The 288358-nt window shown below is 46.7% G+C and overlaps 1 protein-coding gene and 1 long non-coding RNA gene across 3 annotated transcripts; one reads left to right on the top strand and one right to left on the bottom strand.

The window, feature by feature from the left end:
- Positions 1 to 49160: 49160 nt before the first annotated feature.
- Positions 49161 to 228291, bottom strand: LOC119967408 (chloride intracellular channel protein 5-like). 2 transcript variants are annotated; one of them, XM_038799924.1, is made up of 7 exons: positions 228234 to 228291; positions 227455 to 228017; positions 94585 to 94694; positions 89202 to 89327; positions 82388 to 82494; positions 57928 to 58109; positions 49161 to 55705 (listed from the first exon to the last, which is right to left on the bottom strand). In XM_038799924.1, exons 2-7 carry the CDS (start codon positions 227833 to 227835, stop codon positions 55538 to 55540), a joined length of 1074 nt encoding a protein of 357 aa, XP_038655852.1. In that variant the 5' UTR covers positions 227836 to 228017; positions 228234 to 228291; the 3' UTR covers positions 49161 to 55537. The 2 variants fall into 2 exon arrangements, with proteins under 2 accessions (XP_038655852.1, XP_038655853.1); XM_038799925.1 differs by lacking the exons at positions 227455 to 228017; positions 228234 to 228291 and adding an exon at positions 140917 to 141328.
- Positions 172574 to 182297, top strand: LOC119967410. The gene is made up of 2 exons (XR_005460979.1): positions 172574 to 172826; positions 181780 to 182297. It is a non-coding gene; the product is annotated as an uncharacterized LOC119967410 (long non-coding RNA).
- Positions 228292 to 288358: the final 60067 nt, after the last annotated feature.

Here is a 288358-nt window from a genome sequence, read left to right as displayed (position 1 = left end):
CTGAGGAGTTCCGGCGAGCAGAGCGCCTCAGTGTAGGAAAAGGGACTAAGTTCGGCCTCATGGGGGAGTTCCCCGCTGAGGGCCCAAATATAAACAGAGTCGCGGTAGATAACATTCTCTCACCTACTGAAATATAGAACATTCAATGAGGTCAGTCATTAGTAGCTATGCATCAGGGCAAAGGAGGACTGAAGGGATAGAGGGTAAGAGAAGATAGAGACAGGATAACGAAAGGGGAACATTGGAATGGGTGGAAAAGAGCAGGAAAATAGGAGAAAAAGAGCGAAAAACGAGAAAGGGGGAGGAAAGGGGGAGTTGCAGTGAGATGTTAAATCATCAGCTGAAGTCATTACCAGAAATATAACATTGAATAACAAAGCAAGTTAGATCATGAGGACCAGTAGACTCACCTGTCACATAAAAGGTAAGTGAAAATGGTGGGTCTGCCAGCTTCAGTTGCAAAGGTTGGCCGGTGTGGGTCCTGAAGAATGGCCAGTTAGTAAAAATGGGTCCCAGGCAAAAAAGCTTGAAAAACACTGCAGTGGAGCATATTAGAGTGAGACTAGCTGTCCTACTCTAACATGCAGATTGCAAAGTAGTGGTCCCACCCACAATGGGCAGGATTGAGATCGCAACGTCTCGCTAGATCATGTTAGATCTTGGGAGGTGTGTCGAGCCGGCTAGTTCCTGGAAGATGGATCTCCCAGCATCTACCAGCCACGTCGCTCTGCCTTTCGGGCACAACGCAGCCGATAGATCATGTCCAGTGGTGGGTCTGCTCTTCTGTTCTTCATTATCCTGACTGACTTGCTCATAAGAGAAGAAATGGAATGATAAGAATTGAAGAAAAGACTATTCAACCCACTGTGCTAGTTCCCTTTATAGACTCGGTACAATTAGCTTTGTCATGGAATTTACCACATCCATTAGTTTCTTGAGAAATATAACCACCTGTTGGTAAACTAAACTCCAGGATATTAATGCAACACTGCAACTTATGGCTTTCACCTCTGGCCAATTGTATCCACGGGTAATCTATTCATTATTCCTGCAGCACAGCAAGTATAATATGATCAACCGTCAGTTCCAATGTTAAGGCAAGGTAACGCAGCAGTTAGCACTGTTGCTTCACAGCGCCAGGGGCCCCAGTTCGATTCCCGACTCGGGTCACGATCCGTGCGGAGTCTGCACGTTCTCCCCGTGTCTCCGTGGGTTTCCTCCGGGTGCTCCGGTTTCCTCCCACAAGTCCAGAAAGACATGCTGTTAGGTGAATTGGACATTCTGAATTCTCCCTCAGTGTACTCGAACAGGCGATTAATAAAGATTATTATTAAGTTGAAAAATATTTTGTAGTTGAACAGCATTTCACTGGAGGAATTTCATGAAAAAGCTTTCACCCCCTCCTCTTTGCTGCCATCCCTGACTTTTGCATTGTATAAGAAACAATCTTATCAGAATATTATGGAACTACAAAGCTTCAAATATTATTTACAAATGTTCTTGTACTACAGTTATTTGGACTTAGTCCAAAAATCAAAGAGACATTAAAGTTAATACTTTACAGCAGAAAATTAGATTTAGTAACTGATAGAAGACAAAGCAGCTGAGGATGAAAGCACAGGCATTCCACAACAGAAAAAGATCTATATCTGCAATTTCCTTTTGCTTTGTACAACTAAAGATGACAAAGTGTATTAGGAAGAATGTTATTATTACTTAGTGCTGCTCATTTAGCTCTAGCACTAAGCTGTAACTTACTGAATAGGTGCGCATGTAAAGTAAACATACTAAAACATTTAGCCCACAGATAAAACTCAGTCATTCTGGGTGAAAACCTTCATAGCCCGTGGACATATAGGGGCTGTTTAGCACAGGACTAAATTGCTGGCTTTTAAAGCAGGCCAGAGTAGGCCAGCAGCACGGTTCAATTCCCGTACCAGCCTCCCCGAACAGGCGCCGGAATGTGACAACTAGGGGCTTTTCACAGTAACTTCATTTGAAGCCTACTTGTGACAATAAGCGATTTTCATTTTTTTCTCACATTGCTTTACACTCGGTAAATCACATAAATAATGCACTTTATACCGACTCAGAGTTTTATTTGGGGGAGAGATTTGTTTCTCACTGACTTTCATGGAACAATTCCCACCAGGAAATTGTCTATTAAAAAACAATAAACTTTTCCCATCCTTATTGTTCATTTAAAGTTTTCAACAAATACAAGTGAAATCAGTTGCTGCAGAGTATCGAGGGCACACATTCTCTGCAACTCGTTGGCCCTCAGCCCACCCGGATCCAACCTCGATCCAAGTATGTTCATTTTCCTGAAACTCCCCCACCTTATCCTTCTGGTTTTAGCCCCAGTTCCCTGCCAGTTAGCAAATTTTGTACTCCCCACCTCACCACCATGATGAGCATTGTTCTCTCTGCTCTATTGGCTGAATTTCCAATTCCACCCCATCTTCCCCTATTTTGCTGCAGTTGCCCCTCACAGGTTACCTGAGCGTCCTACAATTCTCCTTTTACAATGTTCTGACTAGATTTTCCATTCCAGTATTCCCTCACCTAGATTTCTTCTTGTCCTGCGACTTGCTGCTTCATAGCTGATTCTTTCTACTACTGCTGTTCTGAAATCTACCCCCCAACCCCCTCCCCCACCATAACCACAGCACTTCCTTTCCTCCCCTTTCTCGTTTTTCGCCCCAATGCTCTTTTTCTCCTATTTTCCTGCTCTTTTCCACCCACTCCGATGTTCCCTTTTCTTTTTCCTGTCTCTATCTTCTCTTACCCTCTTTCCCTTCAGTCCTCCTTTGCCCTGATGCATAGCTACTAATGACTGACCTCATTGAATGTTCTATATTTCAGTAGGTGAGAGAAACCTAAATCAATGCAAGGGCAAGAAACCAACCCTTTAGTTCTAAAAAGGTTTTGATAAAAACGCTTTCTGAGGCGATGTGGACAAATGGCCCCACAACAGCTCACCTTCCTGATCATTGTAGATCTTGGTTGTACATTCTGAATTCTCCCTCTCCCTCTGTGGGCTGCCTCCGGGGTCCTCGGGAGGGGGGGGGGGGGGGGGATCTGGGGGGTGCCCCCACGGTGGCCTGGCCCGCGATTGGGGCCCTCCGATCCGCGGGCGGGCCTGTGCCGTGAGGACACTCTATTCCTCCGCGTCTGCCTTGTACCGATCCGCGATGGCCGACACGGAGATGAACCCCCCCAGCACATGTGCGGGATGACGCCAGCAGAAGCTGGCGCTCTCGCGCATGCGCCAACTCGCGCCGGCCGGCGGTGGCCCTTCGGCGGCAGTTGGCGTGGCACCAAGCCCCTTCCCGCCAGCCGGCGCGGCGCAAACCACTCCGGCGCTGTCCTAGCCCCTGAAGGTGCGGAGGATTCCGCACCTTTGGGGTGGCTCGACGCCAGAGTGGTTCACGCCAGGGTTTGCGCCGTTTTTTCCCGCCCTGACGATTTCCACAGAATCCCGCCCTTTATAACTAAAATAGTAAGATAATTTTATCCAGTTGGAAATCCCCCTTCCAGCACACTACCAGGAATATTTGCTCTATCTTTGATGGCCCAAACAAGAAGCAGGATGTAAAATACTGCATCTCACCTCCCCTTTGCATAAAACATGACAAAACACGTGAAAAACAAGCTAGACCTCTCCAGGCTGAATGACTACCTCCACCTCTCCACCACCCCACTGAGGAGAAAAACAGCGCTAGTATCTCCCCTTAACTGTACAACAAAACAAGCCCTCTGATCCTTGTGAACGCAAGCTGACGTATGGGTTAAAATATTTATTGTCAGCAGAAAACGTGACAGCTCCACATGCATGGTCTTAATATCTGCCTAACCTCTTGAGCTATGTGTCCCTGTAGTGTATTCCATAGCAAGCAAGAGACATTTAGGTGATTTCTCTGTAGTTTGGCCCGAATACTCTTGAGTATGGTGAATGTGAAACAATTAGCTGGTCAAAGGAAAATCACAGCTTACATTCAATATTGCTCTGTTAAGTTAATGATCAAGAGAATAATAAAACTATTTCAAGGTATTTATGGTCACTGAGGTTGAAAGGAGTCATTGCATTCTGCAATAAATAAGGAGATATGCAACAATTCAACATTTAAAGACTAAATATTTTTGTCACGATAAATGATATCCTTTGGGAGGATGCAGGTGGTCCTAGGATTTACAGTTTTTACAAAGTGCTTTTAGCTTTTAATCGCCATAGTAACACATGTTAAGGACCTCAGATAGAAGCCAGATTCCAGATCTGGGTTCAGGGAACAATTTAACTGCAGCAGAGAAAGGCACTGCAGGTCTGGCTGAGAGAGATTGCAGCGAGCTCATGCATACTAAGGTTTACCCAATTCTGAGCTGTTATTTGGCAGAAACAATTACGTGTCTAATCTGCATGTTTTACTTTTGTTCTTTATGTATTAACAATAAATTAGATTCCTTAAGTTTTCAGTTTGTAGTTTTCTTTTCTGAATGAGGAAGAGAACCTATGCAGCTGTTATGGGTCTGAGATTATGCGCCTTTCAGCAGGTGTTACAGGCATCAGTGTGCACAGTGGGGCGAAAGATCTTGGGTGATTTCTCCGTCAGCTGCACTGGAATTGGGAAACGGGATTGGGCAGAGAATCGCGCGTCAGCCAAAAATCATGGCCGGCGGCAGACACCCGACGGAAAGCCTTGCTCCGATGCCGCGACAGCACCGTCAATGCGTCCTACTTCGCACGTATAGTCAATGTCGATGGCATATCATTAACGAGCCCAATTCAGTATTCTCCGGGCCTCCCGCAATGCTCTGTCTCTTCCAGGAGGAATTGCTGACGGCGAGTTTCACTTGTAGTTTTAAAAATCTGGAAACAGGTTCTGTGGATGCTGAGGGAGAGAGGAAGTAGAACATGTCCTCAGGGGCGCAACTGTGGGCTGCTGGTCCTGCTGCTGGCAGAGCTGGTTGGGGGGGGCATTTGCCAGAGCTGGGGGGGGGGGGGGGGGAATAGGGAGGGGCGACCAGGGAATGGGCCGTGAGGTTGAGGTGACCCTTCTGGGACCTGGGCGTCTGGGTACGAACTGTCATTGCCACAGCCTGCAAGGCAGCCCCACCCCGGCCATAACCGGAGCAAAGAGGGACGCCCACAGTAGCCCCAACAGGAGAGCGACAGACGGCGGCCACAGAGCGGACCTCCGGCATGGGTAGCATGCCAGCAGGGATGGGTGTCGGAGCCAGAGATCCCCACTATACAGAGCAACAATGGGGCCAGGGTGCAGGGGGCAGAGTGCTGGGGTTGGGTTTGAGAAAGGGGGAGGAAGGACGGGGAGGAGTGGACGATGCGGGGGCAGGGGCTGCAGTACAGGCCAGCACCACAATGTAGCCCATTCAACCAGGTTTGGCACAGGGGTTGGCACCATGCTAACATGTCTTCCTAAGACAATTGACTTTGGAATCCAACCACGATAGTTGCTTTCATCCTGGCCGCTGCAGCCCTGGGGGATGCACTGAGGCTTTACGAGTAGGAGCTGCTCGGAGAGGACCCTGCAGCAGCAGAACCTGCCCCTGAGGAACAGAAGGCAGCAGGTGAGGATGGAGAGTCGGCCGCCCAACAGGCCAAGGAGGAAGTGGAATAGTTAAATGCTGACGGTCGCTTCAACTCCCTTTGACTGAGAGCAGCCTCTAGGGTAGCACAGTGGTTTGCTGTGCCAGGGACTCAGGTTCGATTCCCGACTTGTGTCACTGTCTGTGCGGAATCTGCACGTTCTTCGTGGGTTTCCTCCAGACACTCTGCTTTTCTCCCACAAGTCCCGAAAGATGTGCTTATTAGGTGAATTTGGACATTCTGAATTCTCCTTCAGTGTACCTGAACAGGCGTCGTAGTGTGGCATCAAGGCAATTTTCACAGTAACTTCATTGCAGTGTTAATGTAAGCCTACTTATGACACTAATGAAGATTATTATTATTAGCTTCCCAGCTGAAGGCTACTGCTGATAAGGAATTGGCCTTGTTAATTGTGAGAGCATTCACAGCTGCAGGTTGTATTTGCTGCTTATTCCTCAGATGCAGATGGCTGGAAGAACATGCAGATTCCGCACAGACAGTGACACAGGGAATCGAACCTTAGTCCCTGGCACAGCAAACCACTGTGCTACCCTAGAGGCTGCTCTCAGTCAAAGGGAGTTAAAGCGACAGTCAGCATTTAACTAAGAACAACACTGTTTCCTGGAATCTTTAGTAGGACACATAGGTAGCAGCTGTAGTTGCCCCTGTTATGGTTATTCACAATGTTTAACGGTGGCATCACAGATGAAGTTGCTGGAGTCCATGATCAAGGATCGGGCAGGGCGGCACGGTGGCACAGTGGTTAGCACTGCTGGACCCAGGACCAATTTCAGCCTCAGGTGACTGTCTGTGTGGAGTTTGTACTTTCTCCCTGTGTCTGTGTGGGTTTTCTCCGGGTGCTCCGGTTTCCTCCAATAGTCCAAAGCTGTGCATGTTCGGGGGATTGGCTATGCTAAATTGTCCCTTAGTGTCCAAAGATTAGGTGGGATTACTGAGCTTGAATAGGGTGTTCTTTCAGCGGCTGGTATAGACTTGATGGGCCGAATGGCCTCCTTCTGCACTGTAAATTCTATGATTCTATGATTTCATTTTTTTTTGTTTTTGTAATTTCGAATGTCAAATTCATTTTTTCCAATTAAGGGGCAATTTAGCCAAACCACCTATCCTGTACATCTTTTTTGGTTGTGGGGGCAAAACCCATGCAAACATGGGGAGAATGTGAAAACTCCACAGGGACAGTGACCCAGAGCCGGGATCAAACCTGGGATCTCGGCGTCGTGAAACAGCAGTGCTACTCACTGCACCACCGTGCTGCCCGTGATTCTATGATTTCATAGCACAGCATTTGGAAAGCAGTGGTATAATCAGACAAAGTCAGGATGGATTTGCGAAAGGAAAATCATATTTGACAAATCTACTAGAATTCTTTGAAGATGTAACTAGTAGAGTTGACCAGGGAGAACCAGTGGATGTGGTTTATTTAGACTTTCAGAAGGTTTTTGACAAGGTCTCACAAAGCAGATTAATATGTAAAGTTAAAGCGCATGGATTATGGGTAGTGCCTTGAGATGGCTAGATAGCTGGTCAGCAGACAGGAAGCAAAAAGTTGGAATAAATGGGTCCTTTTCTGATTGGCAGGCAGTGACTAGTAGGGTACCGCAGGAATCTGTGCTAGGACCCCAACTGTTCACTTTATATAATAATTATTTGGACGAAGGAACTAAATGTGGTGTATCCAAATTTGCAAGGTTGGGTGGGAGGGTGAGCTGTGAGGAGTATTCAGAGATGCTTTAGCGGGATTTGGACAGGCTGAGTGAGTAGGCACATGCATGGCAGATCTAGTATAATGTGGATAATTGTCAGGTATCCGCTTCGGTAGCACAAATAGGAAAGCTGGGGTGGGATTCTCCGTCCCTCCACGCCACATTTCTGCCCCGACCTGCCGACGGGATTCTCCGTGACGCCGGCCGTTCAATGGGGTTTCTCATTGTGGGGCAGCCCCACGCCGTCAGGAAACCCCCGGGTGGCACATAGCGGAGAATCACGTCGGCGGAGAATCACGGCCCTGATTATTACTTGAATGGGTGTAAATTGAGAGAGGTGGATATTCAGCAAGGCCTTGGTGTCCTCGTGCATCAGTCACTGAAAGTAAGTGCCCAGGTACAGCAGGCAGTAAAGAAGGCAAATGGTATGTGGCCTTCATAGCGAGAGGATTGGAGTATAAGAATAGAAATATTTTACTGCAATTGTATAGGGCATTGGTGAGGCCACACTTGGAGTATTGTGTGCAGTTTTGGTGTCCTTATCTGAGGAAGGATGTTCTTGCTATGGAGGGAGTGCAGCAAAGATTTACCAGGCTGATTCCTGGGATGGCGGGACTGTCACATGAGGCGAGACTAAATCCATTAGAATTATATTCATTGGAGTTCAGAAGAGGGATCTCATAGAAACTTACAAAATTCTAACAGGATTAGACAGGGTAGATTCAGAAAGAATGTTCCCGATGGTTGGGGGAGAATCCAGAACTTAGGGTCATAGTTTGAGGATAAGGGGTAAACTTTTTAGGACTGAGATGAGGAGAAATTTCTTCACCCAGAGAGTGGTGAATCTGTGGAATTTACGACCACAGAAAGTAGTTGAGGCCAAAACGTTGTGTAAGGTCAAGGAGTAATTGGATATAGCTCTTGGGGCTAAAAGGATCAAGTGCTATGGGGGGAAGGTGGGATCAGGGTATTGAACTTTGTGATCATTCATAATCATAATGAATGGTGGAGTATGCTTGAAGGGCCAAATGGCCTCCTCCTGCTTCTATTTTCTATGTTTCTATCTTTATGTTTCGAATGGGCCCTATTCTTTTCTTAGTTATCCTCTTCCCCTTAATATACTTGTTGAATATCTTGTGATTCTCCAATTCCTACCTGCCAGTGTTTTATCATGCCCCTCTTTGCTCTCCTAATTGCCTACTTAACTTCCCCTCTGCACTTTCTGTACTAAGGCCTTTGCTGATTTGCCTGCTAAAAAACACCCTCTTCTTTCCCATCCAGTCCTTAAGATTCCAGGACTCTCTGGACGTGTTACTCCTATAAGTCACCCTAAAGGGAACATGTTGAGCCTGTACTCTCCCCATTTCCTTTTGGAACACCCTCCCAGTGCTCTGCTGTAGATTTTACCACAAGAATCTGTTCCCAGTCTACTTTGGCCAGATCATGTCTTCTTTTAGTAAAATCTGCCTTCCCCAAATGCAGAACACCTTTTTCTTTCTTCGTAACAAACGTAAATCGTACTGTGTTTTAGTTGCAATCACTAAGTCCCCCCCACCCCCCGTGATCTCAAAACCCGTCCAGCCTCGTTCCCCAGAATTAGATCCAGCAATGTTCCTTGTTGGCTCTTCTACACTTTTACATATTAACATAAAAGCTCCCCTGAATACATTTCAAGAAATCCACCCCCTCTAAACCTTTTACGCTGTGACTATTCCGCTTAATGTCGGGGAAGTTGAAATTCCTCAAATCCTTATTAGTATTATTTTTACACTCCTCAGTGAATTGTCAACATATCTGCCGCTCTATTGATTGCTGACTGTTTGGTGGCCTATAATACACTCCTGACAATGTGGCTACCCCCTTGTTGTTCCTAAACACTGTCCACAAAGCCTCATTTGAAGACCTTTCCAAGAAATTAACCCTCCTTACTGCAGTAACTGACTCTTTAATTAATAATGTAACACCACCACCTCTTTTACACCCTCCCCTGTCCTGCCTGAAGATCCTATACCCTAGAATGTTGATCTGCCAGTCTTGTTTCTCATCCCCATTCTCCTGTCTTCTCCCCTTAACCTCTGACTCCCCTACTAATCAAGAACCTATCTATCTCTGTCTTAAAGACACTCAGTGAATTGGCCTCCAAAGCTTCTGTGACAATGTGTTCCACAGATTCACCACCCTCTGGCTGAAGAAATTCCTCCTCATTGAATCTGCGGAACTCTTTGCCGCATGTGGAGGCCAATTCACTGAGTGTCTTTAAGAGAGATGGATAGGTTCTTGATTAATAAGGGGATCAGGGGTTATGGGGAGAAGGCAGGAGAATGGGGCTGAGAAAATATCAGCCATGGTTAAATGGCGGAGCAGACTTGATGGGCCAAGTGGCCTAATTCTGCTCCTATGTCTTATGGTCTTATCTCTGTTTTAAAGGATCTTCCCTCAGTCTGAGATGGTGTCCTCTGGTTCTAGTTTTTCATACAAGTGGAAACATCCTCTCCACGTCCACTCTATCCAGGCCTCACAGTATCTTGTAAGTTTGAATAAGATCACCCCCTCATCCTTTTAAACTGCAACAAGTGCAGACCCAGAGTCCTCAACCACTCCTCACATGACAAGCCCTTCATTCCAGGGATCATTCTTGTGAGCCTCCTCCGGACCCTATGAAGTTCAACCGTACGCTCTAAATACCGCGTTAATGGGGTATTAAGGCAATAAAATATGCCCAAAAATTCAGAATTGGTGATTTTAGGACATGAAATTTTGAATTCTGAAACGATTCTCAGAGTACTCGACCACTGGATTTGCTTCGTTAAGAGAAGAAATTGAGTGGAACTTGGCCTCACTCCTTTAATGACCGGGAAATATGTATGTTTTAAATGTTAAATTATTTAATTTGGATTTAAACCCCCAAATTACAAGCATGAAATTAACAAGACACATAGAACAGTACAGCACAGTACAGGTCATAATTCAGTGGAATGAAAAGAAGAAGCTACAAATGCTGCTTGAATGTATCAGATTGGATTGGAAATACCTTTGAAATGCATTTTAAGATTGGGATCATTACTTTCCATTTCATGCTTTCTATTCTCATAAACTAGGGGGTGTTTACCTCAGTTGGTTGTGTCGTCAGCAGCACGGGTTCAATTCCCATACCGCCTGAGGTTATTCATGAAGGCCCCACCTTCTCAACATTGCCCCTCGCCTGAGGTGCAGTGACCCTCAGGTGATCACCACCCGGCAGCTCTCACAGAGAAGAGTAGCCTCTGCTCCTCTGGGACATGTGGTGATATTTACATTTTGTACTCAGAGGCTTTCATTGCTTGATTGTAAACAAGGGGGAGGAAATTATAAATTTTTCAATTTGGAAAATGTGAGCTGTACCATGATAAATAACTATAATTTATTCAAAGTAATGGACAGACATTACTGAATATTTCACAATGTACTTAAAAGTAATTAAAGTAAAATAATTACTCGATTTGAACTCAAACAGAAGTTATGTCGTAAATTTTATGATTTACTGCTCTGTATGAAAGGAATGCAGATCAGGAATTCTAATATGAATGGATTGAAAATTGTGGATTATGCTGACTGCCCACTCACAAATTCCCAATGTTCCATTGGAGGAACTTTGAAATGGGTAGTGTTAAATCATAAAATTTACTTTTATGCTTATTTATTATTATGTGAAAGTGAAAGGAAAAGAGAAAGGGGCGGGTTGAAAAAATTGGATCGATGGACAATGAGATCCTCTGTGATAACTATTTTCTTCCAGTGTGAATGGAATTCTGCATAATCTGTGTGGTGGCTTGAGACATACACTGGAGGCTTCCAGTAGCTCACAAAGGGGTTTATTGATGAAAGGCAAAGGCAGTTAAGTATCATGCACAGAAGGCAATATAACAGCTCTTAATACTTTGATTCTGTGGTCCACACTGCCCGGGGTCCTGCTCCCAGGTCCCAGAACAAACTCCCTGTTGGCCAGGCTTCACGTGCTCCTGCAGGATTGGCCCGAGCCAGTCACGTGGTCTAATAGAGGAAATATCGTCCACCGAAAAGTCCCTCTGGGCAAACGTATTGTCAACAGTCTGTGTCACCTCAGAAGGCACTGCCTCAACGACAGACAAACTGAACTCACCAGCCTCGACTGGTGCAGTCGGTTGAGTAAATTCAGGAACCCCTGGCTCCCCTTTGCCAGACAGAGTTACAGGACTGTTCAAAAAGGTTGTGAGACCTGTTGACCCCAATCTGGAAGTCACCACACCATGACTCCTCAAGTGGACAATGTGCTATCGGATGGTCTTAGAACATAGAACAGTACAGCACAGAACAGGCCCTTCGGCCCTCGATGTTGTGCCGAGCAATGATCACCCTACTCAAACCCACGTATCCACCCTATACCCGTAACCCAACAACCCCCCCACCCCTTAACCTTACTTTTTTTTAGGACACTACGGGCAATTTAGCATGGCCAATCCACCTAACCCGCACATCTTTGGACTGTGGGAGGAAACCGGAGTACCCGGAGGAAACCCACGCACACACGGGGAGGACGTGCAGACTCCACACAGACAGTGACCCAGCCGGGAATCGAACCTGGGACCCTGGAGCTGTGAAGCATTTATGCTAACCACCATGCTACCGTGCTGCCCCTGGATCTTCTCATTGATATTGACCACATATAACACCAGCCCAAACTGGGCTACAATCCATCCCACTAATCAAGGCAGACCTGAAGCAAAACTACTGACCAAAACCGGGTCTCCCACCCGAATGACCCGTTGCCCCACTGCTCTGACTGCTGACTCTTCTGGGAGGCCTGATGTGCCTTCCTCCTCCCCACCAAATTTGGAAACAAGCGTGCTAGCATCGTCATCTTTGTCTGCCCTGTGTGGGTGCTATGTAGCTCTTGTAGGAGGTGGCCCCTGGCTGGAGGCGGAATGATTACATGTGCTCCCCATAAAATCATGACATCCTCACAGGTCAACTCATTCTGACGGGTGAAATAGAGCCTTAGTTGCTCAGATTTCTCGTAGCATCACTCAGTCTGTGTCATTCTTTTCACCTTTGAGAGTACGGGGTCTCTCTGGGTCCAGTTTCAGATGACTTTTGCAGACACTGGCAGAGTATCTCAGAACTTCAAGCAGCATGATCTCCTGGGGTACTGATGGTGGCAGGATGCTCTTTGGCAGGGAAAGGATATTTAGTGCACCCATAGGCTGCCAGCACAAGGCCTAATGCTGCACCCCCACTCAGGCAATGGGCAGTATGGGCTTGTTTTCCCTTAAAAGGCCCTGTAATAGCTTATGGTCGGTCACTATGTCAAACCACTGTCCATACACATATTGGTGGTATTTCTTTACAACCTATATAATTGCTAATCCCGCCTTCTCAATCTGGACAGAATTCCATTCTTCTTCTGAAAGGATCTTCTAGGCAAAGGCAATAGAGTGTTCATAACCATTTCCCATTTTGTGGGACAAAACTGCCCTAACACATTAAGGGGACGCACCACATGGTTCAAGGACTGTAATGCTTGCTTCATGACTTGGAAAGCTTCCTCTTGGGCTTTGTCCATTGCCATCCCTGATTCTTCTTTAGTAGCTGGTGCCAATGTTCTGGCTAAATTCAAACTGAACCTTCCATAATAATTTACCATTTTGAGGAAGGATTTGAGCTTGCTCACATCTTTGGGCGCAGGGACTTTGCATATCGCCTTGACCTTTTCGTCCAGGGGTTGCGATCCTGTTACATCAACGTAAAGTGTTTTCTGAGGCATGGAAAGTACACTTTTCAGGTTTGAGGCGAACCCTTGCTTTTGAAACCTCTTCAATGCTTCCTTGAAGCTAGACATGTGTTCTTCAGGTGTAGTGCTGGTGACTAACACATCATCAAGGTTAACCCTGGAGGAGACCTTCCAGCATACACTGGAAAATAGCGCAGGATGAAGCAGTGCTGAAAGGTAGCCTTGTGCACTGAAAGAGGCCTTTGTGGGTATTTATCGTGGCAAACTTCTGAGACGCTTCGTCCAATTCTACTTGCAGGTAGGTGTGGCTAAGGTACAATATTGAATAGATAAGGCCTGTACCAGCTCAGCTTATCGGTCCTTGATCCGGGGAATCAGGAATCTATAAAACTGGGCAGCCTGATTTATGGTTAGCTTATAGTCTCCACAAATTCTTATCGAGCGACCTGGTTTGAGAACAGGGACTATTGGCGCCACCCACTCGGAAAACGGAACCAGCTTGATTATGCCTAACTCTTCTAATCTCTACCTCTGCTTCAACCTTCTGATACAGTGGCTATGGCACTAGTCGAGCTTGGGTGTCGAATCCTGATTGACATAGATTTTGGCTTTGTTGCCTTTAATCGGTTTAGTTCCTTGTGAAAAACATCTGCATACCTTCTTACGGCATCTTGAAGTTTTCCAGCAAAGTGAGCCTTATCTTCTGTAACCAGTCTCTTTCCATCAGACTTCAGTTTCATTGGAAATACATAAACTCCCGAATATGGCAGGTCTCTTGGGGATGGTCTCCCCGCAATGATAGCATCCACCTCTGACTTCAGTTTCCTGGTCCTTTGACTCCGGTCTGGTACCGACAACCGTGTCTGATTCTCCACTGTGCCTGTTGATCCTGATGCACACCTTGCGGCCATACTGCCCTACACTTGGTTAACTTTCCCTTCATCCATACTTTGGAGCTCAGTGACCCCTTTTTCAGTGCACTCCTTCGTCTGAGCTATCTCGATAACTTATCCAACATCACAATGGTCTCAGCCAGGAGCTTCTTCCGGATATTAACGTTATGGATCCCACAAACCAGCTGGTTTTGCAACCTCGTTCACGGTAAAAAAAAACTAGCGGAGCTGTTCGATGTATTGACTCCAATCCTCAGTTTTCACTCAGGTTTAAATTATTCCCGACTCTTTCTTTCTTAATATATATTTAATTCCCCCCCCCCCCCCCCAATCTTATGCACCTTTCCTTCACCTTTCTCCTCTTTGCTTCCCCCTTCTCCTCCCCCCACATCTACAGTTCATCCTCTGATATTAGTTTCTCTGCTGTTTGGCCTTTCACACCTTTTGTTCTCTCTGGGGACTGCCATTAGCACTCTTTCCCCTTGGTTTCTGTGGCTGTTAGAACCCAGTTTCCCTGGTTTTCTGTGGCTATGACTCATCTTTCATTCTCACTCCACAGTATAAATATTTCCCACTTTCTCTGTCTGTTAGCTTTGACAAAGAGTCATCGGACGCGAAATGTTAGCTCTTTTCTCTCCCTACAGAGGCTGCTGAGATTTTGCAGCAGTTTTTCTTCCACATTCCGGCACCTGTTCGGGTACACTGAGGGAGAATTCAGAATGTCCAATTCACCTAACAAGCACGTTTTTCGGGACTTGTGGGAGGAAACCGGGGCACCCGGAGGAAACCCATGCAGACACGGGTAAAACGTGCAGACTCTGCACAGACAGTGACCCAAGATGGGAATCGAACCTGGGTCTAACCACTGTAGTACCGTGCCGCCTTACTCAGAGTCCAATGGGAAAAAAAGTTCAAAGAATACATGATTAAGTGTCCTGTGATTCTCGCAACTTTGGCTTCCAAATTCCAACGGGAGAGAAGAGTAATCTCTGCAGTGGCTGCAGCCTGGCTGTTGTATTTCACTCACTGTGTAATTCCAGGGGTTTTGAGTATGTCTGTCTCAATATCCAGAGCTTTGCATCTAAATGTCTCTTCCTCAGACGGCTCTGTGTTTTGATGAGACTCTAAATTGTAGGTACTGCCTCTTCCCTAAGGATGACTTGTTTGTTTTTCATCTTCATCTTGGAAGGTGGCCTTGCATTTTAAAAGTGGTTTGCTCTGCCTTATTTCAAATTGCAGAATTCCAGACAATTTTGAGAGTTGAAAAACCCTGGGCTGGAATCTATGGTTCAACGGCTAAGTGCCGGCTCAAACGAAGACTTTGCGGGCGATTTGCGACCCAAAAATCAATGCCGAACCTCACCGATTCCGGGACCGGTGAGGAGCCAGCAGCGGCGCTGGGTGAAATTCTGGCTCCCGCACCGAAAATGGCTGGAGAATGGCCAGGTCCCTGTCCGTGCATGTGCACGGCGACGACCTGCATTGCCACACAGTACAACATGGTGGCGACCGTGAGCGGACCTGACCCGCCATCTGCAACACCATAGGCCACCCCCTAGCCACCCCCCACCAGTCTGCCCAGCCCTCATGGAAGCCCCCCAGCTAGCAGCAGGGAGCCTGGCCATGTGTGGCAAGCTGGACTTAGTCCTCGGCCGCCACGCCGGGTTCCCGACTGCTGAGACCATATGGTCCCCTCACAGTCGGGAACACGGCCCATCAGGGGCGGAGCATCGCTGAGGGCCTGCCAATGATGCGTCAACACTGTTACTACGGTGGGCTGTGCGAGACGCGACTACACCATTTCTGAGGAGTGGGAGCATGATTGACTGGCATCAAGCAGGCGCCGGCCCCGATTTGGGCGTCAGAGTGGATTCTCTGCCCGTTGCCGATTACGATATCGGGGATGGGCAACGGAAAATCTTGCCCAAATTTTCAAAAATAAGGGGGCCAAGCCTCGTGAAAATGATAACCGGCGACTTCAGGCTAGCAGCGGGAAATGATGGGCTGCCACTTTTGAAAGAAGAATTTGCTCACTTAACTGCACATCAATGTTGAACCTTCCTTTCTCTTCAGCACCCTGGTGCCTGAAGCACCCCGGGCTGCGCAGGCTCCCGTGCTATGCAGGAGGGGTGCAGCCCCAACCCCTATGACACGGTCAGCTTGGGAACGCCCATAGCGGGCAGGCATTTAAACAATTATTTAGATAGAAAACAACAATCAACTATTTTGTCAAGTGTTTTGAAAGTACGTAGATGTTTTTTAACAGTTTTGTTTACGCTTTTTTTTAAACAGGCATTATTATTGTTGTTGATTCTTTTAAAGTGAGAGTGAGACAGTGAGAGTCTTTTTCCTCGGATGGTGATGACCAACACGAGGGGACATAGCTTTAAATTGAGGGGTGATAAATATAGGACAGATGTCAGAGGCAGTTTCTTTACTCAGAGAGTAGTAGGGGTGTGGAACGCCCTGCCTGCAACAGTAGTAGACGCGCCAACTTTAAGGGCATTTAAGTGGTCACTGGATAGACATATGGATGAAAATGGAATAGTGTAGGTCAGATAGGCTTCAGGTCGGCGCAACATCGAGGGCCGAAGGGCCTGTACTACGCTGTAGTGTTCTATGTTCTATGTTCTAAAGTAATTTTAAATGTTGTTATGATTAAAGGTGATTATTTATAAGTAAATGTAGGTTTGGTTATTTGTTTTAAATCTGTGAAACTATTTCAATCTGCACTATATTATTATATAATTTTACAGGTGGCATTAATTTAGATTATGATCGTAAGATTTCAAAAGCGCCCCAGGATTTTTTGCTGTTACTGTCTTTGTAACATCTGATTTACTTTGATTGTGTTATATAATCACTGCAGTGCAAAAGAAAGCAATTCGGCCCATCAACTCTGCACCGACACTCTGATAGTGCACCCTACCAAGGCCCACGGCCCCACCTTATCCCCATAACCCGTCTAACCTTTGGAAACAAAGGGGCAATTTAACAAGGCAAATCCACCAAACCTGCAAATATTTGGACTGTCGGAGGAAACCGAAGCACCAGGAGGAAATGGCGGCGGCATGATGGCACAGTGGTTAGCACAGCTGCCTCACAGCGCCGGGGAGTATTCAATTTCAGCCTTGGGTGACTGTCTGTGTAGACTGCGTTGGTTTCCTCTGGGTGCTCTCGGTTCCTCCCACAGTCTAAAGATGTGCAAGTTAGGTGGATTGGCCATGCTAAGTTGTCCCTTAGTGTCCAGTGATGTACAGGTTAGATTCCGGGGATAGGGCGGGGGAGTGGACCCAGACTGTGACCCAAGCCGGGAATTGAACCTGGGACCTGGCGCTGTGAACCAACAGAGCTACCCACTGTTCTACCGTGCTGCCCGATACGTTGCAAAGTGAATCCTGGCCACAATGGGTGGGATCACTTCATGGTAAATCTGCATATTAGAGCGAGGCAGTAATTCCCGAGGTAGCTGAGGCTTTGGGATTCAATCGCTTTGCCTCGGGGACCTCGGGTGAGCACCGTTTGATACTGGTACCCACAATGGGGACCAGGTGGAATGACACCCGTGGAGCCTCCAAGGGAGTCGGAGGCCCCCAGCTGCATGCCCTTTGGGCAGAATAGTACCCTGGCACTACTGGTGCCACCTGGGTACCCTGGCACTGACAGCATGGCACCCTGGCAGTGCCACCCTGGCAGATCGCACTGTTAATGTGCCAGATTTGCATTGTCAAGGTGCCAAGCTGGCATTTTTTTGATAGTGCACGATCGGGCCAGGTTTGCTTGGCGTGGGTGTTGTGGGGTGGGGGGGACCCTCCGGACCCTCCCATATTGCGTTTGGGGACTCGCCCATATTGCGTTTGGGCTGGGGGCAAGATCGGGGCTTCTTTTGGGGGCCTCGGAGATCCGGACGCCATTTGAAAATGGAGTCCTGATCTTTCACTACAACGGGGAGTTCCGGCGAGCAGAGAACCCCGTTGAAAAAATGGGCCTACGTGCAGCCTCGGCCACGCGTTCCCCGGTCAGGCCTTTTATTCAAAGTGAGTCGTGTTGAATAGTCATGTGTTTCTCGGCACTGCAAGTGCCAGGAAACACGTGGCTAAATACGCTCGCTCGGGGACTTTGTTCCCTTTTTGGGAAGATGGTGCCAACAATGTTTTGGCTTTAACCACCTCTTGTGGTAACGCATTTCACAGTTTGACCACTCTCTGGGTGAAGAAATGACTCCTCATCTCTGTCGTAAATTGTCTACCCTGTATCCAGACTGTGACCCCTGGTTCGAGACATCTCCACCATTGGGGACATCCTTATTGCATCTATCCTGTCTAGCCCTGTTAGAATTTTATGGGTTTCTATGAGACCCCTCCTCCCCTCATTCTTCTGAACTCCAGCAAATACAATCCTAACTGACTCAATCTCTCCTCATCCATTTTAAGAATCAGTCTGGTAAACCTTCACTGCATTCCCTCTGTAGTAAGAACATCCTTCCTCAGATAAGGAGACCAAACGGCACACAATATTCTAGGTGTTGCCTTACCAAGGCCCTGTATAATTGCAGCAAGACATCCCTACTCCTGTACTCGAATCCTCTCACAATGAAGGCCAACATACCATTAGCCTTCTTTACCCCCTGCTGTACCTGTATGCTTACCTTCAGTGACTGGTGTACGAGGACATCCAGATCTCGTTGCACATTCCCCTCTCCTAATTTATGGCCAGATCACACTGAAGGATTACTGAATCCTCCAGACAGCTCACCCGCCCACCCAACTTTATGTCATCTGCAAATTTGGAGATTTGTTCCCTCATCTATATCATTAATATATGTCGTGAATAGCTGGGGGTCCCCACACTGATCCCTGTGGCACCCCACTAGCCACTGCCTGCCATTTGGAAAATGACCTGTAAATTCCTACTCTTTTGTTTCCTATCTGCCATCCAGTTTTCTATCCATCTCAATACACCAAATCGATTCCCGTGAGCTTTAATTTTACATGCTAATTTCTTATGTGGGACTGTTGAAAGCCTTCTGAAAGTCCAAATATTCACTGGCTCCCCCTCATTAACTCTACAAGTTACATCCTAGGGAGGGGGTGAAGTGGATTGCACAATTGTTAAGAACTCAGGAATTGGTCAACAATTGGGCAGCACGGTAGCATTGTGGATAGCACAATCGCTTCACAGCTCCAGGGTCCCAGGTTCGATTCCGGCTTGGGTCACTGTCTGTGCGGAGTCTGCACATCCTCCCCGTGTGTGCGTGGGTTTCCTCCGGGTGCTCCGGTTTCCTCCCACAGTCCAAAGATGTGCAGGTTGGGTGGATTGGCCATGATAAATTGCCCTTAGTGTCCAAAATTGCCCTTAGTGTTGGGTGGGGTTACTAGGTTATGGGGACAGGGTGCAGGTGTTAACCTTGGGTAGGGTGCTCTTTCCAGGAGCCAGTGCAGACTCGATGGGCCGAATAGCCTCCTTCTGCACTGTAAATTCTATGTAAAAAGAAAATTAATAAAAATTACTGAACAGAATTCTGACACAGAATTATCTTTACCTCCAGAATAAATAAGAAAGTTGCCATGATAGATGGATGAGTGACACTGCCAGGTTTTGATGTTAAACAGATGGACATGGGTATGAACGATGCACAGTATGCCGAGAGTTTTCACTCGGGCACAAAACAAGAAAATAGGGCCCAAAAATGTATCAGCTGTCATACATTCGCTATTTAACATATGTAAATAATTGTTTTTATTTTATACAATTGTTCATTTGTTTATATCTCTGAGGTAATTAGCAATCTGCCTTGATCTGCCCTCTGATAGATACAACATATGTAAGAACCCCTGAAAATAGATAAACAGGAAGGCCTACACATGGCAGCATTAAAAACTGAAGGCATTATGAATGTATGAAGATGAGGAAAGCAAAGACAGCTGGATAGGGATTTTACTTTGCATTTGTCAAACATAGACGTATATTCACCAAAGTGAACCAGGACCGTAGGCGGGATTTAATTGCTGGATCAGAGCCCCAATGTCGCAATGACGTCCACATCCTGACATGAAAACTAGCAAGCGCTGCTACTTTGATATTCAATGCATCTAATTGGCCAGGAGTGACATTCACTGTCCAATTAGCAGCAGTGGACATGGGAGGGAGGTGGGACCAAGCCAGATGTGGCCCTGATTTAAAGGGCCAGCAACAAGCTCAGCCGCTCATCCACCAAATGGAAGCACAACCATAGAGCTGAGACTTAAAAATATATTATGTTCCAGTTGTTGATGAGTGTTTACAGTGCTTTATCAATACAACCAACTATAGTTCATTATATGGAGGGTAAATGCCTGTAATTCCACAGGAGGCCTTGGCCACAGTTCTTTACAGTTACATTATTGAGTCTGTCAGTGATCTTGATGAGAAATAACAAAAAGACCGAATGATGAACGAGGCTTCTCAGCTGGTAGAGGTGTCATGTATATCTTAGAGAGATGGCTGAGGCCTAACAGCACCTGTTCTGTCATTTCAAGATTCACATCACACACCTAGAGCTTGACTAAGGGTGCAATCTCATGGAAAGGTTTCTAACTGTCATTTCAGGTGGGTCTTCCCAACTTTGTTGGTGAGTTACCCACCGCTATCTAAGAACATTTATTATTTTTTGCAGGCCTTGGGGAGTTTCTCTCCGGGCTCATACACACTAAGAATTTTTTTCAAGACTGGGGAATTGAACCCCCTGGCCAGACCAGCTCCACAGAGATCGGGCACCATTTTGAAAGGGTGTCCTGATCTTAAAGTGAGATTGAGGGTCCCCCCTCCCCCCCCCCCCCCCCCCCCCCCCCTCGCCCCCCCCCCCCAACAAATGAACAATGTCACCCCCTCCACCCCACACACACACATGGGCAATGTCACCTCCCCCTCACACACACACATGGGCATTACCCCACACCCCCTCAATTGAAGGCACCCAACTATGGGGTCGTTGAAGGGCTTGCACTTTTCAGGCAGTCCCAAGTTGCCTTTCTGGTCCCCCACCCCCACTTCAGGACCACCAACCTTCAACTCCCCCAACCTTCCAGCGGCCCCTGCATATCTGCCCTTCACCCCCCCTCGTCATATCCCCCCCAATCTCTACTTTCATTGGCATGGCCTCCCTCATGCCCCAGCCCTTGGCAGTGCTACCCGGGCTCCATAATACCGCCCCCTACCAAGGTGCCCAGGTGCCAGAGGGAGAGCCAGGGTGCCACCCTGCCCTGGCCCTAACCACCCAAGGGTCTCCAATGGCTTGGAAAACCTAACCTCCCGGTGCTGTGATGCCTGGACAACACTTGTGTGAAGAGTACAAATCAGCACCCGGGTGACCTCTCTCTTGGGAACCAGTTAGATCAAGGGAGGGCGTAGATTGCCCTTCAATTAGCTTCACGCTGCGTCTAGGTGGGATCCAGATCCACCAAGAGGAGGAGGTCGGTTAGATTGCAAACTACTTGGCGCTTGGCGCTGTTCCCGATGTGGGTCTCTCCCACGATCTAACTGTCCCGCACGGATCCTCATCAGGCGCAATGCAGCCGTTAAATCGCGCCATAAGACTGTGAAGGAAAATCTAATTGAATTGGTCAGATCTGGAAAGCTCCAAGTCTGATTTTCGGTCTGTGTTGAGTTGACTGATCCTTTAGCCAGAAAGGCAGTAACTAATTTATCATTGGCCTATCTACTGGAGTCCAGTATTTCTGAACAGTCAAACAAGAGACAAGGGAAGATAATTGGAAATGAAAAGTATCGGTCAGATCTTTAGTTAAATATGTAAGTAACCCCTCACAGTAATTCTAATACTTAATTGCCAGTCCTGGATATTTTCATCAGCAATTACCGTAAAACACAGCATTTAAGTCAACTCAATATATAAGACAACCTAATTTTCCTAAAAATCAAGTTTTAGCATATAGTCAGCATACAAGTCAGTCCCCTCTTTTCAGCCGTGACGTGCTACACTCATTATTAATCAGTCACTATTTTTCATCCAACAATTGCATGTTTTACTTACTAGTACCTTATAACTGGATGAACGGGATTAAGCACACAAAATGGACTATGTTACAAAGCTGCGTACGAGTTTCAAATGTGCTCACTCCCTGCGTAGGATGCTGATGATATTTTAAAATGGGGATTACCCACACCAGCAATTTTTTGGAGGGATATTTTGAGGCTTCAGAGGTCAATTTATATGCCAACATGAATGGTAATTTCCATCTTTTGAAGATTAAGCACTTAGCAACCTGACAAAGCTAACTTGATTTTATTGTTATACATGCATTGATATGTGAGGCTGTGAAACACACAAGTCTGAAATAAGAGCAAGTTATTTTAAGATTTTAAAGAACAAAATCCATTCTCTGGCTCCAGACGCTATGGTTAATGTCACTGTAAAAGAGTGAAAATGTGTCACATTGAAGGTTTTTTACTTGTACTCTAGTAAGCACAAGCTGTCCTTGAATATTGTTGAAAAGAGAAAAACGCTTCCAAAGCTTTTTGTTTTACACTGATCAGGATAAATGCAAGTATGCCAAATCTCAAACAATCACAAAGATTTACTACGGGGAAAAAGGATGCTGATTGGTTAGCAAGTCAACGGTGATTGGCTGAGTCACAGCCTTGGATTAAGCAATGGAGTCCCCAAGCTTCCAGGTAATTCAGAAAATGCAAGGCTTGAACATATTCCTTTTGTTTGCAGAGAATTGCTCCTTTTGTATGAATATGTCTCACTTCTAGCAAGTGTGCATGAGAGATGTTATGAGCTTGACTGATGGTCTTAAATTGGTTGCTGGTGTAGTTTTAAGTGCATTCAATTGTACAGCAATTTGTGCCCAATCACATCGGACAGTGTTTTGGTCTTTTCAAGCACAGGAACTTACCCTACTCTTAATCAAACAATATACGCTGCAAAGGACAGCTCAAGTCGCATTGTTGCAGTATTTGTTCTAATCGTACCCATTTGGTACAAGTTACAGGCTCTCGGCTGTTCACTCTGCTGACTGCTCACTGTGTCCTGTAAATGTTCACAGAGCCTCTGGTCATTTGTGAGCCCACACAGGTCCCCCCCCCCCCCCCCCCCTCTGGAATCTTTCAGATCCCAGCTGACCCATCAGTCATCAGTGGGAGGATGTGGCCAAACTCAATCAGTGGCACACCAGGTGCTGCCGCTCCTCAGTGCACTCATCAGAAGTACAGCCCCACTGCAGGGGAAGCAGGGGAGTAGCAGAGCTCACCCCAAACAAAGAACACATGCATCCGCCCTGTAACACTGCTCCTCTCAGGGCAGAGGCCTCACCAGTGACATTATCAGCTAGCCCACTCTGCACACTTCCTCACTTACCCTCATCTGCAGGCACTGCCCACACACAAGCCTGTAGACATGACGTGATTGGTGGCACACCTTGGCCACACAATCCTGCTGGGGCGGATAACATACGGCCCACCCAATGAGAACACCCACAGCAGACCCCACTGGGAAAACAGGACAGGGGCCACAGAGCCTATCACTGACATGGGTTGCAGCAGCCACTGGTACCCCTGTTGATAGGGATGGAGGGTGAGGATAGAGGCTCCCCAATGTCACTGACTGGTCAGGACAGGGATGCAGCGTGGAAAGCAACATTTCGGGGAGGGGGGGTGGGGGCACGGCTGAGGGGTGGGGGTGGGGTTGCCAGAGACATATAGAGGGTGGAGCTGAAGTGCAATTCAGGGTCACCATGTAGCCTGTTGGATCTGAATGGGCAAGGGAATACTCATCTTGCTGACATGTCTTCTCTTTTCTCCACCTGCAGAGAATGAATTTCGGGGTCCAGCCAGCAATGCTCACTATCTTTCTGGCCGCAGCTGCCGTTACGGATGCACGGGGGCTGGAGGCACAAGTCCTGCTCAAGGAGGATCCTGCACAAAAAGAGCCCACCCTAGAAGAAGTCAAAAGATGTGCAGGTTAGGTGAATTGGCCATGCTAAATTGGGGATAGAGTGGAGGTGTGGGCTTGGGTAGGGTGCCCTTTCCAAGAGCCGGTGCAGACTCGATGGGCCAAATGGCCTCCTTCTGCACTGTAAATTCTATGATTCTATGAAAGAGCAGGAGCCAGCCAGTGAGTCTAGAGTGCCAGTCGTCCAACAGGAGGAGGTGCGAAGGAGGCACTGCATGAGGGTACGTATATACGATCGGCGCCTGTCCTTCAAGGGACTGTCAGATCGCCTGTGCCACAGCCGATTCCGGCTCAGAAGGGAGACCATGCGGCACCTGCGCCAGATGTTGATGCACCTGGCACCGCGTGGGTATGGAGGAGGATGTCTGCTCCCAGTGGCTCCCAGTGACGGTCGCCCTGAACAGTTTCTGGGTCTTTTCAGGGGCTAAGCGGGAGCCTGCCAGGGATCTCGCAGACATCCACACACAGGTGCATCTGCACTGTTACAGATGCCCTAAGTGTTGGCAGTGGACTATAAAAACTTCAGTCTGGACCAGGCAGACCAGAATGCCCGGGCAGCAGGATTCTCTGCCATCGCTTGAATTCCCCAGGTGTAGTGGGTGATCGATGGCATGCATGTCCCTTCACGAGCACTAGCTCATCAGGGAGTGCCCTTCATTAATAGGAAGGGCTTCCACTCCCTGAATTTGTAGTTGGCGTGTGACTACCAGCTGCATATCATGCATGTCTGCAGCCGTTACCCATTCAGCGCCCTCCTGTTGCACCGTAAAATGGAACCATCAGTCATTTGGACAACAAAAGACTTGGGAGCAGCCTGTCTGACGACAACAGCTGGGGCTGACCAACCTTCCTCAGGCAGCTGAATGTGAACAACATTGTCTGGAGCCAGCACAGGCAGATCCGTGGCATGAGCATCATATGTGATCTTTCGCTGGTCCCTGGATCGCTGCGCCTTCTGCAGCACGGTGAGGTGGTCAAGGTCTGGAATATGGATGGCTGGAACAGTCATCCTCAGGTTACGGTTCATGAGCAGCTGCGCCGGAGACAAACCAGACGACAGAGGGGTTGCCCTGTATGCCAATAGCACCAGGTTGAAATCCGAGGCTGAGTCTGCAGCCTTGCAAAGCAATTGCTTGACAATTTCTCGGCCTTCCCGTTTCATTGCGGGTAATGGGGACTGGATGTGATGTGACTAAAGTGGTAGGATTGTGCAAAGCCGGACCATTCTTGGCTGTAGAAACATGGACCGTTGTCACACATTACCGTGAGTGGTATCCCATGCCTGGCAAATGTCTCTTTGCAGGCTTTGATGACGGACTTGGATGTGAGGTTCGACAGTTTCACCACTTCCGGGTAGCTGGAGAGTAGTCGACCAGGAGCACGTAATCACGCTCATTTGCGTGAAAGAGGTCTATCACCACCTTGGACCACGGAGAGGTCATGATCTCATGCTGTTGCAGTGTTTCCTTGGGCTGAGCTGGTTGAAACGTCTGGCATGTTGTGCAGTTGAGGACTGTGTTGGCAATGTCCTGGCTGATACCAGGCCAGTAAACTGCCTGTCGAGCTCTGCGTTGACATTTCTCGACCACCAAGTGACCTTCATGCATCTGTCTGAGCACCATGGTTTGCATGCTTTGGGGAATGACGATTTTATCTAGTTTAAGAAGGATCCCCTCAACAACTGTCAGCTCGTCCTTAACGTTGAAGAACTGGGGACACTGCCCCTTTTGCCAGCCATGGGCGAGGTACTTCATCACGCGCTGCAGTAGGGGATCTTTAGCAGTTTCTTCGAATATTTGTATACTCGTTCATCAGTGGCTGGGAGGTTGCTGGCACACAGCTGCACCTGTGCTTCAATGCGGCAAATGAAGTCGCCCTGTTCACACGGCATGTTGACGGATCGGGATAGGGCATCTGCGACGATCAGCTCCTTACCCGGTGTGTAGACGAGTTCGAAGTCACATCGGCGGAGACGAAGAAGAATTCGCTGCAGCCGAGGTGTTACGTCATTTAAATCCTTTTGGATTATGTGGACTAAAGGCCTGTGGTCTGTTTCCACCGTGAACTTTGGCAGGCCGTATACATAGTCATGAAACTTGATTATTCCCGTCAGGAGACCCAAGCACTCCTTTTCAATCTTGGCATACCGTTGTTCGGTCTGAGTCATGGCCCTGGAGGCGTATGTCAGTGGAGCCCAGGACGAGGAGTCGTCTCGCTTGACCAGATTAGCTCTCTACCACATGGTGATGATGTTCATTAGCCTGTGCACTGTGACTATCTCCCTAGCCGTGTCCTGTGAGAGAGATAGCCTTAATGCCTTGTGGGCTTTCTAGTGGTGGTGGCCTGTCTGGTGATTGGTTGTTCTGTGTCGTGTGTGTTCATTGGTTATCTTGTGTGTCAATCATTGCCTGTCTGCATCTCATGATATACATGAGTGGATATTATGACAGGGGGAGCCCCAGGGGATTGCTCCGCTTGCACCCCCATCCCATGGATTAGCCCAGAGGGAGGAGGAGATGACGGGGCCCGTGCTGTTGACTCCCTCAGGGGAGGTGCCAGAACACTGCAGAACCTCGGACCTCCCCCCCGCTCCTGTCACTGGCGCATCTGAGGTGAGCAGTAGGCTGAACAGGGCAGCACCACGCCACCTGGGACACCCGAGCAGCAGCCGGGCCCATCCAGGCCTGGTCACCCCAGAAGACGGCCGCCAACGGGGACCCAGGTTGCACTGCGGGCTCTGCCCCTACATGTTCACAATGGATTTTACTCTAAGTGTGTTCCGGACTGCATTGATACCGCTGTCGAGGTGACGAAGAATTGCGACTTTGTGTCAAATTGGCGCCCGATGTGAGATTACTGCCCTTTAAATTTTTAACTTTCGCCGCCGGGATTCTCTGTTCCTGAGATAAGTGTTGAGGCCGGGGCACGATTCGTGGACGACAGCAAAACTGGCGCAGCACCTGGACTGATTCAGCTACTGTGGAGGGACCAGCACCAGCGCCATGTGGAACACAATCGATTCCAATGAGAAATTGTGCGGGTTTCACCAGGTCGCTGATTGACACTCGGGAGGCTGACAAGCTGCAGCCGCACAGACACACTTCACTCCCCACACACACCATCCCAGCCAACAAGATGGCACTGGTTGCTTTGGACCACGTCCTTCCCACAGATGAGTCAGATGGTGCCAGAGGGCACCTTGGGGGTTGCTTGGGGGACACCTATATGACCCGTGGTCCTAAGTTCACAGTGGGCAGTCAGCGGTGTGCGCAGCTGCATGGCTGCCTTGCAAGCCGCGACAATGATACTCCGTACCCGTCCACCCCGACCCCACAGCCCACCTCCTACTCCCCTCGGCCCTGGCAGAAGCACCCCACCCCACCCCCACCCCCCACCCCGGGCAGCGGCACAATGCCAGAAAACTATTGTGACGTTGAACACTTTCTGCACTCCCGCTCTCTCTCAGCAGCCATGGCGCCTCATTGGCATGCCCGATCCATCAGGTCCTCGAATGACAGGCACTGCGGGTACACGCGAGGACTCAGGCAGCACCTCCTTTGCACATCCTCCTCCTCTTCCGCATCTGCCTGTTGGGCTGCATCCTGTCCCTCTGGGGCAGGCTCTACATGCTGCATAACCCCATGCCCAACCAGGCCCACCGGGCTACACCGTGGCCCCAGTTGGAACTGCGGAATCTGCCCCTGTATGTCCCCCCCCCCAACCCCGCACCCCTCGCCCTGTTGGTATTGGCACTGTGGTGGCCTCTGGCCCGGATGTCCATCCCTGCTGCCAAGGGTACCATTGGCTGGCACTGCCCATGCCAACGGTACAAACTGTGGCCCCCCGTCGGACGTCCCCCCGGAGGGGCTACTGTGGGTATTGCCCCCCCCGCCCCAGCCCTGGCAGAGGCCACCCCCCCACCCCAGCCAACCCAGCCAGTGTCAGGATCGGCAAGCCACAGTCACGCCTCTCCATGTCCTACCTCCTCTCTCTCCCTCTTAGCCACATGCCTATTTCTCAGTTTTTAAAAGCACAAGTGTAACTCACCGTCGGGAATGCCCCCCCAGTGGAGGCGGAGAATCACGCAATCCCCGGGGAATACCGGGTCAGGCCTGTTAATGATAGGCAAACGGCATTCACTGTATGAGCGGAGTGGAACACATTGACGCCGCTGATTTGGCGTGAAACTGGCGGCCACCACGATTTGTCCGTCAAAACCAATTCTCAGTCCAATTGCGTTTTGCGATTTTGGCGTCAGCCGACATTGAATCCCGCCCTCACATCTTACACTGATGTTGTCAGCTTGCACCTTCGGCAACTTGCCACATGGAGGTATTAAAACAACCTGAATGAGCAAGGGCATGTATAACCAGCAACAGATGCCTTTAAATAATCTGCTGCAGCAAATTATGGGCCATTATCCAAGTTGTTGATGATGGATGGGGAGTACTAGAATGACTTAAGGACATCTTTAAGTCACTGACAGTTTTATTTGTGGCAGCACGGTAGCATAGTGGTTAGCACAATCTAATGTACCAGGTTCGATTCCCGGCTTGGGTCACCATCTGTGCGGAGTCTGCATGTTCTCCCCATGTGTGCGTGGGTTTCCTCCGGGTGCTCTTGTTTCCTCCCACAGTCCAAAGATGTGCAGGTTAGGTGGATTGGCCATGACAAATTGCCCTTCGTGTCCAAAATTTCCATTAGTGTTGGGTGGGGTTACTGGGTTATGGAGATAGGGTGTGGTTGTGGGCTTGAGTAGGGTGCTGTTTCCAAGAACCGGTGCAGACTCAATGGGCTGAATGGCCTCCTTCTGCACTGTAAATTCTATGATTCTATTTTGAAGTTTTGATTGTTCAGGAGTTGATGGTAATGCCACCTTGCTCCTGTTTACTGGATTAGTGGAACATGATCATATTCTTCTTGTGGATGTGCATCAAGAAATACTGTACCATTTGGAAGCTGCTCATGAGCATCTGAAAATAAGGGGTATGCAAACCACATCGCTAAAATTAGACTTTAGGGATTCATAAATGTCTTGCACTCCCATGCAGTGATATTTATATGCTGTAGAGGGCAACAGAGTACATTAGCTAACTGCAGAGGCCCGTATAGCTGAAGCTTTGAAGCAAAGGCATTCTTGGCACAAGAAATGTCTTAAAGCTAGCCAAACATGACCAAACAACTTCACCAAAGTCTAACACAGTAGCCACCTCACCACCAACTCAAAAGACAACTGAGTTTTGCTCTATGGCAGGTAAGTACTATTTGAAAGTTTAGGGGGACACATTTTTGTCAAAACTCACAACTGCAAATATAACAAAAACATCCGGAATTCTTCCAGGCAGATTTGTTGGGAGGCGGCAGCGGAGAATCTAGAAGGAGCCAAAACGTTGGAAAGCCGCCAGAGTAAGATTGCGTTGCAATTCTCCCAATGGCAGGCTGGTCTCCCGCTGGCTGGTCTCCCGCTGGCTGGTGGTATTAATGACTATTGCATTATTTTTCATCTCATGAATGCTCATTAAAACAGCTGCCTGCTGGCATCCTGTCAGGTCTTTCAATCTTGTTCCACGCCAGCAGGAAATCACATTGGTTTAAAACCCGATTGCTAATGGGTGGCGTGTGCAAGATGGTCCTCAGCTGGCAAGAGACTTTGAGGTGTGTGCAACAAAGCTTTCTGCCATTGTATTGCGTTGCTCCTGATGCGCTGTTCACCACTCTGCTAGGACTGACCGGTTCCTGCCCTCCATCTCCATGATGAGCTAGTCTTCATGGACAGCACCATGCTGCAGGACCCACGGATTCTCCTGTGTCACCGTCTCAGATCGGTGCAATGCCTGGGTTGGGTAGTGCAGGGTCTCTTTCTCCCTGGTGCCACACACTAGTGTCTCGCTAAAAAATGCCGTCATAGAGTCATCCAGCACAGAAAAGGCCTTTCGGCCCATTGAGCCTGCGCTGGTCAAAGCCACCACCGAACTATTCTAATCCCATTTCCCAGCACTTGGCCTATGGGCTTGTGTACCTTGGGGACGCAAGTGAACATGTAAATATTTCTTAAATGTTATGAGGGTCTGCACCTCCAGCACCCTTTCAGGCAGTGAATTCCAAACTTCTAACACCCTCTGGGTGAAAAAGTTTTTCCTCACATCCCCTCTGAACCTCATGTCACTTACCTTAAATTTATGCCCCCCCACCCCCCCAGGTCATTAATCCCTCCACCAAGGGGAAAGTTTATTCCTTTCTACTCCACCCAGAACTGCACAAAATATTCTAGCTGTGGCCTAACCAATGTTTTATATAACCCAACATAATCTCCCTGCTCTTAAACTCTATGCCTCAGCTAATAAAGGCAAGTATACCATAGGTCTTCTTTTTAAAAAATAAATTTAGAGTATCCAATTCATTTTTTCCAATTAAGGGGCAATTTAGTGTGGCCAATCCACCTAACCTGCACATCTTTTGGGTTGTGGGGGCAAAACCCACGCAAACACGGCGAGAATGTGCAAACTCCACACGGACAGTGACCTGGGGCTGGGATTCGAACCTGGGACCTCGGCGTTGTGAGGCAACAGGGCTGACCCACTGCGCCACCATGCTGCCCACCATATGTCTTCTAAACCACTGTATTCACCTGCTCTGCTACTTCAAGGGACCGGTGTACCTGCACAGCAAGATCCCTCTGATCCTCGGTGCTTCCCAGGCACCTGCCGTTAATCATGTATTCCCTTGACTTGTTTGTCCTGCCCAAGTGCATCACCTCACACTTATCCAGATTGAATCCTATTTACCACTGATCAGCCCATCTGACCAGCCCGTCTATATCCTGCTGTAATCGAAGGCTATCCTCCTCACTATTTACCACCCCACCAATTTTCGTATCATCCCCGAACTTACTGATCCTTTATTCATATCTAAATCCTTTAGATAAACCACAAAAAGCAAGGGCTCCAACACTGATCCCTGCGGGACCCACTGTAAACAGGCTTCAAATCAGAAAAACACCCCCTGACCTCTCTGCTTCTTGCTATTCACCCAATTCTGGATCCAATTTGCCAAATTTCCTTGGATCCCATGGCTTTGCTGGGGGACTCATGTTGCCACTGCGCAAAGGTCCAAACTTCAACTGGGAGCTGAGTGCGTGGTAATGGGATGGGTGCCCTAATGAAGACAAGGTGGCAATGTGGAAAGTGGCACGGAGGGGGGAAGGGCGAGGGATCATGATGGTTGCAAGGAGGTGAATGAAGAAGATGAACAATGGAAGGCAGGGGGAAGACCCAGAGGAGGGGAGGGGAGGAAAGCTGAACCCCCACATGGCTGCATGAAAAGCTCACTAGTAAGGGGGTCAAAGGGATCGCACATTGTTTGCTGGAAGGGGATGGACCAAGACTCCAGATACAGTGGGTAAAGGTCCAAGTGGGGCATGGGCGTCTCGCAGGTGATGGGCTTGGAGGGAGGATGGTCTAACCGAGAAACAGACCTCCTTGTGAGGCTTTTAGGCTTTTTCTCTGAATTTTTGACATCCTGTACAGCCTGGTGACGGCAGGTGAGCTGGAGAGAGCGATATAAATGTGTTGGATTTGTATTTAAATATTCCAACTCACCAGCTGAGGGTGGCTGGACAAATCGGCTGCTGGCACACGAGGAGAGTCTGAGGGGAACTTGTCTGTGCATAATTCAAGAGGTTCCATGCGCAGAATCCGGTGCGGGATCCCGCTAGTCCGGCCAGCAGGAAAGGCGCCAGCGGAGTTTCCCACCACCCCACTCAGAAATGGAGAATTCCACCAACATGCTGCACATGGAAATCTACAAGATCACTCGTGTTGCAGCTGAACAGAACTGAAGTGAACAAAGGCAAAGATGCTGCTGGTGCCAGTGTTACAGATGCCCAAGGTCAGCAGAGGACACGGGCAGAGCTGCATAGCTGCTCCCAGCATGGCCCATGCAGTAACTTCAATCGGCCATTCCAGTCCATTTGACGCACTGTTTTGAAACTTGACTGTACAGGTCTAGTGGAAGCTAATCATTCACAGCTGAAAATGCGTTCAGCTCCCATAAGGAACAGCACCATTCGTACCCCCCCCCCCCCCCCCCCCAACTCCCTCCACCCCTCACTAACAGCTCTCCAACCCCACCAGCACTATTTAAAGGACTACCCATCCAACTTGCAGGTGATGTGGTTTTGACTTTCTTTTGCACTTCGAAAGTTTATGGAAGTAATGTGGATTATTTTTCCCCGTGCTATTGTGAGTTGATGCACCCATGAGGGGAGGCCAGAAGATTTGGTCACTCAGCTACATCAAATCTGCAAGCTGTCGGAGTGCTGTCGCTGCATTGCCTCTGGATTGTAACATGAGACAAGTAGGAGCTGAGGCTACAGAGAGAGGAAGCTCTGTACAGAGGGAGGAGGAGGAGTATTCGCCATGGACAGCATCGCACACCAAAGATGGTTTCACACTACCATCTCAAGGGCAAACAGGGTTGAGCAACTAATGCTGACCTGACCAGCAAAGCCGTATTCTGTGAAAGAATCAAAAAAGCAATGAGGAACAGACCATCAGTGTACTTTAGCAATTAATCCATGCCCGGACTGCGAGAGGACAGCCCTACAGAACTCTACTCAGGTTTGCTGTGTCCTCCACAACATTGCTATCTTGAGGACATGGCCGCTGCCACCCAGCAGAGAAGAAGCATCAGGGCTCCCTTCACTCTGGACTGGCTATCTGGGAGCACCAATTCAGACACCATTTTGTTTCTAAGATCTTCCAATCACCACCAAGGATCTGCTACTCCCCACCTTCCCATCAATCCGTCACAGACCAAGGTAACGTCCACAGGTCCTGCAATAAAAGATACAAATCAAAAGCTTTCAATAACTTATTTATCCAACAACTCATCCAATTAAACAAGCATTAATGAAATATTTGCCCATGTTCCTGCCTTGCTGGTGCTTTTGTCTGTCCGAGTGCTCCTGTGCAGTACTACCTCAGAGGCCACAGCATGTCTTGTGAAAGGATGCGGACTTTCAGCAGGGGAAACAATAAATGGCCTTTTGGGATGTCCCCTCTGGGCTTAGCAGGCCTGATATTGGAGCAAACCACATTGGCATTGGTGGTAGCAGTCTGGGCTGGTTGGCTGGCAGGAAACAGCAAAGGCACTGGTGGAGTGGCAGTAGTGGGAGAACAAATACTGCCATCCAAAGAGAGGCCAGCAAGTTCATGCACCACGGAGCCACTTTCTCTCTCTTTCGCGAGTCTGAGAACAGCAGCCATGATGGTAACAGTTTTACCAATGAGCATAGATCTCATGGCCTTAGTCTGAGCCTCCATGGAGCATTGAGACACACTGGCACTCACCAGCACACCGCACCCATGCCACGCTGTGGTGCCCACGCCTGTACCCTGCCATGCTCTCCCCACGAAGCATTCAGCGTGCGGCTCACGATGCCCCTTCTGTGTCCCCGCATGAGAATTTGACCCACAACAGACAGGAGTGTGCCCAGATGGGCAGCTGGGTGCCGGATATCTCATTCCCCACGAGGAACGGGCCCTGGAGGTGGCCGAGGACAGATCGGTCACTGACGTCAAGATTTGACTGCACCACAGAGGTGAGTATCCACCAGCCCCCAGCCATATGACCAACACACGTGTGTTGTTCATACCAGCATGATTATCTTTCATTCTCACTGATCACATGTCCATTCTCCCGCAGGATTGCCAGCCAGCGGTGTTGGCCCATCCCTCCCTCCCCGCCATCCAAGAGAACACCTCGGAGGAGAGCTCCGAGAATGCCATCATTGAAGTGTCACAGCTGTCACCCTCACCCTCCACCATCAGCACAGATACACACCTTGGTGGGCGAATGTAGTGGACTGGCTTCTGGGCACAATCCGGTGAAAACCACAGCGTAGAGCTGAGAAACAGCAAGGGGAAAAAAACATTAGTGGGTGTCATAGACTCCCAAACAGCAGTGAAATTATTGGGAATGGCATTAATTAAGAAATTAGAGATGCATGCGAGAAAGCAACAACTGTAATTATGGGTCATTTTAATCTGCACATTGATTGGGAAAATCAAAATAGCCACAATACCATAGAGGAGGAATTTCTACAATGTATGCGGGTTAGTTTTCTGGATCAATACATTGAGGAGCCAACTAGAGAACAGGCCATCCTAGATTGGGTACTGTGTCATGATAACGGAATCATTGGCAATCTAATTGTGCGCAACCTCTTGCGGATAAGCGACCATAACATGATAGAACTTTTCATCAAAATGGGGAGTGAAGTGGATGATTCTGAGACTCGAGTCCTGAGTCTAAACAAAGGAAACTATGATAAAATGAGGCGTGAGTTGGCTTTGATCGATTGAGGAATGTTACTGAAAGGGATGACGGTAGATAGGCAATGACAAACATTCAAAGAGCACATGGGGGAACTGCAACAATTGTTTATCCCTGTCCGGCATAAAAGTAAAACGGGAAAGGTGACCAATCCATGGCTTACAAGGGAATTTAGGGAGAGTATTCGATTCAAGGAAGTAGCATACAAATTGGCCAAGGGTGGCAGCTGTTAGTTGACTTTCTCGGGGAAAATTAAAATATCAGCAGCAGCAGCAATCCGTGAGGTGTTGGGGGGAGGTGGGGGGAGGGTGAGTGCTTCATTGGGATGGTATGGGAAGACTGGGTCACGTGGGGTAATGTCTATTTAATTGTTATTGTATATTCTCTTTTTACACTATGTTACTATTCACTCTAGTTTGTTTTGTTATTATTGTTACCACTTTTTTATTATGAAAAATTCTGCAAAACCTTAAGAAAAATACTTTAAAAACTAAATAAATTAGCCAAGTAAAGCGGGGCAGCATGGTGGTTAGCGGTGCTGTCTCCCGGTGCCGAGGTCCCAGGTTCGATCCTGGCTCTGGGTCACTGTCCGTGTGGAGTTTGCACATTCTCCCCGTGTTTGCGTGGGTTTCGCCCCCACAATCCAAAGATGTGCAGGTGTTAATTCCTGATTCTTGTGGCCAGTCTGGACTCAATAAAATCTGAGATGGATTAGCAGGTATCAATTATTGTTTTATTTCCACCAGCTTGCAAGGCTGACTCACTCGTGGGACATTAGAACACACACAGCTGTCTTCTAAAGTTCCCAAAAGTTAGTGAGAGCCAAGACAAAGAAATCACAGCACATATTGATTGAATCACATCAAGATTCCCATACAAGCTTCCCATAGGCCAATGTTTACACCTTCTGACCTGGCCATATATCCTGATTGGCTCACTTCGCATTTTCCCAATCCTGGCCTCTTGTTACCCAGCATCCTTTTCACTATTCTCTCCACGAGGCAAAGCTCCCCTCCCCCTTCCTAGCCATGCTGTGCTCATCCCTTTGTTCTCTGTCTGTGAACTCATTACCCTCAGGGTCCTACTGTCCATCATATTCGTTTGTTCACTTCCTCACAGGGTAGGTGGATTGGCCACACTAAATTGCCCCTTAATTGGAAAAAATTAAATGAGTACTCTATAAAAGAAAAGAAAAACAACAGATCTGAGGATTGGGAGCTGTTTATAATTCAGCAAAGAAGGACCAAGGGATTGATTAAGAGGGGGAAAATAGAGTATGAAAGTAAGCTTGCAGGGAACATAAAGACTGCCATAAAAGTTTCTATCGGTATCTGAAGAGAAAGATTGGTGAAGACAAATGTAGGTCCCTTACATTCAGAAACAGGGGAATGTATTATAGGGAACAAGGAAATGGCTGAGCAACTAAATACATACTTTGGTTCTGACTTCACAAATGAGGACACAAATAAGATACCTGAAATGTTGGGGAATGGAGGAACTGAAGGTGATCAATATCGGGAAAGAAATGGTGTTGTGGGAATTGATGGGATTGAAGGTTGATAAATTCCCAGGGCTCGATAATCTACATCCTGGGGTACTGAAGGAGGTGGCTACTGAAATAGTGGATACATTGGACGTCATCTTCCGTTTCTATAGACTGCAGAACAGTTCCTGCAGATTGGAGAGTGGCTAATGCAACTCCACTATTTAAAAAGAGAGAAAGCAGGGAATTATAGACCAGCAAGCCTGACGTCAGTAGTGGGGAAAATTACCCATAGTCACCCTTAATACACACAGCCTCCATCCCCGCAACCCTCCCACCCATCCCCCCCAACTAATGTTCAATGTTATCCAGTTCTTTAAAGTGCAGAATAAATAATGCCCATGACTTGTAGAACCCCTCCGTCCTTTCCCTCGGTTCAAACTTAACTTTCTCAAGAGTCCAGAATTCCAACAGGTCCCCCCGCCACGCCCAGGGCACAGGGTGGAGAGGCTGCTCTCCATCCCAACAGGATCCGCCTTCGGGCAATCAACGAGGCGAAGGCTATGATATCTGCCTCCGCACCCGTTTCCAACCTTGGCTGGTCCGACACCCCGAATATGGCCTCCCGGGAACCCGGGTCCAGTTTCACGTGCACCACCTTGGAAATTACCCTAAAAACCTCCTTCCAGTACTCCTCTAGCTTTGGACAGGACCAAAACATATGAAAGTGATTAGTGCCCCCCCCCCCCCCCCCCCCACCCCCCACATCTTCTACTCCTTCAAAGAATCGGCTCCTCCTCGCCCGAGTGAGGTGTGCTCTGTATACCACCTTCAGCTGTATCAGCCCCAACCTCGGCACGAGGTGGAGGCATTTACTCTCCGGAGCACCTCACACCAGACCCCCTCCTCTATAACCTCTCCCAACTCTACCTCCCACTTTGCTTTGATCCCTTCCAGTGGTGCCTTATCCTCTTCCAAAATAGCTCTGTACACCGCTGACACTGCCCCCTTCTCCAGTCCCCCTGTCGTCAGCACCTCCTCCAGCAATGTGGAGGCCGGTTCCTCCGGGAAGCTCTGTATCTCCTTTCTGTCAAAATCTCGAATCTGCATGTTTCTAAACATTTCCCCTTGCTCCAGCCCATACTTCGCTTCCAGCTCCTTCAATCCTGCAAACCGACGCCTGAGAAACAAATCTTTTAGCGTCTTAATCCCCTTCTCCTCCCATTTCTGAACATTTCCATCCCACCTCCCTGGCTCAGGTCTGTGGTTCCCCCGAATCGGCATTTCCCTTGACCCTGCCCCCAACCCGAAGTGTTGGCGAAACTGCCTCCAAATTCTCAATGAAGCTATTATTACCAGACTCCCTGAGTATTTCCCCGGAGCTATCGGGAGCGGAGCTGTTGCTAGTGCTTTCAATCCCGACCCCCTGCACAAACTCTCCTTCTTTCTGACCCACTGGGAATCAACCCCTCTGACCCAGCTCTGCACCTTCTCCACATTCGCCGCCCAGTAGTAGTACATCAGGTTCGGGAGACCCAAACCCCCTGCCTGCCTTCCTCTCTGTAGCAGCACCTTTCTCACTCTGGCCACCTTCCCTCCCCATATGAACGAAGTAATCCTTCCCTCAATCTTCCTGAAGAAAGCCTTTGGCAGGAAAATCGGTAGGCATTGAAAAATAAACAGAAATCGCCACAACGCATTCATTTTAACCGCCTGTACCCAACCCGCCAGTGACAGAGGGAGGCCATCCCAACTTGCCAGATCGGCTTTCACTCTCCCCACCAAACTAGTGATGTTGTACCTGCAAAGCCTACCCCCGCCCCCATTCCTGGGCAACCTGCACCCCCAGATACCTAAAGTGAGTCCCTGCCCTACAGAATGGCAGCCCCCCCCCACCCCTGCCCCCACCCCCGGCCGAGACACCACAAAATACTCACTCTTGTCCAGGTTCAGCTTGTACCCCGAGAAAGACCCAAATACTTGCAGTAGCTCCAATATTCCTCCTATCGACGCACTCGGTTCCGACACATACAGCAGCAAGTCGTTGGCATATAAGGACACCCTATGCTATATTCCGCCCCCCCCCCCCCCCCGCACTATTCCTTTCCATGCTTCCGAACGTCTTAATGCGATGGCCAACGGCTCAATCGCAAGTGCGAACAGCTGGGGGACATAGCACATCCCTGCCTCGTCCCATGGTGGAGAGAAAAGTATCTCGAGCTGATGTTGTTTGTGCGGACACTCGCCTTCGGCTCCTTATATAATAGCTTTACCCAGTTCACAAATCTTGGTCCAATCCCAAACTGCTCCAGAACTGCCATCAAGTACCCCCATTCCACCCGGTCGAACGCCTTCTTGGCGTCCAATGCCACAACCACCTCTGTTTCCTTCCCTTCCGCCGGTGCCATAACGACGTTCAAAACCCTCCTAATGTTCGAAAAAAGCTGCCTCCCTGTCACGAACCCCGTCTGATCCTCACCTATCACCTTTGGGAGGCACTCCTCCGGCCTACCCGCCAGGACCTTCGCCAATACTTTTGCGTCCACATTCAGAAGTGATATGGGCCTATACGACCCACACTCCGTCGGATCCTTCTCTTTTTTTAGCAACAGTGAAATCGATGGTAGCCCCAAGGTTTGTGGCAACACCCCCTTCCCTATCGCCTCTTCAAACATCCCCACCATCAGGGGTGCCAGCTTATCCTTACATGTTTTAGAATATTCTACCGGAAACCCATCCGGCCCTGCCACCTTCTCCGACTGCATCCTCCCAATCGCATCTTTTATCTCCTACTCCACTATTGCTCCTTCTAATGTAGCCCTGTCCCCTCCCCTAGCCTCGGGTACTCCAACCCATCTAGAAATTCCTGCAGCGCACAGTCTCCTCCGGGTGGCTCTGACCTATACAACTTCTCATAGAATGCCTCAAAAACCTTGTTAATCAGCTCCGGAGCCACCACCAACTTCCCTGCCCTATCCCTCACCTGAAGAATTTCCCTTGCCGCTGCTTCCCTCCGGAGCTGACCTGCGAACATACTTATCTCCATGTTCATAAACTGCACCCCTTGATCGTCTCAGTTGGCGCACTGCCTTCCTGGTAGATCGTCGGTCGAAGCTCGCCTGTAGTTCCTTCTTCTTTTCCAGCTTCGCTGGGTCCCCATCTTTTGCATAACTCCTATCTACCTCCAACATCTCATCTATTACCCTCTGCCGCTCCAACCTCTCCTCTTTGTCAGCATGGATTTATGAAGGAGAAATTATAGTTGACAAATCTACTGGAATTCTTCGAGGATGTAACGAGTAGAGTTGATGAGGGTGTGGTGTATTTGGACTTTCAGAAGGCTTTTGACAAAGTCCCCGCATAAAAGATTAGCGTGTAACATTAAAGTATGGGATTGGGGTTAGTGTACTGAGATGGATAGAAAACTGGTTGGCAGACAGGAAACAAAGAGCAAGAATTAATGGATCTTTTTCAAATTGGCAGGCAGTGACTAGTGAGGTACTGCAGAGGTCGGTGCTAGGACCCCAACTAGTCACATTATAGATTTAGATGAGGGAGCAAAATGTCATATCTCCACATTTGCAGATGACATCAAGTTGGATGGGAGGCTGAGCTGTGAGGAGGATGCAGAGATCCTTCAGTGTGATTTGAACAGGTTGAGTGAGTGGGCAAATGCATAGCAGATGCAGGATAATGTGGATAAATGTGAGGTTATCACATTGGTAGCAAAAATAAGAAGGCAGACTATTATCTGAATGGGCATAAATTAGGAGAGGAGAACGTGCAACGAGACCTGGGTGTCCTCGTACACTACTCACTGAAGGTAAGCGTGCAGGGGCAGCATGCAGTAAAGAAGGCAAATGGTATGCTGGCCTTCATTGCTAGAGGATTGGAGTACAGGAGCAGGGATGTCTTGCTGCAATTATACAGGGCCTTGGTAAGGCAACACCTAGAATACTGTGCGCAGTTTTGGTCTCGTTATAGAACATAGAACAGTACAGCACAGAACAGGCCCTTCGGCCCTCGATGTTGTGCCGAGCCATGATCACCCTACTCAAACCCACGTATCCACCCTATACCCGTAACCCAACAACCCCCCCTTAACCTTACTTTTATTAGGACACTACGGGCAATTTAGCATGGCCAATCCACCTAACCCGCACATCTTTGGACTGTGGGAGGAAACCGGAGCACCCGGAGGAAACCCACGCACACAGGGGGAGGACGTGCAGACTCCACACAGACAGTGACCCAGCCGGGAATCGAACCTGGGACCCTGGAGCTGTGAAGCATTTATGCTAACCACCATGCTACCCTGCTGCCCCTTATCTGAGGAAGGATGTTCTTACTACAGAGGGAGTGCAGCGAAGGTTTACCAGACTGATTCCTGAGATGGCAAGGCTGCGTAAGAGGAGAGATTGAATCGGTTAGAATTGTATTCACTGGAGTTTAGAAGAATGAAGGGGGATCTCTTGGAAACCTAAAATTCTAACAGGACTGGACAAGGTAGATACAGGAAGGATATTCCTGATGGTGGGCATGTCCAGAACCAGGGGTCATAGTCTGAGGATACGGGGTAGACCATTTAGGACAGAGATGAGAAATGTCTTCACCCAGAGAGTGGTCAGCCTGTGGAATTCATTACCACAGGAAGTAGTTGAGTCAAAAACATTGTATAGTTTCAAGAAGCAGTTAGATCGAGCACATTGAGTGAAGGGGATCAAAGGTTATGGGGGAAAGCAGGATTAGGCTATCGAGTTGGATGATCAGCCATAATCATAATGACTGGCAGAGCGGGCTTGAAGGGCTGAATGGCCTCCTCCTACTCCTATTTTTTCTATATTTCTATGTTTTTAATGCACGTCAGATGGAGGCAGGAACGGCCATGGGAGACAACACTCGGAGGTCTGCTGGATCCCAGGACCCAGCTGCGTCCCGATCAGATGTTGAGCCTCTGGACTAAGCTTTCCTGGAGCTGATGCAGCAGCGAGGGTGCAGCAGTGATATTCAGAGGGGGACACTCCAGCAGGTCCACAGCTGATTGGAAGAGTTGCAGAGGCTATGGGCGCAGGAGATTGTGCCAGCAATACGTGGCACTGAGGCCAACACTGCTAGGGTGGTGACCGCAGTGGAGAGCCTGGAGCATGACGTCAGCACCATGAGTGTTGCTCAGTCAGTGATGGCCATGACTCAGTGTCTCAACGGCATGTCTTGAGTCGGTGGGGGACGTTTCCTTGACGCAAGAGGACCTTGCCGAGGTGCTGCAGAGCATGTCCCAGTCTCAGGTGGGCTTTGCCGAGGCACTCCGAAGCAAGGCCCGGTTACTGAGGACCATGTCTCAGACTCAGCTGGAATGTGGTGAGGCGCTGCAGAGCCCACTCACAGAAGGGCATCGCTAAGGGCATCAACACCATAGCGCAGGCAGTGGGGAGCCGCCAGGGCTGGCAGAGCCAGATGACGCAGGGGCATCTGGAGATCAATCCAGCTGCCCCTCTGTCCTGAGGTGACCACCAGGACCGGACGGACACTGACCGAGGGGAGCGAGCGGTGGAGGCAAACCCTGAGTCACCCTGTAGGGCGACAACGGCGGCACCTGCTCACCTGATTCCTCACCCCCTGACAAAGGCACCTCTTTGAGTCAGCGTGAAGACCAGGGTGGCACGGCAAAGCCAGTGACACCGGCAAGTCGGGCGGGGACCTCCAGCCCCACACTCCCCAGAGGACACCCACCAGGAGCAATATAGGCCACAGGATGTAGCAAGCAGCAGGCTGCTTCCAACTTTGATGTGCATCATGGGGACACTGAAATGTAGCAGCAGAGCACGAAGGACTAAGTAGATTGAGGATCACTGAAAGGGCCAGGGACAGTTGGGGTCATGGGTGTACAACATTAAAACAAACCCGAGACATGTGAAGCCTCCGTCATATTATTCCATACTCCGGGACAGCCTGCACCCCCTCCGGTAGTTGCCGTCCCACCTGGCGTGCTGGTCCTAGACCTGGATGCCCCCCACCGACCTTCCAAGGCATACCACTTGCAGGCGATGGGTGTGGGCGTGCACTCAGCAAACAGACAGGAGTCAAACTATTACACAGACTGAGGAACACCAGAGCTCAGCTCACAGCAGGTTATCATCACTCTGCTGTCTTGTATATTGACCCGCTGACTGTGCCAACACAGGCCCATCACCCTGGAGTGATGTATAAGACCCAGGGAGGGTGGAAAGGGGGATGGAAAGGGGTGGCTAATTGGTGGGTGGAGGGGGGATGATCGGGGAGAAGGGAGGGGGAATGTGAGGCAGACAGATTGGGGGGAGGGGGGACGGGTGTCGGATGGGACGGGCTGTCGGAAAGGGAGAGGGGGAGAGATGACGGATGAAGCCACGTCCTATGAGAAGCGGGTGAAGCTGAGAGCCTCCCTGGCCCTCCGGGCATGCCGACCGTATACACCTGTCCCCCATCCTACTGCTGGTCCTGCGGGTCCATCCCAGTCCATCCTCCAGCCCCTCCTGGTCCGGCTCCTCCGAAGACAAGACCACATGTCCCTCCTTCCCCACCACCAGCACATTGCCCCTCTGCTGTGTCAGGTTGTAGAGGGCACAGCACACCACCACAAAGCGGGCGACCTCTCCAGGGTGTACTGTAGTGCATCTCCAGAATGGTCGAGGCATCAATTTAAGCAAGGGTGACCACATGGGCCTCAATATATCGGGACTCCACATCGCGCTCCAGCCTGGTGTCATTAGCCAGGTCGTAAGTAGGTATCCCCAAGAGCCAACCCATCATCCTGAGGTACCCCTCGAAGATGCTGGGGATCTCTGACTGCCCCACGGTGTGGCTGTCGTGCCCACACCCAGGGAACTGTGCATACATGTGCATGACCGTGGTGTTTGCAAACAAGTTAGATGTTCAGAGGATGGAGTCTCTTCCTGTTACGTCCTGGACCTGGAGCATCTCGGCGATGGTGGAGAATCCTGCTGTCCTGGCAAAGTATTGGGCTTAGTCCAGGTCAAAGTTACATAGCCGGCTGCCCGGGCAGACAGGGCATCCGTGACTTCACTTGTGTGCCATTAGTTGAAAAATTCCATACAAGTCCACACTCGAGCCCTGGAATGATTCACGGGAAAGTTAATTAATTGTCCCCACCCCGTAAGATACTTTTGAATTATAACAGATAGTTTCATGGTCATCATTACTGAGACAATTGCAGATTTTTATTATACGTACTTAAATTCCACCAGCTGCCATTGTGGGATTTGAACCATGTCCCTCAAGCATTAGCTTGGGCCTCTGGATTTCAAGTCCAGTGACACTACCACCACACCATTGTCTTCCCGGAGCACGATCATCTCTGTAAGACCTGGATGAGTAAGGCATTCCTGGCTCATTAGTTCTGCCCTGTTCTCTTCTATGGTGTGCAGGCCTGGATTTCTACCACAGCAGAGAGGCGCTCCATCATCCTGAAAATCCCAGAAATGGATGAAATGTATGTACTTTGTGGGGGTGGGACTGGAGTTGGGCCAGGGTTTGTGTATGTGTGATTCGCAGAGGCAGCCGTCTCCCAGAGCCAATTAAACCAACAGCTCTCTCCACTGAAATGGGATGTTGGAAGACGAGGAGTGTGGAATCTCGAGTGTGCAGATTAGACCAGGTAAGAGAAAGTCTGAACTTGGTTGATTTGTCTGGATAGCCAAGGTACCTCTTTGAAGAGGTCACATGCACCTTTGTGTAGGGTCTCAAGAAACCTTTGGGAGAGGAAAGGCACCCTTTGTGATTGTTTAAAGTTAACTTGGTTATGTGGTTTTTAACGCACAAACTTATTGGGTCTGTTGCTCTGAACAATAGCTGTCCAGCTGTCAAGGAAATGTTAAGGAAGTGTCCAGTTGTAAAATCTATCCGGGGGAATCAAAACTATCAACGCTTTCTAGGAAATGGCAAGGCTGTCAAAAAACTATTCAAGAATACTAGGTGAGTTGACATGGAGGAGGTAAGGGCATGAGGTGGCGGGTGAGGAGCATAGGGATAATGGAGGTAGATAGAGGAACACTAAATTGTCTTATAGGTGTGAGGGGACCATGGAGTGTTGTTAGAGGGGCACTAAATTGGCATAGGTGTGTGAGGGGCCTTGGGGATTGTATGGGCATGGGCTCACACAGGCTGGCAGGGATAGGGAATAAACAGTGTGTGTGAGGGGGGTGATAGCCGGAGGAATATTTAATGTTCTATTTAATCTATATAAACACAGTGCCTGAGCCAGAGGCAGGCTTTGCATCTAGCGGCCTCCACACATGGCAGCCAGTGCATTTGTTATAGGGTCAACCAAAAATCCTAGTAAAGGGAGGCCATTTATAAAGGTCGGGTTCACTGATTTGGGGAATCCCCTGACTGGGGGATGACAATCTGGGTTTTAGTAATTGTATTGCACTGTATAAGGATGAGGGTAGTGAATGGGAGGCACTGTGTGAGGGTAGTGAATGTGTCGCATTGTATAAGGGTGAGGGTAGTGAATGTGTGGCACTGTGTGAGGGTGAGGGTAGTAAATGTGTGGCACTGTGAGGGTGAGGGTAGTGAATGTGTGGCACTGTGTGAGGGTGAGGCAGTGAATGTGTGGCACTGTGTGAGGGTGAGGGTAGTGAATGTGTGGCATTGTGTGAGGGTGAGGGTAGTGAATGTGTGACACTGTGTGAGGGTGAGGGTAGTGAATGTGTGGCACTGTGAGGGTGAGGGTAGTAAATGTGTGGCATTGTGTGAGGGTGAGGGTAGTGAATGTGTGGCACTTTGTGAGGTTGAGGTCGTGAATGAGTAGCACTGTGTGAGGGTGAGGGTAGTGAATGTGTGGCACTGTGAGGGTGAGGGTAGTAAATGTGTGGCATTGTGTGAGGGTGAGGGTAGTGAATGTGTGACACTGTGTGAGGGTGAGGGTTTTACATTATCTGAATCTCGATCGTCTCTCACAACTGTCCTCATTTCTTCTCTCATTAACAGTGCGGTCCCTGAATATTAAATTCCGAGCTTCAATCTCCTTGTAACCATGTTTCCTAATGGCTGTTAGATCAGATCCATTTACCTCGATTTGTGCCAAGTCAGACTTCGGGAATTGACCACCCTGGCCACCTGCTCCCCATTCCCTTCAGAAGATATTCCTTGAGGGCCTCCTGACCCACTGATGAAATGTGGCTCTCTCCTCCTGTTGACCTCAATCACTAAGATATCCAGCATGGGATCAGTAAACCTGAGAGCCCCTCCCTCCCTCTCTCTCTTCCCTGTTACTTCATTTTATTTGCTTTCACCTGCAGCTAATTTCAATTCAGGCAGTCAGCAGCAGCTTCACATGACTGCAGATCCTCTTTAAGAGGGGCACAACTACTTTTAAGAGCTGGAGGCAAAATTCACTGACCTCACTTTGGTGATCAAGATCAGCAACATGTTGTAGCCTCATGTTTCGAGACTCCATGCTGAGCATAATAATAATGATCTTTATTGTCACAAGTAGGCTTACATTAACACTGCAATGAAGTTACTGTGAAAACCCCTAGTTGCCACATTCTGGTGCCTGTTCAGGTACACGGAGGGAGAATTCAGAATGCCCAATTCACCTAACAGCATGTCTTTCAGGAGTTGGGGGAGGAAACCCACGCAGACACAGGAAGAACATGCAGTCTCTGGACAGACAGTCTCTGCCAAGCCTGGAATTGAACCCGGGTCCCTGGCACTGTGAAGCTAACCACTGTGCTACCATGCCGCCCATTCAACCAGCAGCATGTGCTGTGTTCCTGTGCAATCCCGGTATTCTCAAATTGGGTTGAAATCCAATCTTGAATTATAACAGTGGTCTTCCACCATTTAAGATATATTCTTTAATTGGGGTTAACTACTTTTCAGCAGCAGCACTATTCTTTCCTTGTTTCAGACCATGTTGGGATACAATTCATAACAAAAATGTTGGGAACCTATGGAGATTTAAAGATTCATTTCACCAATTTACACCCCTTACTTGGGTCTAATCGTGCCTGAACTACACAGTAGAAATTCTGACATGTGGTCAGAGGATCCCTGCCGGCCCAGAGTTTTCTTCCCATTATGTTTTGCCAACGTCCATATTTTGTATACTGATAACAACCCCAAACAGATAAAGATCGTGATAGCCTTAAAACTGTAAAATTCATCTTTCAGGGGAAAAAGAGGGGTAAATTTTCATCCTGAATAGTTGTCAAATAAATCATTAGTTAAATATGATTTTCACATTTGCGTGTGATGCTAAATTTGGAAATTAAATAGCAAGATATAGGTAATGATCAGTGATTTTGTAGGTAAATGTGATGTTTTAATTATGTTTCTCAAGAACAACTTTCAATATATTTCTATGTGAAAGGTGTGATCTAAGTGTTATTGTCCTTCTTATCAGTCAAAACGACTGTATGTGGAGCCATCTGCACAGCAGATGGGTAGAAAACCCATTCACAATTTACAATTTCACAAAGTTCACAATTTACATAGATGATTTGGAGTTGGGGACCAAGGGCATTGTGTCCAAGTTTGCAGACGACACTAAGATGAGTGGTAAAGCAAAACTGTAGAGGATACCGGAAGTCTGCAGAGGGATCTGGATAGGTTAAGTGAATGGGCTAGGGTCTGGCAGATGCAATACAATGTTGAAAAATGTGAGGTTATCCATTTTGGTAGGAATAACAATAAACGGGATTATTATTTAAATGATAAAATATTAAAGCATGCTGCTGTGCAGAGAGACCTGGGTGTGCTAGTGCATGAGTCGCAAAAAGTTGGTTTACAGGTGCAACAGGTGATTAAGAAGGCAAATGGAATGTTGTCCTTCATTGCTAGAGGATGGAGTTTAAGACTAGGGAGGTTATGCTGCAATTGTATAGTGAGGCCACACCTGGAGTATTGTGTTCAGTTTTGGTCTCCTTACCTGAGAAAGGACGCACTGGCGCTGGAGGGTGTGTAGAGGAGATTCACTAGGTTAATCCCAGAGCTGAAGGGGTTGGATTACAAGGAGAGGTTGGGTAGACTGGGACTGTACTCGTTGGAATTTAGAAGGATGAGGGGGGAATCTTATAGAAACATATAAAATTATGAAGGGAATAGATAGGATAGATGCGGGCAGGTTGTTTCCACTGGCGGGTGAAAGCAGAACTAGGGGGCATAGCCTCAAAATAAGCGGAAGTAGATTTAGGACTGAGTTTAGGAGGAACTTCTTCACCCAAAGGGTTGTGAATCTATGGAATTCCTTGCCCAGTGAAGCAGTTGAGGCTCCTTCATTAAATGTTTTTAAGATAGAGATAGATAGTTTTTTGAAGAATAAAGAGATTAAGGGTTATGGTGTTCGGGCCGGAAAGTGGAGCTGAGTCCATAAAAGATCAGCCATGATCTCATTGAATGGCGGAGCAGGCTCGAGAGGCCAGATGGCCTACTCCTGCTCCTAGTTCTTATGTTCTAAAACAGCCCACTTTATTGCCATTCTGAAAACATTCAAGTTTGACTGGATTTCGCTCTTATTGGTTAGGGTACTGCAAGGTTGAAGAACTTAACTAGCAATGAAAAATAACATTTAGGTTTTGATGCCATCCTGGGGCCTTAATTTATTGCTTCAACATGACTAAATTAAAAATCATTAAACTTGTAATGTAAATCGATTGATTAGCACATCTTATTATGAGATTTATCATGACAAAGACAAAGAGGAAAATGTCAAAAATACCTTAATTTGAAATAAATCTAATTCTCGAGGCAGGCAATAATAGAAAAAGATGGGAGTCACTTTCCGCTTCTATTTTATTTCAGGAGGATATATGCAAGTTATCTTCTTATTCCAGTGTAAAGGGCGAGCTCTGGGACCTTAAGAAGTCACCATAATAATTTCAATTGGGAGTATTTTTTTTGCAAACTGAGAAATGCTATCCTCTAAAAGCAATTCTGACTTGGCACTTAACTGTTTCGCCTTAGCCTTATGAGGGTTTGATTCATATTATCTCCATAATGGCGTTTCAGGTGACTGGAGACCCCCGGATGATAGAGGACAGGGCAGGGTGGTACCCTGGCATCCCCGGCACCATCAGCCTGGCACCCTGGCAGTGCCATTCTGGTTCCCCGATCAGGGCTGGCAGTGCCAGGGTGCCCAGGTGCCAGATTGACACTGCCATGGGGCCTTGCCAAGTGGAGGGGGGTTGGGAAGAGGTTCCCGGACGTCTCCCCAAGGTTGGGGGCAAGGGTCACGAGCGGCGTGGTAGGTTGGGGAGTGTCTGAAAGCTGGGGAGCGGGGCGGGGGGGTGGGGGTTGGGTGCAGGGGAGAAGATCAGGGCTGCCGGACAAAATGGCACCCCAATCTGCGAGCAGCCTATCCTGCTGGTGAACTGCAGCTCAGAGGGGTGAAACTCCCCTAGGATAAAAAAACGACCAAGTGCCATTGAATAGCAGGATGTTTTCATGGCACTGCAGGCACCAAGAAATACTCCACATGGATTTGCCATTCAACGGACTTAAACTGGAATCTGCTGAATCGCGGCCAATATATTTAACATTGATGTGGTTCAGAAGCTGCCATCGTTTAAATGGGCATCAGAACATTGGTTGTGTGCTTCAAAGAGTAGAAGAAAAAATATCCCTTCGGCTATGCTTTCTACTTGAATCTTGGCCAATCCTCTCCTTATAATTACAACTTGGGAGAAATATATGCCTCGGGGGGTGACCGTCAACTCATTGGAAAGTATTTTCAGCTGTCTAGCGTTCTCTAACCATAGGTGACAGAAAAAGAACAGAAATATTGCACAGCATGGCGGAGATGAGATCAGCCATGATCGTATGGAATGGCTGGGCAGGCTCGAGGGGCTGAATTGCCAACTCCTGCTTTTCGTTCTTATGTTATTGTGGTAGTCACCACTGTTGTATTGTTGTATTGTATATATCGTATATAAGGTGTATTACGGTAAGGCTCCTGTACTACAGGTACAGGGGTAGATCCCTGCCTGCTGGCTCCAGCCAGTAGGCGGAGTATAAATGTGTGGGCTCTCTGAGCTGCAGCCTGGAGTTTGTACTACAGGTATGGGGCTATATCCCTGCCTGCTTGCTCCGCCCAGTAGGCGGAGTATAAATGTGTGGGCTCGCCGAGCTGCAGCCATTTCGGCAGCAGCTGCAGGAGGCTACACATCTCTGCGCAATAAAGCCTTGATTACACTCTACTCTCGTATCGTCGTAATTGATAGTGCATCAGTTATGTTCCAGGTTAATCATGACATTGAGGTCAATTCATGTCACGCTAATGATGCACTTTCAGAGTATGTGGAATTTAGCAGTGAACAACTTTTTCAGTGAAGAGGACCCCATGTATCCAAAGAGTTCCGATTCTGTTACACCTAACATTTGTGCCAATTTATATTTACAAAAAAGACAAGAGGATTCAAATTATGCTGTGAAAATATACAATTTTATTTCCTTAGCAGCTGCCAGTCAACACTGCGGAATAATTATCTAACCAGTGCAAATAATCAGAGCAAAATATTAAATCATTTCAGAACTAGCTTCATCCAGTGGGAGTCTCGATTGTATATTTTGATTAAGATTTGCACACAGCCTTGCTATAATGCCATAACGAGACACGTTGGACATCTTACAAGTGCCCAACATTTCAGTATGTAATTTGAGAGAGTTGTTCTTAAAATTCAACTAATATTCCTATTTATGAAAGCCATTTAATAATTATTTGGCCAATAATGAATAAAAACAAAGGCTTTTAAGATTCTTAAAAAATAAACCAAAACAAGAGTTGTGAGAATTTATACCAAATTACAGATGGTGACTAATGTCGTTATCACAGGTAACAAAATCAGAAAGGCCTTTTCTGACTAGAACTCTATATCTCCACAACTGTTTGTATTTTTAGTTACAACACAGTGTAAAACAATTCATGTGTATCATAGATATATCTCATGGGAGCCGCACAGAACACATAAACCAATAGAAAACAATGACTTTCACAGACCATTAAAAATTTACAGTACTGGAGAAGGACATTTCCACTCTCCATTTATGTGAGCTCGTGGCTAGAGCAGCCCATTCACATTGCCCAATCTCGCCTCACAATCCTGTGGTACTTTCCCACTTTGGACAAAGTGGTCTCTGCTTCAACTGCTTTCAGTGGCAAAGCATCCCTCCTCCGAACAACTCCATTAAAAAAAACATTTCTGCTTTCCTCTCTGCTCACTCCTTTAGTCACAGTATTAAATTAATGATCCCTTCTTTACTGATTCCTCAACCAGAGAAAAATCATCTTTTTGTGATCCAGACTTTTCCGGATTTTTTAAGCCTCCTTTAAATCTTCTCTCATTCAATGGAAGAATCTAAATATATCAACCACAGATTCTCAACCTTAGTACCAATCTGCTGAATCTATAAGACAAATGCATAGCACGTTTCCATCATCAGTGCCACTTGCTTTCTTTACAGTACCACAACTGTTCTGTTGTGCTGGGCTGTTGGCCAACTGAGTTTAGAGGACGCAGCCGCAAGAGTTGATACTGTTGAACATAAACATGAAATGCTGTGCCAAATGAAAGAGATCTCCCCCTCCCCGTGTACTCTTTTTCCATTCCTGAGTTACTGTTATGCTTAGGCATCATTAACATAAGATTTGTATTTATTTCAAACTTTTACTGTTAATCCTAATTCAATATTTTCACAAATTATTTTATTTTATTTTTTTAATTAATTTATACGATGTGGGCATTGCTGGTTAGACCAGCGTTTATTGCCCATCCCTAATAGCCCTTCAGAAGGTGGTGGAGAGCTGCTTTCTTGAACCGCTGCAGTCTTGCAGGTGTAGGAACACCCACTGTGCTGTTTGGGAGGGAATTCCAGGATTTTTCCCCAGCGACAGTGCAAGAATGGCGATATATTTCCAAATTGGTGTGATGGGCGACTTGGAGGGGAACCGTCTAGATGGTGAGGTTTCCCGGTTCTGCTGCTCTTGTCCTTCTACATGGCAGTGGTCATGGGTTTGGAAGGTGCTGTCTAAGGAACCTTGGAGAGTTACTGCAGTGCATCTTGTAGATGGTACATACAGCTGCCACTGTTCGTCAGTGATGGAGGGCTTGAATGTTTGTGGAAGGGGGAGCAATCAAACAGGCTGTTTCACCCTGGATTGTCAAGCTTCTTGAGTGTTGTTGATGCTGCACTCATCCAGGGAAGTGGAGAGTTATTATTATAGGTTTCTGGGATACAAACTGAAAGACTAGAATTTTAGGCTGCATGAAACTTGGAATAGCAATGAAGGTAACTTCTTGGAATAGCAATGAAGGGGAGGGTCCTTGTGAGGGCGTAGTGATTTGAAATGGTTCTAATGATGGAGAATGTTACTTACAAGGTTAGGTTGGATAGGCTGGGGTTGAGTGGAAAATTGGTGGGTGTGTACAAGATCATGACAGTGCTTAGATAAAGCAGACAGGAAAAACTCTTCCCTCATTTTACAACGACCAGGAGACACTAATTTCGGAGTTTGGGCAAGAGATGCAGGGGGAATTTTAAATATCTTTTAATTCAATGAGTGACAATGACCTGGATCTCACTGCCCATGAGTGTGTTGATGCAGAATGAAACAATCATTTCAAAAGGAAATGCAGGTGGGCACATGAAGCGAATAAGCTTGCAGGTCCACACGGACGGAGCAGGGAGAGGGATTGAATGGATTACTCCATGGGGAGCTATGCTGTGGAGATGCTGGCGTTGGACTGGGGTGAGCACAGTAAGAAGTCTTACAACACCAGGTTAAAGTCCAACAGGTTTGTTTCAAACACTAGCTTTCGGAGCACTGCTCCTTCCTCAGGTGAATGATTCAAGACTTCAAGATTGATTCAAGAATGATTCAAGATGTTGTAAGACTTCTTACCATGGGGAGCTGGCATGAACTTGATGGGCTGAATGGTTGCTTTCTGTTCTGTAAATCACAATAAATAATCTGAAGTAAATGTATTATACCTTATGAATCTACGCTATGTCCTTGAAATATGCAAAGACTATATAAAAGGTCAAGGCTGTTTAACTGTGTACACTAGGAAGAGTAACAATGGACAGGCTGCTGTTGAAGCTGACAGGAGGAAGGTGCAATGGAAAAGCCTGGTGGTATCTCTGGTTAACCTGATTATGACTGAATGATAGGCTGACTTTCATCTCACTAAATGTAGAGGGAACAACAACCCAGGGAAATCCTGTGTATATGGATTACTTCTGCTGGTGTGAACTAATAGAAAGCTTAGGTATAGCAGTACCCAGCCTTGGCAAGATTCTGCCGTGACACCCAGTACAAACATGTTTCCATCCATGGACCGTTAGTTTGAGATGTATGTAACATTGTTGGATGCTACGAAGTGAAGGTGACATACCTCCTCAATATCTCCCACCTCTCCACAGGGATGGAGGGAGGAATAATTACAGGAAATGATCTCTCATTGCCAAATTGCAACAGTTGGGTGGTAATAAATTAAAGAAAATTATTAAAACATTTTCTAGACAATTTGAGCAGTATTGAGGGATATGATATTTCCTTGGCAACGAGACTAATCAGATGGACAGCAATGGCCTTTTCCATTGTTGTACATTGCTACTTGTAGCTGCAGCACTGGCACAGTCCTGGTCACCAGGAATATTGCATGTGATGTAAAGAGATAATCAGAAATAGGAGGAGAACATTTTTCAGACGTCAAACACGATGCACGATATCATTTCAGTTAATAGTTCACTCATCCAGGGCCAGAGCAGTAAGGTGCTCAAGGAGAGTGATCAATTTAATTTCCTTCCAGTTATGATTGCTGACACTAGACCTGGAGATGGATGCAGTCCTGGATCAGCTGATTATTCTTTATGAACCAATTCAGAGATGCCAGGGATGGCTGAAAATTTAAGCTATTTCCAGTGCACCCCCACCATAGCTTGAGCAGAAAGGCAACAAAATTAGGCCAGAACCGATATATGCCAAGTCTTGATCTTCAGTCAAATCAATGCAGCAGTTTTCGGAGCTCATCTATCCCCTTTGGTGCTGTCTCTTTCTTTTCTGGTGCACAGCTGCAGTGCCACAGTGTTGTTCACCAGAAAACCTAGCTGTAACGTGGCTGAGAGTGGAAGCTGGGCTGGAGTAATTGTAGGGATGGGTTTTCAGGCAAAAGTCTGGTGGAATTGGCGGGACTGATTTAGGAAAATCTAATATATTTTCATGCCCATCTCCATTATTCCTTAAATATTCTTCAGTGTATTCAAAGAATAATACCAGTTACTATAAAAGTGAAAACATCAGTGCCTGTAATGGCCAACAATTGAGGGTATTTGGTGATATAATTTAACACCTTAAAAATCACTAGATATTTTTTAGCCAAACATACCGGGTCAACATTCGGTTATCAGTAATCAATTGTGATCAGCAATCAATGTAATCAACACTACTTAAACAACAGCAAAAGTTTATGTAAGTAGAGAAAACGTAGTAACATTTTATATCAACCCTGCATATGGTTACTGATGAATATGGATATTTGAAAAACTGAATGAAGTTTCAGTTTAGGCTGAATGAGCAACAGGCCCTAAAATGGTCAGTTCTTTCTTGTGATGGAACAAAAAAATGATGGTTAAAATACTAAAATGGGATACAATATGTGTATCTACAATGACTTGTAGTAAAGTTGAATGCAACCCCATGTCTACCTTTTACTCAAGATCTTCCATACTTCTGCCATAGTTCTACCAGAACATTTCAGCTGAAATCCAGCAAAATTTATAACAAGGGACAGAATTTATAATCCCCAGATCATGCCTTTTGAATCTCCTGAAGCAACCATTCAATACCCCAGAAGGCATCTATTGGGCTGATCCTATCTTACACTTCCTTTTCGGTTCTTTGACTATTAATTTCAAAATCTTTCAGTCTGATTAGTTTCGAGATGTACAATTGTTTGCCCTGTTTGCTCAGGTCACAGATAGCCAGCTTCCCTCACTGCAACATTTTCAGCTCGTACTTTCGGAAACTTGCCATGCAAAAAATATAAATGAGCAAAGGTAAGTCGAACTGATGGCAGTGAGTTGGATGTTCTGCTACAGCAAATTATGATCCACTATCTACACATCCACCTACAGTTATTAAACAAAACACCAGGGGGCGCAACTTAATCACTCTCATGTTAATTTTCTGATGCTGTACGAAAGAACAAAAAGATCTTCCCCCTCACTGTCACTAGCCTTTGTGTTTAAATGAACACTGATGTTTCAGATACAGGATTATATACCTATAGATTTTTGGTTTTGTTTCTACTGATAAATTCTACATTTTTCAATCATTTTTGATCAGTTGTCATTAACCTTCTGGAAAACAAGATGGGACAACCATCCCAAACTTGAATGTTTTGTGCCTTGAGATTTGTTTTCTCAGTTTCATAAGGGGTCAGGATGGCGCCCATTCATTCTACAAGAACAAGATCTGCTCTCATGTTGTGGGCTGCAGTCATCCTTTTTCTTGCTCTTCTAGTAAAATAGTAGACAAATAATCATATAAGAGGCATCAATATATTACTAAGAAATCACAGAATTCGAACCCATAAATTACAAACATTGTTTAATTTTTACTTTTATGCCTAATTTTATGCAATATATTCAATTTATATTTGTCAGCTTTTTAAAAATAAAATTTACAAAGGTGCAATGGGATACAGTATAGCAGGCTATCCATTTGATTACAAGTCTTCCCATAGGCATTCTGTGAAGAACAGTGGGACTTATTTTTAAATTCTAAAAGAGCTATAAAAGAAGATCATTGTTTTTTTTCATGGGCTATTTACTTTTTGTTTCAAAGTAATATTAGCTCTCAGAGTTGCTTTCACTCAAGCAATGAAAGTTCAGTAGTAAGACTGAAATGTTAAAAACAAACGGGAAGCCTTCACACTAGAAATTGTCCCTTCAACATTTCTGCTGAATGCAGAGATGAAATACAATACTAAAATGCTTTGAAATGAAACAGGAACATCCTTCAAAAGCATAACTGAACATTTTGGCTTTGTATGCCTTAGAAATAGCTGTCATATCTGATTCATTTAAGACTGATCTGGCTTTCAGACGCAATTAAGGTACCGTCAAAAAAAAATACTAACATTCTGATTGACTGTGCTAAGGATTTTTTTTAAAAAAAGATCCAATCAGTTATCGGCAGAGTTTGAAGCCTGCTTGCTTAAAAGCTGAATGAAGCCTTTGAGGTCAGAATGGACTGGGGCGACCAATCCGGATTCAGCTCCATGCCAGCCTATAATTACTTCATTATCATCATGACTTAAAAGTTGAGAGTTCAGAACTCCAAACTCAACAGTCAACTTAAGCTTTGGAAAAACAAATGGAATCAACATGGCTGTGGGTATTTTTAGAATTTGCAACACTTTTCAGATTCGAGAAGTGCTACGTTGGTTCCTTGAACATTCCCCACGAACTTGTGGAGGTTTTGACATTAAAATGTACATGTAAAGGCTGGCTGAAATTTTAACATAAGGTTTTAAAGCTCCAAGCAGTTTCTTTCAAGAATGAGTCAGTCGTCATTAATTTAGGGGGGTGGAAACAGATCACACTAAAATCTATGATCAGCGCTCAATTAGACATTTGCCATGTTATTTACAAGCATAAAACCAACTAAAACTGACACAACTGAAATATTATGGTGCCAGCGAATGGGTTTAGATTTAATAATCAAGGCAATCAAAAGCATTCTTGTGATAGGAGAACCATTTTGTGTCATTAGCATTGATACTCAATAACACATTGATCTAGGATCTTGAAAGTCGTCTCGCCACATCTGCATAGGCAGATTCAATTTCACTGTCTGCCGCACATGTATTGGTGAACTCATCCCGTGCATAGGCATTCTTCAGGTATCGCCAGACTCCAGTCATTTCTGCTGGGATCTCAAAGTTCCGATACTTCATTGCTACAACCTGATAAACAAGGAAAAAAATGTGTCAGCCAAAAGATTCCTCTTCTATCCTGCTTTCATGGACATTCACTGTGGACGCAACAACTCGCCCTACTGGCTAGTTTTCAATAGAGAACATAACATAAGAACTAGGAGCAGGAGTAGGCCATCTGGCCCCTCAAGCCTGCTCCGCAAATTCATCTCATCATCTCACTAGCCAAAATTCTGTAACTATCCCAGAGTGTTTTCTAAGTTGCATGAGTGAACATTGCAGAAATGTCTATGGGTTATTTTTAAAAAAGAAATCCTATTCCTCAATGTTTTACAATGTGCAGGAGCTGTTTGGTGCATTTCCTAATTTACGGATTGTACAGTTCCAGTTTATTCCATAATTAAGGATAGAAAAGCAGTGGGTTAGCCCTGCTGCCTCACGGCGCCGAGGTCCCAGGTTTGATCCCGGCTCTGGGTCACTGTCCGTGTGGAGTTTGCATATTCTTCCCGTGTCTGCGTGGGTTTCGCCCCCACAACCCAAAGATGTGCAGGATAGGTGGATTGGTCATGCTAAATTGCCCCTTAATTGGAAAAAAATAATTGGGTACTCTAAATTAATTTAAAAATAAAATAAAAATAAAGGATAGAAATGTCAGTGTTTGCTGCCTCCATTTCCCTAGTGATGGAAATTGCAGGGGTCCTAGCCCAGAGAGAGTGGGGATGTGTTGTTCTGTGATTTACTCTTTCTTAAGCTCAGACGCCCATGGTTCAAGAAATATCTAGGATCAAGCAAAAGAGATTAGAGGAGTGAAATTGGAATATGTCAGCAGCACAAAATGGGCCCATAGCTAAATTTTCACCGCGCCTAAACTGCTTTCCATTATAGTTCGCAGAATGATAACTTGAACTCATTCTAGTTCATCGTTCCTTTTACATGGTTTGATATTAAAAATCTTGGCAATATTTTCCAAGTGAATTCTAAATAAAAACTGGTAAAAAAATAGTCTTCCGATATGCTCCAGTCCCGTTTTATGCTGCTGGAAAACATCACTTCAGCCTCGAAGATCTTGTAAGCTCTAATCTCTGGTAATGTGTTACAACAATTCTAAATAAAGCAGTTTAGTGCTGTGCATTGTAGCCACCTGGGGTGGCCACGTCCCGATTCCAAAATTGTCATTCGCAAAGAGTACAGGGAAAATTGGACAGTACTAGGAAAACAAGCAGGTGCAAGGTTTGCCTGTGGATTGGAACTTGCAGATCCCAGACAGAACTGATACTACAAGCCATTAGCATAGTAATAAGCTATCTCCGGGGACAAAAGTGAAACATTTAAACAATCGGTACCAGGGCAGACTCCCCGGCACCAGTGGAGACTAAAACAAAGACAGGCCAACGATTACTTAGTGCCCGCCCAGCGATCGAGGAACGACCCCTTTATTGGAGAGAATCGACACAAATGATTGGGACATGGTCCAATTAATTGGGACCAAGTTCAGGAACCGCCCAGAAAGGCGCGAAACCCTTTGGGGTATAAAACAGAGTCCCCAAGGTCAGAGCTCTCTCTTAAGAACTCTTGTTCTTCACCTTGGTATTTGGCTCTCAACGACGAGAGGCCCGCCAAGCACCAGCCAAGTAAGTCTAAGGTCAACGCACGCTACGAGATAGGCGCTCCTAGCTACTATTCTATACCAGGTCGAAACCAGCAGTATCAGAACCGGACAACGGCCATTGTTCCTCTGACTGAGTGGGTGCCTGAAGCTAAGTATAGGCTTTTAGTAGTAGTTGCAGTTTAGTAAGTAGAGTTTGTGCATGAGTAATAATTGACTGTGTGTGTAAATAAATGTGCATTGATTTCAAACTTACTAACTGGTGTATCGAGTTATTGATCAGTATTCGGTTTTGAACCTTGTGGTGGTATCAGAAAGATACCTGGCGACTCTTGAGCAAAGGTAATTAAAACAGAGCAAATTAAGGAGAGCATAATGAGCAACAGCATTCATCAGCACTAGGCTATTTGATATAACCCCATGAACTGAACTAAACTGCTTTATTTAGGATTACATAGGCAACCCGTGTTTCGCAATAGACAGCTAAATAGGATAGCAGATAATTTTACTAGAGAAGTGGAAAATCAAATAACAATACAGACCAGTTAAGAGCGGAAAATAGAAACTGGAAAATTTCTCCCCAACACTCAAAAATTAAGAGCAAGAGAAGATTTTTAAAAAGAGGTATATTAAGGTTATCAGTTACCTTCACAATATGAAGCTTGGGCAGAAGGTTGCAATCAGCCAATGTTAGCTCATCGCCATCAATGAATCTGCGATTGGATACATTGACATCGTCAACACAGTCAGCATCAATCTCTTCGGGCAATGGACTGTTCAGGTATCCATCCAGTACCTTCATGGCTTTTATCAGACTCCTTGCCAGACCTGAAATTGAGAGCAAGTTCTACTTTTAGGTTATCAGTTAACGTTACCTGACTTTTCCTTTATCTCATATGATAACATCGAATGAGAACATATCATTATCGGGCATCCTTCTGGATTTGGTCAACTGGGGCCAATGCTTAGTTTTAAGTACTCAGCCCTCAAGCAAGCTTTTATTTTTTAATGTTATGTTTTTTGATGACTCTGTGCTCAGCAAAGTGAAGAATTTCAATTGAAGGTCTTGTTTTTATTATCCATATGATGTGGGCAATGCAGCCAGCACTTATTGTCCATCCCTAATTGCCATTGGGAAGATGGTGTGAGCAATTTTGCTGAGTATAACAGAATGGCTTGCCAGGCAAGTTCAGCGAACAGCTGGAGAGTCAAAAGCATTGTTGCATTGCTGGAATTGCATATAAGCTGGACCAGACCAGCCAAAGTCAGGAGTTTTCTATCCCAAGAGGACATTAGTGAATCAGATTGTTTTGTTGTAAAAACCTATCACAATTTGTGATATTAGATTTTGATTCCAGATTTTATTTAATTAATTTAAATTCTCCTGCTGCCAAGGTTGGATTTGAGTTCAAGTATCTGGAACATTTCAAGAACAGAGAACGCCAGAAAAACTCAACAAGTCTGCTAACATCTAGGGGTCATTATCTTAGGCCTCAGATAACGATTACAGTTTCAAATCTATCTTTTGAAAAATTCTTTTGCGGGGATTATACACTATAGACCTGGAGAACCTATGTCAACATAAGACTGCAAATGATCCTTCCACCCATCCCCAATCACCATGTGTTAAATGTATTGACCTCAAACTACCACAGAGCACAAACATATGGCAATGTGACATATCCAAGACCCATAAGAATTAAACCAGCAAAAATTAAGTATCTTCTAAAATAAGCAAATGGACATCACCAATGGGAAGTCCACCTAGATTCAGTGTTGCGATTCCAGCCACAGTTACCATCACGCCCCTCTTTGCACCAATAATTTTAAAGATTGCTGAAACTGAAGCCTTTTGTTAAAAAAAAACGAATTACTTATCTAAAAACAGTAGAGTGTTACTTTTCTCTTTGCCAGCCAAATTGCCACATTTAAGATTTGGCATCTATTGGAAATGAAATTCAAATAGTGTATAAGGGGCAGCCAATCCATTACTTCCCATTTTGTGTCCCTGTCAAAGCTGTATTTCAAGTGCACTGTAGCACTGTGGATAGCACAATTGCTTCACAGCTCCAGGGTCCCAGGTTCGATTCCGGCTTGGGTCACTGTCTGTGTGGAGTCTGCACATCCTCCCCGTGTGTGCGTGGGTTTCCTCCGGGTGCTCCGGTTTCCTCCCACAGTCCAAAGATGTGCAGGTTAGGTGGATTGGCATGATAAATTACCCTTAGTGTCCAAAATTGCCCTTAGTGTTGGGTGGGGTTACTGGGTTATGGGGATAGGGTGGAGTTGTTGACCTTGGGTAGGGTGCTCTTTCCAAGAGCCGGTGCAGACTCGATGGGCTGAATGGCCTCCTTCTGCACTGTAAATTCTATGAAATCTATGAAACACACCTCAGCAATCTTATATTTATTAACCCTTGGTTAAAGAAGTTATATAAGGAAGCCGTCATGATTTTAATGTCTTTTCTTTCACAATATCCCCACTCCACTTATTAAAGCTATCTGTATGAAGTACTGTGAATAGTTTATTGACTGACACACAATACACAAATGTAACCTAGATAACTGCAATGACTCCACACCCTCTGACCTCACATGGAAGCACTCAATATACTGATTGTCAGGGAGATAATTTTATTGAAACATAGAGGAATCTGATGGGGCTTGACAGGATGGACACTTCCCTTGGCTGGTGAATCTAGAACAGCAGAGTGCAGTCTTAGGATACGGGGCGAATCCTGTAGGACTGAGATGAGGAGAAATTTCCTGACACAAAGGGTTGTGAATCTCTGAAACTTTCAATTCCAGAGGGTTGTGAACCCTCCATCATTAAGTGTATTCAAGGGTGACATTGATCATCTCTCAGGGAATCCTGATCATATTGAGTGGCGGAGCAGGCTTGAGGGGCTGTTTACTCTACTCCTGCTTATATTCTTCTATATTTCATCTCATACAGACTTATAAACCGTACAACAATTACCATTATTAATTAACATTAGATGTGCAAGATCACCACCACAGCTCCTAAAAATGTTCCTAATGTACTGCCAGAAAGGACACCTAATATTTTATGCTTTATTCTATGTAGCACCTGTGAAAGGAAACACAATTTCCATTCCACATTCTATTAAGTGGCATTGTTAAGAAAATGAGCGGCAAGCAATCTGATCTGAATCTAATCATTTCTCCATGTCATCAGTGGCATTAGCGTCACTGAATTCCCCACTATCAGCCTCCTGCGGGTTACCAATGGCTGGTCCTGTTCAGTTTCTGGTCTCATAAATACTGTGGCAGATCAGAGCCAGTAATTTTGCAGTAATGAGTAACTCGCTTCCTGACTCCCGAAAGCCTGTCTACAAGGCAAACGTCAGGAGTGTGATGGTACACTCTCCGCTTGTCTGGATGAGTGCAGCTCCAATAACACTCAACAAGCTTGGTACCATTCAAGACAAAAGCCCGCTTGATTGGCACACCACCCACCACCTTAAACATTCACTGCTTCCACCATCAAAGTACGGTGCCAGCAGTATGCATCGTCTACAAGATGCACTGCAGCAACTCACCAAGTCTCCTTCGCCAGTGCCTTGCAAACTCATGAGTAATACCATCTAAAATCACAAGGGCAGCAGATGCATGGAAACACCACCAGATGCAAGTTTACTTGTCTGGCCAGCTCAGTCGGTAGAGCATGAGACTCTATGTATGTACTTCCAAGTCACTCATCATCCTTACTTGGAAAAATATCAAGTCTTTCATTGACACTGGGTCAAAATCCTGTAACTCCCTCCCTAACTGCACTGTGGGTGTACCAACAGGGACTGCAGCAGTTTCGGGATGGGCAATAAATGCTGGTCCAGCCAGCAACATCCATATTCGGGACAGGATTCCTGTTTGGGGGGGGCTATGTTGTCCCACCTCTGATAAATTGCCTCTGATTTGAGCTCACACTGGGAGCAGGAATCTGAGGTGATTCACTGTCCTTTGCCATGCAAATGTATGCATGGTGGAGGTTGCAAGGGATCCCCTCGTAAATCCTGCGATTGGGACGCCATTTTGAGTGGGTAGCTCAATGATGAGGTCCGTCGACTAGTCCCCCTAGCCCACAATGCAATTGCGCCCCCCTATCACGCGATGTGCTGGGTCATCCACTCCCCGCCTCACAGTATGAGAGTGCCCCGACACCCCCCCCCATGACCCCCCAATTACACAGACCCCCCCACCACAGACACCCATGAGAGACCCCAACAGAAACCCTCTCCATTACAGAGACTTTTGCCAGAAACCCCCAGAAGACAGACCCCAATAGAAATCCCCCCGATTACAGACCCTCACCAGACAACCCCATTAGAGACTCCCACCGGAGACCTCCATTTCAGAAACCCCCACCAGAGACCCCCTCATTACAGAGACCCTCCCTTAAGAGACCCTCCCATTACAGAGAAACCCTCCATTACAGAGACACTCCCCCATTACAGAACCCCCAATTTAGAGACTCCCACCAGAAAACCATCATTACACAGACCTCCACCAGTAATCCCCATTACAGGGACCCCTACCAGAGACGCCCCCATTACAGTGACTCGCCTGGAAGCTAGACAGCAGTCCAGACAGAGACAGTGAAGGCATCACTGCTTTAAAATTCACTTGTACTCCTACACCTGCTGGCTCGAGCAGAGAAAGCAGCACTTATAAATTCCTAGAAAGTGAAAATCATATCAGCTGGGTTTAACCCCCCTCAAGTCTGCAAGTCTTTCATTCACATCAGTGGGAAATTGCTTACACGAGGCGGTGAATGTTTAATTTCATTTCCCTTCGCGCTTCCATGGATCTCAAGTACCCTGCTGTGTAACTAACATCAATGTTTATAAATGTACAGCTATGATTGACAGCCCTTGGGCCACATCAAAAGCAGTTATGTTCTTTCTGCAGAGAAAAAGAGGAAATGCCTTTGATGTGGTCCAAGCGCTGTCAGTCATAGCTAGATATTTATAAACAATGTGGTACTTGAGATCCATTATTTCATGGCTGCAATGTGTGCGTGGTGAGTGGAGTGTTTATAAGCAACTCCAGCTTGTCAGGCTCTTTAGCGCTAGCGCTAATTCTAGCCCCAGCGGTTACACCACCCTGTGAGTTGGGAATTGCTTCCAATTCATGTTGGCAGAGTGCTGGTCCATTTGCATTTCCTGAATTGCACGCTATTCATTTCCAGCGGAAACACTTACGGATGGATTCTCTGTACTTGAGACTAAGTGTTGACGCCAGGGCAGGATTCGTGGACTATCACGACAGTAAAACTGTGCCGAACCTGGACCGATTCAGCGACTGTTGAAGAGCTAGCACTGGTACCACGAGGAACACAATTGATTCCAATGAGAAACGGTGTGGGATGCACCGGGTCCGTGACTGACACTCAGGACGCTGACAAGCTGCAGGCGCATATACATATTACAATCCCCATACACACTCATCCCAACTAACAAAATGGCACTGGTTGTGCTGGAGCATGCCCATCCCATCGATTGGTCAGTTGGTGCCAGAGGGCACCTGGGGGGTGGGGGGGCCTGGGAGAACACCCATATAACCTGTAGCCCTAAGTTCACAGTGGGCTGTCAGCGATGTGTGCAGCTGCATGGCTGCCTTGCAGGCTGCAGCAACGATGCTCAGTGCCCGTCCACCCCCACCCTATAGAACACCTCCTGGCCACACCCTGCTACTTCCGCTGAGCCCTGACCAGGGCCGGCTCAAGGCACCGGCAACTCGGGCGACTGCCCGGGGCGCCATGTGCTCGGAGGCGCCAGAGACTCGGGTCCCGCGCATGCGCAGTTGGGCCGGTGCCAACCAGCGCATGCGCGGTGGCCGCCCGCCCCCAGGGCGGCCCCCCCGCCCCGGTCCGCCCCCCCCCCCCCCCCGCCCCCCCCCCCCCCCGCCCCCCCCCCCCCCCCCCCCCCGCCCCGCCCCGGTCCGCCCCCCCCAATTATGCGATGGTAATGCCATTAAATGCCAATGGGAGATGGTTAGATTTTCTCTTGTTGGAAATGGTCATTGCCAGGCACTTGTGTGGTGTGAATGCTACTTGCCACTTATCAGTTCAAGCCTGAATGTTTTCCAGCTCTTACTGGATGTTGGCGCTGGTGCAGACTGCTTCTGTATCTGAGAGGTTGTGAGTGGTACTGAACATAGTTCAATCATCAGCAAACATCCCCAATTCTGCCACGTTTATGATAGAGGGAAGGCTACTAATGAAGCAGATGCAATGGCTGGGTCTAGGACACTATCATGAGGAACTCCTGCAGCAATGTCATGGGAAATTGTTCATTGCTTTCAACAACCGCAACCATTTTCCTTTGTGTTAGATATAAGTCCAACCAGAGGACAGTTTCCCCCCCTGATTCCAATTGCTTTTAGTTTTGCCAGGGCTTCTTGACAGAACATTTGGCCTAGTGCTGCCATAATGCCAAGGGCAGTCACTCAAGCCTTATCTCAAGTTCAACTATTTTGCAGATGCTTTGACCAAGGCTGTTAGTCACAGTAACTTAATTGCAGTGTTAAAGTAAGCCTACTTGTGACACGAATAAAAATTATTATAAATGAGGTCAGGAGTTGAGTGGCCCTTCCAGAACCCAAACTGAGCATCAATGAGCAAGTTGCTATGTAAATGACACCTTCCATCACTGCCTCGTGTTTGAAACAAACCTGTTGGACTTTAACCTGGTGTTGTAAGACTTCTTACTGTGCTCACCCCAGTCCAACGCCAGCATCTCCACATCATCACTTTATTGGTAATTAGGAAAAGGCTGATGGGGTGGCAATTGGTCAGGTTGGAATAGTCCTGCTTTTTGTGTACAGGACATATATGTGCAATTTTCCACATTGCCAGGTAGATGCCAGTGTTGTAGCTGTACTGGAACAGCTTGGCTAAGGGCACGCCAAATTCTAGAGCACAAGTCTTCAGAACTATTGCTGGAATCTTGTCAGGGCCCATAGCCTTTGCGGTATCCAGTGCCTTTAGCCATTTCTTGATATCATAATTGCATTGGCTGAAGACTGACATCTGTAATGGTGGGGGTCACTGGAGGAGGTGAGGTTGGATCATCCATTCAACACTTCTGGCTGAAGATTGTTGCAAATGTTTTAGTCTTATCTTTTGCGTGAATATGCTGGGTGCCCTATCATTAAGGGTGGGGTACATTCACTATGGCAATGCCTCTGCCAATCAGAGTCCATTTACCAACCAATCAGCACTCTCCTCTCATACGGTATCAATTTTTTGATTTGCCTGAATTACACTACATTCCTGCAAATGCTCTGACGAGTACGAGATGAAAAGATTTGTCAAAGAAAGTCTCTTTTTTCAACAATACTCAAGTTCTATACTATCAAACAACTACTTATATTATAAAAGCAATTACTGCGGATGCTGGAATCTGAAACAAAAACAGAAAATGCTGGAAATTCACAACAGGTCTGACAGCAAATGTGGAGAAAAAACAGACCTAACGCTTTGAGTCTGGGTGTCTCTTCGTCAGAGCCAGGAACTCTGAGACTGGAAAAATTTTGTGGAATTTTCCAGCCGTTCCCGTCGGTGGGATCGTCCGGTCCTGCCAATGATGAGCCTCTGCAGTGGGTTCCCCGGTGGTGGAGTGTGCAACCAATGGGACATCCCATTGACAACAGCGGACCAGAAGATCCTGCCACCAGCCAATGGTGGGCTGCAAAACACGCCGCAGAGGAGAGGAAAATCCTACCCATTAACTCTGTTTCTCTAGCATAACGTTCAATATTTAGGCCCCAACCGATACCATCCTGCAGCCATGCCTTTGTATTGGCTTTTGGAACACACTTATTAATCTCTATTTGCACTGACATCTGTTTTGTTTTGAATGCTGTGTGCATTCAGGTACAGAGCCTTAATGTTTGTTCTTCTGTTATTTTTATAACCTTTGGCCTCATTTGCTGATTCACTCTCAGACTTCCAGTCATAGTCTGTATCATTTCCCATATTTATACCTTCCTGGGGCTGGTTTAGCACACTGGGCTAAATCGCTGGCTTTTAAAGCAGACCAAGCAGGCCAGCAGCACGGTTCAATTCCCGTACCAGCTTCCCCGAACAGGCGCCGGAATGTGGCGACTACGGGCTTTTCACAGTAACTTCATTGAAGCCTACTCGTGACAATAAGCGATTTTCATTTAATTTCCTCTCTTCCCTGGTCTCTACTCTTTTACCACATCTGCCCACATTGATCACTTTAAAACACTCTCTACTTCCCCTGTTATATAGTTTGCAAGAACAATGGTTGCAGCATGGTCCAAGTGTAGATGGTCCAAGTGTAGATTGTCCAAATGTTGTAGTCCCCACCTTACAAATGTTACAGTCCCCACCTTCCCCAATACAGATACCAGTGCCCCACAAGCTGGAACCCACTTTCCCCAACCAAATCTTGAAGCCATGTATTCATCTCTCTAATGTTGCGTATCTTATTAGCACGTGACTCAAGTAAAAATCCAGATATTATAACGTTGGAGATTCTGCTTTCTAATTTAATACCTAGCAACTCATATTCTCAATGCATGACCTTTTTCCTCATTCTACTTATGTTGTTGGTACCTACATGGACCACAACAACTGGATCCTTCCCCTCCCACTGCATAGAACATAGAACAGTACAGCACAGAACAGGCCCTTCGGCCCTCGATGTTGTGCCGAGCAATGATCACCCTACTCAAACCCACATATCCACCCTATACCCGTAACCCAACAACCCCCCCCCCCCTAACCTTACTTTTTTTTTAGGACACTAAGGGCAATTTATCATGGCCAATCCACCTAACCCGCACATCTTTGGACTGTGGGAGGAAACCGGAGCACCCGGAGGAAACCCACGCACACACGGGGAGGACGTGCAGACTCCACACAGACAGTGACCCAGCCGGGAATCGAACCTGGAACCCTGGAGCTGTGAAGCATTTATGCTAACCACCAAGCTACCGTGCTGCCCTACCGTGCATGTTCCTCCCCAGCCCTGAGCAGATGTCCTGAACCCTGGTACCAGTCTGGCAACAGCCGCAGAGCTGTTTGCAGTCGGGCTGTGTCAATCTCCCTCACTATGCTGTCCCCTACTACCACTACATTCCTTTTAGCTCCCCCCACAGGAGGGGCTGTGGGCCGCAAGTAGCAGAATTGTATTCAAAATCAAGTACAACCTGTAACATTATGGCATGGACATTCCCTCACAGTATCATTACCATCAAGCCAGCGGACCTACCCATTTCAGTGAGGGATGTAACGGGGCATACGAGGTAATACTATTACTGACTGAGCTAGCCGAATCCTAAAAGACATACCTGCCAAATTGGACTCGAAACAGGTGATGAGAAAACCAACAGGAGTGAAACACTGACTAACCTTATTCTCACCAATTACCTGTTGCAGATCCGACTATCCATGACAGTATTGGTGGGAGGTATTTTTATTTTTTTTGGAAAAATATTTTATTGATGCATTCATATTATAAATTCTAACAGAATAAGCAACCACACACAAAACAAAAAAGAAAACCCAGCCAACATGGCTTACATAACACCCCAACCACAATTCCCCACCAACCTTCCCCCACCTTACCCAACTCCCCATGACTCCCCTTTTTACACCCCCCCACCCCCCCACACTGTTGACAGCTTAATTTTTCCAAAAAAGTTGGTAAACGGCTGCCACCTCTGGGAAAACCCTAGCATCGATCCCCTCAGGGTGAACTTGATCTTCTCAAGCCTGAGAAACCCGCCCATGTCACTAACCCACACCTCCAACTTCAGGGGTTCAGAGACCCTCCATGCTAACAAGACCCATCTTTGGGTTACCAGGGAGGCAAAGGCCAAGACATCGGCCTCTCTCACCCCCTAAAATGGACTCAGAACCATCCTTTCCTTCAGCACCTCAGACATGACGTCAGCCAACACCTGCCAGAATCCCCTAAGCTTTGGATGTGCCCAAAACATATGGACATGATTTGCAGTCCCACCCGCATACCACCCATACCTATCCTCCACCCCTTCAAAGAACCTGCTCATCTGGGCCACAGTCATATGTGCCCTGTGGACCACCTTAAATTGTATCAGGCTAAGCCTGGCACACAACAAGGATGCATTGACTCGCCTCAGGACGTCCTCCCATAACCCAGCCTCTAACTCCTAACCCAACTCTTCCTCCCTCCTTCCGCTTCACCTCCCCTATTAGGGATCCTGGTAGAAGGTTTTTTAAAAAGGGGTGAACTCAGTGTCAGTCTGTTAGCAGGGACAGTGGCATCATTAATAAAGGTGTAGGATAGAGCGCAGGCGAAGGGTGAAGCGGGACAGAGTGTCAAGAGAATGAGTCTGGTTATCTATTCCCATGGGAATATCAAAGGGGCGGGGGGGGGGGAAGAGGCAGGATGTGCAAATTTAGTCCCAGATTATCGACCACTTGAAGAAATTTGGAACCATTTTTACAGACCATGGGCTAAATTCTCCGACCCCCAGCAGGGTCGGAGAATTGCCTGGGGCCGCCGAAAATGCCGCCCCCACCGTGGCAGAGATTCTCCGCTACCCGGGAAGTGGCGGGGGCGGGAATCACGCCACTCCGATCGGAGAGGCCCCTGCGGTGATTCTCCGGCCCGGATGGGCCGAAGTCCCGCCACTGGGAGGCCTCTCCCGCTGCCGAGGTTTGAACCACCTCTGTAACGGTGGGGCAGCGGCGCGAGCGGGCCCCGGGGTCCTGGGGGGGGGGGGGGCGGGGGGCGATCGAACCCCGGGGGGTGCCGGTTTTTTGCGCCAGTCTTCTGGTGCCAACCACTCCGGCGCGGGGCTAGCCCCCAAAGGTGGGAAGAATTCCCCACCTTTGGGGAGGCCTGACCCCAGAGTGGTTGGCGCCACTCCCCTACGCCGGGACCCCCCGTCATGCCGGGTAGGGGAGAATCCCGCCCCAGCTCTGCAACCCAGCTTTAAATGTGAAAGGGGAGGATGGAGTGAAGGACGAAGATAAATATCTCCATGATCGGGATTTGAACTGGTTGGAGGAGGCTGATGTAATAGTGACTGAGGTCACCCAACTATCCTTAGTTGGTGTTGGTTATGGAATTGGAAGGGCTATACCCATGAACATAAAAATGTTTTGTCTGTTCAGAACATTATCAAAACACCTTCTCGGCGCAATGATCCGAGGGTAGAAAATGGAACAAACCTCCCAGGATTACTCAGAGATGGAAGTGGAAACTATTCAATAACAATATTTTGAGAAGCAACTACAGACATGAGTAATGACACTGTCCAAAAATTCTTTCTTCAATAGCGGAATTCTAATCATGCATTGATAATATTGACTATTAGTGTTTGCACAGACAGGAATAAAACTCAAACTTTGGGAAAAAAAACACTTGCTGGCAGAAATAGCAGGATATATCGGATGGATATGTGGCTGAGGAAATGGTGCGAGGGGGAGGCTTTCACATTCCTGGAACATTGGGACTGGTTCTGGGGGAGATGGGATCAGTACAAACTGGATGGGTTACATCTGGGCAGGACCAGGACTGATATCCTGTGGGAGGTAGGTGCTAATGTAGTCGGGGAGGGTTTAAACTAAAATGGCAGGTGATTGGAATCTATGCATAGAGTCAGAGGAGGGTGAAATACAGACCCCGAAAACAGACAGTAAGGAGAATAAGAAAAGTGATGGGCAGAGAATTCAAGGGCCAGAATAAGACAGGACCTCAGAGGAGGTTCATAAGCTGAGCATCAGTGACGTTATTGGTGAGTAAGCGCCACTGAATAGTACGATCGACAATAATGTGGATGAATTAATCACACAAATCAATGTAAATGGAGGGTAGTTGGAATTATGGATACATGGCGGCAAGTCGATCAGGGCTGGGATTAACGTGCAAACACGGGATTAAGGGTAGCGTATTGAGGTGGATAGGAAACTGGTTGGCAAACAGGAAACAAAGCGCAGGAATAAATAGGTATTTTTCCAAATGGCGGGCAGTGACTAGTGGGGTAGTGCAGGGATCAATAGATTCCAGCTATTCACAATATGTATTAATGATTTAGATTAGGGACACAAACCTGAGCGGGATGGTGAGCTGTGAGGAGGATGCAGAGATGCTTCAGTGTGGTTTGGACAAGCTGAGTGAGTGGGCAAATGTAGAGGACTTGTATTGTGGAAAAAGTACACTGTTTTGATGCTATTCACAATGTTTACAAATACTTGATTGTCAGTTCCTCGCCATTTCAAAAGAAGCTAAGTGCTTTTACTTCCACTTATATACAGGAGAGGGCACTTAGCTGCTTTTGATGTAGTGAGCAACTGTCTATCAAAGCAAGTGTGTTTATAAACATTGTGGTTAGCATCAAAGCAGTGTACATGAGATGCATTCAAGCGTGATGGGAAGGCTAGATGAACAACCACCATGCAGCTGACTCTGCAGTAATAAATCTGCCAATCACTCTAATGCAATATATTGCTATTTGAAATTGAATGGAAGAAAAATTGTTGGAGGGTGGGGGAGGAGAAAGGGCGGGGTCTGCTGTCGGTTTTCTGTATCAGGCTGACTGCTCAAAATGGCGGCCCAGTAGCAGGATTCCAACTTGCATACATTAGCATGGTAAAGGAGAGGGAAACTCAACTGGGCACCATTCAGAGCACCAGCAGAGACCAGTAGCAAGTCTCTACTAGTGGAAACACTTTGGCTCCAGAACAGAGAATCCAGACCCTGATCTCTGCAGTCCTACCACATCCATGAGAATAGCAGTGGACAATTAAACAACTAACTAGAGGAGCAGGGTCCACAAATATCCCCATCCTTAATTATGCTTCAGCCAGTGAGACAACACTAAAGACAAGACTGAACCATTTTCAAACATCTTGTGCCAGATTTGCCAAGCGGATAATCCATCAGGGCTTCCTCCCAAGGTCCCCAGCATCTGTAATGCCAGCCTTCAGCCAAGTTGATTCACTCCGTGTGATATCAAGAAACAGCTGAACACACTGGATACAGCAAAGGCTAAGGGCCCTGGCAACATTCCAGCTGAAGATTAGCATGCCCCTAGTCAAGCTGTTCCTGAACAACAATGGGCCGAACCAACAAAGGTGGAAAATTGCCCAGCTATATCCTGTCCACACAAAGCAGGACCAAAGCAATCCAGCCATCACACCCCATCAGCTTACTCTCAATAACGAACCAAAAGGTGGAAGAGGTTGTCGATCGTACTGTTCGGGGCGCTTACTCACCAATAATGTCACTGGTCCAAACGTGGACAAAGGAGCTGCATTCCAGAGATGAGGTGAGGTGAAAGTAATTGCAGATGACATGATAGCATTTGAAAGAATGTAACATCGAGGATTCTTGGTAAAATTAAAGTGGTCATGCTGCTGAACTAATGACCCAGAATAAAGATTAGGAGGCAAATGTTCAAATCCCATAAAGACGGTTGGAAATTTAAGTTCAGTTAATGAAATAAATCTGGAATAAAAAGTTGGCATCATTGGCATTATCATGAAACTGCCAGACTGCCTTACAAATCCATCTGGTTCAATAAAGTCCTTTAAAGAAGGAAATCTGCCACCCTGATCAGATCTGGTCTATAATGTGATCTCAGATGTACAGTAATGTGGTTAAGCTCTTAATTGCCTGCCACCTGAAATGCCCCAACAAACCATTAGGGATGGAAAATAAATGCTGGCAGCCTTGCCAATGACACCCACATCCTACGAACAATATTAAAATTGCAAGAAACTTTCTTTTGAATGGAGATGGTTATGTTTGTTGGAAGCCAATCATCTCCATTGCAGGCGTTCAACAGGGTACTGTCCTCTGCCCAAACACCTTCAGCTGCTTCATCAATGATCTTTACTCCATCGTAATATCAGAAGTGGAGATATTCGCTGTTAACTATATTGATGTTCGAATCCATCTGGAATTTTGCAGATAATGGACTGGATTTTCCACCGCATCGTGAACTCTGTTACTGACGGTGGAGAATCCAGCGTCAGGCAGAACATTGGATCGGCACCTCAGTCCCCACTGTCAGGATCAAGGCTCATTCCCCACGCCAGCAGGAGGATGCAAATTGGTCATGGGTCAGTAAGACTAATTTGCATCCTGTTAATGGGCCGGTCACCATATTCTCCAAGCCCTCGTGATTCTCTGGTCCACTGGGTCAGGAATCACGTGGGCAATTGGTGCAGATATTTACAAACGTGTCCCTGATGCGATGGACCTAGGGGTGGGCCAAGGGGTTAACTCTTCAAGGGAATTGCCCCAAATTCCATCAGAGCCACCTTTCCTTCTCTCCCCCCACCCCCTCCCCGTCGCCCCAGGGAAGGGTCTCTCTTATGAAGGGGGCTCTGGTTAGGAACTCTTTAATTAGGGGTTCACTGGTGGGGCTCTCATTAATTAAGGAATCTCTGTTGGGGATCTCTTTAATTAGGGAATCTCTGGTGGGGATCTCTTTAATTAGGGAATCTCTGGTGGGGGTCTCTTTAATTAGGGGCCTCTGGTGCAAGATCAGGTCAGAGGTTGAGTGTCCTCTGGCGATGATTCATCTCCTGACTCCCCAAACCTTTCCTCCATTTAATTAATTTAATTTATTGACACCCCATCCATCATCTTAAATATTCACTCACATCCCCCACCACCATCACTGGTTCACTGTACTGCAATGTGCACCATTTACAGGATATGCTGCAGCAACTCACCAAGCTTCGCTAGCAGCACTTCCTGAACATTACCATTGATAAGACCAAGGGCTTCTCCCCCTCCAAGTCACACACCATCCTTCATCATTGCTAGGTCAAAGTCCAAACAGCATTGTTCAAATAGCCTCAAGGATTCCAGCAATTCAAGAAGACAGCTCTTTTCAAGAGAAATTTGGGATGGACAATGTATGTTGGTCTTGCCAATGAAGTACACATCCCATGAATGAATAAAAAAATAGCAAAATAGCAAATAATTGTAAAGATGGCTCTAGATAAACAATCAATGGGAAGCTTAGCAAACTTGTAAACATGTGTCTTTGGGTAGTTAGAAACTTCGGTGATGGGACACACACTTGGGCTCTCTTCAAGCAGTGCCGAAATTCAGAGAGGTTGGGTTAAGGGTCCTGAATGGAGAGTGGGTATGTTCTACATCAGGGAAACATAAACTCTTAATACTGTCTTCTCAGTATTGGCTAGTTTGGAAACGGTCAAACATACAGCTAAAATATTTTTAAAATGCACTAATTTTAGATTTTATTTGAGATGTATGGGCAAATACCAACAAATGCTTTCAAAAAATTTTGGCAGCGTTGAAATCTTTGCTGGAGCTGCCTAGGAGCAGATGCGAGAACCTGTGCCAATATACAGTTTGTTATTTGAAGTTCTGTTGACTTCCTTCCGAGCGGAACTGTTGTTGCAGGTCAATGACAATTAAACTTTAATTGGTTCAAGTACAGTATAGGGAGTTCAAGACTGTCACTGCACACAAGGTTGCAATTATGAACTGATGCCCTGTTTAATCAACAAGTTGCAAAAAATCTGTTGGTGGAGAAAGCTCTATTCATTTATCTAAGGACATGAAAACTTGAGATATTGATGAGCTTGTGATCTTAATTCTAACAAATAAAATGATACAGAGAAGACATCATATTTACAGATGTCCTTGTGATTGTATGCAGTACCACATAATAATGAGTTTAGCATAGCTTAGTGGAGTTATTTATTGAGAAGGGTTAAAATGCAATGCTCAACCTCTCACATGAAAAATATTCTTAATTTTGCGATAATGTACAGAATTTGTAAAATTCTGCATCTATCTCCTCTCTATTACAATACAGCACAGGAGTGAAAGTAGAATCCAGGCCTCCATGTTAATGCTTACAAACTGCCTAAACTCAATGCAACAGCATTTAGGAAGAGGATTCAGCCATTGATGTCCTCAGACTTCATATCATACTGTCACTCTCCATCCATTGGAGGGTTTCAGAGGTTCTGTCCTGACTGCTGCATTATAATGCATTTGTGTGTCTAAAAAATGGATTCTAGAGCTTCCTTTTTCAGTTATCATCCTGAAAATGAGTTAGACTTGCCAGTGTAAATGTTGCACGACCAGGGAAAATAAAAATTGGACAATTCCAGGTTTACTACGTGACAAGTTATTCTGTCTGGATTCCACTATGCCACGTTGCACATTGTAACATTCAAGAATGGAATTGTGTGAATGGGATTACTTGCAGCATTGCCCTGTAGTGAGTTAACAGTACAGAATCACAGAACAGTTACAGCACAAGTGGTGCCCATTCATCCCATCGTACCTGTGCTGGTTCCTTGAAGGAGCAATTCACCTAGAGCCACTCATCCACATTCTCCCTGTAAGCCCTGCACGTTACCCTTTTGCAGCCTCTTGAAAGCCTCAATTGAAGCTGATTTCAACTACACTCTCAGGCAGTGCATTCCAGATTTTAGCCAATTGCTGTATGTGAAAGCTTTTTCTGATGTCACCATTGCTTATTTTGCCAATCACCTTAAGCCTATTTAAATCCCTCTGGTTCTCGATCCTTCCACCCACACGATTTTGAATAATTGTATCAAATCTCTTCCCAAAGGGGCAACATGGTGGCACAGTGGTTTGCACTGCTGCTTCACAGTGCCAGGGAGCTGGGTGCAATTCCAGCCTTGGGTGACTTTATGGAGTTTGCACTTTCTCCCCATTTCTGCTTGGTTTACACCCGGGTGCTCCGGTTTACACCCACAGCCCAAAGATGTGCAGGTTAGGTGGCTTGGTCATGCTAAATTACCCTTAGTGTCCAGGGATGTGCAAATCAGGTGGGGTTATGGGGTTACGGGTATAGGGCGGGGCAGTGGACACAGATTGGATGCTCTTTCAGAGGGTTGGTACAAAATCGATGGGCTGAATGGCCTCCTTCTACACTGTAGGAATTCTATGGTTCTCTTCTTCAAGGAAGACACCCCCAACTTCTCCAATCTATCAATATAACTGAAGTTCCTCATCCCTGGGGCATTCTATTTGAATATTTTCTGCATTCTCTCCAATGACTTTGCACCCTTCCTAAATGTGCTGCCCAGAACTGCATGCAATACTTCAATTGAGGCCAGACCAACGTTTTCTACTTTGTTTCTCCTGTACTCTATGTCCCTATTGATAAGCCTCAAGTAGGTATGTGCTTTGTTAAGCACTCTGCTGGGGCTGTTCAGCACAGGGCTAAATCGCTGGCTTTGAAAGCAGACCAAGCAGGCCAGCAGCACGGTTCGATTCCCGTACCAGCCTCCCCGAACAGGCGCCGGAATGTGGCAACTAGGGGCTTTTCACAGTAACTTCATTTGAAGCCTACTCGTGACAATAAGCGATTTTCATTTCATTTCTCTCAATCTGCCCTGCCACCTTCAACAATGTATGCACATATATCGTTAGGCCCCTCTGCTTCTGCACCACCTTTTGAATTGCACCCTTTGTTTCAATACTGCCTCTCCATGTACTTCTGACCAAAATGAATCACTTCACATTTCTTTACATCGAATTTCATCTGCAACATGTCTTTCCATTCCACCAACTTGTCCTTTTTGAAATTCTACTCAATCCTCTTCACAGCTCTTTCAAGTTTTGTATCGTCCACAAATTTTGAACATGTGCCCTGAGCACAAAGATCTAGTGTCATCAACATATATTAAGAAAAAAAAAGAACCCTAACACCAATCCCTGAGGAACTCCACTATAAACCTAACTTCAGTCCAAAGAACAACCTTTAATCACTACTCTTTCCTATCACTCAGCCAATTTCATATTCATGTTGCTACTGTCCCTTTTATTCCATGGGTTTTATGTTTGATGATAAGTCTGTTGTACAGCACTTTGTTAAATGCCTTTTGGAAGTCCATGAGAACCACATTAACAACATTACCCCAAATCAACACTCTCAGCTACCTCATCAAAAAAACACAAACATGTTAATTAAACACGATTGCCCTTAACAAATCTGAGCTGGCTTTCCCCATTTCCGAATTTTCACAAATGACTATTTATGTTGTCCTAAATTATCATTTCTGGAAGCAGCCCCACCGCACAGCATTTTCTTCCTTAATCAAGACAGATTTAAAGTATTCATTTAATACCCAAGCCATGACCCCCTCCTCCATGTCTAAATCCTCTTTTTAGTCCCTAATGGACTCCATTCCTCCTTTTACCACCCTTATACTATTTACCTCCTTTAGAAGACTTTGACATTCTCTTTTATGTTCCCTACCAGTCACTTCCCTGTTTCACTTACTTGATTTTCCGTTCCCCTCTGAACCTTCTATAATCAGCCTGATTCAGTTGTACTTTCCACCTGAAATGTGCCATAAGCACACTTATCCTTCTTCATCTTAATCTCTATCTCTTTTGTCATCCTTTGAGCTCTGGCGTTGTCTGCCCTATTTACTCCTTTGTGGGAACATGGATAACTTCACAAAGAACAAAAGTAGCTTTGAGTTGCATTCTATGGCACACACCAAGTCATTTAAGGTTTAACTGAATTCTTGAAATATATTTCTGTGCAGCAAGTTACATAAATATTATAAAACAAAGATGGCCATTTGGTCCATTGGCACAGTTAGTGTCTATCCTTCATACAAGCAGTTGTTCTGATCGCTTTGTATCTGCTCTATTCTCATTCATTGACCTGCTTTCCTTGAACCTGAAACTACTCTGCTCTTAAATACTGACATGGTCTCTTTTTCAGCCAGTAACTCCAGAGTTGTGCATGCCCAGCTCTCAATCCTCAGTTTAAAAATGTTTCTCCTGCCATCAGTCCCAAATCTCGTATCACAGGTAATTCCTTCTGGTAACCTTTTGTCCATTCTACCATCGTATCAATATCCCCACGTTGCTTCTTTTGATCTTTGTAATGATTTACAACTTCTACTACATGAAATGTTGTACATTTTGACACCCCTCCACCACAACCCCCTCCCAACTTCTTTAGCAGAGTATTAAATTTCACGTACAGGGAAATTAAAGAAAACCGTGAGTCACCACTATCTGCTTCCAACCATTTAGAAAGTATCCTTAACTCCGACTACGTTTCCTCCATGTTTACCAATTTATATTCCAATTTGCTACAATCTACTTAATCCATACACCTTCATCTTCTCCAATAGTTTCTTGTGAAGTACTTAAATCTCTATCCATATTGTAACGTTCTCCTTATCTGTCACCTCCTCAATGAAGCCTACTTTAATGCCCGGAGTATTACAGGTAAAACGGATGAGTTAAGGGAGAGGGTTAACACGTGGAATTATGAGGCGTTGTTGCGGGAGGGGCAGGATTGGCATCTTAACATTCTGGGATTCAAAATCTTCAGGAAGGACAAGGAAGGGGGCAAAAGAGGGGGAGGCATTGCACTATTAGTTAAGGAGTCAGTTACTGCAGAGAGATGATATCTTGGGGTTGGTGTGAAATGAAGCTTTGTGGGTAGAGTTTAGGAATAAAAAAGGGACAGTCACATTGCTAGGTGTTTATTATAGACCCCCATATAGTCAGCGGGAAATTGAGGAGGAAATACGTGCGCAATTTGTAGAAGTGTGTAAAAATAATAATAGGATAATTATAGTGAGTGATTTCAACTTTCCCAACATTAACTGGGATAGGATAGTCATTGTGTTAAGGGCTTAGATGGAGCAGAGTTCGTAAAATGTATACAAGGTAACATTTTAGCTCAACACGTGGAGGGTCCAACAAGAGACGATGCAGTACTGGACCTAATTCTGGGGAATGAAGCCGGTCAGGTGGTGGATCTGATGGCGGGGGAGCATTTTAGTGATAGCGACCACAACATGATGTAATTTAAGTTTGTTATGGACAAGGAAATAGACAAATTGCAGAAAAAGGTCTTGGATTGGGAGAGTACAGACATTGGTAAAATAAGGCAGGATCAGGCCAAGGTAGATTGGAACAAGTTACTGGTGGGGAGATCGACAGAAAAGCAGTTGGGGGTGTTCAGAGAGGAAATGGGGAGGGTACAAGCCCAACATGTTCACTCGAGGGTTATAGGAAGGAGCAACAAGCCCAGAAAACCAGATGACCAGAGATATTCAGGATATAATGAGAAGGAAGAGAAAGGCTTTTTGTGTCCCAGGTTGCTGTGGGACGCGAGGAGAGGCAAGGTTTGTTGAGGAATAGTCAACATGGGTTTTTCAGAGGGAGGTCATGCCTAAAAAATTTGAATGAATTTTCTGAGCACGTAACTAAGTGTGTAGATGAGGTTAATGCAGTTGATATAGTTGACATGGATTTTAGCAAAGCATTTGACAAGGTCCCATATGGTAGACTTATAAAGAAGGCAAATGCACATGGGCTACAGGGAAACTTGATATGGTGGATTCAAAGCTGGCTGAGCTGCAGGAAACAGAGGGTGATGACAGACGGCTGCTTTAGTGACTGGAAGCCAGTGTCCAGTGACCTACCATAGGGATCTGTGCTGGGTCCGCTATTATTCGTCATTTATATAAGTGACTTGGATGACGATGTGGGGGGTAGGATCAGTAATGTTTGCGGAATAAACAAAGATAGGCCAGGTAGTTAACAGTGAGGCCGAGAGTCTTGGGTTACAGAAAGATAAGATGAGATTTACCCTGCAATTTGAGAGGGAGAAGCTGCAATCAGATGTACAGTATTACAATTAAATAAGGGTAACTACAAAGACATGAGGGAGGAGCTGGCCAGCATTGATTGGAAAGGAAGACAGTGGAACAGCAATGGCAGGGGTTTTTGGGGGTAATTAGGGAGGCACAACAGAAATTCATCCCAAGGAGGAGGAAAGATGCTAAGGGGAGGACAAGGCATCCATGGCTGACGAGGGATGTCAAGAACAGCATAAACGCTAAGGAAAAAACATACAAAGTGGCGAGGATTAGTGGGAAAGCTGAGGATTGGGAAACCTTTAAAAGCGCGCAGAGGACAACTAAAAAAGCAATGAGGGGGGAGAAGATGAAGTATGAGTGCAAGCTAGCTAGTGATATAAAGGAAGATGGGAAGAGATTTTTTCAATACATAAAAGGTTAGGGAGAGGCAAAAATACATTGACCACTAGAAAATCTGGTTGGAGAAGTAATAATAGGAAACAAAGGAATGGCAGATGAACTGAATAGCTACTTCGCATCTGTCTTCACTATGGAGGACACCAGTGGGATGCCAGAGCTCCAGGTGAATCAGGGGGCAGAGGGGAGTGCAGTGACCATTACTAAGGAGAAGGTTCTGGGCAACCTGAAAGGTCTGAACGTGGATAAGTCACCTGGACCAAATGGACTTCATCATAGGGTCCTAAAAGAGATAGCTGAGGAAATTGTGGAGGCATTAGTGATGATCTTTCAGGAATCACTGGAGGCAGGAAGGGTCCCAGAGGACTGGAAGATGGCTAATGTAACACCACTGGTTAAGAAGGGAGGAAGGCAGAAGATGGGAAATTATAGGCTGGTTAGCCAGACTTCGGTCATTGGTAAGATTTTAGAGTCTGTTATTAAAGATGAGATTACGAAGCACTTGGAAATGCATCGTAAGGTAGGACTGAGTCAGCACAGCTTTGTCAAAGGGAGGTCGTGTCTGACCAATCTGTTAGAGTTCTTTGAGGAGGTAACATGCAAGTTAGACAAAGGAGAATCACTTGATTTATTTAGATTTCCAGAAGGCCTTTGACAAGGGGCCGCATAGGAGACCGTTAAGTAAGTTAAAAGCCCATGGTGTGAAGGGCAAGATGCTGGCATGGATAGAGAATTGGCTGACTGGCAGAAGGCAAAGAGTGGGGATAAAGGGGTCTTTTTCAGGATGGCAGCCGGTGACTAGTGGTGTGCCTCAGGGGTCTTTGCTGGGACCACAACTTTTTACAATATACCATTAATGATCTGGAAGGAGGTACTGAAGGCACTGTTGCTAAGTTTGCAGATGATACAAAGATCTGTAGAGGGCCAGGTATTATTGAGGAAGCAAGGAGGCTGCAGAAGGACTTGGACAAGCTGCGGGAGTGGGTAATGAAGTGGCAAATGAAACAAAATGTGGAAAAGTGTGAGGTTGTGCACTTTGGAAGGAGGAATTTAGGCATAGACTATTTTCTAAATGGGGAAATGCTTCGGAAAGCAGAAGCACAAAGGGACTTGGGAGTCCATGTTCACGATCCTCTTAACGTTAATGTGCAGGTGCAGTCGGCAGTTAAGAAGGCAAATGCAATGTCAGTATTCATGTCAAGAGGGCAAAATGCAAGACCAGGGATGTACTTCTGAGGCTGTACAAGGCTCTGGTCAGACCCCATTTGGAGTATTGTGAGCTGTTTTGGGCCCCATATCTAAGGAAGGATGTGCTGGCCTTGGAAAGGGTCCAGAGGAGGTTCACAAGAATGATCCCTGGAATGAAGAACGTGTTGTATGAGGAACGTTTGAGGACTCTGGGTCTGTACTCGTTGGAGTTTAGAAGGATGAGAGGGGATCTTATTGAAATGTACAAGATACTGCGAGGCCTGGATAGAGTGGACATGGAGAGGATGTTTCCACTTGTAGAAAAAACTAGAACCAGAGGACACCATCTCAGACTTAAGGGACGATCCTTTAAAACAGAGATGAGGAGGATTTATTTCAGCCAGAGGATGGTGAATCTGTGGAACTCTTTGCTGCAGAAGGCTGTGGAGGCCAATTCACTGAGTGTCTTTAAGACATAGACAGATAGGTTCTTGATTAATAAGGGGATCAGGGATTATGGGGAGAAGGCAGGAGAATGGGGATGAGAAAAATATCAGCTATGATTGAATAACGGAGCAGACTCGATGGGCCAAGTGGCCTAATTCTGCTCCTATGTCTTCTGGTCATATGGTCTTCTGGGATGGTCAAATGGGCAGACAAGGGGCTGATGGAATTTAATCCTGAAAATTGTGAGGTAATACACTTTGGAAGGAACAGTTTGACAAGGAAATATTCAATGAATGGCACCACACTGGGATGTCCTGAGGGACAAAGAGACCATGGCGTGTTTGTAAATTGATCTCTGAAGGCAGGAGGACAGGTTAATAGGGTGGTGAAAAAGGCATATGGTACAATTGTCTTTATCAATCATGGCATAGATTACAAAAGCAAGGAAGTCATGTTGAAGTTATATAGAACATTGGTGAGACCACAGCTGGATACCGTGTGCAGTTCTGGGAGCAACATAATGGAAAGGATGTGATTTCACTGGAACGGGTGCAGAGGTGTTTCACCCGGATGTTGCCTGGGATGGAACATTTAAGATATGAAGAAACGATTGATGGGCTTGGGTTGTTTTCGCTGAAGCAGAGAAGACTGAGGGGTGACCTGACCGAGGTGTACAAGATTACGAGGGGCATGGACAGGGTGGATAGGGAGCAGCTGTTCCCCTTAGTTTAAGGGTCGGTTACAAGGGGACACAAGTTCAAGGTGAGGGGCGGGAAGTTCAGGGGGATTGGAGGGAAACTTTTTTACCCAGAGGGTGGCGACAGTCTGGAATCTACTGCCTGGGAAAGTGGTAGCGGCGGGTCACCTCACATCCTTTAAAAAGTATCTGGATGAGCACTTGGCACATCTTTACATTCGAGGCTATGGGCCAAGTGCTGGCAAATGGGATTAAGATTGGCAGATCAGATGGCTTTTATGCTGTGCAGACTCAATGGGACGAAGGGTCTTTTCTGCACTGTATTTTTCTGTGATTCTGTGAAGCTATTTTGTATTGGTGACAATGCTTCAGTCGTGTTTCTCATTACAAAATACATGAAACAAGTATTGCTTTTTTAACATCAGGAAATTGTAACTGAAAGCAGTACTCTTAATGTTACAGAAGTTCTTTTTTAAATTGCAATTCTCTCCTTCAGCCCATTAACCCAATGCTTCTCTTGGATTGTAATGGGCAGCAGTATTACTAATGGGACTTCCAGCCAAACGTAGAAACTTCAAGGGACCTGATGATAACCTTTACCAACATATGTTCTAGAAAGCAACGTGTTATAGAACAAACAGAATATAAGAGGAGGCCATTCGGCCCTTCGAGCCTGCTTCACCATTCATTATGATCATGGCTGATCATCCAACTCAATTGCCTAATCCCGCCTTCTCCCCATATCCTTTGATCCCCTTTGTCCCAAGGGCTATACCCAACTGCTTCTTGAAAATCTTTTGGCCTCAACCATTTCCTGTGGGAATGAATTCCACAGGCTCACCACTCTCTGAAGAAATTTCTCCTTAACTCTGTCCTAAATGGTCTAGCCAGCGTTCTCAATGTGTGACCCTTGGTTCAGGACACCCTCACCATTGGGAACATCCTTCTTTCATGGCATTCTTTAAACCACATTAACTACTTTAGCTAGAATCCTATTTTCCATTACCACTTAAACTGGTGAGAAAAGTTACTTGAAGTTTATTGATTTTATGTTCCTGTCCTCATGCACTCGGTCAAAGTGCAATTTGTACAGACATTTTCGACTTGAATCATATTTCCCCATTAATGTTTCTAAGGATTACAGATTCAACTCTTAAGGTTCTCTTCATAACTTGGCGCACAAGTCCCACAATAACCCCTCTCCTCTCTCTCATTTGAACCCTCTCCAAATACCAGGGCAATTTTGGATGTTGGAAATCTGAAATAAACCTGCAGAAGGGTCATATGGACTTGAAATGTCAGCTCTTTGTTTCCCTCTCCACAGATGCTGCCAGAGTTGCTGAGTTTATCAAGCATTCTCTGTCCACACGCTCCAACTTCACGTGTTCAGAAAACCTCTCAAATTGCACAAAAATTTAAACAGCTTTCTCATTCTCCATTCGTGTTTTTCCCACTGATAAAGCTCTTATCCCACAGGTGAAGCTGATTAGTATTTATCTTTTCTGTCAACAATTAATAGGTGGCTTCAAAATTCAACTTTTGTTTAGAAAACTGAACTAGTACATTTTGTTCTCTCTCTTCAGCTTAATACAGACACCACCCAAGTCTTTATTCTGGGCTAAAACAAAATTAATATCTACAGTGTACGATTTTACAGTTGCTGAAGCTTTACGCTAACATTTATCAACACTTAACACTAACAATCTACAGTCTAATAAGTGCGAAGTTCAGTTCTTACCTTCATTAGCATTTATCCTTGTGTTTTTAATGTATGCTGAAAACTTAGCAAATATGTCAATTCCAGCAGAGTTCGATTCATGGTGCTTTGCTGCAAGCTTGGGGTACCTGAAAGTAGTAACATTCCAAAATAGATCTTCAATCAATTTTATCACAGAATCGTCACAAAAATGTCAAATAACACGATACCTGTGAAATTGTGACATAGCCGTACTGTTCAGAGAAATGTCCGATTACCTATTTACCTCACCCTCCCCACTCTAATATTGAAGGTTGCAGTCTGTTTCCAGCAGCGGCAATAATTGTACATCACAGAATCGTTATGATGCAGAAGGAGTTCATTCACCCCATCATGTTTGCACCAGCTCTCCAAATGAACATTATGACTTAGTGCCATTGCCTTGCCTTTCCCCTGTACTCCTGCACCTTGTTTCTATTCAAATAATCATCTACTCGTAAATGCCTTAATTAAACTTGCCTCCACCACACTTCCAGGCAGTGAATTCCAGACTGAAACCACTCATGTGAAAAGACAATTCTCACATCACAATCCTGCTTCTTTTGCAAATCACCTTAAATCTGTGCCCTCTCGTTCTTGATCCTTTTACGAGGGGATACAGTTTCTCCCTATCTGGTCAGTCCAGCCCCCTCATGATTTTGAACAGCTCTATCAAATATCTTCTCAGCCTTCTTCTCTCCAAGCAGAACAGTCCCAGCTTCTCCAATCTATCCTCAGAACTGAAGCTTCTCATCCTTGCAACCGTTCTTGTAAACCTCTTCTGCACTCTCTCCAATGCATTTGCATGCTTCCTGTAGTGTGGCACCCAGAACCGTACCCAATATTTTAGCTGAGATCCAACTAGTTTCTTGTATAATTTCAGCATGACCTTCTTGCTCTATGCACCTATTAATAAACCCCAGAATTCTAAATGCTTATTAATTGCTGTCTTCACCTTCAATGATCTATCTATGCACATATACACTCAGGATCCTCTGCACCTCTTTAAGAATTTGATCCCTTATTTTATATTGTCTGTCCGTGTTCTTCCTACCAAAATGCATCACACCACATCGAACTTCATCTGCCACCTATCTGCCCACTCTACCAACTTGTTATGTCAAGTCACTGAACAATGCAGAATATTCTTGCTGTTCTCTGAGATCACTAATTTATAATTTGTTCATAGCATGTAGGATAATTCACTTAACATTTTCAAAAATTCTATCAGCATTCATAAGAAATACATTTAAATATTACTGCTGCTTTTACATTCTTGTCTGTGCCAAGATGATCAATGGCATTAGAGGAAATTACCCAGTTTCTGCATCACAAAAACACTCCCCCAGTCCTACCAATCTCTCCCCCCCACCCTTCCCCTCCCTGACCCCAGCCCCACTATAGGTATAGAGCAATGTCTGCTATATAGTTTTAGTCCCTGCTAATGGGATGAGTTTCTTTGAAAAGACCCCGCTATTCCACCAGGGGGAGTTTCTTTCAAATTCACATGCCAGCTTTTTCTTGTGGTCTTTGGTGAGACTTGCTAGTTTGATGACTACCGTGTGCATTATTGTGTTCAGTGCTGTGCTGTAGATCCACACTTATTCGTAAATGGGTGAATGCTGCCCAATCAGCAGGGGATGAATACACATATTTCATCAACTTAGGCTAGATTCAAACTCAGATCTTGAGGTGAAAGGACACATGTTAACCCATTGTGTAAACTAACTTATTTCAAGTAAGCAAAGGTCACCCAAGTACTGGATAATTTGTATTTTATTCAAGAAGCAAAATGTTACCTAAGATTCTGAAACATTACAAAATTACATTTATTTTGTATGTGTAATGAACTGGTGAACAGAAGCTAGTCTGACAAGTCAGGTTGTAGCTCATATGTCCACTTCTTCTGAAACTGCTCTTAATTCTATTATTTTGATGAACGAACATGACAGTGCAAACAGCAAGTGTTAACAAGGATTCACAAATTATGCAATTGTCTCACTAAGCAGCAGTGGTTAAGGGCAAGTATCATCCCTGTGACATCCCAGAGGATGGGATACCAATTGTGAACGAGCTGTCAAAAAGTCACTAAGTGATAATTTAATACTTCCCCAGTGAGGAGCCGGAAACACGAAAAAGGCAGATTTACTCGAGGGTGCCCACATTGTGCAGCAGCTGCTGAACAGCAGTAACATTGGCAGAGGCCTGGGAGCAGGTGAGACAACCTGGAACAAAGGGGAAAGAATTGCCTCTGACAGCTCAGTATTTTGTTTTCCCTCCAGTGATTAGATGCTCCACAAAGGCTGGGAAAACGTGTTGAGGCCAGGAAAGGGAAAATGGGGAAATTTCCCGATTCCTATTTAGTGATCCACACTGGAAATGCACAAGTGGACCTTGTGGAAGGAGAAAGGCCAGTGACGAAAACAGGTAAGAAAACAAAAAATCTGTGAAAAGGGATCATGAAAAACATTGCTTTCCAAAATATAAGTGCAGTAAATTAATAAATCAAACCCACCTTCATTATTTCCTCTCTGATTTAGAATTTCTTAAAAAAAATAGTGGGGTAAATTTTCCCAGACGTTTTCTTGATCCTCACCAATTCTCACCAATCTTCCACGAAAGTTATTGAAGGGGATTGGGAGAAATTTTACACCCATATAATATTTTAGCAATTGCGGATGGCCTTGGTTGCAGTGTTATGGCATTATGTCAACTATAAACACATCACACTCATGATGCAGTACAGAACATTTACTTGAAGTTTCTCGAATATATTTTAAACAAGTGTCATGGTTCTGCTCTATTCACAGATGGAAAAACTCTAATAAAATTATGTTCTTATTGTTATCGATTTTTCCACTAACTCAAGATGAATAATGTGACACCTTTCCTCGATTGTTCTCTTTCAAATTTAGCTCTAGATTCACAAAAAGAGGCACTCCAGATGCCACACCAGCAAGTACCGGCAATCTGTCAGTGTCACACAGGCCTGAAAGCATTTAGTTACATTATTCATGCATATATAATCTCACCATTATTGGTGATGGTAATGGTGATAATCCCCCAAAATAGTTTACAGATGTGTGAAGGAGAGGATAAGAAGATAACTCCTGGAGCAGCACGGTGACACAGTGGTTAGCACTGCTGCCTCACGGCGCCGAAGTCCCAGGTTCGATCCTGGCTCTGGGTCACTGTCCGTGCGGAGTTTGCACGTTCTCCCCGTGTCTGCGTAGGTTTCACCCCCCACAACCCAAAGATGTGCAGGGTAGGTGGATTGGCCACACTAAATTGCTGCTTAATTGGAAAAAATGAATTGGGTACTCTAAATTTCATTAAAAAAAGAAAAAAAAAGATAACTCCTCCATATTAAATGGGCTTTGTGCAGTAGATTTCCCCTCAGCCGCACTTGCACAGTGAATTAACTGACAACAAACCAGTGAGTATCCTTGCACACTGCTAGTGGTGAAGGATCTTTCTACAAGCAGGATCACAAAAAAAAATCTACCTTTTTATATAAACATATATTACCTATTTCCTTATCAAGCATATTAGAGGAACAATTTTGTATAAATATAACCTTCTCAAATACTGCCACATTCAACAAGGGAAATCCAGGATGTTGAAGTTTATTGTTGACCTGCTGCACTTCGTCTCTTCTCCTGGAGTAGTCAGATAACAGCTGCTCTCCACAACTTTACCACTAGGAAACATGCTGTCTTGTATGCATACCTTGCGGCATGGTAGCACAGTTGCTTCATAGCTCCAGGGTCCCAGGTTCGATTCCAGGCTGGGTCACTGTCTGTGTGGAGTCTGCACGTTCTCCCAGTGTCTGCATGGCTTTCCTCCGGGTGCTACGGTTTCCTCCCACAGTCCAAAGATGTGCAGGTTAGGTGGATTGGCCATTCTAAATTGCCCTTAGTGTCCAAAAAGGTTAGGTGGTGTTACTGGGTTCGGGGATAGGGTGGAGGTGTGGGCTTAGGTGGGGTGTTCTTTCCAAGGGCCGGTGCAGACTTAATGGGCCAAATGGCCTCCTTCTGCACTGTAAATTCTATGATAATCAGTCAATCAGAGACACATTCAAATATGTAACACAGGTCACTGAGGGTCAGGTCACGATGTAACACAGGGCTAAATTATATGCAAAGTGCGGGTTCCCTGAACCCCAATGTAAATGTTAGGGCCCGCCAACTCAGCGTGGCTAGACCCTTCCCCCTGTTCTTCTTGGGCTCCGGTGTCCTTAGTGGGCATGATCCAGCTTAATCATAAATAAATGAGCTAATACACTCATCGGAATATCAATGGCTGAGTCACAGCCATATTCTCCCAGCTCCCGGGAATCACAGAGTGCACTGCTGAGGCCTCGTCCAGGCACTGATTAGTACTGGACCCCACAAGCGGAGACCAGGCACGATGGCCACTCTGGGGGTCTCGAAGGTCATTGGAGACCCCTGTATGGTCGGGGAGCCAGGCAGAACCAACCTGGCACCCTGACAGTGTCAACCTGGCAGTGCCAGGGTGCCAGGTTGGCACTGCCAGTTTGTCAGTGGCAATGTCTGCCTCAGGTTAGCAGTAGCAGGGTGCAAGGGTGATAGTGCCAGGGGCAAGGCCTGAGGGGTCATTTTCATGAAAGGGGGTGCAGGGGGGATATGAAGGTTGGGGGGTCCTCAGCAATCCCATAGTGGGGTATTCTCACTGGGGAGTGGGGGTGGACGATGTCCCAATGCCCACAAGGATGAATGGGTGTGGGGCAGGGTCACGCTCATGCCTGCATGATTGGGCATGGGGGGCTCACGCTAACGGGCGCAGGAGATGATGCCAACAATGCGTGGCACCATGACAAACACTGTTAGGTTGGCGACCGAAGTGGAAAGCCTGCAGCACGAGGTCAACGCCTTGAATGGTGGTGCCCAAGGCCTGGCTCAGTCTGTAACGACCATGGCTGAGGGCCTCGACATCATCTCCCAGTAGCTGACGGACATGTCCCAAACATAGGTGGACGTTACCTGGCCACTGCAGAGCATGGCCCAGTCACCGAGGGAGTCTACACTAGTGTGCAGGCAATGGGGAGCCACCAGGACTGGCAAAGCTAAATGACTCAGAGGCCTCAGGAGCTCACTCCAGCTACCCCTCGGTCCCATGGAGACTCCAGGGCCCAATTTAACCTTCAGGGACGAGGAAGCGCTGGAAGCCAACTCAGGTCCTGCCACCAAGGAGCTGATGGAGGCCTCCAGTTCTTCCGAATCTTCCCCCCCCCCTCCTGACACCTGCACATCTCAAGGGCGGTGGGCAGGACATGGCGTTGCCTGTGACACCAGTACGTCAGCCAGGGCCCTCTGGCTCAGGCCCTCCAGAGGACGTCGGCCAAGAGCATCAAAGGCCACAGGATGCAAAAAGCAGCAAGTACACTCCATCTCTGATGTGTATCCTGGGGAAACACCTAGACATAGCACTAGACCACGTAAGATCAAGAAGATTGAGGAGCACTGAGTGGGCACTGTGGTGGCATTTCACTATGTGCAGCTTGGTGAAATGAAATGTCCAATGTTCACTGTCAAGATATGTTGCACCTAAAAAATGTGAAGCCTCTGTCACATTAATCTTCACAGCATGCTGCCCATCCCCCCACCTCCGGCCCAGGAGCGACCTGACCTGGAACACTTACCCCTCTCCACCCCCCCTTCCTGATCACTGAGGCAGCAGCTCCAGTGTCCTGGTGTTGCATGCCTGAAAATGGAAATGGCTGCTCTTCCCTCAGTTCAACTCAGCAGCCACTGCCCCAGTTTCACATTCTTAAAAGGGAGTACGAAACAAACTGCGTGTTTTTTTGCTGAGGAGCCAGTTAATTTCCAAGTTCAATCTCCCTGATCAGACTGAAATGATTGCAGATGGGGGGTAATGATATGCTCCCATATTTGGCCGTGATCTGGAACTCGCCATCGGGAGCCAGCCCGTTAGATAGCAAACTAATTCGGGCACGGCACAAATCTTGATTTTGGCCTTTGCCGCCATTTAACCAGCAGCCAGATCCGTGCTGAGAACCATGTGGTGGTTAAATCAGGCCAGCTTCCTGACCTGCTAATTATTTCCAGCATTTTCACTTTCCTTTCGTAACTGTCAATTCAAAAAATTCTAATCAGCATTATTGTTCCACAGTTACCACAATCTGGAATGTAGCTGTTAGCGATAGTTCTGCTTTTCCCATTTACACCTCCTCTGGAGCCATCTTTTGTTCCTTTCCTGATCTCATTACACCTCCTTTACCTTGCACTATCATCCCGGTTTTCATTTAATCTTCCTTTCCTTTCAATCTATCATAGATACTCCCGTAATTATTTCTTCCCAGCTCTTTACTTGCTTAAAGCCGGTTAAGTTTCCAACTTTTAAAAGGTAATTTACCTGAAGCATTAACTATGTTTTAACTCTCTACAGATGCTGCCTGATCTGTTCAGCATTTCTAGTTTTTAAATCAAAACCATTACTTTGATTTTGGAGATCTGGCTGGGTCCTATGCCGACACCTGTGGAAAATCCATACCAGCTGGAATAGTGCTTTTACCAATCTCACCTATTAACAGAGCTGAGAACTCAGCCCGCTCACCTGTGATCAGAAACAAATAAAATGGATCCAACCCAAATGGGACCACTCCCACAAGGCAGTGGTGACACTTGATAAAACCACCTGCAAAGCAAAGTCTTGCTGCTTCCAGCACTGCCATTTCTGCTGCTTATCTTACAAGGTTAATTTTGACCATGCTCTTGCCATTGGAGGCAACACTGCAAAGCAAATATGAAATATTATTCAAGATAATGGAGCTTACTTTGGCGGGCACAGTATCTCCTCCAAGAATTCTTCAATTTTGTTGACATCTGTCTTGACCTCCCCATTAAAGGTCAGGAATGGAGGGTGAGTGCCAGGAGCTAGGTTATGTAGGTCAGCTGGTTTTCTAGAAGTAAATAATAAAATCAACCAATTACTGCTGCTATAGGATAGAAATACTTTAAATACATTTTTTCACTTTTTTTGCCTTGGGGAGTTTCTCTCTGCTGAGGCCGCACTCGAATCATTTCCTGCTGGTGAGGCCGGCACGAAAGGCTCCTCGCAGATTGCCCCCCTCCCATTGTCATCCCTGCCCTCCAATCTTGGGGAGGACCCAGGAACACCCCCTCACCCCACGTGGTAAGGCCCCCCAACCCAGGCCCATTCCCTGGTAGTGCCACCTGACATGCTAGTACCCTGGCACTGCCACATCTTAAAATCAGCAGGGCCCCGGTTAAAACCCCTGCAGAATCTGGCTGAATATCTTCAAATAGCTGTTTCAACTGGGTTGTTTCAGCCTCTTCCTTGTCTTCAGACACGACTGCTCTGCTTTAAAATATTATTACTCTTTTTTAAACTATTCTACTGGGAAAGAAAACTGCCTTTACTTGTGGACTATGTGGTAGCCAGATCAGAACTCTTCAAAAACCCTCTCAAAAATCTCTCCCTAAATCACTTAGCTCCACCCAGAAATGACTTCATCTCCCCAAGCTGAAAAACAACTAACTTTCCAGGGCCTGAGGGCAGCACGGTGGCGCACTGGGTTAGCCCTGCTGCCTCACGGCGTCGAGGTCCCAGGTTCAATCCCGGCTCTGGGTCACTGTCCGTGTGGAGTTTGCACATTCTCCCCGTGTCTGCATGGGTTTCGCCCCCACAACCCAAAGATGTGCAGGGTAGGTGGATTGGCCAGGCTAAATTGCCCCTTAATTGGAAAAAATGAATTGGATACTCTAAATTTATAAAAAAAAAACTTTCCAGGGCCTGAAAGCACATGAACTCCCCAGGGTCTGTCCCCAGTCAAACCACGGTGCATCAGCCCGGACTGACAAACACATTCTTCTTGGTCAATTTCACCTACTGGCTCCTAAAAGCACAGAGACCCTGAAAAACAGAATAACGTTTTGAAAAACCTGACCACAACAGTAATACGCATTATAACCCCGAGAGGCTTGTCGCAAAACGCAACACGCCATTTTGGGGGGGTGCCAGAGCGGCCCTCCCGCGATTCTCCCACCCGGCCTGGGGAGCGGAGAATCGCGCCCCAGATGTCTCGGTGGGAGAGCATTTCGATGACAGTGACCACAACTCCTTGACCTTTACCATAGTCATGGAGAGGGATAGGAACAGACAGTATGGGGAGGTATTTCATTGGGGGTGGGGAAATTATACTGCCATTAGACAGGAGCTGAGGAGCATAAAGTGGGATCAATCGTTCTTGGGGAAATGCACAACAGTAATGGGGGTTTGTTTAAGGAGCACTTGCTGTGAGTGCTGGATAGTTTTGTCCCACTGAGACAAGGAAGGAATGTAAGGTGAAGGAGCCTTGGATGACAAGAGAAGTGGAGCTTCTAGTTAAGAGGAAGAGGAAGCTTACGTAAGGTTGAGGAAGCAAGGATCTGGCACGGCACTGGAGGATTACAAGGTTGCCAGGAAGGAACTCAATGGACTGCGGAGAGCTAGAAGAGGGCATGGAAAAGCCCTGGTGGGAAGGATTAGGGAAAACCCCACAGCGTTCTACATTTACGTGAGAAATAAGGGGATGATCAGAGTGAGAGTAGGTGCAATCAGGGATAGTGGAGGGAACTTATGCCTTGAATCTGAGGAGATAGAGGAGGCGCTAAATGTATATTTTGCTTCAGTATTCACTTGAGAGAGGGATCTTGTCGCTCATGAGAACAGTGTGAACCAGGTTAATAGACTCAAACAGGTTGATATTAAGAAGGAGGATATGCTGGAAATTCTGAAAGGCATCAGGATAGATAAGTCCCCGGGGCCTGACAAGATATACCCAAGGTTACTACGGGAAGTGAGGGAGGAGATTGCTGCGTCGTTGGCGATGATCTTTGCGTCCTCATTCTCCACTGGAGTTGTACCGGATGATTGGAGGGTGGCAAATGTTGTTCCCCTGTTCAAGAAAGGGAATAGGGAAATCCCTGGGAATTGCAGACCCATCAGTTTTACGTCGGTGGTGAGCAAGATATTGGAAAGGATTCTGAGAGATAGGATTTATTCATATTTAGAAAAACATAGTTCGATTAAAGATAGTCAGCATGCCTTTGTGAGGGGCAGGTCATGCCTCACAAGCTTTACTGAATTCTTTGAGGATGTGACGAGTCACATTGATGAAGGTCGGGCAGTGGATGTGGTGTACATGGATTTCAGCAAGGCATTTGATAAGGTTCTCCATGGTAGGCTCATTCAGAAAGTTAGGGGGCATGGGAAATTTGGCTGCCTGGATACAGAATTGGCTGGCTGGAAGAAGACAGCGAGTGGTAGTGGATGGAAAGTATTCCGCCTGGAGGTCGGTGACCACTGGTGTCCCGCAGGGATCTGTTCTGGGATCTCTACTCTTTGTGGTTTTTATAAATGACTTGGATGAGGAAGTGGAAGTGTGGGTTAGTAAGTTTGCCGATGACACAAAGGTTGGTGGAGTTGTTGAGGATTGTTGCAGGTTACAATAGGACATTGAAAGGATGCAGAGCTGGGCTGAGAAGTGGCAGATGGAGTTCAACTTTGATAAATGTAAAGTGATTTATTTTGGAAGGTCAAATTTGAATGAATACAGGGTTAAAGGCAGGATTTTTGGAAGTGCGGGGGAACAGAGGGACCTTGGGGTCCACGTACATAGATCCCTCAAAGTTGCCACCCAGGTTGATAGGGTTGTTAAGAAGGGATATGGTGTGCGGGCTTTCATGAACAGGGGGATTGAGTTTAAGAGCCGCAAGGTTTTGCTGCAGCTTTATAAAACCCTAGTCAGACCACACTTAGAATATTGTGTCCAGTTCTGGTTGCCTCATTATAGGAAGGCTGTGGATGCTTTGGAGAGGTACAGAGGAGATTTACCAGGATGCTGCCTGGACTGGAGGGCATGTCTTATGAAGAAAGGTTGAGGGAGCTAGGGCTTTTCTCACTGAAGTGAAGAAGGCAGAGAGGTGACTTGATAGAGGTGTACAAGGTGATGAGAGGAATGGATAGAGTGGATAGCCAGAGACTTTTCCCCAGAGTGGAAATGGCTGTCACGAGGGGACATAATTTTAAGGTGATTGGAGGAAGGTATAGGAGAGATGTCAGAGGTAGGTTCTTTACACAGAGAGTGGTGGGTGTGTGGAATGCACTGCCAGCAGAGGTGGTGGAGTCAGAGTCATTAGGGACATTTAAGCGACTCTTAGACAAGCACATGGACAGCAGTAATTTGAAGGGGTGTAGGTTAGGTTGATCTTAAATTAGGATAAATGGTCGGCACAATATCGTGGGCTGAAGAGCCTGTACTGTGCTATACTGTTCTATGTCTCATTATACACTTATTCTCAACTTCAGGCAGGAATGGCAAAAATCTAGCCAAATGTGAGATATGTTTAACCAATTTTTAAAAAAATTTAGAGTACCCAATAATTTTTTTCCAATTAAGTGGCAATTTAGTGTGGCCAATCCACTTACTTGGGTTGTGGGGGCGAAACCCATGCAAAAACGGGAAGAATGTGCAAACTCCACACGGACAGTGACCCAGAGTCGGGATCGAACCTGGGACCTCGCCGCCTTGAGGCAGCAGGGCTAACCGACCGCGCCACCGTGCTGCCCATGTTTAACCAACTTGATGCAAAACACATGAGTATTAATTTTATAAAGCTTTAGATATTTGTGAAGGTTAACACCAATAACAAAAAAGTTTTCAACTTACTTTTAACTACATAATTAATAGAATAGCCTCCTTACTTTTCAATTTTTTTCCTCCACATAATGTTGTTTATCCCTGGGTAGGTGAAACTATCTTGCTGCTGAATTCTGCACAATTCGTATTAAAGCTAACTCACGACTTTCTGACAGGTGTGGTTTTAGCAACATCAGCCCACTCGTTATCACGCTCGAATGCATCACTATCATGGAGAATTCCAGTCAGCTGTCCATCGGAGAACTGATGAGGCCAGGCAACTAATTTCAGACAAAATTGCGCACTGCCCCACAATTCACATACATGACATTGCTATTATTTCCAATTACTATTCCTTTGCAGGAGGATCTTGAATAATGACTCCAATTATTTTAACAATGATGCTGAATTTTATGACATTTGAAATCCAATTAAGTAAATGGAAGTTCAATGAGTTGGCAAACCCCTCACCAGTTTGGTGAATGAGCTTGGTGGATGTTGAAGGTATAAACAAAGTGAGGGCTCATCTGAGCCAAATATTTTACAATCAATGAAAATTAATGTTTGTACAGTATAATTTGTGGCGAAAGGGCATCAACAAAGACAAATATTGCTTTCCCTCGAGTAGTGGCATCAAAACTTCAAATCTGAGTGATATGTATTTATTCTGTGCATTTGACTGGCTAAAAAATAGGTAATTCTATTTAGGTCCAGCGCCAAATTACATTGATATCTCTCTACATAAAAACACTATTCAAGGGACTTCACAGAGGCAAAAAGAAAAGAAATTGAAGATTCACAGGAAAGACAGGGCTGCATCCTTAAATAGGCGCAAGATTTAAATTGGAAACAAACAAAAAATACACTTTGATGACACACACAAATACTAAAACAGGCCTGAAACTGCCAAGTTGAAACATTTCATCCTTAAGTTTAAGCACTGGGATCTAGTGCTCTTCCAATCTTTGCATGATTTGGTTGAGTCAAATGGAATAAGTCATCAACCAGGATTACTGGAGCTCAGAATTGAATTTGAGAAACAGACTAAAAGAGAGAGACAGCCAGCAACATCACCGGGTAAGTGCATAGAAGAATATCAAGCCCAAAAATATTAAGATAGGTGAAAAAATGTTTAGCTGAAAAGACAATCCAACAACATTTTAAATGAGGAAAAATAAGTCATGCCCAAAAATTCCAAAGGGCAGCACATAAGTAGCTGATAGCTCTGTTAGTAACAGCATGATGGAAGTGATGGTAGGGTGAGGGCCTGGTGAAGGAGATACCGACCGTGGGTGACAAAGAGAAAGGCAGCGAGAGAAAGAAAAGGGCAGGGTGGGGGAGAGAGAATTAGTGGCCAGGGGACAACTAGAGGAAGAGCTAAAAGGAAGCATTTAAAATAAAATCCTTGACTAATTCCTATATAAATGTATACAACTTATTTTTAAGTGCATTTGCTTTGTGAAGTGGCATGTATTCTGCATTACCAGTTTATTTCAAACAAACTTTCGACCCTTACCTCTTCAAGTCGACTGTTGTGACATTGAATACAACACCTTTCAGCCACAGAATCATGAAGAGTCGCTGAGAAAAAGGGCAATTACCAATACTCTCTCCATCAATGCCAGCCTGCAGGAGAAACAAAAAACACTTGGTTGGATTGCCTACAAAATGTACAAGAGGAACAGATCAATTTTCACATTTGCAGCATTGTTCCCAACATTGGGAGCTCAGGATCCCGATTGCTAATTAAGCCCATGTTAAGTGGACATTCAGATTTGCTACATTCTGGTAAGTATATGTAAAATTATAATAAATGGATGGTACTTTAAAACCGAATGCACTTCAGGCATTTCTAAACTATTTTCTTTCTTTTAGAAAAAAGTTTTTTTCTGTTGCAATTTATGTTTTCATAAGTCTTTGCGATCATAGAACATAGAAAATTACAGCACAGAACAGGCCCTTCGGCCCACGATGTGCCGAACTTTTGTCCTAGATTAAGAACAAATTAATCTACACCCCATCATTCTACTGTAATCCCATGTACCTATCCAATAGCCGCTTGAAGGTCCCTAATGTTTCCGACTCAACCACTTCCACAGGCAGTGCATTCCATGCCCCCACTACTCTCTGGGTAAAGATCCTACCTCTGACATCCCTCCTATATCTTCCACCATTCACCTTAAATTTATGTTTCTTCAGATAAGAAAATAAAATCAATTACTTTAATGTTGTTTTTCATTTAAAAGACTCTATAACATTGTTCAAAGAACAGCAGGGAAGTTCTTCCAGGTTTCCTCACAAACATTTATCCCTCAACCAACTTTACTGAAACATATTATTTGATCGATAATATATTACTATTTGTGGAACCTTCCTGTATGCTAATTGGCTGTTGCAATTCCTATATACAAGAGTAATACAAAAAGTATTTAAGTTACTGTAGAGCTTATGATTGTTCTATGTTTGTTGAAGATGCTATAAAAATGCAAGTTCTTTCTTTTAATTATTCTATATTTTTGCCTCCAGCGCAGTTACTGACACCAATGAATTTCCCAGTAGAATCTGCCTATTGGAGGCCTGTGGAAGGAGCAGAAGAGCACAATGAAATTACGCCAGCAAGGTCACATATGGCAAGAGGAGTCACTGGCACCTCCATATCTGTAGACATACGTGAACAGGTGGTTATTAGTAAAGGCAAAGACTCCTATTCCCAAAAGAAGTAAACACAGCAGACCTGATAATACCAATTAGAACACTAGTATGAGGAACTTCCTTGCATGCAATCATATGCCACTGAAGGCTTGACAGACCTTCATTGAAGAAAACAAGCCAGAATGATAGGCAACATGCTGACTGCTCATACTCTCCCAAGCTGCCAGTAACCAAATCTACAGGCATTGGCTTAGTTACTGGCAGTGAATGTGCTTTCAGAGAGGCTGCGTTAGAAACAGTCAGATACAAGGATGCTTGCAGATACCAAACAACATAGAACCGGCAAACCCATGTTCTAGGTCCATCCATCTTCAGCTGCTTCATCAATGACCGTCCTTCCATCATAAGGTCAGGAGTGGGGATGTTTGCTGGTGATTGCGTAATGTTCAACGCCATTTATGCCTTCTCCGCCACGGAAACATGTACAAATGCAGCAAGACGTGGACAATATCCAGGCTTGGGCTGACAAGTGACAAGTAACATTTGTGCTGCACAATTGCCAGGGAATAACCATCTCCAAGAGGAGACAATCTATCTAACCATCACCCTTGACATTCAATGGCATTACCATCGCTAAATCCCCACCATCAACATCCTGGGGTTGCCCTTGACCAGAAACTGAACTGGACTAGCCATATAAATACTGTGGCCACAGGAGCATGTCAGAGGCAAGAAATCCTGCAGCAGGTCACTCAACTCCTGACTCCCCAAAGCCTGTCCACCATTTACTAGGCACAAGTTCGGATGGAATACTCTCCACTTGCCTGGATGAATAACCACCAGCTCCAACAACATGCAAGAAACCTGACACCATTTCAAGACAAAAACAGCCCACATATTGGCACCCCATCCAACACAAACATTCACTGCTTCCACCCCCAACATTGCACAGGTGGCAGCCATGCATTTCATCTATAAGATAAAGTGCAGCAACTCACCATGTCTCCTTGGATAGCACCTTCTAAACCCATCTAGAAGGACAAAACTAGCAGACATATAGGACCAACACCATCTGGAAGTTTCGCTTCAGGTCACTCATCATCCTAACTTGGAAATATATCACCACCCACAAAACTCCCAACCCCCCCCCCCCCCCCCCACCACACACCTGCCCCTGTAACAGCACTGTGGGTGTACCTATACCAGACGGACTGCAGATGAAGGCAGCTCACCATCATCATCTGAAGGACAATTAGGGATGGACAATGAATGCTGCCCGAGCCAGCAATGCCCACATCCCACAAACCAATAATTAAAAAAACATCCAGTGAAAGCACCAGTCAGCTGTGGTTTTAAACCCGCACCATCTCCTTGCAGATGAACTAACGTATAGGAATGATGCTGTTAAGTAGCACAGAAGCAGCAGACCCCTGAAACCACCTCATGTTATAGTTCAACAATAGGGAAGCAGGAGCTGAGATATGCCATTAAATTGTTTGCAAACTCATGGCTGTAACTTGGGTTTCCATCACCTCCGTCACCTCCCCTGTCAAAGGCAGGTAATTGGCTACAATTCCTTAAGCTTAGGTTCTGAAACTGTTGCTGTGCCCCCCCCCCCCCCCCCCCCCCCACACTCCGCTGTCCACTTGAAACACCCGTATAAATAATTTAAATGGGACACATGGGAACACCACCACCTGGAAGGACCCCTACAAATCACTCACCACAGATTTGGAAATGTATCGTCGTTCCTTCATGGTCACTGGGTCAAAATCCTGGAACTCCCTCTCTGTACTGCACAGTACATAGAATGGACAATGCAGAAGGAGGCCATTCGGCCCATCGTGTCTGCACCGACCCACTTAAGCCCTCACTTCCACCCTATCCCCGTAACCCAATACCCTGCCTAACCTTTTTGGTCACTAAGGGCAATTTAGCATGGCCAATCCACCAAACCTGCACGTCTTTGGACTGTGGGAGGAAACCGGAGCACCCGGAGGAAACCCACACAGACACGGGGAGAATGTGCAGACCTCCGCACAGACAGTGACCCAGCGGGGAATCGAACCTGGGACCCTGGCAACTTGTGCTAACGTGCTGCCCGTAGATGTACCTACACCACATGAACTGCAGCGGTTCAAGAAGGCAGCTCACCACCACCTTCTCGGGGCAATTAGGGATGGGCAATTAGGGATGGGCAAAAAATGCTGGCCTAGCCAGCTAATCGCACAACCCATAAAAATGAATTTTAAAAAATAATAAAGTTAGAGTACCCAATTATTTTTTCCAGTTAAGGGGCAATTTAGAGTCTCCAATCTACCTACCCTGCACATCTTTTGGGTTGCGGGGGTGAAACCCACGCAGACACGGGGAGAATGTGCAAACTCCACACGGACAGTGACCCAGGGCCGGGATTCGAACCCGGGTCCTCAGCGCCGTAGGCAGCAATGCTAACCGCTGTGCCACCGTGCTGCCCTATAAAAATGAATTTTTAAAAAAATTATGTGAAACTTTCCCCTGCCACCATTAGGATATTGCCCGCTTGTCTTCATTCGCATCTGGGGTTGATTGGGCGCGATCTTCCCAAAGGGGGACAAAGTCCCCTAGCGAGCGCATTTAGCCGCGTGTTTATCAGCACTCAGTGTCAAGAAACACATGACTATTCAATGCAAATCAATGTTGAATAAGGGGCCTGAACAGGGAACACATGGCTGAGGCCGCACATAGCCCCGTTTTGTATGGTGGGGAGCTCCGCTCGCCAGAACTCATCATTGTAATGAGAGATCGGGCACCATTAAAATGCTGTCCCGATCTCCGAGGCCCCCGAAACAATTACACCCCCCCCCCCTCTAAACACACACATACCCCCAAGGCACCCATGCTGGACAACCCCACCCAAATTGCACGCGTGCAACAAAAAACAATCTTGGCACTGTGGCAGTGCCAGGGCACCACATGCCAAAAGGGCATGCAGCTAGGGGACTCTGATCCCCAAGGAGACTCCCATGAGTGCCGTTCCGTCTGGTCCCCGTTTGTGGGGATCTGTGCTGAACGGCACTTGCCCGAGGTCCTTGAGGCGAAGGGGTTGAATCCCAAAGTCTCAGGTTCCTCAGGAATCTGCACATTAGCATGAGACTGACTGCCTCGCTCTAAAATTAGGATTTGCCAAAAAGTGAGCCTGCTCATTGTGGGTGGGAATCACATCGCAAAGTTTCGTGAGATATGAGGATATGAAGCATGAGTTAGCGTTGATAGATTGGGGAGAGTTACTTAAAGGGATGACAGTGGATAGACATTGGCAAACATTTAAGGAACGCATGGGGGAACTGCAGCGACTGTTCATTCCTGTCTGGCACAAAAGCAAAGGGGGTAAGAGGGCCAATCCATGGCTTACAATGGAAATTAGAAATAGTACCCGATCCAAGGAAGAAGCATACAGATTGGCCAAGAAAAATAATAGGTCTGAGGATTGGAAGCAGTTTAGAACTCAGCAAAGAAGGATGAAGAGATTCATTAAGAAGGGGAAAGTACAGTATGAAAGGAAGCTTACAGGGAACATAAAGACTGACACTAAGAGTTTCAATTGGTTTGTGAAGAGAGTGCGATTGGTAAAGAGAGCTCCCTACAGCCAGAAACAGAGAAATGCATAATAAGGGACAAAGAAATGGCTGAGCAATTGAATACGTACTTTGGTTCTGCCTTCACAAAAGAGGACACAAATCAAGATACCAGAAATATTGGAGAAAGAAAGGTTTAGCAAGAGGGAAAAACTGACAGGGATCAACATTAGTAGAGAAATGGTGCTGGGAAAACTGATGGGATTGAAGGTGGATAAATCCCCAGGGCCTGAGAACCTGCATCCCAGAGTCCTTAAGGAAGTGGCTCTGGAAATATTGAATGCATTGGTGGTCATCGTCTGGGATTCTATAGACTCTGGAACTGTCCCTGCAGATTGGAAGGTAGCTGATGTCTCTCCAATATTCAAAAAGGGAGGTAGAGAGAAAGCAAGGAATTATAAACCAGTAAGCCGAACAGCGGTAGTGGGGAAAATGCTTGAATCCATTATCAAGGACTTTATAGCGGAACATTTAGAAAGCAGTGGCAGGATCAGTCAGAGTCAGCATAAATTTATAAAGGGAAAATCATGCTTGACAAATCTGTTGGAATTCTTTGAAGATGTAACCAGTACAGTTGACAAGGGGGAGTCAGTTGGTGTGGTATATTTGGACTTTCAGAAGGTGTTTGACAAAGTCCCGCATAAGAGATTATTGTGCAAAATTAAAATGCATGGGATTGGGAGAAATGTATTGAGGTGAATAGAAAACTGGTTGGTGGAGTGGAAACAAAGAGTAGGGATTAATTGATCGTTTTCAAATTGGCAGGCAGTAATTTGTGGGGTGCCACAGGGATTGGTGCTGGGACCCCAGCTATTCACAATTATTATTAATGATTTGGATGAGGGAACAAAATGTAATACACAAACTTTTGCAGATGATACAAAGTTGGGTGGGAGGGTGAACTGTGACAAGGATGCAGGGATCCTACAGCATGATCTGGACAGGTTGGGCGAATGGGCAAAGCAATGGCAGATGCAGTATAATTTGGATAAGTGTGACGTTATTCACTTTGGAAGCAAAAATAGGGAGGCAGATTACTACCTGAAGGGTTGTAAATTGGGAGAGGGGAGTGTGCAGCGGGACCTGGGAGTCCTTGTGCACCAGTCTCTGAAGGTAAGCATGCAGGTGCAGCAGGCTGTAAAGAAGGCTAATGGTGTGTTGGCCTTCATTGCGAAAGGTTTCGAGTATAGATGCCAGGATGCGTTGCTGCAATTGTACAGGGCCTTGGTGAGGGCACATCTGGTGTATTGTGTGCAGTTTTGGTCTCCGTCTCTGAGGAAGGATGTTCTTGCTGTCGAAGGAGTGCAGCAAAGGTTTACCAGACTGATTCCAGGGATGGAGGGACTGTCATAGGACGAGAGATTGACTAGGTTGGGATTGTTCTCACTGGAGTTCAGAAGAATGAGGGGGGGGGGGGGGATCTCAGAGAATTATAACATTTTAATGGGACTAGGCAGGGCAGATGCAGCAAAGATGTTACCAATGATGGGTGTGTCCAGATCCAGGGGTGACAGTCTGAGGATTCAGGGTAAACCATTTCGGACAGATATAAGGAGACATTTCTTCACCCAAAGAAATGAAATGAAATGAAAATCGCTTATTGTCACGAGTAGGCTTCAAATTAAGTTACTGTGGAAAGCCCCTAGTTGCCACATTCCGGCCCCTGTTCAGGGAGGCTGTTACGGGAATTGAACCGTGCTGCTGGCCTGCCTTGGTCTGCTTTCAAGGCCAGCGAATTAGCCCTGTGCTAAAGAATGGTGAGCCTGTGGAATTCATTGCCACAGGAAGCAATTGATGCTAAAACATAGAATATATTCAAGAAGCGGCTGGATATAGTACTTGGGGAGAATGGGATCAAAGGCTATGGGGAGAAAGCAGGATTAAGCTATTTAATTGGATGATCAGCCATGATTGTGATAAATGGCGGAGCAGGCTTAAAGGCCAAAAGGCTTCCTCCTGCTCCTATCTTCTATGTGTCTCTGTATCACGCGAGGTGTGGCAAACATGGTAGATCCCAGGAGCGGGTGCCACGATGAGCTGCTTTTTGGATGCAGTGTTGCCATTGGATTGTGCCCAATGACACTCAAACTCACAGTGGAAAGCTAAATGCAAACAAGTACTTCATTTCATGTGTACGCTACATTTATAATGGAAAACCTGACTAAAAATCTTTTTTAAAAATTGTTCTCATCACCAGTAAGACCAGGCCAATCGCAAGTCATTTAGATTGCTATGATATCATTGAAAAAGGGATGGGCTTGTCACCTCAAATGAATAATCTTGTACACGTTTATTCTCATATTCTCAATGGGATTGAAATTCCACTGATCACTACTCTCAGCTTGCTGGATAACAGGCCAATGCAAAATTCCCATGTGGACTAGCCCAATTAAGTTTTAAATCCACTGAAAGAGGTTCATGCCTTTATTACTATATTTTATGCAAATTAATTAACTGCTACGCTAAAATAGGGCGACATGGTGGCACAGTGGTTAGCACTACTGCCTAGGGCACTGAGGACCCTGGTTCGATTCTGGCTCCAGGTCACTGTGTGTGGAATTTGCACATTCTCCATGTGTCTGCGTGGGTCTCACGCCCACGACCCAAAGATGTGCAGGGTAGGTGGATTGGCTGTGCTAAGTTGCCCCTTAATTGGAAAAAATATATAATTGGGTACTCTAAATTAAAAATAAACAATCAATAAATAAATAAACCAGTATCCAAAAATAATGTTATACATATCATCAGATAGGTTATCTAATAATCCCGTTTCTGTGTTTGGATTAATCCATCTGTGATAACATCATCCAAAAATTAGTCAGTGCAAGCTGCAGTTTTTATGGCTTATTCTTTTACTCCTCATACATATATCAGAGTATCAAAGTACAGAGGGTTTTTTGTTCCTAACTGACAAGCAGCCTTTCACAGCAGAACTGCATTTCAATGATGCATGTTCAAATTGTTAGCCTTTCAAATCAGAAGGGATACATTTATCTGCATGTCCATCCTTAAACTGTTTTGTTAAATATCCTTTTATTTGCAACAGTGGATAAGAAACTCCTGATGCAAAGGACGGAACACAAAAAGAGACTTGCAACTGGCAGCTAAGATATATGCTTCATCCAAAGAGTGACACTATCACAACATCACTCTACTCTAGCCTTAGTGTAGCCGGTGTCATTTATAGATAGTGAATAAAGGGCAAAGAATTCTGTATTCTTAAAAATACATTATTTTCCAACAATCCTGATAAAAGTAACAGAATGATGCTGACGGAAGAGTCAGCCAACTGACTAACATGGCACCAGATTACTTGCAATAAAATAATAATCAATGTGAGTTTTCTATTACCCTACAGGTTCGATATTTCTCAGCATTCCCCGTCAATCAAGAACAGCTGTGTCTCTAGAATACCATTCACTATTTGTCGAGAAAGTGCAAAGAGAGCACAGCACCAGAGATTGAAAATAACAGGAGAAATGCATACTGTAAAGGCCGACTGTTTTTGGATTTGGTAGGAATTCTATAATCATTGAATGAAATGCAATCTCGGCAAAAAAGTTATAAGCAAATAAACTTAATCCCAACATAATTAAAATTGCATGGCACTGTAATGAAAAGTATTTTGGTTGATAGACTTGTGACTGTTGGAATTTACAGTTATCCCTCCCTCCCAACCACATCATGTGCTTTCAGTTAGTATGTGTACCAACCCTCCTTCATTTCGGAGATTGGCTGTCAAAGTTGTTCTCAATATACTCATATAAAAATACCGATAGTTGTTGCTAAACACTATTTACAGCTAATAATACAAGCTTTGAGCTTGTCCTTGCATCAATCGTCAACCAATACAAATCAATCGATGTATTTAAAAGTTGCCCAGCCTATAGGGCCCTCAAATCACAGAATTGTTGCAGCTCTTTTGGAGGCAATTTGGCCCATTGAACAAAGAACAAAGAAAACTACAGGACAGGAACAGGCCCTTCGGCCCTCCCAGCCTGCGCTAATCCAGATCCTTTATCTAAACCTGTCCCCGATTTTCCAAGGTCTCCTTCCCTCTGTTCCCCACCCGTTCATATACATGTCTAGATGCATCTTCAATGATGCTATCGTGCCCGCCTCTACCACCTCCGCTGGCAAAGCGTTCCAGGCACCCACCACCCTCTGCGTAAAAAACTTTCCACGCACATCTCCCTTAAACTTTCCCTCTCTCACCTTGAAATCCTGACGCCTTGTAATTGACACCCCCAATCTTGGAAAAAGCTTGTTGCTATCCACCCTGTCCATACCTCTCAATTTTGTAGACCTAATCAGGTTCCCCCTGAACCTCCGTCTTTCCAACGAAAACAATCCTAATCTACTCAACCTTTCTTCATAGCTAGCACCCTCCATACCAGGCAACATCCTGCTGAACCTCCTCTGCACCCTCTCTAAAGCATCCACATCCTTCTGGTAATGTGGCGACCAGAACTGCAGGCAGTATTCCAAATGTGGCCTAACCAAAGTCCTATACAACTGGAACATGACCTGCCGACTCTTGTACTCAATATCCGTCCGATGAAGGCCAGCATGCTGTATGCCTTCTTGACCACTCTATCGACCTGCGTTGCCACCTTCAGGGTACAATGGACCTGAACTCCCAGATCTCTCTGTACATCAATTTTCCCCAGGATTCTTCCATTGACCATATAGTCTGCTCTTGAATTAGATCTTCCAAAATGCACCACCTCGCATTTGCCTGGATTGAACTCCATTTGCCATTTCTCTGCCCAACTCTCCAATCTATCTATATTTTGCTGTATTCTCAGACAGTCCTCCTCGCTATCTGCAACTCCACCAATCTTAGTATCATCTGCAAACTTGCTAATCAGACCACCTATACCTTCCTCCAGATCATTTATATATATCACTAACAACAGTGGTCCGAGCACGGATCCCTGTGGAACACCACTAGTCACCCTTCTCCATTTTGAGACACTCCTTTCCACCACAACTCTCTGTCTCCTGTTGCCCGGCCAATTCTTTATCCATCTAGCTAGTACACCCTGAACCCCATACGACTTTACTTTTTCCATCAACCTGTCATGGGAAACTTTATCAAACGCCTTACTGAAGTTCATGTATATGACATCTACAGCCCTTCCCTCATCAATTAACTTTGTCACTTCCTCAAAGAATTCTATTAGGTTTGTAAGACATGACCTTCCCTGCACAAAACCATGCTGCCTATCACTGATAAGTCTATTTTCTTCCAAATGTGAATAGACCCTATCCCTCAGTATCTTCTCCCAACAGTTTTCCTACCACTGACGTCAAGCTCACAGGTCTATAATTCCCTGGATTATCCCTGCTATCCTTCTTAAACAAAGGGACAACATTAGCAAATCTCCAGTCCTCTGGGACCTCACCCGTGCTCAAGGATGCTGCAAAGATATCTGTTAAGGCCCCAGCTATTTCGACCCTCGCTTCCCTCAGTAACCTGGGATAGATCCCATCCGGTCCTGGGGACTTGTCCACCTTAATGTCTTTTAGAATACCCAAAACCTCCCCCTTCCGTATGACGACTTGACCTAGAGTATTTAAACATCCATCCCTAGCCTCAACATCCATCATGTCCGTCTCCTTGGTGAATCCCGATGCAAAGTACTCATTAAGAATCTCACCCATTTCCTCTGACTCCACGCATAAATTCCCTCTTTTGTCTTTGAGTGGGCCAATCCTTTCTCTAGTTACCCTCTTGCTCCTTATATACGAATAAAAGGCTTTGGAATTTTCCTTAACCCTGTTAGCCAAAGATATTTCATGACCCCTTTTAGCCCTCTTTATTGCGCGTTTGAGATTCGTCCTACTTTCCTGATATTCCTCCAAAGCTTCATCAGTTTTGAGTTGCCTCGATCTTATGTATGCTTCCTTTTTCATCTTAGCTAGTCTCACAATTCCACCCGTCATCCATGGTTCCCTAATCTTGCCACTTCTATCCCTCATTTTCACAGGGACATGTTTGTCCTGCACTCTAATCAACCTTTCCTTAAAAGACTCCCACATTTCAAATGTGGATTTACCCTTAAACAGCTGCTCCCAGTCCACATTCCCAAGTTCCTGCCGAATTATGTTATACTCGGCCTTTCCCCAATTTAGCACTCTTCCTTTAGGACCACTCTCGTCTTTGTCCATTAGTATTCTAAAACTTACGGAATTGTGATCGCTATTCCCAAAGTAATCACCGACTGAAACTTCAACCACCTGGCCGGGTTCATTCCCCAATACCAGGTCCAGTATGGTCCCTTCCCGAGTTCGACTATTTACATACTGCTCTAAAAAACTCTCCTGGATGCTCCTTACAAACTGCTCCATCTACGCCTCCAACACTACACGAGTCCCATTCAATGTTGGAGAAGTTAAAATCTCCCATCACAACCACCCTATTGCTCCTACATTTTTCTATAATCTGTCTGCATATTTGTACCTCTACTTCATGCTCGCTTTTAGGCCTGTAGTAAAGTTCCAACAATGTTACTGCACCCTTCCTATTTCTTAGCTCTACCCATATTGCCTCAGTGCTCGAATCCTCCATAGTGCCCTCCTTAATCACAGCTGTGATATCATCTTTGACTAGTAATGCAACTCCTCCACACCTTCTACCTCCCTCTCTATCCCTCCTGAAGCATCTATACCCTGGGATATTCAGTTGCCAGTCCTGCCCTTCCCTCAACCAAGTCTCAGTAATACCAATAACATCATATTCCCAGGTACTAATCCAAGCCCTAAATTAATCTGCCTTACCTGCTACACTTCTCGCATTAAAACAAATGCACCTCAGACCACCTGTCCCTTTGTGTTCACCATCTCTTCCCCTTAGTCATATTGAGTTTATTATCTAGTACCTTACTGGCTTTAGTTGCTGCCTCTTTACTGACCTCTAACTTCCTAATCTGGTTCCCATACCCCTACCACATTAGTTTAAAACCTCCCTAGAGCGTCTGCATCTGCTCTCCAACTGAGCATTTCACCTAGTGCCATACTCCTGCTTTCTCCCCATAACCCTGCAAATTGTTTATTTTCAAATAATCATCTTATTCCCTCTTGAATGCCTTGGTTGAACCTGCCTCCGTCACACTTTGACAGTTCAATCCAGATCCTAACCATGCGCTGTGTGAAAGTTTCTTCACACATCACATTTGCTTCTTTAGTCAATTCATTTAAATCTGTGCCCTTTCATTCTCAATTATTCCCCCAACAGAACAGTTTCCTCCTATCTAACCTATCCAGATTCCTCATGATTTTGAATATCTCGATCAAATCTCCTCTCAGCCTTATTTCCCCTTATTACATCTCCCTAAATAGTTTGTATCACACCTTTCAAAAGCAAAAAGTGTGGTCCCAAAGATTTTTTTTTTTTTTTTTTTTTTTATAAATTTAGAATACCCAATTATTTTTCCAATTAAGGGGCAATTTAGCGTGACCAATCCACCTAACCTACACATCTTTGGGTTGTGGGGGTGTAACCCACGCAAACACGGGGAGAATGTGCAAACTCCACACGGACAGTGACCCAGGGCCGGGATTCGAACCCAGGTCCTCAGCGCCGTAGGCAGCAATGCTAACCACTGTGCCACCGTGCTGCCCGTGGTCCCAAAGATAACACGCTTCCAAAGCATTTCATATGAAAAGTAGGCTTTGGTCTCCATTCTAAATATCGTTGTCTAGCTGCTAACTCCGACCCTCTCGCTGTCTGCGATTAAGCCAGTCTGTTTGCAACACTGGTGTCATGTTTGACTCCGAAATGTGTTTCGGGCACATATTCATGTCATCAGGGATACAGTCTATTTCTACCCATTAACATTGCCCAACATAGTCTGTCTCCAGTCATCTGTTTCTGAAAATCTCATTCATTCATGCCTTTACTACATCTATGCATGAACACTATAGTGAACTCCTAGCTGGTCTCCAATATTCTACCCTCCGCAACCTTGGAATTCTGCTGCCTGAATCTTAACTCCCATTTTCCTATCACTGTGCTCACTGACCTATATTGTGCCCAGTGGCAACATCACTATTTTAACATTCTCATCCTTGTTTTTAACTCCGTCCATACCCAATTATGCATCTCAATACGGAAGGGGTGCCTCAATCTGAAGGCTCCCTCAGATTTGGGGAGCTCTCCCCTCTTGCCCTCCATCCACCGCTGGCCTATCACCAGACACCGTGATCAGCCCTCACCCCCCCCCATTTCCTAAACACCCCCACCCCCACCCTTTCCAGGGTATCCCTTACCCTCTCACCCCCAGGACCCAACATAATAACAGTCCTGAGACTTAGCTCCAGGCAGACCACTGCGGTACCTCTTCTGGCCACTGCAACACTGTGCCAGGATGGGTTGGAGAGCTGTTGGCCAATCAGATTGGCTGACAGCTCTCCAAGGCATGACTTCTTTCAAAGGGCAGATGGAAGTCCTGTCCACTGCCAATCAGAGCTCAATTGAGTGTGAAATGAGTGGGCTTCTGCGAGTTGGCGGGAATGGGTTATGTGACAATTTTCTGCACGGCGAGCGGAAATTTTGCCCTATATGTTGGAGCTCATTGTGCAGAAAATATTCACTTGTCACTTCACATGATGATGTGCTGAGAAAGGGATCTCAAGAGTACCAGAATGCAGGGTGTGACATCCATCTGGTCTGCCGCAGGCAAACTGTCTTTTCAATGACATTAGAATGGTGCGCATGTTTGAATGCAATTGCACAAGTTCCCAGATATTAGGGAGGTTATTTTTGCAGGGTTGAATGAGTTGGGTGTGGCAGTGCCTAGGTTGAACCAAGTGATCCATCGGGTTTATTCTTAATACAATTTTTGTAACTAAGGGAGGCACCGGAGCACAGTGGTTAGCATTGTTGTTTCACAGTGCCAGGGACCCGGGTTCGATTCCTGGCTTGGGTCACTGTCTATGCGGAGTCTGCACGTCCTCCCCATGTCTGCTTGGTTTCCTCCGGGTGCTCTGATTTCCTTCCACAGTCCAAATGTGTGCAGGTTAGGTGGATTGGCCATGCTAAATTACCCTTAAGTGTCCAAAAAGGTTAGGTGGGGTTCCTGGGTGACGGGGATAGGGTGGAGGTGCCGGCTTAAGTAGGGTGCTCTTTCCAAGGGCCAGTCCCTACTCGATGGGCCGAATGGCCTCCTTCTGCACTGTAAATTCTATGATTCTACTTTGATACACCTGAATGGCTTGCTGGGTCATTTCGGAGGGAATTTAAGAGTCAAACACTATGCTGTGGGTCAGGAGTCACATATAGGCCAGGTCAGGCAACAGCAGCAGATTTCCTTCCCTCACGGGCAAGTAGCGAACCCAGATAGGTTTTTGGAACAATCTAAGAGTTTTATGGTCACCATTACGGAGACTAGCCTTTTATTCCAGATTTGTTTAATGAATTGAATCTAAATTCCCCAGTTTTCCTGGTGAGATTTGAGCTCATCTCCAGATCATTATACAGGCTTCTGGATTTCCAGTCCATTAATATAACTACTAACCCAACATTCGTACTATGATATTTCATGACATACATCGGACTATGATGAATATCTGGGTGGTGTGTGCACTGAGCATGTTTTACCAATACACAACAGAGGTGGCATCAAAATAGTTCAAATAAAGTTAGTTCTGTGGGTCTTGGAAGAGCAGGACTGCTGTACCAGGGTCACCATCCTCAACCTATTTTCCTTTTGGTCACCTGCTTAGAAGTAATGAACAGAATATGACAGGAAAGGACAGAGTACAAATCTAAGAGCAAAACAGCAGTCAAGGCACAAAGGTACAAAAATAATGAAAGGACAAAACTATAGGCTCTGGATCTAAATTCACGTAGAATTTGAAACAAACAGATGAGCCGGGCCTGACGGGATATATCCAAGGATTCTATGGGAAGCAAGAGATGAAATTGCAGAGCCGTTGGCAATGATCTTTTCGTCATCACTGTCAACAGGGGTGGTGCTAGGGGATTGGAGAATGGCGAATGTCGCACCCCTGTTCAAAAAAGGGAATAGGGATAACCCTGGGAATTACAGGCCAGTTAGTCTTATTTCGGTGGTAGGCAAAGTAATGGAAAGGGTACTGAGGGATAGGATTTCTAAGCATCTGGAAAGACACTGCTTGATTAGGATAGTCAGCACGGATTTGTGAGGGGTAGGTCTTGCCTCACAAGTCTTATTGAATTCTTTGAGGAGGTGACCAAGCACGTGGATGAAGGTAAAGCAGTGGATGTGGTGTACATGGATTTTAGTAAGGCATTTGATAAGGTTCCCCATGGTAGGCTAATGGAGAAAGTAAGGAGGCATGGGATAGTGGGAAATTTGGCCAGTTGGATAACGAACTGGCTAACCGATAGAAGTCAGAGAGTGGTGGTGGATGGCAAATATTCAGCCTGGAGCCCAGTTACCAGTGGCGTACCGCAGGGATAAGTTCTGGATCCTCTGCTGTTTGTGATTTTTCATTAATGACTTGGATGAGGGAGTTGAGGGTGGGTCAGTAAATTTGCAGATGATACGAAGATTGGTGGAGTTGTGGATAGTGAGGAGGGCTGTTGTCGGCTGCAAAGAGACACAGATAGGATGCAGAGCTGGGCTGAGAAGTGGCAGATGGAGTTTAACCCTGAAAAGTGTGAGGTTGCCCATTTTGGAAGGACAAATATGAATGCGGAATACAGGATTAACAGTAGGGTTCTTGGCATTGTGGAGGAGCAGAGAGATCCTGGGGTCTATGTTCATAGATCTTTGAAAGTTGCCACTCAAGTGGATAGAGCTGTGAAGAAGGCCTATGGTGTGCTAGTATTCATTTGCAGAGGGATTGAATTTAAGAGCCGTGAGGTGATGATTCAGCTGTACAAAACCTTGGTAAGGCCACATTTGGAGTACTGTGTGCAGTTCTGGTCGCCTCATTTTAGGAAGTATGTAGAAGCTTTGGAAAAGGTGCAAAGGAGATTTACCAGGATGTTGCCTGGAATGGAGAGTAGGTCTTACGAGGAAAGGTTGAGGATGCTAGGCCTTTTCGCATTAGAACGGAGAAGGATGAGGGGCGACTTGATAAAGGTTTATAAGATGATCAGGGGAATAGATAGGGTAGACAGTCAGAAACTTTTTCCCCAGGTGGAACAAACCATTACAAGGGGACATAAATTTAAGGTTAATGGTGGAAGATATAGCGGGGGGGGGGGGGGGGGGGGGGGGGGATGTCAGAGGTAGGTTCTTTACTCAGAGGGTAGTGGGATGCACTGCCTGTGGAAGTAGTTGAGTCGGAAACATTAGGGACCTTCAGTGGCTATTGGATAGGTACATGGATTACGGTAGAATTATGGGGTGTAGATTAATTTGTTCTTAATCTATGACAAAAGTTCGGCACAACATCGTGGGCCGAAGGGCATGTTCTGTGCTGTATTTTTCTATGTTCTGTGTACTGACCGACACATACGATCTGATAGCCAATGTGACATATCGGGACCTGACTACTGAAGAGCGTATGGCATTTTTGAAGGAGAGGAAACTATGAAAAGGTGGAGGGGTGGTTCTGCTAATTAATGATTGTCTTCGCAAATTACCAAGGGATGCCTTAAGTTCAGGAAACCAGGATGGAGAGCAGTGTGGGTTGAGATGAGAAATGATAAAGGCAAGAAGTCACTTAGAACATAAGACATAGGAGCAGAATTAGGCCACTCGGCCCATCGAGTCTGCTCCGCCATTCAATCATGGCTGATATTTTTCTCATCCCCCATTCTCCCACCTTCTCCCCATAACCACAGATCCCCTTAATTGATCAAAAACCTATCTATCTCTGACTTAAGGACACTCAGTGATTTGGCCTCCGCAGCCTTCTGCGGCAAAGAGTTCCACAGATTCACCACCCTCTGGCTGAAGAAATTCCTCCTCATCTCGGTTTTAAAGGATCGTCCCTTTAGTCTGAGATTTTGTCCTCTGGTTCTAGTCTTTCCTACTTTCATGAGAATGTCACTTTAAGGCTGCTCATGTTACTGCAGTGATGTCAGAGTGTGGCTGGAGCTGAGCTCTGGCTCTGCTTTTTAGTTTCACTTTAAGAAAAGCTTGGGTGTGTCTGTTTTTTTGGTTTCCTCTTTTCAGTGTTGGAGCTGAAGCCAAACAAAGCAGGTGTACTGCTGTTCTCTCTGCCATGAAAATACTATCTCTTGATCATTTGGTGAATTCAGAATTATAAATGTTCTCAGTAGTGAATGTAAACCTGATGTGCTTCTGTTAAAAGGTGTTTCTTTTGTCTTCTGGATATTGTTTGGGAAGTTATTAAGAATGACTTAGTGTTGTATTATTTGGGGGTTGTATTTGAATTGATGGTTGCTAAGATGTTCACGGTTTGTTTTAAAAAAGGTTAACTTGAGTTAATAGAATAAACCTTATTCTGCTTAAAAAAATACTTTTTCCATTTCTGCTGTACCACACCTGTAAGTGGGCAGTGTGCTCCCCATACCACAATCTATTAAAAGTTGTGGGTCAGGTGAACTCCATGATACATTTTGGGGTTCTCTAAACCCTGGCCCATAAAACTACAAGTGGAAACATCCTCTCCATGTCCACTCTATTCAGGCCACGCAGTATCCTGTAAGTTTCAATAAGAATACCCCCTCATCCTTCCAAACTCCAATGAGTTCAGACCCAGAGTCCTCAACCGTTCCTCATATGACAAACTTTTAATTCCAGGGATCATTCTTGTGAACCTCTGGACCCTTTCCAAGGCCAGCACATCCTTCCTTAGACACGGGGCCCAAAGCTGTTCACAATACTCCAAATGGGGTCTGACCAGAGCATTATATATCCTCAGAAATACATCCCTGGTCTTGTATTCGAGCCCTCTCGACAGCAATGCTAACATTGTATTTGCCTTCCTAACGGCCAACTGAACCTGCACGTTAACCTTAAGAGAATCTTGAACAAGGACTCCCAAGTCCCTCTGTGCATCTGATTTCCTAAGTATCATCCCATTTAGAAAATAGTCTATGTCTTCATTTCTCCTTCCAATGTGCATAACCTCACATATTTCCACATTGTATTCCATCAGCCACTTCTTCGTCCAGTCTCCTAGCCTGTTCAAGTCCTTCTGCAGCCCGCCTGCTTCCTTAACACTACCTGCCCCTCTACAGATCTTGATACCATCTGCAAACTTACCAACACTTGTGGGAGTGGTGTACTTGCCCCCTGATTGTAACTATATGGTAAGACAGGGTATAAAGGATGAGATAATGGGAGCTTGTCAGAATGGTATGGTGATAATCATGGGGGATTTTAATCTACAGATAGACAGGAAAAATCAGATGGGTAAAGGTCGCTTGAGGAGTTCAAGAATGTTTTCAGGATGGTTTCGTAGAACAACCAACCAGCCAACAAGAGAGCAGTCTAGACCTTGTATTGTGAAACAGGATAGGTCTATTGATAATCTCATAATGAAGGCACCTCTGGGTAGCAGCGATCATAATATGACCGAATTTTACATTCAGTTTGAGGGAGAGCAAAGAGAGGATCCCAAGACTAGCACTTAAACGTATTTAAGGACAATTATGTGAGAATAAAAACAGAGTTAGCTAAAGTGAACTGAGCTAAAGTGAACTGGCAAATGGAGTTAAGTGATAGGTTAATAGAGATGCAATAACAGGCTCCCACAGTCCAAAGATTTAAGGGGGTATTTCAGAATACACAGAATAGATACATCCCAACGAGAAATAAAAACTTGAAAAGGAGGATTCACAATCTGGAGTTAACTAAAGAAGTTAAGTTCGTATCAAACTTAAAGTAAAAGCACCCAATTGTGCAAAGATGAATGGCAGGTTCGAAGATTGGACAGAATATAAAGAACATACATAGAACATACAGTGCAGAAGGAGGCCATTCTACCCTTCGAGTCTGCACCGACCCTCTTAAACCCTCACTTCCACCCTATCCCCGTAACCCAATAAGCCCTCCTAACCTTTTTTGGTCACTAAGGGCAATTTATCATGGCCAATCCACCTAACATGCACATCTTTGAACTGTGGGAGGAAACCGGAGCACCCGGAGGAAACCCACGCAGACACGGTGAGAACGTGCAGACTCCGCACAGACAGTGACCCAGCGGGGAATTGAACCTGGGACCCTGGCGCTGTGAAGCCACAGTGCTATCCACTTGTGCTACCGCGCTGCCCTAAAGAAGGACACAAAGGTTAACCAGGAGCAAAAGACTAGATTATGAGAGAAAGCTAGCTAGAAAGGTACCAGCAGACTGAATGTTTTGCACACACGGTGGGCTCAGAGGCAGGCCTGAAACATACTTCTAGCCGTGATTGGCCATGGAGCATGATTTCACACAGGCTTGTCAATTAACAGGCAGCCAGCATGAAAGGTGTGCTGGGATAGGTTCAGCAGATTGCAGGGGGGGGGGGGGGGGGGAGAGGAGGCGGGCAGGCTGCCACGACATGCTCCCTCAGGGGGACAGAGGCTATAGAGCTGTGCCAGGGAGCTGCAGACATGTACAAAATAAATTGCAAAAAAGAAACTCTGAAGCATAGCCTAGGAAGCATATTCAAGCACAAACCTCAGTCCCCACACACATTTTTTAATTTTATTTCAGCCCGGACATTTCCTCCCACTCTGGATTGAGGTTGCAGCTAAAATGTAAACGCTGCCTGGCCAATCAATACATCCACTAACCAGAAAAGCAGACAGGCCACATAAGGTTGTATTTAATTGACTCCTTAATTGTTGGCGGGCATGCTTCCGTTTCGCGCACATCCCTGCTAACCAAAATATCACGCGAGTTCGCGACAATGTGTTAGGATGCATTCCTGAAGTCTTGCTGCGCGATTTCATTTTCTTCTGGGTTGGGTATACATACGCCTGAACATTCTGGCCCAAGAAAATTACAATCACCAGGGAAATTATACCTCACAAATTGTTGGAGCTTCGGCCTAACAAATCCTCAGGCCTGATGGACTCCATCCTATGATCTTATAAGAAGTGGCTAGTTGGATATTTGATGCACTATAATATTTAATTGTCCAAAATTCCCTGCATTTGTGGAAGGTTCCATTAGATTGGAAAACAGCAAATGTAACCCCTTTATTGAAAAAGGGAGGGAGACTACAGGCCAGTTAGCTTCACATTTCGTCACAGGGAAAATGTTGGAAGCAATTGTTAAAGATGCTATGCCAGGGCACTGAGGAAACCTCAAGGCAATCAAGCAGAGTCAACATGGTTTTGTGAAGGTGACATCATGGTTAGCCAATTTATTGGAATTCTTTGAAGGAGTAACGTGCTGTTGTGGATGTACTGTATTTAGAATTCCAGAACGCATTTGATAAGGTGCCATATCAAAGGTTACTACAGAAAATACAAGCTCATGGTGTAATGGGTAACATATTGGCATGCATAGAAGATTGGCTAGCTAACAGGAAACAAAGGGTAGCCCATAAATGGGTAATTCTCTGGTTGGCAAGATTTGACGAGTGATGTGTCACAGTAATCAGTGCTGGGGCCTCAACTTTCAGAATAATTATTTTTATTATTGTCACAAGTAGGCTTACATTAACACTGCAATGAAGTTACTGTGAGAATCCCCTAGTCACCATACTCTGGCGCCTGTTTGAGTACACTGAGGGAGAATTCAGAATGTCCAATTCACCTAACAGCACGTCTTTGGGATTTGTGGGAGGAGACCCGAGCACCTGGAGGAAACACACAGAGACACGGGGAGAGCGTGAAGACTCTGCATTGGCATGCACCCAAGCCAGGAATCAAACCTGGGTGTAGTGAAGTAACAGTGCTAACCGCTGTGCTACCGTCCCTTTGGATGAATGGACTGAAGGTCTGGTTGCTAAATTTGCCGATGACACAAAGGTAAGTAGGAAAGTAAGTTGTGAAGAGGTCATCAGGCTACATGGGGCATAGATAGGTAAAGAGTGGGCAACGGTATGGCAAATAGAAACTGTGGGAAGGTATGAAATTGTCCATTTTGGCAGAAGGAAGAAAAAATAAACATATTTCCTAAATGGTGAGAGATTGCAAAGGAAACTGGAGCCCAAGTGCATTAATTACAAAAAGCTAGTATGCAAGTACAGTAAGTAACTAGGACAACTGATAGTATGTTATAACTTATTCCAAGGACAATTAAATATTAAATAGGGAGGTTATGCTTCAATTGTACAGAGCATTGTTGAGACCACATCTGGAGTACTATGAACAATATTGGCCTCCCTATTTAAGGAAGGATGTAAATGCAGCTGCAGTTCAGAGAAGGTTTAAGCTCATACCCGGAATGGGATGGTTGGCTTAGGAGGAAAGTTTGGACAGAACAGACTTGTATTCACTGGAGTTTAGAATAATGTGTAGCATGGTAGTATAGTGGTTAGCACAGTTACTTCACAGCTCCAAGGTCCCGAGTTCGATTCCCGGCTTGGGTCACTTGTCTGTGCGGAGTCTGCACGTTCTCCCCATGTGTGCGTGGGTTTCCTCCGGGTGCTCCGGTTTCCTCCCACAGTCCAAAGATGTGCAGGTTAGGCGGATTGGCCATGATAAATTGTTCTTAGTGCCCAAAAAGGTTAGGTGGGGTTACTGGGGATAAGGTGGAGGTGTGTGCTTAAGTAGGGTGCTCTTTCCAAGGGCCGGTGCAGACTCGATGGGCCGAATGACCTCCTTCTGCACTGCAAATTCTATGAATAAGAAGCGACTTGATTGAAACATGCAAGATCCTGAGGGGTATTGATAGGGTGGACGTGGAAAGGATGTTTCTTCTTGTGGAAGAATCTAGAACTAGGGGGTCACTGTTTAAAAATAAGCGTTTGTCAATTTAAGACAGAGATGAACAGAAATCTTTCAAAAGTTAGTGAGTCTTTAAACTATTTTTCTCAAAAGGCGGTAGAATCAGAGTCCTTGAGCACTTTCAAGCAGAGGTAGATAGATTCTTGATAAACAAGGGAGTGAAAGGTTATCAGGGGTCGATGGGTGGTTACATTCAGATCAATAGTAAGCCTATTGATTGGCGAAGCAGGCTTAATGGGCCAGATGGCCTGCTCCTAACTTGTATATTTACACATTTATATCTGGACTATCCAATGTTATGCCAGACTGGAGCTAGTGAGTTGCAGTGGTCTGCCCACTTTGAAATATAATGCTGTCCTCTTGCAAGATAGATTGGCAGTTGGTGGGTCCGCTCTGGCAGCCAAAAGCTCAATGATCAAAATTTACCCCAGTGCCTCTTGGTGATATTGGTTGAGTGATATATTTTAACCGGAACACCAGGAGAGCTTTGCTTTGAATGGTGCTGCAAGGAGTTTTGAATCCACCTGAGAGAACAGATAGACTTTCAGTTTAATGATACACCTGAAAGACAATACCTCCAACATTGCAGGAATTCCTCAGTACAGTACCAGAATGTGAGCCGAATTGTGCGCTCAAGTGCTTGAAAAGGGCCCTGCAGCCACAATCCTTTGCCTCAGAAGGTGATAGTTCTCATCCGGAGCCAAGGCCGAGTCTACACAGCCTCACAATAAACACATTTCGCCAGTGGGGGGAGAATCAAAGTTTTCATCCAATTACTAAATTCATACTGTTCTTGAGGTGGAAAGGCAATCTGCCAACCTGCTGCACCACCCAGCATTTTATTCCAACTGTTTTCAATGGAGAATGTTTAGTCAGCACATTACTGCCCGTCAGGAAACCGATAATGAACATGAAATATTGGCAAATATTTGGCTGAGTTACTTTCGTTCTTAAAATTCAACCTGTGTTCCAACCCAATGCAGTGAAATACTAATGTTGTTTCCAATGTAAAGGGAATTGTGGCCAAATTTCCACCCTATTCTTTTTTCCTCAGCATTGACGGTCCTTTTGGAGTTATAATGTGAGACAGGTGGTGAAAGCCAAAGCTGTAATTTAACCTATTACTGCAGCTGAAATATTGATGGAAATTCCATTGCCTGCTTCATTGGCTCTAACTGCCTCTCAACAGGCAGCAGAATGAATAGGTTTCAATCGAAGCACCTCAAGTAAAACGGCAGGTGATAATGGAAGTGAAAGCAAAATACTGAAATCTGGAACAAACATAAAAAGGCTAAAAACACAGGGCAAAGCCAGTCAGCATTTATGGTGAAAATGGACATATTTACACTTCAGGCGCAGACCCTACTTCAGAACAGTAAAATATGAAGCTTGTAAAATGTAAGAGAATAGCTTAAAACATTCAACACAAAGAGGATTTGGGGTCGAACAATGTAACGGAACATTTCAGCAATTAAAGTTGGCATTTTTTGGTTAACAGGTTGAACAAAGAAAAGTACAGCACAGGAACAGGCCCTTCGGCCCTCCAAGCCTGTGCCGGCCATGCTGCCCGTCTAAACTAAAATCTTCTGCACTTCCGGGGTCCGTATCTCTCTATTCCCATCCTATTCATGTATTTGTCAAGGTGCCCCTTAAACGTCACTATCGTTCCTGCTTCCACCACCTCCTCCGGCAGAGAGTTCCAGGCACCCACTACCCTCTGTGTAAAACACTTGCCTTGTACATCTCCTCTAAACCTTGCCCCTCGCACCTTAAACCTATGCCCCCTAGTAATTGACCCCTCTACCCTGGGAAAAAGTCTCTGACTATCAACCCTGTCTATGCCCCTCATAATTTTGTAGCCCTCTATCAGGTCGCCCCTTAACTACCGTTGTTCCACTGAGAACAAACCGAGTTTATTCAACCTCTCCTCACAGCTAATGCCCTCCATACTAGGCAACATCCTGGTAAATCTCTTCTGCACCCTCTCTAAAGCCTCCACATCCTTCTGGTAGTGTGGCGACCAGAATTGAACACTATACTCCAAGTGTGGCCTATCTAAGGTTCTATACAGCTGCAACATGACTTGCCTACTTTTATACTCAATGCCCCGGCCAATGAAGGCAAGCGTGCCGTATGCCTTCCTGACTACCTTCCCCACCTGTGTTGCCTCTTTCAGTGACCTGTGGACCTGTACACCTAGATCTCTCTGACTGTCAATACTCTTGAGGGTTCTAACATTCACTGAATATTCCCTACCTGCATTAGACTTTCCAAAATGCATTACCTCACATTTGTCCGGATTAAACTCCATCTGCCATCTCTCCGCCAAGTATCCAAACGATCAAAAGCCTGCTGTATCTTCTGACAGTCCTCATCACTATCCGAAATTCCACCAACCTTTGTGTCATCCGCAAACTTACTAATCAGACCAGTTACATTTTCCTTCAAATCATTTATATATACTGCGAACAGCAAAGGTCCCAGAACTGATCCCTGCGGAACACCACTAGTCACAGCCCTCCAATCAGAAAATCACCCTTCCATTGCTATTCTCTGCCTTCTGTGGCCTAGCCAGTTCTGTATCCATCTTGCCAGCTTACCTCTGATCCCATGTGACGTCACCTTTTGTACCAGTCTGCCATGAGAAATCTTGCCAAAGGTCTTACTGAAGTCCATATAGACAACATCCACTCCCCTACCTGCATCAATCATCTTTGTGACCTCCTTGAAAAACTTAATCAAGTCGGTGAGACACGACCTCCCCTTGACAAAACTGTGCTGCCTCTCGCTAATACGTCCATTTGCTTCCAAATGGAAGTAGATCCTGTCCTGAAGAATTCTCTCCAGTAATTTCCCTACCACTGACTTAAGTCTCACCGACCTGTAGTTCCCTGGATTATCCTTGCTACCCTTCTTAAACAAAGGAACAACACTGGCTCTCCTCCAGTCCTCCGGGACATCACCTGAAGACAGTAAGGATCCAAAGATTTCTGTCAAGGCCTCAGCAGTCTCCTCTCTTGCCTCCTTCAGTATTCTGGGGTAGATTCCATCAGGCCCTGGGGACTTATCTACCTTAATATTTTTCAAGAAGCCCAACACCTCATCTTTTTGGATCTCAATGTGACCCAGGATATCTACACGCCCTTCTCCAGACTCAATATCCACCAATTCCTTCTCTTTGGTGAATACTGATGCAAAGTATTCCTTTAGTACCTCGCCCATTTCCTCTGGCTCCACACATAGATTCCATCCCCTGTCCTTCAGTGGGCCAAACCTTTTCTGGCTCCCCTCTTGCTTTTTATGTACGTAATAGTTCCATCAGTAAACTATTATAATGAACTCTTTGATAAAGGATTTTCGGTGGGAGGCAAGAATTACGTCAAATTACTGTGCATATGACACATGGGTAAAATTGGCACTGGAACAAGCAGAGGAGAAAGAAAGAGCACCACCCCTTTGATGCTGGAAATTGACTCATATTTGGTAAGGGAAAAGCTGAAAACAGTTTATGTAAAGATCCAAGAACTATCAAATATAAAATTCCTCTTCAAATCTATTTATTTTTAAAACTGCGATACATTTCTTGAGGCTTCTTGTTTCTATCTGACCTCTTCAATCTGAGAAATAATATAAGTGCACACTTCCATTGAACATGATGCTAGACGAGCACATCCCAGGATACTAAAGGAAGTGGCCGTGGAAATAATGAATGCGTTGGTTGTCACTTTCCAAGATTCTGTAGATTCTGGAACAGACCCAGCAGGCTAGAGGGTAGCAATTGTAACTCCGCAATTTAAAAAAGACAGGAGGGAGAAAACAAAAAATGATAGACCGGTTAGCCTAACATGAGTCGTAGGGAAAATGCTAGAGTCTATTATAAAAGATGCAATAACAGGACACTTAGAAAATATCAACAGGAAAATATCAACAGGATTAGGCAAAGGCCAGGGTTTTCCACATCTGATTTGTCAATGTGAGCAGCCAACCTTGTGAGATGTCCAAATTATGTTTCACACCAATGTAAAAGCATGACACGATAGTCCCATCGCCTCGCCAGTGACACAATGTTCAATGTCAGGAACATCATTTCCATACTTTAGCTCATTAGTGGGTCCCTACATCAAAATCATTCTCCTCCCCCACCGCCCCATAAGAAAGTCCATTCATGTCAACATGAGGGCAGATCAGCGTGAAACGCAACTGCTTTCACAGGCATGGACCTGGTGAGCCAAGGGTTATGCCCCAGGCGCTGCTGAGAGTGGGTGGGTGGGGGGGGGGGGGGGGGTTCTGGCTGAATTTTTGTGTACTAGGGCAGTCTGTAGAAATGGTGCCCGATCTTCAAGAAAACCAAGTTGCTGGCAGGGTAACTTTATTTGAGCCCTTCCTTCCTGCGTGACATCATGGGACCCACCTGTTACCTTTTTAAAAAAATCTTTATCCCGAATGGTATGGTGAAGAAAGCCTTTCCATTATCAGCATTTGCTGATATTTGGGAAAATACCACTCAAAGTCAACATGAATTTGTAAAATGGAAATCATGTTTGACAAGCCTACTGCAACATTTTGAAGCCATAACTAATGGAATAGATAAGAGTCAACCAGTGAATGTGATGTATTTGGATTTTCAGAAAGCTTTTGATAAAGTCCCACATAAAAATTTAGTGTGCAAAATTAAAGCACATGGGATTTGGGTAAGATATTGGCATGGATTGAGAACTGGTTAGCAGACAGGAAACAGAGTAGAAATAAATGGATCGTTTTAGAAATGGTAGACAGTGACTAGCGGGGTGCCGCAGGGATCAGTACTTTGGCCCAGCTATTCACAATACAGCGCGGTAGCATGGTGGTTAGCATAAATGCTTCACAGCTCCAGGGTCCCAGGTTCGATTCCCGGCTGGGTCACTGTCTGTGCGGAGTCTGCATGTCCTCCCCGTGTGTGTGCGTGGGTTTCCTCCGGGTGCTCCGGTTTCCTCCCACAGTCCAAAGATGTGCGGGTTAGGTGGATTGGCCATGCTAAATTGCCCGTAGTGTCCTAAAAGTAAGGTTAAGGGGGGGTTGTTGGGTTACGGGTATAGCGTGGGTTTGAGTAGGGTGATCATGGCTCGGCACAACATCGAGGGCCGAAGGGCCTGTTCTGTGCTGTACTGTTCTATGTTCTATATCAATGATCAGGGAACCAAACGTAATATTTCAAAGTTTGCTGATGGCACGAAACTTGATGGGAATGTGAGTGGTGAGGAGGATGTTAAGAGGCTTCAAGGTGATTTAGACAAGTTGAGTGATTGAGCACATACATGGCAAAAGCAGTATAATATGGATAAATGTAAAGTTATCCACTTCAGATGGAGAAGCAGAAAGGCAAAGTATTATTTAAAATAGTGATAGATTGGGAAATGTTGGCATACAAAGGGACCTGGGTATCTTGGTACGCCAGATACTAATAGCAAGCATGTAGGTACGTATGTTGGTCTTCATTGCAAAACAATTTGTGTACAGGTGCAAGGATGTCTTACTGCAGATGTTCAGGGCCTTGGTGAGTACACACCTATGAGTATTGTGTGCAGTTTTGGTCTCCTTAGCTAAGAAAATATATATTTGCCAGAGAGAGAATGCAACGAGGGTTCACCAGACTGATTCCTAGGGTGGCAGGATTGTCGTATAAGGAGCGATTGTGTCGACTAGGCCTGTAAATAGGAGTTTAGATGAATGAGTGGAGATCTGATTAAACATATAAAATTCTGACAGGGTTAGATGGACTGGACGTAGGGCTGATGGGCACGATCTATTGCCGGAACCGGGGCACGATGTGGCCAGTAGATCCCGGGAGAGGCCTCCCCCGTGATTCCCAATGGCCATTATGCCTTAGGAGTTCTAACCAGATCTCGCAAGACGTCGCAATCTGGATTCTGCCCAGCCAAGTGAGTTTAAGAACCCACTTAAGCTGTGCTGCCACCAGATTGATCAGCCACCCGGCATCTTCTGGCCTCGCCGAGGAGATCCCAGCCAGGCGCCATTCAGTACTGGTGCCCACAAATGGGGATCAGGTAAAATGGTACATGGGAGGGTCTCCCCAAGCACTTGGGTGGTCGGCATCCGGGCAAGGTGGCACCCTGCTACTACTGCTGTCACCGCGACACATTGGCACGGTCAGCCTGTCAGTGCCACCTGGGTGCCTGACTGACACTGCCAGGTGCCAGGCTGGCATTTTGGCCGCTCCAGGGATCTCTAAAAGTCAGGTTGCGGCATCAAGGGGAGGGGTCCGAGTGATCTGGGAGCCATTTAAAAATGGCATCCTGATCTCTTCCTGCACTGAGGAGTTCAGCTCGCTGGAGATCCTCAGTGTAGGAAATGTTGTGGAGTGCGGCCTCGGGGGCGTTCCCCACCAGGGCACTAAAATAAACAGATTGCTGCTACATAGCGGGGTTATTCCCAATCCTGCCCAGAATCTAATCCATTTTTTAAAGTTAGATCATACTGGGGGTCAGAACAAACGGTTTAGCTCAGTTGGCTTTGAGATGCAGAGCAAGGCCAGCAGCATGGGTTCAATTCCCAAACCGACCGAGGTTATTCATGAAGGCCGCACCTTTTCAACCTTGCTCCTCGCCTCAGGTTAAATCATCAGCAGTCAGCTCTCCCCCTCAAAAGGCAGCCTTTGGTCATCTGGGACTATGGTGACCAATGTGTAATTAAATGCACACAATGGTGAAAGGTACCACTTCACAATATTAATCTCGGTAAGACTCAAGAAAAATGGGAAAATTTCAAGAAAAGAATTTCAAGAAAAATTGAAACAATTGACGCAACAGCAAAATTTCACATGAAAAATCAAGATGCGTGAGCTGATATCAGTAAACCTCCCTGTAAACCGCAATGGCCCAAGGCATAACTAAATACTGACATTAAACAGCAAATCCGTCTCTTCTCAAATGGTCACATCTACAAGCATTAGCTTGGTCACTGCAGTGAAGGCATTATCACTGTCTTGTCCTGTAATCAAAATTATGAAATCAACTGCACTAATGTGCTTCAACATGTTCCTGCAGCACAACTTGACAACAGACAAGACTTCCTCTTCACAGCATTAACTCCAAATTGTTAACTTGATGGGTTAAAGCAAGTGAATTTAATTTAGTGCTGCTGTTGAAAAAGTGCTGTTCACAGACTTCAAGATTAACAATATCCTGCTGTGCGCATATCAGCTTTTATTTCACTGCACCAAATTTCTATTCATGATCACAATAATAACTGCTAATTTAATTATTGTGTTAAATTCAGCATTAATGCTTTATTCGCAGGATGGTGAGGAATGTATAACTCGCTATAAAACTTTCCACTGACCCTGCCCGAAACAAAGCCAGCGAAGCTGCGAGACCCATCCACTCTTTTAAAGCAATATTCATTCAGAAAAATATAAACAACATTTCAACAACAAAAGAACAGCATGATCATTGACTCAACAATAGTCAAATGGAATGCGGCAAGCAACGACTGACATTCAATCTTTGTTACTGTGTTAGGTTTGACATGAACTTTTAATTGAGCGAATGAAGCACAAAAAAAACACAGCAGTAATTCAAAACAATGTACCCACAATGGAATAAAGGTCTAGAAAATAACCGACAGCAATAACTGAAACTTCAATGCTGTGCAAAAATTCTGTTGTAATACTGATTCTACGAGTCGGACAAAAAAAATGGCAGCAGAATACAGGTGCGCTTATGGCAGATGAGGACAATTTGGCTGCCACTTGAACTAATAGTCATATCAATTGCCTCTCATCAAGGAATAAGTTACAATGGCATCAAAAACCAAACATCGGCAGGCATTCAGTCCAGTTCCTCCAAGGCATGTAGCTGCTGCACACTAGTCTCTAATCTGCTTCTGAGTTAGACAGATCCTCACTTAGACAGGTCACAGGATAGGAACTGAAATCATTGTAAATGAGTGAAGTAAAGGAGCTGTTTGGAGATTGGAGATTGGCAATGCTGTCGCCGAGTTTGACTTTATAAGTACTGAGGAACTCAAACAGTAGTCAAAGCTGGGATTTAGGATTTATAAGTACTGATGATGCACTTGATGTCCCCCCTGCCATCAATACTTGTCAATGAAAGATCAGAACCGTTCACCTCTCATGGTACTTTAATTAAAATCAAACTAACATTGCGCTACAAATGCTGGACTTTCAACCGGGGGGCGAGAATTCAAATCCCAGCTTTGACTACTGTTTGAGTTCCACAGCTTTGACAATTGTTTGAGTTCACCTTCACTCAATGAAGCTGTTGTCCAAATTATTGAATGGAGTACTGCATGTATACACGAATGCCACCTCGCCCATCAAACAGCATTTCCCAGATAGGTCTCAAGGGAGTGCTAGTTCAATATTCATATTCGCTTCAATGGTCCACATATTAATTAGATTGCTTATGCAAAGCAGGCATTTGTTTGTGTTTCCATAGTTAAATCTTTGATGAGGTTTCCAACAATCAAACATGTCTGGGCATGCTGACTGCGTTTAGCAGTATATTTATTGGTGGAGGGCTTTTCTGTTACTGAATTCAGAAAATAAGCGTGATTATTTGCTTGCTGAGGACCAAGTTGAAACAAATTCACAATTCTCCTGCTTGTCGATAGTGGAGAAAATGGAAACAACTTAACCAGGATGAGATCTAGAGTTTCAGCCATGTAACACCTATTTTTCAGCTCCTAATCCTCCGATATGGCAGGAAGGAAATACATGCTCATTGAGCCCTAAGTGCCTGCCATTTGGACAAAGAAATATCAGCATGCAGCATACACCTTAGCATATTTTGTTTTTGGGGGCGGGGGAATTAATTTAAACAGCAATAATTATCCCTCTCACCACTCACCCATAAACAGAAAGGTGTTTTAATGTGTTTTTCCCTTTATAAGCGGTGATCTTTTTCTCAATCCCTCAATTTTGGTGTGATCCAGTTTCTATTAATCACAGCACACTCAGGGCAGCACGATGGCGCAGTGGGTTAGCCCTGCTGCCTCACGGTGCCGAGGTCCCAGGTTCGATCCTGGCTCTGAGTCACTGTCCGTGTGGAGTCTGCACATTCTCCCCGTGTTTGCATGGGTTTCACCCCCACAACCCAAACATGTCCAGGGTAGGTGGATTGGCCTCGATAAATTGCCCCTTAATTGGAAAAAATTAATTGGGTACTCCAAATGTAAAAAAAAAATCACAGCACACTCTAGATAGGATGAATTCAAAGAGTTAATTTATTTATAGAAAAACAAATGTAGGGTGGTGTCACAAGATTGCGAATAGAGAAAGCAAAAATTTGTAGGGAAAAGATCACAGGGAAAAGACATTGTGCTTCACGTGGGTTTGAGAGTCCCAAATCAATGAGATATTCTTTCACAGGGGACAGCGGCCTATAAACTGATGCTGGTTAATTCACATTTTTGGTGGTGTTGACTTCAAACAATGAGGTATGCATCTGCAGACTAATCGGTCTCGGAAGTGATGGTACAGAAGTGCCAGTAGGAAGTGTAAATAGGGGCTATGTATTGAATCTAGGCAGGGCTCCTTTTCGGTGATCTTGCTGGTTGGATGGTAAAATGGCAGACTGAGCTTACACTTCCACAAGGCAATATTGTTGGCTTCACAAACTAGAGGCCCATGTCACAAGACTACCACTTCTCCACAGTGTCTTTGATAAGGGATGTGTATTCCTCATCTGGGTCTTTGAGATAGTTAAATATCTCACCCATTGAGAATTGATAGGAAGGTTGCAGACAAGCAAACTCAATTTAGCTAACCTGGGTTATGAATTGCAGATGGCCTTTGTAAAGCTCTTTGAATTTGAAAAGCCATTTGATCCTTCGGAAGATTGGGTTCAATATCTTAAACACCTGCAAAATTTCTTCAAATTGTTCTTTGTTCTTTCCGAATAGAGGCATTATGATAACTTACTGACTGCTGAATAGAAGTGCTTCCAATGATTCGTACACAAGGTCTGCTTTGTCATCCTCTATGGCTAATGAACGTTGTGATGATTCTCGATACTAAATATAGTATCTTGGAAGGAGTGGCAACCACCAAGCAGAGTAACTATAGGACTGTTAATTAACAAAATAACTGTACAGAAAATGATAATGATGCTACCGATGACTTCAACTCCAGTTTCTAGACTGTCTGGCAGAATCCACTCTCAGCCCCAGGATTCACGTTCTTCGGCCCAATTGGCCAAATAGAACAGTACAGCACAGAACAGGCCCTTCGGCCCTCGATGTTGTGCCGAGCAATGATCACCCTACTGGGTCACGTGACCCTCTGAAGCCCTGCTCCTTAAAAGGTTCCCTGATACACCATGGATATGACATTGAGAGTGGTATGATGTGCAACTCACTGCCCCGAGTAGCTCAGGTGACACAACTAATATTGGTGTATTTAAGAGGATGTTAGATAAACACACAAGGGTAAATGAATAGGATATTTTGATGGAGTAGAGGCTGGTGCAGAATATAAACACAGGCATACACCTGCTGGGCCAAAAGGCCCATTTCTCTAATGTAAATATTATGGAATACTGTGTGAAAGAAAGGGTGTTGAAATTTTTCTCCAATTGAGTGATTTGTATATGTTAATAGGTAACTTGTCTCTCTTGAGAGTGATTGGAGCAAGTTTCCAATGCGCCAGAAGTGTTTGCAGATTTTAACCTTCCACCTACCTCAGAACCCTCTCCTAGACTAAAATTCGGCCCTCTGTAACCACAATTTGAAAGTATTGTTCTCCTTTCCCCTTGAAGATGTCATAGAATCCCTACAGTGCAGAAAGAGGCAATTTGTCCCATCAAGTCAGCACCGACCCTCTGATGCACCCCACCCAGGCCCAATCCCTGGCCTTTCTCCATGTAACCCCATAACCTTTTAAATACCAAGGGAAAATTTTAGCATGGTCGATCCACCTAACCTGCAGATTTTTGGACTGTATGAGAAAACAGGAGCACCCGGAGGAAACCCACACAGACACGGGGAGAACGTGCAAACTCCACACAGAGTCAACCAAGGCTGGAATTGAACCCAGGGCCCTGGCACTGTGACGCAGCAGTGCAAACCACTGTGTCACCATGCCACCCACATGAACAATCAAACCAGGTACAATTCCATGGACACCACAGGTTCTCCTATAACTTGGCTAAATTGTGGGTGTTAGTTCCCACAATATTGTCTAAAGGTATTTGGCTGTGGGAGAAATTGCAGACATGTCAATCCTGCCTTCAGCTGACCTCTGCAAGTATGCATTTTCAACAACTCTCACTGCCACCAATTATAGTCCTTCGTGTACTTTGGATGTGACAAGTTCACTCAGCAACAGTTGGGATTTGGATCACACTCTTTCCTAATCTTTATGACAAAAGTTATGTTAATCCCTGGAAGAAATTTTAAAATTTTAAACATTCACCAATTACAGAGGTCCTTATGGTTCAGCACGCCATGACTGAACCGGGCTGATATCATCTCGGGGAACTCCTGGATTTTCTGCGTGCAAACTGCGGTCGCCGAAACCGGTGGTCAGACTTGACGCTGCTCATCTGGTCTTCCTGCGCCTACGTTAAAGAGGCAGGAGACACGGACGCTTCCGAGCTGCGCTGGCAGAAATCTTTCCTCGCCAGACTCCTGAGGGAGCAGAGGGGCCTGCGCTCCTCTGTTCCTTCTGAGCACTGAAAAGGTGAAGGTACTACTGACATGGAGGTGACCATAGCCGGCCTCAACATTAACAGCAGCAGGGACGCACTCCGCAGGTTCCAGAACTTCTCGGTCCTCCGGGACGGGAAGTATGCGGCGTGCTCCCTGCACGAAACCCACACCGCTGTGGGAGACAAAGCCACATGGCTCCTGGAGTGGTACCCAATGCAGCTCTCGTGCGGTGGTGAAGTTAAGGAACCTGGTCGGGTTCTTTGACTTGGTGTACGTCTGGTGGACTCTCCATCCTGACTCCAGCGTCTTCACTTTCGTGAGGCCTGGGTTTGGGAGCATCCAGAATCGACCGCCTCTACATTTCAAGGGCATACCTGCCCGTGTCCCGACGGCCTCTGTGCAGCATCAGACCAACATCTCATGTGGGCGGGGCTCGCCCTGTCTCACGCTCATGTATACTGGCATTTTAACAACCTGCTGCTGGAGGACGAGCGGTTCCTGGGCTCGTTTTGTCACTTCTGGACCAGCTGGAGAAGGAAGCGGAGAGGCTTTTCCTCCTTGAGGCTATGGTGGGGCATGGGCAAGACTCACGTTTGTACCTTCTGTCAGGAGTATGCAAGGGAGTCGACAAAGAGGTGGAAATCTAGGGTCGAGGAGTTGGAAAAGGAGGTGCTCGACCTGGAGTCGCGTCTCGGTCAGCCCGATGAAGACCCGGCCCTGCGGCTAGTGTACGGAGAGGAGAAAGGCGCGCTGCGGGACCTGCAACTTGTCGGGTCCCAGGGCGCGTATGCGAGGTCGTGGATCCAGATCCTTAGGGACATGGACCGCGGCTCCCCCTTCTTCTACTCACTGGAATAAAGGCGCGGGGTCCATCAGCAGCTCCTTATGCTGCTGGCTGACGACAGGTCCCTCGTCTTGGATCTGGAGGAGGTTTGGGCCCAAATCCGAAGCTTCTACAGCGCTCTCTTCTCTCCGGATCCGTTCAGTGAGGATGCTTGCAGAGTTTTGTGGGAGGACCTGCTGCAGGTTGGCCCGGAGGGCGCCGATTGGCTTGATACCCCTATAAGCCTGGGGGAGCTGACCTGTGCCCTCGACAGCCTGTCCAGGGACAAAACCCCAGGGCTGAATGGGCTGACTGTAGAGTTCTTCAGGATGTCCTGGGGAGCGACTATGGGGGGGTCCTGGGGGAAAGTATCGCAACCGGGGAAATGTCTCTCTCATGGCGCATAGCCACCATTACCTTGCTGCCAAGGAGGGGATTCTCCGCCACCTTAAAAACTGGCATTCGATCTCCCTCCTCAGCACCGATTACAAGATTTTCACCAAGGCAATGAGTTTGCGTCTTGGCACCGTGCTGGACCACATGATCCACCCTGACCAGTCCTACACGGTCCCGGGCCGCACAAACCATGACAACATTCATCTGGTCCAGGACCTGGTCCATCATTCCCAGAGGGCTGGTATGTCGAGCGTCTTCCTGTCCCTTGATCATGAGAAGGCATTCGACAGGGTGGATCATGAATATTTATTCGGGACTCTGCGAGCATTCAGGTTCGGGACGCAATTTGTCGCCTGGATCCGACTTCTGTACACTGCCGCAGAGTGTCTCGTTAAGGTTAATGGGTCACTGATGGCGCCCCTTCGCTTTGAGAGATGAGTGCGTCAGGGCTGCCCTCTGTCTGGCCAACTTTATTCTATTTGCGTGGAGCCTTTCCTGCGCCTCCGGCGGAGGAGGCTGTCGGGACTGCTTCTGCGTGGGCCGGGCATTGGGGTGGTCCTTTCGGCTTACGCTGACGACGTGCTCCTCAGGTTCACTGACCCTGCTGACCTGCAGAGAATGCGAGAGTGCCAGGCTGTGTACTCCGACACGTCCTCTGCCAGGATCAACTGGGCCAAATGTTCTGGACTCCTGGTCGGTCCGTGATAGATGGACCCCCTCCCAGAGGAGCTCAGTTACTTCACCTGGAGCAGGACTCGTCTACTCGGAGTCCATCTTTGCCCGGCTGAGGAATCTTGGCCGGCTAACTGGCAGGAGCTGGAGACCAAGGTCACCGCTCGCTTGAGACGCTGGACAGGACTGCTCAGAGTGCTTTCTTACAGGGGTTGAGTTCTCGTCATAAACCAGCTGATAGCCTCCAAGTTGTGGTACCGGCTGGTCACTTTGACCCCCTCCCCCTGACTTTGTCACAAAGATCCAGAGAATGCTTGTAGAGTTCTTCTGGGACAAGAGACTGCACTGGGTGGCTGCTGAGGTTCTGAGTGTCCCACTGAGGGAGGGCGGCCAGGCGCTGGTGTGCCTTCGCACCCAGGTGGCGACTTTCCGTCTTCAGACCCTGTAACGATACCTTTACATTGAGCCCCCTCCATGATGGTGTGCCCTGGTGACGCATTTCATCCGCCAGGTGCATGGCTTGAATTATGACGTGCAGCTCCCGTTCATAGATCTGCAGGGTCATTGTTACCCTCTGCAGGCGCTGCCCGTCTTTTACCAGGACCTGCTCAAAATCTGGAACATGGTCGCCTCGCGCCACAGCTCCCCCCCATCAGGAGTGGTGGCTGTCGTCAGGGAGCCTCTGCTCAGGAATGCACACCTCCACCAATACCATTTTGAGTGGCTGGGAGAGGAGCGAGCTGTGGCTGCCAGGGTGACCAGGATCTGGGACGTGCTGGGTGGCGGAGGAGTGGACTGGATGACACCCCATGAGTTAGCACAATGAGCAGCAGTGGACGTCCGACTCGCAGCCAATGCCATCCGAGACCTCAAAACAGTTGTGCTTGGACCTGATGGCACTCGTGGTTTGGAGGACGCGCAGGTGTGTGGTGGTATCCTGTCTTGGCAAACCCCTGCCCGGACGCAATTCCACATTGGTCCTGGGCCCCGAAACCTCCCTCGGGGGCTGATGCTCCCACAATCCTAGCCGCCTCACGGAAATACCCTCCGTGCCTTTTCGCACTGCGCGGAGGAGTTTCCTGCCTGGGCTGCTGCTGCACACCCTTCACCTCCTTACCCTCGCCCATAGTCCGGGCACACTATGGCGTGCCTTGTTGCCGTCCGGCGGCGGAGGTCCCTACTGGAGAACCCTCTATGGAGGAGTCCTCCCCCTCAATCTTGGGGACCTGGGGTGGAGGGTGTTGCATGCAGCAGTGCCGTATAATCACCGATTGCACCGGTTCACGGACTCCCAAGAAGCCTGCTATTTTTGCGGCCTTGTGGAGTTCGCGGACCATGTCTATGTTACACGTTATAGGCTGCACTCCCTTTTTAGTTTTGTAACCAATCTTTTGCTGGAGTTTTGTTTGCACTTCAGCCCCACGCTCCTAATCTACGGGCACCCAGTGCAGAGAGGGGTGGGGAAGGCGGAGGACCTCCTTATGAACCTGCTCCTGGGACGGGCGAAGCGCACCATTTATAGGTCCAGGCAGCAGGCAACCGAGGGGGTCGTCCGGCCAGACTGTCTGCCCCTCTTTCGCGGCTACATTCGCGGCCGGGTGTCCCTGGAAAGGGAGCATGCGGTGTCCACGGGCACCATCGAGGCCATCCATGCCCGGTGGCACCGCAGGGGTTGGGGTCCTTTATTGACCCCTTTAACTGCACTCTTATTTGATGTTTTTTAAGTTTCCGTTGATCTTTGTTATGTTTGGGTAGTGCCCCTAACAGGAGCGGCACTTTTCTGCTTTGTCCCTCAGTTTGTTTTCCTTTCTTCTGTTTTGTTGGTGGACCTCAAAAGAGCGGCCAATCCACCTAGCCTGTACGTCTTTGGATTGTGGACGTGAAACCCACACAAACACAGGGAGAATGTGCAAACTCCAGACAGACAGTGACCCAGAGCCGGGATCGAACCTGTGACCTCGGCGCCGTGAGGCAGTAAGGCTAACCCTCTGCGCCACCGTGCTGCCCTTCCAGACACGATTTTATGTAAAGGTTTAATGTAATTTCGGGCAGGTTTGGTGGGTATTTCCCATCGACTCTTTCAGTGAGATCCACACCAACACTTAGAACCATCTCAGTTAAATCACACCCCAGACATGACTTCCCAGATGCTTCCCGACAGCCAACCTGGCAAGACTGCAGCCCAAATTTAGGGTCTCGGTGGGTCCCAGCAGGAGAAGATGGGCCATAACAGCTGGGAAAGCGCCCAGACAGGGGGCAGAGTTCCGGACATCAGAGTCCTCAGCCTCTTTTGAGGAATAGGCCCTGGGGATTGCAGAGACGGCCGAGTAGAGAGCAGTCACTGACAACGAGATTGGCCTGCACCACAATGGTGAGGATCCAATGCTCCTTCACCCAGATTATCCGTCCCAAGTAAGTTGTTCACGTCAGACAAAGTTATCCTTTCCTCTCACTGACCACATGTCCATTCTTTCGGAGGATCTCCATCTGATGGGGTTGGGCCATCAGTGGTTGCCCAGCCGCCACCTCCCAACAGAACACCTTGGAGGATAGCTCTGGGAAGAGCACCATCAAGGCATCACAACTGTCATACCCACCCACCACCAGCGCAGAGACACACATTGGTGACATTAGTAGACAGGCTTCTGGGCACAATCTAGTGAGCACTACACAGTTGCTGATGTACACTAGGTGGAGGCAGGAACATCCAAGGGATTCAGCAATCGGAGGTCTGCTGGATCCCAGGACTCAGCTGGATCCCAGTCAGATGCCGAGACTCTGGACAAGGTTAACTCAAGAGCTGATTCAGACACTCGGACACGGCTGTGAAATTCAGGAGGGGGTGTCAGTGACACTCCAGGGAGTACATAGCCCATTGGAAGAGTCCCAAAGGCTATGGGTGCAGGAGATGGTACCAATACTAACCCAGCGAGGGTGGCAACCTCAGTGGATAGCATGGAGCACGGCATCAGCATCATGAGTACTGGTGTTCAAGGTGTGCCTCATTCAGCATCGGCCATGGCCGAGGGCCTCGACATCACGTCCCAGTCGCTGAAGGATGTGTTCCAGACACAGGTGGGTGTTGTCGGGGCACTGCAGAGAGTGGTCGAATCACTGAGGAGCATTGCTGAGGGCATCAACAGGGAGGCGCCAGGCAGAGACAGATAACACAGAAGCCAATGAACTCAGTCCAGTTGCCTTCCCATCACATGGAGACCCGCAAGGCCCGACGGGCACCATCTGGGAGGAGGGAGCGCTGGAGCCACAGACCCATCACTCTGCAGTGATGTTACACAGGCCCTGGGAGGGTGGAGTGGGGTAGTTGGGGAGAGGTGTGTGAGGGAGCAACAGGGATGGGGGTGGGTGGAGGTGATTGGGGGTGTTAGCGGGGGGTGAACGGACCGACAAAGCTTCGTCCTATGAGAGGATGAGGGCCTTCCTGGCCTCCAGGCATGCTGTTCTCTCGCCGCCGCCTGTCCCCCTCCTCCTCCTCCATTCTCTGGATGCCCCCATGGGTCCTCCCCGGGCTCGTCCTCCATCGCATCATGGTCCAGCCCCATCTCAGAAGAGTTTGCATGTCTCTCCTCCTCTAGCACGTCATCCTGCTGCTGTACCAGGTTGTGGAGGGCACTACAAAGCAGGAGACCCTCAGGAGGGGGTGTACAGCAGTGCATCACCAGAGCAGTCCAGGCATCGCAACCGCATTTTGAGCAGACATATGGAGCGCTCAATGATAGCACAGGTGGCAGCATGTGCCTCGTTATATCGGGCCTCCGCCTCAGTCTCCAGCCTCCACACTGGCGTTATCAGCTAGGACCTCAGCAAGTACCCCTTCTTCTCCCACGAGCCAACCTATCATCCTGGTGTGCTGCTCGAAGACACCGCGGGTCTCTGAGTATCCCAGGATGTAGCTGATATGCACACTCCCTGTGAAGCGTGCACACACATGCATGATCCGGAGGACGTGGTCGCATACAAGTTGAACATTCAGGGAGTGGAACCACTTCTGGTTAATGTAGGGCACGTCTGATGTCCTGGTGCATGCAAGACTACACATGTGTACCCTCCTGATTTGGGGCATTCCGGAAATGGCAGAGAATCCTGCAGCCCAGGCATCTTAATGGGCTTGGTGCAGCTCAAGTTTAATATAATCAGCTGCCCAGGCATACCGAGCGTTCATGACTTCATGGATGCACTTGTGGCCCTGCTCGAGCCCTGGAATGAACCCGTTGTATAAAGGTTCAGGACTGTGGTAACCTTCATGACTACCAGGAGCGGGTGTCCTCCTCCTCCACATGGTGCCACGTCCACAAGGACATGGCACAGATGCCGCATCATCCCCTTGTTGAGACAGAGCCTCCTGTGGCGCATGCTGTCCGTCATCTTCTCGAATGACCAAGAACACCTGTACACCTTGGTCTGTCGCTGGCCCTTTGGATCCCTCCTCGGCCTGATGGGCAGTCAGGTGTGCAGCCGCCTGCACATGGGGTGCCACCTGTGCCGAAGCTGCTGACGCCTTCTCCAGTGTCTGGCCGCCTAAGCTGCCACCAGACCGCGAGGGCTGTTCCAGCTGGTCAACAACACCATCCATCTTGGTTGCTGTAAGGAATTGGAGAAGGAGAAACACCGACAATCAGTTCTGGGATCCTCATATTCGCCAAGCCTCCCTGACCCTTACGTGCCCGCCTTCTCTCAGAGTGCCATCCGCCGAGTCAGTTGTGCTGGAAAATCTGCTCTGTACACACACCCCTGGCGATAGCAGGAGCCCCTTGACCCCAGTCTCCTGCTGGGAACATTAGGGAGCCATCGCTCTGCGGCCCACCCACTGATCCACACACTCACCCTCCGGTTGCGGGGATAGCCCCTGTGCTGAAGCCCAGCTCGAGTGTTTGATTGTCGGCTGGTGACTTGGTGGTGCTGACGCCTCCAGGTATTCAGGCAAAGTGTCCAGGCCTCAGTTTTATTGGAATGCTAGGCGATAATACTCATCTGAGACATGGCACATGTACCCACAATAATGCATTTGAAAGCTGTGCGGTGCTCACATAACTAAATTATCAGTTGTTTATTAACAATAGCCTTCAGCTCTGCAGCCAGACACTTCTCTCAGCCAAAGGGAGTTAAAAGTGACCGTCAGTATATAACCACGATCAGGGCTCTGTCTTGGAAGTGTTCGGTTGGACAGACAGGCAACAGCTGTAATTACTCCAGTTATGGGCATGAACAACATTTGAGCCCCTCACTCCAACAACCCTCAGCTCAGGGGTGACCTCCGACCTATGGTGATTGGCCACCGCACCCCCCCCCCCCCCCCCCCCCACCACCGTTAGATTAGACTAGTCTCGCTAATGAGATACAGAATTCTCTTAATTGGTCTCAATTGTTGTCCTGCCATGTCTGTGTGAGATCCGGAACCTGCCAACGTGCACGGGTCAGTTAGGTCACGAACTGATCCGGGCCTGGCACGGATCCCAATTTCAGCCTCTCCTATGATTTAACTGGCAGGGATATGAACATTAAAGCACGCCCTTCGTATATTTTTTGGGCCATGGGGAGGTTTCCCCCAGTCTAGCCCACACTTGGAACTCCGTTAATTCGCGCCCGAGGTGTCATTTTGGGTGGATTTGGCTGGGTGCTTCCCGCAGGCTTTGGCGGTGAGATCCACACTGCTATTTAACCACATTTTGTCATTTCTGTGAACCTTGGGAAGTCTCCCCAGTCTAGCCCACAATGTTTTCAACACTGGGGAACTGAACTCTCTGGCCAGACTGGCTCCTCAGAGATCGGGCCGCCATATTTAAAGGGTGCCGGATCATCCCTGTAACCTCCCTGCACATATGAGAATTACCCCACAACCACCACCTACCCCCCCCCCCCCCCAATCCCCCACCCAAATAAGGGCACCCCACCATGGGGCGATTTGCGCCAGACATGGACCCAGTTTCGACTTCTCCTGAGATTTAGCCACCAGATTCGTGCTGGGCGTAACACGGCCGTTAAAACGCAATCCTCCTGATCTGTAGCCTGACTTGCTTCACAATCCTGAGCCCCGGGTACCTGTCTTTCCAACAGTGATTAGGCACGGTTACGCTATTGAGTTGGATGATCAGCCATGATCATAATGAATGGTGCAGCAGGCTTGAAGGGCCAAACGGCCTCCTGCTACTTCTATTTTCTATGTTTCAGCCACACACTGCACAAGAGTTCTGCTGAGCACCTCAGATTCCAGGGGAAGGCCGGTCATGCAACTAACCGATAGCTTTGTGGTGCGGCAGGACTTCCCGAAAAGAGGCAGAGACGCAGCGCGGGTCTCTCACTGGCTTGCCAACCAGCAGGCGGGACCCCCAATGTCTCCTGAAGGTTCCACTCGTAGAATGAGATGGCATCAACTCACCAACCCAACCATCTTCATGGAATATAGAACACCAAACAAATCTGGCAAATTAAGTGATGCTGCATTTCAAACAACAAGACATGTGTGATGTGACAAAACCCGTTCAAGCAGCGATGGCTCAAGTGGACGTTTTAAAATTCACCATGTTTGCTGGGATATAAATGAGGCAGTTGATGTGGATGGCAGGACAATTCCAATCCCAGAACACACCTTTTGTTACATTTGATCCAAGTTATAGATACCTAATGTGCTAATCAATACATTTCCCATTACAATAGCAATCTTCATCATGAAGAAATATTCTGCAAACTTGACTGAATTGGCACACTGAAGGACAGGTCTTCTCAGTGGGATTCCTTTAGTGTACAATCTCATTTAACTTTCACTACCCTGATATTCTGTCTCTGCACTTTAGAAATAAAAACTTTCTAATCACTGACATGATTCTTACTGTAGCAGAGAACATTGCTGCTAACAGAGGGAGTGATTGGCCATCACACCATCATGTCTCAGGATGTTCTGAAGTTGGTCTGAATGAACATTATATTCACACCTTTCTCAGGGCAATTAAAAATATGCCAACATTTTATTTGTAACCACAGCAAAGTCGAATTGTGATGCTGTTTTGTGTTCACTCAATTAGATGGTGTAGGACTCTCAGAATTACTCGTTTTTTAAAATTTATACTTTTCCCAGCTTACTCCATGGGTCACATTTGCTGAGTTGCTTGTCGAAACATTACTGGAAAACTACAGCGACTGATGCATTCAGCTCATCTCAACATCACAGCACCAGTGAATAGTGCTGCTGGTTTATTTTAGGACTAAATGTCAACCAATCCTCGTTCTGGAAAGCTCCCCGCTATCGGGTGTCAACTGAGTACTGCATCTTACTTTAGAGATAGTGTCTAACCATCTCTAAACTCTTCCAGCACACGGAGGACTTTCAACAAGGAAACACCGCAATGAAAAAAACATTTGGATGCATAGAAAACAATTTGGTTTCATTCATCATACCTCATTCAATTTGCCAATGAAAATTCAGAATTGAAGTTGCTGCAACAAGTTTTTCTTTTTCACTGTTGGCATTTGATCCAAACATTCATTGGTGTCTCAGGTTACTGAGCTGGAGTGTCATTCACCCTTGCAGCTCTGTTGTTACTGATAGCTATATGCCAACAGAAGATTGCTACAGTACTAACACTCTGGACACTGATGATAATTCAGGAGCTGCTTCATCCTCTGTTTCACCTTGTACTGAAGTACAGGTGGAACATATGTCACCACATTTTAACATGGTCTCTCTCGCAATGCTGTAGTTGGGTTTTGCAGCTAATTTGCTTCTAAACCAGAAAAAAAAGGGTGAATTTTACCAAAAAAATGACAACGTGTCAGGTTCAGTCAGAAATCCGGTGTTTTCTCCCCAGAGAAACAGGCAGATTTTCTGATGAGATCTTCCCACACTTTGCTTTTTTTTGAAGGAGGGTGTGTTTTGGGCCATCATTCTGAGGAGTGGGGCATAAAGGGCACCCAAGCTCAAAGTGAAATTAAAGAACCCCCCCACCCCGCAAATATTAGGACTGTCCCCCCCACCCACTGCCAATGATGGCATGTTTCCACCATTCCTTTTTTTTTGTCTTTTTTTTAATAAATTTAGATTAGCCAATTATTTTTTCTAATTAAGGGGCAATTTAGCGTGGCCAATCCACCTGCTCTGCACATTTTTGGGTTGTGGAAGCGAAACCCACGCAGACACGGGGAGAATGTGCAAACTCCACACGGACAGTGACCCAGAGCCGGGATCGAACCTGGGACCTCAGCGCCGTGAGGCGGTTGTGCTAACCACTAGGCCACCGTGCTGCCCTGTTTCCACTATTCCTGAACATAGATCGCTGGCCTGATCTATCATGATCTCTTCCCCCACCCCCCCACTAAACATGGATCGGCAGAATCTAGGCCCTCTCAATTGGTCGCCCTATATGTCCTGTTTCTTTCAGTCTCCACACCCTTCTGGTGCCTGGTGAAATGCAAGCCATTTTCAGAGTTTAAATATGTGCATCTATCTTGTTGACGCACAGCTACAGAAAGCTTCCCTCAACTTAGACTGCCTAAGTAAACAGCTCCTCCGTCATTTCTCCCTCTTGTACTCCAGAGACAACAGGATTCCACCAGACTCACCTGATTTTCTGTCCATCAATTTGAACCGACAATCAGGTGTGCGATATACTATGCCAAATTTTCATCTATTTTCTTCCTTTTAAAAAAATAATTTAGGGTACCTAATTCATTTTTTTCAATTAAGGGGCAATTTAGCGTGGACAATTCACCTACCCTGCACATCTTTTTGGGTTGTGGGGGTGAGACCCATACAAACACGGGGAGAATGTGCAAACTCCACACGGACAGTGACCCGGGGCCGGGATCGAACCTGGGTCCTTGTCACCATAAGGCAGCAGTGCTAACCACTGTGCTACCCTGTTCTATTTTCTTTTTTGATGCTCTCTACCTGCAAAATTTGTCCTGCTACATTTTTAACATTGGTTAAGAATGGTTAAGAATGTGGCTTACGGGCGAGATGTTCCGGCTGCGTTGCGCCCAAAAGTCAGCGTGGCCAGTAGATGTTAGGAAATCACTCTTCCGGGATCTACCTGCTCGCCAGGGCTCGTGAGTTCGAATGTGATCTCACAACACATAGAGATGTGACTCCTGCCTATTGTGTGTGTGTGTGTGTGTGTGTGTGTGTGTGTGTGGGGGGGGGGGGGGGGGGGATCACTTTTTAGCAAATCTGCATATTAGAGTGAGACAGTTAGTCTCACTCTAATGTGCATTCCCTAATCTACTCTAGGTGTGGGATCCAATTCCCTCTCCTCAGGGATCTTGAGCAAGCACCATTCAGTGCTGGTCTCCATAAATTAGTAACAGATGGAATGGCACTCATGGGGGTCTCCCAGCAGATCAGAGACTCCCAGGTGCTTGCCCTCTGGGCCCTGACACTGCTGGTGCCACCCTGACAGTGCCACCTGGGTACCAGCCTGGCAGTGCTAAGGTGCCAAGCTGCCATTTATCCATGATGCGTATCGGACCCGAGGGGTATCCCATGGGGGGGGGGGTGGTCTGGTAGCAAATTTCTGAAGTCTTCAGATTTTTGCATTTGGTGTTTTATATATAAAATAAGTTAACTTATCTGAAATTGGATCAATGTTGCTCCTTTGGCAGGACGATCATTTGGAATTTAGGGAATCACTTGCGGTGTTAACATTTTCAAGAGGTAACACACTTAGGTTTAAAAATCATTGTGATTATTTATGGAGACAGTGGTCTAGATCTTGCACTCAGCGGGGTGGTAGCAGGGAGGGAGGTATAAATAATTCAGAAGATGCATCAGACCCTGGCCAAAGTTCCAGCCTGGCCCAAGCAAGCAGAGTATTTGCTGAAGAGTTTCCTGACATACGTCATTCAAGTTGATGCAACTTGGATGGAAAATCTAAGCCAATATGTACACAAATATGAAATAGCTTTTGAAATCCTTTCAATTGTTGTTTATCACAGTTTGAGGCACAGATGCATAGCTACATTCTTATTTCATAAGGAGCTTTGAACACGGGGTCTCAGAAAAAAGCAACTTTGACAAGACTAATGAAGAAATTTTCTTTGCTTCATACTACAGAATGTATATTTTTCCCATATCTCATTTTATTCACTCTTAACCTGAAGATGCCGATTGCACTGGAGTACATTTTGTTGATGCCTGCTGTTCACTGATTGCTAATTGATTCCAGAGATTGTAGCTCTGTTGCTCTACCCAGAAGCCCCCCTCTTTGCTCGAAGAGAAACTTCCCGACACCAGCCCTGGATTTGCATTTCATGCATTTTTAATCCTTTTCCCCCTTGTCCTAACGTCATGATTTAGTCTGAAGTAATACTCCAGATTTACTTTTGCTATTACTTTTGTTTGTCATTTTATGTGGCTCCTTTCGAGGATTTGCAGCTCAGCTTTCTACAATATTTCTCAAAACAATGATGTTAGCAGTCAGTCACATGGGCTATTCTCCAAAGAGCTCAAATGCCTCTTGTGACTGGAACCAGACATAGTGTGCAAGTTGCGTTAGAATCTCTGGAGGACTCGTACGCTACGTTAACTATATAGCTTAGAATTCTCAGTGATTTCACAGTTACCACTCTGCAGCGAATTAACATTGAGCAAAATTTCTTAATTCTCCTAAGTCTATTTCACTTATATATGGCGATCAGCTCACTCAACTAGGACTGGGGGCTAATCTTTGGATCTTTCTGCTCGATGTGTTTTGGTCCACATGAGGCAGTGGTACTTTCCAACTGATCCAATTATAGAACTGATTAAATATATAATAAATTATTTATTGTTATTTATTCACTGAAATGTGAGTTTTATTTTGAGGCAGCAGGATAACAGACTAATTTTTGCAAAATAGATGGTTCATTGACTTCTCTGCATTTGGAGATGACATTTTGTACTGTCATGTTTATCAGTTTAGAACAAAGTGTGAAATGAACTCTTGTTTTTGATTATTTACTATGTGACATCATTTTTTTTTCCAGTGTTCACTCGTGAGCAGCTCAATCCAACATTTTAATGAACACACCTGCTGTACAACTATTACTAAACATTTACTCTACCAAAACAGATAATCATAAAAAGCTTATTAAAAGCATCAGTGTTTCAACTACAAATATGGTAGTCCAGGATATGGAGGCAGCAGTTTTTAGGGTCTTCATGCCCGTTTCACTCTTTGCAAACTTGCCACTCCAAAAATAAATATTGACTCACGTGTAGAAGAATTTAAAGGGCATCCTACCTTAACAAACAGTTCTATTTCAGGATCCTTGTCTACCCCATTGACAGGAACCACGTCAGCCATGTCAAAGTCCTCTGATCCCTGCTTTCCTTCAGCTCAGAGCTTCAATAATCCATAAGGCACCATTCACGCATTCCTCCACCAGGACAGTTCCAGCAAGATCCGAATATCATTTAGTCAAACTTAATATCACCAGTGTATTCCTCCCGTCCAAAGAACTTTCATCAAAGACAGATGTTTTAAGTCTCAGGTTGCTGTACACGATTAATGATCTTTAGAGAAAGCAACAAGTGCCTCCTGTGTCTTTATCCTTTACAGTGCAGAGCTTCTCTCTGCTGACTTCTATTAATTGTACATGCTCTAAGTGAGATAGGAAGGCAGTCAAAAATAGTCTGTGGCAGTAAGAGGGGGGGCTGGGTTACACACACATACACACACACACAGAGGGAGGAGCCAACCTGTGTCAGCAACTCTGATCTCCTTTTATTTATTTTCTTTCAACCAATTAGGCAGACCGTTACTTTTGCCTCACCGGCCGCACTGAAAAATACTGCAATTATTCAACACAAACAGACATTTGTCACCCTCATCCATTCGTTGACAGAAACTAACATGCAGCTTTGAAGGGGTGCTTGCCGTAAACAATACTGTCCATATTTATGTTTGATCATTATGGAAGGATGGTGGGGAGAACACTCAAAATGTGCTAGGTGTAGTGAAATCACACACAGAAAATCTTCCCTCTATTTTGTTCTTATTGCAGTCGGTTAGGCTAGTAATTGATATGCCTACTAAATTAATGAGGTATATTTTTTAAAGCCATCTAGTGCTTAATGTAGGGCCTAACTTCTATTGAAGGATTCACCGAAAAATCTTTTCCCAATCAGTAGGGAGCTGCTTGGGTGTGCGCAGCGTATTCGTCAAGTCTGAGCTTGCAAATGGACCCAAACTAATTTCCTTCTCCCAATGTTTATTTCATCCATTGAATTGTAGTCTGCTTAATATCATTTATTGCCCAGGATTATTCTTACACAATACACGAGCAGCTGACATCATCATTTAAAGTCGCCTTGAGCCTCAGATAAATGCAACAGTTATCAACACATAGAATAGAATCATAGAATTCCTACAGTGCAGGAGGCCATTTGGCTCATCAAGCTGGCACCAACCTTCTAAAGGAGCACCCTATCTAGGCCCACTCCCCCACCCTATTCCCACAACCCCACCTAACCTGCACATTTTTGAACACTAAGGGGCAATTTAGCATGGCCAATCCACCTAACCTGCACATCTTTGTACTGTGGGTGGAAACCGGAGCACCCGGAGGAAACCCATGCCGGCACAGGGAGAACGTGCAGACTGTGAGTCACCCAAGACGGAATTGAACCGGGGTCCCTGGCACTGCGAGACAGCAGTGCTAACCACAGTGCCATATGCTTGTGTTTATTTTCTGACAATAACATTACAGTAAATGGAGAAAAAAAATCAACTGATATTTTCATCCTTCTTGATCTTTCTGGGTACACAGCACTGTTAATGAGACAGTAGCTGGGCAACTACCCCCATCACTCCAGGTTGCATGGTTTGCCAAAAATTAAACAGCAGCATTGGATGACTTTCCTCTTGGAATTTCCGCTCACGCCCAGAGGCAAGGATCTGCTGTAGTGACACTCCAACCACATGAAACCAAAACTGTGACCCATCATGTTATTCAACTGTACCTTAGTGCTCCAATGATACAAGATTTACCCCCGTCCCCACAATCATGTAAAATGCATAATAATTAATATAGCTGACGTACTGATACAGAGTGGCATCTTAAAACATTGAGCTGATTTTATGAGTTTGCATTGCTGAAAAGGCCTTGCCAATCACCGGAACACACGAGAATTTGCAGGTGCACTTGCTCACAATCTTTCACCTGTAATAGCTTGCAAATCAGTGGTGGAATACTGGCGATTTCTTGATGGTCACAGCAGTTTGGTGGGCGGCACCGTAGCACAGTGGTTAGCACAGTTGCTTCACAGCTCCATGGTCCCAGGTTCGATTCCCAGCTTGGGTCACTGTCTGTGTGGAGTCTGCACATGACTGTGTGGGTTTCCTCCGGATGCTCCGGTTTCCTCCCACAGTCCAAAGATGTGCAGGTTAGGTGGATTGGCCTTAGTGACCAAAACAACTTTGGGTTGGGTTACGAGGGTAGGGTGGAGACGTGGACTTAGGTAGGGTGCTCTTTCCAAGGGCCAGTGCAGACTCGATGGACCAAATGGCCTCCTTCTGCACTGTAAATTCTATGATTCTATGATGTGCTTCACTGCAATTATGGAATTGAAATGTTAGGCCCATCAATGGCATCACTACATCTTTCTGTCAATTAGAGATTTATCTTCAGTTGGTTATTACTTTTAAAATTCTAAATGTTCCACATACCAGGGTGTCAATAAGAAATCTAACAGCGTATTGTCAAATATTTATCCAATTGCCCAATCCTACATTGGTATGTGTTGTCAGTTTGAGCGAGTCTGTGAAAAAGCACGCAAAGGAAGTCTGACATTTATGTGAACATTTGGTAATAAGAACGTTAGGGAGCTTGGGCCAAGGCACAATAATGATAGCTTATTAGTGTAACAGTGTATGGTAATTACCATAAATTGCCAGATGGAAAAGTAACTTCAATTTCAAGATAGCTCCAATGTGTCAGTTTTGATGCCAATCTTCACAAACAATTTGGTAACAGGCTACACATGTGTTCACACCAGACCTGGTTAGCTTGTGTGCAAACTTATTGATAAATGTTCATCTTCATGAATCTGTTGATTGACACGCTAGGGAAAACTAACCGAGAAAAAATACTTTGGGAAAGCCCAAATGGGAGATATTTTGATTGACAACCACAACATGGTGTTAGCAGACAAAGGAAGAATCAGCAACTGAAGATCAAAGAGACAGGCTGGACATAATGGTCCAGAAATTCAGGTGCCCATTTTTGGACATGATGAGAGCGAGGGTGCACAGATGCACACGCTATACAAGAAGGTCTGAGGCAACTATGTTTTGGGTTTTAGGGATCATAAGAAATCAGAGCAGGATAGGTGTTTCAACCAATAAAGCCTGCTCCATCAGGCTGATCTTATCGTGGCCTTAACTCCATTTTCCTGCCCTAAAACCTCACAAACCTCATTGAGTTCTTCGGGAAGGTGACCAAACAGGTGGATGAGGGTAAAGCAGTTGATGTGGTGTATATGGATTTCAGTAAAGTGTTTGATAAGGTTCCCCACAGTAGGCTATTGCAGAAAATACAGAGGCATGGGATTCCGGGTGATTTAGCAGCGTGGATCAGAAATTGGCTAATTGATAGAAGACAAAGGGTGGTGGTTGATGGGAAATATTCAGACTGGTGTCCAGTTACTAGTGGTGTACCACAAGGATCTGTTTTGGGGCCGCTGCTGTTTGGCATTTTTATAAATGACCTGGAGGAGGGCGTAGAAGGATTGGTGAGTAAATTTGCAGATGACACTAAAGTCGGTGGAGTTGTGAACAGTGCAGAAGGATGTTACAAGTTACAGAGGGACATAGATAAGCTGCAGAGCTGGGCTGACAGGTGGCAAATGGAGTTTAATGCAGAAAAGTGTGAGGTGATTCATTTTGGAAGGAATAACAGGAATACAGAGTACTGGGCTAATGGTAAGATTCTTGGTAGTGTGGACGAGCAGAGAGATCTCGGTGTCCATGCCCATAGATCCCTTAAAATTGCCACCCAGGTTGAGAGGGTTGTTAAGAAGGCGTATGGTGTGTTAGCTTTTATTGGTAGAGGAATTGAGATTCGGAGCCATGACGTCATGTTGCAGTTGTACAAAACTCTGGTGCGGCCGCATTTGGAGTATTGCGTGCAGTTCTGGTCGCCACATTATAGGAAGGATGAGGAAGCATTGGAAAGGGTACAGAGGAGATTTACAAGGATGTTGCCTGGTATGGAGGGAAGATCAGCAGGGTAGCATGGTGGTTAGCATAAATGCTTCACAGCTCCAAGGTCCCAGGTTCGATTCCCGGCTGGGTCACTGTCTGTGTGGAGTCTGCACGTCCTCCCCGTGTGCGTGGGTTTCCTCCGGGTGCTCCGGTTTCCTCCCACAGTCCAAAGATGTGCGGGTTAGGTGGATTGGCCATGCTAAATTGCCCGTACTGTCCTAATAAAAGTAAGGTTAAGGGGGATGTTGTTGGGTTACGGGTATAGGGTGGATACGTGGGTTTGAGGCATACAAGATGATCAGGGGATTAGATAGGGTGGACAGTGAGAACCTTTTTCCTCGGATGGTGATGTCCAGCACGAGGGGACATAGCTTTAAATTGAGGGGAGATAGATATAGGATAGATGTCAGAGGTAGGTTCTTTACTCAGAGAGTAGCAAGGGCGTGGAATGCCCTGCCTGCAACAGTAGTGGACTCTCCAACACTAAACACATTCAAATGGTCATTGGATAGGAATATGAACGATAAGGGAATAGTGTAGATGGGCCTTAGGGGGTTTCACAAGGCGGCGCAACATCAAGGGCCTGTACTGCGCTGTAATGTTCTATGTTAAATTCCCTTCTCAATCAAAAATCAAAGACCCATCCTTCATTGCTCTCTGTTGAGATTCCAAAGACTCATGGCCCCCAGAATAGAAATTCCTCCTAATTTCTTTCTTAAATGGGAGACACATTGGGCGGGATTCTCCCGTACCCGGCGGGGCGGGGGGTCCCGGTGGGACGGAGTGACGTGAACCACTCCGGCGTCGGCCCAACCAAATGTGTGGAATCCCCCGCACCTTCAAGGGCTGGGCCGGCGCTGGAGTGGTTTGCGCCCCGCCGGCTGGCGTGGAAGGCCTTTGGCGCCAAGCCAGCTGGGGCCGAAGGGACTCCACCAGCCGGCATGAGTCTGCGCATGCGCGGGGGAGGTTCACCTACGCATTGGCCATCGCGGTGGCTGACATGCCCGACGCGTAGGAAAAGAGTGCCCCCACAGCACAGGCCCGTCCGCGGATCGGTGAGCCCGATCGTGGGCCAGGCCACCGTGGGGGAACCCCCCGGGGCCAGATTGCCCAGTGCCCCCCCCCCCGCCCCCCCGGAGCTCGCCCACGCCGCCATGTCCCGCCGGTAAGGGACGTAGTCTGATCTACGCCGGTGGGACTGGCAAAGAACCAGCAGGACTTCAGCCCATCACGGGCCGGAGAATCACCAAGGGGGGGGGGGGGGGCTGCTGCGAATGGCCGCTGCCCGGCGCAGCGCCTTTCCCACCTTCGGCAAATCTCCAGTGCCGGAGAATTCAGCGGACGGCGGGAGCGGGATTCACGCCGCCCCCCCCCCCCGGCAATTCTCCGATCCGGCGGGGGGGGGGGTCGGAGAATCCCGCCCATTATTTTTTAAGCCCAATGAGAACAAAGAACAAAGAGGGGAAACATCTGCTCAGCATCTTCTCTATCAATCCCTCTTCAGAATTTTATATGTTCCAATAAGATCACCTCTCATATTTCTAATCTCCAATGAATATGAGTGCAACCTGCTGAATCTTTCCTTATATGGCTGTGGTGATCCACTGTGTTAACTGTGTGCACCTGTATTAGGGGATGTACGGTAATACCTATACCACAGTTTGGCCGGTAGCCCCTGCCGGATAGCTCTGCCCACAAGGAGCCGTATAAATATGCATGACTTCTCCTGATCAGCCATTCTGCCAGCTGCTGTAGGAGGCCTCGCATCTGACTGTAATAAAGCCTCTGTTGTACCAATCCGAGTCTTAGTACAATTGATAGTGCATCAATGACATCCCAAGAATCAGCCTAATGAACCTCCTCGAAACTGTTGCAATGCAAATAAATCCCTCCTTAAGCAAGGCGACCAAAACTGTATGCAGTATTCTAGGATTGGGTCAATTGGTCCTAATGACTTGCAGTGTCTGCATGTTAACTTTTTGTGATTAGGATGTACAAGGATATCCAGATCCATCGGTACTAAATCCCTCTATCTGCAGTCTGAACAATATTCAGATTTTTTTTATTTGTCCAACTAAGTGGACAATCTCACATTTTCCTTTATTATACTCTGTCTGCCAATTTTCTGCCCATTCACTTAGAACATACAGTGCAGAAGGAGGCCATTCAGCCCATCTAGTCTGCACCGACCCACTTAAGCCCTCACTTCCACCCTCTCCCCATAACCCAATAACCCTTCCTCACCTTTTTTGGTCGCTAAGGGCAATTTATCATGGCCAATCCACCTAACCTGCCATTCAAATGTCCATTCACATTGGTGGGACCACAAGATCCAACTGGTGGGAGGCACTGGAAAATTCTGGCCTTTGTATCTTCCTCACAACTTGCTTCCCTACTCATCTTTGTATCATTTGCAAATTTGGCAATAATACAGTCTGCCTGTTCAGCCAAATCAGTAATTTAGATCTTTAACTGTTGAGGCTCCAGCACTGTTCACTGCAGCAGTCCACAGGTTAGAGCTTACCAAACTCCAAACAGCGCATTTCTCTTGACTTTTCCTGTTCCCTAGCCAATCCTCTATCCATGCTAACATAGCAACTCCAACACCATGAGCTCTTATCTCGTGCAGTAACCTTTTATGTGACACTTTATCAAAAGCCTTCTGGAAGTCTAAGTACAGTGCATCTACCGGTTCCCCTTTGCCCACCCGGTTTGTTACATTCCCCAAAAAACTCAAATAAATTGTCAAGCACCATTTTCCTTTCAGAAAACTACACTGACTCTGCCCGATTGTATTATTTTTTTCCCAATCACAGATGGTAGACTAACTGCTGACTATCTCCCTCCTTAAATAGTAGTGTTACACTTATCAATTTTACAATCCGCTGGGACCTTTCCTGAATCTACAGTGCGGAAGGCAGCCAGTTGGCCCATTGAGTCTGCACTTACTCTCTGAAACAGCACACCACCTAGGCCACTCCTCCACCCTATCCCTGAAACCCCATGCTGTGATCATGGCCAATCCACCTAACCTGCACATGAACTTAGGAAACCGGAGCACCCGGGAGGAAACCCACGCAGTTTTGGTGAGAATTTAAAAAGTCCACGCAGACAGTCGCCTAAAATCGGAATCAAAATTGCCCCTTACTGTCAAAAAGGTTAGGTATGGTTACAGGGACAGGGTGGGGTGTGGGCCTAGGTAGGGTGATCTTTCAGTGAATTGGTGCAGACTTGACAGCCTTCTTCTGCACTATAGGGATTCTATGGATCCTCTAAGGGACCAACATTCACTTTAGCTACTCTATTCCTTCTGGTATACTGTAGAAGCTTTTTATCTTTCTTGCTAGTTTTCTCCCATACTCCAAATTCTCCCTCTATCATATTTTTAAAGAACTTTTGTTGGTTACTGACATTTTCCCAATCTTCCGACTATCACTAATCTTTGCAGCACTGTCCATTTTGATGAATGTAAGAAATTGTTACATATTTTATATTTTGCTGTGGTGATGTTATTTAAAACCTTGGGTACAAATACATACAGGCAGTATGCCTGCTAAAGCTGTGATTAAGGGCCACGGTTCGAGTTTGCTTAGATGGAGTTCATTTTCCCCACCCTCGTGGATTTGGGCTTATCTAGCTGCTGCACCACCTCCTCCCAGGTGTGGGTCATCCTCCGGATCGTCCATGCCTTGGTCTGTGCCATCGGCTGGGTCAAAATTCTTGCATGCCTTCCGACTCCCTTCGGTTGCCTGTGAGATGAGTGTTCGGATCCAAGTGGATCGATTGTGCTCTATCAACTGGACTCGGGCTAACTGCCTAAAAACTGCTGTAAATTGCGACCACAAGCAACTGGCATATCCAGTCGGGTCTTCCCCTTTCTTTTAACTATACTTGTTCATGCTGCCCACTGGGCCCTTCCATCATATCCCATGGCAGTCAAAATTGCCATCTTCATTTCTTCTAGTGTCCCTCCAGCTACATTTTGGGGATTGAACAAGGCTGATCATATTGCTGGGCTCAAGGGCATTAATATGTTTTTGGCCTCCCCATGTAAAGCCCTCTGTTGGTTTGTATTCTCAAAGAATGCATTTGGATCTACTGTTGGTTCAAACACCTCCATTGTCTTGATGATGTTAGTTAGTTGTGCTACTATGTACTGAGTTACATATGTGACATTGGCATTCTGGTTATCTCGCTGGCTAATGGGCTGTTTAGCTCACTGGGCTAAATCGCTGGCTTTGAAAGCAGACCAAGGCAGGCCAGCAGCACAGTTCGATTCCCGTGCCAGCCTCCCCGAACAGGCGCCGGAATGTGGCGACTAGGGGCTTTTCACAGTAACTTCATTTGAAGCCTACTCGTGACAATAAGCGATTTTCATTTCATTTGATTTAATTTAATTTAATGGTGAGCGGGTTCACCGGGGCTGGGGAATTTTCTGGGGGTGCCGTCGGTTCCATCGTCTGGAACAAAGGGGAAACACCCATTATCAGAGTTGGTGTATTCGTGGGCAGCCTCGTCTATCTCTTCCCACTCTGCCCCGGGTCACTATCCCCAAATTTGGTTGTGAAGGCGCACGTTATCCTTTCTTTTATGAATAATTGGGGAAGGGTGTCTCCCTTTTAAAGGAGCCCCAGAGAGGGAGGGGTGGCTCTATTACAGTTGTCAGGGGTGGTGGGGGGGGGGGGCCTTTCTCCCTTGTTAGGGGTGCCTGGGATTGGGCGGGTCAGGTCACCCCTCAACTTGTGGGAAGATGGGTCACCCAAGCAATCCGGGGATGGGGGGCTCATTTGTGATGCGGGTTGGGTAGCTAGTCGCAGGCCTTCGCTATAGTGCCGCCCACTCAAAATGGCAGCCTGATAGTAGATTTCCACGGGAATGCAAAGGATGTGGAATTGCATGTGGATTTGGACTCCCAGGGGAGTCTTAAATTGGCTGCGATTCTTCTCCTGTGGGAGAACTTTGGGAGGGATTCTCCAGCCACGTCCGCCTGGCGACATGAGATTCCCACCCGATGTCAACGGATCTCTCCATTCTCCGCCTCTCGCCTGTGGCGTCCTTGCGGCGGGCGGGGCAGAAGAATCCAGCCCATAGTCTCCCAAATGGAGAGTCCACTCCTGGATTTCCACCATCAGGGAACATAAGAACACAAGAACTAGTAGCAGGAGTAGGCCATATGGCCCCTCGAGGCTGCTCCGCCATTCAATGAGATCATGGCTGATCTTTTATGGACTCAGCTCCACTTTCTGGCCTGAACACCATAACCCTTAATCCCTTTATTCTTCAAAAAACTATCTATCTTTATCTTAAAAACATTGAATGAAGGAGCCTCAACTGCTTCACTGGGCAGGCAATTCCATAGATTCACAACCCTTTGGGTGAAGAAGTTCCTCCTAAACTCAGTCCTAAATCTACTTCCTCTTATTTTCACCCGCCAGTGGAAACGACCTGCCCACATCTATCCTATCTATTCCCTTCATAATTTTATATGGTTCTATAAGATTCCCCCTCATCCTTTTAAATTCCAACGAGTACAGTCCCAGTCTAGTCAACCTCTCCTCGTAATCCAACCCCTTCAGCTCTGGGATTAACCTAGTGAATCTCGTCTGCACACCTTCCAGCGCCACTACATCCTTTCTCAGGTAAGGAGACCAAAACTGAACACAATACTCCAGGTGTGGCCTCACTAACACCTTATACAACTGCAGCATAACCTCCCTAGTCTTAAACTCCATCCCTCTAGCAATGAAGGACAAAATTCCATTCGCTTTCTTAATCACCTGTTGCACCTGTAAACCAACGTTTTGCGACTTATGCACAAGCACACCCAGGTCTCTCTGCACAGCAGCATGTTTTAATATTTTATCATTTAAATAATAATCCCTTTTGCTGTTATTCCTACCAAAATGGATAACCTCACATTTGTCAACGTTGTATTCCATCTGCCAGACCCAAGCCCATTCACTTAACCTATCCAAATCCCTCTGCAGACTTCCAGTATCCTCTGCACTTTTCGCTTTACCACTCATCTTAGTGTCGTCTGCAAACGTGGACACATTGCCCTTGGTCCCCAACTCCAAATCATCTATGTAAATTGTGAGCCCAACACTGATCCCCAAGGGACACCACTAGCTACTGATTGCCAACCAGAGAAACACCCATTAATCCCCACTCTTTGCTTTCTATTATCTTAGGGATCATCTTAAACTGTTGAAGGAACTGCTGAACCTATTACTACGCTAGGCCTAAAAATCAACCCCAAGAAAGCCCAGATTATGAGATCACAGGTCTCATACTTGGGGACAGTAGTGACCAAGGGGAGTTTTGGTAAAACCCACAAAACCTACAGACATGATGGAGGACCCGGGGCACGTGGAATCCTTGTGAAGCACACACAGGCATTCACAAGCCAGAAACGTGACTGTGACCAGATGATAGAGAGTTTGCCCACCCCTGTGATAGAGGGTCTTTATAGAAGGCCATGATCCAAAACTCCAAAGATAGTGCTGCTTCACTCAGCAAGCTTCCATAAATAACAGGGCTTCCATAACTCACCCTCCATATTTCACCAGAGACTATCAAAGGGTCTAGAAGGGTTTACAAAACCTAAATGTTTGGTGCAGTAGGTGGACAAAATCTCCTCCTCTAGCCTCAAACCACAGGGGATCATCTTAAACTGTTGAAGGAACTGCTGAACCAAATACTACGCTAGGCCTAAAAATCAACCCCAAGAAAGCCCAGATTATGAGATCACATGTCTCATACTTGGGGACAGTAGTGACCAAGGGGAAGCATGAAATAGAAAGGAGGTGGATCGAGTTGGTAACACGCCTCCCTTGCCAAAGGACATCAGCTCATTGTGCCCCTTTCTAGGCATGATGGGGTACTGCAGACATCATATCGAAGGTTTAACTCCCAAAGCCACCTGCGTATCAGACCTCCTAAAAGAAAAATGCTCCATGGGAGTGGACAGAGCACCACACGCAGGCTGCCTCGAGAGTTAAAACAGTCTCTAGTGCAGGTTCAAGTGCTGCAAGTACCTAACCCAGACTTTCCCTTTGCACTAGAAGTAGCAGCCGTACCTCTGCAGGAGCACCACAGGAGGCACGGGCCTGTGGCCTTTGCCTCCAGGCTCCTAACCTCCGTTGAACAGGGTTTTCAGTGTGCGAGAAACCCTTTTAGCGGTTTTCTGGGCCGTACAGCATTTTAGTTACATCTTTGACCCAAGCCCATTAACATTCTCATGGAGCACACCCCTCATACACTTATTGTTAGATGGCCACATTAAAGATGGGATGGCTAGTCAAAACCATACATCGCGCTGGGCCCTCATGCTCCAGGGCCGCGACATCGCGGTAAGGCCCACACTTTCATAGCTGACAACCTGAGCTACGGCAGGGAAACTCACGAGTGAGGTTCCATTTATGCCAAAATAAAAGGAGGGATGATTCGGGGAAGCAGACAAATAGGCCCTGAAAATATTTGCAGGCAGATCCTCTGTAATGGAGGAGGGGAACAGAAAGACACGGTGCGGCATCTATATGGAAGGCCAGCAAGGCAAGCCCTTGCGGGAGATAAGCTTAAAACGTCCCACTCAAATGAGCGCCCAGGCTGCAGAGTTAGCAGCCATAGCTCACGTGGTCAGCCACCCTGACCAGTTCCCCACTCCGGGAGACGTACACTCTAAAAGCATGTATGTCTGTAATAGTTTAACTGACATCCTGCCCCTGTGGAAAGCTAGGGTATTTGTGTTGGCAGAAGGGACAGGGAAGCATGACAACTGCTGATTACTGAGCAGATCAGTGCCGTCACTGTAATGATATGTATACATGCATACAAGTAAAGGGTTAATTATTACATCTCAGTGTAATACAAACACTAGAGGGCATCCTATCTGGTTGCATCACAGCCTGGTATGGCAACTGTTCGTCCCAAGACCGCAAGAAACTTCAGAGAGTCGTGAACACAGCCCAGTCCATCACACAAACCTGCCTCCCATCCATTGACTCGATCTATACCTCCTGCTGCCTGGGGAAAGTGGGCAGCATAGTCAAAGACCCCTCCCACCCGGCTTACTCACTCTTCCAACTTCTTCCATCGGGCAGGAGATACAAAAGTCTGAGAACATGCCAGAACGGACTCAAAAACAGCCTCTTCTCCGTTGTTACCAGACTCTTAAATTACCCTCTTATGGACCTACCTGATTAACACTAAACCCCTGTATGCTCCACCCAATGTCGGTGTTATGTAGTTACATTATGTTGCCCAATTATGTATTTTATTTTATTTTATTTTGATATGCTTAATGATCTGTTGAGCTGCTCGCAGAAAAATACCTTTCACTGTACCTCGGTACACATGACAATAAACAAATCCAAATCCACTACCAGTTCCCAGTATAAATATAAGAACTCAGGGAATCTTGGGTAGTCAGTTAAGTGCTAGCAGAAGGGAGAGATTGACCACAGCTCAGGGACTAATTAAGATTAGATAGAAGTAGCACTTGTAGTTCATTAGTTATTAGTTAATCATAGATTACTTTATTAATAGTTACAGTTCTGTAGAGGGTGCAAACTCAATATAATTTAATTGTTATTCAATAAATCAGTTTTGCTTTAAGTTAGAAATTGATGGTTTATTTATAATCACACCATCAGACCATTCTGGATTATGAAGCAAAGAGTAACGATATATTACTACAAAATGTAATATAATAGTCACTATAAGCCAGACTTAGGCCGAAGACCTTAAACAGGCCACAGCAGTGACCAGGACCTGAAACAGATCAGGAAAGAGCACATCCAGCTTCTTTGACAAGTTGTGGGATATAATTACAATTAAGGATGGGCTAGTCCTTCAAGATGAGTGGGACATGATACTGATGAGGGACCCCAACTTAATTATTTACCAATATCACGATGTCCAGGGCCATCGATGGGCAGGGGCCATGGGTGAGCGAATTAAGGGATTAAGCTCGTGGCCAGACATAGACAATGACTTGCGGCATTACATAAATAACTCCATAGTTTGTGCCCAAAAGAATCCTGACAGATAGACCCATAAGGAAGAACTGATGCCTACCTTAACCATGGAAGGCCCCTGTACAAATTGATTATATTGGTCCCCTACTGCCTCGCACGGGAGGTTACAAATACGTCCTGGTCATCATCAACACTCTTAGTAAGTGGGTCGAAGCATTCCCCGCTTGAATCAAAGTCACAGGAGATATCCTAGTGCAGCAATTCATCACCACGTGGAGTCTCCCTCGTAGGATAGATTCGGACCATGGCACGCATTCAGAAATGATGTGCAAGATCATCCTACTGAATTACCATACTTGGAACAAAGTCCTGCCATTTATCCTTGTGGTAGTACAGCTTCCAGTTCCACCGGCTCACTCTCCATGTACTCATGACAGGGCGGCCTATGAGGGACCGAACCCCTGTTAGGGCTGGATTTATCCGAATTGGAGCTTGCAGCCCTTATCCACAAGACCCCAGTCAAAACACTACTGGAGAACGTTCAAGTTGGACTACTGGCAGCAGCCGTTAAAATGGGAAAGAGATAACCAGAGTACAGCCTACTCTGATGGCAGGGTGAGCCCCATTGAATATATGAGGTCAGACAGAAGGTAATGGCTCAGATTTTCCAGCCAGGCACATTCCTATCTGACAGGTACAGAGGACCCTACCCGGTGGTAGATAAGGCGAGCCCATCCGTTAACCCGGTACAGTACTGATGGATTCCGGGAAAGCTGGATGGTACCATATGAACCAAATGAAGGCATTTGGCTCCACAGACTACTACCCCCAGTATCATGCAGCCCAAGACGGAATTGAGGCAGTGGTCCCCAAGCCCCATCCTGGGGTCCGGATTCTGACCCTTTGCTCAGAGTTCCACACCTACAGACACCAGACTTAAAAATCCATCTAATGTTCTGGAGGATAAAGAAATGAGTTGTGATTAAGCCATGTACACTCAAAGGCACCTGGCATAGGGATCCCTGGAAGCATCAAATAGGCACTCAGATAGAGAGACAGTGCAAGAATGGGTCTCAGATAGCCAGAGCACACCTCAGGAAGAATACGGGGACACTTACATGTGTATAGTGTGTGGTGATTTGCCTATGTGCTACATCATAGTTGGATGGTGTGAGACGTCCAACCAGCAGGTGCCGGTACAGACACATCAGCAATCTCAAGACCAAGGTCATGTGACCATGGACCTGTATATAAAGGGAGACTCATCCTGCTATCTCCAGAAGAACATGAGATAGAGGATAATAAGACGTACATGTAACAGGTCAGCAGAAGTTGTAAGTTCCAGAGGGGTAGCAAGACTCCATGATAACGCGCTCTGTATCAGATTGCCATAATTACTGCGAGAGCCACAATAAAAGGATCTTGTTTTGACAGATCAAAGTGTTTGCTGAGTTCATCTTAAAAGTACAAGGGACCAAACACAACATAGTGTCCGTTTTGTGTTAACTCTAGGCCCTGCGATCGGCCGCTTGCTCCTTTTCCCTTGATCCACATTTCCTTCTTCCTTTAGTTTCACAGAAGATAGTCTCCATGAGACTGCCTGTCTGTTCTGCTCAATGAATAAACTGCGCTCGAGAGCTCCCAAGAAGTAATATTTTGTATCAATTACAAACATACCACTTCACAGTACAATATGATGGGTACAATATGATGGGTAGTATCATGGGAGTGTCCCTTTAAGGAATGTTTTTGTCTTATTACCACTATTGTTCCACTTACCCCCGGACTCCTTCCATACAAGAACATAATTCATCACTCTGTACCCTTTCAAAGTTTGAGAACCTCTGCCATAATCTTCGTCATCTGTTCCCATTTCATTAGTTTAATTTTTGTCATCTCTTCTCATTAGTGCGGCTTCTGCCTATACAACTCTGCCATGTGGCAAAAGCCACGACTCATCACTCCACGAAAGCTACCAATTAAATAGAGATGTCTAAACTACTCCAAATCTGAGTAGACATGCAGACCCCTACCACAACCTCGAGACAAGCCTTCATCCTGATCATATAAGAACTAAGTCACCTGCTAAGTTGGTTTAACCTTGACTCACTTTCACCATCTCTTCTCGTCTCTGCGACTTCCACTTGTGCAACTCTGCCTTGTGGTGAAAGTCAAGATTCATCAATACTGGAATGCAACCTCATTAAACATGGATGTCCAGACAACCTTGCCTTGTGGTATTAGCCTCAAAACTCTTTGTCCCCACAATGCGCACATTTACACATGGCTACCTACCTGTCCACCTCAAACTCTGGGGCAAAGATATTATTAAAGGGGTTCAGTAAGAGCGTGAGCAAGCATCTTGGGGGGGGAGATCAAATATTGGGAAATAATACAGATGCTACCCCGATCGCTTTGCAGAATGTATTACACACTTGCGGTGTGCTACCTGGGAATCTTCACCTTGGACACAAGGATACAGACCCACAGAAGGAAGGACCAACAACCAGAAATTGAACTAATATATCCTGGATACATGTGGTTCGCCCCACTGGACACAGTGATTAGGGTTGTTTGCCTGAGGTTCTGATGCTTACCCGTCTTGGAACTTGGTTAGAGTTGTGTGATCCGGCTCGCTGACGTTCACTCGATCAACAGGAGGGACTGTGGTAAAATGGCCAATGGCCTGAATTTTAGGCCCAATGCAGAATTGGACACTTTAAATTAAAAGAACAATCAGACCACAGACGGATTGGAAAGTCAAACAGCCAAACTCAAATATACTGGACTGAGACAGACAGCGGGCAAGTCCGGGCCTGGCCTGTAAACAAGTCATCGGACGATAATCAGTCCTATTCAAATAGATAGATTGTTGCAGATTGCCCAGGTGAAGCCAGACTTTCTGGCACCTAGATTTCCTACCCTTCATTTAGATGGGATAAGGTTATGTGCCGACATTGTACCTGAAGATGGACCCCTTCTGGAGGGGCGGGATTCCTGGTGTCCTGCAGAGTTGCAATCTGCAACTCCATTGGGTGTTGTGTCACCTGCCCCTTGATTCCATTGGCTCAGGGCCAGAGAAGCTTCTGGAAGAGCACAAACAGGGGTGGGATACGGACAGGATACCTACAGATCCTCCCCAGCAAATACTTGACAGCGGAGAATACTGAACGGCAGACCAGAGGACAGAAGGAAGCAACGTGAAAGACCCACCTTCGCGGACGAAGGCCCTGAGCTGACTAGACTCAGGATTGGACCTGCAGCTCGATCCATTTCATTGGCAGGGGTAGTATTAGAATATTGGGCATATTATAGTTGGGATAATTTGGGTGGGTGGGGGGGGGAAATAACTGGTTTATTGTGTTTGAAAATAAACTTTTATCCGCTGGCGGATGTAATCGGACCTTATTCCCATAACAAAAGCATCCCTCATTAGTAAGTTCGAGTGTTTCGTGGCTGTGACAGCCCGACAGTCACAGTCTCTGACGAGGAGAATTAGTGCACACCAGAAATCCTCTACTGACTCACCAGGGAGTTGACTACGAGTGGAGTGGATGTGTCTGGAGTAAAGCGTGTTAGTCCGCTGAGCATAGTTTTCTTTCAGTAGCACCATGGCGGCGTCGTAGGTCGGCGGGTCCTGGAGAAGCAGAAAGACTTTGGAACTCAGCCGCGTGTAGAGGATCTGAATCTTCTGAGCTTCCGGAATAGGGTCTGGCGCAGACCTGATGTAAGCTTCAAAACAGGCTAGCCAATGTTCAAAGTCCTTTTTGGCGTTGCCTGATTGCGGATCCAGCTGCAGGCGATCCGGCTTGATGCGGCGGTCCATCTTCTGAAAACTTTAGTGTATTAAATTGAAGCACGATCCATTACACAAAGACGAGAGTTGGATGCAATCGAGGCTTTAATACACTAAGATGTGTGGCCTTCTACAGCAGCTGGCGAAATGGCTGTTGTACGAGGAGCACACATATTTATACTCCACCTACTGGGTGGAGCCAGCAGGCAGGGAACTACCCCCATACCTGTAGTACAGGGCCTTACCACAAATCAGTTAATATACATATCAGTGGTAACTACCACACATAGTCGGTGGAGTAAGAGACCAGCACTCAAGAAAAAATCTTTAGTGACTTCCAGCAGCAGCATCCGGTGAGTGAGTGAGAGCAGAGTAGGGAGCGGTGGCCAGTTCCAGCCACAGAAGCTGTGGCAAAGGCTTGGGCAGGGCTGCACCATCCTTCACTTAATCCTCTCCAACCCCTTTGTAACCCTCCCACCCCCTCACTTTAAATACAATTATATTGCTATCAATCTCACAGTATAACTGCAACCTAAAGTTGTATTATCCAAAACGAAACAATGCAAGCAGGAACAATTACATCGGGAGGGTCACAAGCTTTGCATTCTTTTAATTATTACTGTTACATTTTGGACTATTTAAGTTTATGCTCATTAAGGGGTCATTATATAACGTCCTACCTTCAACTGCGCTGCCCCACCTCACCTCTGACTCCTGCCAATATGTCAATCATCCAGCCCCACCTTTCCAAGACTTTTCATTGTGGTCCAGTATTGACTTTTGAAAACTACCCTAACTGTACATAACACATTCAAACTTTGCGGCTCTAAAAGAATATGCCAGAATACAGGTAGCTCCATCCTAGCAGCACAATAATATGTTGTGAATTATGCAGTGAAAAGTTTCAGTACTTCTAAAACCGTGCTACTTCGTGTCACAATATGTGGATATTGTAGAGTACATAAAGGGTTAATATCATGTTAGTACTCTCGTCACTAGATTGCTATAGAGCAACCATATAAATATCACATGCCTCCTTGACTTTGAGAGAGAGAGTGGGAGAGAGCAAGAAGAGTAGAGACAGAGTAGGTGTGAGATAGATATTGCAAAGTGTAATCTTTACTTTTTTTAAAAATTTAGAGTACCCAATTATTTTTTCCAATTAAGGGGCAATTTAGAGTAGCCAATCTACCTATCCTGCACATCTTTTGGGTTGTGGGGGTGAAACCCACGCAGACACGGGGAGAATGTGCAAACTCCACACGGACAGTGACCCAGGGCCGGGATTCGAACCCGGGTCCTCAGTGCCGTAGGCAGCAATGCTATGCCACCGTGCTGCCCTAGTGTAATCTTTACTTGTCTAATTATTGAACAAACGTTTGAATCTAATTCAGTGTAGTGTAATAAATTAGCTTTGTTTGTTAAACACTGCTCGCTGTTCTTTGTTAACACTGTAACCTTCACCATCCTGAAAGAACAAAAACAAAAAACACAACACTTCAGAGTTACAATGAATCGGCCACTAATTAATAAAGTATGCTGTCTTCCAAAAGAAGCGCTTCTTTGCTGTTTTAGTTAATCTCAAAGCTCAAAACTTTTAGAAGCATTCCTGGCTCACCATGTGGAGCCATTCAAGTCAGGTTAAGTGACCTTGATTTCCCCAATAACAATGAAACTGGATAGTTGGGAGAGATAAGACCAATTTGCCAGCCAACTCAACTCATTAGGGTAAAACAGAGACACAGCTCAATCTCACTACTGAATTGTTTAATTCTGGGATGACAAACACTCAGTGCACCCACTCTCAACAATAGCTTCCAATCAACAGTGTTCCAACTGTAAAAGAGTATTTTGTCACTGCTGGGAAAATGCATTTCTTATGACAAGGAATACCACTCAGAACTTATTAACTGCCAAAGTCACAGCTGCTCTTTTTCAATGTTTTGCCATCAGAAATCAATGAGTCTACTGTATGCGCTGAGAATACAAATAATGGTGACACATCATCCAGCTCTGTGACATGGAGGGACTGTGTGTCACAGGGTTGATATTTCCCAGCAGTATAAACGCAGGCATTGGATTGAAATTACTACGTTTCTGTGGAAATGTTTCAAAACATGTTCTGCAGATTTGGTCCATCATTATTATCATTGCGATCTTCAGAATTCAGTATAATTTGTAAAGTGAAGCCGCTTCTTGGCAATTTACATAGAATTTTACATAGAATTTACAGTGCAGAAGGAGGCCATTCGGCCCATCGAGTCTGTACTGACTCTTGGAAAGAGCACCCTACCAAAGGTCAACACCTCCACCCTATCCCCATAACTCAGTAACCCCACCCAACACTAAGGGCAATTTATGATGGCCAATCCACCTAACCCGCACATCTTTGGACTGTGGGAGGAAACCGGAGCACCCGGAGGAAACCCACGCACACATGGGGAGGATGTGCAGACTCCGCACAGACAGTATCCCAAGCCGGAATCGAACCTGGGACCCTGGAGCTGTGAAGCGATTGTGCTATCCACAATTATAGCTTATATCATTGATATGTTGCTACAATAGAAAAAGAACAGTTTTGTGCTGCCCAATTATAGCTTATATCCTTGATATGTTGCTACAATAGAAAAAGAACAGTTTGATGATCCAGGATTACTACAATTAATTTTCAAAGTCTTGATATAGTAGATCCTGTACATTTCAATTTAGCCTCTCCAAATTTGATGCAATACATTTTATTTCTGATGATTGAGCCTTTGAGTATTTTTTTGTCCTATTGAGCTAAAAAAAAACTAGTCATTTTCTTAAAATGAGATGAACCTAATTCTTTATAATGAGGAAGATGATAAAGTATTACTATGGTAATTCAGCATCTTTGTCATGTCCCCCCAACCCCACATTTAATAAATTAATTGTAATTACTGCATTATTAATTGGTAGTTTTGCAAAATGCAGCACAAGCAATTAGTTTGCTTACTCAGTAGTCTCAGTAAACCCTACTCAAAAGATACACAACCATCTAGACAACCATCTAGCATATTAATCTGATCATAAATAATGCAGTTACTGTATTAGACAAAGACTTCTCTTTTTCCAAGCACAGAACATTTGTTCAGGTAACACTGTCCTTTTAGTCCCATTAAATAACATTTCAGCACTGTTTTGGATTCCCACTTTGAGAGAGTACAGAACTAACCAGGCTTAGTCCAGCCTCTTATGTTGCAATTATTGTTAACTGTTTGATGACCTCCCTCTTTAAACAGGACAGGTTTCGAGTTACACATTCAGCAGAGATTAATTCAAGCCGCTGACCTTTTCAGCGATCAAACTCATTAACAGAATGATTCCTGAAATAGAGTGACAGATCCATTACAGATGAAGACAATGCCAAAAATGTCACTCGAAAGATTATTGGGTGACAGCATTCCTTCACATTCTCCAGGAATGCACACACCTGCAGTTTTTCTTATTTGCAACTTCTAAAATGCATTACAGAATTCAATGTCGAACTAAGTCAAATTCAAACGAATGGACTTCACAGAGAACACAAAATTACAATTGTGACTTGATCTAATTGATTCAGATGTGAGGATAATATGTGTGGAGATATTCTCTACCAAGAAGAATTAATTCTCAGCATGTAGACAACCTTGTTAACAATTGGATAAAAACAAATTACTGTGGATGTTGGAATCGGAAACAAAAACAGAAAATACTGGGCAATCTCAGCAGGTCTGACAGCATCCGTGGAGAGAAAAGGGAGCTAATGTTTGGAGTCTGAATGACAAATATTCTAAATTCTCACTGAAATCAAAACATCACCTCCTTAGACTGAAGTCACACATTTTGTCTAAAAATATTCTCATATACTATTAGCTTTATTACACCTTATTTCTGCAGAAAATTTTTGTGTTACCACAAGCATATCAGCATGTTGAACACCACCTAGAAGGAGTGCATAGGGTAGCAAGGGCACAGATTTCACCCTGGTATTGGACTTAATGTCCATCGCCAAGAGTGGCTCAGTAGCACCACTACTGAACAAGCTGGTCAAATTCAAATGGAGATAGCTGCTCGACTGGATCTGCGGCAGGTGGTGATTATTCTTTCATCAAATGTGGGTATTGCTGGTAAGGCCAGCATTTGTTGCCCATCCTCATGGTTTGCTAGGCCATTGCGGAAGCCAGTTAAGTCAACCACACTGCTGTCGGGCTGGGGTCACATGCAGGCCAGATCAGATCATGATGGCAGATTTACTTCCCTGAAGGGCAAATTGTTTTTTTATAGCAATGAATGAGTTTCATGACCATCATTTACTTTATATTCCAGAATTATTAACAGATATCAAATTCCACCGGCTGCCAGGAGAACTCACAAGGCCCGCCCTCACCCATCCCCACCCTACTCGGCTTCAGTGTCACCTCTACTGCTGGGGCTGTCCTGCTCGTGGGACAAGGATGGTGATGAAGGAGTCTGGAACTTCAGCTGTAAGACATGATTCAGTGAGTATGATAATGTCAGCCTGTTGATTAGTCTGTGGGATGAAGAGCATGGCATACTTTGAAGTTTTTGGTGCCTAGCTCAATGCCAAGTGGTCCATCCAGTTTTATTCTTATTCTACTTTTTTGTAGCAAGACCATTTCAGAGGGCAGGTAAGAGTCACCCACATTGCTGTAAGTCTGATGTCAGATGTAGGCCAGACCAGGTAAGGACAACATAATCCCTTCCCTCAAGGACACAAGTGAACCAGATGGATTTTTACAACAGTCCAGCTGTTTTCAGTTGCCATTACCAAGACGAATAATAATAATCACTTATTGTCACAAGTAGGTTTCAATGAAGTTACTGTGAAAAGCCCCTAGTCGCCATATTCCGGCGGCTGTTCGGGGAGGCCAGGTTTGTTTAACTAGGTTCCTGTAGTAAATGTAATGATTGGCAACCACCAGTTGTCTAACAAACAACGAAGGGCTTATTAACTAACAAACTATATACAGAGCACAATCAACAATATCTTCATTCTCAGCACTAAGATCACAACGAGCTGCAAAGCCCATGCTTGCACCAAGATCCCTGTGCTCATTCCCCATTGGCTGACTAGGTCACATGATCCTTCCTATGCACGACCTCTTAAAGGGTCGAGCTACTACAGTTGCCGTCTCAGATTTAGGTTAATTTAAATTTCTCAGCTTCTATGGTGGGAGTCAAACTCATGGGTAGGATTTTTCAGCTGGTCACTTAGGTGGCCTCAATAAGCCCAAGGGCAGGCGGGCTGTACATCACGAAGGGGCAGGAAGGGAGGTGGGGAGCAGGCTGCATGCCGCATTTTCTGAGCCCTGCTTCAAACCTACCAGTGAGTGGCCATATCATTCCGCTCTGTCTCTGGGGATATTAGACCAGGCTTCTAAGTGCTAGTCCTGTGACATAACCACTACGCTGTCATTATTGACATATATTGGCAATGTTTTAAAAAAGTTAATCCACGTGTGTTCCTCTTTCAAACTCCACCAGTTTTCTCAAAAATAGCATTGAATGTGCACTGTTTAAAGTAATAGTTGACCTTTTAACATAGGGAACATACTTGTAACCTGCAAACAGGTAATCCAGTCAAGGTGTGCTACTTTAGTGCTACACATTCTGAGGGAGAATGCTCAACAGCAGTGGATTCACTTTTGCTGTTGTAAGCCATGTACCCCATGAAGATATTAATATCCTGAACCACTTGTGATTTAAACCCTAATGCTTTGTATTAAGTCAGGAGGTGTGGTGCTGGGAAAGTGAACAAACAGTTTTATAAAAACATCAGCAGCAGACTGGGCGAGCTCACTGATTTTCTGCTGGTTTTATATACCAAATCTATTTTTAGCTGCAGTCAAAGTACAAGTTTGAACCAATCATTGAATGAGAAAGTACCTCTGCTCATTTTGTGCGCGCCCCAATTCAAATTCCATTTATTGAAGGTAATCAAGCCAAATATTATTTTGATCGACATCCGAGCTAATTTTCTTTCCAAGCTGTAACTTTTCATTTTGCAAAGTACCTAATCATCTCATGAGCATTTGATCAATCTTTAATGTTTAAAAATAGGCACAATTATTATAATGTGTTTCCATTATTTTAAGTAGATGATCGATTTGCTCACCTTATGGATTTGTTAACATGGGTTGCTGTTGAAAAATAACAAATTACTGAATTTAGGTTTCATTTTAAAATTAATAATTAAAGTGAACCATTTGAAGACAATTAGTTTGAGCACAGGAACAGGGATGTCTTGTTGCAATTATACAGGGCCTTAGTGAGACAACACCTGGAATATTGTGTGCAGTTTTTGTCTCCTTATCTGAGGAAGAATGTTCTTACTATGGAGGGACCGAGAAAAGGTTTACCAGACTGATTCAGAGGATGGCAGGACTGACGTACGAGGAGACACCGAGCTGGTTAGGATTCTATTCACTGGAGTTCAGAGGAATGGGGAAGTTCTCATAGAAACCTATAAAATTCTAACAAGACTAGATAGGGTAGATGCAAGAAGAATGTTCCTGATGACAGGAGAGTCCAGCACCAGGGTCACATTCCGAGGATATGAGCTAAACCATTTATGACTGAGTTGAGAAATTTCTTCACCAGGAGAGTAGGCATTCACTACCACAGAAAGCAGTTGAGGCCAAAATATTGTTTTTTTAACAAATGAGTTAGATATAGTTCTTGGGGCTGAAGGGATGCAGGGAAGGCAGGAACAGGTTACTGAGTTGGATAATCAGCCATGATCAGAATGATTGGCAGAGAAAGCTCAAAGGGCCAAAAGGCCTCCTCTTGTTCCTAGTTTCTATATTCCTTTATCCCTTAGAAAAACTCCCCGCAGCCATCTTCAAGGTTTGTGTCCATTTTTAAAAATCTAAGGTCCAGTATTTCCAAGGAGAATTTCATTGTTTTTTTCTCCATCATTTGGAGACAGACATTTGAAGTATAATTTGGCGCAGAGCCATGTAAGGGGATATTACAGCAAATTACCAAATGCTGGATCAAAGAGATGGATTTTAAGAAGCTTTTTAAAGGAGTATGCCACTCAGTTGTCAAGGTAACAAAGGATGGGTAATAAACGCTGCCTTTTTCTGCACTATCCACCGCCAAAGAATAAAATGATAAAAGCTTTTGCCGACCCTTATACTCATACCTTCTTTGACTTGACATTCATTTTTCCTTATAGTCCTGCGAAATGCCATAGAATATTTTTGTATATTATGTATGCTATACAAATGCAACTTTTTATTGTTGGTGGTGTTGATGCCCCAGATCTCGGTTCATCCATTCTGTTCTCAACCGTGTGATCGAGGATATATTTCACTTCACTGTTCTTTTTCCAAAAATACATTAACTCACACTGTTCTGCATTGGTTTGTGTCTGTCACTCTTCTAATCTATCCGTGCCTACATCACTTAGCTCAGTTCAATCAGCTTAAGAGGGAAAAAAAGAGCGTGTATGAAACAAATTGCACTTTATTTTTGCTGCTTCAATATTTAATAATAACAAATATTCTATATATTTATAAATAGGGGTTTTGAATACAAAAGCAAGGAAGTAACATTGAATTTGTACTAAAAGTATTATGTTTAGTTTCTCCTCATTAAATTAATATTTGTCCAGCTATTAATTGCACCTCATGTAACTATGCTGCAATCTATAAACATACTTTGTATAAAATTGAATTTAAACTATTGGTTGTATTGCATCGTACTTCAATACAGAACAATCCCTTGGAGAATTCCAGAGTTTATGCCCTTGGTAGCTTAAGGCATGGTCGCAAATGATGGCGATATTAAAATTGGGGCTATGCAAGAGGCCAGAATTGAAGGAGTGCAGATATTTCAGCCTAGCAAGCCACTCAGTTGGCACAGTAATAAGGTCCGAGTAATAACATGATCTGTTTTCTCTGACAGTGGTACAACCTGTAACTCAGTATTTAATTTTTTCCCTATTATTAGGTTCATAATGATGTTTCAAATTCCTAGGGGTGCACATCACCAAAAATCTGTCCTGGTCCACTCACGTCGATGCTATCACCAAGAAAGCACAACAGCGCCTATACATAGAACATAGAACAGTACAGCACAGAACAGGCCCTTCGGCCGTAGGACACTACGGGCAATTTAGCATGGCCAATCCACCTAACCCGCACATCTTTGGACTGTGGGAGGAAACCGGAGCACCCGGAGGAGGCACAGTAATAAATAACTTCCTCAGGAAACTAAGAAAATTCGGCATCTCCACATTAACCATTACCAACTTTTACAGATGCACTATAGAAAGCATCCAATCGGGCTGCATCACAGCCTCATATAGCAACTGCTCGGCCCAGGACCGCAAGGAACTTCAGAGAGTCGTGAATACCGCCCAGTCCATCACACGAACCTGCGTCCCATCCATGGACTCCATCTACACCTCCCGCTGCCGGGGGAAAGCGGGCAGCATAATCAAGGATCCCTCCCACCCGGCTTACTCACTTTTCCAACTTCTTCCATCGGGCAGGAGATTCAGAAGTCTGAGAACACGCACGAACAGACTCAAAAACAGCTTCTTCCCCACTGTCACCAGACTCCTAAATGACCCTCTTATTGACTGACCTCATTAACACTACACCCTGTATGCTTCAACCGATGCCAAGATATACAGTTACATTGTATATCTTGTGTTGCCCTATTATGTATTCTCATGTATTTTCTTCAATTTTGTTTAATTCCCATTTCTTCCATGTACTGAATGATCTGTTGAGCTGCTTGCAGAAAAATACCGTACCTCGGTACACGTGACAATAAAAAAATCCAATCCAATTAATGATAATCTTTATTCTCATGAGTAAGCTTACATTAACACTGCAATTAAGTTATTGTGAAAAGCCCCTAGTCGCCACATTCCAGCGCTTGTTCGTGTACACAGAGGAAGAATTCAGAACGTCCAAATTACCTAACACCTCATCTTTCAGGACTTGTGGGAGGAAATCGGAGCACCTGGAGGAAACCCACGCAGTCACAGGGAGAAGGTGCAGACTCCACACAGACAGTGACCCAAGCCTGGAATCGAACTTGGACATGCCATTCATGCCTTTTACTATTTCCTGACTGCGAAAACCTTCATCGAGAGCCAGTCCCCCATGGATTTGTCATAATTGTCTTGTGGGCAAACTTGGGAAGCACATTGTGCACCACAAGATCTCATAGCCAGTGTTAGTGAAGGAGAAATGTTAACCAGGACAACAAGCATCTCACTGTTCTTCTTCCAGTCATGCTATGGGATTGTTTTATTCACTTGAAAGGCAGACAAGAATTTGGTTTACATCTCATCCCAAAGACAGTATTTCCCTCAGCTCTACACAGAATTACTAATCTAGTTTGAGTGCTCAAGTCCTAGATTAGGGCATGAATCCACAACCTTCTGACATAAAGGTGCAAGTGCAATTATATCAAGATGACATTCCCCAGAGCATGATAAAACATCCTATTGTGATTGTCATAATCATCAAGGCTGCAAGGTATGTCAGTTTATTGGCAATCACAGTACTTGCATTAGTAACAGATTGAAAAGTACGGTTGGTAAATTATGTAATTTATTCACTCAATAGTTAATTTGGTAGTTTGTACCTGCCAACAAAAATTATATTGTTACTGACGTAGCTCACTTCAAAATCACATTGCACATGATGACAGGAAGAGCATCAGCAGTGAGATAGCTAACAGAGCACATTTTCCCTCACATTATTCCAATTTGTATCTGATATTATTTTAGCTTGTTAAGACCGGTCACCAGGTGGGGTCCCCAAATCGTTATGGCCAGGGGAGGAGGGACAAACTGGTTCCTTTCATTAATCCATTCCCTCGGTTGGACACAACAAGATTAATTTAAAAAGGATCCCATCCTTTGTGGATACCTTTTCTCAGCCCAGTGTACAAATGTTTTAAGAGGAGCCAATTTAACCATGCTTTCTGGAGTTCAGGATTGAGTTTTATGAAATGAAATGAAATGAAAATCGCTTATTGTCACGAGTAGGCTTCAATGAAGTTACTGTGAAAAGCCCCTAGTCGCCACATTCCGGCGCCTATCTGGGGAGGCTGGTACGGGAATCGAACCGTGCTGCTGGCCTGCTTGGTCTGCTTTAAAAGCCAGCGATTTAGCCTTGTGAGCTAAACCAGCCCCTATTTATTAGCTACTAACTGTGATAAAAATTATAAAACACATGCAATTACATTCACACAGATTAGAAATGAGAATGGAGTCCAAAGGTTACAAAAAATACCAATCAGTATTTGACTTGTCCACGAGGAGTAGATGGTGTCACATTGTGATCATTGAGATTCATGATTCCAGCAGTGCTGACTTCTGCAGGTGAATAGTTGGTTTTGAGTTTTGTTGGTTTAACCAAGAAGCTGCGCGGTTTCCTTTTCAGGCATGGCTTTGGTCACTTAACTTCCAGCGATAGAGAGAGAGAGAGAGAGAGAGTTACCTGCAAAACGTTTGCAGGGGTCTGCTGATGCCTTTACTCAGTGTCACACACAGACACACCCAACACTAGTCGACACTGATGAAGCTTTACAGGTGGCTTATCCCAGTCTTTGTATATTCCCGGAAGGCAAAAACTAAAAAACCAGTCTGGGATGTTGCTCACAGGATATCTTTCCTGCTGAGATGATAATCAGCTCCCATTATCTCCACAGGAGGCAACAGTTTACTTCTGCATGGCGTTTGACATGCCCTTTTGTCTATAAGCATGGTGTGATTTCATTGTCTTTCTTATTATCACCCACCAGAAATTGAACCAGTGATTGAATTTACACCTTCTGTCATCTTTGGCGTGTGTATCCTTTCCTCACCACACCCCGACCACAACCCCCCCCCCCCCCCCCCTCCCAGAATTTCCCATCGTCACAGTAGTGGGACATTTGGATTACCAGCTTCTTTCATTGAAGTGGAATTTTGGAAGTACAGGGGTGTGATATCTAGAATTTGCAAATTAGAACAGATAAAAGGAGGTTTGACTTGGATTCTTATGGATAGCCAAGGTACCCATTTGGAGAAATAAGGTTTGGAAAGGGTCCTAGGAGACCTTTAGGAATCAGTCAGGCAACCTTTTGTATTGTTAAAAGTGAACAGAATAATGTATTTTTTACACACAAACTCATTGGAACTGTCAAACTATCAAAGACTAGCTGTCAAGAAACTGTCCGGCTGCCAAGCCTGCCCAGTAAGTGTCGAAGCTGTCAAACCTATCCAGGAAGTTTCAAAGCTGTCAATGATATCCAGAAAACATCAAAGCTGTCGAGAAACTGTCAACCTTCCCACTCCTACCGCTAAGGGGGATTCAGGACAGGGTAGTTTCCAGAGGGTGGGTGGGAGAAACGAGCGTCTCTGACATTTACAAGGAACTTATGGGGTCAGAGGAGACGCAGACCGAGGAGCTGAAGCACAAGTTGGAGGAGGAGCTGGGAGGAGAGATAGAGGGTGGTCTATGGGCGGACGCGTTGAGTAGAGTCAATGCGTCCGCAACATGTGCTAGGCTCAGCCTGATAGAATTCAATTCGGGCTCACATGACAGTGGCCCGGTTGAGCAGATTCTTTGGGGTGGAAGACAGGTGGGCAAAATGTGCGGGACGACCAGCGAACCATGTCCACATGTTCTGGACATGTTCGTAGCTTAGAGGATTTTGGCAGGGGTTTGCAGATGTCACGTCCATGGTGTTAAAAACAAGGGTGGCACTGAGTCCAGAGGTGGCAATTTTCGGGGTGTCGGAAGACCCAGGAACCCAGGAGGAGAAAGAGGCAGACATTCTGGTCTTTTTCTGATAGCCCGGAGATGGACACTATTAGCTTGGAGGGACTCAAAGCCCCCAAAGTCGGAAACCTGGCTATCGGACATGGCTAGCTTTCTCTGTTTGGAGAAAATCAAGTTCGCCGTGAGAGGGTCACTGTTAGGGTTCGCCCGGAGGTGGTAACCATTCGTCGACTTCTTCGCAGAAAATTAATCATCAGCAGAGGGGGGGGGGGGGGGGGGGGGGGGGGGGGGGGTTAGTTTAGCTTAGAGTAGGGGTTAATAAAGATGGGACCTGTAAGGAAGGGAGACGGCTTTTGCACTATGTTTATAGTTTCATGTACATTGTCTATTTTGTTGTTGTTACAATACGAAAAATACCTCAATAAAACGTTTATTAAAAAAAATAAACTGTCCAGCTGCTAAGCCTGTCCTGTAAGTGTCGAAGCTGTGAAACCTATCCAGAAGGTGTCAAAAGCTGTGATACCTATCCAGAAAGTGTCACGGCGGTCAACCCTATCCAGGAAGTGTCAAAGCTGTCAATCCTATCCAGAAAACATCAAAGCTGTCAAGGAACTGTTCAAGGATGCAAGTTGATATAGGACAGGGTAAGAGCAAAGAATGGTCGGTGGTGGTATGGGCAGGCCTGAGGTGAAAATAAGTTCACATAGGTGGTATGGGAGCTATGGGGTGATGGATGGGCACAAATTTTGCAAATGTAAATAGAGACCATGGGGGGTGGGGGATGAAATTGAGCTGGGATAGATGTTTAGGGAATGTGTAAAGCATATTAAATTGCCATGGGTTGGTAGCTGGTATGGATGGGACATAGGGAGTGTAAAGTGGATGAAAGGGGCAAGGGATATTTTAGTTTTATTATTTATTTCATAAGTTCCAGAGCTTAGAGGCAGGCATTATGCCCAGCCTGACTCCACAATCAGCAGCCTACGAATTGATTCAGAGGTCGCCCACCCAGGGTGGACATTTTTAAAAAGGTCAGGTTTGGAGGCCAGGGACGAAAATCTGGGCCTTAATTTTCTCTTCCATCTATGAAGGTGAACAGAAATATCAGCAATAAGTGGCTTATACTTTCTTTTTTTGTTGTTTTTTTCAAAATAAATTTAGAGCACCCAATTCATTTTTCCAATTAAGGGGTAATTTAGCGTGGCCAATCCACCTACCCTGCACAACTTTGGGTTGTGGAGACGAAACCCACGCAGACACGGGGAGAATGTGCAAACTCCACACGGACAGTGACCCAGAGCCGGGATCGGACCTGGGACCTCAGCGCCATGAGGCTGCAGTTCTACCCACTGCGAGTGGCTTTTACTTTCACCCACTTTATTTGCTAATGTTGTATTGTATTGTATTTGTTTTACTGTCACGTGTACCGAGGTAAAGTGAAACGAATTGTTCTGCGTACAGTCCGGAGAGATCAATCCATACATGAAAAAAACATAGGACATACATAAATACACAATGTAAACACATAGACACAGGCATTGGGTGAAGCATACAAGAGTGCAGTACTACTCAGTAGAGATGTGTGAAGAGATTAGATCAGTCCATAAGAGGGTCATTCAGAAGTCTGGTAACAACGAGGAAGAAGCTGTTTTTCAATCTATGAGTGCGTTTTCTCAGACTTTTGTATCTTCTGCCTGATGGAAGAAGTTGGAAGAGTGAATAAGCCGGGTGGGAGGGGTCTTTGATTATGCTGCCTGCTTTTCCAAGGCAGCGGGAGGTGTAGACAGAGTCAATGGATGGGAGGCAGGTTTGAATGATGGACTGGGCTGTGTTCACGACTCTCTGTAGTTTCTTAAGGCATTGGGTCGAGCAGTTGCCATACCAGGTTGTTATGCAGCCAGATAGGATGCTTTTTTTTTGTTGCATCTGTAAAAGTTGGTAAGAGTCCATGTGGACATGCCAAATCTCCTTGGTTTCCTGAGAAAGTGTAGGCGCTGTTGTGCTTTCTAGGTCATAGTGTCGACATGGGTGGACCAGGACAGATTGTTGGTGATGTGCACACCTAGGAATGTGAAGCTGTCAACCATCTCCACCTCAGCACCATTGATACAGACAGGGAAGTGCACAATACAGGGGTGTTAAACATTAGCAGACAAAATATAGCTCATTTTGTGACGCACAACTGAGTATCACTCAAGTCAGAGGCATGGGACTGGATGCCCCGTGCCAAAATCACGTTTGGTGCGGGGGCAGAGAATCGGCATTCCCGACAGGATCGCGACCGGTGCTGCTCCGGCTCGTCTGTCAATCATGCCACGCAGCTGGGGGACCATTGCCAGAGGCCCTCCCAGCAATACTCCGATCCTGACCGACCGAGTGTGGGGCGGGGGGATCCAGCACCGGGTGGAGGGGAGAGGGGGGTGCTTATGGGCAGCGGTCGGGCCGGTCCGGTGGAGGGGCATGGGGCCGATTGGTGGGACCTTCTTTCTTGATGATGGTCCGCGGTCCGAGTCCGCCATGGTATTCTGCACGGCCGCTGGAGTCCACCGCTGTGCGCAGTCTCGGAACCGGAAGTGCGGGGGCCCGTATCCGCAGCCAAAGCTGCGTGAAGCTCCCCAGGTTCCTGCTAGCCCCCTGCAGGTAAGTGAACAGCTCTTTATTTTTTGCAGGAAACTGGGGAAAGGCCAGCGTTTATACGCAGGCATGGGGACATAGCCCCATTTTTGCACGAATCCAGCTCATGATTTTTATTCTGTTTACAGACCACTTCAGTCAGGATATTATGATCCTCCCATCTGGTCTTTTTATTTTGAATAATCTCTATTTTGATTTACATAATCCGCACTGCCCATTACAGCATCAAAAGAAAATCCATTACCTAAAGCAACCAGCAATTGATTATCTCAAAGATGTTGTGGAAGCTAGTAGCTGCATGGCTAGATATATATTTTGACGAGGAACAATAATCATTCAGAATAGCATCATGTGTAACCTGTACTGGATTTAGTCCTTAGATTGTATTTATACAGTTGAACTTTATCGGTGAAGGAATATGTTGTGCACAAACATATCTCTTGACTTGTTAAAGCATTATCAGCCCATTAATGACAAAACAACATTGCAGTTCAACAAACATTAACTCCCTTCTCTCTTCACAGATGCCGTCAGATGTGCTGCAATTGTCCAGTATTTTCTGTTTTTGTTTCAGATTCCAGAATCCACAGGAATTTGATTTTATGTTATTGAATTCCAACTGTCTACTCACTACTACCCTCTAGAGGTGAATGTTTGAACAGCATGCAATGGTCTCAATGCAGTCCAGCAAGTCCCGAATTAAAGCTGTGATTGCGTTCTCGAAAATCACAACTTTAAGTGAATCGTGGGTTCCCATAGGAATCAAAGTTAAAGCCTGAGGTAGGTTCATTTGCATATTGCTTGCCCTGAAAAAATAATGTTCAAGTTGAAATATTGTACAGCACAAATACATGTGCAGCACTGTGTGCTCCCAGCTGTAATAACTTGCAAAATAAAATTTTAAGAATCACTGAATATAACAGAAATTCTGTTTCACAGAATTCTCCACAAATTTCAAATTGGGTAACTCTAAATCATCTCAAGCCCCGAGTAGTGCACATTTGGTGTCTCACGCACACCACTCCTGAAATTCAACTCCACTTTTTGCTTACTTTCCTTTGCCCATTCCTCTACCCATCCCTCCTCACCACCACCCCAGCCAGTGCAGTGACACAACAACCCAGGGATCTGACCAAAGTACCAGCCCGAGGCCACACCTGGGACGGAAGCCAGGACTTCCTCCTGACAGTCTGCAGTGGACTATTTCAGGCTACAGACTGGACAACCCCCCCCCCCCCCCCCCCACACCCCACCACAAATCGAGCAAGGGAAATGCCTGGCCTCTCTCACATTTGCCGCTCTCCCACACCTTTAGTATCCCCACCCAAGCTGCCGAGGCAACGCTTCGAGTGGCGGTGACTATCCTGGCTGGGCCTCTGGGTCAAGCACCTTGCCCTGTTCGTACTCCCAAGATCCAAGGGCCTTGGACTCAGCCCACAGCCTCCACCTCTGGTGGCGGCGTCTCCAGCATCAGATCATTTCCATCAACCCCAAATTGCCACTAAAGTGATCCTGGGAGGGATAGCTGAAGAGAATGGACTTGAGCACTTTGTCCACCCTTTCTGGGACCATTTCTGGCTCAAACCAACTTCAAGGGAAATACTTCACACATCCACCATCCACTGCATGCCCCCAGAAACATGACAAAGAAGGATCCTAGTCTAGTCACAGAGCACCCCCACCCAAACAGTGTAACTATCTATGATTCTTAATGCTAGATCCAGTAATTATCATATGGTACATACTCTATCAAATCATTTCAGAGAGCTTGCAAATGACGGGGTCGGGGGAGACCAGTTAAAAAGAAACACAGGGTAGAAAACATAACTTCACTAATACGCTAACTGTCACACTGAACTCCCACAAAGAATTGTCCATGGGCAAGTGCAGTAGGGGGAAACCAAGTGGTTTCCAAGTGGAAACCAACCTCGGACCCTCAACAGCAGCACAGCATAAAAATAATACAGGAGCAAAAGAAATAGGAGCAGGTAGGTTTCGGCCATGCGGTCCATTGAGCCCGATCTGTCACTCGATAAGATCATGGTTGATCATCTACCTCAAACTCCACCTCCTGCACTATCTCCAAATCTCTTAATCACCTTAAAATCTACTAATCTCTGTCTTGAATATGTTCGATGACTGAACACCCACTGCTCTCTTGGGTAAAGATCCACAAGTCTTTGAGAGAAGAATTTTCTCCTCAGCTCCATCCTAAAGGATTGACCCCTTATCCTAAAACATTTTCTCACAAAAATAAACCTGGCAGCTGTTCACAGCTCTAATCTCTCCACCAGGATATTTGGTTTTAAAAGCATTAAATATACAAGATGAACATTTGGGCAGTGAGTGAGACATACCTAGAGAGAAAGAGACACGAATATAGAAAAGGAGGGGGGAGACGGAATGAGATACAGATGGTGTCACATGGAGGAAGTAGGTTAAAACAAATTAAAACTTCATTGGGGCTAAAGCTGCATGGTCACTTTACTGTATTAACATATTTACACCAAATGCTGGTCTCAATTGATTAATTTTGAGATGGTAATCGGGTTTCCATGTAATTGAGAAGGAAAACACCACATATTATGAACAGCTGACAGTTTAAATCCATGACCTATAGCATTGTTTTGACCTTTGCTTTGTTCTTTACAATCATTAAGTATGTGACAATATTTGCTCTCCAAGCCATGTCAGGAATGGCGCCAGGTTTTCCCAGACTCTGGTCCATCTCTAATGAAAGGTCCGAATAAAAACAGAAGTACCTGTGGCGCAAATGCAAACTCTGCAGGAAGTATGGGGGGCTGGGTAACAGGCCTGTACAGGCATGTAGTACTATTGTTCTTCAAATATCAAACACATCAGCTATGTTCTGAGATATTATATCAACCAACACAGTGAAAAGATCAAAAGGTACTTTCTGTAAAAGGGAGTAAATTGCCAAAAGTGAGTCATTCTACAAACCAAGGCAACAGGGGAAACATTTCAGTTAGTGACACAGGAACTTGAGTAGGGTTGCACGAGTCAGCGTCCATAATAGATCAAACCATCAGACAGTCCACAAAACTAAAAGAATTGCTCTGTCGGCAAGACAAGCAGATGTATGGTACATAAAGATAAAAGAAAATGACTGCGGATGTTGGAACCTGAAACAAAAACAGTAAATGCTGGAAAGTCTCAGCAGATCTGACAGCATCTGTGGAGAAAGAACAGAGCTAACATCGAGTCTGGATAACTCTTCATCAAAGCAAGAGAAAACTGGAAATAGGATGAGATTTATATTGTAGTGGGGGGTGGAGCAGTAAGAGGGCTGGATAGAGGGCCAACGATAGGTGGTGGCTGGGGAGAGGTTGGCAAAGATGTCGTGGACAAAAAGGCAAGGAGAATGTAAATGGTGGTGATAATGACTTAAGAAAGGTAAAAGAATGGTCCCAAATGACCATAGGCTGCTTTCCCCTTTTAGGGAGAGAGCTGACTGGTAGTGATTTAAGCTGAGGGTCACCAAACCTCAGGCGTAGGGCAAGGCTAAGAAGGGGCCTTCATGAATAACCTCAACTGGAACAGGAATTGAACCCGCTGGCTGTGCTCTGCATCACAAAACAGCTGTCTGGCCAAGTGAGCTAAATCAGCCCTGGACTTAAGAAGGGTGCTGTTACTGGCACAAGTAATGTGTTCATTGAATACTGAATGTGTTCATTGCAAGACAGAGGTAAGACAGAGGTAAGCAGCGTGTCAAGACTACTTGCAACAAGGAACAAATGGCTTGGGCGGGGTGGGGTGAAGAGACGGTGGTAAAGAAAAAACAAAATCGATGGAAGAAATGAAAATAAATTGATAGAAATAAAAATAGGTTGAAGGTGGAGGAGAGAGTTCACAGTCTGAAGTTGGAGTCTTAAAGGCTGTAACGTGCCTACTCGGATAACGAGGTGCTGTTCATTTAGTTTGTGTTGGGCTTCACTGGAACTTTGCAGCAAGCCAAGGACAGACACGTGTACATGAGAGCAGGACGGCGAGTTGAAATGGCAAGCAACAGGAAGGTCTGGGCCTTGCTACTGAACAGACCAAAGGTGTTCTGCAAAGCAGTCACCCAGTCTCTGCAATGTAGAGACCACATTGGGAGCCAAGAATGCAATAGACCAGATTGAAGAAGGTGCACGTGAAGCGCTGCCTCACTTGAAAAGAATGTTTGGACCCTTGGATGGTGAGGGGGAGATGTTTTGCTTTCTGCGATTGCATGGGAAGGTGCTGCGGGAAGAGGGTGAAGTATTCTCAATTCTGGATTTGTTTATTGTTACGAGTACCAAAGTATAGAGTCCTGTGCACAGTCCAGACAGATCACTCCATACATAAAAAGAAAATACATAGGGAAAACATAAAATACACAATGTAAATACTTAGACACAGGCATCAAGTGAACCATACAGGAGTGTAGTACTACTCAGTAGAGATGATGTGTGAAGAGATCAGATCAGTCCATAAGAGGGTTGTTTAGGAGTCTAGTAACAGCAGGGAACAAGCTGTTTTTGAATCTGTTAGTGCACGTTTTCAGACTTTTCTACCTCCTGCCCAATGGAAGAAGTTGGAAGAGTAACTAAGTTGGGTGGGAAGGGTCTTTGATTATGCTGCCCAAGGCAGCGGGAGGTGTAGACAGAGGCAATAGATCGAAGGTGGGTTTGTGTGATGGACTGGACGGTGTTCACAACTCTGCAGTTTATGGTCTTGGGCCGAGTATTTGCCATACCAGGCTGTGGTGCAGCCAGATAGGATGGTTTCTATGGTGCATCTGTAAAAGTTAGTAAGAGTCATGTGGATATGCCGAATTTCCTTAGTTTCCTGAGAAAGTGTAGGCGCTGTTATGCTTTCTTGGTCATATAGTGTCAACGTAGGTGGACCAGGACTGATTGTTGGTGATGCTGGAGTTGTGGGAGGGGGCCAGAGTAGGATTGAATCAGGAAATGGTCCACATACCCATAAAGAGACAGACAAAAGTGCAACATGGTGGCGTAGTGGTTAGCACTGCTGTTTCATGGCGCCGAGGTTCCCGGTTCGATCCCGGCTCTGGGTCACTGTCTGTGTGGAGTTTTGCACATTCTCTCCGTGTCTGCGTGGGTTTTGCCCCCACAATCCAAAGATATACAGGCTAAATTGCCCCTTAATTGGGAAAAATTAATTGGGTACTCAAAATTTTTATTTTTTTTAAAAAAAGAGACAGACAAAAGTGGGACTTATTTGGGTACCCATAGCCATAGCTTTAGTTTGGGGGAAAGGAGACAAGCTAAAAGAGAAATTATTCAGTGAGAGGACAAGTTCAGTCAGCTGGAGGATGGGGATTATTCAGGCCTCTGTTCGAAGAAGAAATGGAGAGCCCGCAGACTATCCTGGTGGGAATGGAGTCACAGAGGGATTGGACATCCAAGGTAAAGAGGAGACGGTTAGGGCCGGGATCAAAAGGTACTTTCTGTAAAAGGGAGTAAATTGCCAAAAGTGAGTCATTCTACAAACCAAGGCAACAGGGGAAACATTTCAGTTAGTGACACAGGAACTTGAGTAGGGTTGCACGAGTCAGCGTCCATAATAGATCAAACCATCAGACAGTCCACAAAACTAAAAGAATTGCTCTGTCGGCAAGACAAGCAGATGTATGGTACATAAAGATAAAAGAAAATGACTGCGGATGTTGGAACCTGAAACAAAAACAGTAAATGCTGGAAAGTCTCAGCAGATCTGACAGCATCTGTGGAGAAAGAACAGAGCTAACATCGAGTCTGGATAACTCTTCATCAAAGCAAGAGAAAACTGGAAATAGGATGAGATTTATATTGTAGTGGGGGGTGGAGCAGTAAGAGGGCTGGATAGAGGGCCAACGATAGGTGGTGGCTGGGGAGAGGTTGGCAAAGATGTCGTGGACAAAAAGGCAAGGAGAATGTAAATGGTGGTGATAATGACTTAAGAAAGGTAAAAGAATGGTCCCAAATGACCATAGGCTGCTTTCCCCTTTTAGGGAGAGAGCTGACTGGTAGTGATTTAAGCTGAGGGTCACCAAACCTCAGGCGTAGGGCAAGGCTAAGAAGGGGCCTTCATGAATAACCTCAACTGGAACAGGAATTGAACCCGCTGGCTGTGCTCTGCATCACAAAACAGCTGTCTGGCCAAGTGAGCTAAATCAGCCCTGGACTTAAGAAGGGTGCTGTTACTGGCACAAGTAATGTGTTCATTGAATACTGAATGTGTTCATTGCACGACAGAGGTAAGACAGAGGTAAGCAGCGTGTCAAGACTACTTGCAACAAGGAACAAATGGCTTGGGTGGGGTGGGGTGAAGAGACGGTGGTAAAGAAAAAACAAAATCGATGGAAGAAATGAAAATAAATTGATAGAAATAAAAATAGGTTGAAGGTGGAGGAGAGAGTTCACAGTCTGAAGTTGGAGTCTTAAAGGCTGTAACGTGCCTACTCGGATAACGAGGTGCTGTTCATTTAGTTTGTGTTGGGCTTCACTGGAACTTTGCAGCAAGCCAAGGACAGACACGTGTACATGAGAGCAGGACGGCGAGTTGAAATGGCAAGCAACAGGAAGGTCTGGGCCTTGCTACTGAACAGACCAAAGGTGTTCTGCAAAGCAGTCACCCAGTCTCTGCAATGTAGAGACCACATTGGGAGCCAAGAATGCAATAGACCAGATTGAAGAAGGTGCACGTGAAGCGCTGCCTCACTTGAAAAGAATGTTTGGACCCTTGGATGGTGAGGGGGAGATGTTTTGCTTTCTGCGATTGCATGGGAAGGTGCTGCGGGAAGAGGGTGAAGTATTCTCAATTCTGGATTTGTTTATTGTTACGAGTACCAAAGTATAGAGTCCTGTGCACAGTCCAGACAGATCACTCCATACATAAAAAGAAAATACATAGGGAAAACATAAAATACACAATGTAAATACTTAGACACAGGCATCAAGTGAACCATACAGGAGTGTAGTACTACTCAGTAGAGATGATGTGTGAAGAGATCAGATCAGTCCATAAGAGGGTTGTTTAGGAGTCTAGTAACAGCAGGGAACAAGCTGTTTTTGAATCTGTTAGTGCACGTTTTCAGACTTTTCTACCTCCTGCCCAATGGAAGAAGTTGGAAGAGTAACTAAGTTGGGTGGGAAGGGTCTTTGATTATGCTGCCCAAGGCAGCGGGAGGTGTAGACAGAGGCAATAGATCGAAGGTGGGTTTGTGTGATGGACTGGACGGTGTTCACAACTCTGCAGTTTATGGTCTTGGGCCGAGTATTTGCCATACCAGGCTGTGGTGCAGCCAGATAGGATGGTTTCTATGGTGCATCTGTAAAAGTTAGTAAGAGTCATGTGGATATGCCGAATTTCCTTAGTTTCCTGAGAAAGTGTAGGCGCTGTTATGCTTTCTTGGTCATATAGTGTCAACGTAGGTGGACCAGGACTGATTGTTGGTGATGCTGGAGTTGTGGGAGGGGGCCAGAGTAGGATTGAATCAGGAAATGGTCCACATACCCATAAAGAGACAGACAAAAGTGCAACATGGTGGCGTAGTGGTTAGCACTGCTTTTTCATGGCGCCGAGGTTCCCGGTTCGATCCCGGCTCTGGGTCACTGTCTGTGTGGAGTTTTGCACATTCTCTCCGTGTCTGCGTGGGTTTTGCCCCCACAATCCAAAGATATACAGGCTAAATTGCCCCTTAATTGGGAAAAATTAATTGGGTACTCAAAATTTTTATTTTTTTTAAAAAAGAGACAGACAAAAGTGGGACTTATTTGGGTACCCATAGCCATAGCTTTAGTTTGGGGGAAAGGAGACAAGCTAAAAGAGAAATTATTCAGTGAGAGGACAAGTTCAGTCAGCTGGAGGATGGGGATTATTCAGGCCTCTGTTCGAAGAAGAAATGGAGAGCCCGCAGACTATCCTGGTGGGAATGGAGTCACAGAGGGATTGGACATCCAAGGTAAAGAGGAGACGGTTAGGGCCGGGAGACTGAAGTAGTTGATATGATGTAGGACATCAGAGGAATTGTGGATGTAGGTGGAAAGGAACTGGACAAGAGTATGGAATCACAATAGGAAGAAATGAGTTTGGTGAGGCAAGAACAGGCTGACATAATGGGCCTACCAGGACAGTCCTGTTTGTGGATTTTGGGAAGAGGTAAAAGTGGGCTGTCCAGGGTTTGGAGACTACGAGGTTGGAAGCTGTGACAGGAAGATCCACAGAGGACACGAGGTCAATGACAATCCTGGAAACAATGGCTTGATGCTTGGTGGTGGGGTCATGGTCCAGGGGAGATAGGAGGAAGTGTCTGAGAGGTAGAGGTCAGTACGCCAGACAACAACAGCCCCACCGTGGTCGGCAGGTTTGATGACAAAAGTCAGAGTTGGACCTGAGTGAGCTCAGTGCAGCAATTGTACGTCTTTGTTCATTATTTCATAAATTTTTCCCAGTCCAAAATTAAAGGCACCATGAATCAGATTATTTAAAATAAATTTGCAAACCTTTAAAAATTGGTTATGTAACAGCTAATGTGGAACTAAATACAGTTAGGAGATACTGGGACCAATTTAGCATGATAAAAGCAAGCTGTATTTCAAAAGAATGTTATTAGCCCCCAAGGTGGAGAGGGAAAGTTATCTTGAGTGCTTTGCCAAGATAACAGTCATTGCTTTTAAAAGTGCAGGTTACAGCTACTTCTCTACTGGCCCTCTTTACCAGTGCAGGAGTGTGTTTATCTACTCCTGTTGGCATGGTAAAATTAGCATATTGACTATGTGTGGAAACTGAAGATGCCCTACCATTCTAACAGTACTTCAGAAATATAAGAATGGAATGCATCTGAAACATGTGAATAATTCAGCAACTTCGAGTCAAATATAACTTCAAATGCTTGTTGGATAGGAAATCTGGAGTTAATGAATAAACACAAAGTAACCTCTTGCCATGCACCCAACATGGGGTTAAGGGCAACTAATTTACTATGATGGTTATGTCATCCCATCCCATAGGAAGGGTGGTAGCATTGGCACTTGTGTGTTCACAATTTGTAACTAGCTTTAACTCTTTCACCATTGAAAATCCAACTGAAACTTCAGCTGAAAGTTTCCTCTCTATCACTACATGGAAGAGTTTAACGATTTGCATCTCAGTTAAAAAGTTCCAACACCTGTACTAATTTTAAAAGCTCAGAAGCCGAGAAGGATGGCTATAGTAATTAGAAGCTTTTATAGTGATGTGAAAGAAGATTTTTATTAAATTGTTGGAAAAGTTTCACCTCGCATCTGATCTTGCCTTTCTGCTCGAGACCGTGAGCCACCAAACTGAACATCTATTTCCATTTCTTAGCACTGATCTTCGACATCTAAACGAGCATAATATGCCCCAAGTAGTTGTAGGAGGCGTAAAATGTAGTGTACATTCTGTGGTGACCTGCCCGGGCCTAGCTTTTATGCCTGACTAAAACTGACCATCATCACATGCTATTGATCCTGCTTGGGTCACTCTCTGTGCAGAGTTTGCACATTCTCCCTGTGCCTGCTTGGGTTTCCTCCGGGTGCTCCGGTTTCCTCCCACAAGTCACAAAACATGTGCTTGTTAAGTGAATTGGACATTCTGAATTCTCCCTCCGTGTACCCGAACAGGCGCCATAGTGTGGCGACCAGGTGCTTTTCACAGTAACTTCATTGGAGTGTTAATGTAAGCCTACTTGTGACAATAAAGATTATTATTATTACATGCACAGGTCTATTGTCAGTAGCCCAGATCGGGACAGACTTTGTCCCCTTAGATGGGAACAGGTTATATGCAGCCCACACCACCAGAGATGGGACACATGGCACGGGGCTCATGAAGCCTGTCAAATGGTCATCAACCGGACCATTGGGTGCTGAGAACCCCTCCCGAGACATCATTGGCAGAAAGCCAGAGGAAATGGCAAAAGGGCATGAAGAGAGGTCAATACAAACAGGCACACAAGCACATCAGGAGCAAAGACTCGGCATGGGAGGTGACCTTGACCAGTCTGGAGAAGTGAAGACCAGACCAGACCTTGCCCAGACCAGAGGAGGAAGAAAGGAAGGAAGAAACTGCCAGGGAGAATAATGTCCGTGAAGACAGACTTGAGGAACACAGCAATCGAATCCATAGCCCTACCAAGCCATCTTTGTGGGTAGTATAAACTGATCTTGGGTACACTTATAGAGTATATTTTCTGGGGAATTTACGGGTTAATTATGTCAAATAAATATTGTTGAACTTGAATTCTCCTCGTTTTAAAGACGCCTAGGCAAACCTTTAAGTAATCTGGTCAAAAATACCTGCAGTTTTACAGATACAACAATTATTTTATTTGTCAATCGGAAAAGCACAACGTATTATGGTCCACAATACTATTTACGGACATTCGAATTGGGGGACATGTTAGAATTAATTGGAACAGATTAATGTCAGGTTATTAACTCAGTGGCCAGTACGGTAGCACAAGTGACTAGCACTGTGGCTTCACAGCGCCAGGGTCCCAGGTTCGATTCCACGCTGGGTCACTGTCCGTGCGGGGTCTGCACATTCTCCCCGTGTCTGCGTGGGTTTCCTCCGGGTGCTCCGGTTTCCTCCCACAGTCCAAAGACGTGCAGGTTAGGTGGATTGGCCATGATAAATTGCCCTTAAGTGCCCAAAATTGCCCTTAGCGTTGGGTGGGGTTAATGGGTTATGGGGAAAGGGTGGAGGTGTTGACCTTGGGTAGGGTGCTCTTTCCAAGAGCGGGTGCAGACTCGATGGGCCAAATGGCCTCCTGCTGCACTGTAAATTCTATGATAATCAACCGATATTCACTACAAGTCCAATGAGCTCTCTGACTACCTGCACTATATTTTTTCACATCCCATTTCCTGTAAATACTCAATTCCATTTTGCAGTTTCTCCACCACTACCACATCTGTTCGAATGATGCAATCTTCAATACTAGTGTACCCAATATGTCTTCCTTTTACCTCAGCTGAGGATTCTCTCTCACAGTGGGTGACAGAGACCTTGATCATATTTGTTCTGTTATACTCACTTCTACACTCACCCCGGGAGCTATGGTAGGTGCTCATCATCACTCTCTTTAGCCATGTGACATGATGCTTTTGGTCAATTAATCTCTCCTGCCCTCTTATCACAGAACTTCTTTTTTGCTCTTCTCACCCTCCCCACTTCCACATACTCAATTTCTAACTTTTCTCAGTTCTGATGAAACAGACCAGAAACATGAACTGTTTCTCTCTCCACTGACGTTGCCAGAACTGTTGGGTTTTTCCAGCATATTCTGTTTTTATTTCAGATTCTCAGCATCTGCAAATATTTTGCTTTTAGACCAATTATATTCAAGAATAATCTGCTGATCACTCCCAATGTGTGAACTGAATGGAAATCCAGTTTACTCAGCAAGAATAAACCTTTCCAAAATGCACTAAAACATGCAGCCAATGTAAAAAGCATGGAAGGCAAGCAATCATGCTATTAATTGAAACTGAAGCAAGTTATTGGAGATAAAGATGACCAAATTGGGCAGACATTTACCGCCCCACACCAGGAGGTTTGTTTGGGAGTCTGTAAAATTCCTTGGTTCATCATTTTACTTGCCGTTAAATGCTGCGGAGTGGTCCGCATCAATGGAGATTGGTTAGCTGCCCACTAGTATTCATTAACAATTAGGAAGTTTGCCAATTGCTTGCTGATAAAGTGCAATCCTAAAAATTGTGCGAGCCTCGCGCCGAGGTTTCTGGTGGGCACAGTGCTGACTTAATGCCCATTTTGGATATTATATTACAACAGTGGAGATGACGCCGATGATTCTGAACACTTCAGGAGCCAACGAGCATGAGTGTAATGGGCAAGCATGATTTAGTGCCAGTTAAAATACACAGCTGAGATTTATATTAACCCCAGTTTTATGTTGGGTGCAAAATAGGATCCCGGCCAGGACTGCATTGGAATAGTTACATTTGGGAGCTAACAAAAGCATTGATGAGGAATCAGAAGCAGACATGTTTAGACACATAAATAAATGAAAAAATGTTGCAGAACAAAAATCAGGTGCGTTCCAACTCAGTAGGTAAATTCCTTTCTTCAATCCTGGTGCCCACTATAATGGGAAATGTTTATTTATAACACTTGCAGTTCAGCAAATGCAAGATGTCAAAACTTCACATAAAATGAAATGGGAGCATGGAGGATACAATGACCTAATAAATAATCTACCAAACAAAGTATATTATACATATGCAACCAAAGGCAGAATACTGAGCTATATTTAAAGGGACATGACTTCATCAAGAAGAGTTTGACAAACTGCTTTCCATTTCTTTGCAGGCAGAAAACACAAGGGGCAGGGATCTTCCACCTGGCCAGCAGGGAATGCATCCCCGCCGATCACGTCTGCCCTGCAGCCATTTAATGCTTTTGAATTGGCCGGAGATAGGATGCCCACACTACCTCAGGCGGAGGCCCCACCTCAAGACAGCTGCTAGCCAATCAGATTGGTCAGCAGTTCTGTAGTTCAAGAAAGCAGTCCCCAGATTCAAAGTCCTGACATCCAAGACCAGGTAAATTGGGGGGGGGGGGGGGGGGGGGGTCTTATGACAAGGGGGATGGGGGAAGAGAGAGGGATGATGCAAAGGGAGTCTTGATAATAATCTAGGAGGCTGGGAGTTGGGGGCAGGTTTATTGGGAGCACCTGCAGGAGGCAGTCCTTTGGGGAGTGTGTGTGGGTCCCCAATGTGGGGACCTTGAAACATGGGTGCAAATTTCCTTTAGACTCTACAATTCCAATACACTCCTCATCAGTGTCCACATTCTACCCCACATAAATTTGAAGTAATCCAAATCTCTGTTGTCCTCGTCTTAATTCTGACTCCACTCCCCCCGATTGGTATTGTCACCTTCAGTTGTCTAACCCAGTCTCGGGAATTCCCTCCCTACATCTCACCACCTCACTTTATTCTCCTCAAAATCTATGGTTTTGGCCAAGCTTTCAGTCATCAGATCTAATATCTCTTTATTTGGCTTGGTGTCATCACACCTTGTTTTATAAGATTCCTGTGAAGCACCTTGAAACATTTTATTATGCTAACATTCATAGATTAAGTTGTTGATGCTGCACTCGTTCAAGCAATTGAAAGGTATTCCATCTCATTCGTGATTTGTGCCTTGTGGATGGTGGACAGGCACTTTGGAAGTTAGGAAGTGAGTTACTCACCGCAGAATTCACACACTCTTACCTGCTCTTGTAGCCACAGTTTTTATATAGCAGCTCCAGACAAATTCCTGATCAATGGATGTTGATAATGGAGGACTCAGTGGTGGCAATGCCATTCAATGTGAAGGGGAGATGGTCTGATTCTCTATTATTGGATATAGTCATTGTCTGACACTTGTGCGGCATGATTGTTACTTGCTACTTATCATCCTATCTGGATTCTGTTGAGTTCTTGCTGCATCTGGACATTTAGACTGTTTCAGCATAAGAGGAATGGCGAGTGGTACTCAACATTTTGCAAACATCAGCAAACATCCCCACTTCTAACCTTATAATGAAGGGAAGGTCATTGATGATGCAGCTGAAGATGGTTGGGCCTAGGACACAACCCTGAGGAAGTCCTGCATAAAATGCTATGGGTCTGAGATAATTGGTTTTCAAAAACCACACCATCTTTCTTTGTGCTAGGTGTGACTCCAACCAATGGGGAGATTAACCCCGTCGGATTCCCATTGACTTCAGTTTTGCCAGGGCTTCTTGACGACACACTCATCAAGCTGCACGATGTGAAGGACAGCCCCCCCACCCCCCCCCCCCCCCCCCCACTCCCGTCCATGTTAGACCAAAACTGTAATGAGGTGTGAATCAAGTCGTCCTCCAACACCCAAACTGAGCATCAGTAAGCAGGTTATTGGTGCTGGAAATGCCATTTGATGACATGATGAAACTTTCCACAGTTTGCTGATGATACAGAGTAGACTAACAGTAACTGGCTGGATCGGATTTGTCCAGCTTTTTGTGAAAAAGGCATACCGGGGCAATTCCCATGTTGGTCAGGTAATTGTGTTGTAGCTGTACGGAAACAAATTTGCAAGAGGCACTGAACTGAAGTCTTTATTGAATCAAATAAGGTGGTAAAAATACAGTGATGTTGGGTGTGATTTGGAAAAGAAAGTGTCTCATTTTGGGCGGCAGGTGTTTCCTGGCACTTGCAGCACCGGGAACGACCCCGCTATTAAACAGGGTTCTGCTTATTTTCTGGGTCTCGGCGAGGAATGCCCCGTCGAGGTCGCACTTAGGCTCATTTCCTGCACTAACTAGCTCAGCTCACCAGTGCAGGAAGAGGTCGGTGCAAATGACGGGCCAATCTCTGAACCGCAGCCTCCAGATGCCTATGCCCCAACTTATCAATTAGAGGTTCCTTGAGACCCCGCACTCTACAAGAGCAGGTCCTCCCCTCCCCCCACCGAGCCTGATCCCTGGTATGGACAAGATGTCACCTGCGCACATTGGCATTGCCAGGGTGACACTGAGGGGCCAGGGCACCACTCTGCCATAACCCAACTACCCAGGGCTCCCCAATCGCCTGGGAGATCCTTCCAAGTGCCGGTATGTTTGATCCATGTTTGTTATTGTTTAAAGCGAGGGGAATTGAATATAAAAGTAGTAAGGTTATGTTTCAGTTATGCAGGGCATTGGAGAGACCACGTCTGGAATGCAGTGTAGAGTATCGGTCTCCTTAGTCATGGAAAAACGTAAATGTGCTGGAAGCAGTGCAGAGAAGGTTTACTGGACTAACACCAGGAATGGGCAGGTTGTCTTGTGAGGAAAGGTTGGAAAGATTAGGCATATCACTGGAGTTTAGAAGAGTAAGAGTTGACTTGGTTGAAACCTTTAAGATCCTGAAGATTTTCACAAGGTGAATCTGGAGAGGATGTTCCCTCTTGTGGGAGAATCTAGAACGAGGGATCACTGTTTAAAAATAAGTGGCTGTTCATTTAAGATAGGGGTGAGGAGAAATCTTTTCTCCGAGGATCATGAGTATTAAAAGTCAGTGGAACCAGAGCCTTTGAATATTTTTAAGGCAGAACTAGATAGATTCTTGATTAACAAGGCGGTGAAAAGTTATCCGGGGTCAGCAGGAATGCAAGGCCAAAGTTATCATCAAATCAACCATGATCTTATTGAATGGCGGAGCAGGCTGGGAGGGACCAGGTAACCTCGTCATGCTCCTAATTAGTATGTTTGTGTAACACCATTCAAATCAACAACATGGTAAATATTTTAGCAATGAGATGTATATCAAAAAGCATTAGTACAAACCTACAGGGAATTACAAAAGGTAATCTTTCACAAAACATAGAAGAGAAGCACTTTTGTTGACCAGAATGGAATTGCTGTCTTACCAGATTAGTAACATTAGTCGCCAATTACACCAGCATAATGTTGGCTGTGTTGAACACAATGGGATGAAATTTCAAATTGTAACAGAATAACTGATTAAGTCTTCCTCAATTGCAGATTTTGCTGGGTACCTGGAGGTCAAGTGCTTCATCTGGCATGGACAAGATGGGCAGTATGGCCTCCTTCTGTGCTGTAACATTTCTATGATGCTATCATCTTTTGCCAGTCCATTTAAGCTGCTGAAAGCATCAGAGGCCTGTGACAATTTTTAACTCCCCCATTGTCTCCCCCCCCCCCCCCCCCCCCCCCACAGGAGGATCCCAAGCACAGGCAAGGACTGTGCCAGAAATTCATTAACTATTCCCTTTAGTTCAACATGAAAGATCGCTGGGATTATATTGGTTGATGGGTGGGCTGAGGTTGGCACGAAGCCTGCTTGCCAATTTAACACCAGCACTGAGGAATGTCAAAGCCGACAACAATCTTTTCCTCACATCTGCTAATCAGTGGAAAATCTTCAAGCATTTCACAGTTTTGAAGTATTAACGAATATTTGAGATATTGCAGATTTCCTTAGCAATAGCCACTAATGTTCCTGCGTGTTGAATATAGTCACACAACAGGTGTCCATTACTGTCTGAGCATGCACGATGTTATAGTGAGTTGTGGTTAAAAAATATATAATTCCTGGAGCTTACCAAGAGCAGCACAGATTCACTGTAAAGATTAAAAGTGAGCACAAATCTTTTGTGCACAATAGATTAAAGTTATATCAGTTGGCAAGGTGGAATACTTAAATAAGAGTGATCAGACAAAACACATAACTAATGTTATGGGTCAGGGTTTAGAGAACCTCAAAGTGTATCATGGAATTCACCTGACCCACAACTTATAATAGATTGTGGTATGGGGAGCACACGGCCCACTATACAGGAGTGGTACAGCAGAAATAGAAAAGTATGTTTTAAAGCAAAACAATGTTTATTCTATGAATTCAAGTTAACCTTTTTAAAACATGCAGTGAACATCTTAGCAACCATTAATTCAAATATAACCCCCAACGAATATAACACTAAGTAATCCTTTAAGCTTTCCTTATAACATCCATAAGACTTAAAACACCTTTTACCAGAAGAACATCAGGTTAAAGTCACTACTGTTATTGGTTTTAAATCACCAGGATCGATATACAGTCTTTAGATTACAGAGAGAGACTCTAATACACCTTCTGGCTGTAACTGCAGCTATCCAGTTCTGAAAACAAAACTAAAACATACACTGCAGCAAACAGCTTAAAATGAAAGTAAAAAGCTGACAGACAGCCCAGCTTCACCCACTCGCTGACATCACTGCAGTAATAAACATCCATTTCTTAAAGGTACTCTCACTACAGATACTTATGTACACACCCATTTATAAACACCCATTTCTTAAAGGTACTCTCACATGACACTAACAAAGACTGAGAAAGGTGTATTATTCAATGCTATGTAAACATGTATTACTCTTGGCGTATGAAGACCTCAATATTATTGATCACATAATTCTCACGACAGGGAGCATTTATTGAATCAGTCATTTCTCGGACTGGTCAATGTCTTATCTCATAACTTAATATATTTACAAATAAGATTCCAATTCAAGGTACACATTTCACCAGATTTTGCACAGCTCTAGTTTATCACAAGGTCACAACCATTTATTCTTTTAGTGAAAATGGTTAGTGGAGAGATACCATCCATGGTACAAAACACTGAAAAAAATAAAGTAACTGAAGTTGCAATTAGGAAGGTTATCTGTCCAATAACTGCACTTAATTGACAATAACTTGCATTTATAAGAGCTTCACACAGGGAAAATAAGTGGCAGTAATTATGCCAAGCGATGAAACAGGACTGAAGTGACAGGTTTTGAAAGAATTTTAAAAGTTAGGAGAAAATTAGTATGGTGGAGGTTCTTAGTGAGTGAATCCCAGTGTGTAACGCCAAGATATTTATAGTTTAAAGGCATTCAGTTATTTCTCGTGACTGGTAGGGAATAATGGAAATAGTAGGGCAGCAGTTACCAAGCCTTGCCATTGGGCTCATGAAGAGACATACTCAGAGTCAGCACTGCCCATGGCAGAAGGTCATATGGTGCCAGTGTTTATATCAGTAGCTGCTTCCAGCAGCAACACAATCTGGTTTAGTTCAAAGAGTTTAAGGATCTCAACAACTACTAGGACCCTAGTAGACGGTGAACTAGATGGGACCTTGATCATGTTCCTCTGATGCCACAGGTAAGTTTTGATGCGTTTAATTTTTAAAAATAAATATCTGCTCTTTTTCTAGGTCATCAGGATGACACAAGAGATTAATGCGTTGCTTTATAAGATTTTTTTTCCTTTCTAACCTTCGTGAAAATTAAACACTTTATTCATATGGTCAATAAATAAAATTCAGCATCAATTAACTATTGCTGCAAAATTTGTCTAACAAGTCTCAGATTTTATTAAAATGCTCTTGTTCTTCTCACAATCACCAGGTTAAAACTGAGTCCTCAATAATCAATGGATTAGAATGTAATATGGATGGCAAATATAGAGAGATTTTTAAAACTCCAAGTAGTTTCACAATAATTGAAAATAATAGGATCACCAGAATTTTATGGTCCATGATTTGTTAATTTAGCACAAACTCGTTATTTAGTACATGTAACTAAAATATGAAATCTTCCTTGTTTATGTGGCTTATGTTACATAATGAACTTATCCATAGAATGCCTGCAGTGCAGGAGGCCATTCAGCCTATCGAGACTGCACCGACCCTCCAAATTAGCACTCTGCCTAAATCCACACCGACACCTTATCAATGTAACCCCACGGATTGAACATGGCTAATCCACCTAACCTTCACATCTTTGGACTGTGGGAGGAAGCAGGAGCCCCCTGGCGAAACCCACGTAGACACGGGGAGAACGCGCAAACTCCACACAGTCACCCAAAGCCCGAATCAAACTAAAGTTCCTGGCTCTGTGAAGCAGCTAACTACTATGCCATCTGGGAAATTCTACTTGAAGGCTTATTCTAAAAGTGTGATATATATATTTCAGTAGTGTTATGGACAAAGGGGTTGGGGTTAATTTAAACAGCATGGATTTCTCCTCTCACCACCTATCCACAAATAGAAAGGTGTTTTAATACGCTTCCCCCTTCATTGCTGTGATCCGATTTCTATTAACAACAGCAATTCAAGAAAGGGCTAAATTATTAGTCATCTTCTTCTTGGGCAGTCCTTCAATGTCAAGGGTGACTTGCTTCCACTCCGGGGAGATCGGTTCTGTGGTGGTTGAATAGTTTGATCCTGGATCCACAGGTTCTGTGGTGGCTGAATAGTTCAATCCTGGATCCACAGGTTCTGTGGTGGCTGAATAGTTCGATCCTGGATCCACAGGTTCTGTGGTAGCTGAATAGTTCGATCCTGGATCCACAGGTTCTGTGGTGGCTGAATAGTTCGATCCTGGATCCATAGGTTCTGTGGTGGCTGAATAGTTTGATCCTGGATCCACAGGTTCTGTGGTGGCTGAATAGTTCGATCCTGGATCCACAGGTTCTGTGGTGGCTGAATAGTTCGATCCTGGATCCATAGGTTCTGTGGTGGTTGAATAGTTTGATCCTGGATCCACAGGTTCTGTGGTGGCTGAATAGTTCGATCCTGGATCCACAGGTTCTGTGGTGGCTGAATAGTTCGATCCTGGATCCATAGGTTCTGTGGTGGCTGAATAGTTTGATGGGGATGTTGCTTTTATTTAGGGAGGCTTTCAGAGTGTCCTTGTAGCCTTACCTCTGTCCTCCTAGTGATCGCTCATCACTGTGAAGCTTGGAGTAGAGCACTTATTTTAGGAGTCTTGTGTCGGGCATGTGTCCTGCCCATCGCAGCTGGTCGAACATGACCAGTGCCTCAATATTGGGGATATTGACCTGGGAGAGGACGCTCACGTTGGTATGCCTATCCTGCCAGTGGATTTGCAGGAGGCGGTATTGGTGATATCTCTCTTGGGGTTTGTGGTGCCTGCTGCACATTTTCTATGTTTCTGATGCATACTGACCATGGCTGCTCTGTAGACCATAAGCTTGGTGCTGGGTTTAGGTCTTGGTCTTTGAAAACTCTGTTCCTCAGGCATCGGAATACTGCTCTGACGCAGAGTCGATGCTGAATTTCATTGTCAATGTCGGCACCAAGAGGAGGCTCCTAAGATATGGGAAACGATCCATATTGTCCAAGTGCTCACCGTGGATCCTGATAGTCTGACGGCAGTTTTGTGCGTCAGGAATGGGCTGGTAAAGAACCTTTGATTTCCGTATGTTTAGTCTGAGCCACGTTCTCTCATATGCCTCGGTTAATGCGTCGACGATGGTTTGGAGCTCGGCCTCGTAGTGTGCGCACACACACACAGGCGTTGTCTGCGTACTGCAGCTCAGTGGCAGAGGCCGGGGTGGTCTTGGTTCTTGCCTGGAGGCAGATGTTGAACAGTTTCCTCCTTGTCTGGTAGGTTAGTTCCACTCCAGCACGGAGCTTCATGATGCCGGGGTGGAGTGTTGCTGCGAGGAAAATGGAAGAAGATGGAGAAGAGCGTTGGTGCAATGACGCAGCCCTGTTTGACCCCAGTTTGCACATATATTGGGTCTTGGTGGTTCTGTTGGTGAGGTTATCGGCTTGCATGTCATCGTGAAGCAGGTAGAGAATGGTGGCAAATTTCTCCGGGCAGCCGAATTTGAGGAGGATGCTCCATAGTCCCTCACAGTTGACAAGAGGCGAAGGCCTTTGCAAGATCGAAGAAGGCCATGTACAGGGGTTGATGCCGCTCCCTGCACTTTTCCTGGATTTGTCACGTGCTGAACATCATGTCCATTGAGCCTCTTGACGTGCGGAAGTCGCACTGAGACTCAGGAAGGAGCTCTTCAGCCACTGGGAGTAGGCGATTGAGGAGCATTCTCGCGATGACATTTCCCGTGGCGGAGAGCTGGGAAAACCCTCTGTAATCTCCTTAGTCAGACCTGCCTCCTTTCTTGAAGATGGTCACAATTAAAACAACTTGGAACAAGGGTGATGAGGTTGTGGATTCTTGTCAAGAGTCCATCTCCACCACTTTCACTATGTCTGTGGAGATTCAATCTGTGCCAGAGGCCTTGTTGTTATTCAGCTGTCGGATGGCCTTTTTGACCTCAAGGCAACCTGGGGTTGCTGTGAGCTGGTGGTGGGTAGCGTGTTGTGGGATGGTGTCGAGGGCGCTTGTATCGAAGACTGTGTCTTGGTATGAGGAGGTTCACAAAGTGCTCTCTTCAGCGGGAGTTGACTGCCTCTCTGACTTTGATGAGCGCCTCCCTGTTTATGGCTCTCGGTGGGGTGGGTCTCTGGGTAGAATCATAGAATTTACAGTGCAGGAGGCCATTCGGTCCATCGAGTCTGCACCAGCTTTTACAAAGAGCACCCTACTGAAGGCCACGTATCTACCCTATCCCCCTAACCCAGTAATCCCCACTTCACATTTTTTGGACACTACGGGCAATTTATCATGGCCAATCCACCTAACCTGCACATCTTTGGACTGTGGGAGGAAACCGGAGCATCCGGAGGAAACCCACGCAGACACGGGGAGAACGTGCAGACTCTGCAGAGCAGTGACCCAGCCAGGAATCGAACCTGGGACCCTGGAGCTATGAAGGAACTGTGCTAACCACTATGCTAAATGCTGCCCCTAGTCGGCCTGTAGATGGTTTTAATTGTGCTGAAGAAGCCGTGCACATTGTGGTCGTCAGTGAGTTGCAGAATCTGTTGCGCTCTTTCCACCCACCATCTCTTCTTTAGGTTGTGAGTTCTTTGTTGCACCTTGGCCTTCAGGTGCCTGTAGGCATGTTTCCTCACTCAAAATTTGGCACAGCTGTCAGTTCAGGAACGCCTTGCGTTTGCAGTCAAGGAGATCCTGGATCTCCTGATCATTCTTGTCGAACCAGCCTTGGTGTTTCCTGGTCGAGATCCCGAGCGTCTCCTCGCAAGTGCTGACTTTTAAGGTGGACCAGGGACGGTGGGTGTTCTGTGTGGTTGTCGCCAGGTTAGCTGAGAGGCGCTGACTGAGTAGCTCTTTCTTCTCAGGGTCTTTGAGACCAGCGACACTGGAGTTTCCTGTGGCAGAGTTTCTGCCTGTGCCAGTTTTGGGCCAGGGTGATGGAGATGGTAGAGCAGATCAGTCGATGGCAATCCAGCGGTCGTCGGCTCCGGTCGTGGCGTGGGCGATGTGAATGTCTTTGCGGTCCCTTGCTCGGATGATGATGTGGTCCATTAAGTGTCAGGGCTGGGAGCTGGGGCGTTGCCATAGGTATTCTGCTTGTCTCTCTGGCGGAACAGGGTGTTTGTGATGACTAGGCCACGTTATAAACATTTTGTCAGGAGAAGGATTCCGTTGGCGTTTGTTTCCCCCACGCCTTCCTTGCCCAACATGCCCCTTCAAACGTTTGTCCTTTCTGACTGTAGCATCGAAATCGCCGAGAAGAATTAGCTTGTTTCCCTTTGGGATGTGGGACAGTAATTAGTCAAAGCTGGAGTAAAATATCTCTTTTGTCTCGTCCATTGCATCTAGGGTTGGGGCAAAGGCACCGACAGCTGTGATGTGCTGTTTCTGGGTCAGGGTGAGCCGTAGGGTCATGAGCTCATGCCGCAAGGGGGTTCGTTGAGACATCCGACCAATTTGTTTTTACGTCGTGGCCGACCCCGTCTAGGTGGTGATCTCCTGCTGGTTTTCCTCTCCAGAAGAAGGTGTATCCACCACCTTGTTCTTTAAGCTGGCCTTCTCCTGTCAGATGTGTCCCCCTCAGGGCAGCAATGTTTATGTTGTGGCGTGAGAGTTCCCAGATTATGATGGTGGTGACTTTCAGATCTGTTGCTGTTGAGATTGTCCTCAATGTTGCTGATGTTCCAGGTCCCAAAATTCACTTGGGTGGGTGGAAGATGCCTGCACGCGGATTCTTTTAACGTGGGGTGGTCGTTACACATGGTCCCAGCTGAGCCAGGTCTTGGCCCAGTGGCTGGGAAATCCGAGATGACCGGAGACCTGACTTTGCAGTAGGACGGGGACCTCATCAACCTCCAATCATCTGCCTGCCGGTTAGTGATGTGACATTTAAAGGGTGAAGTCATTTCCATTTTCCCTCCCCCTAGTGCTTTGCAGTCTCACCCCTGCTTATACAGTGGGACGAGAAGAGCAGCGGGGGAGAGAGGAGCAGCAGCAGTTTACACACACAAACTGCAGGTGGTAGTGGCAAAGGTGCCTCCTTTGTATTCATACAGTAAGAGAGAGAGAGATATAGAAAGTAAAGATTTTTAGTGCAGAGACCACAGAGAAAAGAATAGGTCAGAAATTTCCGGCCTTTTGCACAGGCAGGATCTTCCAATCATGCTGACAACGCATCTCCGCCCCAGGTTCCCCGGTAGCGACGAATACATTCAAATGGAAAATCAGTTGACAATGGTGGGGCCAGAACATCCCCCCCACCAGCCAATGGTGGGCCACCTCCGCGGAACATGCCACAGATTGCATGGAAAATCTCGCGAATAGTGAATCACATGAGTGCAGAGTCCAGAATCAAAGTCCAATGAGGTTCAGAGAGGGCTATGAGTCAAAAACTGATGCTGGATAATTCACTTGATTTCGCATGATGAAATAGACACACAGAGATGAATTGATCTTGTAGGTAAGGATACAAAGGTTCCAGCCATAGCAATGTAGATGGGACCAGGTATTCAATTTGGACAGGACTCCTTTTCTGTGATGCTGCTAAGTAGATGGTAAAATGGCAGACTGAGATTTTGCAGTACAGCAAGACAATATTACTGGTTACACAGAGCTGGGGGCTCATGTACATGACTCCCACCCCTGATATGTATCCCTTAACTGGATCTCAAAGATGGTTAAATGTCTCAACCATTCAGAATTGAAAGGAGGTTTGTGGGGCACTTTGTCCTGGCAGATGAGGTGATTCCAGTTGGCCAGCCTGGGTTTCCCAGATACAGTATGTGGGTTTCCCAGATACTTCCAGGCAGCTCCTTTTGCTCGAGGGCCACAGACAAATATAGTTTATGGCTTGTGGGCAGCAGTGTAGCACAGTGGTTAGGTTAGGACAGTTGTTTCACAGCTCCAGGGTCCCAGGTTCGATTCCTAGTTTGGGTCACTGTGTGCAGTTTGCACTTTTCCCCCCGTGTCTGCGTGGGTTTCCTCCGGGTGCTCCGGTTTCCTCCCACAGTCCAAAGATGTGCAGGTTAGGTTGATTGGCCACGCTAAATTGCCCTTCATGTCCAAAAAGGATAGGTAGGGTTACTGGGTTTTGGGGATAGGGTAGGGTGCTCTTTCCAGGCGCAGATGCAGACTCGATGGGCCGAATGGCTTCCTTCTGCACTGTAAATTCTATGATTCTATAATTCTATGACTGTCCTGCTTTAAAAATGTTGGAAATAATCATGTGACGTCTTAGTCCCTTCGCAGTAGGAAGAATGAAAAAAGGCCAACCTAAATTAAATGGTCCATTTTAAAAGGGATGTGAAACAAAGACCTGGGGATCCACAGACACAATTCTTTGAAGGCGACCGACAAGTTGGGAATTCTTGACTGACTAATAGAGACATGAAATCATGGCACTTATGCTACTTGAACACTAGTTATTCCCAGTTTGAATATAGTGGCCAACCAGTGGCACCACAATTCTCAGATGTCAAAGCCTTAGATATGGTGCAGGGTAGGTTTACTGAAATGGTACCAGAATTTCAGGACTCCAGTTATGTAAACAAGCTCAAAGGGGTAAGATTGTTCTCCTTTGAGCAGAGAAGATTAGAGAGAGATTTGCCGGAGATGTTCAAAATCTTGAAGTAATGAGGAAAAACTGTTCCAAATGGCAGAAGGGGCAGTAACCAAAAAAGACAGGTTTACTATAACCGGCTAAAGAATCAGACGCACTTTGAGGAAAAGACACGGCGGGCGGAATTCTCCGCCAGGCCCAACGCCGTCGTGAAACCCGGAGAGGTTCACAACGGCGTCGGAGGCCGCTCCTGGCCGCCTATTCTCCCCCCGCCAGGGGGCTAGGAGGGTCGTGCCGTGAATCTCGGCCGCCGGGCCTTATCGCTGGCGTCAAGGCCCGGCGCGCCGAGAATGACGCGGCCGACGCGCCTAATGATGTCAGCCACGCATGCGCGGGTTGGCCGGCGCCAACCTGCGCATGCGCAGCTGACGTCACGACGGATGACGGCAAACCCGCGCATGCGCGATTGCCATCTTCTCCTCCGCCGCCCCGCAAGACGTGGCGGCTTGATCTTGCGGGGCGGCGGAGGGGAAAGAGTGCGTCCCATTGAGACGCAGGCCCGACGATCGGTGGGCACCGATTGCGGGCCTGTCCCCTCCCGAGCATGGTCGTTGTGCTCAGTCCTCTTTACGCCCCCCACGGGCATCTCACGCCATGTTCACGACGGCAGCGACCAGGTGTGGTTGCCGCCATCGTGAACCGGCCGCGAATGGCAGGCCACTCGGCCTATCCGGGTCGGAGAATCGCGGGCCGGCAGCCATTTGGGGAGGGGGGGGGGGAGAATCGCGGGAGGTGCGAGAGCGGACCTCCCGTAATTCTCTCACCCGGCCTGGGGAGCGGAGAATTCCGCCCACTGTTCTAAAAAGACTAATGGAAACAGATGCAATAACAACTTTCAAAGGGGAATTGGATGAAGGAATAATATTGCAAGCTTGAGGAAAAAGAGCAGGGAAGTGGGACGAATTGGATATCCCATTGAAAGAGTGAGCACATGACCTTCTCCTGTGCCGTGTCATTCTATGATTCTTATCAACAATATGGGGAAACAAGAGCAAAGAAAATAGATGATGTGTTTAATTCTATTTTTTGCCATCAATACCAAAAACACATTTTAAAGAGCTCCAAGAATTGCATTGAAATTCCTTTGATATCGCAAACATCTTCAATTTCTTTCCCCCACAATTCTGGCTAAATGTTTGTTTTTATACAGTAATTTAAAGAAATAAAATATGGTACAAAATTTGGTCCAAAATTATTGCCATTGCAACATTAGAGAGCAGAGTGATTTTTTAACCTGTGTGGTTTTAAGTACTGACATTAAATATCGCAAAACTGTTGTTTGTAATATGTTCAAAAGGCTGTAATATAAACCTCACATTAAGTTACTAAATAAATCGCAAGGACACAGATCATCAAAAAACTGAGATTAAAACTCATCAGTTGCATATAACCATTTTATAAATACCATGGTCTCAAAACCTGTGGTCACCAATGCTGGCTCTGTCAGAGCAAGTTCAGTGCAAAGGCATTAATTTGCACGCGAGCACCCTCACCACTAGCTGCACACCCCATTCAGCCAACAAATTAGCTAATATATCCTAGATTCCGATCCCCAATACTTCACTGTCCTCCTCACCCTGTTGTGCAAAAGAAAAATCCAACTAATTTTTTTTTAAAGCTACAATTTCTTCAGGATTTGATTCATCCAGGTATTACCAAGTAGGCCCATTTCCACCTACCTGGGATAGTGTGCCTCACCCTAAAATAGCCTCCAATTCTATACAGGCAAGCATAGAGGTGATAATCAGATAACTACACCCCATCAGTTTACCATCAATTATGGGGAAATTCCTGGATTCTATCACCAGACACACAATACATGAGTACTCAAACTACAAGGATAGTCATATGGACTGATATAGTTTTTATTTGTTGAGATGGCCACTAGGATGGCAGATAAGGAAGTCTACCAATGATGTCTACATGGATTTGAAGATAATAATAATAATCTTTATTGGTTTCAAAAGTAGGCTTACATTACACTGCAATGAAGTTACTGTGAAACTCTCCTAGTCGCCACACGATGGCGCCTGTTCGGGTACACCGAGGGAGAATACACCATGGCTCAACCGCGAGATTGACTCCCTACTGAAGGACAGAGCTGAAGCGTTCAAGGCAGACGACCCTGTCCTATACAAGAAATCCAGGTATGACCTCCGCAAAGCCATCCGAGATGCCAAGAGAGAATATCAAACTAAGCTAGAGTCACAGACAGACTCTCGGCGGTTGTGGCAAGGACTAAGCAACATAACGGGCTACAAAGCGAAGCCGAGCAGTATCTCTGGCAGCAGTGCACCCCTCCCCGATGAATTTAATGTATTCTATGCTCGGTTTGAGCAGGTAACCAACAACCCGCTATCGAGTGCCCCAGCAACCCATAATTCACCCATACCCACCATCACAGTTTCCGAAGTCAGATCGGCCTTCCTGAAAGTGAACCCACGGAAGGCGATGGGCCCGGACGGGATCCCTGGTCGTGCACTCAGAACCTGCGCGGACCAGCTGGCAGAGGTTTTCACAGACATCTTTAACCTATCCCTACTCCACTCCGAGGTCCCCACCTGCTTCAAGAAGACCACCATCATACCGGTACCAAAGAAGAACCAGGCAACGTGCCTCAATGACTACCGCCCGGTGGCCCTGACGTCAGTTGTAATGAAGTGCTTTGAGAGGCTGATCATGAAGCGCATCACCTCCATACTCCCGGAATGCCTTGACCCACTTCAATTCGCATACCGTCGCAACCGGTCCACATCAGATGCCATTTCCCTTACACTCATCCCTAGAGCATCTCAAAAACAAGGACTCCTACATCAGACTGCTATTTATTGACTACAGCTCCGCCTTCAACACCATAATCCCAGCCAAGCTCATATCAAAGCTCCAAAACTTAGGACTTGGCTCTCCACTCTGCAACTGGATCCTTGACTTTCTGACCAACAGACCACAGTCAGTAAGAATGAACACCAACACCTCCTCCACAATAGTCCTCAACACCGGTGCCCCGCAAGGCTGCGTACTTAGCCCCCTACTCTACTCCCTGTACACACACGACTGCATGGCAAAACTTGGTTCCAACTCCATCTACAAGTTTGCTGACGATACGACCATAGTGGGCCGGATCTCGAACAACGACGAGTCTGAATACAGGAGGGAGATAGAGAACCTAGTGGAGTGGTGCAATGACAACAATCTCTCCCTTAAAGCCAGCAAAACTAAAGAGCTGGTCATCGACTTCAGGAAGCATAGTACTGTACACACCCCTGTCAGCATCAACGGAGCTGAGGTAGAGATGGTGAGCAGCTTCAAATTCCTAGGGGTGCACATCACCAAAAATCTATCCTGGTCCACTCATGTCGACGCTATCACCAAGAAAGCACAACAGTGCCTTTACTTCCTCAGGAAACTAAGGAAATTTGGCATGTCCACATTAACCCTTACCAACTTTTACAGATGCACTATAGAGAGCATCCTCTCGGGCTGCATCACAGCCTGGTATGGCAACTGCTCGGCCCAGGACCGCAAGGAACTTCAGAAAGTCGTGAATACCGCCCAGTCCATCACACGAACCTGCCTCCCATCCATCGATTCCATCTACACCTCCCGCTGCCGGGGGAAAGCAGGCAGCATAATCAAGGATCCCTCCCACCCGGCTTACTCACTTTTCCAACTTCTTCCATTGGGCAGGAGATTCAGAAGTCTGAGAACACGGACGAACAGACTCAAAAACAGCTTCTTCCCCACTGTCACCAGACTCCTAAACGACCCTTTTATGGACTGTCCTCATTAATACTACACCCTGTCTGCTTCATCCGATGCCAATGCTTATGTAGTTACATTGTATATATTGTGTAGCCCTATTATGTATTCTCATGTACTTTCTTGAATTCTGTTCAATTCCCTTTCTTCCAATGTACTGAATGATCTGTTGAGCTGCTTGCAGAAAAATACTTTTCACTGTACCTCGGTACACGTGACAATAAACAAATCCAATCCAATTCAGAATATCCAATTCACTCAACAAACACGTCTTTCGGGACTTGTGGGAGGAAAACGGAGCACCCGGAGGAAACCCACGCAGACACGTGGAGAACGTGCAGACTCTGTGCAAGCAGTGACTAGGGGCTTTTCACAGTAACCTCATTGAAGCCTACCTGTGACAATAAGCGATTATTAATAAGGTTGACAACTTCAAATTCCTACGAGTCGACATCACCAAAAAGCTGTCCTGGTCCACTCACATCAACGCTAAAACCAAGAAAGCACAACAGTGCCTATACTTCCTCAGGAAACTAAGGAAATTTGACATGTCCATACTGACTTTTATCAACTTTTACAAATGCAACATAGAAAGAATCCTATCTGGCTGCATCACAGCCTGGTATGGCAACCGCTCAGCCCAAGACCGCAAAAAACTTCAGAGAATCGTGAACACGGCCACTCCATCACACAAACCTGCCTCCTGTTGCTATATTTACTCGCTATAAATATGGCAGTCAATAAGGTTGACCTTCTTTTATCTAGATATTTATATTATATTGCTTTCAGAGTCGCCAGGTATCAAATGATACCACCACAAGGTTCAACCAGATATCGATCAAAGACCCAACAACCAGTTAGTTAGTTCAAGTTCAATGATACTTTATTTACACCCAAGATTAACTTATACATGCAACATAAACACTACGAGCTAAACTACACCTAACAACTATGACAACTTGTACTTAACTTCAGGCACCCGGCTTAGGTCAGAGGAACAGTGACCTTTGTTCGAATCTGGATCTACTGGGTCCGGAGAAGTAACTGCTGCTCAGCTGGGCTCATCCGTCTGGTAGCGGGTGTTGAACTTGAACTTGCTTCTGGTCGTGGTGCTGCAGTTGGAGATGGACGTTGCCGGAGCGCCAGGTCCAAAAGAGATCGAACACATGACATTGTCTCTCTTTATCCTTGGGGAGTTTCGCACTCTTTTGGGCGGTCCTTAGGTTTGGACCCAATTAATTGGGCAGTTCTTGATCACTGCCTTCGATCTGAGCTAATAAATGGGTGGGTGCCTTGATGGTTCGGCGTGTCCTAGGAGGTCATTGACCTTGGTGTTTATGCTTCCTGAGTAAAGGGAGTGGCGCCGATGTATCTGGAATTGTATCGGTTACCTGAGTATCAGTCCTTTGTCTTACAGAGATTGGTCATTAAAATGCTAATCGGTTGGGGGTTTCAATGCTGTCTGGATTCTCTGCTCACGAATATACATGCAGGCTCTGTGCCTGCCTGAATCTTACATTGTCCATATTTCCCTTTAGGCTTTGTGACCGTCCATGTTTCTTGTTGTAAGTGGCCATCCCAGATGGCTACACTCCCATCCATTGACTCTATCTACACCTCCCGCTGCCTGGAGAAAGCAGGCAGCATAATCTAAGATCCCTCCCACCCGGCTTACTCACTCTTCCAACTTCTTCTATCGGGCAGGAGATACAAAAGTCTGAGAACACGAACGAAAAGATTCAAAAACAGCTTCTTCCCTGCTGTTACCAAACTCCTAAATGACCCTTTTATGGACTGACCTGATTAATACTGCACTACTGTACGCTTCACCCGATGCCAGTGCTTATGTATTTACATTGTGGACCTTGTGTTGCCCTTTATGTATTTTCTTTTTATTTCCTTTTCTTTTCATGTACTAAATGATCTGTTTGAGCTGCTCTCAGAAAAATACTTTTCAATGTACCGCAGCACATGTGACAATAAACAAATCCAATCCAATCCAATAATACTAACTTGTCGGATAAGAGAATAGCTTTCTGCATATGCATCATCAGTAAGCAGCATGTACACAGAAAATGTAGGCTATAACGTCAAGGTTAGTCTTAAAGTGTGCTCTCTGATGGATCATTCAACAGTTTTAAGAGTCCAGAAAAACAGACATGGGAAACATTGGGTTGCTTTATTCAAAAGTAATACACTCATGAGTTTAGTGGTCTTAGTTATCATATAAATGCTTTATAATTCCTGATCAAACTATCACACATAATCCATGTATTCTATCTTTAAATCATAGCAGGTTAATATTTGTCTACATCTGGTCCAATGGTCTAATGATCAGGAATGCCATAGTAAAATGGACTAAAGAGTCGATGTTCAATGCTATATACTGTGCGATGTGCTGTACAGAGGGCAGGAGCTTCAGCCTTATTCCACAATCATCAGGAAGAGAAACAAAATCATAGTCAGTGACTGAACGTTTATACAGTTCCCATTATAACATCGGTCAACACCAGCAGTCAGGCCACCTGTCTGCTGTTAACCAGAAAAGATAGCTGTTCTTGAAGCACTACTAAAGGGGAAACCGCAGGAGAGAAAATACGTCATCAAATAACTATATATCACACAGGTAAGATTCACTGAGATAGTGATCACGTTTTCAAAGTTAGTTACCATCTGTTACTAGTGCCTATCATTATACAGTTGCTGAATTTGCCAAGTTGCAGAACATTAAAGGTTTACATTTATTGGAGAACAGATTCTATTCTCAAAGCTTTTTGCCACTCTGTGCAAGAATGGGACCACAATTGTTGTCACATTACAACTTCTCATTAGTAGGCTTACATTAACACTGCAATGAAGTTACTGTGAAAATCCCCTAGTCGCCACACTACGGTGTCTGTTCGGTTACATTGAGGGAGAATTCAGAATGTCCAATTCACTTAACAAGCACGTCTTCCGAGACTTTATGGGAGGAAATCAGAGCACCCAGAGCAAATTCAAGCAGACACGGAGAACATGCAGACTCCACAGTGACCCAAGCTTGGAATCAAGCCTGGGTCCCTGACGTGTGAATCAACAGTGATAACCACTGTGCTACCATGCTGCCAATATTTTAATAGAACCATAAACTGAAGTTATAGAGATGAAAATAGTAATCTTTGAAGAGGACATTTTCATTTTCCGATTTGAGCTACACATGGTTCTTTTGGTGGATCTTTAATCATGAAGTGTACTCACATGGCTGCAGATAAACAAGGATATTTAAGCATCATCTAAATGAAGGGTCCTGAACATTTTTGGTCAGTCTCCTGGAGCACTGGGGCAAGTGTTCAACTATCCTAGGCGACTGTGGCAAGAATTTCTCTAGGTTGTTTTCTGTATGCTTTAAAGCAAATTCTTCTCTTCACAGTGTCTGCTGCTACTCAAGAGGAGACAGTCAATTTTATGACATTGACCATGATATTTCTCTCATACTGCTTTCTTGTTTTATTCTGTTCATAGCACAGTCTCTTGTATCCTTGTTAATCTCGGGTGTCAAACATCTGAATAGTCTGGACAAAGGAAATAAGTGCTTACTATAATATTTTACTTTGTAAGAGTTTTGGCAGGAAATTAAAAATTACTTTGGTATAAAACATTTAACTCATCACACATGCCCTGCTTTGTCATTATTAATGGATAAGTTATGGGAAAGACAATAGGTACCAATACTGGTGTAGCCTTGCATCTATAGGCAAATACAAAAAAGGATTCCCGATTGTCTCGTCTGACTAGAAATATTTGTATTATTGACATCTGCATTTTGTGTACAAAATAAGTGATGAATCTAAACCATATTATTTTTCATTTCACTTTGTAGGATTCTACAACAGAATCAAGTCAGCATGTATAATCATTGAGCCTTCTGCTGTTCACACTTTCTATAAACTGCAAACAGATATCATTGGCCTTGTTCATGGTGAGTCAAAGGATACATTTCATAATGGGAAAGCAATCAACACAATCTGACAGAAAGTATTCCAAAAACTCTGTCATTCTTACTGCAAGTTCATACTATGGCGTATGGGCAATGCGTAGCACAGTGGCTATCACTGTTGCTTCACAGCTGCAGAGTACCAGGTTTGATCTCCCAGTGTCTGCGTGAGTTTCTCCCGGGTGCTCCGGTTTCCTCCCACAAGCCTCAGCTCTCTGGGATAGAAAGTTTCAAAGATTTGTCACCTTCTGAGTGAAGAAATTCCATCTCCTAAATTACCTAGTACCCTTTTTTATTCTCTATATACGCTTATTAGCCAATGGATGGTTTGGAAAGCTGTGTCTTTTACAGTTTGAATGGCCGTTATTGTAAAAAGTAACACTCTTCCCACTGTATCATGTTTCCCGAACCTCTTTATTTGCATCCCCTGCCTCCTACCATTTCTTCACTAGTTCTGTCCCCTCCCCTTTTTGAATTAAGAACTCAACCATTTACCAATTCCTCTTCTACTTCTTCCCTTTCCCCCTACTCTTCCTCCTCCCTCTAGTAGTCAAATAGGGAGGATCTAAGGATGCCTTAAAAGGAAGGCAGGGAGCTGGACAGGTAAAAAAGTACAACATGGAGACTAGAACATGGAGCCTAGATAGCCTAAGACACAGGTTTGGAAGGTGCTGTTGAAACAGCCTTGATGAACTGCTGCAATGCATCTTGTATCTGGTACAGGAAGTCCTCTGATGGCCCAGGACTTCAGTGACCTTTCATTGTTGGTTTTCCTCCTCCTCAAAACATTTCCAAAGTGAACCATACTGAAACATCATACACTCTGTAATGAACTGCTTCTGTTCACACTGCAGCATCCCCCCCCCCCCCCCCCCACCATTCTGTTATGTGTAGATCTGCTGCTGCCTGTCTCCCTTATCTTAATATTTCCTTTTATTGGTGCCACTATGTGAGCTTGACGGAAAGTATGCAAAAAATCATTTTTTATCAATGCTTAAATCATTCAACGGATAAAAAAGTTTCTGATTTTGTTTCCCCATAGGAGATGTCCCAGACTGCTCGTGGACAGTTCCTCACAAAGAACATGGTATTGTACAGAAAGATGAAGCTATGATGCAGACTTGTACATTAATTTGTCTGAAAATAGTTTGCTGCTGCTATTCGGCCATACGTTAAATATCTAATCTCAGGCTGCCTAGGTATGCTATTGAATGCAAGGGATTTTGCATTGTGATGAAGGGAAGAATATCAGTGAAGAAAATAAACCTGGCACCAGACTTTTGCACTCACTTAGTTTGAAGAAGGGGTTGAAGCATTTACACAATGGCTCAAAGAATCCAGAGTTTGCCATTGTAGACTGTGTATTCATGTATATGTTGCTATGAGCTGTACACTGGAAATGATATGTTTGTAGTGCAGGAGTTCCTTCCAATGTGACTACAGGCATGGCATGCAAGAGCTTCTGGAAATCTTACAGTCTTTTGCATTATCCCTACACAGCTCAGCAACTTTACAGGCACCTTCTTTGGAAACAAAGTTAATAAGATTCGTTGCAACACAATTTTTTAAAATTAAGTTTGAACTTGGTTTGCAACCACGGTAGCACAGTTGTTAGTACTGTTGCTGCACAGTGCCAAGACCCGGGTTCGATTCCCAGCTTGGGTCACTGCCTGTGCGGAGTCTGCACGTTCTCCCCGTGTCTGCGTATGTTTCCTCCGGGTGCTCTGGTTCCTCCACAAGTCCTGAAAGATGTGCTTGTTAGGTGAAGTGAACATTCTGAATTCTCCCTCAGTGTACCCAGGCGCCAGAGTGTGGCGACTAGGGAATTTTCACAGTGACTTCATTGCAAGCCTACCTGTGACACTGATAAAGATTATCATTAATTCAGCAGTCTTAATGAGCAATAATTTTGCATTAGTCCAAAAAGAGAACAGCTTTTGAAAAGAAAATCTGATGGCAATTCAACCAGCAGCAATTGGATTTGCATTGGTTTATCAAGAGAATTTAATGGTGGAGCAGATTGAAGTGGCCTACTCCTGCCCCTAATTTATATGTTTGCATCGCTAACTTCCTCAGTGCTCCAATTCATTTCAAACTCTGTTCCTCTCACTTGATCCACTTGCACATCACCCACACCCCTTCACCCTATCACACAAAGCACGCTGATGTAATCTGTGAGGGTATCCCAACTTGCAATGTCGCTTTTGTTTTGGTGTGAGAATCATTGAAGTTACAGTGCAGAAGAAAGCCATTCGGCCCATCGAGTCTGCACCGGCCCTTGGAAAGAGCACCCTAAGTAAACCCACACTACCCTATCCATACATCTACACCCTACCCCCGTAACCCCACCTAACCTTTTTTGGACACTATGGGCAATTTAGTATAGCCAATCGACCTAACCTACACATCTTTGGACCATGGGAGGAAACCGGAGCACCCGGAGGAAACTCACGCAGTCACGGGAAGAATGTGCAGACTCCGCACAGACAGTGACCCAAGCCGGGAATCGAACCTGGGACCCTGGAGTTGTGAAGGAATTGTGCTAACCACTGTGTTACCGTACTGACCTTAAGGAGGCAAGTGAAACAATAGTGAGAATAAACAGCCCAGTCATCAGGTAACAACAAAGACTGTTCATTAATGAAAAGAAAAGACAAACATACATGAACAGGACTACTTTTTTCACAGACAATTACGGCAGATGAATTTCTAAACACACACAAACAGTTTTTGTATTATTTACCCCTTATTCCAAAATCTATCTATGCTACCCAAACTCTGTAAGACATCCCCTGTTCCCCAAACATCATCCAAATTAAATAACCAGCTTAAAGTTATCACACAAAACAGGGCGATACTCAGGTCTGGGAAATTTCTTTTACAGGTCCAGCAAAGATATGTAAAACTGCTGTTACAAAGGTATTCTGTACGTCCTTGGCTGAGACGTAATGGGCTGGATTGTCCGCCGGCGGGTTGCTCCATTTTTCCGGCAGTCCGGGGGTTACCCGACAGCATGGGGCTGCCCCACAATGGGAAACCCCATTGACCAGCTGGGGAAACGGAGCATCCCACCGGCGGGGTGAACCTGAAATGTAGCGCAGCGTGGCGGAGAATCCAGCTCAAGATCATAGAATTTACAGTGCAGAAGGAGGCCATTCAGCCCATCGAGTCTGCACTGGTCCTTGGAAAGAGCACCCTACTTAAGCCCATACCTCAACCCTTTCCTCATAACCCAGTAACCCCACCTACCATTTATTTTGACAGTGAGGGTAATTTAATATGGCCAATCCACCTAACCTGCACATGTTTGTATTGTGGGAGGGAACCGGAGCACCCAGAGGAAACCCACGCAGACACGGGGGAGAAAGTGCAGACTCCGCACAGATAGTGACCCAAGCCGGGAATTGGAACCTGGGATCCTGGAGCTGTGAAGCGACAGAGCTAACCGCTGTGCTGTGACGCCCGGTACGCCCATCTTTAAGTTGAGGGTGTAGTGACTTCTCCCACTTGCTTAACAAGTTAATCCATTTGTTTATTTGCTTAAAGTACTCATTGAAATCTGCTCCCTCCCTCTCTCATCAAATTAAACCTTACTCGGGGTAATAAGCAGACAATGTTCCCTGATGCTTGCTTTATGAAACTGCTAGGTGTTAACTGCCTCCCCTTACTTCTGGTCATCTGGTCAATTATACCTTTGCCCCTCTTTGATTATGCCCGCTGTGTATTTGGCTGCATACCACTCTCAACTTCCTTGACTACACATTAACATAGGTATACCTCATTATCTTCCCAAACGTCTATAAACTGTTTCCCCTCATTAGACATTCACATTTGATTCACATTTAAACTGCCTTTTAAACTCATTACTGGGGAAAGAAGCACATCACTGGGGCCTTCATAATATTGTCCACTGCTGTCTGGAGGCAGATTTCTACCTTTTGCTCGGCATCTCGCATCCTAGTACGTTTTGTTAAACTTTTCTTAACTGCTGTTGCTAGACAAATTCATGACAACCCCAATATTGCTCTCTGTGCCAGGTTCTACATGGTCACATTCTTACTCCTGGGTGTCTCTTCCTACCACTTCTCCTGCAAGACTTTCCTTACAACTTACTTTTAGACAGTCCTCCTAATATTATCAATTGTACTTCTTTATGTTTACATGATGCATCAAGAGGTTTTGATAAGTTACACAACAATTGATTAGGACGAGTTGTACTATATTACAAAGCCAGAAATGAGCTGGAATCAATTTCAGCCTGAATCATTGTTTATACTAGAACTGTTTTAAACTAACATGCCACTTGTTTATCACTTTCTGGTTGAACCCAAGGCTGTGTTTACTTTTCCTTGAAACTTTACCAAAAAGCAGATGATGAATAAAAAGCAGTATAATGTTAGTAGAAAATCTGAATGCATTATTTGTCCGCGTATAGAAATCTGTGTATAGTAATGCAATCATTGCATTTTAAAGTTGTTTCAGGTCCCGAGCTGGTTAGAGACCAATCATGAAGAGTATAAATTGCACAGCTCCAGATTATCTGTCTCCTTCAGTACTAGTCACGATTAGTCACCACTGTAGCATCTCGAGAGTTACTTGCTTTGCCATGTACTGTTCTATTAAAGCTTGAGTCCTGTATCACCTTGCAGCCCACTATATATACTAATTCTGACCCTGCGCTACTTCAGGAGTGCAACAGTGGGAAGTACCACCTCGTAGAGCAGTAAACACAGAGAAAGTTTCAGAATTTCTCTGTCATGCTTTCACATGATTCCCCAAACTAGTTGGAGCCAGCGATGATTGCATCTTGAAATTTGGATCGTCAACGCAGTGTAGCAAAATGAGGTACAACACATCGAAAGATATCTCAGCTGTCTCTATGCCCCATAACTGTGTTCTCTGCTGCAGATGTCACTGTTTGTGCCGTGACCAACTGCAATGTAAACAGTTGTTCTGCAACATCGTCCACGAGTAACTGTTGGGAAATTGTGATAAAATGAAAAATAAGATGTCCAATAATTGGGAATGCGTTCTGGTGATAGTATATTTAAAGACAAACAAACTATTTAAAAATGGACATTGTAGAGAATATAGGTTGGCTAAGTTGATGGAACTGATTAGCCTAGCAACACTATAAACAAATGTTTACCTAAAGCAAATTGAAAACAATGGGAACTAGAGTGTCAACGGTTAATGTAAAGATGATAAAAGTTCAAAAGAGAAGATGGGGGTGAATTTCACACTTACATTCGAAAGGCTGATTTCACCTGATAAATGTAATTATCTGAGTGTGTTCGTTCAGACAAGGAAGAACAAAAGTGGAAAACAGTATCAAAAAGGAAGTTTACGCTGCGTAAGGGAGATGATTTGAGATCACAGGCCACAGCAGCAAGAGGTGTCCAATCCAACAAGCAGTGCCTGGAGAAAGCTTGTTTGAGAAGCATGTTGTCTCTATCCTAAGTCAGAAGCAACCCCAACCATATAGTAGAACTAAAAGTGACTTCTTAGATTGTTAGTTCAGATAAGGGCAGATAAAAGATATAAAAAACATCGAAAATGAATAAGAGGTAAGTTCACCTCTGCAAGGGAACGGTTTTCAGACTGCAGCCTGATGCAGCAAACTATCCATTCCCAACAAGCTGTGCCTGAAGAAAGCCTGTTGGAGAAGTCAATTGTCTCTATCCTAAGTAGGAAGAAGCCCCAAAAGATATAGGTGCTTGGTGTGGTAATTATTGCTGGGCGTTGATTCTGGTTTAAAAAACAATGGGATTTGTTTGGAGAGATTTTGTTCAGAGGTTGGGAAAATAGAGGGATTTGAACTGGGTAAATTTAAAGATACTGGGCGCGATTTAACGCACAGAGTCCTGTTTTGGGCATGTAAAATTGGGTATTTCTTGGCTCTGCAGTGTCACGAATGACCCCACTATCTAACAGGACTCTGTCACTTTGTTTGGCTTTAGTCAGGAATGCTGCACCAAGGCCGCACTTACCTAGTTTCCTGCACTGACGAACACAGCCCATCAGTGCAGGAACTTGACTCGTGAATCTGGGCCATTTGTAAATGCCACTCCAATCCTTTGACACCCCTCTGCTTCTCCACTATGGCCTCCGGAACCACCTCCCCCCAACCGGCCTGAGCCCCTCCCCCTCAACATATTAAGGGCAGGGCAACCAAGGTGCCTGGGTATTAGCAGGAGTGCCTGGTACCATCCTGCCCAATGCCAAATGACCCAAGGGTCTCTAATGGCGACCCCTCCAGGTGCTGTTATGCCTGGTCCACCTTTGTGTTACCAGTGCTAAATAGCACCATGGCAAGTTCTCCAGGCAACGTGACTATTTCCCGGGCCTTGGGAGAATCATACGTAGACATATTTAAATGAGCCTAATGGCTCGCTGAAATATGTTAATCTGGACCTCATGCTGGGTGAGATCCAGATCGCAACATCTCACGAGATCTAAAGCGTGGCATTCCTAGTGTCGCAAATCTCGCGAGAGGCCTCTCATGAGATTTAGTCACCTCAAAGGCGTCATCGAAGCGGGCGTGCTGAGGCCATTAGATCGCGCCCACTGTGTTTAGCCATTAATGTAAGTAACTATTTCTAGTTGACTTTCTTGTGGTGTGCTTACTCTTTAATAAACGTTTTGCTTAAAATCATTATAAAAACGTCTGCAAAATCCTTCACTGGACTTCACATCTTTCCTCACATTATACAAAATTGTAAAATACAGTTGAGAGCAGGCTTTCCAAATTTCCCTTCTGGGATTTGGAATACCTTAGCTTTTAACATCAGTTGTTCTCCTAACAAGAACACTACATATCCAGGCTTTGTGACTCCCCATGCCACGCAGTATATAACCATCATGTCTCTGGAGAGATGGCAGCATAGCAGTGATGTCACTAGCCTTGTAATCTAAAGCCCCAGGTTAATCCTTAGGGGCTGGTTCAAGTCCCACTACAACTGGTGGAACTTAAATTAATAAAGTCTGAAATTGAAAGCTAGTCTCATTAATGGTGGCCATGAAACTGACACTGATTGTCACAAAACTCAACCTGTTTCTGCCCTGGTCTAATCTACATGTGATCCCAGACTCCAGAACATGATTAACCTTTATACTCTCAAATGGCCAAGCAAGCCACTCGGGTCAGGGGCAATTCAAGATGGGCAACAAATGCTGGCTTTGCCAGCAATGCCTACATCACATGAAAGAATAGATTTGCAAAGTAACTTTGCGAAGTGGGACTGCTGCCATTAAGGTTCCATTTGAAAAGAAGTTCTTGGTTATCAGTGCCCAGAAATTCATTATTTGCTTCCTCCTCAACCATTGCATCACTCGTAACATCTCCATCTTTGCTAGCACAATAAAATGAAAAATGAAAATCGCTTATTGTCACAAGTAGGCTTCAAATGAAGTTACTGTGAAAAGCCCCTAGTCGCCACATTCTGGCCCCTGTTCGGGAAGGCTGGTACGGGAATTGAACCGTGCTGCTGGCCTGCCTTGGTCTGCTTTCAAAGCCAGCGATTTAGCCGTGTGCTAAACCAGCCCCGATATTGACAGTTGGTACTCAGGTGTGTGCTGTTCTTTGAATGTGGCCGATTGCCATAAGATTACAGGAATGGGAGTAGACCATTTAGCATCATGTGCTTGTTCAATCAATCAATTGGATCATGGTTATCCTGTGTTATAATTACAACTGCTTGCATTGATTCCATAACCCTGCCTAACACAAATAAATCTCAATTTTGCAATATTCAACTGACCTAGCCTGAACTGTCTGAGGGAAAGAATTACAGATTTCTACTACCCTTAGTATGGAGAAATGATTTCTGACATCACATCTGAACCCAACTCAAATTTTATTGTGAAATCTTTATTCTGGACTATTCCACCAATGGAAATAATTTATCACTCGCTCTCAATAAATCATTTTAAATGTCTCAATTAGCCTTCTCATTAATCTTCTATACTCAAGAAAATATACATTTGCCCAGTAGTGGTTGCCAAGAAACAAGAAATTCCAAGTGTTGGGAGGGCCAGCACCATAACATAATCTCCATTAATTGTATTACAGCCCCTCGAGACAAAGACCAACATTCCATTAGCCTTTTAAATTACATTTTTGAAACTGCCCACTAACCTTTAGCAATTGCTTTACCTGGATCACTAATCAATCTGTTCATCCAGAGTTTACTCTCTCCGCCTCTCTATCTCACGTTTCTCCTTTAAACCTACCTCTTTGACAGAGCTTTTGGCCATCTGGCTTACTATCTCCTCATGTGGCTCAGCCTTATTCTCGGAGGAAGTATCTTGGGATGCCTCCTGTCAAATGCGCTATAGAAATATAAGCTGCTTTCGTTAACCCATTTCAATTGAATTACCTAACAAATGGCAACAAATTTAACAAATGTTAAAATAACCCATTGATTTGAAAATTTAGGCCAACAGTTCAAATGGATTAGTTAAGATTTTATTCACAAAATATAACATTTTTGTTGTCTGCAGAACCAAAATTCTACTTCATTATATTTAACTGCAGGGTTTTACTGAAACACATTAATATTTTAGGGACTGGATTGGCACTTGGCCCTCATGTATTTACAAAGTACCTTTGACATAGATTTTTATGAAGCAATTTTTCTAATTCGAAATTATGTTGTGCCAAAGAAGGTTGGTTAAAGAAGTGGATTTTAATGGAACAGAGAGGGGTGGGGCAGCAGGGAGATTTAAGGAGAACATTCCAGAACGCAATGTCTAGATGACTGAAGTAAATGTTTTTATATAACTAGCCTGTTAGGGCAAATCAAAAGTGTTTGTGTTTTATTTTTTCTTTGAAACAATAGTCAATAAATGCTGGCTATTTCACATATTGGTGTTCTTGGTTTACAACCCAGCTTATCCCCACCCTGTGGGAATCATCCAAACATCTTATCAACAATCAATCAAGTGTGTGAACTCAGCAAGTATCTCTATGTAATTAATTAATTAAAGTGAACACTGGACTGCTGAGGGATACACAATATTCCCTCAGCAAAAAAAATTGTTAACCTTTGTGTACCCGATAAGCTCTTGCGATATTAATTTGTTAAATATAGATACCTCATGTCTATATAAACACTGATTGCATTTCAAACTAATGAATCGCATTTACAATGTATTGATCGAGATGTTTGAGGAAAGCAATAAAGCAATATCTGTAAAGGCAAGCCTTTTTTATCCTTTGCCCAACACCAACATTGGCATGGATAGGCAGGTGACCTGAACCCAGATTTTGGTCAATGCTATAATTAGCTAACTGGAATGTTTCACCGCCTTGGTGATGAAATATTTTGGTTACTTGACTATGCTGGTGAGATTGTAGATTTAATATGTACTGTACTGAGGTTTACAGAAGTTAACAAGGATGCTGGTTGAAAAGCAACATTACTCGAAGGCCTTCAGAGTATATCAACTGTCAGGGATGTCAAACTTACTAATAATAATTATTATAATAGCTTATTGTCGCAAGTAGGCTTCAATGAAGTTATTGTGAAAAGTCCCAAGTCGCCACATTCCGGCACCTGTTCGGGGAGGCCGGTGCGGGAATTGAACCCGCGCTGCTGCTTTGTTCTGCATCACAAGCCAACTGTTTATGCCATGTGGCACTTTGCAATCACCAGCTATGCCACTAAAAAAGTTACTTTGTAAATTATATCAAAACAATGGGCACGACTTACTGGCCGCCTTGCTCCTAGCCCGGATCCGTGCGTGGCTGGATCGCGGGACAGGCCAAAATCAGCGTCCGCACTGCGCGCCGATCGGTTTGCGATCTAATCAGCCTGCTCCCATTGGTGGGTTCCGGATCCCACCTGGATGTGGTGAGACACCAATTGTCACTAATTAAGGGCAATCTCCATCTCATTAACAAAATGGAAGCCCTATATAATGGCCTCCTGGGATCTAACCGTTCTCCAGCGAGACGTCACACGAGTGCCGTTTGGCACTCTTATTTAGAAACAAAAACCTAGCACAAAGGCTGCTGAGGGAATCGGAGGAGGCGAGTAGCCATTTTAATTTTTAGGCATGCAGCCCAGGGGCACTGGAGCTGCTGTCACAGTGCTGGGAGGGGGGAGACGAGGGGCTCAGCGTCTCGGGTCCGACAGGCCACCCCCCAAAATTGTGTATATCCATAACAGGGGCAACTGTCTGCCCCACCAAACATTTCCAGGACTGGGCGTTTATATGGTGAGGTCACTTTAGCTCCCTCGGTCTGTGAGCAGCCTCTGGCTGCACAGTTGAAGACTAATGCTCATGCTGTGAGCATTTCATTGCTCTCAAGTGTATTCTTGTGGGTACATGTGCAATGTACGTGTTTTATTGCCTAGGATTCCAATCAAACCCCGGGTCCTGGATACTTTGCCTGAACCAAGGGGGCATCAGCACCACAGAAGCAGCAGCCAACAACCAAACACTCCAGAGCTGGGCTTTAGCAGAAGGGATATCCCCGCTACCAGAGGGTGAGTATCAAGGGGTACCCGATCTCTTCCCCTAATGTGCCTGGCAGGGGTCTGGGGTCTTGGTGCTCCTGATGTGGCCGGGGATCATTGCACAGGGTAGGGTCCCCCAGCAGAATTGGGTCAATAGATTGCACTCAGAGAATGCGGGAAACGCAAGACTGAGGGAGGCTTGGGAGATTTGAGGGTCCCGTTGAGAAGCTGTAATTGATTGTTGGTCTCTCTTCCTCTCAGACTCCTTACAGATATAACAATATGCAGGGTGTTGTCGATCACGCAGCTGCAGCAGCAGCAGCAGCCCTCGCAGTGCTGGTGGCAGCCCAGTTGGCCAGACGCCAGAGAATACGGCAGCAGTGTCGACACAGGCTCGAGGAGGCTCCCCGTGTGCAGGGGACCGCTGCATACCCTGAAGACCCGGCCACCCATCAGACCGGGGAGAGACCCAGAAGGGGAGGCCCAAGGTGCACAGGCATCATTCATCTTTCAATGAGATGACGGAAAACACAGGAAGCTCCGTCTGAACAAGGAGACAGTGCGGCACCTGTGCCTTATCCAGTGGGCTTTGCACCCATGGAGGATACCCTCTCCCAATGGCGGTGAAGGTCACCACAGCCCTGAACCTTTATGCTACAGGTTCCTTCCAGGGCTCAAGCTGGAGCAGCCGACAATATAAACTTTGAGCTTGACCAAGCCCATCAAGATGCCTGGCTGCAGGATTATCCGCCATCACCAGGATACCCCAGGTCCAGGGGGAATTGATGGCACACGTCGCCTTCTGCACACCAGGGAGCCCCTTCCATTAACATCAAGGGGTTCCACTCCCTGAAGTTTCAACTAGTGTGTGACCATCACCTTCGGATCATGCATGTGTGTGCACGTTTCCCAGGGAGTGTGCACGACAGCTACATCCTGGGAAGCCCAGTGTCTTTGAGGACTATCCCTTATCACGGGTTGGTTGTTGGGAGATAAGGCATACCCGCTGAGGACCTGGCTGATGGTGCCAGTATGGAGGCCAAGTATAACAAGGCCCATTGAGCAGTACATCGGACCGCTGAAAATGTGGTTCCTATGCCTGAACCGCTCTGGTAATGCACTGCAATACACCCACAGGGTCTCCTGCTTTGTGGTGGTCTGCTGTGCTGTCCACAACCTGGCACAGCAGTGGGGCGATGTGCTAGAAGAGGAGGATGGTATATGACTTCATCAGGGAGAATAAAGACGGGCTAGACCAGGAGGGGCTAGAGGATGAGCCCAGGATCCACAGGAGCAGCAGACAAAGGAGGGCAGGTGGCACCGGTGTCACAGAGGGAATGTCCAGAGGGCCAGAGAGGTGCTCATCTTCACCCACTTCTCATACAATGGGGGTTCGTCCATCATAGCACACCCTCTTCCACCCCCCCCCAATCCCCCACTACATCATCTCAGTTCTCCCATCCTCCACCCCCCTACCCCCTTTCCCCCATTGATGACCCCCATTTCCCCACTCCTCCTGTCTTTCTGCTGACATCACACTCATACCCATCACCTTCACATGGTATGCACGGAGACTCCTGATCTAGGAGTACTGTGCCTGCGGAGCAGGGGCAAACAGCGAATGTGGGAGCAGGCTGGCCGTTGTAAGGAATAATGTGACAGAGGCTTTGCATGTATCGGGGTAACAGGTTTGAAAACCCTAATTGTCCTTAGCTACCGATGGGGCCCCGGCCGCTTTACTGGTGACACTGTGTTCTATGTTCTACTTGCGACAATAAGCGATTATTATTATTGACTTTGAGACGTGCTGGTGTCGGGGGGGGGGGGGGGGGGGGGGGGGGAGGAGAGAGAAAGAGGTTCAGAGGAACTGGAGACCACCATCATCTCCCTGGTGGAAGGCACCGGGTTGGCCTCCAGCGCTCTCTCCTCTCAGACGGTGTCTGTAAGGCCTTGGGTGACTCCATGGGACAGAATGGCAGCTGGAGTAAATTCCAAAGGGCCCTGCATCATTTGTCCCTGGCAGCTCCCCATTGTCTGCATCATGGTGCTGACAACCTCAGTAATGCTCCTCCGTGACTGGGCCACGCCAATGTCACCTGCATCTGTGACATGTCCCCCAGCAACTGGGGTATGCTGTCATGGTTGCAGTACAACGCGGCGTTGTACTGCAGGCTTTCCACTGTGGTCACCACCATAGCAGTATTGGCCTCAGTGCCACTCATTGCCAGCATCATCTCTTGCTCACATAGTCTTTGGAACCCCCCAATCGGCTAAGCACAAGCCGGAAGTGTCACTGGCATCCCCTCCTGAACCTTATGGCTGTGTCCTTGCATCTGGCTGCATCAGCTCTGGGACAACTTTCCCAGAGATTCGGCATCTGGCTGGGCCTCAGCTGGGTCCTGGGATCCAGGCGACCTCCAACTGCTGACTTCCTCGAATGTTCCTGCCTCCATCTGATGTACATCAGCATCTGTGTGGGTATCCATCCCATGCATGGATGGGTTGTGCTGGTGGATGCCAGGGCTGTAGCCACCTAAGATGGACACTGGGCTAACAAAATGGAGAACTGCTAAGACTGCAGGGAGAAAGCAGTTTTAGCCAAGACAAGCAGTCTGCAAAGACTGATTAGCATTCTGCACGTAGCAAAACTAGTTTATGGCCAGGTGGAAGATCTCAACCAAAGGTGTTAATAGCAAAACACTTTGCATAGTAATGAGGCAATCCAGATCTGGGCACACACAATAGCAACATTTGGTTTTGAATGGATACTTTGAGTGGACGCCCAGACGAAACGGCACCAGAAGTATCCATCACAAAAGACCCTAGAGACCGCCCCACCCATCAAGAAGGGACCCTCAGATTGGGGGATTAGTGAGACATCGATTGGGAATTGATCCAATCAATGCATGGAAGGTAAAGCCCGCCCCGAAAAGGCACGGACATTGGGGGCCACTATAAAGATAGACCCCGCACATGGTCCTGTCTGTTCGTGCTCCGGCTTGATCTGTTTTGTGCTCCGGCTTGGACTGCTGTTTTGACTTCGACCCAGATCTGCTGTTGTATCCTGACTCCGACTCCAGCCTCCAGATCCTGTCTTCTATCACCAGCCGTTGAGCACCAGCCATCGTTCAGTAAGTCCCAAAACGACGCTCGCTACGTGAACTTATACAGTACTCGACTAATAACGAACAGAAGGTGCAGCCCAGAAAGGAACAAAGGCCTTGTCCCCTGACCTTGCTGGTTCCCACTTAGATAAGTATTTAGTCGTTTAATAGTAGAAATAGGTATTAGTCTTTAGCGTGTGCATGCGTATTTATTATATTTGTATAATAAATATTGATCGTTGGAACTTACTAATCGGTGTATAGTTTTATTACTTTGAACCTGACCTTGAGATACTTGTGAGGTGTTTATATACGACACCTGGCGACTCCGAGCTGAAATTACACATACAGAGCCTAGCAGTGTTAAGCACACAGCCTTTAAACGGAGGCGTGTTAATACACTCCAATAAACGCGTATTACACTCAAGTAAAACGTGCAACAGGGCACAGGCATGGTATTATGCTTGAGGGTGTGAGGTGCCATCTGCTGACTCATTTGGGGCTAGGATGGTGGCAGGCGGGACTGGTGCCAGAGGGCCGGTTTCAACCTGGTAGAAGTCACTGGTCTCCTTCCTGCACTGGATGGAGGTCATCATGGACATGCTGCCGGAAATGACAGCCACTGCCACTGCTTCCCAGGTGGCATTGGAGGCCCTCCAGTGGGTGGTCCTTTAACCCCCTCGGGGGAGCAGAGAGTCCCGTCATGTCCCCACGGTGTCCAGCAGCCTGGCTAGGACAGCATCCCCGAAGCATGGATCAGGTCTACGTAGTGGCGTGGCTGTGTGCTGTTAGAAGGGAGTGTTTGTGAACAGCTCTACCTTGTTCGTGGGGAGCAGCCAGGCTTGGCCATCGGGAAACACCCGGGAAATCACGCCCGATACAGCACTTAGAACTTCTCCCATTAGATTGCGCCCAATGTATAGTTGACAGGGTTGAATGTGGCCCAAGTCCTTTAGCAATTAAAATAAACAATCTGGATATCACTGAAAGAACATTTGGTTGGGTGGATATGCTCCTTATGGCCCACAATAAATGCACCATTTCAAGGTAAATGGGTAATAAAACTCAAAGTTCTGATGGGAATAACATGCTCAAGGTACATGTTTCGCTGCTTTCAGTGGACCATCACAAGTCCAAATGTAGAATCAAAAACTACATGTCAGTCTTGACACTTTCTGCAATTTGCAAACAAAGTATGTTCTGAGTTTGCAATCCAGAGCTGAACTTTGATACCCATTTTTTTCTCAAATTCTGATCTAATGCAGGTTATTTACTGGTTAGTTCTGAAGCAGTTGCAAGCACTGTCCAAAGTACAAGCTAATCAACCGTACCCGTGTGTAGCTGATTTCTGGTTACCAAGGAGCAGAGTTTACAGCTTAAAACATGGAAATGTGGAATTCACATGGGTCTCCTTTAGAGGAAAACCATAGCATACTACAAACTACTACTTTTATTTGATTCAGTGTTAATTTTTCCCTTTGTTTTCTCCCTTCGCAGTCTCCATTCGCAGCTGATGTAGCTATAAAACTGGTGTTCTGTGAATTGAAAATTGAACATCTTAGAGTGAAATAATATGATCGGACAAATAATGCAAGAGATTATTCTACTTGGTGCTTCCACAGTACTTGGCTTGCCCAAAATGAATGCCCTTAAACCCTTTGAAAAGATCAACTCAACACTTCTGACTTCACAAATTACTCCAACCTCCCTTATTTCTCCAAGATCCTGGAGTGATACTTTCACCTCCCAAGTCTGTGCCCATTTCATCTGTAACTCTCTTTACCTCAAGGCATATTTCAGCCCTCCAAAAGTGCCAAAAATGTCCTAGCTAAAAACACACACAAAATTCTCTGACTGTAACAAGGATTCATTATTCCTTCTCTATGTCTCTGCAGCTTGCAACTCTGTCAGCCATATGATCCACCACCAACACATGTCCGCCTTTATTCAGCTTCAATCTGTCCTTGATTTATTGCACTTATTTCAGCAATGGCTTCTCTTCCTGTTCCAACAACATCACTAGAATCCCTCAAGCATCTATCCTTCATCGTTTCTCTTCCTCATCTACATTCCTCCCCTTAGCAACACCATCTTTAGACATGTGCTCAGCATCCACATGTATGCCAATGACACCCAGTTCTACCTTGCTCACAAAATGCTTCATTATCCAGTCTTGGATAAGTCATACTTCCCTCCATCTAAACATATAGAAACCCGAATCCATTGATGCCAGCTCCTCAGCTGAAACTCGCTACCCTTCCCACCAAAGCCATCTTCTCCCTGACAGAACACATGCTAAACCAGGCTGTTCACAATCTCCATGTTCCAAAGCTGAATTTCCAACCTCATATTCCTCCATCAAATGACCACCTATTTTCATCTCTTAACATCACCTGCCTGTTCGCCATATGAAATTAAAACCCTTATTTCATACCTGATGCAATTATTCTGAAGCTCTACAACTTACTGTTCTGTCCCCCATGACATGTATATTCCAGTTTACTAAAATAACAGTGATTGTGCACTATCCTGCTTTATGTCACCTTGTCCTATCTCTTTACCTCCCTTTCCTTTTCAATTCCTACCCGCTTTGCGAAGCTTTGGGTCACTTATCCTAATCTTTTCTTTGGTCCACTTCCCTTATGTTGCCACACCTTTGGGCATTTTTAATGCAAATTCTTGTTGACTTTAATCACTGAAATCTACTAAAGAGGGGTTTGGGAGACTATCAGCAATCCAAAACAAAGAAATGCACACAAAAACCTAATTAGTGATGTCCAGTTTCCAGCAAAAGTTCAAAGTTTCAGTGGAACAAACAATAAAAGTATGAAAACAAAATGAAAAATGAAAATCGCTTATTGTCACGAGTAGGCTTCAAATGAAATTACTGTGAAAAGCCTCTAATCGCCACATTCCGGCGCCTGTTCAAGGAGGCTGTTACGGGAAAGTATGAGCACAGGTTTGTGCTCAAACATATATATAAAGCATTTATTGTGGCACAAAGTGACACTGGCACCCAACACTATGGAGATCTGAGTTTTAGGGATATGTTCTGTTTGACCACACTTCAATTTTTTGAGTTTTTTTCCTTTTACTGATTGCTTGATATACATTGTTTTCTTACCAGAATAAGATGTCCTTCAGAAATACAATGTGTATTTTGGATTAGATTTAGTGCCTCAACCTGCCCAAGTGCTTACCTGCGTGATCCTTTTCGGTGCATTATGAAGCAGCTCCGTGTATAGCGAACATTTAGCTGTTTGCATTAAAAAACCCTCTCGAAATTTTCATGTGTTAAATTCAAATAAATTAGCAAACTAGAAACACAAATTGTGTCACTTTTTGGGGGCATCGTAGATTATAGGTCACAGTTGTGTAGGATCCATAGCCGAAATTTGAACGCCCCACAAGTATCTCATTGGTTACAACATGTCAATTACTGGCTAGCCAAGAATAGCATTATACAAAAAGTTCTGCTTGATCAAATGTGGGAAGTGAACTGCTGAGAAGTCATAGAGTCATACAGCACAGAAAAGGCCCTTCAGCCCATCATGTCTGCGCCAGTCAAAAACAGCCACCTAACCATTCTACTCCATTTTCCAGCACCTGGCCCATAGCCTTGTATGCCCTGTCGTCGCAAATGCACATCTAAATACTTTTTTAAATGTCACGAGGGTCTCTGCCTCCACCACTCTTTCAGGCAGAGAGTTCCAAACTCGCACCACCCTCTGGGTAAAACGTTTTTCCTCATATCCCCTCTAAACCTCTTACCCGTTATCTTAAATCTATTCCGCTTGGTCATTGCCCCTCCACCAAGGGGAAAAGCTTGTTCCTGAGAGCAGAAGAAAACATAAATCATGCTCTCCTTTCAAAATAAAACATTTTAATTAATTGTTAACCAGCTGACTGATGACGCTGTTAATGAACAGCAAGAGATTTCATAAGTGCAATGCAAGCTCATCCAAATCACAGTCTTGGAACATTTTTAGCTAGACAGGTTTAAAGCCACATAAAGCAAAATACTGTAGATTCTGGAAACTTGAAACAAGCAGAACATGGGGAGAGAAGTGACAAGTTAACATTACAGGCATAACCCTTCATCGGGTCTAAAGTTACAGTCACTTGAAAATATAACTTTCAGAATAAATTAACTGGTAAAGAATAAATTGCCATTGATGTTTTTTTTTGCAACTGTCCTTTGGATTGTTTCTGCACTAAATAAATTAATTCTTATAAACTACTTTTCAAAGTATATGAAGTACCATGAGGAAAACTGTTTGAGGTTTATCTGTGTGATTACTCATAGAAACAGGCATTTGCAGTTGGGGCCTGGAAGCAGCTTCGGGATAAATAGAGAGAGAAATCTGTCAGGAGCTGTCGACCAAGCAGCAAAGGGTTATTAGAAACCGAGAGTGTTGACTGAGCAAGGAAGCTACAAGGCCAATGACTGAGCTGCGTAATCCACAATTGTGAGTTGCTTAGCGGAGAGATGTCGAGCCAGATGCTGTGGGAAGAACCCCAAGAAAACACATACCTTGCAGAATAGAAGTACTTGGGAGAATCAAAGTGAATTTCTGAGAGCTTTGCCACACTTTGGTTTTGTACCAAGTAAGGCAACCCTCAGGATCCTGTAGTACAGTGGAACTCTTGGGTGGAAATAACACTAGAATGGAGGGTGTCATGTTGAAAATTTGAACTGGACACAATATTTTATAAACACATTCTTTAAGTTAGTACTTTTCTTTCTCTTTAATTCTTATACAGTGAAAGAATTTGTTTAAAACGTGAAACACTTGTGATGTAATTCTTTCAATTAATAACTGGTAGTTTAATTTTCACATTAATTATTACTGGACTCAGGGCAGCACGGTGGCACAGTGGTTAGCATTGTTGCCTACGGCGCTGAGGACCCGCGTTCGAATCCCAGCTCTGGGTCACTGTCCATGTGGAGTTTGCACATTCTCCCAGTGCCTGCGTGGGTTTCGCCCCCACAACCCAAAAGATGTGCAGGATAGGTGAATTGGCCACGCTAAATTGCCCCTTAATTGGAAAGAATAATTGGGTACTCTAAATTTTTTTTAAAAATTATTACTGGACTCCACCAAGGTCATAGCACAATTAAAACTTTACAATTGAGTCCAATGTCTTCAACTTGGAACGGAACCCAAAACGTATGGATCTCTACTCCTATACACCTTTCCAGTGAGCACTGTTGAAAAGTGAACATGTGGATTGAGGGTGTGGAAAGGATTAGACCAATGATGAACTATTGTGTTCAAATAGCTTGCTGCTCACTCACTCATGTGGAATATTAGCCACTTAAGCGAAGTACTAAAGGCTGTTGTCACACTTCAGAGGAAAACAGAAAAAATAATTGCACAGAAAGAGGCCATTCAGGTCATCGTGTCTGCACCTGCTGAAAAATTAATACCTAGCTATCCATTGTAATCCCACCTTCCAGGACCTTGCAGTTTGCAGCACTTCAGGTGCAGATCAAGATACGTTTTATGTTTTAAGATACATTTTAAATTATTTGAAGGATTCTGCCTTCACCACCAAACCCAGCAGTGAATTCCAGACACCTACCACCTTCCAGGTGAAGACGATTTTCCTAATCTCCCCTCTAACTGTTCAATCAAACACCTGAAATCTGTGCCCTTGGCAATTGACCACTCCAGTGGGGGAAACAGGGCATTCCTGCCTACTCTATCTATGCCCCTCATAATCCTGTACATCTAAATTAAGTCACCCCTCAGCCTCCAAAGAGATCAACACTCCTATTCAATCTTTCCTCATAGTTGCAAGTTTTAGAGCCCTGGCAACATTCTTGTAAATCTCCTTTCTGTAATGTGGTGACCAGAACTGTACACAAAAAAACTGCTGTGGCATAACCAGTCACCAGGCTTGTTCCCAGGATGGCAGGACTATCCTATGAAGAGCGATTGGGAAAATTGGGCCTGGATTCTCTCGAGTTTCAAATAATGAGGTGTTCCCATTGAATCCGACAAAATAATTAAGGGATAGACAAGGTAGATGCAGGCAAGATGTTTCCCTTAGTTGGGGAGTCGGAACCAGGAACACATTTTCAAAATAAGGGTGAAGCCACTTAGGACTGAGATTAGGAGAATTTGTTTTACTCAGAGGGTTGTGAATCTTTACAATTCTCTACCACATAAGGCTGAAAAAGCATGGTCATCGGGATGTTTAAAGCGGAGATTGACAGATTTCTAAATATCAATGGCATAAAGAGATGTGAGGATAGTGTGGGGGAAAAGGCATTGAAGTGAATGATCAGCAATGATCGTATGATGAATGGCCTATTCCTGCTCCTATGTTCCTATCTCTGGAATTCCCACAGAAGAGGAAAAGGAACAAATAATAAAGTATTATAGAATCATTTGTGGAGGACCTTGGACATTCCCGATATTTCATATCACCAGTTCTGAAAATGGTTGGGCCTAAGCCACTACCTTGAGAAACTCCTCAAGGGGCAGCAGGGTAGCATGGTGGTTAGCATAAATGCTTCACAGCTCCAGGGTCCCAGGTTCGATTCCCGGCTGGGTCACTGTCTGTGTGGAGTCTGCACGTCCTCCCCCTGTGTGCGTGGGTTTCCTCCGGGTGCTCCGGTTTCCTCCCACAGTCCAAAGATGTGCGGGTTAGGTGGATTGGCCATGCTAAATTGTCCGTAGTGTCCTAATAAAAATGTAAGGTTAAGGGGGGGGGAGTTGTTGGGTTACGGGTGTAGGGTGGATATGTAGGTTTGAGTAGGGTGATCATGGCTCGGCACAACATTGAGGGCCGAAGGGCCTGTTCTGTGCTGTACTGTTCTATGTTCTATGTTCCTGCAGCAATATACCAGAACCGAGATGATTGACCTCCAACAGCCACAACCATCTGCCTTTGTGCCAGGTACGACAAACAGTGGAGAGTTCTGCCCAAGATTCCCATTGACTTCAGTTTATCCAGGGCTCCTTGATGTCACATTCAATCAAATGCTGCCTTGATGTCAAGGGCAGTAACTCTCACCTCACCGCTGGAGTTCAGCTCTTTTATCCATATCTGGACCAAGGCTAGGTCAGGGCGGAGTGACCCCAGCAGAACCCAAACTGAGCGTCAGGGAGCAGATTATTCCTAGAAATCCCACCTGATAGCACTGTCGATGACATCTTCCATCAGTTTGCTGATAATCAAGACTAAACTGATGGCACAGTTAGTGGCTGCATTGGATTCGTCCTGCTTTTTGTAGACAGGACATACCTGGGTAATTTTCCACATGTGTCCCAATATTTCTTTACGCAGCGCATTGTTAAATTTTGTTTTGTGACTCACCCATGAAGCATACTATAATGTTTTATTGTATTTTTAAAAATAAATTTAGAGTACCCAATTATTTTTTCCAATTAAGGGACAATTTAGCATGGCCAATCCACTTACCCTAAATATCTTTGGGTTAGAACATCGAACATGCAGTGCAGAAGGAGACCATTCGGCCCATTGAGTCTGCACCGACCCACTTAAGCCCTCACTTCCACCTTTTCCCCGTAACCCAATAACCCCTCCTAACCTTTTTGGACACTAAGGGCAATTTAGCATGGCCAATCCACCTAACCTGCATGTCTTTGGACTGTGCAGACACGGGGAGAACGTGCAGACTCCGTACAGTGTCCCAGCGGGGAATCGAACCTGGGAACCTGGGACCCTGGCGCTGTGAAGCCACAGTGCTAGCCACTTGTGCTACCGTGCTGCCACAATGGCTCAGGGTTGTGGGGGTGAAACCCACGCATTCACAGGGAGAATGAAAACGCCACACGGACTATGACCCAGGGCCAGGATTTGAACCCAGGCCCTCAGCGCCGTAGGCAGCAGTGCTAACCACTGTACCACCATGCCACCCAATGTTTTATTACATTAAAGACACTATATAAATAAAAGTCATCTTCAAACTCATTTAACACTTATTTGTCATATCTGTTCCAAATACAGACAATGATATCATTGGGATGTGCAGCTTTGGTTGTAGAGTTACAGGGATAGCAGGGAGTGGGCATGGGTAGAATGCTCATTTGAAGAGTTGGTGCAAACCCGATGGGCCGAATTGCCTCTTTCTGTACTGTAGAGATTCTATGTATTGTATGGTGTAATTACACCACTGAACTCTCGACTGGTTAGTTCATAGAATCCCTACAGTGCGGGAGGAGGCCATTCAGCTCATCAAGTTATACTGACTCTCCGAAAGAGCACTCCATCTAGGCCCAAGCCCTATCCCTGTAACCACGTGCATATCCACCTAACCTGCACATCTCTGGCCTGCGGGAGGAAACTGGAGCGCGAAGAAGAAACCTACACAGACGCCGGGAGAATGTGCAAACTCCAATCAGATAGATAGTCACTCAAGGCTGGAATCAAACCCGGGTCCCTACTGCTGTGAGGCGGCAGTGCTCACCACAGGTTTTAGTAGAAAATAAATTTCAATGTAATCAATTGCATACACACCAAAAGTAATCTATTAAAAAAATATTGATCGCCTTAAGCAGAGATTAACTATTTTAGCATTGATTATCCCATTCACATTGGTGATTTGCATTCAACCCTTATCAGGACTGGGTGCATTTGAAAATGGTGCGTAACTGAATCTAGTGCACCGGAGCAGTATATCCTATTTTATGCACAGTGGCATCCAGCTTTATGTACATGCAATGAGATATAGTTCATGTTTACAGTTGCAAGATAATGCAATATATGCACTGCAACAGCATAGCACAGTAAATGCAGTACTACTTGGGCGTATAAATTTGAACTAAGGTGACCTATACTGTCATTCTATTATCACCATTTTAAGTGCTGACGGTCACCTTTTATAGTTGGCAAAGTTCTCAGTATCAAAAGTACAGTCAGCAGTTAATCCATTTAACCACAAGTGTACAGAGCTGTACAAATTCTCCCCCTCAATTGTAACGTGGCTGCCCAGCATAAAAGCGAGTACCTGTACCTATGGATGCACACTGTCATTTGGGTCATGAACCATTCATGGCCTTCTCAACCATGTCTCTCGCCTCAGGTGCGGTGATCCTCAGGTTAAACCAACACCAGTCAGCTTTCCCCCTCAAAAAAGGGGAAAGTAGCCCCTGGTCACCTGGGACTATGGCGACTTTACCTGTGTAAGGTAACAGCAATGTTCTTCAACCCTATACTACACCCGTTTTTTAAAAAAAATTACAATTTGATTTTGTTCTGTAACAATGTTTTGAGAAGAAAAAAACCACCGAGGTGCATTTAAACCAGAGTGATGCAGGAGTTGCCCGCAATATAATTAATTTTATTTACATTCACATTTTGAATTCACAAGGCTGTTAAAGGAGCGGGAATATTAATACTGTACTTTCAGCTTCCGAGACACGACTATATATATTTATGCTGAAAAAGGTGCAGATTCTGGAGTTAGTGAAGCGTGTTTGTTATTAAGTTTCTGGGGTTTGGTTGCAGCATGGTGTGAGGGGCTCCTGTTTACTCGCCGTGGGGGGGTGAAGGGAGGAGGCTCCAGCTGCAGGAGAATCGCGCTCTTTATACAAAACCACCACCTCGAGTAAAAATCCTAAACCCCAAAAGGTTGGGAACTTTGCTCTCCGGCGTCTCCGGGTGCGTTCGGGGCAGGGGTGGGGATCAATTGGGAATTCTGGTGACTTTATTAGCCTGGAAGTTTCAACACGAAGAACATTTCAGGAACAAATGTTTTGGAAGTTGTGAACTTATGGGGGGGGGGGGGGGGGGATGACTTTTGTGCTGTTCCACAGCACTGGCCAGACGGCTTCTTACCTTGACATACAGAGAAATCTCGAACTGCTGGTGATCCTCGCTGTTTTCACTCGGGCTGCCGTTGAAGTGCCTCCTGTAGGTCTCGGCGCTCTGGCTGTCACTCTGCACCCCCGGGCTGTGGAACACCTCTTGGTAAACGCCGCTGTCCGGCTGCTCGCCCTGCTCCGAGCCGTTCTGCTGCAGCTGCTCGCTGAACTCCACACTCTCCGGGTTAGAAGCTGCCGACGAGCAGGAGGAGCGGGGGGAGGAAGAGGAGGGGGGCGAGCGGGGCACCTCGTCGTATACCGGCTCCCCTTCGCCCACCTGGAGGGAGGTGCCGTAAGTCACCTCCAGCTCCACGGCGGGGCTTTCGTAGACGTTTTCCCCCAGGCCGTTCTCCATGGGTGTGCACCGGCGGCTGGCCCCCGGGACCGGTCTCCTGTCACTGGTTAGCGGCTGGGCTGAGCTGAGGGCTCAGACTGGTTGTTTGCAGAGGTGGAGCGGACGAGGAGCGCACCGGTTGCTATTGGAGACGCGCCCTTTCCAAAAAGAAGGAAAGCCAGAAGTTAGCCGTCCGTGCAATGCTGCCAAATGAAATGGAACAAAAATAAATACCTTGTAACGGTGAAAGTTACAGCAATATTTGCAACACTGAAAAGATTATAATATTTATATGATCAAAATTTTTCTCTGAGTGAATCATTAACTACCTTGCTGATTTACAACTCACCAATGGGTAAGCTGTTAACTTCCCACAAGGACATTTATTTTCTCAGCATTATCTATAAATTATTGTTAACCTGTTCGTGCGCAAGGCGTTTTGAAGGGTTGTTGGATCAAGTCACTGAGGTGTTTGACAAAATTTTGGGCAGCTGCTTTGCTCAATCGCTTTTGAAGGTGGAACAAATGGACGAGGCGCCTCCAGAGGCGGAAGGAAAGAGCGAATGCCCCCCGCCAGAGAAGGAAAAAAATCAGAAGAGGTGGTTCCACCCCCCCCCCCCCCCCCCCAAATAAAAACAATGAGAGATATCAGGTTGAAGTGAGAACCGGCCTCGATATTGCAAGTTCAGAGAGGAAGTGGAAAGGGAAATCAAAGAGACAAAGAAAGTATGAAAAGACACTGACAGCTGACAGAAAAGAGTAGGGGAGTGGGAATTACAGAGAGCCAGCAGGGGCGCGATGGCCCGAACGATCTCCTCCTGTTCTGTAGCCTTTCTATGATTCCATAAAAGCGGGAGCAGGGGTGAATTTTAAGATGCAATTGACAGGAGAAATTTGAAGCTGGAAAGGGGACATGTACACCGGCGTGCAGTAATTCACATTGCTATAAATGCCTTTAATATAAAACATAACATTACCTTCAACATGCACCACGGTGCTTCACAGATGGACACAATGATGGTGGAGACCGAGTCAGAACGGCAGGGATTAAGGGGGACTACCAAAAACTAGGTTTTAATGGGTTCTTTGAAAAAGCTGGGCGAGGAACAGAGACAGCGAGCTTTCAGTAGTTCCGAAGATTAGGACTTAAGTTGATGGTAAAGTGAGCAAAGAGAGGGACTGTTGCCCAGAGCATGATTTCTGTAAGAGATAGGTTGTGTCTCACACTTCTGTGACTGCACCATCGTGATTAATGCTAAACTGGACGAAATTTCAAGTAAATATTTATTATACCCTATACCGATGACATGATAACACACATTCATTATTTTTAAACAATTTATTTTTGTTATGCATTTAATTTTGAAAAGGGGTAAGAGATGCACTGAATAACTGAATCTAAAATCAGCCAATTTATTAGGTAGCGAGTTTGCTTAAATACAAGCAGACAATTTTGGTTTTTAGTCATTTTGGTGAATGCCTCCTTATCTATTATAGTAACCTTATTAACACAATTAACAGAATCACAATATGATCTTACACGATCTTCTGCCTTGTATGCAGTGGTATGCAAAAAAGTAAATAATGCTTGACAAACTTTTCTCAACTTTCTATCTTCAGAGGAAGGACTATTTACTTTGAAGTGTTATAACAAAATCGTGATTAGACCCTGCTGCAGAGGCAGCAGGGGGGGTTGGCGTTGCCAAACTTGCTTCATTATTATTGGGAGGCGAATATGGACAAGGTGCGGTGATGGTGGACAAGGTGCAGCGATGGTGGAAAGGAGAACGGGTAGAGTGGGTAAGGATGGAGGAGGAATCTTGTAAGGGGTCTAGTTTCAGGGCTATGATGACAGCAGTACCAATGGCTCCAAATAGGTATTCAGGATGCCCGGTGGTGCAGTCCACGGTGAACATTTGGAATCATGGAGCGAAGGAGGATGAGAGGCGACTTAATAGAGGTTTATAAGATGATGAGGGGGATAGATAGAGTGGACGTTCAGAGACTATTTCCTCGGGTGGATGTAGCTGTTACAAGGGGGCATAACTATAAGGTTCAGGGTGGGAGATATAGGAGGGATGTCCGAGATAGGTTCTTTACTCAGAGAGTGGTTAGAGTGTGGAATCGACTGCCTGCTGTGATAGTGGAGTCGGACACTTTAGGAACTTTCAAGCGGTTATTGGACAGGCACATGGAACACACCGGAATGACAGGGAGTGCGATTGCTTGATCTTGGTTTTGGACAAAGCTCGGCACAACATCGAGGGCTGAAGGGCCTGTTCTGTGCTGTACTGTTCTATGTTCGTTATCCATATGAATTACGAGCAGGGATAGGCTACTCAGCCCTTGACCCCGCTTAGTCATTCAATGAGATTGTGGTTGATTTGATTATGTCCTCTCTTACTCCTTATATATATCTTTTGACTCCCTAGTAAGTCAGGAATCTGTCTAACTCAGCCTTGAAATATTCAATGGCTCTGTCTCCACCAGTCTCTTAGGAAGAGAATTTCACAGACTAAGGACTGAAAGAAAAAAATCTCTTAATATCCATCCTAAGTGGGAGACCCCTCATTTTTAAACAGTGTCTCCGAGTTCACTAGTCTTTCTCATAAAGGGAAACATCCTCTCAGCATCCATTCTGTTAAGTATGTTTCAATAAATCAGCCCATCCTTCGAAACTCCAATGGACACAGGCCTACCTGTCCAATCTTTCCTCGTAGGAAAATACTTTCATCGCAAGAATCAGTCAAGTGAACTTTCTCTGCACTACTTCTGATGCAATTATGCCCTTTCTCAAATAGGGGGACCAAACCTGTACACAGTACTCTAGGTGTGATCTCACCAATGTCCTATGTAACTGGAGTAAATCTTCCCTATTTTTAAATTCCAAATTCCTCTTGCAATAAAGAATAATATTAGATTTGACTTCCAAATGACTTGCTGTATCTCCATGCTAACTTTGGTGATTTGTGTACCAGAACATCCAGATTCCTCTGCACCACAGAGTTTTGTAATCTATCCATTTAAATAATGTGGTTTTCTTCCCGCCAAAGTGGACAAGTTCACATTTTTCCTGCATTATACTCCACCAGCCAATTTTGTGCCCACTTACAGATTCTTTATGTTCTCTTCACAATTTCCTCTCTTACCTGTCTTAATGCCATCAGAACATTTAGTCACCACATATTTGGTCCCTTCCTCCAAATCGTTGATATAGATTGTATATCGTTGAGGCTCCAGCATTGATCCCTGTGGCACTCCAATCATTACATCTTGCCAATCAAATATTACCATTTATGCATTCTCTCTATTTCCTGTTAGCAAACCAATCTTATCTATGCTAATATGTTACTCCTGACACCATGAACTCTTCTTTTGTGTGGTAAGTTTTAATGTGGCACGTTGCCAAATGCCTTTTCAAAGTACAAGTGCACCATATCTACAGGGTTCCCCTTTATCCCATGCTGCTCATTACTCAACTATTTTCTGAGATTTGTTGAAGAATTTTTTCAGACTATAAACATATAATATCTCTAATTACGCCAGCAGGATGTGGGATAAGATTCCATATGTTGTCTATCACATTTCTCTTGGGAACAACGGCTTATGCAATATGCACAACTAGAAAATTATAGAGGGCTGTTTCACTTTTGTTGATGGGAGTTGGTTCACACAGTTGGTTGGATGGCTGGTTCATAATGCAGAGCGACACTAACAACATGGGTTCAATTCCTGTGCCGGCTGAGGTTATCCATGAAGTCCCCACCTTCTCAACCCTTTGCCTGAGGCGTGGTGACCCTCAGGTTAAATCACCATCAACCAACTCTTTCTCAAAAGGGGAAAGCAACCTATGGTCCCTGGGTACTATGGCGACTTTCACTTTCCTTGCTATTTATGAAGTTGGGAAAACAGATCAAAGTGAAACCACAATTTGTGTACCTTAGCACCATTTCTAAATCCTTATGATAAATGGACTGGCCCCGATCCAATATGGTATTAGAATTCAACGCATAGATGCAAAGCCATGAAAAAATACCTGTTGGCCAGCATTGTTGAAGAAGTTCTCTACTCCAAACTCCACAATGACAAGCAATCACTAAGAGGGCAGGGGAAACGCTACAAGGACAAGCTGAAAGCCTCCCGACATAAATGCAACATCTCCACCAACATGTAGGAATCGCTTTCCTTAGAACTCACAAACTGGAGAAAAAACATCTGCGAAGGCACCAATTACCTCGGGTGTCGTAGGGTGGAGCATGTGGAAGCCAACCATAAACAGCATGGAGGTTTGGGAGACTGAGGGTGAAGGAATTCTCATATTTTTCCCATGTGCACCGGGTGTACTCCTGATTTGGAGTATTAGGCGATTGTGGATTTGCGAGTGAACCGAGTGGGGGGGGGGTCGGGGGCAGCACCTGCAGCGGAGGCTGGACGTGGGGTTGTTGGCAGATGAGAAGGTGTCCGAGCGGGTGGGGGCCACCACCTGGGGCTCAATGACATGGGGATGTCATGGTCGCCATGTTGTGGGAGGCACTCAAGGCGGTGGTGCGGGGGGAGTTTAATTTTAATGTGGACGTATAGAGAGAAGGCGGAATGGGCAGAGATGGCAAGGCTGGTGAAAGAGATTCTGAGGGTGGACAGGAGGTATTCAGAGGCCCCGGAGGCGGGGCCGTTAAAGGAGAGGCAGAGGCTCCAGATGGAGTTTGGATTAGTGTCCACGGGGAAGGGGGTGGGGCAGCTGCAGAGGGCCAGAGTATATGAGTATGGTGAGAAGGCGAGCAGGATGCTGTCCCACCAGTTGAGGAAACAGGAGGCGGCGAGGGAGATTGGCAGAGTAAAGGATGAAATGGGAAGGATGGTGTTGGGGTGAATGGGGCATTTGACGGTTGAGTTTTATAAGAAATTTTGGGGGGGCCTTGGGCCACAGCTGGCGAGGGGTGAACTTCCCTCTACACTATTGCAGGCATCCATCTCTTTGACATTGGAAAAGGACAAGAATCCGGAATAGTGTGGATCGTACCGTCCGATATTGCTATTGAATGTAGATGGAAGTTGCTGGTGAAGGTGTTGGCTTCACAAATTGAGGACTCTGTCCAGGGGGTGATAGGTGAGGACCAAACGGGATTTGTGAAAGAGAGGCAGCTGTCAGCAAATGTGTGGAGGCTGCTTGATGTGATTATGATGCCTCTGGAGGGGCAGGAGGTGGAGGTGGTAGTGGTAATGGATGCAGAGAAAGCTTTCGACCAGGTGGAGTGGGAATATCTATGGGAGGTGAGGGGCGGTTCAGGTTCAGGCAGGGGTTTGTGGACTGGGTCCAGTTGCTGTGTGCAGCCGGACCAGGTGAGTTAGGGATATTTCGGGCTGCATCACGGGATGAGGCAGGTGTGCCCGCTGTTCCCATTGCTTTTTGCCTTGGCTATAATGGCATTGCCAATGGCGCTTATAACATTGAAGGATTGGAAAGGGTTTGTGCGGGAGGGGCATTGAGCACAGGGTTTCGCTTTATGTGGACGCCTGTTGTTATATATTTCAAACCCATTGGGGCCATTATGGGGATTTTGGCCAGTTCGCCGTGTCCAAGTTGAACATGGGAGTGAGGTGTTCCCGATTGAGTCAAGAGGGCTGGATAGGAGGTTAGACAGTTGCCATTTAAGGTAGTAGGGGCATGTTTCAGACACCTGGGCATCCAGGTGATGTGGGGTTGGGCGCAGCTGCACAAGTTGAATTTGACTCTGTTGGTGGAGCAGATGAAGGGGGACTTCAACAGGTGGGATATGCTGCCACTGTCGCTGGCGGGTCGGGTGCAGACAGTACTGATGATGGTGTTGCCAAGGTTCCCGTTCGTATTTCAGAACGTCTTCATCTTTGTCCCGAAGTCGTTCTTTAAAAAGTTAATAGATACATAATATTATAACTTCACGAGTTAAAGATGGTTTGGAGAGATTAAGAAGAGGTCAAAGGCTAGACTGAAAGAAAGGGAGGTAGAGTAATCACTCACCCAAATAAAAAAATAAGGATATGGAGCACCAAATCAACATGAAGGACATCATTATGTCACCAGGCACAATTTATTGGATGAGAAGTTGTGAAAAATGAATAGATCTCTCTCAGAAGCAAATACCCTGATGCCCTCAGTGTGGTAATGTGACTTCACAATGCAGGACACACCGGTGACTGCAGTGTGTCCTCAACTTTTCACGTGTTCTGAGTTTGAGTCCTGCTGTGTTGGACTCTAGGCATGAGACTTGGTTCTTAGATAGACTGTAAACATACTCTGTTGTCTGCTTATCATTTCTTTATTAGGACTACATCTAAATAGGTTACAGAGTAGGCATGTAACTGTTAGGCGTGATTCCAAGCTCTCCCCTGCACTCTCACTCAAGTATAACACACAACTTTTTTTTCCCTTTTTAAAAAAGAAATTTAGAATATCCAATTCATTTTTTCTAATTAAGGGGCATTTTAGCGTGGCCAATCCACCTAGACTGTACATCTTTGGGTTGTAGGGGTGAAACCCACACAAACACGGGGAGAATGTGCAAACTCCACACGGACAGTGACCCAGAGCCGGGATCGAACCTGGGACCTCGGTGCCATGAGGCAACCGTGCTAACCACGAGTATAACACCACAACTGATTAGTGTCAGTGGTACACCATCATCTACATCATACATAACCCATATGTTAATCACATGGACGCCAGCAGTTCCAGAAGGTGGCTCACCATCACCTTCTCAAGGGCAATTAGGGATGGACAATAAAAATGCTGGCCTAGCCAGTGAAAGAAATAAACACCAAGTATGCTATCCTACATTGTAACAACAACATGAAACTCTGTCTTTAACTATTTAAGGTAAAGTCACCATAGTCCCAGATGACCATAGGCTGTCTTCACCTTTGCGGGGGAGAACTGACTTGCAGTGGTTTAACCTGAGGGTTACTACACCACAGGCAAAGGGCAAGGTTGAGAAGGTGGGCCTTCATGATTAACCTCAGCTGGTACGGGAATTGAACCCATGCTGTCAGCCTTGCTCTGCATCACAGACCAGCTGTCTAGCCCACTGAGCGAAACCAGTCCCGATTAATTATCCATATTGAATTCCTGTAACTTCTTTTTTATAACAACTAATTCTACTTAATTCCAACTCCCACTCTTCCTCACCCAAATCACAGGTCTGGGGATTTTATTATCCTTAGTATTCTCAGTCCTTAAGGAAGATTGCTTGGAGACTTACTTCTGCATTTAGTAGGCTATCATCATCTGCAGAATAGGACAACATTTTATCAGCATTTCTATGAGCATCTCTGGAATGCTGAGTTGATGTTTTGGAATGACTGAACTGCAAACTCAGCAAAGAATTTTTAACGAAGACTGATTCATAAGAGAAGACTGAAAAGATTCCAAATTTGGATCCTCTGGAATTGTAAGAGAAGAACACTCTGATGATCTTGTTGCTCCCTTAAAGTACTCTAGGAAGAAGCTACTGAAGAGAAATTATATTCAACTCTTAGGAAGTGGTATATCATCAACTGCTATATCATGGACTGAAAGGATCTGAAATTTCAGTGAAATGGACTATGAAGGAAAAATAATCAACTTCCTGGGAGGAAAAGAAGCAGAGATGGATTCCCAATGATATTCAAGGAGGACCGCCTATGTTTCATAGGCTATGGTAAGAAAGTTAAACTTCTCTGTTTACAGATTGCTTCACTATGGCCAATGGGAAGAATTGCTGAGAGTATGGAGACACGACAGTCTTATCTACTGAGAGAAATTTCTTGAAGACAATGAATTCTGGGACAAAATTACAATATTCTGCAGCTTTTGAAATGCTAAAGCTTCTTCTGTAACATCTTGTGTAGACTCGAGCTCTGAAGATTTTTAAGTGGGACTGAAGTATGGGTAGCAATTAACTTTCACCCTGAGGAGGTACCAGCTCTTTAGCAGCGTGATCCTCAATAGACTCGAACCTGAACTCAAACAAAGCATTCTCTGTGGAAGACACTTCATAAACAATAGGAGATAAAATAGACAATACATTGATAGATTTGGTGGAACTAAGATCTGGACTCTTCTCGGCCACTAAAAGCACAGCTGAACCTTCTAAGAAGACAACATAGGATTAATAGGATGCATCTATCAATGAAAAATATGAATCGTTCTCCATTCCTCAATCTCCAAGAGATCACTCAGTACTGCAATGGTTTTTCCTCATCACTTTCTAAAAAGAGCCAATTTAGATCCAGCAGGTCTTCATGGCGATGGTCACCGTTTGCTGCAATACCTTCTGTATCCTCCACCTCTGGCTTTACTTTGCAGAGAAATTCATAACTTCTTTGTCTGCCCTTGGCTTAGTGGATGGTGTCTCTGTGAAAGAAAGGAATTACTGCTGAGTGTATAACCTTCCTCAGCTTCTGATGACTGAATTCCCACTGTTTAGAAATAAAAGATGGAAGATTGTTACAAGAAATACAGTGAGTCATTTAAATGATAGGGATCAATTGATTTTTGTAGGATTCCTAGGCGTATGCCAGCAACGATGTACACTTATTGTGAAGAACATAGAGAGAATCAATGGTCTGTCACTCCTTGTAACTAACTGCATCAATAACTTTGCCTTTGATCGGAAGTTCCGTGCCTGGACTTTGTAGCTTGATGCCTGATGGATAAAGTGTCATTGCTGAAGGCAGTTGAGGTCATCTGGTAATATGTTAATGGAAGTTCCTGTGAACTTGGACTATAACTGACCAGTCATCTGGATTAAGACTATCTACTTCCCCTAGGAATTCTGTAGGTTGTTAATTTCTGGACCTTCCATTTCTTGGAAGGAAAGTGTTTTGTAAATACTTGCTGGTCTTGGTATGTATGCTGTGTTTTCATCTCATAATTCATACATCTCAAAATGGCAACAGCATGGAGTTTTCTGTCCTTTTGGTTCGCTTGACAGGCTTTCATATGCGTGGAGTCACTGACCATGGGTTTATCCAATCTGTGGAGTGTCACAACAAATTATAGCCTGATTTACCATTCGGGGTTGGGGCCACTTCCGCGCTGAACTGTCTGCTCAATAACGGGGTTCTAAGTCCAGCAAATCATGTCCACATGTTTTGGGCATGACCGGAGCTCAGCGGATTTTGGCAGGGTTTCGCTAAGGCGATGTCCACGGTACAAAAAACACAGGTGGTTCTGACTCCGGAGGTGGCGATCTTTGGAATGTCAGAAGAGCCGGGAGTTCAAGGGGTGAAAGAGGCTGACATCTTGGCCTTTGCCTCCCTGGTAGCCCAGAGACAAATCTTATTAATGTGGAGGGACTCAAAGCCACGTTTACGTCGCTGTTATTATTTTAAAATTGCAAATATCCTAATAAAAATATATATCTTTTAAAATAACGGGGTTCTAAAATGATTTAAAAGGTATGAAAGGCTTTAATAATGGAATTAAAATCTGCAGTGGATTCCTTCGCACCCTGCCTTAAGAGAGTATCATCTGTTACCGGACCTGTTCCATAAAGGAAGGAACTAACTTGGAACTTTGGTATTTTTTCATGGAGAGCCGAGGCTTTTTGGTTCTGGAGAAAATAGTGTTTCTATTACTTCCACTGTTGGCCCTTGAGGCAGTCAAACAGGCAGGTCAAGGGTTGGGACTATTCACTAGCTGCAGTCATCATTATCTCTCTTCTTCTGCCACTGAAATTTCTCAAGCTGCTTTCAAAACTTTCTTCACTCTGTGGTTCCTTTTATAACACATTGATGTCTCCTTCGCTGCTGTCATGTTCTGAACTGTTGCCATGTTCTGGATTTGAGTCCACCTATCTTACAGTCTAGGCATGGGATTTTGTTCTTGGAGAGACTGTATATACTCCGGTGTCCGCTTAACACTTCTTTCTTAGACCTACATCCAAACTGGTTACCGAGTACCCATGTAGTTCTTAGGCATGATTTCAACCTTTCTTTCGGGAGTCTAACGCTTGACTCACTAGAGTCAGTGATACATCATCATCATCTACATCATACATCAGCTTATCCCATCTGTTAACCCCTTATACTGCACAATGGAATATTATTTTAAGTTGACACAAGGGATTCTTTTAATTGCAGTGAGCAGCAGTCTTCCATAAAGAATCCATTTACCATGCTCTTGATTTGGCATCTACCCCATCCAAATTCCAGGCCTTTTGCTAATGTTTTGAAAGGAGCTCTGGGCGCACTACCTTCAGCTTTGTACTGAAGACTTACAGCAAACATATTTGCAAACCGCCTCAGTAATTGACATCTAGATTACATATAAAGGGTCTTTAAAACTTTATCCACACCCCCTCTCCTAATTAATCAGCTCATTTTACGTAACAGACCCACAAAGTTTGTATTTGGATGTCACCCTTAAGACTCCTGGGCTGAACATTACCTGTCCACTGAGGATGGACTGGGAGGTGTGAAGGAAGGTAAAATGGTGTGGGAAGGTGGCGGGTGGCATGCCCAGCATCTTCCCAGCATCAATGCCATTTTGTCTGCAGTGTGAAAGCCCTCTCATTGGCCCAGCGACTCTTGGGTGTGGACTGCTACCCTTAAATAGGAGCAGCAGCCCTAGTGATAGCCACCTAATGACTGACACCAATAAAGTGCAGCTAGAAGTCCTGCTGTCCACCGAATCAGGGTCACTCTGCCGCACCCCACACTGCCCCCCCCCCCCCCCCCCCCAACACACACCCCCAGCAACCACAACCAAAGAGTCATTTTCTTTTAATATTCTGAAAATTCTACGTGAACTGAAACATTAACCTGGCTTTTCTCTTTATATTTGCAGATTGAACTGCTTCATATTTGCAGCAATTTTTTTTGTGGCACTTCGTTTCCTTATCTGACATCATATTATGGCCTTTGCACTTTGCTCCTTTCAAAGCACTCAATTAGAATTATATGGTCTCTTCAGATAACTATTGTTCATGGACACATAATCACTGTGGAAGCAATAGTCAAGTGGCTAGGTTTCATTTTTAGTATTTCCCACATAAATCTGACTTTTGTTTTTAATTCATGTCAGCTTAATGACTATTAAATATTATGAATGTTTTGCATTCGTAATAAGCAAGTTGTTTGGCCTGAGACTGGGCCATACATATGGACAAAGCATGAAGATCATGAGACAGTTCCATCGCATAAAATTCATCATTTATCGGCATCCGAACTGTCAGTGATGACCATAATAATGCTGGTGTCAGCTGTGACTCTCATTTCTAGAGTCAAAGGTCCAACTCCAAAGTCTTGAATAGATACTCCAGTGCAGCACTAAGGGAGTGCTTTGGCAGACCGCTTTTGAATGAAATGTTAACTGAAGTCCTATCTGCACTCTCAGCTGGATATAAAAGACCCCATGACATTATTTTGGAGAAGATATCCCTCAATCAACATCTGCTCAGGGTCCTGGGTTCGATTCTCGGCTTGGGTCACTGTCTGTCTGGAGTCTGCACGTTCTCCCTGTGTCTCCGTGCGTTTCCTCCGGGTGCTCCAGGTCCCGAGACGTACTATTAGGTTAATTGGACATTTTGAATTCTCCCTCTATGTACCCGAACAGGCGCCGTAGTGTGGCGACTAGGGCATTTTTACAGTAACTTAATTGCAGTGTTAATGTAAGCCTATTTGTGACAATAAAGATTATTGAACTCGCTGACCGCGATGTATTTGTTGCAGGCCTCAGATCCAATTACGTGCGCCAGTGGTTGCTTCAGAAGGGAGCCCAAAACTTAGAAGACACTGTAGAACTCGCCGCTACTATGGAGGTCTCGTTCCGCAGCCTCACCTCGTTCCCCGCGGACTCCGCGACCCCGTCATGGGCCCCCAACCAGTCCTATGATGACCTAGGGTGTACTGACATTGCTGGTCCTTTAAACAAGTGACAGACAGCGCATGCCACAGGAGGCTCCGCCTCAACAAGGAGACAGTGCAGCATCTGAGCCATATCCTCACGGACTTGGCACCACGTGGAGGAGGAGGACACCCGCTCCTGGTGGCCATCAAGGTCAGTGCAGCCCTGAACATTTACACCACAGGATCATTCCAGGGTTTGAGCGTGGAACTGTGTGGCATCTCACAGCCTACAGCCCACAGGTGTATCCGGAAGGTCACGAATGCCCTGTATGCCCGGGCGGAAGACTACATCCACTTTGACATGGACCAAACCCAGCAAGGTGCCCGGGCAGCAGGTTTCTCTGCCATCACCGGGATGCCCCAGATCCGATGGTAATAAATGCCACGCATGTTGTCCTGCGCTCACCGGGCCATCTGGGGGTGCCCTACGTTAACCGAAAGGGGTTCCACTCCCTCAACTTACAATTCATTTGCGACCACCAGATGAAGATAAAGCACGCTTCTTGGGAGTGTCCACAACAGCTACATCCTGGGGCAGTCGGTGTGGTGAATTATAAACACTAATAATCCACACTGTATTGTACAACATGTGTTGAGCCTGTACCTTGTACTAGATCATGTGTAGTTCGCGGCTCTACCCATAGGGGGAGATGAGGAACTTGTACTGGGCTCCACGCTTGGCTCCGCCCATGGCTCCTCCCCCTAACCAGAAGTATAAAGGTTGCTGTTGTGAGCCTGCCTGCCTGTTCATCTAGAGTTCATCTCGTCACAGGCAGGCTCTGTTGTAACACGATTAAAACCACTGTTCACTTCTAACCACATGTCGCTTGAATTGATGATCTCATCAATTTAATCATCTTAAGAAACAGTAAGGAATGACCATGGAATCAGCCCTCAAACCTGATCGACTGGAACTCGACCCACAGGATGCAGAGGCAAAATAAATCTTTTCACACTGGCGCCGATGTTTTAAGACCTACCTGGCTGAAGCAAGCACTACAGAAACTATGGAGGAGCAGAAAGACAGCCTACTGCATGCAAGGGTGAGCCATCGTATATCTACTCAACTTAATTGTACCGGCTCATTTACCCACGCCCTGGCCCTACTCGACAGAATGTACATGAGGCCCGTCAATGAGGTCTACGCGCGCCACGTTTTTACTACTCGCCGCCAGCGCCCCACAGAATCGCTAGAAGAATTCCTAAGAGACTTAAAAACCTTATCCAGGGACTGTAATTACCAAGCGGTAAATGCTGCAGAACATAGGGAACTCGCTGTCCGCGATGTATTTGTTGCAGGCCTCAGATCCAATTACGTGCGCCAGCGGTTGCTTGAGAAGGGAGCCCAAAACTTAGAAGACACTGTAGAACTCGCCACTACTATGGAGGTCTCGTTCCGCAGCCTCACCTCATTCCCCGCGGACTCCGCGACCCCGTCATGGGCCCCCAACCAGCGACTACCCCAGGCCTGCGCCGTTCGGCCACCCAGCCACTTTTGCTATTCCAGCCTGCCACTTTTGTAGCCAGCCCCAGCACCCGCGGCAGCACTGCCCGGCCCGCAACGTGACCTGCAGCAGCTGCGGTCGCAAAGGACACCATGCCAGAGTATGTCTGGCGAAGAAAGCTCCAGCCTCAAACCCTCCCGCAGCCCAGAGCACTCGCTCCCTGAATCCGCAGGCCCGCAGGCCCCGTAACGCCACGGCCTGCACTCCGACTCCGCCCCCACCTACCACGTGCGACCCATGGGGGCCGCCATCTTGGCAAACCCCCACCACGCGGCCGGCCACGTGCGACTCATGGGGGTCGCCATCTTGGACGCCATCTTCCTCGCCGCCCACCACGTGCGATCCACGGGGGCGGCCATCTTGGGCTCCATCCTCTCCAACCTCAGCAACCCAGATCGAAGACTGCGACCTCAGCGGGCATTCATCATGGGGCCACTCCAGCACAGCTGATCGAGCCGCCGACTACCCACAACTCAGCGCGGTCACGTTGGACCAGTCGCGTCCGAAACACCTCCGCAACTCCATGATGACCGTTAAAATCAACGGGTACAGTACACCGTGCCTCTTCGACTCCAGGAGCACCGAGAGCTTCGTACACCCAGATCTGGTAAGACGCTGTTCGCTCCCTGTTTTTCCTGCACGGCAAACTATCTCCCTCGCCTCGGGCTCCCACTCTGTTCACCTCCAAGGGCGCACCGTCGTGACCCTAACGATCCAAGGCGCTAGCTACTCTAATTTTCAACTATACGTCCTGCCCGAACTCTGCGCCCCACTCTTACTGGGACTCGACTTCCAGTGTAACCTCAAAAGTCTCACCCTCAGTTTTGGCGGACCCCTACCCCCACTCACCATCTGCAGCCTAGCCACGCTGCGAATCTCCCCCCCTCCACTCTTTGCCAATACTCACTCTGGACTGTAAACCCGTGGCCAGTCGCAGCAGGCGGTACAGCCTGCAGGACAGGGTGTTTATCAGAACCGAGGTCCGGAGGCTCCTACGTGAGGGGATCATAGAGGCCAGTAACAGCCCCTGGAGAGCTCAGGTGGTGGTCGTCAAGACCGGGGAAAGATTCCGCATGTTCGTGGACTATAGTCAGACCATTAATCGGTTTACGCTCCTCGATGCGTACCCACTCCCCAGGATTGCAGTCATGGTGAATCAGATCGCCCAGTATCGTATTTTCTCCACGGTGGATCTGAAGTCTGCATACCACCAGCTCCTAATCCGCCCGGAGGACCGCCACTACACGGCGTTCGAGGCCGATGGCCGCCTCTTCCATTTCCTCTGGGTTCCCTTTGGCGTCATGAACGGGGTCTCGGTGTTCCAACGAGCAATGGACCGAATGGTGGACATCATGATGATACTGATGGGCTGCGGGCCACGTTTCCGTACTTGGATAACGTCACCATCTGCGGCTATGACCAGCAGGACCACAATGCCAACCTCCATCGATTTCTCCAGACGGCCCAGAAACTCAACCTCACTTACAACATGGAGAAATGCGTTTTCCACCCGACCAGGCTAGCCATCCTCGGCTATGTCGTGGAAAACGGAGTCCTGGGCCCCGACCCGGACCGTATGCTCTTAGAACTCTTAGAACTTCCTCTCCCTCATTGTGCCAAGGCCCTCAAACGGTGCCTGGGAGTCTTTTCATACTATGCCCAGTGGGTCCCTCAATATGCGGACAAAGCCCTCCCACTATTTAAGGCCACACTTCTCCCCCTGTCAGCTGAGGCTCGCCAGGCCTTCAACTGCATCAAGGAGGACATCGCCAAGGCGGCCATGCGGGCGGTGGATGAATCCACCCCATTTCAGGTTGAGAGCGATGCCTCAGAGGTAGCTCTTGCAGCCACATTGAATCAGGCAGGGAGACCAGTCGCCTTTTTCTCCCAAACCCTCTCCGCTTCAGAACTTCGACACTCCTCGGTCGAAAAGGAAGCACAATCCATTCTGGAGGCTGTACGTCACAGGAGGCACTACCTCGCAGGTAGAAGGTTCACCCTCATCACCGACCAAAGATCGGTTGCCTTCATGTTTGACAACTCGCAAAGGGGCAAAATTAAAAATGATAAAATCCTGAGTTGGCGGATCGAACTCTCCACCTACAATTACAATATCATGTATCGACCGGGGAAGCTCAACGAGCCCCCAGATGCCCTGTCCCGCGGCACGTGCGCCAGCACGCAGAGCGACCGCCTGAAAGCCATCTCCAATGACCTCTGCCACCCGGGGGTCACCCGGCTCGCCCACTACGTCAAAGCCCGAAACCTGCCTTTCTCCAACGAGGAGGTAAAAGCCATCACCAGGGATTGCCCAATCTGTGCGGAGTGCAAACCGCACTTCTATAGACCAGACAGGGCCCACCTGGTCAAGGCTTCTCGACCCTTTGAACCCCTCGCCATCGATTTCAAAGGGCCACTTCCCTCGAATAATCGGAATGTGTACTTCCTGAATGTCATCGACGAGTTCTCCTGCTTCCCTTTTGCTATCCCGTGCCCCGATATGACCTCCCACACTGTCATTAGGGCCCTGCATAGTATCTTCACCCTGTTTAGTTTCCCCAGCTACGTACACAGCGACCGGTGTTGGTCCTTCATGAGCGACAAGCTGCGTCAGTACCTGCTCGACAAGGGCATCGCCTCGAGCAGGACTACCAGCTATAACCCCAGGGGGAACGGGCAGGTGGAGAGGGAGAATGCGACGGTCTGGAAGACCGTCCTACTGACCCTCCGGTCCAGGAATCTCCCGGTTTCCCATTGGCAAGAAGTCCTCCCCGACGCGCTCCATGCTATTAGGTCCGTCCTATGTACCGCCACCAACCAGACCCCTCACGAGCGGCTCTTTGTTTTTTCCAGGGGCACTACCACGGGGGCCGCGCTCCCAGCATGGTTGAAGACACCGGGCCCGGTACTCCTCCGGAAGCACGTCAGGGCACACAAAACTGACCCACTCATAGAGAAAGTGCTTCTGCTACACTCAAACCCGCAATACGCCTTCATAGAGTACCCTGACGGCCGTCAGGACACTGTATCCCTCCACGACCTAGCGCCGGCAGGATTGAATCCCACCACTACCACCGCCGAGGTACCCCTCACACTAGGGGTACCACCGCCGAGGTACCCCTCCACCCTTGGCTCCGCCTATGGCTCCGCCCATGGCTCCTCCCCCTAACCAGAAGTATAAAGGTTGCTGTTGTGAGCCTGCCTGCCAGTTCATCTAGAGTTCATCTCATCACAGGCAGGCTCTGTTGTAAGACGATTAAAACCACTGTTCGCTTCTAACCACGTGTCGCGTGAATTGATGGTCTCATCAGTCGGTCATCCTTGCTCTCTTCGAGGAGCACCCCAGGATTGACAGCTCTAAGGGATAAGGGATATCCACTGAGGACCAAGACTCAGGCAGGCTCAGAGCCTGAAATGCAGATTTGTCAGCAAAAGTCCAGACTGTATCGAAACTCCGTCCAATTAGCATTTTAATGGGGCCGATTAGCATTTGATGGCCAACCTTCACCAAAACAAAGGGCTGATATGCGAGCAACTGGTACAGTCACAGACATTTTGGCGCCACTCCCTATTCAAAGTAAACGCAAACGACGGGGTCAATGACCGCTTGGGACACGCCCAGACATCGAGATCCCTGCCCACTTATTGGCTAAGGAATTGAACAGTGATCAGGGATCACCCAATTAGTAAGGCCAAAATTGAAGGACCGCCCAAAAGAGCGTGAAAACCCCCGAGTGTAAGAAGAAGAGTTCGCCACATGTTCGCTCTCTCTTGGTCCTGATACCCCGGTCACGGCCATCGCCAAGTGCAGCAACACCAGAAGCAAGTCCAAGTTCAACGTTCGCTACCAGACGGATGAGCCCAGCTGGGCAGCAGTTTCTCCTTTGAACCCGATAGATCCAGAATTGAACAGCCGGCCACTGTTTTCTGACCTAAGCCGGGTGCCTGAAGTTAAGTACAGGTTGTCTTAGTCAATAGGTGTAGTTAACTAGTAGTGTTTATGTTACATGACTAATTGTGTGTAAATAAAGTACCCTTGACCTTGAACTAACTAACTGATTTTTGGCTCTTTGATCGATAGCCGGTTGAAACTTGTGGTGGTATCATTTGATACATGGCGACTCTAAACTCACTGATTGCCATAATTGGAACAGAGCCACAGAAAAGACAAAGTAAAAGAAAGCACAACAGTTATTGACGACTCTGGTAGGATTCAACCCAGAAGTGACTGTGTCACTCCGAGAGAACCCACAAAAGCATTTGAATTAGACTCCAAATTGGCAAAGTAAAGGAAACCACAAGCGAAACCAGTATCGATCAAACCTCCAGAATTTGGAAGTGTGTAATTTGCATGTGTACTAACAAAGGGATTTTTGCATGTGTACTAACAAAGGGATATAAGGTAAACTTGATAGATTTTGTTGCGTGAAACTTTGGGGGTTGCGTGAACTGGAAAATAGCTTGAGCCGTACCCGTGTTTGCACCACCACTTTATTCCCCTTGTTCCAAATTGCCGGGAGTCAGAAGTATTTGTAGGGATGGCCATGAAGGCAATGGGACGCCTTATGCATCCACAAGAGCCCAATGGTAAGGGTGATTTAGAACTGGAGCAGTGTACGCAGAGCGGGGGGGGGGGGGGGGGGGGGGAGGGGGGGGGGTGGAGGCGGGGGGGAGGGGGGTGGTGGCACTTGTGTGTTGACCCTCTGCACGACTGGCGATGCAAGTGTTAGTGTTGGTCTTCAGCGGTGCCATCGCACACGACGCGTGAATCTTGCTGCCACCTGATGAGCCATCAATTGCACGTGAGATGAGTTGCTGTACAAAAGTTAGGCTTTAATAAACTAGAACTTAGCCCTGCGGTCGACTACAATAAATGGACGACCGCCGGGTGTTCTGACTATTTATACCTCAGTATGGAGGCGTGGTTAACTCAGCCTCTCGATCAATCGGAGAGCTGTCACATGACTGGTCTCAACCAATCGGTCGAGAGGCACATGACCGATCAGGGCCAATGGTAAGCCGGTGTTCTGCACCAATGGTAGACAGCTATGCAAATCATACCACCACACCACCAAGGCGTCGCGTGCCCTCCGTCCTCGCCGGGTCCGCCATGCAGCCTCCTGGGCATCACCAGCAGCCGGCTCCTGTCTGCGTGCTGTGCCCGCAACTCCACCGACCTCCTCCTCCTCCTCTGTGCTGGCACCACTGCCACTGGCTTCTCCCTCCGCCTCCTCCACCAGGGCATCTCCCCTCTGCATCGCGATGTTGTGCAGCGCACAGCAGACCACAACAATGCGAGCGACCCTGTCGGGCTGGTACTGCAGGGCCCCTCCAGAGCGGTCCAGGCACCTGAATCTCATCTTCAGGAGACCAAAGCAGCGCTCCACCACACCCCTGGTTGCTGCATGGGTCTCGTTGTATCAGGTTTCCGCATTGGTCTGAGGCCTCCGTATAGGCGTCATCAGCCAAGACCTCAGTGGATAACCCCTGTCGCCCAGCAACCAGCCCCTCAGCCGGGGGTGCCGTCCCTCAAACATTGCAGGGATGTACGACTGCGCCAGAATGTAGGCATCATGCACACTCCCTGGGAACCTTGCGCACACGTTCATGATCCTCATGTAGGGATCGCATACCACCTGGATATTCATGGAGCATGTCCCCCTCCTGTTTGTGAAGACCTCCCTGTCCCCTGCAGGCGGGCGCATGGCGCTGTGAACACAATCGATTGCCCCCTGCACCATTGGTATCCCGGCCATGCTGGCAAATCCACGAGCTCGTGAATCTTTACTTGCTCGGTCCTCGGGAAAGGCGATGTAGCGGTCTGGCGATGGCATACAGGGCGTCGGTCACATCCCGGATGCACCTGTGCACTGATGTCTGGGTAATCCCGGAGAAGTCCCCGCTCGGGGTCTGGAAGGAGCCGGTTGCATAAACGTTCAGTGTAACCGTCACCTTGACGGCAACCGGGATCACGTGTCCTCCTCCCGTTCCAAGTGGGGTGAGGTGCACCACGAGGTGGCAGATATGTGTCACCGTCTCTCTGCTCAACTGGAGTCTCCTCCTGCAGGTGATGTCCGTCATTGTTAGGAAAGAGATCCGGGCACGGAACACCCTAGGCCTCGGTCATCGCCTCTGGCGCTGTGGCTGCGCCCTCACTCTCTCGTCCTCCTCCTCGTCCTCCTTCTCCTCCTCCCCCCATGCTGCTCGTCGACGGTCAACTCCGCGGCCCTTCCCTCTGCTGCTGCAGCTGGCCCTGCAGCCATTCCCTCAGCTCCTGCAGCTCCTGCAGCCATTCCCTCAGCTCCTGCAGCTGGCCCCGCAGCCATTCCCTCAGCTCCTGCAGCTGGCCCCGGGGCCATTCCCTCAGCTCCTGCAGCTGGCCCTGCAGCCATTCCCTCAGCTCCTGCAGCTGCTCCTGCAGCCATTCCCTCTGCTCCTGCAGCTGGCCCTGCAGCCATTCCCTCAGCTCCTGCAGCCATTCCCTCAGCTCCTGCAGCTGGCCCTGCAGCCATTCCCTCAGCTCCTGCAGCCATTCCCTCAGCTCCTGCAGCTGGCCCTGCAGCCATTCCCTCAGCTCCTGCAGCTGGCCCTGCAGCTGGCCCTGCAGCCATTCCCTCAGCTCCTGCAGCTGGCCCCGCAGCCATTCCCTCAGCTCCTGCAGCTGGCCCCTCGGCCATTCCCTCAGCTCCTGCAGCTGGCCCTGCAGCCATTCCCTCAGCTCCTGCAGCTGGCCCTGCAGCCATTCCCTCAGCTCCTGCAGCTGGCCCCGCGGCCATTCCCTCAGCTCCTGCAGCTGGCCCTGCAGCCATTCCCTCAGCTCCTGCAGCTGGCCCTGCAGCCATTCCCTCAGCTCCTGCAGCTGGCCCCGCAGCCATTCCCTCAGCTCCTGCAGCTGGCCCTGCAGCCATTCCCTCAGCTCCTGCAGCTGGCCCCGCAGCCATTCCCTCAGCTCCTGCAGCTGGCCCTGCGGCCATTCCCTCAGCTCCTGCAGCTGGCCCTGCAGCCATTCCCTCAGCTCCTGCAGCTCCTGCAGCTGGCCCTGCAGCCATTCCCTCAGCTCCTGAAGCTGGCCCTGCAGCCATTCCCTCAGCCCTGCAGCTGGCCCGCAGCCATTCCCTCAGCTCCTGCAGCCAGCCCTGCAGCCATTCCCTCTGCTCCTGCAGCTGGCCCCGCGGCCATTCCCTCAGCTCCTGCAGCTGGCCCCGCGGCCACTATGGGTTGTGGCTGTGGACGCTGCTCCATCTCCAAATGCAGTGCAGCGGCCCCGACCACTGCGCTGAACATAGCCGTTCTGTTCGCAGACATTGTGCTCACCTACAGAAGGGTGGTGGGGGGCAGAGACATGACATATTAGACGGAGGTTAGTCGACAGCTTGGCAGCCGCCTGCCAAGGGATACCTGTGTGTCCCGGTGGCCTGGACGCGCTGCTGACACGCGGCCAGCCTAACCCCTGGTCACTTTCTGCATCCAACGGGCAGTTAACTATGTCCTCCTCACCCGTACGTCAGTGGCCTGTGGCCATAAGCCACAGGGCAACTAGCGGCCGTGTCCTCGTGCCCGTCATGCCATGGAAGGGCGGCTGACATTTTGTAACCGGGAGTGGATGAGTCACTCCCTCCCTCCCTCCCTCCATCTCCCTCTCTCCTTCTCCCTCCCTCCCTCTCTCTCTCACTCCTTCCCTCCCTCCCCCCTTCTCCTTCTCCCCCCTTCTCCTTCTCCTCCCTTCTCCTTCTCCCCCCACCCCCCTTCCCCCCACTCCCTCTCCCTCCCTCTCTCCCTCCCTCCCTCCCTCTCTCTCCCTCTCCCTCCCTCCCCCCTTCTCCTCTCCCCCCTTCTCCCCACCACACTTCCTCCCCCACTCCCTCTCCCTCCCTCTCTCTCTCCTTCCCTCCCTCTCTCTCTCTCCCCTCTCCCTCCCTCTCCCCCTTCTCCTTCTCCCTCCCTCCCTCTCTCTCTCACTCCTTCCCTCCCTCCCCCCTTCTCCTTCTCCCCCTTCTCCTTCTTCTCCCTTCTCCTTCTCCCCCCACCCGCCTTCCCCCCACTCCCTCTCCCTCCTTCTCTCCCTCCCTCCCTCCCTCTCTCTCCCTCTCCCTCCCTCCCCCCTTCTCCTTCTCCCCCCCTTCTCCCCACCCCACTTCCTCCCCCACTCCCTCTCCCTCCCTCTCTCTCTCCTTCCCTCCCTCTCTCTCCCCCTCTCCCTCCCTCCCTCCTTCTCCTTCTCCCCCCTTCTCCTTCTCCCCCCACCCCTTCCCCTCCCACTCCCTCTCCCTCTCTCTCTCTCTCTCTCCCTCCCTCCCTCTCTCCCTCTCCCTCCCTCTCCCCCTTTTCCCTCTCCCCCTGTGATGATATGATCTGCATACTCGTCTGCCATTGGGCCAGAACGTCGGCTTACCATTGGCCCTGGTCGGTCATGTGCCTCTCGACCGATTGGCCGAGAGGCTGAGTTAACCACGCCTCTATCAACGAGGTATAAATGCTCAGAAGCCTGACGATCGGCCTTTTCCACTGTAGACGATCGCCAGGCTGTGTTCTAGTTAATTAAAGCCTGACATTGGTAAATCACTCGCCTCGCGTGCAATTGATGGTGCATCAATTTAATTAACTACAACTTTGAAGATGGAGTTCCGCATCAAGCCCGAATGCCTCCGCATCAGCCCGCAAACTCTGAACTCTACAGAACTCTTTAAGCTCTGGCTGACTTGCCTCGAAGGGTTCCTGGCATCTACAACCACCCCCCCCACGGGGCACAGAAGCTGCACGTCCTCCACTCCAGCGTGGGTATTGCCGCTTACTCAATAATCGAAGACGAAACAGACTATGATGAAGCTATACGGAAGCTAAAAGGACAATTCCTCAAACCCATCAACAGGGTATTCGCTCGACATCTGCTGGCCACCAGAAAGCAGGTCCCCGGTGAGTCTCTAGACCAATACGCCCGGGCCCTCTGTGCCCTGGGGAGAGGTTGCGCCTGTGAAGCGTGGTCCGCTACAGAGCACATGGAGCTACTCGTCAGAGACGCTTACGTGGCTGGGATGCTGTCCCCCGTGATCCGCCAGCGGATGCTGGAAAGAGACGAACTCAGTTTAACGGAGACACTGACTCTCTCCGCCTCCCTGGAGGTCGCAGATCAAAGCGCGCGCACCTATGACCCTGGCCAGGCCGCCTCCTGGCACGCTTCCCACCAGCTACCCACCGCTCCCGCCTCCCTCAGGCTTGTGCCGCGGGGCGCCCCGATAAATCCGCGGGGCCCCGCTGCTACTTTTGTGGGTACGCTAAGCACCCTCGCTCGCGCTGCCCAGCCCGCTCCGCCCTCTGTAAGAGCTGCGGGAAGAAGGGCCACTACTCCACGGTCTGCCAGGCCAAAACGCTGGCTGCAGCGCTTCTGGAAGCTGCACAGCACTCTCCCCCCCTCTCCCAGGCCTCTGCAAACGGCCTGTGTGCCTCCCTCTCTCCCCCAGGGCCGCCCCAGCTGCTACCGACTCTCGCGCCCCGCCGGCCGACATGCGCACCTCCCCGGCCCCTCCAGGCCTCTGCCTGCCCGCCGCGCACGTTTCTCCCCCCCGCCCCCGGGCCCCGGCGCCCGACCGGCTCGCCTCTCCGGGCCTCCCTGGTCCCTGCCTGCCCGCAGCGGCCCGGCTTCCCTCGCTCCCGGACCCCGGCTCCCCCCACCCCCGGGCCCCGGCGCCCGACCGGCTCGCCTCTCCGGGCCCCCCGGTCCCTGCCTGCCCGCAGCGCGACTCGGCTCCCCCCCCGCCCCCGGCCCCCCGCACCCGGCCCGCGCGCCTTACCTCCGCCCACAGCTGATGCACCTAGCCGGCGTCCTGGAGCCGGCTTCCGCATCCCCACAGCTGATGCACCTAGCCGGCGTCCTGGAGCCGGCTTCCGCATCCCCACAGCTGATGCACCTAGCCGGCGTCCTGGAGCCGGCTTCCGCATCCCCACAGCTGATGCACCTAGCCGGCGTCCTGGAGCCGGCTTGTGCATCCCCACAGCTGATGCACCTAGCCGGCGTCCTGGAGCCGGCTTCCGCATCCCCACAGCTGATGCACCTAGCCGGCGTCCTGGAGCCGGCTTCCGCATCCCCACAGCTGATGCACCTAGCCGGCGTCCTGGAGCCGGCTTGTGCATCCCCGCAGCTGATGCCGGTCACTCACCTCTTGGAGCCGGCCTGCGCGCCTCTCCGCTCACAGCGCCGGGAACGCTAGCTCCGCCTCCAGCGGCCACGAGGGCTTCCTGGGCGCCGCCATCTTGGGGTGCCGACCCCACGTGCGGGTCCTGGGCGCCGCCATCTTGGGGCCCCGACCCCACGTGCGGGTCCTGGGCGCCGCCATCTTGGGGAACAGACCTCACCTGGGGATCCTGGCCGCCGGCTTCCACATCTGCCACGCAAGGTCCCTCCAGCATGGAATCGGACAGCGACGACGGATTTTCTCCACGGCTCGCGGCCGTTCACCCCACATATGGATCCTGGCCACCGACTTCCACATCTGCCACGCAAGGTCCCTCCAGCATGGAATCGGACAGCGACGACGGATTTTCTCCACGGCTCGCGGCCGTTCAACTCGACCAGTCTCATCCACGCACGCTCGCCAAAACGACTACGCTGATCCACCTCAACGGCCACAAGACGGACTGCCTGCTGGACTCCGGGAGCACGGAAAGCTTCGTTCACCCTGACACGGTAAGACGCTGCGCGCTCCCTGTCCATCCCGTAACACGCAAAATCGGTTTAGCCTCAGGTTCGCACTCCGTCCACATCACCGGGTGCTGCATCGCGGACCTCACGGTCCAAGGGAAGGTTTTTAAAAATTATAAATTCCTTGTCCTCCCTGACCTTTGCGCACCGGCACTCCTAGGACTGGACTTCCAGTGCAACCTGCAGAGCTTGACTTTTCAATTCGGCGGCCCTATACCCCCCCTCACTGTCTGCAGCCTCGCGTCCCTCAAAGTAGACCCTCCCTCCCTGTTTGCTAACCTCACCCCCGATTGCAAACCCGTCGCCACACGGAGCAGACGGTACAGCGCCCAGGACCGATCCTTCATCAGGTCCGAGGTCCAGAGGTTGCTGACGGAAGGGGTCATCGAGGCCAGCAACAGTCCCTGGCGAGCCCAAGTGCTGGTGGTCCGGACGGGGGAGAAAAACCGGATGGTCATCGATTATAGCCAAACCATCAATCGGTTTACGCAACTGGACGCGTATCCTCTCCCCCGTATCTCTACCATGGTAAACGAGATCGCGACATACAAGGTCTTCTCCACTGTGGACCTTAAGTCCGCTTACCACCAGCTCCCCATCCGCGCGAGTGACCGACTGTACACCGCGTTCGAGGCTGACGGGCGCCTCTACCACTTCCTTAGGGTTCCGTTTGGCGTCACGAATGGGGTCTCGGTCTTCCAAAGGGAGATGGACCGAATGGTCGACAAGTACGGATTACAGGCTACCTTCCCGTACCTTGATAATGTCACCATCTGCGGCCACGACCAGCAGGACCATGACGCCAACCTCCAGAAATTCCTCCAAACCGCAAAACTCCTTAACCTCACGTACAATAAGGATAAATGCGTGTTTAGCACCGACCGCCTAGCCATCCTCGGCTACGTAGTGCGTAACGGAGTGATAGGCCCCGACCCCGAACGCATGCGCCCCCTGATGGAACTCCCTCTCCCAAATACCCCCAAATCCCTCAAACGCTGCCTAGGGTTCTTCGCATACTACGCCCAATGGGTTCCCAACTACGCGGACAAGGCCCGTCCCCTCATGCAAACCACGACCTTCCCGCCGTCGACGGAGGCCTGCCAGGCCTTTAGCCGCATCAAAGCGGACCATCGCAAAGGCCACGATGCGTGCCATCGACGAGGCCCTCCCCTTCCAGGTCGAGAGCGATGCTTCAGAAGTAGCTCTGGCGGCCACCCTGAACCAAGCGGGCAGACCCGTGGCCTTCTTCTCCAGAACTCTCCAGGCTTCCGAACTCCGCCACCCATCTGTGGAAAAGGAAGCCCAGGCCATAGTCGAAGCCGTGCGACATTGGAGGCACTATTTGGCCGGCAGGAGGTTACCCTCCTCACAGACCAACGGTCAGTAGCCTTCATGTTTGATAATGCACAAAGGGGCAAGATCAAAAATGACAAGATTTACGGTGGCGGATCGAGTTGTCCACGTACAACTATGATATCTTGTATCGTCCTGGGAAGCTCAATGAGCCTCCTGATGCCCTGTCCCGCGGTACCTGCGCCAGCACGCAGATAGACCGCCTCCGCTCCCTCCACGCAGACCTCTGCCATCCAGGGGTGACCCGCCTACACCACTTCATTAAGGCCCGCAACCTGCCCTACTCTATCGAGGAAGTCAGGACAGTAACCCGTGACTGCCACATCTGCGCCGAGTGCAAACCGCACTTCTACCGCCCCGAGCGCGCACACCTGATCAAAGCATCCCGCCCCTTTGAACGTCTCAGCATTGACTTCAAGGGGCCCCTTCCCTCTAACAACCGCAACATTTACTTCCTGGCGGTTATCGACGAACACTCCCCGCTTCCCCTTCGCCATTCCCTGTCCCGACATGACCACATCGACCGTCATTAAGGCCCTACTCTCCATCTTCTCACTGTTCGGCTACCCCGCGTACATTCACAGCGATCGGGGGTCCTCATTTATGAGCGACGAGCTGCGTCAATTCCTGCTTGACAGGGGCATCGCCTCTAGCAGGACGACCAGCTATAACCCCCGGGGTAACGGACAGGTCGAGCGGGAGAATGGTACCATCTGGAAGACCATACTACTAGCCCTCCGGTCTAGAAATCTCCCTATTCCCCGATGGCAAGAGGTGCTCCCCGATGCACTGCACTCTATCCGCTCACTCCTCTGTACTGCAACTAATCAGACACCTCATGAGCGTCTTCTTGTTTTCCCCAGGAAGTCGTCCTCTGGATCCCCTCTCCCGACGTGGCTGGTCACCCCCGGACCCATCTTGCTCCGGAAGCATGTGCGGGTGCACAAGTCCGATCCGTTGGTGGAGCATGTCCAGTTACTCCACGCTAACCCGCAGTATGCGTATGTGGAGTACCCCGACGGTCGGCAGGACACGGTCTCCCTCCGGGACCTGGCACCCGCCGGCGTGCAGCCCCCCCCCACCACAGACCCCCCCCCCCCCTTTTTCACCCCAGCACCCCACTCAGCTTCCCCATCCCTCATCCATGGCGTCTCCACGGCCAGCTCAGGTGACGGAGACTACTCGAGGTCTATCGCTCCCGGACTCCAGGACATCAGCAGGACCATCAGCCGATCCGACGACTCCTCCTCCACTACGGCGCTCGGCCAGGACGTCAAGGACCACCAAACGACTGATCGAATCCATCTAGAGTTCTACGGTCCCATGGACTTCCTTTTGTAAATATTGTTATGTCTGGGCCAGTGGCAAGCCCCCAAATTCGACAAGGGTACGGAGAGAAAATTATTCTCCCGACGGCTACTCATATCATCAGTTCTCCCCCCCCCCCCCCCCCCCGGGTCTCGTTCACACCCCCCCCCCCCGCCTTCCTTCTCCGTAAGGGGTGAATGTGATGATATGATCTGCATACTCGTCTGCCATTGGGCCAGAACGTCGGCTTAACCATTGGCCCTGGTCGGTCATGTGCCTCTCGACCGATTGGCCGAGAGGCTGAGTTAACCACGCCTCTATCAACGAGGTATAAATGCTCAGAAGCCTGACGATCGGCCTTTTCCACTGTAGACGATCGCCAGGCTGTGTTCTAGTTAATTAAAGCCTGACATTGGTAAATCACTCGCCTCGCGTGCAATTGATGGTGCATCACCCCCTTCTCCCTCTCCCCCCCACTCACTCTCCCTCCCTCTCTCTCTCTCTCCCTCCCTCTCTCTCCCTCTCCCTCCCTCCCCCTTCTCCTTCTCCCCTTCTCCTTCTCCCCCCACCCCCTCCCACCCCCACTCCCTCTCCCTCCCTCTCTATCTCTCCCCCTCTCCCTCCACCCTTCTCCTTCTCCCCCCTGCTCCTTCTCCCCCCACCTCCCTCCCCCCACCCCCTCCCCCCTCCCCCCACTCCCTCTCCCTCCCTCTCTATCTCTCCCCTTCTCCTTCTCCCCCCTTCTCCTTCTCCCCCTCGCTCCTTCTCCCCCCCCCTTCTCCTTCTCCCCACCTCCCTCCCCCACCAGTCCCTCTCCGTCTCTCTCCCTCTCCCTCCCTCCCCCTTCTCCTTCTCCCCCCACCCCCCTCCCCCCCCCACTCTCTCTCCACCCCTCTCTATCTCTCCCCCTCTCCCTCCCCCCTTCTCCTTCTCCCCCCTGCTCCTTTTCCCCCTTCTCCTTCTCCCCCCACCTCCCTCCCCCCCAAGTCCCTCTCCCTCTCTCCCTCCCCCTTCTCCTTCTCCCCTTCTCCTTCTCCCCCCACCCCCTTCCCCCCCCACCCCCCTTCTCCCCCACCTCCCTTCTCCCCCCACCTCCCTCCCCCCCAGTCCCTCCCCCTCCCTCCCCTTCTCCTTCTCCCCTTCTCCTTCTCCCCCCACCCCCCTTCTCCCCCACCCCCCTTCTCCCCCCACCTCCCTCCCCCCCCAGTTCCTCTCCCTCTCTCCCTCTCTCTCCCTCCCCCTCCCTCCCTCCCCTTCTCCTTCTCCCCTTCTCCCCCCACCCCCTCTCCCCCACTCCCTCTCCATCTCTCCCCCTCACCCTCCCCCTTCTCCTTCTCCCCCTTCTCCTTCTCCCCCCACCTCCCTCCCCCCCAAGTCCCTCTCCCTCTCTCCCTCCCTCCCCCTTCTCCTTCTCCCCTCCTCCTTCTCCCCCCACCCCCCTTCCCCCCACCCCCCTTCTCCCCCCACCTCCCTCCCCCCCAGTCCCTCCCCCTCCCTCCCCTTCTCCTTCTCCCCTTCTCCTTCTCCCCCCACCCCCCCTTCTCCCCCACCCCTTCTCCCCCCCACCTCCCCCCCCCAGTCCCTCTCCCTCTCTCTCTCTCTCTCTCCCTCCCCCTCCCTCCCCTTCTCCTTCTCCCCTTCTCCCCCCACCCCCCTCCCCCCCACTCCCTCTCCATCTCTCCCCCTCTCCCTCCCCCCTTCTCCTTCTCCCCCCCTGCTCCTCCCCCCTTCTCCTTCTCCCCCACCTCCCTCCCCCCAGTCCCTCTCCCCCTCTCTCTCCCTCCCCCTCCCTCCCCCTTCTCCTTCTCCCCTTCTCCTTCTCCCCCACCTCCCTCCCCCCAGTCCCTCTCCCTCTCTCCCTCTCTCTCCCTCTCTCTCCCTCCCCCTTCTCCTTCTCCCCTTCTCCCCCCACCCCCCTCCCCCCCACTCCCTCTCCATCTCTCCCCCTCTCCCTCCCCCTGCTCCTCCCCCCTCCTTCTCCTTCTCCCCCCACCTCCCTCCCCCCCCCAGTCCCTCCCCCCACCCCCTACTCCCTCTCCCTCCCTCTCTATTTCTCCCCCTCTCCCTCCCCCCTTCTCCCTCCCCCTCCCTCCCCCTTCTCCTTCTCCCCTCCTCCCCCCACCCCCCTCCCCCCCACTCCCTCTCCATCTCTCCCCCTCTCCCTCCCCCCTTCTCCTTCTCCCCCCCCGCTCCTTCTCCCCCCTTCTCCTTCTCCCCCCACCTCCCTCCCCCTCCAATCCCTCTCCCTCTCTCCCTCTCCCTCCCTCTCCCTCCCTCCTTCTCCCCTTCTCCTTCTCCCCCCACCTCCCTCTCTCCCTCTCCCTCCCTCTCCCTCCCCCTCCCTCCCTCTCCCCTTCTCCTTCTCCCCCCCACCTCCCCCTTCGAGTCCCTCTCCCTCTCTCTCCCTCTCCCTCCCCCCTTCTCCTTCTCCTTCACCCTTCCTCTCCCCCTGCTACTTCTCCCCCGTTCTCCTTCTCCCCCCACCTCCCTCCCCCCAGTCCCTCTCCCTCTCTCTCCCGATCCCTCCCTCCCCCCACCCCCTTCCCCCCACCCCCTTCCCCCCACCCCCCTTCTCCCCCCACCTCCCTCCCCCAGTCCCTCTCCCTCTCTCCCTCTCTCTCCCTCTCTCTCCCTCCCCCTTCTCCTTCTCCCCCCACCCCCTCCCCCCCACTCCCCTCTCTATCTATCTCTCCCCCTCTCCCTCCCCCTTCTCCTTCTCCCCCCTGCTCCTTCTCCCCCCTTCTCCTTCTCCCCCCACCTCCCTCCCCCTCCAGTCCCTCTCCCTCTCTCCCTCTCCCTCCCTCTCTCCTTCTCCTTCTCCCCCCACCTCCCTCTCTCCCTCTCCCTCCCCCTCCCTCCTTCTCCCCTTCTCCTTCTCCCCCCACCTCCCTCTCCCTCTCTCTCCCTCTCCCTCCCTCTCCCTCCCTCTCCCTCCCTCCCCCTTCTCCTTCTCCCCATCTCCTTTTCCCCCCAACCCCCTCCCCCCACCCCCTTCCCCCCTCCCCCCCCACCCCATCCCCCCACCCCCCCAGCCATTTTCGACGCCACAGGATATAATAGAGGAGATCCGGTGGACGGACTCAACCGGTGCAGGCAGAAAAAGGGAGAGCATCCAACAGTATTTGCTGGATGCCTTTGGATCCATTTTACTGCTGTATATGGTGAGTTAGCCCACGCCCCTTTATCAGCAGACAATACGGCCAAATGGACCCGTGCGCCAGTATCCCATGCCACAGAGGCAGGACAGAAGGCATGTGCCAGTTACAACCCCTCAGACCCAGCACACAATGAAGTGTGGGTTCTGAAACAATTGTCCAGAGCTTGCGAAAAGCCGGTTCAGAAAAAGACAGAGCATGAGAGAGTAGACACCACAATGAATGCAGTAAGGGCTCACCAAGATCCTCCATAATTGAAGGCAGAGATAGCGCCCAGCCCCCCAAAACACAGGAATGTTAGAATTATGGACAGAAGGGACATTTTGCCCGAGAATGCCAACCCCCCCCGAACCAGCAACAACACCAACAGCCCAACCCCCCCACCCAGAGAACCATACATAAGGGAGCAATACACCAGAGAGCCTGCTCCACCTTACGTGCCCCAGGGGTCATGTTACAACTGTTGACACTTCACCCGAGACTGCAGGAGACCCCCACCACCAGCTAGACTGGAAGCATTGGAAAGGGTTTCGAGGAGATTTACCAGGAGGTTGCCTGGTATGGAGGGAAGATCTTATGAGGGAAGGCTGAGGGACTTGAGGCTGTTTTCGTTAGAGAGAAGAAGGTGAAGAGGTGACTTAATTGAGGCATACAAGATGATCAGAGGATTAGGTAGGGTGGACAGTGAGAGCCTTTTTCCTTGGATGGTGATGTCTAGCATGAGGGGACATAGCTTTAAATTGAGGGGAGGGGAGATAGATATAGGACAGATGTCAGAGGTAGGTTCTTTACTCAGAGAGTAGTAAGGGCGTGGAATGCCCTGCCTGCAACAGTAGTAGAGTCGCCAACACTAAGGGCATTGAAATGGTCATTGGATAGACATATGGACGATAAGGGAATAGTGTAGATGGGCTTTAGAGTGGTTTCACAGGTCAATGCAACATCGATTGCCGAAGGGCCTGTACTGCGCTGTAATGTTCTATGTTCTAGACTAGCCCCCAAATATGAAAGAGAACACCACCCACAGCAGCTATAAGGTCCAGCTGCCCCATGCCAACTGTGAGTGCTTACCCTCCACTTCTCATGGCAGGGATACCTCAGCAATGCCACTTCAGTTTTGCTTCTTTCCTCCTTCCTCTCTTCTTCGGTCACACTACACTAACTCCATATGCTAGTTACACCCCAGGCCAAATGTGATTTACGGTGTCCTATACTCTGATGGAACCTGTCCGCTTTTATGCTTAGTTTGTGTTTAAATGTTGTTTGTTCTCTCTTGTATGATTTTGTTGTCGTCCTCACGGACGCTTTCTTGATGCAGTCATAATTACTCTTCTGACGCCACATGGCAGTTAGAGAAACAAGTTTGTTGGAGCCATATATTTACAAATTCTTACTGCTCTTGGAAGGTCACTCAGGCAGTGGAGTAATGTCACTTATCCCCGCCCTGCCTGAGGACCCCCTATACATTTGGTCAGCCAAGCTCGGGTAGTGGAGCAACGGCACTGGTCACCGCCCTACCCGGGCATCCCACCCATTCTTTCCCTGCTGCGGATCATACGCACCACCCCATTCGGATAATTGTTTTCGAAATTCCTTTGCTGTTCTTTTCTAGTCCTGTGGTTTAAAGAATGCTTCTTTCCACAACTTTTGCCCTTTCAGGCAACCCTTCGGTTGCTATCCCCCACATACTATTTACATGTCAGAAACACTTGGTTAGAAAAACAAGTTCTCAGAGGATGGAGAAATTGTCCACCCACTCAGCCCATCGACCATAGGCTGCGAGAGTGCTCGCACTGTGACACAGAATATTTTTTCGGATGTCTTGTCTCCGCAAATGGTTGTTTAAAAAAAAAATGAGAGTCACATATGTTGACGATTCTAATGGGACATTGACGTTAAGGAGAAACAGACAGACATACGAGATATTAAACAACAAGATTATAACAGACACTATGCTTGTTCCCCTAGGAAGATACTAAGATACTCAACGGCGAAGGAAAACTTGAACAAAATTAAGACGACCCTGATGATCAGTTGCACGCGTTACCCACCTCCACCTCCCTCACCACGCAGGCCCCGAACATGACCACCCAACACAACACCCCCAGCCCAGACACTACACCACACACACACCCAGCCACCAATACCCCCACATGGTGTGAGAATCTCGTTAAGTGGTATTCCCTGTCATACACAATGGAAGCCTTACCAGTGATAGCCATACTGTGCAGTGTCATCCAGACAAATAGATTGTGAAAATGAAGGAGGAGAGCCTACCCCCCTCCAGCGTACACATTTAGAGCCCCTTTCCTCGGACTCCAGCAAACCCCACACTCTTTCTGAACCTTCCTCTTTAATAAATTCCGCGGTTGTTTTTTTGTTAATAAAGTTTATTTTTCTGTGTATGAATGTTAGCAATAAGAAGAAATGTGATGCTGCTATCGGATTTTTGTATTGTAAGATAAGTTCTTTGATTGTTAAATATCAGTATGAGTGTAGTCTTGTTAGAGACAGTTAGAGGTTCCCCATTTACTGAATGTTAAATGCCCCCTCAGAAATTCTTAGATATGTGTTGTTTAGCGACAATTAGGTAAATGTTTTTGACCCATAGGACAGAGTAGAGTAGAACCTGTCCTTGGTTAAGGGTACCCGGCATTTCAGAGAACAAAGAAGACCCAGTATTGTGATCCTTCACGCTTCGCGTTGAGGATCAAGAGGACGGAGTGGAGCCATCTGGGATGGCCACTTCCAACTAGGTACAGAGAAACTCGCAAAGCCTAGCGGGTAAAATGGACAAGCCAAGACTCAGGCAGGCTCAGAGCCTGAAATGCAGATTTGTCAGCAAGAAGTCCAACAGTCCAATTTGCATTTTAATGGGGTCGATTAGCATTTGATGGCCCATCTTCACTAAAACAAAGGATTGGTACTCGAGTAACCGGGACAGTCACAGACATTTCAACGCCACTCCCTGTTCAAGGGAAACGCAAACAACGGAGTCAATGACAGCTTGGGACACGCCCAGACATCGAGATCCCCGCCCACTTATTGGCTAAGGAATCGAACGGAGTGATCTGGGATCACCCAATTAGTAAGGCCAAAATCGAAGGACTGCCCAAAAGAGCGTGAAAAACTCCCCAGTGTAAGAAGAAGAGTTTGCCATATGTTCGCTCTCTCTTGGTCCTGGTACCCCGGTCACGGCCATCGCCAAGTGCAGCAACACCAGAAGCAAGTCCAAGTTCAACACTCGCTACCAGACGGACGAGCCCAGCTGGGCAGCAGTTACCCCATCGGACCCGATAGATCTAGAAGCGAACACCGGCCACTGTTTTCTGACCTAAGCCGGGTGCCCGAAGTTAAGTACAGGTTGTCTTAGTCGATAGGTGTAGTTAACTAGTCGTGTTTATGTTGCATGACTAATTGTGTGTAAATAAAGTACCCTTGATCTTAAACTAACTAACTGGTATTTGGCTCTTTGATCGATAGCCGGTTGAAACTTGTGGTCATATCATTTGATACCTGGTGACTCTAAGCATTAAGACATAGATAACATAGAAAGAAGGGTAAACTCACTGATTGCCATAATTGAAATAGAGCCACAGAAAAGACAAAGTAAAAGAAAGCACAACAGCACGAACTGAGCATTCACTTGATGCCCCCCATAAGTAAAACTGTGATCGTGGTATTAGGGGCATATGCTTATAGTGTATGATTCTGCAAATAAATATAGAAGTGTACAAACAATGGTTGTAGTTGTAACCTTCACCAGCTGGCGCTCTCTGGCTTCGGAAACTATGATACTTCATGGAGGCATGAGGAAAACTGACATCAAGCAAAAGAAGAAGAGATTATGGATGGAAAATGGTGGATTTTAAGAAGGTTTTTAAAGAAAGAAGTGAAGCTGAATGATTTAACAAGATAATTCAAGAGGATGGGACCTAGGGTGCTAAAGGCACAGCTGTTAATTGTACAGCAAAGGTGCACAAGATACCAGAATCAGAACAGAACGATCAGAAAGGGGAGGAGGGAGTTCAGCAGCAGATGGGTGAGGAAAGCGCAGCTGTTGGCAATATTACAGATAGAGCTGCTGTGGTTCTTGTTTAGGTGATGATAGGAAATCCATAGAATTCCTACAGTGCAGAAAGAGGCCATTCAGCCTGTCACTCACCCTCCAAAAGAGTGCTCTACCTTGGCCCACTCCTCTGCCCTGTCACCATAATCCCACGCATGGTTCATGGCCAATCTGCCTAACCTGCACATCTTTGGAATGTGAGAAGAAACCAGAGCACCCGGAGGAAACCCACATAGACACAAGGAGAACGGGGGTAGTTTTAAGGGATTTGTATTTGTAGTGGTAAACATTAGAAATAAGGGCCGGGATTCTCCTAGCCCGCGCCGGCTTGGAGAATCGGAATTGATGCCAAGACGGTCCACGACGCCGGTCCAACGTGATTTTCCAGCGACCGGAGAATCGGTGGCAGTCGCGTGCGGTCGGCGTGGCACCGGTTGGGGACCGTTGAAATGGGCCCCCATGGCGATTCTCCACGGTTGACCAACTGAGTTCCCGCCAATGTGGTTCACGTATGGTTCCACCCGGCAGGAGCTCGGTGTTGCGGCTGTGGTGGCCATCCTGGTGGGGGGACGGGGGTATCAGTCTCTGGGGGGAGCCTCCATGATGGCCAGGCCCGCGATTGGGGGCCACCGATCGGTGGGCACACACAATTCAAGTGGGGGGGGCCTGCCTTCTTCCGTGCCAGCCCGCTGTGTGACTCCACCATGTTGCACGGCGCTGCATTGCAGCTGCTGTGCGCATGCGCGGACCCGCGGCAAGCAGTGCAGGGCTGTGTACAGCAGCTGGAGCAGCATGGAGCACTCCAGCGCCGTGCGTATGCTTATCAGATTGTCATTGTGGGCAACGGAATTGCTGGGCCGAGGCCCATTGAAGCCAGCGTGAAGCACTCCAGTGTTTACGCCAGCATCAACTCTTAGCCGTGTTTTCAGAGAATCATGGCTCCGGTATAGTTTTAAGTGGATTAATTTAATGTTTCTGTGCCTGGAGTGGTAAAACCTATAGTTAGATTCATGCTGGACAACGGTGTTTGTACGTGTCGGGTTGGTTAAGTCGAACTGTAATTCTATTGTACTTAGGAGGACAGAGAAAATTGACTATGAGGGGTTGCTTACTAACTGGTGGCCCTTAAAAGATTGGAAAACTTTCAAATTTTAGTTTAACTGAATTTGATTGCAGCTGGGGACAGGACACCAGGGAGTGAACATCTCTCAACTCTGCCATGAGAAGCTGGACGGGACAAGGCAGTTGCAAAGATGCAGGCTTCCTAAGGAACAAGTTACTGTCCAGATAACCATGGAATTGGGACAGAAAGAATGTCTTAAGACCACTGAAGTTGAGAGAACAGAGACCAATGTATTATTCAGAAGAATTCAAGGAAGTATAAACAAAGTGTTCTGAGTGAAAGAGACAATTGCAATAACCAGATTCAAAATGGGACAGCAGACCTCAGAGGTATATCAAATGTTTGATGCTATTTTACTGGCGTCTGGGAATTGAGGGAGTTAACAGTTTGTACAGCAGTCAAGCTGAAGAATAAAGAGGTTGGTGTAAATACTGGATTGGATTATCAGTTAAAAGTGGAGAGAAAACTTTGTTTAAAAGTGTCATTTGGAAAATCTGAACTAGATTTCAGAATGCAAATGAAAGCATTAATGTGGACAAAGATTTTAAAGCGTGTTTTTTTAGTGTGGAATTTGGAACCTTTCATGTAGCAATCTGTAGCCTGATGGGTATTCGTAAAGACACCAGCAAAGTGAAGACACCAGCAAAGTCTGATGGTTCAAAAGGCTAAATCTGATAAGCATACGCAACATAAACAGCAGGGGTCTGCAGTGAAGAACAAGATATGGAGCCAGGAAATGAGCACAGGAGCTGATTGGATAATGGCTGTTGCTATGCAATGGACAAACAGTAATTAAACACAGTCCCCTGTGTGTCGTGTCCTTGAGAGAATTACGAAGTCTGTGTAAATCATGACTCTGAGAATTTGTGACTCAAGGACATTGATTAATTAGTGCTGCCCTGTGTGTATGTGGCTGGAAGTATAAAAAGGAGAGACAATGAGATGCCTGAAGCAATAATCTGCAGGAATAACCATTGTAAGAAGCCATGCCCTGTTTCTGGGACCCAGGGAGGACATTGGGATCCACAGGTGCACTGTAGAAAGCATCCTATCAGGCTGCATCAAAGCATGGCATGGCAACTGCTCGGCCCAAGACCGCAAGAAAATTTAGAGAGTCGTGAACACTGCCCAGTTCATCACATGAACACGCCTCCCATCCATTGACTCTATCTACACCTCCCGCTGCCTGGGGGAAGCGGGCAGCATAATCAAAGACTCCTCCCACCCGGCTTACTCACTCTTCCAACTTCTTTCATTGGGCAGGAGATACAGAAGTCTGAGAACACGCACGAACAGATTCAAAAACAGCTTCTTCCCCGGTGTTACCAGACGCCTAAACGGCTCTCTTATGGACTGACCTGATTAATACTACACTCCTGTACGCTTAACCTGATGTCGGTGTCTCTGTATTTACATTGTGTACCTTGTGCTGCCCTATTATGTATTTTCTTTTCATGTACAAATGATTTGTTTGAGCTGCAGGCAGAACAATACTTTTCACTGTACCTCGGTACACGTGACAATAAACAAATCCAATTCAACCAAGAGGGAATCTGATCACCTCACCTCTTAACAGTTGGTATTTAAGTCCAAGCCATGAATTCTGATATCTTTTGTCGAACAGAGTTTTGATACTGTATGTAACAAAGCTTTTGATACTATGTGTAATGAAGTTTTGATACTGTGTGTAACAGAGCTTTTGATATTTTGTGTAATTAAGTTTTGATACTGTGGGCAACAGAGCTCCTGATATCCTTTATAGTCGTGTTTTGATACTTTTGGGGTAACTTGGTAAGGTACAATGAAGGGGATTGTTGGAAGATAATTTGAGAGCTTTACATTTTAGTTTAACTTCAAAAGCTATCGGTGACTGTGAAAAATGATTAAACTTACTTTTAAGAGGAAATTTAACATGGCCAATTTACCTACCCTGCACATCTTTGGGTTGTGGGGTTGAGACCCATGCAGACACGGGAAGAATGAACAAACTCAACACGGACAGTGATCCAGGGCCAGGATCGAACCCGGCTCCTCAGCACTGTGAGGCAGAGGTGCTAACCACTGTGCCGCCCACTTAATTACAGTTTTCAAAGAAAGAAGAATGAAATGACTATCTTAATCCATTTCTTTTGTTTTCTTGAATATTCTATTTTTTTGTTTTAATTGCTAAGACTAAATGAAAGCAAAATGTCGTGGAGATGTGTAAATATGGAAACTTCCATGAATCAATGAGTGTGTGTGTTTAACAAAGAATCCATGTGGATTTTCTTTGTTGTTTTGCTAGCTTTAATGTTTTAATGTTTTATTTCCTTAAATTATGACTTTTCAATAGTAGTTTCAATTGTGTGGTTAAAAAAAAATAGGTGCTGTGAGTCGGATTAGAAATGTAATTTGAAACAAAGTAAATGTTTGAAATTCCTTAATCTTGGGTATGACTGCTGGCCACAATCACTGCTCAAGATATAGATATGAACAGAGAGAAGAATAATGATCAACATTTTGGAAGTTACTCTGAATACTATTCTCAGAAAGAAAATGGACAATTTAAAAAATATCAAAGTATATAAATTGGAATTTGGAAACAATCAGTTTAAGTTTGCAATAATGCTGGATACTCACAGTTCAAAATTGTGGGGGGGAAAAAGGATCTAATGCTTGGAATTTGTCGATAGTGCTATTTGTTTAAGGAGACCATGTGCTCCTTTCTTTTTTTATGATGTGGAGATGCCGGCGTTAGACTGAGGTGAGCTCAGTAAAAAGTCTTTCAACACCAGGTTAAAGTCCAACAGGTTTGTTTTGAATCACTAGCTTTCGGAGCACTGCTCCTTCATCAGGTGAATGAAGAGGTGGGTTCCAGAAACATACATATAGACAAAGTCAATGATACAAAGGTATTGTCTTGCACGGATGCCCCCGTGACCCCCGAGGACCCCCCCTGCCGATTTACCTGCCAGGTCCTGCAGTGTGGGACCATATGTAACCCACGCCGGTGGGACTGGCCAAAAATGGACGGCTGCTCGGCCCATTGAGGCCCAGGGAATTGCCGGGGGGGGGGGGGGGGGGGGCGCTGCCAACGGCCACCGACAAGCGTGGCGTGAATCCCGCCCCCGCATTAAAAATGACGCCGGAGAATATGGCAGCCGACATCGGGTCGGCGGGGCGGGATTTACGCCACCCCCCCCCCCTCCCCGGGGATTCTCCGACCCGGTGGGGGGGTCAGAGAATCCCGCCCACAGTCTTTTGAACCACGGTTCCATTCTGGGGCCTTCCCGTCCAGTATCCTAACAATGATGGTCGAGGTCTAAAGCTAAGATCAGGGTCAATAAGATGTTACGATTGGATGCAGTCCACTTCAGGTGGAACCAATAGTCAGGGACTGGGAGGCAGTCAATAGAGATAGAATGGAATTTGGGGTGGGGTAGCTCTAATAAGTTACAGTTCATTCAAGACCGGACATCACAGACAGCCTGGCAGCTTAAAGGCAATGGAAGAGAAATGTTCTTGGAGAGGCAGAGCTGGGTGTCATCAACGTAAATATTGGAAGTTGACCTGATGTCTGTGGAAGATGTCACCATGTTGATGAGGAAGTGAAGGGCCATTGAAGAACTCTGGAGGTGACATCATGAGAGTAGGCAGAGAAACCATTGCTGGAGATGCTCTGGTTACGATTAAATAGGCAAGAATGGAACCAAAAAAGGGCATTCCTATTGAGTTTGACAACTGAACAGAGGTGTTTGAGTAGGATGTTTTGATTGATGAGAGCATAGAGGTTGAGAAAAAAGAGGATAGTCATGGAGTATTATACTTAATAACTCAAAGTGTTACTTGATTCGAGATGATGCTATTGACATGTTATGTCCAAATCATATTCCTTAGAAAAAAATAGGTCAAGAAACTTCTACATATGCTGATCTTGATAAATTTTAGCAGTAGCTAAATCTTCCCATTATGATCCTTTATTAGCTTGTTTAGGAGAATAGTATGCACAATGTTTTCTCAGATCAATACAAAATGTCCATTTGTGTATCATCCCACCGGGCCTGGTTTGTACCTCAACTCAATTTATTAGCCTTTGTACCACATCCCATAATATCATTACAAAAATTTGAGTCTTGAAAAATATAGGGCACAAATCTCTGGTTTTGAACCTGTGTTCCTGCCAGCGGGAGAACAGAAATAGTTCCCACAGGTGCTAGGAGCATTGCCAAGGTGGGATTCCCTCAGCTTCAGTGGCTAGCACGCTGGCCAGTCGGCACTTACCTATTTCCAGGTGCTATTTTTAACGGTTGCCACGATCCCATCATCCAGAGACAAGCCCCCTCTTCCCTCCTCACCCTACCCCACAACAGAAATGGTGACCCCCGATGACAAGGGGAGCCCCTGACCCCACATCAGCAAAGAGGGGCATCCTCTCCCTCACCACGGAAATAACGGGTCACCCCCTAAACCACGCACACATGAGGGTGACCTTAGCCCCCCTTAGCTACCTCCAGCCACCTCCCCTCAGACCTCCTCAGCCAACCCCTCAGCCACCCCTCTACCACCCCTGCACCAACTCGCTCAGCCATCCTCCTCAGCTCCCTTAGACAGTCCACTCAGTAACCCCCCTCAGCCATCCCCCTCAGCTCCCTTAGACAGTCCACTCAGTAACCCCCCCTCAGTCACCCCCCTCAGCTCCCTTAGACAGTCCACTCAGTAACCCCCCTCAGCCATCCCCCTCAGCCCCCTTAGCCAGCTCACTCAGTAACCCCCCCCTCAGTCACCTCCTAACATCCCCTCTGCCGCCCCTCTCCGCCACCCCCCTCAGCCTCCTTAGCCAGCCCACTCGGTAACCCTCTCTACGTCACCCCCTGAGCCAGGCCCCACAGCCACCCCTCTGTCACCCCTGCCACCTCCCTCAGTCTTCCTAGCCAGACCACTTAGCTAGCCCACTCAGTAACTCCCCCTCAGCCTCCCCCTCAGCTGCCTCCCTCAACTACCTCCCCACCCCCCTTCGCCAACCCCCCCAGCCAACCCCCTCACCTCCCTTTGTCAGTCCACTCAGTAACTCCCCTCAGCCATCCCCCTCAGCCCCCTTTGCCAGCCCACTCAGTAACCCCCCCTCTGCCACCCCCCCCAACCATCCCCCTCAGCTCCCTTAGCCAGCCCACTCAGTAACCCTCCCTAAGTCACCCCCTGAGCCATGCCCCACAGCCACCCCCTGTCACCCGTGCCACCTCCCTCAGTCTTCTTAGCCAGACCACTTAGCCAGCCCACTCAGTAACTCCCCCTCAGCCTTCCCCTCAGCTGCCTCCCTCAGCTAACCCCCCACCCCCCTCCGCCAACCCCCCCAGCCAACCCCCTCAGCCTCCTTAGCCAGCCCACTCAGTAAGCCTCCCTCAGCCAACTCCATCAGCAACCCTCTCAGCTCCCCTCAGACACTCAACCCATTCCACCAGTTCCTCAGCTATGTCCCTCGGCCCCCCCCCCCCCCCACCCCCCCAGCCCTCCTCAGATAAACCCCATGCCACCCCTCTCAGCTACCAGTTCAGCCACCCTCTATCATGCCCCTCAGGCTCCCCCTTAGCCAGCCCACTTGTAACTGCCCCTCAGCCACCCCCTCAGCCACCTCCCTTAGCCGCCCCCCTCAGCCACCCCCTCAGCCACCTCCCTTAGCCGCCCCCCTCAGCCACCCCCTCAGGCCTCCTTTCAGGCCCTGACCTTTGGGATTGCCAACTGTGCACTGCCCACTGGCACTGACACCCTTACAAGGGCACCCTTGGTCTGGAGTGTTGGACCCCGAAGGTGGTCAAGGAAGTAAGTCCAGTGCCCATGTACCCCTCTACTGCTGCCAGGCTGCAATGGGAGTGTCCTCCAAGTGCCCTGGAGTTGGGTGGCTGGACTGCCCCTTCTAGCCCTGGGTAATCTTAAAATCACTCATTATTTCAGGCAGCTCTCATATCAAAATCATTACCCTTGTCTGTGTAATGTGACAACTTTGAAGTGGCCTGTTCACTTTGAACTGCTCTGCTTGTTAGCCGATGAGCAGATCAAATAGTTAATTGAAGATAAAAGCAGGAAGCCTCAAGTACTTTCCGTTTCTCCACCTCTGCTCACTCAGTCCCATGCTTTTCACACTGCGGTATATTTGAAGTCCCTGCGCCTTCTTGGAATACTCAGAATCCTTGAAAATCCCTGAGAAACTTTGGACTGCTTTGTATTCATTCAATTTAATGGGCCAATACATTTACCTAGCCTTTAATTGACAGTTCACTGGTTTATACACAGCAGGCATGAGCTTTATTTATTTATCTTTATATTTACCTCTGGATGAATGCATCTGAAATGCCCTCCATTGTTCCTAACTACAGTGCTTGTATGCATCCTTGTTCTGATTGACAGCTTCTGGCAACTTCAAAAATACTAAGTACTTGCAGTTCCTCTTTTCTAACTGCAGTGTTCATAAACAGGACCATAAGACCAGAAGACATAGGAGCAGAATTAGGCCACTCATCCCATCGAGTCTGCTCCGCCATTCAATCATGGCTGATATTTTTCTCATCCCCGTCCTCCTGCCTTTTCCCCATAAACTTTGATCCGCTTATTAATCAAGAACCTATCTATCTCTGTCTTACAGACACTCAGTGATTTGGCCTCCACAGCCTTCATCGGCAAAGAGTTCATCAGATTCACCACCCTCTGGCTGAAGAAATTGCTCCTCATCTCTGTTTTAAAGGATCGTCCCTTTAGTCTGAGATGGTGTCCTCTGGTTCTAGTTTTTCCTGCAAGTGGTAACATCCTCTCCACATCTACTCTATCCAGGCTTCACGGTATCCTGTAAGTTTAAATAAGATCCCCTCTCATTCTTCTAAACTCCAACCAGTCTAGACCCAGAGTCCTCAAATCGTTCCTCATACAACAAGCTCTTCATTCCAGGGATCATTCTTGTGAACCTCCTCTGGATCTTTTCCAAGGCCAGCACAGCCTTCCTTAGATACGGGGCCCAAACATTTCATAATACTCAAAATGGGGTCTGACCTGAGCCTTTTATAGCCTCAGAAGTACATCCCTGGTCTTGTATTTAGCCCTCTCGACATGAATGCTAACATGGTATTTGCCTTCTTAACTGCTGACTGAACCTGCACATTAACCTTAAGAGAATCGTGAACAAGGACTCCCAATTCGTTTTGTGCTTCTGATTTCCTAAGCATCTCCCCATTTAGAAAATAGTCTATGCCTCCAATTCTCGTTCCAAAGTGCATAATCTCACACTTTTCCACATTGTATTCCATCTGCCACTTATTTTCCCACTCTCCTAGCCTGTCCAAGTCCTTCAACAGCCGGCCTGCTTCCTCAATATTACTGTCCCTCTACAGATCTTTGTATCATCTGCAAACTGAGCAACAGTGCCTTCAGTTCCTTCTTCCAGATCATTACTATATATTGCTAACTGTATAACGCTAAAGGCCCTCCCCACCCCCGCTTCCTGCCGGGAAAGGCCCCCCTTATCAATTGTATCAGGCCCTCCCCTTTATCGCTGGCATCAACCCCCCAATCACCAGTACCAATGCCACTCCCCCCACAAGTTGAGTGACACCCTACTATGGTGGTCACCAAAGACCCCCCCACTTTATGTCCCACCTTATGGCACTGTTCCAGTATTGCCCCTTGGCCCCCTGATAGTGCCAACCTGGCCGTGCCAGGTTCTGCCATGGCCCTGACAACCCAGAGGCAATAATGGTTTCGCAGCATGGTTATCACAGCATGGTTTCTATTTGTGGAGACCGATAGTGATTTGCGTCGGCTTCGCATTGCGCTTGTAGATGGGAAAATTGCAAGAGCCGGGAGCATGTGCTGAATATTAAATTTTTATGTTAATATGCCTATCTGGTTCATGCCCAGCGAAGGCCTGAACCAGCTTAAATCTGGCAAGAGGGCCCAGGAACATTGTGCACTGTTTGGCATCCAGCATAAATTTCTTTTTGTGGCTCTCCTGCAATTTTCCCTGCATTGTGGGATTTGTGCCTGGCGCAAAGTAGCTGCAAAATCATCTGCCATTTTGTTTCCTGGTTGCAGAATGGGCAGGTGACCTGGACATTTGTGATAGTACACTGGACAGCACACCCCACCCCACGTTTTCTGTGCTACCAAGAAATATTCATAAATAACCTTTCAAGGGGAAGACTCACCCACACCAGGGGCGGGATTCTCCCCTACCCTGAGCGGGGGGCCCCGATCGCGGGCCTGGCCACCCTGGGGTCACCCCCCGGGGTTCGATTGCCCCCCGCCCCCCTCCAGGACCCCGGGGGCCCGCTCGCGCCGCTGATCCCGCCGTTACCAGAGGTGGTTCAAACCTCGGCGGCGGGAGAGGCCTCCCAGCGGCGGGACTTCGGCCCATCCGGCCAGATTTTCGGCGGCCCCAGGCAATTCTCCGACCCTGCTGGGGGTCGGAGAATTTCGCCCCTGGAGTTAGAGCACTCTTCCAGGAAATTCTCTGACAGAAATCGAAGGCAAAGAAGTTGAGAGTTTACAGTAGCACAAGATACAGGAATTCCCTCCATTAAAAGAGTAGACAACACAGGCATCTCCAGGAGGTTTGCACTGTCCACTTTGCAATTGTCATTTCAAAATAATGTTTATTGAAATGTTTTCATATTCATCAAAACAACCCAAAAAAATCAAACAGAAATACACAATAGAAATGAAAAAACATAAAAGCAAAATATACACACAATATCTAATCAATTTTGACACAAAGGGTGGCGTGTGGCGCAGTGGATAGCAGTGGGACTGTGGCGCTGAGGACCCGGGTTCGATCCTGGCTCTGGGTCACTGTCCGTGTGGTGTTTGCACATTCTCCCCATGTCTGCATGGGTTTCATCCCCACAACCCAAAGGTGTGCAGGTTAGGTGGATTGGCCACACTAAACTGCCCCTTAATTAAAAGAAAAGAATTGAGTTCTCTAAATGTATGGAGAAACATTTTTTTGATACAAATAACTAACCTAATCTGCCTAACAGGTGACAGTGTAGCTCCCTAAAAAAGGAATGGTAGCAGCTCTCCACCGACCCTCTGATGGTGTACTTGACCTTCTCCGAATGCAGAAATGAAACAAGGTCACCCAGCACAGCCGAGGCACTAGGCGGAGTAGGAAACTTCCACCCAAGTAGATTTCGACTCCGGGCTATCAATGGGGCAAGGACATCCACCTTCACCCCAGACTGAGTCGCTGGTCAATCTGACACCCCAAATATGGCCACCAGCGGACATGGATCCAAATAGACATGGAGCATCTCCGACATGGTGTTTAATAAAGAAGCACAGAAGCAACTTGGGAGAAGACCAGAACATATGTGTATGATTAGCCTGCCCATGAACACAGCACTCACGCTTATCCTCAACCCCAGAGAAAAATCCACTCATCCTAGCCCTGGTTAAGCACCTCCTATGCAAAACATTAAACTGAATCAGGCTCAGCCAGGCACAAGAAGACATGGAGTTGACCCTGTGAAGAGTCTCACTCCACATTTCACCATTAATAATAGGACTCAATTCACCCTCCCATTTCATCCTCACCCCACTCAACAGAGCAGAATCTGACCATATTGGTCTGAAATACCCCATCAGGCCTAGCCAGTAACAGAATCTTCACCAACAGAGAGGAGGGTGGTACCAAAGGAAAGGAGGGAAAAGCTTTGCGCCAAAAATCTCAAATTTGAAAATATTGGAAATGGGCAGTTGGAATTTCTCAGCTAACTCCTTAAAACTAGCAAACCTCGCCTCCACAAACAGGTCCCTAAATCTCTCCAGACCCTTTTCCTCCCAAACCAGCTGGGAGGAAATGGTGATTATTGCAGGTGGGGACTGCAAAAACAAAACATTGGGGAGGGCTTACCTTGGCAAGTAGATTGACATCCATGCTCAACAGTGAAATCGGACGGTATGAACCACACTCTGTCGGGTCTTTGTCCTTCTTAAGAGTTAAAGAGACAGAGTGAGGGTAGAGGGCAACGATCCTCGGGATAAGGAGTCAATGAACATGTCCAGAATTAAAGGCACAAAGTGCTCCAAGAACTTCTTATAGAATTCCATTGGAAAGCAATCCAGTCCAGGAGTTTTGGCAATTGTCATTAATCACCGAGTTCCGACCTCTGCTGCCCTCTATCCCTTGTGAACTAAATTGGCAGCTATTCCTCATCAGACCTGATACAAATCAAAGGCTTATCAAACCTGTTAGACTTGATCCAAATCTGCAGCTGCCATTCTCCAGTGGATCCAATCAAAATTTGCTACGCTGCTCCATATTTGACCCAATTCAAATCCTTTTGGGATTTCAGATAGGCTATATATGGTTCCAGAGGAAAAAAACATTAAAATGGAGAAATAAGTATCTGAACAGTGTGCCGACTAGGGGATTTTCACAGTAACGTCATTGCAGTGTTAATGTAAGCCTACTTGTGACACTAATAAAGATTATTATTTTCATTATAATAAGAATACTGGTCTGAAATGATCTTGCAAACTTTACAATGGATCACCAGTAAACCGGGGAAATAAGAATACTGGTCTGTACTGTTTTTTCCTTCATGGCCATGAAAGACTTGAAGTGAAGCTACCATAGCAGCCTCTATTTCACAACTCGGATCACTGGCTTCCTCAGAAGACAGCAGCACACAGATGGTTTTATTTGATGTGTGACCTTGTGCTGATGGACGAAACGCACCTTCCCATGAGCTATTGCCACTTGGAACCCTATTTGCAAAGGACTGCAAATTTCAGTTCTTTTGCTATCTTTAAATTATGATAGCGACAACTGCAGCAACTTGAATTTCTCCACATCTTTAATGCAGGAAAATATTCCAAGGTACTACACAGCAAAATAATGAGTCAAATTTGACACTGAGCCAAAGAAGAAACTATTAGGAGGGGCACCTCAAAGTTTGGCCTAAGAGGTACAACGTGGCTCCTGGTGATTAAAAAGATTCCCTCTCACCTCCCTTCTGGTTCTTTGGCCAATTGTTTTAAATCTGTGTCTTCTGGTCACTGAATATCCTGCCAGTAGAACCAATTTCTCCCCATTTATTCCATCCCTTAATTTTAAAGACCCATAAACATTCTCTGTTCTAAGCAGCACAATCACAGCTTCTCTAGTCTCCACATAACTGAAATCCTTCATTCATGGTACATACTAATAAATCTCCTCTTTATGCTCTCCATGAGGACTCGACATTTTTGCTGAAGTATAGTGCCTAGTCTTGGACAACATACTCCAGTTGAGACCTAACCTATAAAGGTTCAGCATATCTTCCCTATTTGGTACTCTATGCTTATCTTTATAAAGCCAAGGATTTTGTATGATTTATAGCCACAATTTGCTGAATGCGGGTGAATTTGTTTTTTTTTTACCAGCTTCCAATGCAAAACGGGCACAGGGAGTAATCCATGTGCCAGAGAGATCAGTCCAAGACCCTCTCAGAATTTCAGAGACAGAACGTTCATGAGCATAGATCCAGTTTGGAGCAACTGACTTGTTGATAGCCCTCGTTTATGTGTGGGTGTGTGGAGGGAGTACAGTGAAAGGGGGAAAGGTCATACGCTGGCTGCGGCCTTCAGCAGTGCTGCGCAGCCATGAGGATCACACCTACTCCTTCCATCTCCACATGAAAAGGGGCTTTTCACAGTAACTTCATTTGAAGCCTACTTGCGACAATAAGCAATTTTCATTTTGTTTCAAATATTTTGTTCTACCTTTGTTGGCAATAGCTTGTCTGGTTTCCTTCAATGGCAGGAAACCATTCAGGGCCGTTGACTTCCAGGAAGTATCCTAAAACAGACCTAACAGGTCCATCCATACCAGGCCCATGGGAGAACAAATACGAGTCCCGGGAAAGAGTCAGAACAAAATCATTAGTAAAAGCAAGATGAGAAATAAAATATGCTGCTCACTTAAAATTGATTTGCCCGGTACAGAGTAGGTAGTCTAATTGACATATGATGACACAGCTCCTATATGCATTGAGCCACAACAAAATTGACATATGGAGATCTTGGGTATATTGACAAAGAGTCATCCAGACTCTGAAACGTTAGCTCCCTTCTCTCTCCACAGATGCAGTCAGACCTGCTGCGATTGTCCAGTATTTTCTGTTTTTACTTGAATGTTTTGTTATGGACTTTGAACTGTTATTTTAGATTTTGGAGTCGCTTTTGTTCCCCCCTCAGTCTGAGCTGCTAAAAAAGTCCAATTTGTCAAGCACCCAGGCAGAATAACAGAGGTTATTAAGGAGACCAGTGCAATTTAAAACAAGGAAATGCATTTCTTGATTTTATGTATCACTGATATTTATAAAGTGGTCCAACTTTAAACCATTTCATCTGTGTGCCTTACGAGATTGATTTCCTTCACTTAAAGTTCAACATGAATGTGTCTAAATATTTGTTCACGGCTGAGCTCAAATGATTCATTTTCCACAGAAGTCAAACTGTTGGAAATAAACCAGGAAAGGAATTTCTTCATTCAAACAAAAACATTTGCCGTTTCAAAGCTCATTTTCATTCCCCAAGCAGATTTGTAAAAGAACATCTCAGCTCAGCCTCCACAGCGGGTGTGTAAAGACCATGCTGAGAGCAATTACAGTTGTTTAAAAAACATTCTCTGCATGGGGGAGCAGAGGAAAAGAACATGAAGGTGAAACATAAAAAAGTTCTTTGATAGACTTATTTCGGAAAAAATAATTTTCATAAATTCAGATTTAATGAGCTGAAACTTGTAGAAGCATGTTAATGCCGCAAAGAGACTCTATTGAACAAAACATGAGTGTTTTTTGATTGACTGAGGTGAAGGACTGAAAAGCCAGATAGACTTGGAAGCCCTACTTCAGCACATGCTGATATTGTAGCCATTCACAGATCACTTTTGGAGGAACACAGAAAATGCTGGACAATCTCAGCAGGCCTGACAGCATCTGTAGAGAGATAACAGAGTTAACGGTTCGAGTCTGGGTGACTCTTTGTTAAGAGAAAAGCAAATTACTGCGGATGCTGGAATCTGAAACGAAAGAGAAAATTCTGGAAAATCTCAGCAAGTCTGGCAGCATCTGTAGGGAGGGAAAAGAGCTAACGTTTCGAGTCTGATGACTCTTTGTCAAAGCTGAAGAAAACTGTAAATGGGATGAGACTTATACTGTTGTCGGGGGAGGGTTAGTGCATGGAGCCATGGGGCTGGATAGAGGGCTAGTGATAAGTGGAGATTGACATAGACAAAAAAATAAAGGGAATGTAAGTGGTGGTGATCACGACAAAAAAGGGTGCTTAAGAGATCAGAATGTGTTAATGGCAGAACAGAGATAAGCAGTGTGTTAAAGGCCTACTTGGAACAGGAAACAGATGGCTGCAATGAGTGGGGTGTGGGAGGAGAGGCAATGGTGAGGGGAAAACAGATCAATGGAAGAAATGAAAATAAATTGATAGGAATAAAAGTGGGTGATGGTGGTGAAGAGTCCACAGTTGTTGAACTCAATGTTAAGTCTGGAAGTCTGATGTCTAATTAGAAGATGAGGTGCTGTTCCTCCAGTTTGCGTTGGCCTTCACTAGAACATTGAAGCAGGCCACAGATAGACATGTGGACATGAGAGCAGGATGGTAAGTTGAAATGGTGAGTGGCAAGGAGATCCGGGTCCTGCATGTGGATGGACCGACAGTGTTCTGCAAAGCGATCATCCAGTCTGTGTAGTCTCTCCAATATAGAGCAGACTGCATTGGGAGCAGAGAATCAACCAGGAGCAGCACGGTGGTTAGCACAGTTGCTTCACAGCTTCAGGGTCCCAGGTTAAATTCCCGGCTTGGGTGACTGTGTGGAGTCGGCATGATCTCCTCGTGTGTGCGTGGGTCTCCTCCGGGTGCTCCGGGTTCCTCCATCAGTCCAAAGATGTGCAGGTTAGGTGGATTGGCCATGCTAAATTGCCCTTAGTGTCCAAAAAGGTTAGGTGGGGTTACGAGGATAGGGTGGAGGCATTGGCTGAAGTAGGGTGCTCTTTCCAAGAGCCACTGCAGATTCGATGGGCTGAGTGGCCTCCTTCTGCACTGTAAATTCTGTGAATTCTGTGAGGTGTATGTAAAGTGCTGCCTCACCTGAAAAGAGTGTTTAGGCCTTTGGATGGTGAGCAGGGAGGAGATAAAGGGACAGGTGTTGCCAGCGGCGTGCAGAGGTCTGGTGATGCCCGGGGCAAATCTTGATTATATGCCCCCAAAGACTCAAGTATAAGGCCTAATATACTGAGAAATATTATGAGAAAGGAAAACATTTTGAATATATAAACACAGATGAAACATGAAATAAACGCTTTAAACATAGAACAGTACAGCACAGAACAGGCCCTTCGGCCCTCAATGTTGTGCTGAGCCATGATCACCCTACTCAAACCCACGTATCCACCCTATACCCGTAACCCAACAACCCCCCCCTTAACCTTACTTTTATTAGGACACTACGGGCAATTTAGCATGGCCAATCCACCTAACCCGCACATCTTTGGACTGTGGGAGGAAACCGGAGCACCCGGAGGAAACCCACGCACACAGGGGGAGGACGTGCAGACTCCACACAGACAGTGACCCAGCCGGGAATCGAACCTGGGACCCTGGAGCTGTGAAGCATTTATGCTAACCACCATGCTACCCTGATTTATTCGATTTTAATATTAATCAATCAAATTTATTAAGTTCTTTTCCCCAAATGATACCTCCTGTCACAAAACACCTGAACTACTTCATTTTTTACATCAGCTGTGAGAAATTCTTTTTCAATGCTTATTACAGCCAGGTTGGTCAGTCGCTCCTGTGACATAGAAGACCTCAGATATGTTTTTATTAATTTCAGTTTTGAAAATAACCTTTCACAGCTTGCGACTGAAAATGCAATTGTAAGCAGTAATCTGTATGAAACACACAGCGTCGGAAAGACATCCCTCCCATACTGCAGTAAAGACTCCAGAGCATCTTTAGGATCAGGGGGAACTCTAGTCCCTCCAGCTCGAAGGAGCATCACAAAATCAATAATTTCGTCATATAACTGAATTGCAACCACATCATTGTCATAATAATTTGCAAAGTCTGAACATTCCTTTTTTAATTTCTCTCTTTCTTGTTCATCTCCACTGATAATTTTGTGCAATTTATATCATAGACTTGAAAATTAGTGGTATCTGTATTCAAATATTAGCATGTTAAGGAATAAATGTCTCCTATTCCGAGATTAAATGCCATAGCAGTCCTCTGATCATCCAGGCTTCACTCTTACTACATCCCACGTAAATATTTCATTAAATATCACCAAAAAACCTTTAAAAAACGTAGTTGCACCCGTTCTAGAGCTATTCACTGACCTCTTTATCTTTGCCATCTCTAAGGTATAGGACGGCTGCCTGAGGTTAAATTGCGCTGTAAGTTAGTCAATTTCCCCTTAGCGCTGGAATTCTAGGGATATTGTTCTCTTCTTCAGTCATTTTGCTTTGCAACACGGTAGCATAGTGGTTAGCATCAATGCTTCACAGCTCCAGGGTCCCAGGTTTGGTTCCCAGCTGGGTCACTGTCTGTGCGGAGTCTGCACGTCCTCCTCGTGTGTGCGTGGGTTTCCTCCGGATGCTCCGGTTTCCTCCCACAGTCCAAAGATGTGCGGGTTAGGTGGATTGGCCATGCTAAATTGCCCGTAGTGTCCTAAAAAGTAAGGTTAAGGGGGAGTTGTTGGGTTACGGGTATAGGGTGGATACGTGAGTTTGAGTAGGGTGATCATTGCTCGGCACAACATCGAGGGCCGAAGGGCCTGCTCTGTGCTGTACTGTTCTAAATCTAAAGCAATGGGTGAGATGTTATGTCTCAAAAGTTGCGCCTCCCTCCTCTGCAACCCCCATGGAGAAGGATATGAGCAGAACGTCATGGAAATACTGTTATGACCCTTGTGGAAACAACTACAAACAACCCAACTAAGACCAATATACAAGACTTCACTTTTATATTAGCAATCACACCAAAATCAACGTAAATTAAACATGAATTAACAGGAAAATTGCAATAATATGACCGATAAATTACACATAGCAGATACAAAGACATATCTCACACATTTCGGTCAGCTCATTCAGCACGTTTCGCTTTCATTTCAGCCACAATATCCTTCAAAACGTTGAACTTCTTCAAATCAAATTCCATCTTCATTTCTCTAAAGCTTTAGCACCAAGTCTCATCAAACTACTTCACCCAATTTCCACAAATATAATTTTCACAGTCAACACATTTCCAGATCCCTTCTTCTTCACAAAACCCTGGTCATGTGGGGCCTGTTTGTGCACTATGCCAGTGCATAAAGGGTCCCCAAATCCAGATATAAAAGCTCTGTTCAAGATCCGAGCTCCAGCAGCTTGCAGTCAAGTCTCTGAGAATCTCCCCTGCACCCTGCTGACCCTGGGCTTTAAGTATAAAGGGTAAGAGGGCAAAAGTTAAGAGGCCATGATGAATTTTTATAAAATACTGGTTCTGTCCCAAATGGGTGCCCCTGGCCCAAATGTCAAATTCTGGGCACGACAGTTTAAAAGTTGACAGCTACAGAGAGGGTGCAGAGAAGAGTTTTAAAATAGATCAAATAAATAAAATAAATAAATGAATAAATAAAACTCACCCATGGTGGCAATGCCGTCCATTCTGGAAAATTCGCGCCCTTTCTGCTCCCTCTCCAGCCTCTGCAGTGCGCAGGCGCGCTCGGGCCGACCGCGGTGCGCAGGCGCGCTCGGGCCGACCGCGGTGCGCAGGCGCGCTCGGGCCGACCGCGGACCGCGGTGCGCAGGCGCGCTCGGGCCGACCGCGGTGCGCAGGCGCGCTCGGGCCGACCGCGGCGACCGCGGTGCGCAGGCGCGCTCGGGCCGACCGCGGTGCGCAGGCGCGCTCGGGCCGACCGCGGTGCTGCCCCCATCCAGTCGCTGCCCGGTGCCAGCGCCCCGTCGGCCCCCCCCTCTGCACGCCGCTGGGTGTTGCACCTTCTGCAATTGCATGGGAAGGGTGCCATGGGAAGAGGGTAAGGTGTTTGAGTGATGGAGGAGTGGATAAGGATATCCCAGAGGGAGCAGTCTCTGTGGAATATTGCCAGGGGGTATGGAGAGAAGATGTGTTTGGTGGTGACATCATGCTGGAGTTGGTGGAACTGGCAGGGGATGATCCTTTGAAGGCGGAGGCTGGTGGGGTGAAAAGTGAGGACAAGGGGGACCCTATCTTAATTCTGGGAAAGATGGGAAGGGATGAGAGCTGAGGTGTGGGAGATGGGTCGGATACAGTTGAGGGCCCTGTCAACTACAGTGAGTGGAAAACTATGATGGAGGATGAATGAAGACATGTTGGCGTCATTGTTTTGGAAAGTGGCATGATTGGAACAGATGCAACGGAGGCAAAGGAACTGGGAGAATGAGATGGAGTCCTTACAGGGTGTGGGATGTGAAGAGCTGTAGTCAAGGTAGCCGTGGAAGTGGGTAGGTTTGTAATGGATACTAGTGGACAGTCTATCCCCAAAAATGGAGATAGAGAGATCAAGGACAGAAAAGAGTCGGAGATGGACCACGTGATAGAGGAGTGGAAATTTGAAGCGAGAGAGTGCAGAAGAGATTTACCAGGATGCTGCCTGGACTGGAGGGCATGTCTTATGAAGAAAGGTTGAGGGAGCTAGGGCTTTTCTCACTGGAGCAAAGAAGGCAGAGAGGTGACTTGATAGAGGTGTACACGGTGATGAGAGGCATGGATAGAGTGGATAGCCAGAGACTTTTCCCCAGGGCGGAAATGGCTGTCATGAGGGGGACATAATTTTAAGGTGATTGGAGGAAGGTATAGGGGAGACGTCAGAGGTCGGTTCTTTACACAGAGAGTGGTGGGTGCATGGAATGCACTGCCAGCGAAGGTGGTGGAGTCAGAGTCATTAGGGACATTCAAGCGACTCTTGGACAGGCAATAAATTGAAGGGGTGTAGGTTAGGTTGATCTTAGATTAGGATAAGTGGTCGGCACAACATCGTGGGCTGAAGGGCCTGTACTGTGCTCTACTGTTCTATGTTCTATGTATCCTGGTGGGGAATTGAGGCATAAAGGGATTGGATATCCATGTTAAAGAGGAGGCGTTAGGGCCAGTGAATAGGAAGTTGTTAATATGATGTAGGACATCAGAGGAATCACAGATGTTAGTGAAGGGACTGGACAAGATGAGAGAATAATTCAAAATGACAAGAAATGTGTTCAGTGGGGCTGAAACAGGCTGACATGATGGGCCTACCAGGACAGTCCTGTTTGTGGATTTTGGGGAGGAGGTAGAAATGTGCTGTCTGGGGTTGGGAGATTAAGAGGCTGGAAGCTATGGAGGGAAGATCTCCAGAGAAGATGAGGTCAGTGGTAGTCCTGGAAACAATGGCTTGATGATCTGTTGAATGGGGGGGAGGACTCTTGCCTGAATAAATGAGCACGGAGATGAAAGCAGCGGAAGAAGAATTCAGCATCATGTCGAGCCTGAAATTCATTGCAGTGGGGGCGTAATGGTATGAAGCTGATCTCTTTGATGTGTGCAGCTCATTCAGCCTCAGAGACGTGAAGGTCAGAGGGTCACTTTTGGAGGAACTAGTTAACCTGTTGAATGATTACCTCTGTTGCATCATGCAACTATTTTCTCAGTCTGACTCACTCATCCCACGACCATATCTACCCTAAATTGCTTTCCTTAGGGAGTGCTGTATCTTTTCTCAAATTTGGCCTATAAATTCCTGGACTTCTCCGGATATGAAGACAATGGGTGTGATTTTCCCAACGGGAGACTAAGTGCCGACGCCGGAGTGAAAACTGGAGTGTTTCACTCCGGCGTCGGAGACCGCTCCTCGCCCCCTATTCGCCCACCCCCAGGGGGCTAGGAGCGGCACCGCGTCAATTTCGCGCGCTGGGCCTTGGCGCCCGCGTCAAAGCGGCACCACCTAAATGACGCGGCCGGCAGCACTTAAATGACATCACCCGCGCATGCGCAGGTTGGCCGGTGCCAACCCGCGCATACGCGGTTGTCGTCCTCCCCGTGGGTGCCCCGCAAGACATGGAGGATTGATCTTGCGGGGCGGCGGAGGGAAAAGAGTGCGTCTTTTAGAGACGCCGGCCCGCCGAACAGTGGGCACCGATTGTGGGCCAGACCCCCACTGAGCACCCTCCTGGTGCTCGATCCTCCCTCCTCCCTCACCCCCCCCCCCCCCCCCACAGGCCGCACATGCAGCGTTCGCGCACTGTTCACGCCGGCAGCAACCAGGTGTGGTTGGCGCCGTTAGAAACGGCAAGCGGCGATTCTCCGAGCAGCCTGTCGTAAAACGCGGCACGCCGGTTTGGGGGGGGGGGTGGGAGAATCGCGTGCGGGTGTCAGAGCGGCATGGCGGGAATCGCCCAGCACTCCCGCGATTCTCCCACCCGGCTTGGGGGTCGGAGAATCGCGCCCTGTGTTTCTGCATTCGACTACACTATAAGACTCAGTTGCTGTGTGCTTGACCTGTTGCTCTGCTGTTTAAATTTTGAAGTAACTTTGATTACTTACATACAGCAGTCCTTCCCTGCAGTTTTGTGCTGAGATTGTAATTGGCCTACTGGTCTGACCAGTTTTTCAGCTTTAGTCTGGTCCCTGGCCAATGATTCACTTGCCTCGGCCAAAGTACATTTCTCCCTCATTTCTGGACCTCCAATATCTCCACAGTTGTTTCTTTTTTCCCACAATCAATTTTGCGCACCTCTTGGATCTTCATGGAATTACCACAGATATTCTACCCATCCAATAACTTCTGGTGCCACTCTCCCTCACCTGTCTGCAAACCTGGAGAACAGTTCACTGATGCTCCAAGCCCACTCTACCTTACCTTTATCCATTATAGAACACTACCGGAACTCTGACTTTAATTCTGAACTCCTTCCTATTGTCTGCACTCTATTCCCTGCTCAACACCAGGATATGTGTATCCTAAATAAAAACCAAAAGTGCTGGAAATGAGCACATCTGGCAGCCTCTGCAAAGAGAGAAGCTGGATGTAAGGTTTGAAGGTTTCAAGGCATAAAACACTTTGGGCAAAATTCTTACTATCTAACACGAGAGTCCTCAGTTGTGTTTGACTTACAAGGTACGAATTACTAGTATTTATAAATCAAATAGAGTTTATTAAACAAAATTTTACGTATACTTAACAAGAAGCAGTGAAAACAACATCGAAGTCAAAGTTTCTCTTCTCTCCAGGTCACAAGAGTCCTTTAGCATTGCCAGCACAGGCAATTACTTTCCCTTCTTTTTCTTTGAAGTGATGCTGAACTGCGTTCGAGAGAGTCATTCCCCAGACGTCATGGTAACAGTATCCAACAAAGATTACAATTCGAACGTTTATCCCTATGTCTCATTATTCCAGGACTCTTTATTTGGAAATAGTCCAAATTCATCTCTTCCATTAGCTTACAATGCAAGTCACACCATCCCTACAACCCCTGCTTGGGGTGGCACGGTAGCACTGTGGTTAGCACAGGTGCTTCACAGCTCCAGGCGTCCCAGGTTCGATTCCCGTCTTGGGTCACTGTCTGTGTGCAGTCTGCACATTCTCCCCGTATCTGCGGGGTTTCCTCTGGGTGCTCCAGTTTCCTCCCACAGTCCAAAGATGTGCAGGTTAGGTGGATTGGCCATGCTAAATTGCCCCTAGGTTAGATGGGTTGCTGGGTTACCGGGATAGGGTGGAGGTGCGAGTTTAATTAGGATGCTCTTTCCAAGAGCCGGTGCAGACTCGCTGGGCCGAATGGCCTCCTTCTGCACTGTAAATTCTATGATTCAATGATTCTATGATTCATGGGTTGTAAACTGAGACACAGCTTTATCTCCTACTTCCCTGGGCCCCTCACAGTTCACATTCCATTGCAAACAAATGCTATGTTTCCTTTAGACACACAGTAGTTCCAAACAAAGTAATATCCTCCTGTCAAAGCACTTCATACTAGAATATCAGAAAATAAATGTTTCCTTATCATACAGATGTTCTGCCCAACAAATATAGTTGGTCAATTAAATCAATACATGGATTTTGTTGAAAGTTGAAGGGGATGATATTCCCACTGCATTTCGCCTGACACGGAGTCGAGCGCAACGGAAAAATTGCAGCAGAGGCCCAAATTGGGTTTCACGCCAGGCACAAAGCCTCGCCCATGTCACTCGACTCCCAGCACCTGGCGCAAACTGGATCGCGATTTTGCTGGGCATGATCCCGGTAATGGTATTTTTAAAAAATATTTTATTCAGGCATTTATATAATCAAACAGCAAACAAAACAAATAAGAGCAGAAGCAAAATTGTACAACATATTAAATAGCCAGCACACACTCCCCGGCCCTGTCATTGCCCTCCTCCCTTCCTGCCTACCCCATTTTCCGACACCCCAAATATCGCTACCTCTGGGCTCGGGGGCACCTTCACCCCCAACACCTTGGGAATGACGTCCACAAACCCCTGTGTACACTGCTCACACCTATCCTCTACTCTCTCAAAGAACCTACTCATCCTTGCCACTGTCATATGCGCCTTATGGACCACTTTGAACTAGATAAGACTGAGCCCTGCACACGGCAAGGAGGCATTCACACTCCGCAGGGCCTCCTCCCATGTCCTGGCCTCCACCTCCCCCCTAGCTCCACCTCCCATTTCTGTTTAACATCTCCTATTGGGGTCCCCTCCCAGTCCATCAGCTCCTTATAAACCTCAGACACCTTCCCCGCCTCTATCCCCTCCCTCGACAACACCTTACCTTGCAGCCCCAGGGGTGACAACCTGGGAAAGGAAGGCACCTCCCCCATCATGAAGTCCCGCACCTGTAAGTACCTGAAACCAGTCCCCCTGGGCAGCTCATGTTCCTCCTCAGGTCCTCTAATTTTGCAAAGCTGCCCCTTACGAACAGATCCCCAAGCCGCTCAATCCCCCGAAACCTCGCATCCAGCTCCCCCGGTGCAAACCAATGGTTGTCACAAACCGGTGCCACACCAAGGCACCCTCCAGCCTCAAACGCTGCTTCCATTGCCCCTCTACCCTGGAGGCCAGCACCACCAATGGGCTCATGGAGTACTTGGCTGGCGAGAAAGGCAGAGGTGCTATCAACAATGTCCCTAAGCCCTTTTCCCTGCAAGAAGCCGCCTCCATCCGACCCATCCCGACCCCTCCTCCACTACCCATTTCTTAACTCCTTAGTGATGTTAGCCGCCCAGTAATAATTCATTATATTCAGCAACCCCCCCTCCTCCCCGCCCCCTCCTCACCCCCCTCCTCGCCCCCCACTCCAAGAAACCCCTCCTGACCCGCAGTGTCCTCCCCACCCACAGAAACCCCGAGATCAATGCATTGATCTTTTTTTTTTGAATGATTTTGGGTGAAGATCGGGAGGTTCTGAATTATAAACAGGAACCTTGGCAGCACTGTCTTCTTCACTGTCTGCATCCGCCCAACAGCAACAATGGCAGCACATCCCACCTAAAATCCCCCTTAATCTGCTCCACCAATCAAGCCAAATTTAACGTATGCAGCTGCGCCCAACCCTGCGCCACCTGGATGTCCAAGTACCTGAACCTCGCCCCCACCACCTTGAAAATCAGCTCCCCCAACCTCCTGTCCTGACCTCTGGCCTCAATTGGGAACACCTCGCTCTTTCCCATGTTCAGCTTGTACCTGGAGCACCGTTCAAAATCCTCCAAAATCCCCAAATGGTTCTGAAATACATAACAAACAAGTCATCAGTGTACAGCCAAACCCTGTGCTCGCAGCAGCACCCCCCCCCCCCCCCCCCACCCTCCGCAACCCCCGCCCCACACAATCCCTTTCCAACTAAGTGCCATAACCATTGATTCTATAGCAAGGCAAGAAGCAACCGGGAGAGCGGGCTTTGTCTCACTCTGCAGCCCAAAATGTTCCAAACTTACCCGGTTTGTCTGCAGCCGGTGCCTTATACAGTAACCGGAAGAAGCTCACAAAACCCTGGCCAAAACCAAGCCGAACCAACATCTCCGATAGATATCCCCACTCCACCTGGTCGGAAGCTTTCTCCACAACAATCGCAATTGCCACTTCCACTTCCTGTCCCTCCAGGTTTAGGTTAAGTAACCTCCTCACATTTGATGACAACTGCCTCTCCTTCACAAACCCCATTTGGTCCTCACCTATCACCCCTGGGGCACAATTTGTCCTCAATCTGCAAAGCCAACACCTTCGCCAGCAACTTGGCATCCACATTTAGAAACGATATCGGACGGTAGGATCCACACTACTCCAGATCATTATTTTTCTTCAGTATCAGGGAGGTGGATGCCTGCAATAGTGTAGGGGGGAGCTCCACCCTCTCCCTAGTCTCATTACATGTCCTCACCAGCAGCGGACCCAGGTGCCACCCGACTTTTTATAGAACTCCACCGGACACCCACCGGGGGCCTTCCCTGGCTGCATCGCCCCCATAATCTCCATCACCTCCCTCAACACAATGGGGGGCCCCAATTGCTGCACCAGCACCTTGTCCACCCTGGGAAACACCACCCCGTCCAGGAACCGCCGCATTCCCTCCCCCCATACCGGAAGCTCTGACTCATATAACCTCCGATAAAACTCCTCAAACACCCCATTCATCCCACCAGGTCCAGCACCACCTTTCCCATCCCTCACTCTGCCAATCTCCCTCACTGCCTCCTCTTTCCTAAGTTGATAGGCCAGCATCCTACTCGCCTTCTCCCCGTACTCCCAAACCGCCATGGGTCCACACCTTCTCCATATGGTCCATAAACCCTTTCAGCTCCTTCGCCACCCCCAACATTTCGGGCTCAACCAGTTCAAATGTGGCTCAATGACCATGTTAAAATCCCCCCTATTGATCAACCGGAGCAGGAATCCACAATGTGACCACCTCGAACACTACCTGTTTGCCTACCAATACCGCCACCCTCTTTGTCTTCATGTATAGTTCCGAATGGAACACCTGCCCTACCCATCCTTTCCTCAGCATTGTCTGATCCCCTATCTTTAAATGCGGCTCTTGTGGAGAAGCTGCATCCGCCCTCCGACTCCTCAGGTGCGCGAACACGTGACTGTTTTGCAGGCCCATTCAGCCCCCTCACCAGCCTCGTTGTGGGGGGGCTTCCCGCTGTGAAATTATGAGAAATGTACAGAACTGCAAGGGTCAATGTTATGTCTGAATCAACCACTAGAGAGAACTAGATGCAGAACTACATAAAGCATCAATGCTAAGTCTTGTGGGAGAGTGTTGAGGAGAAGGCTAGAAGAAAGACTAGAAAAGCTAGTGTGAGTGAGAGCAGATCATAGTTATTGTATTAGTGTAGAGATTAGTGGTAGATGAGTGTAAATTGTATATTTATTGCTAATTGTTTATTATATAGAAGAGGTCGAATTCAATGAAGTACTGTAAATAAACATTTAGCTTTGTTTAATACAAAAGCTAGTTGTGGTCTTTGTGAACACTATGCCAACCATCAAAGAACACCACACCCGCCCCTCCCTGCCGATCAACCATATTTCTTTCTGGGCTTGCCCCGGTCCATGTGATGCGACCCTCCGGTCCCACCCTCGGATGTCCACCGTCATCATTCCTTTTCCAACTGCGCCACCATGACTACTTCTTTGTCAGAATCCCCCCCCCACCCCGTTCATAATGATATTTAAATAAACCATTAGGCTGATGTAAATGCCCCAACGCCGCATTCATCTGCCGCCCGGAATTCAATGTCTGTGCCTGCGAGGACTCAACAGGGTGCCGATTAGTACTGGTTTCAATAAGCATAGACCAGGCGTGATGGCAAAATGGGTAATATCGGAGGCCTTTGAAGGCCCTTAGGTGGTCGGGACAGGGCAATCTAGTAGCCAGTGCCAGAAAAATTCGAAGTGTGGTCTCAATAGGGAGACACTCCCTGTGGTGATATGCATGTGCAGATCAATGTATTTAGCTATCTATCAATTTAGATAGTTACTGGTACGACCTCCGACCAGCAGGTGGTGATAGAGATCCACCATGTGACTTGAGACATTCGGCAGTTGTAAGTCATGCTAGAGGACAGTCGCATTAGACGTACTTCCCGGAGAATTCACTGAATTCATTTATTAATTAACATTTGTATTATAGTTCATTAGTTACCTTTCCATGTGTTAATTTTGTTCATAAATTAACTTATTAGTCAAAGAACTAGATGCTCTGTGTGCATCTGTACTATGTCCACAACACAGAATGTAACATAATACCAGGAGTGTTGAATAATTAAAGATAACAATTGAGAAGATAGGATGAAGCAGGCTGAAGAAAAACAAAATTCTTCTGCCTACTGGTAAACTATAGCGAACTAGAACTGAACGCAAGGAATGACTGTGAAGTTATAGATAGAAGGTTTGAAGGCATCCACCAGCTACAAGTCATCGGTAATATTGATGAGAATTAGC

The sequence above is a fragment of the Scyliorhinus canicula genome, chromosome 6 (assembly GCF_902713615.1).
Source record: "Scyliorhinus canicula chromosome 6, sScyCan1.1, whole genome shotgun sequence".
NCBI lineage: Eukaryota > Metazoa > Chordata > Chondrichthyes > Carcharhiniformes > Scyliorhinidae > Scyliorhinus > Scyliorhinus canicula.
The sequence above is the reverse complement of the archived record's forward strand: the minus strand, read 5'-3'. Positions and strand labels throughout refer to the sequence as shown.

Excerpts from the sequence above, each read along its gene's own strand:
- LOC119967408 (XM_038799924.1), bottom strand. The coding sequence starts at position 227,835 with ATGGAGAACGGCCTGGGGGAAAACGTCTACGAAAGCCCCGCCGTGGAG. Across the intron at positions 94,695-227,454 it reads AGATTTCTCTGTATGTCAAG|GCTGGCATTGATGGAGAGAG; the intron begins GTAAGAAGCCGT and ends TTTCTCCTGCAG. Across the intron at positions 58,110-82,387 it reads AAGGATAAATGCTAATGAAG|GTCTGGCAAGGAGTCTGATA; the intron begins GTAAGAACTGAA and ends TCTCAATTTCAG.